This window comes from Bos indicus, chromosome 18, assembly GCF_029378745.1.
Source record: "Bos indicus isolate NIAB-ARS_2022 breed Sahiwal x Tharparkar chromosome 18, NIAB-ARS_B.indTharparkar_mat_pri_1.0, whole genome shotgun sequence".
NCBI classification, from domain to species: Eukaryota; Metazoa; Chordata; class Mammalia; order Artiodactyla; family Bovidae; genus Bos; species Bos indicus.
In genome coordinates, this window is record NC_091777.1 from 55,205,655 (window position 1) to 55,488,219 (window position 282,565).

Sequence of the window (282,565 nt, forward strand, 5' to 3'; positions counted from 1 at the left end):
CCAGGTGTGGCTCCAGGGACCTGCAGGTCCCAGGTCAGCAGCCTCAGGGAAGATGTAGTGTGGGGAGGAGTGAGGGGGTAGCCCCCGACAGCGAGCGGCACCCCGAGATCACTGTGCCCCCTCACACCCCTGATGGAGGGCTTCTCCCCACCCCCGCCGGGGCTCCTGGTACCTCGGCTCTTGTTGCCCCCCTGGCCGCCTGCTCCTGCGTGTACAGCACCTCGGGGCTGTTGGTGAAGATGCAGGTGGGGTGCAGCACAGTGCCCTGCTGGGTCTGGGTGTAGAAGATCCTGCTCTTCCCGCTGCCAGGTTCCCCCTCCAGGAAGCCCTCCCTGACACAGAGCCTCGGGTAGCATCTTCCTTGGGACAGGGACGAGGCAGAGGCTGGATCTCCTGGCTTTTCAGAAGTCCAGGCCTCCTTCACCCCCTTGGAGCTTTCAGCGTTAGTCGCTCAGTCATGTCCGACTCTTTGTGACCTCACGGACTGCAACCCGCCAGGCTCCTCTGTCCTTGGGATTCTCTAGGCAAGAATACTGGAGTGGGTAGCCATTCCCTTTTCCAGGGGACCTTTGGATTCAGGCATCGAAACCGCGTCTGCAGCATTGCAGGCATATTCTTTACCCTGTGAGCCACCAGGGAAGCTTTCGAGGTCCCCGACAAGTCCCCACCCCACCCCACCCCTACCTCCCCACCCTGCTTTTATCCATCGTGCTGACAGGAAGCTGGTTCAGAGCACAGGCTCCGCAGTCAGACAAGGCCTGGTGTGACCTCAACCAAGTACCTCAGTTTGCCCATCTGTAAAATGGGATGATTACAGTTCCTGCCTTTTAGGGCCCGAAGGAGACTTTTATGTCTTTGTATATTCAAGGGCTGGCTGCTTTTATTAGTAACAGAGCTGCCTCCCCTGATCTGTTTATAAAACTCCCCACCATCCTTCCTGGCTTTATTTTTCTTCCCAGCACTTGCTACAGCCTCTTGAAATCCCTGTTTGTTTCTGTTTTCCTGTGTCTGTCTCCTTGACCATAGCGTGAGTCCCAGAAGGCAGGGACCGTGTCTGCTTACTGTGTGACCCCAGGCCTGCGGAGCTTGGGTGCGGGTCACTGCGAGGCTGTGGGTGGGAGCCTCTGTGTGCCGTGTCATTGGGCTGCAGTGTCTCTGCCTGAGTGTGTCCCTGGGGTGGTGTGTGGTTGTGTAATGGTGTTCAAGTCGAGAGGCATCCCAGTGAGAGTCTGGCTGGGTTACTGTGTTAGTTAGTGTTGTGTGTGTGTGTGGTTGTACTGTTGTGTGCTGGGGTCTGCCTCCCAGGGTGGCACTGAGGTTGTATAGTCTCATTGTGTGTCTTGTCCCTGCCATGGTGATGTGTACTATTGTATTACTGCGTAATTGTGTGCCTTTGTCTCTTGGGAGCAGGTGGGGTTGTCTGTTGCTGTGTGCCTAGGTCAGCGGGCATTAATGATCCTGTCTGTGTGTGCAGCTGTGCGGTTGTGTATCAACGTCCGTGACCAAATCCAGTGGTGTGTGCTCTGTATACAATCGTGTGTCCCAGTGAGCAGGATCTCAGGGAGAGCTGTTGTGTCTCTGGCTGGATATGGGTGTGTTGTGTTATTGTGTGTCCAGGGTACAGTTGTGTGTTCCGCCACATGGCCAAGGAGAGGCAGCAGTCATTGTGAATTGTGTGTTTGGAGGTGTTGATGTTGTGATCCCGGCTGGGCTGTTGTGTATTGAGACTGTAGGGTGTTTTTGTGTCGCTGTGTAGCAGAATAGAGGTATGTGGTGTGTTGTGTCTCTGGTTGGGCTGTGGTTTGTCTGGATGTGCAGTGGTTTAGCCAGATGAGGGTGAGAGCTGTGTGTTACCATTTGTGTGTGTGTGTGTATGTGTGTGTACACGTGTGTGTGTGAGGGAGAGTGAGCAAGCAAGGAATGGTTCCCCAGCCCCAGAACCATGACTAATGCCTCCAGCCTCCCCCACTTCTTGGCGACAGAGACCTTTTTTGTTCTCAGTGGCATAAAGGGGGTGTTTCACTCTTCAGGCCCCTGGCAAATTCTCAGCCTTAAGTCCGGTCAACAAAACAGCCTCTGGGCATTTGCCCTGTGCCCAGCCACTTGCTGCGTGTTTGAGAACATCAGACCTGGGACAACCAGAGCGGTTGGGGTGGTGATAGGGGAGCCCTACAGGGACCCTGGCCAGCCTGAGGGCTGTGGGCGGGCTTCCTTGACGACAGCATTGTTAGAAGATAATTGTGGGGAGAAAGGACTTGGGGAAGAGACTTTGGGGAAACCAAGACTCATACAGATCTAAAAGTTAACACGTGTTAAAGATTTCACTTAACCCTGTGAAGTGTTACAACTGGTTCAGAGGAGACTCAAAGAACAGACACACTGACTTCCCTAGAAGTCCAGTGGTTAAGACTCCGCACCTCCAGTGCAGGGGCGCAGGTTCGATTCCTGGACGGGGAACTAAGATCCTATGTGCTGCGGGGTGTGGCCAAAAAATAAAAAGTTAAAAAAAAAAAAAAAACAGTTGCATTTATAGATCAGAGATAGTGAATCAAAAATGCAGGTAGAGGCAAAACATTGGGGGGGAGTCTTATGGTCTCAAAATTTGTGTTTCCCCCAAATTTATATGTTGAAATTCTGCTCCCCAAAGATGATGGTATGAGGCGGTGGGGTCTTTGGGAAGTGCTGAAGTCATGAAGGTGGAGCCCTCGTGAGTGGGATTAGTGCCCTTAGAAAACAGGCTCCAGGGAGCTCCCCAGTCCCTTCCACCTGGTGAGGTCACAGCGAGAAGGCACCAGCCATGAACACAAGAAGGCCCTCATTCAACCATGCTGGCACCTTGATCTTGGACTCCCAGCCTCCATAACTGGGAGCAATACATGTCTGTTGTTTATAAGCATATAAGCCATAGTATTCTGTCATAGCAACCCAAATGGACTAAGGGAGGTAGGGTTTTCCTTCCAGACAGAATTTATGTGCATACCTCTATAGAAGATTCATTGTGGAATTTCCCTGGTGATCAAGTGGTTAAGACCCTGCACTTCCAATTCAGGGCATGCGAGTTCCATCCTGGTTGGAAGACTAAGATTCCACATGCTGCATGGCACGGCAACCCGCACCCCCGCCCCCCCCCCCCAAAAAAAAACCACGAACAAGCAAACAAAAACAGATATATCTTGTGTTGCCATCACTTACCTACAGTTTATACAGAGTTGTAAAACAGACCCCATAGAATCAGGTAACTCTGAATGATTGGTTACAGTTCGAATTATCTCCCACCCAGAATTCGTCTGTGAAATCCTAACCCCCAGCAGCTCAGAATGTGACCTTGTTTGAAAATAGGCTTGTTGCAGATGTAATGGGTGAAGAGGAGGTCATTTGGCATAGGGCAGGCCCTAACCTAAAATGACTGGGTCTCATAAACTGGGGAAACTTGGACCCAGACATGCGCACTGGGAGCGTGTCATGTGAACATGCAGGCAGAAACTGGGTGATGCGCGTATAAGCCAAGGAACACCAAAGATTGCCAAACACCAGAAGCTAGGGGGGAAGCAGGGAGCAGATTCTTTCTCACAGCACTCAGGAGGAAACAACCCCGCTGACACCTTGATCGCTGACTTCCGGCCTCTAGAACCATGAGATAAATGTCTGTGGTTTAAGTCACTCAGCTTCTGGTGCTTAGCGATGATAGTGATGATTAGCAAACTAAGACCAGTAGTCCTGTACGATGTTGAGAGTTGGACCATAAGGAAGGTCAAAAGAGGGACCATAAAGAGAGCACCAAAGGATTGATGCTTTCCAACTGTGGTACTGGAGAAGACTCTTGAGAGTCCCTTGGACAGCAAGGAAATCAAACCAGTCAGTCCTAAAGGAAATCAACCCTGAATATTCATTGGGAGGACTAATGCTGAAGCTGAAGCTCCAATACTTTGGCCACCTGATATGATGAGCCGACTCAATGGAAAAGACCCTGATGCTGGGAAAGATTGAAGGCAGGAGGAGAAGGGGGCGACTGACTACCAGACGGTTGGATGGCATCACCAACTCAATGGACATGAGTTTGAGCAAATTCTGGGAGATAGTGAAGGACAGGAAAGCCTTGTGTGCTGCAGTCCATGAGATCATAAACAGTGACCACAAGGCTTAGTGACTGAACAACAGCAACAGATGTATTAATAATATGGAGAAGCCACAGTTTACCAAAACACAAAAATTCTCCTACAATATGTTGGAACTGATTCCTGGAGGATGAGCAGGATCAGGCAGCAGGGAAGGGTAGAAATAGCTGTGCAAAGGCCCAGAGGTGGGTGAGTGGGTGAGGTCCAAGATTCCATGTGGCTAGGGCACTGAGAGGGACCAGAAGGGAACAATGGGGCCAATCAGGGGCGGAGCATGCTAAATCTTGGGTTATCTTGTTGCAGTTTTTTTTTTCTTTTGGGCCAAGCTTCCCCTTCAGTTCAGTTCAGTCGCTCAGTCATGTCCAACTCTTTGCGACCCCATGGACTGCAGCACGCCAGGCTTCCCCGTCCATCACCAACTCCTGGAGTTTACTCAAACTCATGTCCATTGAGTCGGTGATGCCATCCGACCATCTTGTCCTCTGTTGCCCCCTTCTCCTCCCGCCTTCAATCTTTCCCAGCATCAGGATCTTTTCCAATGAGTCAGTTCTTCGCATCAGGTGGCCAAAGTATTGGAGTTTCAGCTTCAGTAACAGTCCTTCCAGTGAACATTCAAGACTGATTTCCTTTAGGATGAACTAGTTGGATATTCTTGCTGTCCAAGGGACTCTCAAGAGTCTTCTCCAACACCACAGTTCAAAAGCATCAATTCTTCGGCATTCAGCTTTCTTTATAGTCCAACTCTCACATTCATACATGACTACTGGAAAAACCATAGGTTTTACTAGATGGACCTTTGTTGGCAAAGTAATGTCTCTGCTCTTTAATATGCTGTCTAGGTTAGTCATAACTTTTCTTCCTAGGAGCAAGCGTCTTTTAATTTCATGGCTGCAGTCACCATCTGCAGTGATTTTGGAGCCCACAAAAAATAAAGTCTGTCACTATTTCCACTGTTTCTCCATCTATTTGCCATGAAGTGATGGGATCAGATGCCATGATCTTAGCCTCCCCTCAGAGATCCCAGTTTCCCCACCAGGGACTGAACCCTGGCCACCATAGTAAAAGCCTGGAATTCTAATCGCTGGACCACCAGGGACTTCCCAAGGCTTGGGTTTTTGTTCTGAGCACCCTGGGAGCCTGAAAGACACCTGATTATGGGACACTGATTACGCCCAGCTGCATGTTAACTGCTCTGCATCACAGGCTCATTATACTGATACCTGCCCAAGACCACTGAGATCACACAGCTGGCAGCAATAGGGGGTGGGAATTGAACCTAGTCTGCCAGGAGCCCCGAGATATCAGGATCACGGCAGGTGAGGATCAGGGGGTCAGAGACGGAAGCTGGGGCGGGAAGACCTAGGGCAGGGCTGAGGGCAGGGACTTTGGTTATTTTTTCATTGCTGTATCTTCCGATGGCATCACCGACTGGATGGACATGAGTTTGAGCAAGCTCTGGGAGATGGTGATGGACAGGGAAGCCTGGCCTGCTGCAGTCCACGGGGTCGCAAAGAGTCAGACAGGACTGAGCGACTGAACTGAGCTGTATCTTCAGAACCTATGACTGCAGCAAGGTACCCGATAGAGTATTTGTTAAATGGGTAAACATTCTCTGAAGGCATTTATGCCTGGAAGAGGAAACTGAGACTCAGAGAGATGCATCGGCTTTCTAAGCCCTTATAACTCAGCTGCCAACTTCTAGCACTTTCCATGAACCCCTTGCCTCGAAGAGGTCTGGAAGGCGCAAAAGGGTGGGTGGGTTGGTGGGGAGTGGGGGACTTCAGTGCTGATCAGGCGGCGCCCAGGTCTGAATGCCAGGCTTTATTTAATAAGGCAGTGGGTCTCCCGGACCGTTCATTGAAAAAAAACCTCAGCTTCAGGGGCCGCCCATGTGTACCCCGAATCCTTGCGAACCCGGCCCCCTTTCCCCCTTAGGCCGCCCTCAAGGTCCTCCCAGCGAAACGAGCAAGGTCAGTTGCAATTCCGTTTGCAACCAGCAGCGGTTGGCCCTGAACCCCCGCCCCATGAGACCGTACCATTCTGGCTCGGAAGAGGGGGGCCGGGAGCGAGGTGCGCAGAGGGCTCTCCTGAGGACCCCCTCTGCTGGGGTTTTCCCTGGCCTCACAGCGGGCGAGGGGGAAGATTTGCGTGGCGGGCTCAGGGCGGTGGGCGGCAGGGTTCCTCTCGCCCCCGCTCTGGGGGCCTCTCCTCATCCCCCCCTCTCCCGGCGTTGGTCCGCGCTGCGGAACGCCGAGTGTCAGGCCTGTGTGCGCACGCCCCGCCCGTGGCGCAGACCTCGCCTTGCCTCGCCCGGGTTCGGATCGCGAGTCCGCGCCGCAGCGGGCACCGCGGTCCGGAGCTATGGCGGTCGTCGTCCGAGTAGTTTATTGGTGAGCACGCGGGCCAGAGGTGCCCTCTTCGAATCCCGCCCGGGCCCCGCCCTGTCCCGGCGGAGTTAGGCTCTGGGGGAGTCGGGGGTGGGGGCGGGAGCCTTGCATTGGGGAGAGGGTTCTGTGTGGGTGCGGTGGGCGTGGGAGGAGGCGGAAAACAGAGGACGTTGATTTCTCGCCCCCCCCCCCCCCCAATTTGTGACATTCTAGACGTCTCAGGTCCTAAAAGGTAAAACTGAGACACGTGTGTGTCGTTTTAAACAGCTCCCCCCGCCCGCCCCGATTCCCGGGCTCATGGTGGGGAGCAGGTGGGGGTCGGTTTGTAATGCAAGAGGAACCTCCCTGGGCGCTTCGGTCTCCCCTCCCCCGGGACCGGTCGTCGGGTGGGGCCGGCCAGAGTCAGGAGGTTCCAGATCGTCCCGGCCTGTGTTGGGCAAGGACTTAAACCCAGACGGTGGATGCTTTTTTCCTATTAACGCTCCCCGTTTTCTGACCCCACTTTCCCCATCCGTAGAGGGAGTGGTTTTCTTAAAATTTATTTTTGATTGTAGAATCATTGCTTTACCATGTTGTGTTGGTTTCTGCCATATGTCAACGAGAATTGGCCGTAGGTGTACATATGTCCGCTCCCTCTTGAACCTCCCTCCCACCCCTCTAGGTTGTCGTCTTAATGGTTATGGCGGAGGGAGTGCGGTGTATTGGGTGTTACACATTTGATCTAATTGCCCGCTTTAAGGGTGAAAACATGTCTGCTCGGCAGGAAGTGTTCTGTCCCGTAGACCGTGTCACAACCCTGGCGCCTTGGACTGTACTGGCCTGCACAGGCATGCTGGCCTGTAGGCGCTTAATAAATATATGTTGCCTGAATTTCCTTTCCAGAAACTCCCTGGGCAGGGATTTTAACTCCATTCTACAAGTGCGGAAACCGAGGCTGGGAGTGGGGCACGGGCGGATCACAGGGGGTAACCCCCACCCGGGTCTGCTGGCTGTCCTGTTTGAAATGTCCACTTGGGGCGGGGGAGGAGGGTCCCTGCCTGGGGCTTTGAAAGGTTCAGATCTGTCACTGCGTTAGTTAGCAGTGTCCCTGCCCGCTGAGTCAAGCAGAGGGTAGAGTGACATTTTGAGGCGCCTCCCCTTCCCCTCCCCCTGCTTTGCCTGTGCACCAGACTGCGGTCCCGAAATAGTCTGCATGGGGGGGTGGGGGGCGGTGGGGCGGGGAGGCGGTTATCCTTCACTCTCAGGCATAGGAGGGCCTTGGGAATCCTGCAGTAATGGTTTCCCTGAGGCTTGGGTACCGGCTGTGGGTGGGGCTGCTGTCGTGGGGCAGCTCTCCTCCTGACCTGGCTCTCTCCATTTTGCCTCCCTCTCTGCCTCGCGCTTGTGCTCTCGCCTCGTTGCCCCCGATTCTGTGCCCGCCCCCACTATGCTCTCTTGTCTCCCTTGCTCTATGCATTTTCCTTGTGTGGCTGGCTCCCTTCCTGTGCCTCTCCATCTCTGTGCTGCACCCGCCCCCGTGTGCCCCCGTGTCTTTCCTCTCTTTTGAGAGTGTCTGTCTCCTCCTCCTTGTATCATCCATGTTCCTCTTCATCTCTTCCTGCTTCCGACCCCCATTTGCCTCCGTCTCCTTGCCTGCTTTGCCTCTCCCCTCCCATCCCTGGATCCCCACTGTCCCCTTCTCTCTCCCCTCCCCGGATCTCCACTGTCCCCATCCTCCTCTCCCGGGACCAACTCTCTTGGACATGCTCCTGCCAGTGGCGCTTGAGGCTACAAGCCCAAGGTAAGCCATGTGGTCCCAAGAGGCTGCCCTGGAAAGTGGGGGAGGGGTGTTAGCCCGTGGGGGGGGGGCGCCCATGTGGCTGCTGTGGACCCTGGTGTGACCACCCACCTCTTTCCAGTATCTTCAGCTCAAGAAGAAGTTAGAAGATGAGTTCCCTAGCCGTCTGGACATCGTGAGTCTGGGGGAAGGGGAAGGAGTCAGACATGGGTCCTGTCTGTATGTCCCTCAGCCCTGGTGACAGCGGGGGGTGGTTTGGGTCAGCCCCCTGTGTTCTCCCTTCCCTGGGAAGGAGCAGGTGTCCGCAAGGGGGCATCTCCGCCCCTCCAGCATCTCTTCCTTCTCCCCAGTGCGGCGAGGGGACTCCCCAGGTCACCGGCTTCTTTGAAGTGTTCGTAGCGGGGAAGCTGGTTCACTCCAAGAAGGTATGTCTATCCATCCTGCCTCACTGGGGGCCAGTGGGGGGTTGGGACTGGGGTTGGTGTCTTGGTCCCAGCCCACCCCTCCCCTGGTCCTCCCTTCTCCAGGGAGGCGATGGCTACGTGGACACGGAGAGCAAGTTTCTGAAGCTGGTGGCCGCCATCAAAGCCGCTTTGGCTCAGGCCTGATGTGGCCTGAAGGCAGAGGTGAGGGGGGCCCCGCCCCGAGGCCACAGAGCTGACCCTTGGTTCCCAATGGACTCCAAACCCGAGGACTAGTTTCCAGCCCAGTACATTCCGGAACAAGTAGCAATTTCCACTTTGTTCTCTGGACCATAGCACTGCTTTTCAGCATCTTCTGAGCCTGGTTTTCAGTGTTAGAGCTTCTGTGTTCCAGATGAGCCCCAAATCGAACCTACTCTAGAACTGGGCCCTGGTCACTAACCTAGTCCATAACCAAGCTCTGGCTCCTGGCTTTTGAGATCCTGGAAGCAGTTTCTACCCTCCATCTAAGCTTGAGTTGCCGGTTCCTGCCCCACGTGTGCTAGAACTGAGCGTCTGTCCCAGGAACCTGTGGACCCAGCCCCCTGCCCCCAGCATGCTTTGCACCAGCAACCTGGTTCTCAAATGCTTTGACCTCGAGTTCCGTTTCTCCTCATCCTCACTGGAGCAGAATGAGGCTGCTTTCAGTGGGAATTTGGACCTGCAGTACAATTTGAATTAATACAGTACAAAAATACAAATGTCTTGTCTCCTATGCAGGTCTGAAAAGGAGGGAGTCTCCCCAAATTACAAAAAAAAAGAAAAAAAAGTCAAGAATTACGTAATTGCAAAAAAAGAAAAAAGATGCACAAAGAAAAAGGGAAAAAAAAAGAATTCCATAATTCCAGGCTGCATGAGCTGGCTATGCGTGGGCAGTTGCTGTCAGGAGGGAGGGAGTGCCCCTTTGGTGGGGGGACTTGAATTCTTAAATGGAGCACATCCCTTGCAGAAACACACCATTTGCCACCTCCAGACTGTCAGTCACTCAAAGGCGTCTGCTTAAACCAGCATGAGGTTTGCTTGGATTCTAGAGAAGTCCACCAATGATGATTTTATCTAAGATAAGCCAAGATGGGATTCATATAAAAGAGAGAGGGGAAGGAGTGACTCTTGTTCACAGGTCGAGTACAATTTCAGGAGTCCCGAAACCCCCGGTCAGGCTCAGTGACTCTTGCAGGACTCAGAACACAGCAGAGCTGTTCCACTCCGCGTTACAGTTTATTACAGGGAAAGCTTAAAAGATGAGATGCAGGGAAGCGACTGGCCTTCATCCGGCCTCTCCCGGTAGTCTGAACCCCACTCCCTGCCTCTTCTCCACACAGACCAGTAATCGTGGCCCAGCCCCTCTCGGCAGACGCTTCATGACAGGAAGGACTGAAATGTCTCTTGGACGCCTGGTCCTTCCCTGATGTTCTCGCGGCCGCCGGTTGGAGCAGAGATGGACACCCCTGGTCTTTGCCTGTGCGTGCGTGTGTGCGTGTGTGTCCCCGCACGCTGGTCCTGGTGCCTTCCCCATCCCTCATCTCCCTGCATCTCCACCGCCCCTACCCCCATGTCTCCCTTCTATCCTGTGGTGTCTGGGGTGGTCCTACTCTAGGCTTCCTTTTCAAGGGGAAGCTGAGAGGATGATCAGGATGAGTGAGTCTCAGATATCAGCAGTGATGGCAACAGCTCACAACGCAATAAATGGTGATGAGGTTAACAAAACAGGCCTGTGTCTGCGTGTGTCCATTTTCCCCTGGAGCCGCCTCCCGCTGGTCTCTGCTCCAGGAAATTAGTGACTTGGTAGTGCGGAGCTAGGACCAACTCTGGGTTGAACTTTTCAGTGGTCCCTCAAGCCAAGGTGGAGGTGGTCTCTGGAGCTCCCTGGAGCCGCCACGGGTGTGCATCTTCCAGGGTGAAGTGGGTTCCTGGTTCCTGTGTTTGGGTGTGCATCCTCCAGGATGAAGTGGGTTCCTGGTTCCTATGTTTGGAGGTAACCTGTCAGCGACTGGGAGAAAAGTGCTGGGTGGTGTGTTAGACTGTCTCACCCCTCCTCACGTCTGCCTGCCCCCTTTACCGTCCTCACACTGGAGATGAGCTGTCCTCACCTCCTAGCTCTGAGTTTGATCCCATGACTTGCTTTGGCCAGTGAGGTGAGGCAGATGTAACCGCGTCAGGTCTGAGCCTGGACCTTCGGAGGCCTGGTGGTCCTGCCAGCGTCAGGACACTGGGCAGGGCCTGGCAGTCTCACAGGCTCAGTTCTTAAATCTCTCATGTGGCAAGATGGTAAAAGTGATGGGAGTCTGGCCACTGTTGTCCTTGTGTACAAAACTCAAATTTATTTTGAGGGAAGTCCCACCATGATCAACTTTGGAACATTTCCACCACCTCAAGGAGAAACCCTCATACTCTAGAGCACCCCTCCAGTCCTGAGCACCCCTTTGGTCCCCAGCACCTCCCTCCCCACCCCCTCACCCTCCCCACCCCCCACCGCCCTGGAGCAACTACTAATCTACTTTCTGTAGATTTCCCTATTGGGAGATTTCATAAAAATGGAATCATACAATATGTGTAGTCTTCTGTGGCTCCTTTCGCTTGGCATAATGTTCTCAAGGTTCATCCATGTGGTGATTGGCGCACATCAGACCATCATTCCTTTTTATGGCTGAATAATTTTCCACTCTGTGGGCCACCATTTCATCAGTTGGTGAGCATTTGGGTTGTTTATACTCCTTGGCTACTGTGAGCAGTGCTTCTGTGACCTTCCGTGTACAAGTTTTTGTTTAAACACCAGTTCTCACGTCCTTTGGGCAGATAGCTAGGAGTGGAACAACTGGGTCAACAGCAGTGATTTTTAAAAGAAGAACTTCCTGGCAGAAGGTCATATGAAGACCATTAGATTCGCTCAGAATTGAGGAACTTTTTTTTTCTTTCATTTGAGGAACTTTTTTTTTTAATTGTTTACTTGGCTGCACCGGGTCTTAGGTGCAGCATGTCGGATCTAGTTCCCTCACCAGGGATCGAACCAGGGCCCCCTGCATTGGGAGCACAAAGTTGTAGCCACTGGGCCACCAGAAAATTCCCTTAAGAAACTCAATGCTTTTGGTGGCCACAAAGTCTGCACTTATTTCAAATATAATTTTAACCCAATGAACTCTCAAACCTTGAGTCACAGAAATGAAGTCATCTCTCCGGTAAGCCAAATGCTGACCCGTGAGATAGATCGTGTCTGTGCTCCATGGATCCATACCCAGTATCATCTGGAAAAACTCCCATGACAACCATCAATAGTACCAACAAGAAGCAAAGCCCTCCCTCATCTTCATTGGTAACAATTGCGACAATTCAGTAAATTCTGGCAGTTTAGATCTAAACCAGGTAGGTGGACTAGGACTCGAGGAAGCCTGATCTTAACCCCACTGGAGCCTGCGTGGTATTACCTTCAGCTCTCCCTTTGGCTTAGCTGTGTCACATGGTGCCACCAGTTGGTAATTTAAATAACACAAGACTCTCACGTCCTTTGTTTAAGCAAGAAATCTAGTGGGTCAGGCTAGGCTGGGTTCTGCTTCCGTGGAAACACACAAAAACAAACGCAAATCTCAATGGGGTAAACCCAGCACGTGCACAGCCCTCTTCAGGGCAGGTGTCCTCCCTGCGCCCATTCAGTGACCCAGAGCAGCATTTGTCCAGTAGGACTTTGTGATGTGAAATTTTTCTGTATCTGTCCAACACCATGGCCACTGGGCACATGCCACATGGTGCTATGGAGAGCTTGAAGGGTGGTGGATGTGACTGAGGAACTGAATTTTTAATTAATTCATTTTTTTTGGCTGTGCTGTGTCTTCATAGCCGTGCTCCAGCTTTCTCTAGTTGTGATGAGTGGGGGCTGCTCCCTAGTTGGTGGGGCACAGGCTTCCCATTGCGCTTACTTCTCTTGTTGCGGCCCACGGGCTTTGGGCACGCAGGCATCAGTAGTCCTGCCGTCTATGGGGTCGCACAGAGTCGGACACGACTGAAGCGACTTAGCAGCAGCAGCAGCAGTAGTCATGGCCCACAGGCTTCGTTGCCCCGAGGCACGTGAACTCTTCCCGAACCAGGAATCGAACCTGTGTCCCCTGCATTGGCAGGCAGATTCTTAGCACTGGACCACCAGGCAAGTCTGGAACTTTTATTTAACTTTATTTCAACTGACATTCAAATTCATGGCAAGTGTGGTGCGTGGCTGGCTATCTTACTGGACAGTGCAGATCTAGATAGATAGAGATTCTCTTCTCCTGTTGTTGCACCTGGACCCACAGCATCCTCAATCCGCGTGGCTGGGAAAAGAAACACGCACTAACTCTTAAAGACCTTAGCCAGGAAGTGACACACATCTCAGTTCTAGTCTCAGCCCATCAGCCAGAATGGTCACAAGGCTCCACCCACCTGTAGAATCTACCTGGGAACAGTGGTCAGGAAAGGAAGGGGAGCCAGAAAAAATGGTAAGCGCTAGAAATATCTACCAGGCTCCTTTTGATTTTACCAGCCATGAAATTAAAAGGCGCTTACTCCTTGGAAGGAAAGTTATGACCAACCTAGATAGCATATTCAAAAGCAGAGACATTACTTTGCCAACAAAGGTTCGTCTAGTCAAGGCTATGGTTTTTCCTGTGGTCATGTATGGATGTGACAGTTGGACTGTGAAGAAGGCTGAGCGCCGAAGAATTGATGCTTTTGAATTGTGGTGTTGGAGAAGACTCTTGAGAGTCCCTTGGACTGCAAGGAGATCCAACCAGTCCATTCTGAAGGAGATCAGCCCTGGGATTTCTTTGGAAGGAATGATGATGCTAAAGCTGAAACTCCAGTACTTTGGCCACCTCATGTGAAGAGTTGACTCATTGGAAAAGACTCTGATGCTGGGAGGGATTGGGGGCAGGAGGAGAAGGGGACGACAGAGGATGAGATGGCAGGATGGCATCACTGACTCAATAGACGTGAGTCTGAGTGAACTCCGGGAGTTGGTGATGGACAGGGAGGCCTGGCGTGCTGCGATTCATGGGGTCGCAAAGAGTCGGACACGACTGAGCGACTGAACTGATCTGATGCGTGGAGGAGAAACAGAATATACCATGACCCTACTGTGTCTTCTGTTCACTTCAGTCGCTCAGTCGTGTCTGACTCTTTGCGTTAACCAAGACAATTCACATCTTCAAGAAAAAGAATTCAGCAGGATCGTCACTGGAAGCCTGAACTGGGAGAAACACTGAATTCTTTTCCAACAGCGACACCATGTGGCCACTTTGGAGAACTGCAGCTTCCCACATCCCCTCGGATCACCAGAAATCAGTATGCACTGCGATTCATGGCGTCGCAAAGAGTCGGACACGACTGAGCGACTGAACTGATAGAATCATTTCTTTGAGATTTGCTGTAAAGTGAATCACCATCTTAGGCTTGGTGACATGACACTTTTTTTTGTTTAATTTTGCCATATGGCACGCAGGATCTTAGTTCCCAGACCAGGGGTCGGGCCCACGCTCCCTGAATTGGAAACTTAATAGTCTTTTATTATTATTATTATTCTTTAAAAGATGCATTTATTTATTGGTTGTGGTGGGTCTTCCTTGCTTTGAGTGGGCTTTCTCTAGCAGACGGGGGCTACTCCAGAGTTTCAGTGCGTGGGCTTTTCATTGCGGAGGCTTCTCTTGCTGGGAGCCCCGGGCTCTAGGCACACAGGCTTCCGTAGTTGTGACGCACGGGCTTTGTTGCTCGGTGGCATATGGGATCTTTCTGGAGCAGGGGTCAAACCGGTGTCCCTTGCATTGCAAAGCGAAGTCATATCCACTGGACCAGGAAGGAAGTCTCCCAGAACTTTTATGTATTTTCATGTTTTCCTTTCTTTAGCTTGTTGGGTGTTCATGTGTTTGGTTTATGCCTCATGGTGGCAAGATGGCAATGTTTAAATCAGAGCCTCAACCAATTTCTCTCTCTCTCTCTTTTTTTTTTTTTTCCTATTTTTGAGGACCATTATGAACCTGGAGAATCCCAGGGACAGAGGAGCCTGGTGGCGTCACACAGAGTCGGACACAACTGACGCGACTTAGCAACAGCAGCCTGAACCTACGGGTTTTTACCTATTTGATATCTTTCAACCTGCTTGAGAACCTTCTTCTTTTGAAGCTTTAATGGTCCCACCTTTGGTTTCTTCAGGCTGGCCCCCGAGCGTTTGGACAGAAACCCCATCATCTCTGAGAGCTTTTTTGTGCTTTTGCTGTGACGAGATGGTCTCAGCTCACCTTCATTTTTCTGGCCTCAGACCTGGATCCAGTCTTTATGCCAAAACTCGGGTTACTCCCAGAGGGAAATGATATTTAGAGATGATAATCTGTGCTCCTAGCAATCTAGATGAGAGATATCAAAATCTCCAGGCCCTCAGGGGTCAAGACGCCCCATGTCTGTGAGTGGGAGAAACTCCCCATATCTGTGAGTGGGAGAAACCCATTCCAATCAACAGTGCCTCTGCCTCTGGGTCTCGCTCCTCTGCCCCTGTTTCTTCAGGGTGCTTCTGCATCGGTCCCTGACAGGGTCTGTTAGATAAGCAGGAGGCGCTTCTGTTACATCTTGGCAGCCCCCAGAGCCGTGGATCCTGTCATGTCTGTCCAACCCCGCCCCCAACCTCCATCACCTGTCACATGACTCCCTTCCCTCTCTCTCCAATTTGATCTAATTTTTCTCTCTGCTCTTCTGAGGCCGGGCCGGCATAAGAGGATTGGAGCATTTGCTAAATGGGACCAGGACAGGGTCAGAGGACCGGCTGTGGGGGAGACTCAGGGGCCAGGACAGCCGCAGGAGGGCGGTAGGGGGCAGTGGAGGAAGAGGGAGCTGGAAAGAGAGGTGAGTGACGCTCCCACCTGAGATGGGAAGAAACAGAGGGAGAGGGAATGTTTTAAAAGGGAGGACATGCTCCCTGGCTGTGATGGTTAGCCGTATCTGCATGGTTGTGCGTGCATGCGTGCTAAGTCATGTCTAACTCTGCGACCCGCCAGGCTCCTCTGTCCATGTGGATTCTCCAGGCAAGAATACTGGAGTGGGTTGCCATGCCCTCCTTCAGAGGATCTTCCTGACCCAGGGTTCGAACCCCAGTCTCCTGCATTGGCAGGCAGGTTCTTTACTACTAGCGCCACCTGGGAAACCCTTTGCATGGTCACTGGCTGCATATTTAAAGAATAAATAAGATAAGCTATAAATGAAGAGGGTGTGAGCAAGAGGGGGATGGAAGGACTGAGAGAGAAAAGAAACATTGTCTGGAGTTTCAAGCAGTATGCACTAGTCACTGTGCAAAGGACTAGGATTCCATCAACTCCTCATAAAACTCTTATGGACCTACAAAAACTGTATATATTTAATATATCCAGCTGAATGAATTTGGAGATAAGTGTACCGAAATTTTGAATAAAAATGCAAATGCAACCAAGTATGTCTGTGATCTACACCGTGCTCTGTCCACTGCCCGAGTCACGGCAGATCAATCAGGGCTAGAGGAGATTGGGCAGCTTCATCTTTCCTTCCTGAAAGCATCTCCCTGGGACTTATGTTGGGGAGGGGATCCTGGAGACCCCAACAGCACCAACTGCCGAAATGGAAGTCTTGGTCACCAAGGAAACACGGGAAGATGTGAGTGGGGGTCTGAGAAACTTTTGAGCTTCATCTGCCAGTGAGTCGCATGTCCCCTTCAGCTCACCTCTGATCGTGCCTGTGCTCATATTCTGCAGATGCTGGCCTGACTGGCCTAAGAGGTTGGGGCACGTGGTGAGTCAGACTAGGTCAAAGCCAAGGAAACCTGCTGGGGAGAAGTCCAGGGACCTGAAGGGGCGGGAGAGAGGCCAGAGAGAGGGAGAAGGAAGGGAAGCACACGGGGCAGAGAGACAGGAGATGGGTGAGTCAGAGGAGGGAAAAGATGGAGATGGGGGTCAGGGGGCTGTCTCAGCGGTAGAATAGTGCCCGCGTGTGTGCCAACTCGCTTCAGTTGTGTCTGACTCCTTTCGACCCTATGGACTGTAGCCCACCAGGCTCCTCTGTCCATGGGATTCTCCAAGCAAGAATACTGGAGTGGGTTACCATGTCTTCCTCCAGGGGAATCTTCCCCAATCCAAGGATGGAACCTGAATCCCTTGAGTCTCCTGCATTGGCAGGCAGGTTCTTTACCTCGAGCGCCCCCTGGGAAGCCCGGGAGGATAAGACCACCCATTTACTCAGCACTTCCTGTCAATCAGTGCCCAGCGTGTCAACTGCACACGCCGTGTAATTCACACCCACCCCCAGTGATGACTGTTACCCAAAGTCTCACAGAGGTCCAGCTGTCCACGTGGCTTTCTCTGAGTGGTCCAAGAAGCAGATAAACTTGGTAAAACTCCAAAGAGTGGAGGGGTTAAGGACTGAGGTCTTCAGCTGGGCAGCCTGGTTCACGCTCAGTTCAGACGCCTGCTGTCTTCTCAGAAAGGCAGTTGAAGGCTCTGCTGTTGGGTGTGACCTCCTGTAGGTAAGGGATTAGGTTGCTGACCTTAAAGGGCCTTTCGTAAGGATATTAGAGCATGGAGGACAGCAGCTGTCACATGGAAAGTGACACATGCGGGAGGGACCTTGTCTGTTTTCGTTTAGGGAGCAGGGCTGGGGTGCCTCAGTTCCCTTTCCTTTCTGCCCCACCCCCTAACTCCCCCTCTCTGCCTCTCTGTATGTCTCCTCTGCCTCTAATCTCTCTCCTGTGTCCCTCAGTCTCCTTGCAGGGTCTGTGTGTTGTTTTTTTTTTTTTTTGTCTCCATTCCTACCAGGGCCTCTCTGATAAACATGGTCTCATTCTATCCTCGCAACTGTCTCTCCACGCCCCCAAACCACAGTCTGTCACGTGGACCTCTAAATCCCTGCTAATTCTCACTCTATTTTGCTGAGGCTGGCCTGGCCTAAGAGGATTGGAGCATTTGCTAAAGGGGACCAGGATGGGGCCAGAAAATTGGCTGTGGGGAGACCTAGGGGTCAGGATGAGCAGCAGAGAAACTGGAAACAGAGGGAACAGGTAATTGGTACAAAGTTATAAAGATCGAGGACCCCAAATGAAGACTTTGTGGACATCGATCCATCTGTGATTGGACCCTTGATTGATGACAAATTAACCAACCTCTCCACTAAATGACCACTGGAAATCCATGTGCGTGCTCATTTGCTCAGTCATGTCCAGCTCTGGGACTCCGTGGATGGTAGCCCCCCAGGCTCCTCTGTCCATGGGATTTCCCAGGCAAGAATACTGGAGTGGCTTGCCACTTCCTTCTCCTGGGGATCTTTCTGCCCCAGGGATTGAACCTGCGTCTCCTGCATTGGCAGACAGCTTCTTTACCACTGAGGCCCCTGGGATGGAAATCCATGAGGGAAAAAAACACAAAAAGAAACCCTTACCTCACACCATACATCCACAATCAGTTCTAGTTGTTTTAAGACCTAGGAGTTAAAACTGTTATGATTTTAGGGAAGAAGACATTATCTTTATGTGATAATGAAAGATATCTTAAACAAGAGGAAAGAGAAGAGCAGTAGGGACTTCCCTGGTGGTCCAGTGGCTAAGAATCCTCCTTGACATGCAGGGGACTTGGGTTCCATTCCTGGCTGGGAAATTAAAACCCCACATGCTGCAAAGCAATTAAGTCTGCGTGCCACAAATACTGAGCCCTCATGCTACAATGGCTGCAAGCAAACAGCAACGATCCCACATGCCCCAACTGTGATCAGATGCAGCCAAATAAATACTTTTTAAAAAGCAGTAATGCAGGAGAAGAAAAGAGCAACTCCTCCCTCCACACCCCTGCCCCAGAAACCCCCGTGTTAGTCGCTCAGTGTCCCACTGTTTGCAACCCCATGGACTGTAGCCTGTCAGACTCCTCTGTCCCTGGGATTCTCCAAGACAAGAATACTGGAATGGATTGCCATGTGAAACCCCTGAGCTATATTGGAAACAGAAGACTGGGAATCTCCGACTACTGTTATCTGTACACTGTTTTCAGCTTGTGACAAAGCAAGCAGACCTTGAATGTCGAGTTTTTTAAAAAAATTATTTTGGGCTGTGCTGGGTCTTCACTGCTGCACAAACTTTCTCTAGTTTATTAAGGTGGCTTCTCCTGTTACAAAGGCCAAACTCTAGGATGTGCAGGTCTTCGTAGCTGTGGCGTGTGGCATCTTCCTGGACCAGGTATTGAACTGGTGTCCCTGGCATTGCAAGGTGGATTCTTAACCACTGGACCACCAGAGAAACCCTGAACAGTCAGCTTTTATAAACTTTATGTCAACTTGAAAATGGGGGCCTATCTTATAAAAAATCATTTTAAATTTATTTAAAATTTTTTTATTCTATTTTTTTTCAGCGTATCATCAGTGTGCCACTGATGTAAACGAAAGAAAAACACGAATTCATCACAAAAGATAACAAGAGGCACTGAAATATACAACATTAAAATCAAGAAAATTCTACTTATAGAAAATACACATGGGAAAAATGTTTGCAACACTTTAACCACCAAAAGAGATAGACATATCTCAAATCCTCAACATTCAGGGGGCTGGGCGAAGGATGGTTTCGCTTGCACAGAAAGTTCTCCTGCAGCATCCACGGAGCCGGAACACACACGAACTGCCAGTAGCGATTCCACTGACAGCAGTTCCCATGTGCACCCCAAATTACCGGGCAGGGATCTTCAGGGTTTTGCGACCCGCGGTGGCCTCACAGTGACACAGAAACGCCCCCTCCCCAGGCTGGATCAGGGGAGGTGCACACAGTAAGGAGCTGTGAAGACCAAGCCATCACACCTTCCCGGACGCGGGGGCGCCACGTGCAGGCTCACAGCGCTCTGGTCCTCTCTGGCCCCTCGGGGTCTGCAGGACTTTGCGGGGACGGATGACCACGACCCTGTAAATTTGTGAACCGCTGGGAGCCTAAATCATCCTTGTCCACAGGGGACACAGATTTCAAGGGAGAGGAGGGTTTGGAAAAGAGCTCCTGGAATGAGAACATCCGGGCACAGTCAGGAAGCAGAACCGGAAGAGGATCTGGGCAGTAGTTCGGGGCGTCGGGGTCCTGAGGCCAGCCCGGGGCCGGGGCCGGGGCCGGGGCTGGGGCCGGGGCCGGCGTTGAAGCAGTCGGACCATACACGTGGACGCCCTGTGCCGGGCCCCACGTGGCCGGGTGGTGGCTGGAGATGCCAGGCTCGGGCGCTGGGAGCACCCCCGCGGGGCTGGGGGGAGGAGGGCGGCTGTAGAATCCCGGGCTGTCTGGGAAATTGGGGTTCGCAGCTGCGGCAGCAGATTCCGGGGCGGGGGCGGGAGTCCCGGGGGCTCCGGGGTCCGTGGGCGCATCGCCGGCCATCTGGTATCCTCCCTGGGCCTGTCGTCGCTCCAGACGGGAGCGCTGGGCCCGGCGGTTCTTGAACCACACCTGGGTGGGCAGAGGGGACCGGGAGAAGCGGGTGTGAGAGGCGAGGGGCCCCGCGCTATCGCCTCTGCTCCGGGGGTGAGGCTGTCCAGCTGAGAATCCCGCCTCCCCTCTCCCTCCGTCCCCCAGACCCAATTAGAGGCTCCTGGGGTTCAGGAGGCAGCGGGAAGGCGTGCAGAGGGCAGGGGGCAGGGCTTGGGCGCCCACGGGGCAGGAAGGGGTCTGCCCGAGAGGGTCGGCGGGGTCAGAGGCACTGAGGGCTGGGCACCGGGACACCCCGGGGCGATGGGGGGTGTCAGGCAGGCCGCATGCGGTTGGCGGGGTGATACAGCACAGGGTTGAGGCGGAAGGGGTCCAGCCCTGGGTCCACAGCGGGGAGACCCCTTGCTTGCTGCGGCACCCGGGGCAGCCCTGGCCCTTCTGGCCTCGCGGTCCCCAGCGGTGGCTCTGGGAGGGCGGAGGGGTGGCCCCGGGGCGGGCGGGCTCAGACCTGCACTCTGTGCTCTTCCAGGTGGAGCTTGGCCGCCAGGCGCAGGCGGTCCTGGTAGCTCGGGTACTCGTTCTTCAGGAAGGCTTCTTTGAGCGCCTCCAACTGCTCTTTGCTGTACACCGTGCGCTGGCGCCGCTTTCTCTTTGGGGGCGCTGACCTCCACGTGGGGCCTGACCAAGGGGGAAACAAGGCCCATGAGCCCAGGAATAGCCCCCAGCCTGCCTGGCGCCCTCCCCCTCCCTGGACCAGACCCTGGTGAGCCGGTGGGACTCAGGCCCGAGGGCGGGAGGAGAAGCTGGGGGCATCTGGAGTGAGGTTGTTGGTCAGACCCTGGCTGTCCGCCCTCCAGCCCTAACCACTGCACCTCTCTGGGCCTCAGTGAGCACAGCTTGGAAATTGGCTTGATCTCAGCCCATGGAGTATTTATTCCAGGGCCCTGCCCTGGGAAGGCACGCAGGACAGGCTCCTTGGTGACCCCTGGTGCTCTCCCCAACCCCCACTATCTCTCAACCAAGGGGGGAGCCACCCCGACAGGGGACCCCCGAGGACCAGGCTCTCTGCTCCTCTCCCCTAGTAATGTGATTCCACCCCCAAACTCCACTAAGTCCCAGGAGGCCAGACTCACTCATGACGGACTCGGGTTCTTGCATCCTCCTGCTGTTCTGCTGTCGGAGTTTGATGCTCTGCTCACAGGCCTGGGACAGACATCCCGGTTTTATGCTGTGCCCACCTAGGCACACCCTAAGGGTCCTGAAACCCACCCTCTCTTGCCCCACCCTCAGCCTCCCTGCCTGGCAAGAGAGTGATTAATACTTGGTTAATCCTTTTGTTTGATGTTGTCGCTCAATCATGTCCAACTCTGAGATCCCACGGACGGCAGTTTGCCAGGCTTCCCTGTCCTTCACTATCTCCAGAGTTTGCTCAAACTCATGTCCATTGAATCTATGCCATCCAATCATCTCATCCTCTATTACCCGGTTCTCCTCCTGCCCTCTGTCTCTCCCAGCATCAGGGTCTTTTCCAATGAGTCAGCTCTTCGCATTAGGTGTCCAAAGTATTGGAGCTTCAGCTTCAGTATCAGTCCTTCCAATGAATACTCAGGGTTGATTTCCTTTAGGATGGACTGGTTGGATCTCCTTGCAGTCCAAGGGACTCTCAAGAGTCTTCTCCAACACCATGGAAGTGTGAAATCGGGCTCCTTGGACCCAAGCTCCCGAATGCAACAGGGAAACCAGACCCAGTTCATTCATCCACGAAGGCCAGGCCCCAAGCTGTCTTAATACAGAGGGTTCCTGGTGCCTCCCAGGACAGGACTCACTTGCAGCTGCTCAATAATAAAAGACTATTGAAAGTTCCTTGGACAGCAAGGAGATCCAACCAGTCAATCCTAAAGGAAATCAACTCTGACTATTCACTGGAAGGACTGATGCTGAAGCGGAAGCTCCAATACTTTGGCCACCTGATACGAAGAGCTGACTCTGGAAAAGACCCTGATGCTGGGTGAGAATGAGGGTAGGAGGAGAACCGGGTGATAGAGGATGAGATGGCTGGATGGCGTCATGGACGCAACGGACATGAGTTTGAGTAAACTCTGGGAATTGGTGATGGACAGGGAGACCTGGCGTGCTGCAGTCCATGGGGTTGCAATGAGCTGGACACGACTGAACGACTGAACTGAACTGAACTGAGGCTGCGTAGACCTGGACCTAAGCATCGTGCTGAGTTCCTGGCTTGTGCCTGGATCTCCGGGGGACCATGGGCAGGGGAGAACACAGCTCATGATGCTCATCCCCTGGGACTTTTATTGTCATCGTCAGGAGATGACAAATAAGCGATCAAGTATGACATGAAACAAAGCAAAGAGATCTTGTTTTTCGATTTACGTCACTCTTTGATGCTCACGGGGGCATTTTGCCACGAGTGGACATTTACTCTGCTCCCTTTCTGCCAGCCTTCTGCCATAATTGGACATCTTTTCTGCGTCTTGGGCAGCTGGGAACACACTAGTCCCCAAGACGGCTGCTGCTGTCAATAGGGGCAAAGGTGGTAATGTCCTTGGTCTATAGGATGTAACCGGAGGCCACCTTCTCTCTACTTTTCCAAGGTAATAAATGGAACACCGTGATGTTTAGATGAGCAGTGACTGAGAAGAGACACCATGCCGGGGACTGGTAGCTTTCTACCAGAGTCTGGCTTTCTCATGCTTTGGGAGTGTAGGTTGGTATCTGAGACAGACTTGGTGATCGCTGCCAATACCCTCAGCCGAAGACCATCAGGTGGACAGTGATGGTACATCTGTTCTGTCCAGAGACCTAAGTGGGTGATTCCATCCTCTTTTGGTGGTGCGCTCATGAGTTCAGGGCTCAAGGGTCAAGGGAGAACATGACTGACAAGGCTCACAGTCCAGGATGCTAGAAATATATGGGAGATTACATTCAAAATTAAATATAACAAGGACTTCCCTGGCAGTCTAGGGGTTAAGACTCTGCCCTTCCACTGCATGGGGGCGAGAGTTCGATCCCTGGTTGGGGAACTAAGAGCCTGCAAGCTGTAGTGCCAAAAAAAAAAAAAATTAAAACAGAAATGTTGTTATAGGTCAAGTTCATTGTTTTCAATTGCTGCTCAGTGTTAGATATAGAAAAGTTCCGTCATCTGTCAACTCTTCCCTGTCAAGCCTAACAAATGTGGTGGGAAAGCAGGAGTGATGAGAAGAGTAATTTCCCTGCCTTCAAAGATTTTCTAGTGTGGCAGTTTATTTGGCCAATAAAAGTATACTAGATGGACTAACTCACGGATAATGTTTTAGGAAAATGTATACACTAAATGTGAAAATGTTCATGCCAAGCACTATTCGCAAAAACCAAAAGGTGGAAATGAAACAAAAATGTCCATCTATTGGTGGAGGGATAAACAAAACGTCATTTATTCATACCGTGGAATATTGTTTTAAACACAGAAAGGAATAAGGTACTGATTCATACTGCAGCATGGATGAACCTGGAAAACATTAGGCTCATAGAAAGAAGCCAGACACAAAAGCTCACATGTTGTATGGTTCCGTTTATAGGAAATGTCCAGAAGAGACAGAGCCATAGGGACAGAAGGTGGATTAGCACGTCCCAGGAACTTGGGAGAAGGGAAAATGGGGACTAACCGGTCTATTTCGGGTGGTGAAAACGTTCTAAAACGGATTATGGTGATGAATGGGCAACTCTGTGACTAAATTAAGAAACCTTGAATTGTATGCTTTAAATGGGTAAATGTTATGCTGTGTGAATACCTATCAGTAAAAATATAGTCATGAATGCAATGCTAACATTACTGCCTACTAGACTGATCAAGTTGGGTGGGACATAGGGATGGGGAATGTGGCCTTCTCTCATTGCTGCTGGAATGAAGGTTAGTAGATTTTTGGAGATTTTGGAGACCAAATTGGTGAAACTGAATAGGAGAGAATGAGTATAATACTCTTTTTTTTTTTTTTTTTTATCAAAAGGGATTTACTCCTGGGAGAATTTTTTTTTTTCTTGGCCACGGGAGGGATGTGGGATCTTAGTTCCCAGACCAGGGGTCCAATGCCCACCCCTTGCAATGGAGGCGTGGAATCTTAACCCCTGGACTGCCAGGGCAGTCCTAGCCTGGGAGAATCCTTGACCACTGTGAACAAGCGTGGAAAAGTTTACTTGCGCTATCAATCAGCTGAACAAATCAGATCAACTTGTGTCCTTAAAAAAGAGAATGAATAAATAATTCTCGGTAACTTTAGACTGTGGAATGCTAATTAACAAAAGGAATGAGGCTCAGAATCTTTAATAACAATTGATGATTTTCAGTGTAGTTTTTGCTTTGTTTGCCTGATGTATCTCTTTTGTCAAAATAAATGTGTCTGAAACATCCCAAATCTCCCAGTCTAGAATGAGAAAAACTCAGAAGTTGATGACTAATAATGTGCTAAGCGATCTGGATGAGTGTGCAGTTTTTGACATGGAGTAATGTCTCAGATGGGCTTGCCAGGTGGCTCAGTGGTAAAGAATCTGCTTGCCAATGCAGAAGACACAGGAGACTCTGGTTCGATCCCTGGGTCGGGAAGAGCCCCTGGAGGAGGAAATGGCAACCCACCCTATCTCTTGCCTGAAAAATCCAATGGAGCCTGGTGGACTATAGTCCATGGGATTGCAAAGAGTCGGACACGACTGAACTACTGAGCATGCACTCGATGTCTCAGACACACTGTTCACTTCTGAGAATGTGTACATTCAATAAGCACATACTATATATATATATCCATAATATGTTTGCATTCAGTTCAGTTCAGTTCAGTCACTCAGTCGTGTCCAAACTTTGCGACCCCATGAATCACAGCATGCCAGGCCTCCCTGTCCATCACCAACTCCCAGAATTCACTCAGACTCACGTCCATTGAGTCAGTGATGCCATCCAGCCGTCTCATCCTCTGTCGTCCCCTTCTCCTCCTGCCCCCAATCCCTCCCAGCATCAGGGTCTTTTCCAATGAGTCAACTCTTCGCATGAGGTGGCCAAAAGCAAAAAAAAAAAAAAAAAAAAAAAAACACAGCAAAATCAAGTACCCAGAGGCTGTGTTCATTTTTTTCTCTTTTCTACTTCTTAACGGCTTTTATTTTTTAATTTGCAAGCAGGGAAACAAGGCTAGTTTCTGGCTGTGGGTGCTGCCCCAGGCCACGTGGATGCCTTGCCTTCTGTTTCTCTGACTTCATTTATCCCTGGGCTGGATGGAAGCCCAGAGGGCAGAGCCCATCCAGGGACAGCTGGGGAAAGCAAGCGTTCCTGAAGGTTCCTCCTTGGACAGAAGAGACAAGAGATGGGAAAGGAGTCGGCAAACATTGGTGCTAAGAGGGAAAAGCTATTACTTTCATTTTTGATTCAATCCGAACAGAAACAATGGCTCTCTCTCCATCCATCAGTTTCTTGATCTCTGCGGCCCCCTTTCCAGACAAGCCCTGCTTCTAGCCCTCCCTGTATGGTTGCTCCATCTCTGCCTCCTGCCTGAGAGATGCCCATCGAGAGACCTCTCGGGCTCTCTGCAATGAGTGTATGCTAAGTCACTTCAGTCATGTCCAACTCTTTGTGACCCTATGAACTGTAGCCCGCCAGGCTCCTCTGTCCGTGGGATTCTCTAGGCAAGAATACTGGAGTGGGTTGCCACACCCTCCTCCAGGGCATCTTCCCAACCCAGGGATGGAACCCAAGTCTCTTGTGTCTCCTGCATTGGCAGGCAGGTTCTTTACTCCTAATGCCACCTAAGGCAACACTAAAAGAGCAATCCAGGCTTGGAAGACAAGGCTGGGGAGATGGAGAGATGGGGGCCAGGGTTTGATCTCTACCTTCTAGAACTTCTTGGTCTGTCTCTCCGTCACAAGGGCTCTTCTCTGGGTCTCTAGACACTGCTCTTTGCCTCTTCTTTCATTTTTGAAATACAGTCCATCCTCACTATTTGCAGATTCCCTATTTGCCAATTTGCCCACTGGGTAAAATTGCTTCACAACAGCCGAAGGAGGAGTCCAGCGTGTTTCTAGTTATTTGCAGACATGCACAGAGCTGTGAAAAATTCAAGGAGCCACCCTCACGTGCTCGCAGCTGACCAGGAATACAGGGACACTCTGCCTTCTTGTCTCAGCTCTTGTGCTATAAACAAGTGCCCTTTTTGAGGTCTGTTCAGGCCACATTGGGGGGGATATTTTTGTGCTTTTAAAAATCATGGTAAGATTTTATAATATAGTATTGTTTTAACCATTTGTAAGCATATATTGTGGGCTTCCCTGGTAGCTCAGCTGTTAAAGAATCCGCCTGCAATGCAGGAAACCCTGGTTCGATTCCTGGGTTGGGGAGATCCTCGGGAGGAGGGATAGGCTATCCACTCCATTGGGCTTTTCTGGTGGCTCAGATGGTAAAGAATCTGCCTGCAATGCGGGAGACCTGGGTTCGATCCCTGGGTTGGGAAGATCCCCTGGAGAAGGGCATGGCAACCCACTCCAGTATTCTTGCCTGGAGAATCCACATGGACAGAGGAGCCTGGCGGGCTGCAGTCCATGGGGTTGCAAAGAGTCGGACACAACTGAGCGACCTAGCACAGCACAGCACAAGTATAGAGTTCAGTAAATACATTCACGATGTGTAACCATCACCACTCTCTATACCTGTATCATTGTGACAGAGACTCTGGACCCATCAAACACAAACTCTCCCCCTTCCCCCAGCCTCTGGTAACCTTTGCAGTACTTTGCCTCTCTCTGAAAGCTCCCGTTACCTCCTCTAAGTGGAATTGTACACTATTTTTTCCTTCTGTGTCTGGCTCATTTCACTAAGCAGACTGTCTTCAGGGTTCTGCTGTGTCGTGGTGTGTATCAGAATTTTATTCCTTCTTGTGGCTGGATAATATTCCATTATATACATGCATATGCTGTATTTTGTTTCTTCATTCATCTGGTGATGGGCCCTTGGGTTGTTTCTAGCTCTTGGCTGTTGTGAAGAGTGCTTGAACTAAGGACACAATGTTTAAATCTTTGCTTTCAGTTCTTTTGGCTATATACCTAGGAGCGGAATTGCTGAGTCATATGGTTCTTTGGTGCTTTTTGTTGGTGATTTCACTATTTATTTTTTAATTTATTTACTTTTTTGCCACTACACAAAGCATGTGGGATCTTAGTTACCCAACTAGGGATCGAACCTGTACCCCTTGCATTGGAAGCGAGGAGTCTTAACCACTGGACCATCAGGGAAGTCCCAATCATACTGTTTAAAATACTCCCAAGCACAGTGCTGAATTGTCTTCTGTTCCTTTCCAGAAGGCAGTGATGTGTCCCACTGAGAAAATACGTGTTCGAGATAAGCTCCCTTCCCCTGTAAATTAGAGTGCTGCTGGCCATGTGCTCAGTGTGCAAGAATCAACTATAAGTAGTAAAGCGTGTCTTTAAACAGAAACACACATGAAACATACATGTAACAGGGAGACATACTGACTGATGGAAAGGTAAGCAGAGGCTCCGAGAAACCTAAAAGCAGAACTGAATACAAGCACTCCATGAGCTCAGACAGTAAAACGTCTGTCTACAACGCGGGAGACACAGGTTCAATCCCTGGGTCGGGAAGATCCGCTGGAGAAGGAAATGGCAATCCACTCCAGTACTATTGCCTGGAAAATCCCGTGGACAGAGGAGCCTGGTAGGCTACAGTCCATGGGGTTGCAAAGAGTCGGACACGACTGAGCGACTTCACTTACTTACTCAAAGAATCACAGCAAAAGATGTCACCTGTGAGCTCAGAGCTTGGAAGGGAGGGAGCCCGCAGGCATAACAAAAGCCTGGGGGTCTAATCCGGTGGGGGAGGGGTTGTGAAAATTCCCAGCGAAGTGTCAAGCGTCTGGGAAGAGTGGAGCCTGACATTGGCTCCCTGACCAGACAGGTTTCTGCCTCCACAAGCTCCCCCCATGAGGTCTCATCCTTGCCCCATTCAGAAGGTTCTGGAAAGAACAGGGGATGTGGACCCCGTGAGTTCCTGGGGCTGTCTGCAGCTTGGTAGCCTCGGGAAGGAAGCCCAGAGTGTTCATCAGATGCTAAAGAAGAAAGAGCTTGCCCTCAGGGGCTGCCTGCTGCTATGTTCTGGAAAACCTTGTGAGTCTAAACATTGTCCCTCCTGCTGGAACGCGAAGGCAAGGCGGGCAGTGGGGGTGGGGGTGGGAGGCTGGAGAGGTGGGGGTGGGGAGCTTTTGAGGGCAGCCCAAAGGCTGTCAATATCTGTCCCGTAAAAACACACGTGCCAAGAATTAAGGATTCTAGAAGAGACACTAAAATCCTTAAAGAAAGGCGAGATGGTGTGAAGACGCAGACAGAAGCGTCAGGCTCTTCCGGGCATGGGGAGTAAGATACCTCCGCTCCCAGGTGCCCCCAACCCGCCACTCCCCCACATCCGAGCCTCCTCTTGGCGGGGGGGTCTCAGTGTGAGACGCCTCAGACCTCCTCGTGGCAGCTGAAACAAGCAGGAATGTTCTTTCTATCCCGACGGTCTGTCCACTCCCTTCCCCCCAGCCCATCACATGACGGTCCACTCCCCCCGCAAATTTGATCTAATTCTGTCTCGGCTCTGCTGAGGCCGGCCTGGCCTTAAGAGGATTGGAGCATTTGCTAAATGGGACCAGGCCAGGGTCAGAGGACCAGCTGTGGGGAGACCTAGGGGCCAGGGCGGCCGCAGGAGGGCGTCAGAGGCGACGAGGAGCCCACCCGAGAGAAGGGGTGAGGGGCGGCGCGTGCATGCGCACTCCCTGGCTGTTTGGGCAACCACATGGAGAGGGTTAGGAGGGGGCCATCTTGATTGATGGAAAAAATTTATCTTGAAACTTCTGATTTCCTACCCTCTTTCTCCTCTCTGTCTCCCTGGGAGTCACAGGGAGTTCTAGAGATGGGGAAAGGAGGTACAAGTGAGGGACTCTGGGTGTGTCTGAGCAGGGCTCTCAGAGATGACCTGGGGCTCCTGGTCAGACAACGTTCTGGAAGGGTCTGACCTGCCAGCAATTTTCTGCAGAGCCCTGAAGTTCGCCTCAAGACACGAGGTACCTTGTAGTGTTGGGGTTTTTCAAGGAGAGCGTTCAATTAAAAAAAAAACAACGGAATTTAAAATACATTTAAAAATATTACAAACATTTTTTAAATACCTCCATTTTAACTTTGAATACAATAAATAGCAACTGATATAACCAAGCTTCCCGAGTCCTCAGTTATTTTGAAAAGCTGGTGAGGTCGTGGGTCGTGTCTGTCTCCCCGTGAACATCTCATTAAGAATGAGTCAAGGGTAGCACTCCAATGCACTCAAGGGCATTGGTTTCGATGGGCAAAGAAACCTTGGCCCAAATATTGTTTTGCTTCGCCATTAGCCATGTGTCTCTGGGCAAGTCTCTCCTTTGTCTGCATCTCAGTTTTCCTCCTCTGAAGACCTAAGTTGGTAATTCTCATCTCTGAAGCTGGCAGTCTGTCCAGTGTACACGCCAGTATGGAGAGTCCAGCTCTTCTCTCCAAAGAGGCTCCCAAGTTTGGTCAGTAAGGGGAGCAGTCCTCTCCATTTGTGTGGGCTCAGGGGTTCCCAGTATGCGGGGCTTCCAGTGTTAAACTGCGTGTGCACTCAGTCATGTCCAACTCTTTGCGATCCCAAGGACTGTAGCCCACCAGGCTCCTCTGTCCATGGGATTCTCTAGGCAAGAATACTGGAGCGGGTTGCCATTTCCTTCTCCAGGGGGTCTTCCCAACTCAGGAATGGAACCGAGGTCATCTGCATTGGCAAGTGTGTTCTCTACCAGTGAGCCTTCTAAACTGGGACAGTCCTGAGAAAACTGGGTTGTTTGAGGCCCTTATTCCTATGTTCTTCTGGGGTCCCATCGTTTGGGAACCTTGGGTGTCCTTATGGTCTACTCATAACAGAGTTAATGTCCTTAGGACCTAGTCCAGCAGCACAGGCTCTGCCGTCATATTGGGCCCATATTTTATATATATTATATATATATATACACACACGTATATGTTCATACACACACATGCAAATGTATAAGTGTAGTATTTTTACTACGTCATGTGATCTATAATATAGAATTATGATATATGTAATATTACACACATATATGTCTTTATCTAACATGCAGTATTGTCAGCCTTCCCTTTTAGCCATCCTGAGGGGACATAGAGGCATCAGTGTGAGGTGTTAATTTCCATTTCCCTGATGACTGATGAAAAATCATTCTGTGTCGTGAGTTTACGAGCCATTTGCTAGCTTCATTTTTGAAATGCCTAAGTCTTCTGCAACCTGGGTGAAATTCAAGGCAATGATGTTTCATAATCCCAAACGGTGGAGCCAAGATCACCGTCCTTGCCTTGGGGACCAACCAGTTGCGCTTGAGGCTGTTGCTTGGGGCTCCTGTGGTTCAGCAGCTCTGGGTCCAGGCTCCCACCTGAGCAGGTGCTTGGACAGGTGAGGTCTGGAGGCTCACACCCATCTTGTGGGTTGTCCTGGAGATAATCTACAACTAGAGAAACCAAGCCTGGGGGGTTGGGGGCGGGGGAAGGCGCCTGCCCCTGGAAGTACTACATCCAAAGGCAGTGATAAGAGTTTTGCAGAAAATAAAATGGCGTGAATGTGTTAGGCAGCTAAATGGGTGCAGGTGTGAGGAGCCCTCAGGCGTGTGGTTTAGCCGAGACTGAAACCCATCAGTGAATTGAAGCAAGGGTCCTGCAGCATCTCACACGACCTGGGGCCACCCCCACAGTCTAACCCTCTTCCCTCCCACTGCAGTCCTGGGCCCTTGACGTTCCTTGACAAACACCAAGATTCTTTCTCTTTTGTGTCTGTCTTGGTCGTTCTATCATTGTAATGAATGGATATTTATTCCCTCTTTGTAGCTCTTCTCTATCTCACTGTATCTCTCAGTCCTTTACTGTCCCTCAGTTTCTCTGTGGACTCGGAGTTGGTGATGGACAGAGAGGACTGGCGTGCTGCGGTTTATGGGGTCACAAAGAGTTGGGCACGACTGAGCGACTGAACTGAACTTGCTCTTCACCACCAGCTGTTCTGAGACCCTGTCTCTTGTGGGTGCCCCTCTCGCCTTCTGGGCTTCTTCCTTGTGCTTGGCTATCTGTGAGGACAGAAAGAATAGCCAGGGGGGTGGAGGGGGAGTGAGTGGTTAGGAGCCTGTCCACACAGAGATGGGCACAGGGTGGATTGTCTTCTAATTGTGATCCTGAGCAGAGAACTGATGGAGGCTGGGGCTATAGGGCTGCAAAAAGAAGCTTCCGCAATCAGTCCACGTAGTGAGAAAAAGTTAGATTGGAGAAAATATTTCCCTCCAATATTCTTTTTTTTTTTTTTTTTTTTAAGTCAAGACACAATTAAAAAAATTATTGGGCTTCCCTGGTGGCTTAGATGGTAAAAGAATCACCTGCAATGCAAAAGGCCTGGGTTCGATCCCTGGGTTGGGAAGATCCCCTGGAGGAGGGCATGGCAACCCAGTTCAGTATTCTTGTCTGGAGAATCCCATGGGCAGAGGCGCCTGGTGGGCTATAGTCCATGGGGTGGGAAAGAGTCGGACATGACTGAGCGACTAAGCACACACACACATTTTTGTGACTGTACTGGGTTCTAGTTGCGGCACATGGGATCTTCGGTCTTCTTTGCGGCATGCGGGATCTTAGTTCTGTGACCAGGGATTGAACCTGGATTCGAACCTGCATTGGGAGAGCGGAGTCTTAGCCACTGGACCACCAGGGAAGTCCCAAGGCACAATGCACATACAAGAAAATGCGTATATTTTAACTGATTAGCTTGACAGGTTTTGACAAAGGCTTACTCTTGGCATGCTGTTAAGACGTAGAACATTTGTAGCCTCCCAAAAATTCCCTCAGGCCACTTTGCAGTCAGTGCTTCCTCTCCAGGCAACTGCTTTTTCTGTTTTTTAAAAAATTTGAGATCAAATTTACATACCATTAAATTCCCATTGAGAGTATACATGTTAGTGGTGTTTCTATAGAATTTTCTCAAGATTGTGCAACCATCACCATGATCTAATTTCAGAATATTTTAATCATCCCCCAAAGAAATCCTGTCTGTGTCCACGAACCAGTCACTCTCCATTCTCTGTCCACACATGTGCCAGCCCTGGCAGTGATTTTCTGATTAAAAAAAATTTTTTTTGTTTTTTCTCTCTTTTGGGTGAAAGTTTATTGGTCGTTTTTTGTGATTTTAGGGTTAATTTCCTTAATGACTAAATGATAATGAGTTTTTTTGTTTCAGTTTTTGTTCTTCATAAGTCTCATGGCAATTTAATTTTATTCTTCTTTTTAAAAGTCAGATATTTTATTCTTGAACTTTGGAATTATACAGCTCAGAGTGTGTCTTCCAACATTACCAAGCAAGGAACTCAGTTCTGACACTACCTACCTAGAGACAGGCTCAGATTCCAGAGGTTAAGTCTCAGTCTCACAGGGCTGCCCTCTTCCTCCCCTTCAGACATCAATCTCAAGTCCAGATAGTCACCTGTGCGCCCGACCAACCAGTCATAAATTGGATATTCCCATTATCCCCTCCTTGGATTTCATTAATTTGCTAGAGTGGGCTCACAGAACTCTGGAAAACACTCGCTAAATTATCACTTTATTATAAAAGGATTTTAACAGCCAGATGCGGTAGAGGAAGAGATAGTTAGATAGCATCACTGACTTGATGGGTGTGAATTTGAGTAAACTTTGGGAGATGGTGGAGGAGAGAGGAACCTGCAGTCCACAGGGTCGCAGAGAGTTGGACATGACCATGACTGGACAGATGATGAGATCAAAAGGCTCCCAAGCACAGGAGCTTCTGTCCTCTGTATTCTGGGGTTTGGAATTTGCTACCCTGGTGGCTCATAAGGTAAAGAGTGAGTGAAGTCGCTCAGTCGTGTCTGACTCTTTGCCATCCTGTGGACTGTAGCCTACCAGGCTCCTCCATCCATGGGACTCTCCAGGCAAGAATACTGGAGTGGGTTGCCATTTCCTTCTCCAGGGGATCTTCCCAACCCCAAAAGGTAAAGAATCTGCCCTCAATGCAGGGGACCTAGGTTTGATCCCTGGGCTGGGAAGATCCCTTGGAGAAGGGAATGGCAACCCACTCCAGTATTCTTGCCTGGAGAATTCCGACAGAGGAACCTGGCGGGCTACATTCCATGGGGTCCAGAGAGTCGGACAGGACTGAAGGGACTGACACTTTCACTCTCGCAGCACAAAGTTGTATCCTAGTTCACCAACGGTTAAGCTCCTGGAACCCCATCCTGTGGGGCTGTATGGATGTTTCATTATATAGGCATGATTGATGAAATCCTTGGTCACTGGCAGTTGACCTCAATCTCTAGCTCTTTTTACATCCCAGGAGCGGGTAGTTGGGTGGAGAGTGGGAGTGAGGTGGAAGGGACTGAAATTTTAATCCTTTAATCCCAAGATTGGTTCCCCAGGCAAACAGTCCATCCTTGAGTCACTTAAGGCTTTCTGAAGGGTATCTCATTAACATAACAAAAGACATCTTTATCTCCTCACAAGAAATCCTAAAGGTTTTAGGAGCTCCAGGGAATAGGATTCCCTAGTGACTCAGATGGTAAAACATCTGCCTGCAATGCAGAGGAAGCCTGGTGGGCTACACTTCATGGGGTCCCAAAACATTGGACATGAGCTGAAATCAAGATTGCCAGGAAAAATATCAATAACCTCAGATATGCAGGTGACACCACCCTTATGGCAGAAAATGAAGAGGAACTAAAAAGCCTCTTGATGAAAGTGAAAGAGGAGAGTGAAAAAGTTGGCTTAAAGCTCAACATTCAGAAAACTAAGACCATGGCATCTGGTCCCATCACTTCATGGGAAATAGATGGGGAAACAGTGGAAACAGGGTCAGACTTTAATTTTTTGGGCTCCAAAATCATTGCAGTTGGTGATTGCAGCCATGAAATTAAAAGATGCTTACTCCTTGGAAAAAGTTATGACCAACCTAGATAGCATATCTAAAGCAGAGACATTACTTTGCCAACAAAGGTCCATCTAGTCAAGGCTATGGTTGTTTCCAGTGGTCATGTATGGATGTGAGAGTTGGACTGTGAAGAAGGCTGAGCGCTGAAGAATTGATGCTTTTGAACTGTGGTGTTGGAGAAGACTCTTGAGAGTCCCTTGGACTGCAAGGAGATCCAACCAGTTCATCCTAAAGGAGACCAGTCCTGGGTGTTCATTGGAAGGACTGATGCCAAGGCTGAAACTCCAATACTTTGGCCACCTTATGCGAAGAGTTGACTCATTGAAAAAGACTCTAATGCTGGGAGGGATTGGGGGCAGGAAGAGAAGGGGACGACAGAGGATGAGATGGCTGGATGGCATCACTGACTTGACGCACATGAGTTTGAGTGAACTCCAGGAGTTGGTGATGGACAGGGAGGCCTGGCATGCTGCAATTCATGGGGTCACAAAGAGTCAGACACGACTGAGCGACTGAACTGAACTGAACTGAAGTGACTAACACATGCCAGGAATGACAAAAGTTAAAGATATATTTTGGGGATTTCCCTGGTAGTTCAGTGGCTAAGACTCAATACTACCCATCCAGGGGACAGGGGTTTAATCTCTGGCTAGGGAACTAGATCCTGCAACTAAGAGTTTGTATGCGGCAATTAAAGATCCTTTGTGCCATAATAAGATACTGCTGCTGCTACTGCTAAGTCGCTTCAGTTGTGTCTGACTCTGTGCGATCTCATAGACGGCAGCCCATCAGGCTCCCCCGTCTCTGGGATTCTCCAGGCAAGAACACTGGAGTGGGTTGCCATTTCCTTCTCCATAATAAGATAAGATGCAGCCAAATAAATAAATATATTGTGTTTGGCTTCTTTCACCCAACATAAGATTTTGTGAATCATCCATGATGTAATACATGTAGTAGATCATTCCTTTTTCATTGCCAAGTAATATTCCATCTCATGGCTGTGTCACACTCTGTTCTTTTACAGCTCAGTAAGACATGTGGGACTTGGGACATGAAAAAATCTTCCATGAACATTTCTGTACAAGTCTTATGGTAGACATATATTTTCGTTCTTTTGGATAAATACCTAGAGTGGATCTACTTATGAGGTTAAAATAACTCATCTTTATAGAAAACAGTCAAACTGTATTCCAGTGTGGGACCATGCCATTCCCACCAGAAAGTACAAGAGTTCCCAGTTGTTCCACAACCTCACCAACATTTGTGGTGTTGATCTTTTTCTTTGTTACCATTTTGGTGGTTATGTGTAGTATCTCCTTGTGTGTGTGTGTTTCCTTCTCCAGTGACAAAGACTATCTTTGTGCACTTATTGGCCATTTGTATATATTTTGTGCAGGATCTCTTTCAGCTATTTCATTACTGAGTTGGAGTCTTCCTTATGTATTCTGGATACACGTTCTTTGCCAGCTATAAGGTTTTGCAAATATCTTCTGACAGACTGTAGCTAGGATTTTCTTTAACTTGAAGTTTTTTGAAGGGTAGAAGTTCCCCATTCTAATTAAGTTTGATTTTTAAAAAGATTTTTTTTTTATTGGAAGACAACTGCTTTACAATATTGTGCTGGTTTCTGCCATATATCAATCAACCACAGGTGTACATGTTTCTTCCCTCTCGAACCTCCCTCCCTTCTCCCACCCCTATGGTTACTGCTGTCCGTGTCCCATTCAAGGAATCTTTGCCTGCTTCTTGAGGTCAAGAAAATATTTCTCCTTTTTTTCTAGGAGGGCAGACTTCTGTCCCCATATGTCGACTCTATGGCTGCCTATAGCCACTGGACCACCAGGGAAGTAAGTCCCAAGAAATGTATCTTTGATCTTTGTCACTCCTGGCATATGTGTCAGTCACTTAGTCATGTCCAACTCTTTGGGACCCCATGGAGTGTAGCCTACCAGGCTTCTCTGTCTATGGGATTCTCCAGGCAAGAATACTGGAGTGGGTTGCCATTTCTCCTCTCCAAGGGATCTTGCGAACTCAGGGATGGAACCTGGGTCCTCTGCATTGCAGGCAGATTCTTTACCATCTTGAGCCACTAGGGAAGCTCATATGTCACTACTGACTTGAGTCTTGTTTCCTTTCTCCCAGCAGTGTTTTGTAATTTTTAGCTGGACAGTTAGTTGAAAGAAGAGATGACAGGATTTATGGGTGCATCTGATCTGTGTGTGAGGAGGAGGGGTATGCTGAGGAAAAAAGGGAGAAGGCAATGCTGATTGCCAAAGTTTTCTTTTGGGTGTAGATGAGAAAAGAAAGCTATTTGCCTCAGGGGAGGAGTAGCCTGGGTTTAGACTCAGCTTAATTGACATCCCAGATCCACCTGCGTGACCTGAAACCCCCCTGCCCACACCTACCCAGCCTGGTGGGACTCTGGGTGGGAAAATTTGGGGGAAGTGATAGAAGGAGCTGACACCTTCTCCTGGGGGCTTTGAGGACTTGTTCCTTTTTTTTTTTTCATATGAGATCTTTAAAAAAAACTAATAATTAATTTAGCTGTGCTGGATCTCTGTCGCTGCGAGGGCCTTTCTTTCGTTGCGGTGCTTGGACTTCTCTTTGCAGTGGCTTCTCTTGCTGTGGAGCATGAACTCTAGAGTGTAGGCTCAGTAGTTGCGGCGTATGGGCGTAGTTGCTCCGGGATTTTCCCGGACCAGGGATTGAACTGTGTCTCCTGCACGGACAGGTGGATTCTCCATCACTGAATCACCGGGAAGCCCCTTGTGTGGGATCTTAGTTCCCAGACCAGGGATCGAACGTGTGCCCCCTATAGTGGAAGCACAGATTCTTGAACCCTGGACCTCCAGGGCAGCCCCCGAGGACCTGTTCTTTTCTTCCTCTCCCTGATGACCAGCTTTCTTTCCCCTCTCCGGTGGGCCAGGAGGGTCTGTTACAGGACTGGGTCCTCCCACCAGTAGCCTTTTGGCCAGTCAGTGAGGGTCAGGTGGCCCCTCCCTGTCTCCCTGTCACCCTTGGCTCAAGCTAATGAGACGGGTCCTGCTTCCCCAGCCAGGCTGCTGGCCTTAATCTCTCCTGGCAGGGGGTTGGTGGGGGGGGGGGTGAAGGAAGAAAGGGCCCCTTATGGTGAAACACAATGACCCAGCCACAAGGCGGGATTACTGAGATCTCACGCACGCACATAGGTAGGTGTTGGGATACATTGGGATGGGAAACAGACCCGCATGGGGTCAGGAGCTCAGGGAGATATTTATATCCACACACACACACACCCTGAAAAGGACAGAGAGGAGAAAATTCAGAGAGAGGCAGAAACAAGGAGAGTCAGAAGTATAGATCAAGAAAGGTATCAAGATAGGGAGAAAGAACTGGAGGGGGAACTAGAGAGAAAGAAAGCAAGAATCAGAAGAAGAGACAGGGAAGAGGGAAAAACAAGAACAGAAATTGAAGTTTAAGAGGTTGGATAAAGGACAGAGGTGCTGGTGGGGTGGGGGAGAGACTGGAGTCACAGAGAGGCAAGTGTGTGTGTGTGTGTGTGTGTGTTAGTCGCTCAGTCGTGTCTGACTCTTTGTGACCCCATGGACTGTAGCCAGGCTCCTCTGTCCATGGAATTCTCCAAGCAAGAATACTGGAGTGGATTGCCATTCCTTTCTCCAGGGGATCTTCCCAACCCAGGGATTGAACCTGGGTCTCCCACTTTGCAGGCAGAATCTTTACCATCTGAGCCACTCGGGAAGCCCATATGCTTATAGACACAGAGAGACAAGGACAGAGACCAAAATCAAAACAGGAACAGGGACTCAGAGAGAGAGAATGAGAGAGATGGCAAGAGGGACCAAGACAGACAGAAAAACCAATAAAGACAGGACCAGAGGGACCCAGAGCTGAAGAATGAGAGAGGGGGTACTCAAGGCAGACTGGCAGGAGCCTTGAGGGTCAGAGCAAAAGGAAATGGAGGCACGGAAATCCCAAGCAAAGACGAAGGGCAATGAGGGAGGGAGGGACAGATGGAGATGACACAGGCAGAGAGAGAGCAGGGGTCGGGGGGAGAGGAAATGGGAGGAGAAGTTGATATCAAGGAGCGATAGAGATGGTTGGCTGGCATCACTGACTCAATGGACATGAGTTTGAGCAAACTCAGGGAGATGGTGAAGGACTGGGAAGCCTGGCGTGCTGCAGTCCACGGGGTCACAAAGAGTCAGACACGACTGAGCGATTGAACAGCAACAAGTGACAGAAGCCAAGGCAAAGAAAGAAGAAAAAGGGAAACTGAGGCAGAGCAGGAAACAACGGGGCCATGCAGAGATGACTTAGTGGACAGACAGACTGCTGGGGAGAGGAAGGACGACCCAGGAGAGGGAGCCGGAGAGCCCCGCGCCCCTCGGTTCTCAAATGATCTCTCAGAACATCCCACCTTGCTCTCCTTCCTCTTTGATAGAACAACAGCCGAAGCTCGAGGGACTCCAGTTAGACCTAAGGAAGAACTTCCCTGAGGAGTACGGGCTCCTGGTCCCAGGGTGCTGGGGCCTCCCATCCCCATCAGCCCTAATTGCCAAGATGTCATGGTTGCGGGGGGCGGGGAGGGGGAGGAGAGGAGGGGATTAGGCAGACGGGCGCCCCTCCCCCTCCCCGCCAATGTCACCTCCTGGCGCCCAGTCGAGTCCCCCACCCGGGGGCCAGGATTACCCTCCGAGATCCAGGCCACGGCAGATGACATCACTCCCAGCCAGGGCTTAAAATCTCCCCATGTGAGGGGACCCGTTTCCTTCAGCCCCTGCTGTCTGATGACTCCATCCCCGGGCCCCCCAGGAGAGCCCCGTCCCCACTCTCTGAAGGTGAGTGTCCACAGGAGCAGCCGAGGAAAGGGGATGGAGGAAGTGGGGGCGAGAGAGGGGAGAGGAGGGCTCAGGACGTAGGTTCATTTTGTTCATGGCTGTGTTTTCAGGGTCTGGCATAGGGTTGAGGAGCGGGAGTGTATGATGTTGGCTGGATGATGGTACAGGGATCAGAGTGTCTGTCCTGACGTTTGGAGAAATACGGCAGCCGGGGGCAGCAAGGATGGCCAGGAGAAGCTGGCCCGTGGCACACAGACTCCGTCAGGGGCTGCCTGTTGGGGGGGTGGCATGACCAAACCCGCCAGCTCCCAGGGTTGGGCGCTTTTCACAGCCTGAAGGCAACTCCTTGGCTCATCTCCTTGTACTTTCCTTACAAGTTGGCACAGCCTGAAACTCCCTCTTCATGTGTGCGTTCATCTACTCAGTGCCCATCTCCCCCAGTGAACCTTGATTTCCTCCCAGCACCTGCTGTGTGGTTGGGATGCCTAAGTATTTGTTGAATAGATGGATGGAAGGATGGAGGGATGAGCGAAATAGAATCAGAGAGACACGTACACCGAGCGGGAAGGTTTTGTGGCTGCGGCAGGAAGGAGGAAGGGGAGACGAGGAGACTACCCCAGGGGCCTGGGGATGCGATAGTTTGGGGATGAAATGGGGGCGAATTGATTATTTGGGGACCTCGCTGTCTCCTGAGGCTCTGGCTTTCCCTACATCCAATCCTGGGTGGTGAGCACGACCCCCAGGTTTTTCTCTCTTTTTTTAACGTTTAAACTTTTTATTTTGTACTGGAGTATGACCGATCAACAATGGTGTGATAGTTTCAGGTGGACAGCCAAGGGACTCAGCCCTACATACACGTGTATCCATTCTCCGCCAGACTCCCCTACCATCCAGGCTGCCACATAACATGGTCAGCTCCTTGTCTCTTGGGTGACCGAGCCAGTGCGGGCTGCAGAGATCCGACAAAACTGGGGGGTAGGTCTTGCTCGGACTGAGGTGGAGCCATGTAGGTCTGTGAGGTCACTCGGAGCCTCAGTTTCCTCATCTGCAAAGTGGGGACAATGACAAGTTGTTGTCATGATGCAGTCGGATGAGCCATGGGAAGCTCATGTCTCAGACCTGGGCTTGTTGTGAGTGCAGGGGAGAGGGCTGGCCTCATCCCACTTTGGGGGGTCCTGAGCATTTTTGGGGGATAAGGCAATGCTCTGAGATCCAAGATATCTGGGTTTTATTCCTGACTGTGCCACTCACCCCTGTGTGTCATCAGAAATGGACAGAACCCCCTTCAGCCTCAGTTCCCTCATCTGAGAAGTGGGCATGTGAGCTCCACAGGGGGCTGTGGGGAGCATCCTGAGGTCGTGTAGCTTGGTGGTTGGGAGGGCGCAGGCTGTAGGGGAGGGTGCTGGCTCTGCTGCCGGTGTATGTGATGGGACCCGGGACTCCGCTTCTCGGAGCCTCGGTGTCCTCCTTGGTGGCATGGAGGTGGCAGTAAGACCTGCCCCATGGGACGATTTCCCTGGGTCACTGTTCCTGGAGATCTTGTTCCTGAGCAGCTGGGGATTCCAACTGGAGGTCCTAATGGATGGAGGACTTTCTGCCTGTCTGGGGGCAGGTGCCTTCCTTCCCCAAGGCTTGGTTTCTCCAGCCATAGATTATCTTCAGGACGACCCACAAGGTGGGTGTGAGCCTTCAGACCTCACCTGTCCAAGCACCTGCTCAGGTGGGAGTCTGGCCCCAGAGCTGCTGAACCCCCGGAGCCCTGAGCAATAGCTTCAGGCCCCACTGGTTGGTCCCCAGGGCAAGGACAGTGATCTTCCCAGCTCTACTGTTTGGGACTATGAAACATCACTGCCATGAAATTCACCTGGCAGGATGATAAAGGGTCACTGTCAGGCTCACTGCAAATTCTCAATGAAAGATGGACACTGTGGTTGTTGTCTGTGCTCTTGGAGGTTGTACACACAAAGCCTGTTTGGAGGAGAGAAGTCCCGGAAGGTCTGATATCATCGACCACCTCATCTAGCTGCCAGACCCAGAGGAGGGCTTCAGTGGGTGTCTGACATCACTTATGTTCTTATTGTTCTTTGCTGACGTCTTGTCCACCACACGCTTGCTTATTGGATGATCTGTAGAGTGGGCAAACCCTCAACCTTGGAGGTCATTATCATTATCAGCTGCTTGACTCAGGTTTCCTGCCTGTAGAATGGGATGCTCCCAGGACGAGAGATCTAGGCTTTCCTGGAAGACCAACCCCTTAGCCGGGCAACTCGATGCAGATTCCCTGGTGAAGACAGTAGAAATGGATCTTTTTTAAAAATTATTTATTTATTTTTGGTTGCTCTTGGTCTTCCTTGCTGCACAGGCGCTCTCTAGCTTCGGTGAGCAGGGGCTACTCTTTGTTGAGATGCATGAGCTTCTCACTGCAGTGATTTCTCTTGATTTGAAGCACGAGCTCTAGGGCATGCAGTCTCAGTAGCTGTGACTCACGGGCTTGATTGCTCCAAGGCATGTAGAATCTTCCCAGATCAGGGATCGAACCTGTGTCTCTTGCATTGGCAGGCAGATTGCTATCCACTGTACCACCAGGGAAGCCCTAGAAATGGATGCTTTTGTTCCAAGCTCTGCAAATTGTCCTTAGAGGGCAAGTTCAGCAGGCTCCCTGTTTCCCTTTTCTCATGAGGGTCTGATGAAATATCATCAGTCCTTGGAGGAAAGGAAGGTGACAGAGGGGATCCAGGCTGGGAACTGGGAGAACAGGACCTCCACGAGGGTGGTCCCCACTCACAGCCTGAGTGAGCCAGGCAAGTCCCAGCACCTGAGTCTGCAGATGTTCTCAATTATAAAATATGAACATAATAGTAATACTGTCTCTAAGACCCAGGCTTGGGCTGAGGACTCAATGCCGTGTTGCATTGGGAAGTCTTGTGTATTAGTTATCTGTGGCTGTGTAAGAAGTTAACCCCGAACCTAGCAGCTTAAAACAAATACATATTCATGATGTTGTGTAGTTTCCTAAAGGAAATAAACCTTGAATATTCATTGGAAGGACTTATGTTGAACCTGAAGCTCCAATCCTTTGGCCACCTGATGTGAAGAGCCAACTCATTGGAAAAGACCCTGATGCTGGGAAAGATTGAAGGGAGGAGAAAGGGGATGATGAGGACGAGATGGTTGGATGGCATCACTGACTCAATGGACATGAGTTTGAGCAATCTTTGGGAGATGGTGAAGGACAGGGAAGCCTGGCGTGCTACAGTCCATGGGGCCACAAAGAGTCGAACACGACTGAGTGACTGAACAACGGACAAAAGTTTCTGAGGTCACAGGAATCCAGGGACAGCATCACTGGATGAGTCCGGCTCAGGGTCTCTCTTTCTGTTGTAGTCGGATGTCAATCAGGGCTGCCGTCACTTGAAGGGTTGACTGAGGCTGGACAGTCAGATTCCTGGGAGTTCATTCCCATGGCTGTCGGCAGGAGGCCTCAGTTCTTGCCGTACAGACCTCGCCACAGGACTGCACAAGCATGTTCGGCACAACAGCTGCTTTGCTAGATAGAGAGAGAGGGCCGGCCTCAGAGGTCACACTGTCATTTCCACAATACCTTATTGGTTGCACATGCAGCCGTGCTCCGTGGGAGGAGCCAACTCTAGGGTGTAAATACGAGTCATTATCTAGGACACCCCTTGATTCTTAGGGTTTATGTGTTGTTTCTACTTTTATGATTAGTATCGACACCGAGCGTCCCCGAGACCTTTCCATCAGGTCCCACCCACTCTCAGTCCACTTTCCATCCTGATCACTCTGCTCCAGTAGGGCTGGACACCTTGGTTCTCCTCCCACGAGATGAAACGATTCCAGCCTCAGACCTTTGCACCTGCTGCTCCCTCTGCCTAGAGACCTCTACCCCGAGATCCTCTCACAGCGGATGCACAGTCCTTCGTTTTGCAGCCCCAAATTCACCTCCTTAGAGAGAGGTCTTCCCTGATCATGCTTCCCCAGAGCATGCTTGAGCAGTCCTGTGGTGAGATCTGCGTGGCAAGAACTGAGGCCTCCTGCCAACAGCCATAAGAATGAACCCCAAGGAATCTGACTGTCCAGCCTCAGTCAAGCCTTCAAGAGATGGCAGCCCTGATTGACATCTGACTTCCCTGATCATTCACCTAAATCAGACGACTCACCCTCACCTCAAACCCCATCATTCTCTTATTTTGTTGTTCATTGTTCAGTCACTAAGTTATGTCCGACTCTTTACGACCCCATGGACTGCAGCACGCCAGGCTTCCCTGTCCTTCACCATCTCACGGAGCTTGCTCAAACTCATGACCATTGAGGCGGTGATGCCATCCAACCATCTCATCCTCTGTCTTCCCTTTCTCCTCCTGCCTTCAATCTTTCCCAGTATCAGGGTTTTTTCCAATGAGCTGGTTCTTCTCACCAGGTGGCCAGAGTACGGGAGCTTCAGCTTCAGCATCAGGTCTTTCAATGAATATTCAAGGTTGATCCCCTGTGGGATTGACTCATTTGATCTCCTTGCTGTCCAAGTGACTCTTAAGAGTCTTCTCTAGCAACACAGTTTGAAAGCAACTCAGCCTTCTTTATGGCCCAACTCTCACATCTGTACATGACTGCCAGAAAAACCATAGTTTTGACTATATGACCTTTGTTGGCAAAGTGATATCTCTGCTTTTGAATATGCTGTCTGGGTTTGTCATAGCTTTCCTTCCAAGGAGTAATCATCTTTTAATTTCTTACTACCCCATTTAATTTTCCTTGGAGTTCTTGAAAGTCTCTGGAAGCATTTTGGGTTTCTTAAGAAAAGTCTATTTCCTTGTTCGATGTTGATTTCCCTGATCAGAACCTCAAATTTCAATCCCATGAGAGCAGAGATGCTGTATGTCTTATTTCTTATTGTCTCCCTAGACCTTAGAGCATGATTGATTTTCAAAAAGTATTTACTGAGTGGACAGCAGAACTTCAATTTATGATAAACGAAACTCAAATGAGGGTTGAGAAGGACAGGGCAGTGAGAGAAGGATGAAGTGGGAGCTCACATAAACACCATCCAATTGTAAGCATTTATTTATTTTGCAAATATTTATTGGGCATGCTGGGGACACCCCAGGGACTAAAATGTTCCTAGTCTCCATTCTCAGGTAGCTGGATTAGGGGAGACAGACAGGCAAACATATTTATAAATATGTCATATTTAGTATGTGTGATTCCTGAAGAACAGGAGAAAGTGTGTGTGTGTGAGAGAGAGAGAGAGAGAGAGAGAGACATCCTGTTTAGGGTGTGGGCTGGCTCTCCTGGGAAATTATGTTTGATCTGTGTCCTGGAGGAGGAGAAGGGGTTAGTTAGCTGGTGAGAGGGGGTTTTGGGCTGGGAGAGAGGCATTCCTGGCCCAGAACAGTTATTAGAAGTTTCTGGAGAGGCTGAGAGGTCTCCTGAGGTCATCTTAACTAGGGCGATAGGGAGCCCTGGAGAGCGTCTCTCTCTCTCTTTTAAATAGGTGGTATTGTTGGCTTTGTTGTTGAAAGGGTAATTTACACACACGTGGTTAAAAAGGAATCCAAACTGTAAAACAAGGTATGGATACAACACAGCTCCTCAAAGGCAGCCACTTTTACTGAATATTGTGTCCTTCCTGGGAATGTTCTATGCAATAGGAATATATAAATATATGTATATATGCTGTGCTCAGTCGCTTCAGTCATGTCCAACTCTCTGCGACCCCATGGACCGTAGCCCACCAGGCTCCTCTGTCCGTGGGATTCTTCAGGCAAGAATACTGGAGTGGGTTGCCATTTCCTCCTCCAGGGGATCTTCCCCACCCAGGGACTGAACTTGTGTCTGTTAAGTCTCCTGCATTGGCAGGCAAAAATATATGTATGTATATATTTTTAAAAACCACAAGTGGTAGCATGCTATACACACTGTTGTTTTCCTTTGATATATATATACACATATATAGTATATATAATTTAGTAATAAATGATATCTACTATACACAGCACTGCACTTTTTTCCCTTTGAATATACTTTGTATATATAATGTGGTTTTTGTTGTTTAGTTGCTTAGTTATGTCCAAATCTTTTGTGACCCCATGCACTGTAGTCTGCCAGGCTCCTCTGTCCATGGGATTTCCCAGTCAAAAATACTGGAGCGGGTTGCCATTTCCTGCTCCAGGGGATCTTCCCCACCCAGGGGTTGAACCTGTGTCTCCTGCATTAGCCGGCTGATTCTTTTACCACTGAGTCACCAGGGAAGCCCATAATTTGGTAAAATATGATATCTAATACACAGACACACACCCCTGTATTGCCAAAATGTAATAAAAAAATAAAAAACCTGACTCTTAGGCACATGTAATAAGCCAAAAACAAAGATTGAAGTCGTGAACCGGCTGTTTCCAAGGAGAATTCAAGGAAGAGAGGTTAATACTGTTATTCGGAAAAGGTGTGCTGAAAAAAGCTGGTCAGGTTAGGTACAAAACTAGTTCAAGTTCTACAGGCAGCAAAACTGTAACCCTGAGGTTATCTTTTCTACCAGAGACAAATCATTGGCAACCAAGCATCTGAAAGTTGCCAGTGTCTGGATCCTAATCAACAGTGAAGAATCAATTGAGCAAGGGTACAGTCCCCTAGAAAAGGAACCAATGCTTGGGTTGGTTGTCTAGATAACCAGGAGGTGACTTGCTGTCAACCATTTGTCTCATTGCTAAGTTTAGGATAATCTTTTTTTTAAATTTATTTATTTGGCTGTGCTGGGTTTTAGTTGCAGCCCACTGGCTCCGGAGCACATAGGCTCAGTAGCTGCGGTGCTCAGGCTTACCTGCCTCACAGCATGTGGGATTTTAGTTCCCCGACCAGGGATCGAACCCACATCCCCTGCATTGGAAGGTGGATTCTTAACCACTGGACCACCAGGGAAGTCCCAGGATAATCTTTCCTTAACTATATACTAGAGGTCGATTCAAGTCCATTCACAGAGAATTATAGTTTTTAATGACTTTATAGTACTCTCTTGCCCGGATGTGCCATAATCATAACATAACTTACTTAAATTACATAACTTACTATGTCCCCTTTGGTGAACGTATAGGGTGCTTCCACATTGTGGCAATTATAAATATGCTGCATTAAAAATCCTAGCTTGGGTGGGGAGGGATAAATTAGGAGTTTGGGATTAACAGAAACGCACTACGATATATAAAGGAGAGAAACAACAAAGACCCACCGTAGAGCGCAGGGAACTCTATTCATTACCTTGTAATAAGCTGTAATGGAAACTAATATGAAAAAAATACAGAACTGAATCACTTTGCTGTGTACCAGAAACCAACACAACATTGTAAATGAACTATACTCCAATAAGAAGTATCCGAGCATAAAATCTATGCAAATGTCCGCTTGCAAATCATAATAACCGCCACAGTTTTGTAGCATTTGCTGCATGTCAGGTGCTATTTTAAGTATCAGATGCACAATAATTCATTTGACCCTCACATCAGCCTAAAGATGTAAGTTGTATTGCTCGTTCCCATCTTCTGATGAGGTGGCCGAGGCACCTTGAAGGCGAATTGCTGGGACCGAGGAAAGACGGCGTTTTTCTTTGATAAATGTTTGCAGTTTGTTCCATTCACACTGTCGCCCATCTGACACGAGAAGCCTGTTCTGAGGCCAGCCCTGGAGTTACCAAGCCTCTTTGATCTTTGCCAACTTGATGGGTCAAAAATAGTCATGGGAGATCATGACATGCTGTCATTTGACTGTGACTCCCTTGGGCTCACTAACCATCCCGACTTGTCTGGGACTTTTCAGATTTGTCACTGAAATCCCACATCCCTATAAAGCTCTCCATCCCCGGCAGACTGAGACCACTGGTCACTCTACTTGTCATGATTCTGTGTGAGGCTGAACATCTTTTTTGAGGTCCTAGGGGTTGGGAAGTTCCCCTGGAGAAGGCCATGGCAACCCACTCTAGCATTCTTGCCTGGACAATCCCATGGACAGAGGAGCCTGGAGGGCTACAGTCCACGTGTTGCAGAGTCGGACACGACTGAGCGACTAACACTAACACACGGGGAGGGGAAAGGTCTTGGACAAGGGAGTAGGTCAGAAGATTTTTTAAAGGATAGAGTAGAAATAAGAGCTTCCATTTAGAATGCTCATTGCAGCTTTTGATCTTGGCTTTACAGAGCCCCAGTGGCACTTTGACGACCTTAAGCAGAGGGCTGTTTTATAGGTGAGGAAACCCAGGCACAGAGTGGGGGAATAAGTTGCCGAAGGTCACATATCTAGGAAGAGACTGAGGCGGTGATGAACTGGGGAGTTTGTGAGCACCCATCCTTTTCTTGCAGGCCCCCTGACCTGGGCCTCAGCATCCCCGAAGATCATGATGGCGTATATGAACCCGGGGCCCCACTATTCCGTCAACGCCTTGGCCCTGAGTGGCCCCAGTGTGGATCTGATGCACCCAGCTGTGTCCTACCCCAGTGAGTACAGTCGTCCTCCCCGCCCCCCACCCCCAGCTGGCCCCCATCTTCTGGGGTCCCTTGCCCTCAGGAAGAGGATGGGTACTTACAAGAGTGACATCAGGGCCATACACCAGCCAAACGGGCTCATCTGTAAATGCAGAGCACCACCCCACATGTCTCAGGGATGCAGGAAAGCATGTGGGTCTTCACAGAAATTTAGGACAGTGGTTCCGTCTCGGGTGAGGGAGGGAAGCCATCTGGAAGGGGGACCCAGAGGAATTCCCATCTGTCAGCACGCTTTATTTCTTAGCGAAGGAAGCGTTCTATTTTTGATGGTATTATTCTTTTATTAAGTTGACCATTACGGTCCTGCCTCTTTCATAGGCTGGATATCCCCAAATGGCTGGATATCCCCAATGTCGTGTTTCAAGTGAATGTCTTAGTGCAGAAGAAATTTTAGAAAGGGGATAAAAACCAAACTCATATACCTTCTTACACAGGTAAAGCCAGTTCTCCTCGGGGTGAGGCAAGAGTCCCCCTAAGGACAGGCAAAGGGAGAACCCATTTCCCAGGGGGACAGAGTGAGGCCTAGAAGTTGAGGGAATCAGCACCCCCTTAGTCTGGGCAGAAGAACACCCAGAAGAGGCTTGTCGGCATCCCACGCCTTCTCAGGACCTTGCGTCAACAGATGCAGAGAGTGGGGTCTCAGGTCACCCGAAGGTCCTGCTTTTCTGTCCTCACCCCAGGCGCCCCAAGAAAGCAACGGCGAGAACGGACCACCTTCACGCGAAGCCAGCTGGAAGAGCTGGAAGCCCTGTTTGCCAAGACTCAGTACCCGGACGTGTATGCCCGTGAGGAGGTGGCTCTGAAGATCAACCTGCCTGAGTCCAGGGTTCAGGTGGGGTGTCCTGGTTCCTGGGATCCAGAGCGGAGGGAAGAGGGAGAGGTCACAGAGGAAGAGCTGAAGTCATGCAGCGTCCTGTTAATCCCCCATCCCCATTACTTCACTGGCTTCCTCTCTTGCACGCCTATCCCTTCTCATTCTACTCCATCGGCCCTGCCCCCGGTCCTTCCTTTAGCATTCCCACCAAGAACACTCTCTGCTCCCTCTACCTGGAAGATATGTTCCCTACACCCTGTTCAACTCTTTGTTTATCAACCAATCTAGTCACCTTGCCAGTCAATGAGACCTACACCGCCATTGGCATTAGAAGCTGCAGCTTTTTCCCTCCATCCCAACTCTGCTACTCTGCCTCACTCTGCTCAATTGGTTCTCCCATAGCATTTATCACTTTCTAAAATTCTATGTGATTTCCTTCCTTACCATTTATTTATATGCTGTCTCTCTCAACTAGAATGTCAGCTTCACTGCTGTGTGCCCAAAGGAGTAGAAGAATACATGTTTATTAAATAATTGAATGGATGGGTGGATGGATGGATGCATGGATGGATAAATGTATACGTGTGTGTTTGATTGTATGTATGTATGATGTATATATGAATGTATATATGCTTGTTTGTATGATAATATGTGTACATATGTACATAGGATTGGAAAGACGAAAGTGTGTATCATTGTATGTGAAGTAAAAGTGTCAATCTCTCAGTCATGTCAGACTCTGCGACCCCATTGGCTGTAGCCCACAGGCTCCTCTGTCCATGGAATTCTCCAGGCAAGAACACTGGAGTGGGTAGCCATTCCCTTGATCAAAGCCAGGTCTCTTGCATTGCAGGCAGATTCTTTATCATCTGAGCCATCAGGGAAGCCCATCATTGTGTACATTATATACAACTGTACTTATGCATGATTGTTATGTGTGTGCATATGATTAGATGGTGAATGTACATATGTATGATTGTATGTCTCCATGTATATATGAATGATTAGGTGGGCAGATGAATGTATAGGTGTATATTTGTATGTTACATGATAGCAGGTATGTACATATGATTGGCTGGAAGAATGTGTATATATGTGTGTAATTATGTATGTACACACAAATGTATTCATGTACAATTGTGTCTATTGTATATGATGGTATGTGTGTGACTGTACAACTGTATATATAAATAATTGGGTGGATGGTGGATGAATAGAGTGCCCCATGTTGTAGTTTAGCTGCTCAGTCGTGTCTGACTCTTTGTGACACCACGGACTGTAGCCCACCACGCTCCTCTGTCCAAGGGATTTCCCGGGCAAGAATGCTGGAGTGGGTTGCCATTTCCTTCTCCAGGGAATCTTCCTGACCAAGGGATCAAACCCAAGTCTCCTGCATTGGCAGGCGGATTCTTCACCCCTGAGCCCCCTGGGAAGCCCCCAGAGTGCCCCACAGCCGATTGCAAAGTGGAGAGTTATGACTCCGGCATGCTTCACGGATAGGCATCACCAGTCCTGGGCATCATGAAGGCTCCCCTGGGCCTCCTGCCCACTCACCCTCCCTCATCTCCCCTCTTGCCCCCCAGGTTTGGTTCAAGAACCGCCGGGCTAAATGTCGGCAGCAGCGGCAGCAGCAGAAACAGCAGCAGCAGCCCCCAGGGGCGCAAGCCAAGGCTCGTCCTGCCAAGAGGAAGGCAGGCACATCCCCGAGGTCCTCCACAGATGTCTGTCCAGACCCCCTGGGCATCTCAGATTCCTACAGCCCCCCTCTCCCCGGGCCCTCGGGCTCCCCCACCACGGCCGTGGCCACAGTGTCCATTTGGAGTCCGGCCTCCGAGTCCCCTTTGCCCGAGGCGCAGCGGGCAGGGCTAGTGGCCTCGGGCCCCTCTCTGACCTCAGCGCCCTACGCCATGACCTACGCCCCTGCTTCTGCTTTCTGCTCTTCTCCCTCAGCCTATGGGTCGCCAAGCTCCTATTTCAGTGGCCTGGACCCCTACCTGTCTCCCATGGTGCCCCCATTGGGGGGCCCGGCCCTCAGCCCCCTTTCAGGCCCCTCTGTGGGGCCCTCCCTGACCCAGTCCCCCACCTCCCTGTCAGGCCAGAGCTATGGCACTTACAGCCCTGTGGACAGCTTAGAGTTCAAGGACCCCACGGGCACCTGGAAATTCACCTACAACCCCATGGACCCCCTGGACTACAAGGATCAGAGTGCCTGGAAGTTTCAGATCTTGTAGAAGACACTCCTCTCTCCCTCTCTTGTCCCCCCTGCACATTGTCCCAACCTGCCCTGGGACAGCATCCCGGGGGAAGTGGCAGAAGTCCTTCCAAAGGTCACGGCCTCTTTGGCTCCAGTGACCAACACAGTCCACCCCTTTCCTCCCGGGGAGCTCGATAGGTCTTAGTCATCCTCTCAACCCCAAGGTGGTCTCATACAGAGTCCAGCCGGCATTTCAAACCGTGAGCCCCAGACTCCAGAAACTGGTGCTGAGAACTCACCCTGAGATGAAATTAAACCAAACTTGCAGTTGACCCGGGGTCGTGTGTAGGTCAGAAAATCACAGTGCTGTTGAACAAACAGGTAGGGAGGCTTGATTCCTTAACTTTCCATTCGGGGACACTTCTGTAGCTCATGGGTAGAGATCCTTCTAGAAATTCCAAAGACAGACTTTACGAAGCCCCAGGATGGAACCTTTAGGCCAACTATACCGTTAAGTTCAGAAATTCATTTGGCAGTTTTCCAGATTTCACAGACGTCAGGTTTACATGATAGGTTTAGGGGGCTACACACACACACACACACACACACATGTATTTTCTTCTTCTTGTTAGTTTCTTCTTAAAGACATTTCATCATTCATTCACGACACTGGAAATGGGCATATCTGGTGGAAGAATGGAAGGCAAGTTGCCTGTTTCACATCTGGTTTGTTTTCTTTCGTTTTAGCATTTTTTTTAAAGGTGAACTTCACCTAAACACTGGAAGAATCACGGTTGCTGCATGGGGTACACCAGCTATGACTGTGGCTATTTCCAAGAGAAGAAGAGGTGGACAGGCTTCCCACCTGTAAATATACAAGAGACGGGGGTGGGGCAAGAGAAATGGATTTGGGGGCAGCCCCACATCCCGCACTCACACTCCCTCTTTTAGAGGTTTTGTTTTCAGTTTCGACTGTGGGGTTGGACTATAAATAGAGCTTGGCCTGGGAAATTTTCCTGGGGCCGCACTGTATTTATTTGAATACAGCCTGACCCATGGCCACAGAGACAAGCAGTGTAAGGCTCTGAAGAAGGATGCAGGCATTCCAACACTCTTGGAAGTTTGGTACTTTGGCACCTATTTTCTCAATCTGAGTTCTTTTATTTTTGGGTAGGGGAGGCAGGAGCCACGAGCCATTCACTGGTGGGTTTCACAAGGCCAGGAGTGAAAGAAAGTAGCATGGGAAGGAAGTGGTATGCTGGGAGGTGCTTAACAACGAGCTCTGGAAGGAAGAGGAAATCCTGGTTTGTCGTTGCCCATTTCTGTGGTGTAAATACTCCCACTGTGGCTGATGTCAAGGCATCAGGCTGAGGTCCCTGAACTTAGGAAGAGACACTTACCGTCTGTGCTCACTAGCCAGGACAAGCTGGCTCCAGGCCCCCAGGGCAGAAAGCAAGGTCAGGAGGAGGGGCACGATGCAAAGAGAGACTGGGTGGCATCAGATGATGCCAGGTCAGGAGGAACCATGAGAGGCACCCTGAGATCACTAGAGCCCCCAAAGATGGCTTACACATCATCTCTCCTGGGTCTGGGAGATTAGACCCAGAATCCACTGTGGGAAGTGATATCTAAACAGAGAAAGACAACATATATTGACATACGGGGTGGATGTCAATCCCCCATCCAGGCAAAAATTTGCCAGGGAGGGGCAGGTAGGAGACGGCACTGTGCTCTGGATCCGTGTAAACGCTGGGACCAGGATGCAGTGTCCATTAGGCATTTTGCAGAGGCCCCCACACTCTTTGTTGGAGGCTGGGGTCTCAGGTGTGAGTAGAGTCTCTCCCTGCCTCACCAAGTTCTCCACTCACAGAGAAGGGCGTGTCTTATGCAAATGATTCAGAGGCAGTAATAGAATGGGCCGGGGTGGGGGGATCACAGACTCAGGCCAACGGGAGTAAGACTCTAAGAGCGCCCCACCTCCCCACAACTTCCTGGGGTCTTCTGAGAGTTCTCTAGGAGTTGGACAGAGGAAGGAGTCAAATCTTTCAGGAGATTCCAGGTTCCTTCTCAGGGGCCAGTCTCCTGAAGGCTGGTTCTTCAGCTATCCCTTAGGGATTCCTAAAGCCAGGAAGAGTGTCAAAGGAAGTGGGAACAGAACAAGAGGGCTCCCTCTTTCTGTGTCGGTCCTCTGTCCTCCCCTTGCCCACTCACTGGAGCTCCAGGTCTCCCTTCGCTGGCCACCTGTGCAGTGAAAATGATTAAAATGTTGGATCCTGCTTAAAGTCTGGGTGATTTTTTGTTTGTTTCCGTGGAGGGGCCTGGAGGTAAAAACGTCTGTCTTTGGGGCCATGGGTGTGTCCATGTGGTTTCTCTGTCTGCTCACTGTCTTTTCTGTTACATCTCTGTAAAGCTAATTAAGCAGGAATATGGGCTTCAGACGGCCAGCTTCCACCTGCTATGACCCCTCGCTGCAAGGGGGCGGTGCCCATGCTTCCTGCCTCAGTGGTCCACAGGAGGATTAAAGTAGCTTGGGAAGGGAGTGGTGTGCTGGGAGGTGCTTAGCAATTGGCTCTCGAAGGAAGAGGAATTCTTGGAGCCCTCCCCATCAGGCTCCAAGGCTCTGCAGCTTCATCTTGCACCTCCCTCTTCCGCCTTCCATCCTTGCCACCTTCCCTTCCATCCCTTCTCCCATTCTGGTCACTTTCAGTTTCCCACTATTTCTCTTCTGTCTCTTGTCTTTTCTCTCTCTTTTTTCCCCACTCCCCTTTTTCCTTCTTGACTGTCAAATCTCAGACTCCAAGGTCCACATTTGTTTTTGCTGGTTTTTAACTTGTTCTTTCTTTCCTCTTCTTCTCTTATCCTTAGCCTTTCTGTTTCTCCAACTCCAGGTCTTCAATCTCTGCTAATGCCCCTCTCATTCGCTGGATCCTGGGTTAAAATGTGTGTGTGTATTTAACAGAGAGCTAATGCGGTCAGACAGACTTGCTGTTTGAGCCTGGCTCAGCCACGTCTGGTCCTATGACCTTGGGCAATCCGTTCCTCCCAACTTCAGTTTCCCCCTCGGTAACGTGAGACGTTGAGAAGACCCACCTCAAGAGAATTAAATGATGTCATTTTGTTAAGTATTTGGCCCTGAGGTCTGGTCCACGGTAAGAGCCCAATAAGTGTTTATTTGTATAGTAAAATGAATATCACATAAAAGTGACCATTATTATCATTTTAAAGTGTGCAACTCAATGGTATTAAACACGTTCACAGAAGAAACAAGACATAAAAGGCTCCATATCAAATGAATCCCTTTATGTGAAATATCCAGAAGAGGCAAATCCCTGGAAATGGAAAACAGATTTGTGTTTGCTGGGGGGAGGGGACATTGGGAAGGAACTGCTTAATGGGTGAGAGAGTTTCTCTTTGGGTTGATGGAAAAGTTCTGGAATTAGATAGGATACAGCAATTCCACTCCTTAGTCTATTGTGAAAGTCGCTCAGTCATGTCCGACTTTTTGTGACCCCATGGACTGTAGCCCGCCAGGCTCCTCTGTCCATGGGATTGTCCAGGCCAGAATACTGGAGTGGGTAGCAGTTCCCTTCTCCAGGGGATATTCCCGATCCAGGAATCAAACCGGGGTCTCCTGCATGGCAGGTGGATTCTTTATGAGCTGAGCCAAGAATTGAAAACAGGTGTTCAAAAAGGTGTGCTCTTGTGTTCACAGCAGCGCTATTCACAATAACCAAAAAGATGGGAATAGTCTGGATGTCTACCTTGAAGACATTATGCTAAATGTATATCTTAACCTAGCATTTCCCCTGAAGTTGTACTTGCGCCCTTCATAGCAGCTTTATTCATAATGGCCTCCACCTGGAAACGGTCCAAATGTCCATCAACAGGTGAATGGCTAAAAAAAGCTGGTGAATCTAGAGAATGTCTTTAGCAATAGAGCGGAATGAACTCCTGGTGTGCAGATCAACTGGATGAATAACACAATAATGAGTGGAAGAAACCAGGTTCCAAGCAGTGTATATAGTATGATTCCACTTTCATGAAATTCTAGAAAAGATAAAACCAGTGGCAGAAGGTGATTAGTGATTAGCAGGAGCTGGGGAATCAATAGATCATATTCACCACAAAGGGACAGAAGGGCTTCCCCTTTAAAAAGATTAAAATTTTTTTTGGCCACACCACTTGGCATGTGGGATCTTAGTTCCCCAACCAGGGATCGAACTGGTATCACCTGCTTCGGAAGCATGGAGTCTTAACCACTGGATCACCAAGGAAGCCTCCCAAAGGGGCTCTTTTTTGAGGTGCTAGAAATATCCTCTCGGAGAAGGCAATGGCACCCCACTCCAGTACTCTTGCCTGGAAAATCCCATGGATGGAGGAGCCTGGAAGGCTGCAGTCCATGGGGTCCCTGAGGGTCGGACGTGACTGAAGTGACTTAGCAGCAGCAGAAACATCCTCTATCTTGACTATGGGGGTATTTCCGTGACTGTATATGATTGCCCAAACTCATCAAACTGCATGGTTAAAATGGGTGGAATTTATAGTATATGAATTATACCTCAATAAATTGGAAGGGAAAGAAAAGAAAAACTTACTCAGCAGGTACTATTTGCCAGCACTGGAGAAAGTTAGTCCTAACTCTTCACATTCTCAAAGCAATCTACCAGAGAGATGCTATTATTATCAGATAGATGCTATGATCATCTTCACTTCACAAATGAGCAAACCGAGGCAGAGGCAGGTCAGGTGACCTGCCCACGGTCCCACAACCAGGAAGAGATAAGAACTGAGATGTGCATGCCTCGTGCTGGAAGGCAGACCCTCCGGACCCTCCTGGCATTTCCCCCCTCTTCCCCAGTTTTGACCCTGCCTCTCCTTGCTTCTCTCCCGCCTGTCTCTTTCTTCTTTGGTCTCAAGCTCAAGTGTTATTTCTCCCTTCCTCTCTCTCCTCACCCCCATATGTCTCCGAATGACCTCCTGCTTCTCCTGATCTCTGAGCCCCTCCCGGGCTGTTTCCTCTGTCCCTGAACAGGACTAATTTAGCAAATGCTCCAATCCTCTTATGATGGCCCAGCCTCAGCAGAATGGCAGGGGAATTAGCGGGGATTAGGTTCAGACCCATGACCCATTGCGGGAAGGGGACTTCGTGGAGACAAGTGAGTTTTAACTAAGGCAGGGCATCATCCACCCTTGTCCCTTCCATGTGAAACCATGCCTGGGACACACAATAGTAATAAAATCACAGCTGAATTCTTTTCTGGTTGTGCCAGCTGTTCATTGCCGCCAGAGGGGGCTACCCTCTCATTGCGGTGCCCAGGCTTCTCACTGCAGTGACTTCTCTCCTTGCAGAGCGTGGGTTGTAGGTGTGCCATCTCAGTAGTTGTGGCCCACGGGCTTAGTTGCCCCACGGCAGGTGGGATCTTCCTGGACCAGGGATCGAAGCCGTGTCCCCTGCACTGGCAGGAGGATTCTTATCCACTGTACCACCAAGAAAGTCCACAGCTAAATTCATTATGAAGGGCTTACAGTGTGGCAGGCACTCCTGTATTTCTCCCTTATTAAATCTTCATTACAACCTCAGGAGGTAGGGGCCACCCCCATCTCCCCTATTTGATGGATCAAGAGGGGTTAAGCAACTTTCCTAAAGTGATCGGGGTTCTGTCCCAGCCATCCTGGTGGTTTCAAGTTATAGATGAAAAAACAGAGTCTGGGAGATAATGGAACGGCCCTGGGGTTGCAGAGTGTGCAAACACATTCTCTGTTTGGTGACTTCAAAGGTGACCCTTTCAGCCCTCCACAGTTTGGAGGAGATGAAGGAGAGGGAAAGAGGTCAAGAGAGGGTGGAAACGGAGCAGAAAATGCAGAACAGAAAGCAGAGCGGAGGAGGAGATTAGGTAGGGAAAGAAGACAGATATCAGGAGGGGAGTTTGTGCAAGGTCTTATTTCTTCAAGTATGTGATAATTCAACAGTGAAGCATATGGGCCTGGAGGAGGCTTTTTTTTTTTCTTTTAAGGAAGGTTAATTTTGTATTTCATTTAGTTAACATATATGTAATTGTATCCTGTGGACCCAACTGGGAGGAGAGAAGATACAAGATAGAGTTTGTCATGGCAGAGGAAGGGATAAAGAGAGCTGAGACCCCAGTTAATAATTACAAGCCATTGAGACTTCCCTGGTGGTCCAGTGGTCATGACTCCTCTCTCCCAATGCAGATCCCTCATGCCACACAGTGCAGCCAAATATAAAACATTTAGAATAGTGAGTAAGTGCCACAAATAAGAAAAATGTGGTTGGATTTTCCTGATCTCTCTCTTCTTCCCTTTTACTCTTTTTAAAGCAAAATTATTTGTATTATTTTTTGGCTGGGCTGGATCTTCACTGCTGCAAGCAGGCTTTCTCTACTTGGGGTGAGTGAGCGGGAGCTGCTCTCTAGGTATGGTGTGCTGGCCTCTCGTTGCAGGGGCTTCTCCTGTTGCAGGGGCCAGGCTCTAGATCGTGTGGGCTCAGTAGTCGTGAAGCACGGGCTTTAGCTGCATGTGGAATTTTCCCAGACCAGCGATCAAACCCGTGTCCCCTGCAGGTGGATTCTTAACCATCAGAGAAGTCCCTCCCTCTTTCTTATACATATTAATATTTTTGCATTTGTCTCTGCTCCTCATATCAGTTTGTCTTTCTAGCTCTATAACTCTCACTTTCCCTTTCTCTGTTTTCTGGGAACAATTTCAGGGCTTCTCCAAGGCTGGCACAATCTGGTGCTGGCTTACCCCTCCACCCTCCTCTTTCTGCCTTGCTGGCCCCTTCTTGCCACTAAAACAAACCAAGCTCTGGGACTGAGGCCAGGGGTAGGGACCAGGGTGGGCCAGATGGGCTGTCTCTTACAGTGTGTGCGTACTAAGCTGCTTCAGTCGTGTCCAGCTCTGTGGGACACAGTGGACTGTAGCCTGCCAGATTCCTCTGTCCGTGGGATTCTCCAGGCAAGAATACAGGAGTGGGTTGCCATTCCCTTCTCAAGGGGATCTTCCAGACCCAGGGACTGAACCTGGGTCTCCCACATGCAGGCAGATTCTTTACCATCTGCACCATCAGGGAAGTCCCTGATAGGTCCTTTCAAACAACCTCTTACTGAGATGCCCCTAAGGTTCCCATGATGTGTTCTCCCTCATTGCAATGAGACAATTGTTTGGTTGTTGGTTGTTTAGTCACTAAGTCCTGTCCGACTTTTTTGTGACCCCGCGGACTGTAGTCCACTAGGCTCCTCTGTCCGTGGGATTCTCCAGGCAGGAATGCTGGAGTGGGTTTCCATGCCCTCCTCCAGGGAATCTTCCCGACCCAAGGATTGAATCTGTATCTCCTGCTTGGCAGGCAGATTCTTTACCACTGAGCCACCCGAGAAGCCCAATAAGACAATCAATTTGCACAAGCAATGGGGCTTTCTGACGGTCTTTGGCTGAGGGTGTTGACAGCAATCATCAAGTCTGTCTCAATAACCAACCTACTCTCCCCAAACATGGGAAAGCCAGATTCCCCATCCCCTCAGCTATCTGTCCCCAGCATGAAGCTTCTTCTCAGTCTTTGCTCATCTAAACATCACAAAGTTCCATTTAATTTCCTTTCACAGGGAGAGAGCCCATGATGGGGGAGGGTGGGTGAGGAAAGGATTGGGAGTTTGAGATTAACAAATGCAAACCATTATAGATAGAATGCAAAAACAGCAAAGTCTTACTGTATAGCACAGGGAACTATATACAGAATCCTGTGATAAGCCAGAATGGAAAATGATATGAAAAATAATGTCTATATATGTATAACTGTTTTGAGTAACGGTTTTGAGTAAACTCCGGGAGTTGGTGATGGACAGGGAGGCCTGGCGTGCTGCAGTCCATGGGGTCACAAAGAGTCGGACATGACTGAGCTACTGAACTGAACTGATGTTTAACTGAATCACTGCGCTGTATAGAAAAAATTAACATGGCATTTTGAATCAACTACACTTCAATAAAATTTTTTAAAAACTAGGGAGAAGGCAGCCTAGAGTCATATAGACTAAGGACGTTACTAGGTTCTCTCTTGTCGACAGCAGTGCCATCAACTGTCTTGGTGACCAAGGGTTCCCAGCTGCTCCAGAAGCAGAAAAGATGTCCGGTTATGGCAGAAGGTTGCCCAACACGGAGCATAGTAAATGTTACTATGGCAGGTTGCCCCATGAGCATCAGAGAGTGATGTAAATCGAATAACAAGATCTCTTTGCTTTGTTTCATGTCGTACTTGATCACTTAATTAGTTGTCATCTTGCACTGATGATAATAAAAGTCCCAGGGGATGAGCATTGTGAGCTGTGTTCTCCTCTGCCCCCAGGCCCAGGAGACCCCTGCCCCAAGTTCAGTATGATGCTTAGACCCCAGGTCTATGCAGCCTGGAAAAGCACAAAGCTAGGCTCCTAAGACCCAACCTCCAACAGACGAACCAGATCCAGTTCATTCATCCACAGAGGGCAGGAGCCAAGCTGTATTTTTTTTAAAAATATATTTACTTATTTGGCTGCCCCAGGTCCTAGTTGTAGCATAGGGGATCTTCTATCTTCGTTGTGGCATGTGGGCCTAGTTCCCTGACCAGGGATCGAACCCGGGCCCCCTGCACTGGAAGCACAGAGTCTTAGCACCAGACCACCAGGGAAGCTCCCCCAGGGTGTCTTAATACGGAGGGTTCTTGACGGTTTCCAGGACAGGACCCACTAATTGTTTGGTCCCTAAGTCGTGTCTGACTCTTTGTGACTCCATGGGCTGCAGCACACCACACTTCTCGGTCCTTCACTATCTCCTGGAGTTTGGTCAAACTCACGTCCATTGATTCAATGATGCCATCCAACCATCTCATCCTCTGTTGCCCTCTTTTCCTCCTGCCTTCAATCTTTCCCAGCATCAGGGTCTTTTCCAGTGAGTCAGCTCTTTGCATCCACCAAAGTAGTGGAGCTTCAGCTTCAGCATCAGTCCTTCCAATGACCATTCAGGGCTAATTTCCTAAAGATTGACTGGTTTGATCTCTTTGCTGTTCCAAGGGACTCTCAAGTGTCTTCTCCAGAACAACTTGAAAGCATCAGTTCTTCTGTGCTCAGCCTTCCTTATGGTCCAACTCTCACATCTGTATACATGACTACTGGAAAAACCATGGCTTTGACTAGATGGACCTTTGTTGGCAAGGTGATGTCTCTGCTTTTTAATATGCTGTCTAGGTTTGTCATAGCTTTCTTTCCAAGGAGCAAGGGTCTTTTAATTTCGTGGCTGTAGTTACCGTCTGCAGTGATTCTGAAGCCCAAGAAGATAAAGTCTGTCACTGTTTCCACTTTTTCCTCATCTGTTTGCCAAGAAGTGATGAGACTGGATGTCACGATCCTAGTTTTATGAATGTTGAGTTTTAAGCTGGCTTTTATTATTGTGCCCACTAGTAGTTGCTCAACAATAAAAGGATTAACCAATTATTAATCATTCTCTTGCCAGGCAGGGAGGCTGAGGGTGGGGCAAGAGAGGGTGGGTTTCAGGACCCTTAGGGTGTGCCTAAGGTGGGCACAGCATAAAACTGGGATGTCTGTCCCAGGCCTGTGAGCAGAGCATCAAACTCCGACAGCAGAACAGCAGGAGGATGCAAGAACCCAAGTCCGTCATGAGTGAGTCTGGCCTCCTGGGACTTAGTGGAGTTTGGGGGTGGAATCACATTACTAGGGGAAAGGAGCAGAGAGCCTGGTCCTCAGGGGTCCCCTGTCAGGGTGGCTCCCCAGTTGGTAGGGGGTGATGATAGGGGGTTGGGGAGAGCACCAAGGGTCACCAAGGAGTTTGTCCTGCCTGCCTTCCCAGGGCAGGGCCCTGCATAAATACTCCACGGGCTGAGATCAAGCCCATTTCCAAGCTGTGCTCACTGAGGCCCGGAGAGGTGTAGGGGTTAGGGCTGGAGGGCAGACAGCCAGGGTCTGACCAACAACCTCACTCCGGATGCCGCTGGCTTCTCCTCCCGCCCTCGGGCCTGAGTCCCACCGGCTCACCAGGGTCTGGTCCAGGGAGGGGGAGGGCGCCAGGCAGGCTGGGGGCTATTCCTGGGCTCATGGGACCCTGTTTCCCCCTTGGTCAGGCCTCACGGGGAGATCAGCGCCCCCAAACAGGCAGCGGCAGGAGCGCACGGTGTACAGCAAAGAGCAGTTGGAGGCGCTCAAAGAAGCCTTCCTGAAGAACGAGTACCCGAGTTACCAGGACCGCCTGCGCCTGGCGGCCAGGCTCCACCTGGACGAACACAGAGTGCAGGTCTGAGCCCGCCCGCCCCGGGGCCACCCCTCCGCCCTCCCAGAGCCACCACTGGAGACCGCTAGGCCAGAGGGGCCAGGGCTGCCCCGGGTCCCGCAGCAAGCAAGGGGTCTCCCCGCTGTGAACCCAGGGCTGGACCCCTTCCGCCTCAACCCTGTGCTGTATCACCCCGCCAACCGCATGCGGCCTGCCTGACACCCCCCATCGCCCCGGGGTGTCCCGGTGCCCAGCCCTCAGTGCCTCTGACCCCGCGGACCCTCTCGGGCAGACCCCTTCCTGCCCCGTGGGCGCCCAAGCCCTGCCCCCTGCCCTCTGCACCCCTTCCCGCTGCCTCCTGAACCCCAGGAGCCTCTAATTGGGTCTGGGGGACGGAGGGAGAGGGGAGGCGGGATTCTCAGCTGGACAGCCTCACCCCCGGAGCAGAGGCGATAGCGCGGGGCCCCTCGCCTCTCACACCCGCTTCTCCCGGTCCCCTCTGCCCACCCAGGTGTGGTTCAAGAACCGCCGGGCCCAGCGCTCCCGTCTGGAGCGACGACAGGCCCAGGGAGGATGCTGGAGGGCCGGCGATGCGCCCACGGACCCTGGAGTCCCCTGGACCCCTGCCCCCGCCCCGGAATCTGCTGCAGCAGCTGGGAGCCCCAGTTACTCAGGCTGCCCGGGATTCTACAGCCGCCCTCCTCCCCCCAGCCCCGCGGGTGTGCTCCCAGCTCCCGAGCCCGGCGTCTCCAGTCACCACCCGGCCACGTGGGGCCCGGCACAGGGCGTCCACGTGTACGGCCCGGCTGCTCCAACCCCGGCCCCAGCCCCGGGCTGGCCTCAGGACCCCTACGTGCCAATCGACCGCCCAGATCCTCTTCCGCTTCCTGACTGTGCTCTGATGTTTTCATCCCAAGAGCTCTCCTCCACGACGTCTGGGTACCAAACGAGAGATAGCTTTGAGGATGAGAATGACACAGGCCCCCGGCAGTTCACGAATTTGTAGGGTCGTGGTCATCTGTCCCCACAAAGTCCTGCAGACCCCGAGGGGCCAGAGGGGATGAGGGCCTTGTGAGTCTGCACGTGGTGCCCATGGGGACGCGGGAAGGTGTGATGGCTTGGTCTTCACAGCTGGTTTACTGTCCGCAAAGGGACTGCACCTCCCTCGATCCAGCCTGGAGAGGGGGCGTTTTTGCGTGTGTCACTGTGAGGCCATCTCAGGTCTCAAAGCTCTTAATGTCCCTGCCCTCGTTAGTATTTGAGGCGCACGTGGGTATTTCTGTGAATTTCCAAGTCCGAGGTGGAACTACTGTTCACAGTGTCTGTTTCACTGTTGTGGGAACTTGTAGGACTTTCACCAGCCTCATAGGGAATTTAATTAAAATTGCCTTAAATCTTTACCTTCCCTTGATGTCCAGAGATTTTTGTTTTTGCTTGTCTCTATCCTTACCTGTAGTTTCAAATAAATGTTTGCAAAATTAAAAAAGGGAGCATTAAATCCACAAATAGTTTTGGAGCTAATTGGCATCTTTACAATACTGAGCCTTCCAATCTAGGTATATTACTTATTAATCATTCATTTGGTTGTTTACAAAAATTCTCCGCTAAGTGTTATTATTTCTGTAGGTTTGTTTCCAGTGCTTTATCTTGTGATTACCTGATATTTTAGATGAATTAAAATTTTTATTTTAAAATCTGTGTTCTGCCTAGATGTCCATTGGCTGACGAATGGATAAGAAAGCTGTGGTACATATACACAATGGAATGAATATTACTCAGCTATTAAAAAGAATGCATTTGAATCAGTTCAAATGAGGTGGATGAAACTGGAGCCTATTATACAGAGTGAAGTAAAACAGAAACAAAAACACCAATACAGCATATTAATGCATATATATGGAATTTAGAAAGATGGTAATGATGACCCTATATGCGAGACAGCAAAAGAGACACAGATGTAAAGAACAGACTGTTGGACTCAGTGGGAGAAGGCGAGGGTGGGATGATTTGAGAGAATAGCATTGAAACATGTATATTAACATATGTGAAATAGATTGCCAGTCCAGGTTTGATGCATGAGGCAGGGTGCTCAAGGCTGGTGCACTGGGATGACCCTGAGGGATGGGATGGGGAGGGAGGTGGGAGGGAGGGTCAGGATGGGGAACACATGTACACCCATGGCTGATTCATGTGAATGTATGGCAAAACCACCACAATATTGTAAAGTAATTAGCCTCCAATTCAAATTAAAAAACTAAAAATATTTTTAAAAATCTGTGTTCTGTATATAAGATTCTGTGGATAGATTTATTTTGTATTTAGGGACCTAGCTCAATTAAAAAAAAAAATTCGTAACAACTTATCTGGATGTTGTTTTGGGCTTGATAATTTGAAAATTCATTAAGTTCAAGGTCATTTTGTAAGCACTGTTTCCTACAGAGCTAGGGAGTGTTTGTTATCCCTTCTTTGATTTTACCAAACGCTGTAGGAATATCTCATCTCTTCTCTCTAGTCGTCTTGTCTCCATCAACCTCTTCCTTTACCGCCTCCCTGCGGCAGCCCTGACTCCTGAGTTCCCCCCACAGTCGGTCCTCTGACCCTGGCCTGGTCCCATTTAGCAAATGTTCCAATCCTCTTAAGGCCAGGCCGGCCTCAGCAGAGCAGAGAGAGAATTAGATCAGATTTGGGAGGGAGACGCTCATGTGACAGGCTCTAGGGGGAAGTGCTGGGGGACAGGGGAGGGGAAGACAGAATGCCAGGGTGTAACGAGAACCCTCTTGATTGTCCAACAGACCCTGGTGGGGATGTACACACACAACTCCCTGGAACCCCACCCCACTCAATCCCTGACATTGTAGGGGAGGGCAGGGAGGAGTCTAATCTTCTGTTTATTCCAGGAGAAGGAGCCCAGGTGGAGGAAGTCCCTGTGAGCATTCAGGGACAGAAGAAGTGGGAGATAAGATTCAGACTCACTCTGGGCATGGGGGAGGGAGGGTGGTGCTCCGAGGGATCCCCCCACCCACTTCTGAATCCAGGAATCTTTGCCACCCCCTAGCAAGCTCTCCCGGGCTCTATTCCACCTCCCTCCACAATCTCAGGCTGTGTCCTCACCATCCACGACGATGGAAGCATCTGGAATTCCCATTCAGCTCAGGAAGAAGGGAGGTGGTAACTTCCGGTTGGCAGGTCTTGAAAATTTCCCACATGACTGAGCAACTGAACTACAACAAGAGCCTCTAGCACAGCTCCACCCACCAGGGGGGCAGGCAGGAGCAAAGAGACTGCAGGCCCGCAGTCTGCAGACCAGGCCCACCCACTAGCAGGCCACATCTTTCTCCGGGGACTGCTGGGCCCAGGTCCTATCTGCTAGCAGGTCAACACAACATCGAGACACCCCAGGCCCTTCAGCTAACTGTGACAGAACTGGCCCCACCCACCACTGGCCCTACACCTGCTCTGCAACCCCTGGGCTGCCACCAGGCCCCAGGACCCAGCTCTGCCTGCCCATAGGCTAACCCAAGTCCCAGGACCTGGCTTCACCCACAGTGAAATAGTGGAAGTGCCAGTCACTCAGTCGTGTCCGGCTCTTTCCCACTCCGTGGACTGTAGCCCACCAGGCTCCTCTGTCCATGGAATTCTCTAGGCAAGCATACCGAAGCGGGTTGCCATGTCCTTCTCCAGGGGGTCTCCCCTACCCAGGGATTGAACCCAGGTCTCCTAATTGCAGGCAGACTCTTTACCATCTGAGCCACTGGGGAAGCCCCACAGTGAAATGAAAGGAATCTAAATGGAAAGGAAGAAGTAAAACTGTCAGTGTTAGCAGAGGACATGATTCTGTACAAAGAAAATCTTAAAGGTGCCAACAAAAACCCACTAGAACTCATGAATGAATGTGGTGAAGCTGAACGATACAAAATTAACATACAGAAATCTGTTGTATTTCTATACACTAACACCAAACTATCAGAAAGAGAAATCAAGCCAACAATCCATTTACAATTGTAGCAAAAGAATAAAATATTTGGGAATAAACCTACTCAAGGAGGTAAAAAGATCTGTACTGGAGGACTTCCCTGGCTGTCTAGTGGTTGGGACTTGGTGCTTTCACTGCAGGTTTGATCCCAGTGGGGGGATCCTGCATGCTGCACAGTAAGGCCAAAAATCTAATAAAATAAAATAAAAAACTGCTGGTTCTCAAACATTAGAAGAAAAGGATATATATTGAATTTTATTAAATGATTTTTCTGCATCAGTTGATACACTTATGTGATTTTCTTACTTTAGTTTGTGGGTATGGTGAAGTATACCGATTGATTAAAAAGTTTATTTAACTAATTTTATCTATTTTTTTTTTGGCTGTGCGGGGTCTTTGTTGCTGCGTGGACACTTCTCTAGTTGCCGTGTGTGGGGTTCTCATTACGGTGGCTTCTCTTGCTGTGGAGCGTGGCCTCTAGAACCTGAGGGCTTCAGTAGTTGTGACTCCCGGGCTCCGGAGCACAGGCTCAGTAGTTGCGGAGCATGGGCTTAGCTGCCCTGTGGCATGTGGGATCTTAGTTCCCAGACCAGGAATTGAACCTGTGTCCCCTGTGTCGGCAGGCGGATTTTTAACCACTGGACCACCAGGGACGTCCTCTAACAAAGTGTTAAATGCACAACCCAGTATTGTTAACTATAGGCACAACACTGTAGAATAAGTCTCTAGACTTACTTGTGTCTTGTATGACTGAGACAGTACCTGATGAGTACAGCTGCCCATGTCCCCTCCCCCAGCCCTTGGCAACCACCATTCTGCTTTCTTTTTCTGAGTCTGACTCTTCTATGTTCCTTATGTAAGTGGAATCACGCACTATTTGTTCCTCTGTCTGACTTATTTCACTAATATGAATGCCCTTCGAGTTCATCCGTATTTCACAGACCGTCTTTCTTCTTTAAGACTCAGTAATAATATCCCTCTGTTTGTATATATCACATTTTAAAAATCCATTTATCTAACATTCTCCAAGGTTAGGCTGTACGTGAGGCTAAAGCCATGTTTTAAATCGGGAGAAATCGGCAGGGAAGATATCCAAATTAATCTGAGGGAAGATAGGTGACTAAATTATAAATCTCAGTACCTAATAAGGAATGAGTTATACACTCAACACGCAGTGACCCCCAAACAGAAAATACTGAGTTGAAAGGCAAGTTGATGAATGCATTATGCAGGACGCCATTTTTCTAGGTTTAAAAAGCCTTCATAAATTCAATATATTGTTTATGGTCAAACACCACATACTAAGATAATAATGCCTGGTTGGAAATTATATACTTCAAGGTCATCATAATAGTAAATTGTAGAGATACAGGCAATGGAAAGAGAAGGCGCCTTATCTGCTTTGTAACTTTATTTCTCAGTTTTATTTAAAAATTGACATAATTGGGGGGTAATCATTATATTATTTCTTTACCACTCTATAGGAATGAAATGAAACACGATAAACATTTTTAAAAAGTCGGATGCCACAAAGGGAATTAGGGGGTACCTTGATGAATTTTAACAGTCAAGTTGTCAAATGCAGAGATTTGATCATTCAAAACACCACGATGAAATAATAGGTTTTATGCAATTACCCTCAGTCACTCACATGTATAAGGGCAGAAGAACAACTATCAATATCCATATAAGATCCGGAAGATTTAGAGCATTATTCCCACGCGAACAGCTCTTGAGGAAGGTCTGCCATCTTCTCCTGGAATAGTTTATCAAAGATTTCAGCTTGGGCCACCGTGAAGTAATTTTTCCAGTCCCCAGTCACACCTGATAAACATAAAAATAGAGACTCCGATCAGATCTAGGGTTTGGTCTCAAGACGCCACTACCCGTCTTCCTGGATCCATTGCTTTTCTTTTTAAAAGTGTATTGCTATTAAGTAGTACACGATACATTCTTACACCTTTTATTTTAAAAATTATTTATCTATTTATTTATGGCTGCGCTGGGTCACTGTGGCTCTTCCTGGCTTTCTCTAGTTGCGGCAGCTGGGGGCTACTCTCCAGGTGTGCTAGGACTTCTCACTGCAGTGGCTTCTCTTGTGGATCAGGAGCTCAGAGTGCATGGGCTCAGTTGTCCAAGGCATGTGGGATTGTACCCATGTCCCCCGCGCTAGAGGCTGATTCTTAACGCCTGGACCACTAAGGAAGCCCTGGATCTATTTCTTCTGTCTGCTTGACATGGAAATCATAGCTAATAAAGCAGAATGACCAATGGTTTGTTGCTTTTTACTGCCTGGCAGTCATACCCATTTAGACTTCTGCCTGCTTGAAACAATTTCCCTTGTTCTCTTCTCTCCCAGTGTATAATTTGTCGGCAATAATGCAATTCTATTTTCTGATATAACCAGTATTTAGCCACTTTTCGCAACCTCTATTTCTACCACCTACATCCAAGTTAACATCATTTCTCACCTGGATTATTGTATTAGAAATCTAACTGGTCTTTCTGGTTTTTAAAAAATTGTTTATTCGTGTTTATTTATTTGACTGTGCCATGTCTTAGTTGTGGCACTCGAGATCTTTGATCTTTGTTGTCACATGCAGGGTTTTTAGCTGTGGCGTTTGAAGTCTTGGCTGCAGCATGTGGGATCTAGTTGCCTGACCAGGGAAGGAACCCTGGCACCCTGCATTGGGAGATAGAGTATTGGCCACTGGACCACCACTGAAGTCCATTTCATTTCTTCCTTGCATGAATCATATCCTCGATCTATTTGAACTCTAGGATTCTGGGAAAACAGGCTCCTCCCCTCTATGCTGTATATTCTGTTCATTCATCTTGAGTTCAAGGATATGGACATGATTAATTTCTCATCACAGCAGGCTTTATAATGTCTGATAACAAGACAGGCTCTCAGCTACGTGAAAAGTCTTTCCTCTTTCCTTTCTCCAATTGAGCTATTCTTCATACGTTTGTGTTGTTGTTGAGGATATTTCTCTATGTTCAATCACCAGCAGTAACACAAACATGAACTTTCCCAATCCTGTCCTTATTTTCTGGGTCAGTCACAGCTAGCGAGTTAGCAAGAATAGTGGATTAACCTGGTTACTGTTTGCAGAAGAGATATCTTCCGTGTTAAATTCTGAGAGAGAGAGAGTTTGAACGGCCTTGCATATAGGACTGATCACCATGCTATACCTGAAAACCTTTCTCCAAGCGCCTGCAGCCCACCTTAGTACTATAAAAAGAGACACCCTCATAAGGGCTCACAAGAGACGTTTTCAAGTGATGAGCAATATAAGTTGATAAATTCAAACAGTCCCTACTCCCAACGGTTAGTGCCCTGTTGTAAGCATAACTTCTACATTTTTTGATCCATTTTAAAGGCATGTTTTCTTTTACCTTTCCTCAAAAGAAGTCCATTTTCCTCTAAATACTGACCCTTCAGGAGGGAAAAATTGGACATATTGTTTTCTTTCATGACTTGGAAAGAATTGTTTTTGAGGACTGAGTTCAGTTCTTCTGGTTCTAGCTTCTTGCCCAGGAATTGGCAGATCTTCTCCACAGTGCTCCTCGTGTCCTAGAAGAAGAGAAAATCTGAGAGATTATGTGAAAGAGCAAGAACATAGAGAAGGAGATGAGGGGGAGGAGACAGCAGAAAGAGGAGGGGGAGAGGGGAGAGGAAAAGAGGAAAGAAATGTAGAGATGTGAGTAGGGATAGAGTTAGGGGTGTCCAGAGAGATTGAGAGATTGACATTGACACATAGACACTGTCGATACCAAGTAAAGACTAGGTAACCTATGAGAACCTACTGTAGGGTACAGAGGACTCCAGCCAATGCTCTGTGGTGACCTAAATGGGAAGAAAATCCCCAAAGGGGACATATGTAAACGCTTAGCTGATTCACTTTGCTGTACAGCGAGCATTGTAAAGCGAGTGTGCATGTGTGCTCAGGTGTGTCCGATTCTCTGTGACCCCATGGACTGTAGCCCGCCAGACTCCTCTGTCCACAGGATTTTCCAGGCAAGAGCCTTGCAGTGGGTTACCATTTCCTCCTCCAGGGCATCTTCCCAACTCAGGGATTGAATGTGTCTCCTGGGGCTTCTGCACTGGCAGGCAAATTCTTTACCACTGAGCTAAAAATTTTAAGAAATAAAGTAAACAAACAAAAAATGACTTAGAGAACAATTGGGAAAAAAAAGATGGAAGGACCATGATGGATTTCCCAGTATAGTTGAATTCAGGACACCTTAATGGTTTTCCAAAGGGACTCTTTTCCAAAGAGACTTTAGAAGGGCTTCTAGACAATTATGAGCAGGATTAGGCAGGAGAGTTTCTGGGAGAATTTAACAAAAATTTAAGGAATTGATTTCAAGCGTTGGCTATGTGCCCAAATAATGCTGTTTTTCACAACTAACATTTGAATAACACAAGAGAGCTTTACCATGTCTTCTTATTTATTATCTCAATAATTAGTTCCTGGCCCATGATGCTGGGAGGTTATAAGAAAATAGGTTTTATAACCAGAAAGTCTTTGCTTTGAATCAGAGACTTTTCTCTTAGAGCTAAAATGCTTTGATTTTTTTTCTTTATTCCGTGAGCCTTCACTATGATCTAACAAGAGAACACACAGCAGCAAAACATAAAAGAACAAAAGAACATCAAAAAAAGAAGGAAAAAGGAAAAAAGCAACACCGAACAAGCAAACAAAAATCACCCCCTCCCCCAGAAAAAAAAAAGAGAGAGAGAGAGAAAAGAAAACAATTTACTGGGGTAAATTGTTATTTACAAAAGACTCCTTGGTAAAAAGGAAATTCGTGTGGACGCCATAGAGGATTGAATAGAAGTAGCTGGAAGATGATGGAAAGTAATGTTTCTCAGATAGAAGCAAAAGCCAGTGTTTGTGTTATTTTTCTTTTCTCCAAGATACCACTAAGGGTTAAAGTTCTTCTCTCTGTGATTTCATCACCTTTATCGGTTTTGAGTTTCATATGCCCGCTTTTCCTGCCTATCACTGCTCAGTTCAGTACTTGGCCTTAGAGTAATCATACTGATTGATTTTACGACTTAAGTTTTCCCCTACCATCTGGGGTACATACTGGGATGTCATCTGGGATGTCAGACAGCTGAACACGTCTCTGGAACCCAGCTTGCTTCTACGCGTTCCCATCTTCTTTCTCAGACCCCTCTCACTACTAGGTTATCAGCAGCACCAAGGGATATACCTCTAGAAATGATAGAACCAGTGACCAGTGTGAGCACAAACCACTATACTCTGCCTCAGTAGATGGAAAAACCCCTTTAGATATTGTTCAGTTCAGTTCAGTCACTCAATCATGTCCAACTCTTTTCGACCCCATGGACTGCAGCATGCCAGGCTTCCCTGTCCATCACCAACTCCTGGAGCTTGCTCAGACTCATGTCCATCGAGTCGGTGATGCCATCCAACCATCTCATCCTCTGTCATCCCCTTCTCCTCCTGCCTTCAATCTTTCCCAGCATCAGGGTCTTTTCCAATGAGTCAGTTCTTGGATGTTGTAAGGTGAGATGAAGAAGACGTGATGAAAGAGAGCATGGCGTTTGACCATAAGCAGGGCAATGAGGACCAGATGGCTAAGTTCTCAAGTCTAATGACCATGCACAGGCTAAAGAAGGGAGGGAAGTTAGAGGGCGTGAAGATGAGAAAGAGTCTGCTGATTATAAGAGCAATTTTTACCCATTTCATCTCTTCATAACTCAGTACCAGGAAGTTCTCCTTGTCTCTCATGGACATCCAGCCCCGAATGTGGTCGAACCACGATCCAAATGGCACTGCATACAGAAGAGGTAGGAAGAGTGAGTAGATGACACACGGAATGAAAACAGGATCCATATATATGTTCCCTCTGTGGACATAATTGCTAGCACAATGTAGGGCACATTTATGCTTGTTGTAACTAGTATCCAGTATCAGGCATTAGCCCTTTAAAAAGCCTAGGACTTCCCTGGTGGCGCAGTGGATAAGAATCGGCCTGCCAGTGCAGGGGATGAGGGTTTGATCCCTGGACCAGGAAGATTCCCCATGACCTGGAGCAACTGAGGCCATGCGCCATGACTACCAAAGCCCACACACCTAGGTACCATGCTCCACAACAAAGACAAGCCACCGCAATGAGAAGCTCATACACTGCAACTAGAGAGCAGCCCCTCTCACCACAACTAAAGCCCGAGCAAAGCAATGAAGATCAAGCATAGCCAAAAATAAATAAACAAAAAATTTAGAAACCAAATAAAATAAGACAAGGCTAGTTCACTTGGTTTGTCCTGTCATCATGTATGGATGTGAGAGTTGGACTGTGAAGTAGGCTGAGCGCCCAAGAATTGACGCTTTTGAACTGTGGTGTTGGAGAAGACTCTTGAGAGTCCCTTGGACTGCAAGGAGATCCAACCAATCCATTCTGAAGGAGATCAGCCCTGGGATTTCTTTGGAAGGAATGATGCTAAAGCTGAAACTCCAGTACTTTGGCGACCTCATGCAAAGAATTGACTCATTGGAAAAGACTCTGATGCTGGGAAGGATTGGGGGCAGGAGGAGAAGGGGACAATAGAGGATGAGATGGCTGGATGGTATCACTGACTCGATGGACGTGAGTCTCAGTGAACTCTAGGAGTTGGTGATGGACAGGGAGGCCTGGTGTGCTGCGATTCATGGGGTTGCAAAGAGTCGGACACGACTGAGTGACTGATCTGATCTGATGTATATGAAAGCTTTCCTACTATGCTTGATAAAGGCTTGGGAAAGAACATCAAAAAAAAGGAAGAGATGGAAAAATTGGAAAACATAAACTAAATGAAATGGGATCACCGAATATGAAATAGAAAAAGTGAAACAAGCTAGATAAAAGATCAGCATAAAATCCAGTTGTTTTTAAACATGGTTGCTTATTAGAAACATCTGGAGCTTTGGACAAAAAAGGCAAAACTTGGGCATTTGTATTTTTCAGAAAATTTCAAGATAATTCTAATATGTATCTTGATTTTAAAAAGTGATGACAGGTTTTTCTATTAAATGGTAGTTTTGGTGATATAGAATTCTATTATTTTGTTAATCAATCATGATGCAATGGTGTTAAGTGACTAATAGTTACATAATCACAATAATAAAAGATATTTATTAGTTTTTCACAATCAATAGCCAGACAAAAAGTAAAAGACAATTAAAATTGCAACCCATAATGGAAATGTGATTAACTCAACCATATAAAATAATTATGTACAATTGGGGTGGTTAAGTGGAGTGATGTGGTAAGTGGAAGTGCATATATGCACGTTTTCCTCCGATCAGTCAGTCTATATCTTTTGGTTGGTGCATTTAATCCATTTACATGTAAGTTAATTATTGATATGTATGATCCTATTACCATTTTCTTAATTGTTTCAGGTGTATTTTGTTTAGGTCTTTCCCTTCTCTTGTGTTTCCTGCCTAGAAAAGTTCCTTTAGCATTTGTTGTAAAGTTGGTTTGGTGGTGCTGAATTCTCTTAACTTTTGCTTGTCTGGAAAGCTTTTGATTTCTCCATCAAATCTGAATGAGAGTCACGTTGGGTAGAGTGTTCTTGGTAGTCAGTTCTTCCCTTTCATCACTTTAAATATATCGTGCCATTCCCTTCTGGCTTGTAGAGTTTCTGTTGAGAGATCAGCTGATAAACCTGATGGGCTCTCCTTTATATGTCATTTGTCATTTTCCCTTGTTGCTTTTAATATTTGATCTTTGTCCTTAATTTTTGTCAGCTTGATTACTCTGTGTCTCAGTGGGTTCCTCTTTGGGTTTATCCTGCTGGAACTCTCTCAGCTTCCTGGACTTGGTTGACTATTTATGAAGTTTTCAGCTATTATCTCTTTAACTATTTTCTTGGGTCCTTTCTCTCTTTTTCTTCTGGGACCCCTATAATGCAAATGTTGGTGCCTTTAATGTTGTCCCAGAGGCTTCTTCGGCTGTCTTCATTTTCTTTTTTTCATTCTTTTTTCTATAGTCTGTTCCGTGGCAGTGATTTCCACCATTCTGTCCTCCAGGTCACTTATTCATTCTTCTGCCTCAGTTATTCTGCTACTGATTCCTTCCAGTGTATTGTTCCTCTCTGTTTGTGTCTTGCTCTGGTGGACAGAGCCTCTCTCAGTAAAGCTTTAATCCAATCGTCAGCTAATGGGTGGAGTTGCTGTTAGCTGCTTGGCAACCCACTCCAGTTTTCTTGCCTGGAGAATTCTATGGCCAGAGGAGCCCAGCAGGCTACAGTCCATGGGGTCGCAAAGAGTTGGACACGGCTGAGCGACTAACACTACCATGTCTGAGCCTTTCTTTCTTTTTTAAAAAAATATTTATTTGCTTGTCTGGGCTGGGTCTGGGATGTTTGATCTTCATCTCGGGAGTTGCAATTACTCAGCCCACGTGCCACAACTACTGAAGTTCGAGCACCCTAGAGCCCCAGCTCCACAACGGGAGAAGCCACTGCAATGAGAAGCCCGTGTGCTGCAATGAAGAGTAGCCCTCACTCTCAGCAACCAGAGAAAAGCCCGTGCAGCCATGAAGGCCCAATGTGGCCAAAAATACATAAATAAAGGAATAAAGAAGATGAATCTGAAAAATGGTGAAAAGTCAGGATTATATTGTCCAGAAAGCCAATGAAAGCTGACTTTCAGAAAGTCATAGATTAAGAGAGTAGAGGAAAGAACATGAGTGCTCGGTGCTAATATTAGATCCTGAAGACTCAGAAAATAGCTAGGATAGTTTCTGATGGGGCAAAAAGGCTGGTTGAGGTTCTGCTGCTCTACAAGTCAGTATGTGGATTTAGAAAATCTGGCTTCCAGTGGTGATAGACATACTCATGGCTTGGGAAGATGTAGAGATGTCAGGTTGTGTTTAAAAGAGGTCTGATGAAAGACTCTGGCAACCCCTAGCTTTCATATTTTACATTCACTCACTGTTTCCTTGGATGAACCATTCAAAGTATTGTTCCAGTGACTGTGGTCTCTTAACAAATTTTGCACTCTTCCAGAAAAAATAACCAGACACAAACACATCTCTGGGATTTCGGACAAGGTAGATCACCTGAAAGAGAAAAATAGGATAATGAAAAATCAAGTCATTTTCTAACCTTTTTTCCCCCAACCTTCTTGATTTTCATAAAAATGGAGAAAAAGCCAAAGAATTCCCTGGTGGTCCAGTGGTTAAGATTCTGTGCTTCCACTGCAGGGGGTGTGGGTTTGATCCCTAGTCAGTGAAATAGGATCCCACCTGCTGTGTGATACAGCCAAACAAACAAACCAAAGTACCAGCTGGATATAGGAACATAGAGGGGTGAGAAAAACCACTCATGAAGGCAGAGTAACCACCCTGAATTTAGGCATTGATGTAAGCATGCTGCTTCTCAAATGAGCAACTTTCTGGTGCTTCTACATAAATGGCAGGAGGTATTTATTTAATTAAGACTGGCTAATTATTATTATTTTTTTTTAGAGCAACAAAGGAGGATTATTCAGGGTATGATACAGTTATAAATCCTAGTTCGACTTTAAATGTGGTTTTCTAAGATTTTGGCATTACTGTTTCCCCTGGTCTCTGGCTTACACCTGGCTAGCATACCTACAGAATGGTCTACACATTTGTATTCCAGTATGGTTGTGTTACCATCAAATATAGACTCCCAGGTCCTACCCCATACCTACTGAATACAACTGCATTTCAATCAGATCTCCAAGAGATTCCTAGGCAAATTAAAGTTTAACAAGCATTGCTCAAGCCTATCTTTATTTTATATTTTTGTTTTTTGGCTGCACCCCATGGCATGCAGAGCTTCCCCGACCAGGGACTGAACTTGTGTCCCCTGCATTGGGGCTTTCCTGCTGGCTCAACAGTAAATAATCCATTTGCAATGTAGGAGACACAGGAGATGCAGCTTCGATCCCTGGCTTTGGAAGATACCCCGGAGGAGGGCATGGCAACCCACTCCAGTATTCTTGCCTGGAGAATCTCAGGGACGAGGAGCCTGGTGGGTTACAGTCCATGGGGTTGAAAAGAGTTGGACATGACTTAAACAACAGAGCACCACTGGCCCACCGGGGAAGCCCTGATGAAGACTGTCTTGACTGCTGTACACTGACCTTGGCCTTGGATTTGAAGAAAGACTTGGGGAAGAGTTGGATGGGGAGGTGAGAACTGATGAGACGTGGGCCTTCCTTCTCCTTTAGTAATTCATACCCATGCTTAGTCTCTACCCAGGGGGAGCGGTCCCAAATGGGCTCAGATTGGACCCACTTGGGATCCCCCTTGGAGTAAATCAGGCAGACAGTTTCAATCAACCAGTTCGTTCCTAGATAAAGAAAGGAAAAATATGATCAATCATTTTAATCTGACTTATAAAGATTTTTATAATGTATACAGATCATAAAAGGTGCCATCTTAACCATCTTTAAATTACAGTTCAGTTGTTGTTTAGCCACTCAGTTATATCCAACTCCTTTTGCAACCCCATGGACTGTAGCACTCCAGGCTCCTCTGTCCATGGGATTTTCCAGGCAAGAATACTGGAGTGGCAGCTATTAAATAGAATGCATTTGAATCAGTTCTAGTGAGGTGGATGAAACTGGAGTCTATTATACAGAGTGAAGTAAGTTAGAAAGAAAAACACCAATACAGTATATTAACGCATATATATGGAATTTAGAAAGATGATAACGATGACCCTATATACCAGATAGCAAAAGAGACACAGATGTAAAGAACAGACTTTTGGACTCTGTGGGAGAAGGCAAGGGTGGAATGATTTGAGAGAATAGCATTGAAACATGTATATTAACATATGTGAAATAGATTGACAGTCCAGGGTTGATGCATGAGACAGGGTGCTCAGGGCTGGTGCACTGGGATGACCTAGAGGGATGGGACTGGGAGGGAGGTGGAAAGGGGGGTGCTCAGGATGGGGAACACATGTACACCCATGGCTGATTCATGTGAATGCATGGCAAAACCACCACAATACTGTAAAGTAATCAGCCTCCAATTAAACTAAATAAATTAATTTTAAACAATAAAGAAAAAAAAGAATACTGGAGTGGGTTGCCATTTCCTTCTCCAGGGGATCTTCCCGACCCAGGGATCATACCCACGTCTCCTGCATAGGCAGGCGGACTCTTTACCACTGAGCCACCAGGCACCCCTGTACAGCTCTGTAGGGTTAAATATATTTACATGGTTATGCAAACAATCTGCAGAACTTTTCCATCTTGCACAGCTGAACCTCTTGCCCATTAAGTAACAACTTCCTATTTTCTTCTCCTTCCTGGCAACCATTCCACTTTTTGTTTCTGATACCTCATTTAAGTGGAGTCATACATACCATGCAGAGCTTGGTGGCTCAGATGATAAAATATCTGCCTGCAATGCAGAAAACCCGGGTTCGATCCCTGGGTCGGGAAGATCCGCTGGAGAAGGGAATGGCTACAAACTACAGCATTCTTGCCTGGAAAATTCCATGGACAGAGGAGCCTGAAGGGCTAGAGTCTATGGGATCACGAAGAATCAGACACAACTGGGTGACTAAAACTTTCACTTCACTCCATACATACTATGTCTTCATAGTTTATCCGTGTTGTAGCAAGTGTCAGAGCTCCATTCCTTTCTAAGGCTGAATAATATTCTCAATATGTGGATAGTAATTTATGTTTACCCATTCATCTGTCAATGGACCTTTGGGTTGCTTCTATGCTTTGGCTATTTGCTTAAATCCTTTGAACATGTTCCCATTGCTCTTGGCCTTTGAACAGATTCCCATTGCCCTTGGCTCATCATTACCACAGCACTTCTGATGACTTCAGCCTTGCTTCTTGCCCAATCACAGTCCCTCTATGACCACCCCACCCCTCATAGATATATGATCCACATCCTTTCAGTTCAGTAAATTTATCAAGTTCTTTTCCAGTTCCTGATCACTATCCATGCTGATACCTTTACTGGAAAATCTCTCCTTTTTGAAAAGTTATATTTATTTATGCATTTATTTTTGGCTGGGTCTTGCTGTACTTGGGCTTTCTCCAGCTGGGGTGAGCAGGGGGCGACTCTCTAGTTGTGATGCTTGGGCTTCTCATTGCAGTGACTTCTCCTGTTGCAGAGCATGGGCTCTAGACCAGCAGGCTATGGTGGTTGTGGCACACGGGCATAATTGCTCCACAGCATGGAGGATCTTCCTGGACCAGGGTTTGAACCCATGTCCCCTGCATTGGCAGGCAGATTGTTAACCACTGGACCATCAGGGAAGTCCTGGAAAATATCTCTTTTCATGAAATAATTTCACATTCACTCTTTTTTGAAGAAAGAAAAACATTTTATTTTCCTCCTGCTAATTCGTTCCTTTTTCTAAAAAAAAGTGATTTATTTATTGTATTATTTAAGGCTGTGCTGAGTCTTCATTGCTGCACATGGGCTTTCTTGCAGTGAGCAGGGGCTACTGAGAAGCCTTCTCATTGCAGTGGCTTCTTTTCTTGTGAAGCACAGGCTCTGGGCACATGGGCTTCAGCAGTTGTGGCTTGTGGGCCCTACAGCACGGCTCAGTAGCTGCTGTGTACAGGCTGAGTTGCACCACAGGATGTGGAATCTTCCCTGACCAGGGATCAAACAGCGAAGCCCTGCGTTCACTCTTTTTGATCTCAATTTAGATGTCATTTCTTCTACTTTGCTTTTTGGCTGAGGTAGTTATATTTTATTCCCCACCCAAGGCCTCCCACTTTATTTTATTGACTTATTGCTAACAAATTAAAGACGTATATATTTAACACCCTCAGTTCAAAAATAGTAGGGGCAACCTGGCAAGACTAAACTCTCCATTGCTCCATTATATTGTACAAATAATGCTTGTTTCTGCTAGCAGGGAGCTTATTGTCTCTTTCATATAAAGCAGAAATAGGGCATCCCTGGGGCTCAGTGGTAAAGAATCCGCCTGCCAATGCAGGAGAAATGGGTTCGATCCCTGACCCGGGAAGATCCCACAGGCAGTGGGGCAACTGCCCGTGCGCTGTAACTACTGAGCTATGAGTCACAACTACTGAAACCCTAGAACCCAGGCTCCACAACAAGAAAGTTACCTCTAGAGAAGCCCTCACACTGCAACTAGAGAAGGCCCACAGAGCAATGAAAACGTAACACAGTCCAAAATAAACCAATAGTTGCTGAGAGCCACCATGGGAGATCCCACCCATGACAAAGGTCATGCAGAAGAGACCTGACAGGCAAAGGCGGATCAGGCCTCAAGGGACCCCCTAAATCTGCTCGAACATCTACCCCAAAACCAAAATCTGTCTACTGTTTATTATATTATGTTTTTCACCAACTCTTCTGACATTAACAGGGGGCTATCCCCGACCACCTTTCTCCGAAAAAAATCAACTTAGGACTTTAGTTAATAGACATGATAAAAATATTTCAATTCAAACCCCTCTGTTGACATTCTAGCTTGCCTGACAGGTTTATCCATATTCTTGCAATTAACACACATGATTGTTCACAACTCCCCAACCTTAAAAGACATGAGAAGCCAAAACATTCTAATAGTCCTAATAAACATAGAGTCCTTTAAGAGATAAAAAATTATTAAAATAGATAGTACTGGTAAAGGGTTTCATTGTTGAGCCAATGCTTGCTGCCAAGTTCCCATATCCCTTATCCATTGTACACCTGGGAGTACATTAGTTAACATAGTTGAAATGTAACCTTAGAATTAACCACATCAGACCTTTGAGCTAATTGGTTCTTTCTTTGTTATGACCCATTGGACCTTTGCTCTGTGAAAATGTAACTCTGTTTAACACTTTCTGAGGCTGACATAGATTACAAATATAAAAAAAAAAACCACTTCAAAAAAAATAAGTTTTCTGGTTGAACAGGCTTTATCAAAAAAAGGTCATAAAATGTCCACAGGCCTCCAAGGCCAAAAGATATTGTACACAACACTGTTTATAAAAAAGATATACAAAAAAATCCTGGTTTTGACAAAGACAAAACAGATGTAATGTTTGGGCTGACTCGGTATGACTTTGCATCTTTCATTTCCCTCTATGTACAAGTCAAGATATAAAAGTTCCTTTTAAAAATAAAGTTATGGGCCTCGCTCACCGAAGCTTGGTCTCCTGGTGTCATTCTTTTTTTCCTTTTGCCTCCTTTTCTCTCTCTGTTCTTCTTTCAGGATGACTCCTTGGAACACAGAAGCTTTATTGGCTTTCTGTGTTAATCAAAGAAGATCAAGCCTCTTTCTCTTCTCTTTATTCTTTCTCCTTTATTCTCTTATCGTTTGACCCCGGACTATCAGGTTTCAATCCATTATAAGGCCCGTGTCATCTCTCTCTCACCGACGCCATCTTTCCTGAGGGTACCCTAGGATCCTGCCGGGGCTGGACCCCGACAAGTGGTGCCCAACGAGGGGCCCCGAAGATAAGTCTCCCCATTGTTCAGTTTTTTGGGACGGCTAGGACCCCACTCAGGGTGCTGCAGACCCCTCTACATAAGATAAGTAGGGTGAGAAGGAGTGGGTAGTGGAATCTTTTCGCACTAACAGAAGTAAACAAGATAATAAATTTTCTGACATAGGTAACTCTAAAACTAAAAAACAAAAACTCTTTATACAAGTAATCTTAAAACTGTTAGACAAAAGAGGAATTAAGGTTAAGAAAACTAATGTTCAATCCTTTTTTACATTTAAACAAAAACAGTGTCCGCTGCGCCTGAGCACCCTGGCGAGCTCCCTCTGCCTCTACCCAAACCTTTAAAAATTTATTACACTTTACATGGCCCCCAAAAAAAGTCCCCACTGATACGTTTTCTTTATAAAACATGATTAGAGACGCTTTAAATCCTGCTCATAAATCTAAAGGGTAAATAATTTGAGATTATAATGCAGGACGGTTAAGATTGTACCTGTGAGTGGCCAACAAGTTTACAAAAAAAAACACAAAACCCAAAAAAGAAAAAAACAACAGTCGTAGAGGGCCACACACACACACACAAAAGAAAGAAAGAAAAGAAAGAAAGAAAAAGAAAAAAAAAGAAAAACGAAAAAGAGATTATAAGGGGGAGAGAGAGATGGGGTGAGACAGCAGGAAAAAAAAAAAAGAGAGAGAGATAGAGACTTAAAAAAAAAAAAACTCTGTGAGTCCCAGAAAAAAACTAGAGAAAAACAGAAAAGACTGAAAAAAAAAGTGATATGTGGGGTGGGGGTGCTGCAAAAAAAAAAAAAAAAAGTGAGAGAGAGACTGAAAAAGACAAGAGATTCAAACGCCAGAGACACAGAGACAACAGGTGAGACTGGAAAAAAAGAGACAAGATAAAAAAAGATAAAAAGTTTTTTAAACAAAAAAACTTTTAAAACAGATGCGTACACAATATATAAAATGTGCTCCTTAAAAAAAAAACCCTCAGGGGTGCCTCACCCAGACTAAAAAAAAAGCAAAACGGTAACGAGACTTGACACCAATATTAACCCCTGACGTGCCAGTTACTCCAATTCCAACGGGAGTGGCTGGCCCCCTACCTGAGGACATTGTAAAATTTGTGCTGAGGCGTAGCTCGCTTTCTTTTCAAAAAATTTCGGTGGTGCCTGGTATAATAAGTTCTAATTATATTGAAAAAATTAAAGTTTTGATCTCACCGCCTACCAAAACTGTACAAATTAATAAAGGCCAAAAATTCTCACAAAATTCTCCATCAAAATACAGCTGGTTTAAGGTATAAATTTCATACCCCGGCCAGATGTGTTTGTTGCTAACTTGTGAGAGAAGATATGTTTGTATTTTTCCTCAAGACACAGATTCGCCAATTTAGATCCCGGAGCGCCGCCAGCCGCGCCCCACACCCTCCTCGCTACACCCAGCGACCTGGAGCCAAAAAAGTTTGTGCCGCGAGTGAAGACCAAAAAAAAAAAAAAAACCACGCCCACAGAGTGCAGTCCAGACCAACGCGGCTCCGTCCGGCGAGAGGAGAGCGCCCCGAGCCCAGGTGGCGGCTAGCCCGAGTCCCCGACCCCTGCTCCTCCGCCCGCCATAGACGCCGCGGCCCACAGCCTGCCGCTCGCGTTCTGCCTCCGGCTGCTGGGGACACTGCTCCCCCGGGTCGACGCCTGCGGCTGCTCCCCGGTACACCCACAACAGGCGTTTTACAATACAGGTACAGTGATCAGGGCCAAAGCGGTCAATAAAAAAGAGGTAGACCTAACATAATATCTTGTAAACAATGTATCGGAGAAGGCAATGGCAACCCACTCCAGTACTCTTGCCTGGAAAATCCCATGGACGGAGGGGCCTGGTGGGCTGCAGTCCATGGGGTCGCTAGGAGTCGGACACGACTGACTGACTTCACTTTATTTTTCCACTTTCATGCATTGGAGAAGGACATGGCAACCCACTCCACTGTTCTTGCCTGGAGAATCCCAGGGACCGGGGAGCCTGGTGGGCTGCCGTCTATGGGGTCGCACAGAGTCGGACACGACTGAAGCGACTTAGCAGCAGCAGCAGCAAACAATGTATGCTCTCATCTTGTTTGACCTCTCAACATAATGTTTGCTCCTTTATAATATCACAATGTCCACCCTGTCTCATGGTGCCTGTGACTGTGATTTATTGGTATAACTATGGTCTTGCTGTGTTACAACAACTACAAGATTTAATACGATAACCAAGGTTTGTGGGCTTACTTATCTTAAAAATATCAGCTTTAATAACTACAATTACTTCTGTTACTGTGGCGACAATATCATTGACTCAACAAGTACATACTGCTCAATATGTTAATACTGTGTCTAAAAATGCCTCTTTAACACTGACAACACAAAAAATTATAAATAAAAAATTAAAAATAGAGGTAGATGCCTTAAAAAAACAATAATACATATTAATATTAAATTACAGGCTTTAAAGGTGAGATAGACACTGTCCTGTCATGCTGACTACCGGTAGATTTGTATAACACCCCTAAAAATAAACGAGACAGATTATAACTAAAAAAAAAATTAAAAACCACATTTCAGAAATATAAAATAGTTCCAATATTAGTTTAGATTTAAAAAAACTTCACAATCAGATAAAGACCATGAAACACTCCCGATTAGACTTTACTGCCACAAAAACAACAAATGACTTTTTCCATACATTTTCTAACTTTATTAAAAAAAAAAAATTCTGTCTACTATTTTTAGCTATGCTGCTGTGGCCATTCTAATTCTGCTTCTCATAATTATTCTTCCTTATATTGTCAAAACTCAACAAAACACTCAAAAACTCACGACTAAATTACATCTGGCTGTCTTAAAAAATAAAAAAGGGGGAGATGCTGAGAGCCACCATGGGAGATCCCACCCATGACAAAGGTCATGCAGAAGAGACCTGACAGGCAAAGGCGGATCAGGCCTCAAGGGACCCCCTAAATCTGCTCGAACATCTACCCCCAAACCAAAATCTATCTACTGTTTATTATATTATGCTTTTCACTACCTCTTCTGACATTAACAGGGGGCTATCCCCGACCACCTTCCTCTGAAAAAAATCAACTTAGGACTTTAGTTAATAGACATGATAAAAATATTTCAATTCAAACCCCTCTGTTGACATTCTAGCTTGCCTGACAGGTTTATCCATACTCTTGCAATTAACACACATGATTGTTCACAACTCCCCAACCTTAAAAGACATGAGAAGCCAAAACATTCTAAAAGTCCTAATAAACATAGAGTCCTTTAAGAGATAAAAAATTATTAAAATAGATAGTACTGGTAAAGGGTTTCATTGTTGAGCCAATGCTTGCTGCCAAGTTCCCATATCCCTTATCCATTGTACACCTGGGAGTACATTAGTTAACATAGTTGAAATGTAAAAAAAACAAACAACAGCCTTAGAATTAACCACATCAGACCTTTGAGCTAATTGGTTCTTTCTTTGTTATGACCTTTGCTCTGTGAAAATGTAACTCTGTTTAACACTTTCTGAGGCTGACATAGGTTACAAATACAAAAAAAAACCACTTCAAAAAAAATAAGTTTTCTGGTTGAACAGGCTTTATCAAAAAAGGGTCATAAAATGTCCACAGGCCTCCAAGGCCAAAAGATATTGTACATAACACTGTTTATAAAAAAGATATACAAAAAAAAAATCCTGGTTTTGATAAAGACAAAACAGAGGTAATGTTTGGGTTGACTCGGTATGACTTTGCATCTTTCATTTCCCTCTATGTACAAGTCAAGATATAAAAGTTCCTTTTAAAGTTATGGGCCTCGCTCACCGAAGCTTGGTCTCCCCGTGTCATTCTTTTTTTCCTCTTCCCTCCTTTTCTCTCTCTGTTCTTCTTTCAGGATGACTCCTTGGAACACAGGAGCTTTATTGGCTTTCTGTGTTAATCAAAGATCAAGCCTCTTTCTCTTCTCTTTATTATTTCTCCTTTATTCTCTTATCGTTCGACCCCAGACTATCAGGTTTCAATCCATTATAAGACCCGTGTCATCTCTCTCTCGCTGACACCGTCTTTCCTGAGGGTACCCTAGGATCCTGCTGGGGCTGGACCCCAACATATAGTAATAATAAAAGCAAGAAGCTAAATTCTATTTTAAAAAGAATGTGAATATTTAAGGTGTTCGTGTTCGTTTGTTACATGTCACATTGTGAAAAGACTACCACTATCGAGCTAATTAACTATTACATCATCTCACAGAATTACCTCCCTCCCCTACTTATTCTGGAGAAGGCAATGGCACCCCACTTCAGTACTCTTGCCTGGAAAATCCCATGGACGGAGGAGTCTGGTAGGCTGCAGTCCATGGGGTTGTGAAGAGTCGGTGGGACGCAACTGAGCGACTTCACTTTCACTTTTCACTTTCACGCATTGGAGAAGAAAATGGCAAGCCACTTCAGTGTTCTTGCCTGGAGAATCCCAGGGATGGGGGAGCCTGGTGGGCTGCTGTCTATGGGGTCGCACAGAGTTGGACACGACTGAAGCGACTTAGCAGCAGCAGCCTCCTACTTCTTCTAGGGCTTCCCTGATGGCTCAGTGGTAAAGAATCCACCTGCCAATGCAGGAGACAGAAGAGATTAGGATTCAGTCCCTGGGTCAGGAAGATCCCCTGGAGAAGGAGATGGCAGCCCTCTCCAGTATTTTTACTTGAAGAATCCCATGGACAGAGGAGCCTGGTGGGCTACAGTTCATGAGGTTCCACAATGAGGCGGACAGGACTGGGCGACTAAACAACAGCAGCCCATTTCCTCCACAGACTTCACTGTCCATCTTCTTCCACTCCTCTCTACAAACAGCCAAATCTGCCTTATGCTTCATTCCCATGGTTTCCTCCAATGCCTTTGATTACCCTCTCTGAGCACTCAGCTGACTGTGTAACTGCCTGGCTCGACCCTTTTCTCTGGACATCAGTGGTATCAGTGCACATTTCTATTCCCCTAATGCATTGTCAGCATACAGAAAGCATTCCACCTGTCTACTGAATGAATGAGGGCCACAGCCACAGCCTGTCAGTATCTGATCCTGCTTCCTTACCTGATTTGGGGAAAGTCAGCAGTAAGACATCTTCATCTTTAATAAGAAAACTCTCCTGTACCTCTCTCAGGAGTTCAGGTGAGTAATCCACACTTGGGAAGGGTATCCCTTCAAACCACAGAAACTTTCCTGTCATGACGATGAGCTCTTTCTACCTCTCGTGAGCCTTTTAGCCGTAGTCACTATTGGACTGGGAGATCCGTTGTATAGTCAGCATGGAACAATCATTAATCTCTTCCAGGTCGTTGATGAGTGTTCCTGTCCATAAAAAGAGAGGGTCACAAGATTGATAATATTGGGCAACCGTGAAGTCATTCAGAGAACATTCTGTTGTGACCTGAGTTTGACTTCATGGGAGGGAACCAGGAGTTTGGTAGCAAGATGGAGGGTGTAGACATGTGGTGGATTAAAGATGAATATTTTTAAGAATTATTTATATATTGGCTGGATTAGGTCTTCATTGCTGTGTGTGGGCTTTTTCTAGCTGCAGCAAACAGGGGTTACTCTCTTTTTGCCAAGCTGGGGGTCTAGGCAGCTGGGCTGAATATGTGGCACAGGGGTTAAGTTGTGCCATGGCATGTGGAAACTTCCCGGACCAGGTATTGAACCTGTGTCCCTTGCATTGGCAGGCAGAATCCTAACCACTGGACCACCAGGGAAGTCCTAAAAATATATATATTAAATAAGCTTTGTTATTTTTTCAACACTTTTAGATACATAGGAAAATTGTAAAGAATTCTCACAGTCCATACTTTATTCAGACTTCTTTAGTGTTTACCTAATATCCTTTCTCTGGCCCAAGATCCCACCCCAGATGCTACATTATGTTGGGTCTTCATGTCTCCTTAGGTCTCTCTTAGCTGTGACGGTTTCTCAGACTTTCCTTGTCTTTGATGACTTTGACAGTTTTGAGGATTACTGGTCAGGTATTTTGGAGAAGGTCCCTCTCTTGGGGTGCGCCCAGTGTTTTTCTCCTAATTAGACTGCGTTTCTGGGTTTTGGAGAGAAGATCATGGAGGTAAAATACTAGTACAGTCACAACATTTGAAGGGTATTTACTGCCAACATGACATCTCATTGTTGATGTTGACTTTGATCACCTGGCAGAAGTAATGTTTGTTAGATTTCCCCATGGTAAATGTACTCACCCCGTCTTTTTTTTTTTTTTTTTTTCTAATTTTTTTGGCCATGCGCGACTGAAGCGATTCAGCAGCAGCAGCATGGCATGTGGGATCTTAGTTCTCTGATCAGAGATTGAACCCATATCCCTTGCTTTGGAAGCTCAGAGTCTTAACCACTGGACTGCCAGGGAAGTCCTTACCTTCCTTCCTTTTTATGTCAGCATATTTAAAACATGAAGTCTAGATGTGAAGGTATTAATGAGAACATATTGTGTAAACTCTTATTGAGGATCTTCTCTAAAACTATTGTCTGGCACCATTTAAATTATCAAAATGTTATTTAAAAAAAAAAAGCTGAGGATATGTTCCAGATAGAGGAGAATGTAAACTAAATCCTGGATTGACTTCTAGACCACAGAAAATGCTATTATTTTATTATTGGGACAGTTGACCACATTTGAATACACACTGTGGATTAGATAATAGCATTGCATCAATACAAACCTCTCTGATTTCTATCATTTTTGTGTGATTATAAGTGAAATATTTTTGATCTTAGAAAATATAAAGCTTTTTAAAAATAATTGTATTTATTTATTTTTAACTCTGCTGGGTCTTAGTTGCTGCCCAGGCTTTTTCTCTAGTTGCAGTGAGCAGGTTTCTCCTTGCTGTGGCTTCTCTTGTTGCGGAGCACGGGCTCTAGGGCCCGAGGGCTTCAGTTGTTGTGGCTCCCGGGCTCTGGAGCACAGGCTCAATAGTCGTGATGCACGGGCTTAGTTGCTCTGTGACATGTGGGATCTTTGCAGACCAGAGAGGAACCCATGTCTCCTGCATTGACAGCTGGATTCTTAACCACTGAGCAACCAGAGAAGCCCCATACACTGAAGTTTTGAAGGATAAAAGGAAAGGATTTCTGTAACTTACTCTCAAATGGCTAAAAAAGTTTACATTGTATATTAGAGTGAAAGAAATGAGAGCATAACCTAGTAAATGTTATAAAAGGTTAGTGTTGGTAAATCTGTGTGAATTATACACAAGAATTTTGTGTGTATTGCTTGCAAGATTCCCCTAAGTTTGAAGATAATTAAAAATAAAAAAGTTGCTCAGTCGTGTCCAGCTCTTTGCAACCCCATGGGCTACAAAGTCCTTGGAATTCTCTAGGCCAGAATAGGAGTGGGTGGCCTGTTCCTTTTCCAGGGGATCTTCCTGACCCAGGAATTGAACAGGGTTCTCCTGCATTACAGGGCAGTTCTTTACCAACTGAGATTTCAGGGAAGCCCTTAAAAAATCAAAATAAAAACTAAGTACATAGGTGTAGTGACAATAAGCTAGAGGGAAATTGGGATACCATGGATTTAAATCTCTCACACTTTTTTTTTAATAGCAACCTACTTTTTTAAGAAATCTATTTTTTTTTTTTTTTTGGCCACTCTGTGTAGCCTGTGGGATCTTAGTTCCCTGTGTAGGGATCAAACCCACACACCCTGCATTGGAAGCACAGAGTTTTAACCACTGGACCACTAGGGAAGTCCCTGAAATCTCTCTTTTTAAGCATAAGAGTCAAGAACTTGCTTTAGACTCACAGGTATGGGGGTGAATTTAAATACTTAACTACACAGCAGGATCCAGTTCTTATTTGACATTTCATCATTAACATACTGAGAATTTATGAAACGCTTCCAGGTTTTCGTGGTTGGTCTGAGAGACTTCTCTTTTTGGCCACATTGAAAATCTGTAATAGCAATTGTTATTTTATGGGTCCCACCTTCTATTACCCAGTGGAGGACTCTAGGATTCAAGGCTTCCCACAGTCACACAACAAGCAAAAGGAAGAATGCCCGCTTCTGAAATACTGACTCCAGAAGTAATTAAAGAAACATCTAGGTTTCTGTCATTTCCTGGTGGGCTTCAGTCAGTAAAATTAAGACCATCCAGGGCTTCTCTACCATATCCATATAGGACTACTAGAAACACCATAGTTTTGACTCTACGGATGTCAGAGTTGGACCATAAAGAAGGCTGAGCCCCAAAGAATTGATATTTTCAAATTGTGGTGCTTCTGTGCTGCAGAAGACTCTTGAGAGTCCCTTGAACAGAAGGAGATCAATCCAGTCAATCCTAAGGAAATCAGCCCTGAATACTCATTGGAAGGACTGAAGTTGAAGCTCCAATACTTTGACCACCTGATGTGAAGAGCTGATTGTTGGAAAACACTCTGCTGCTGGGAAAGATTGAGGGCAAAAGGAGAAAGGGGCATCAGAGGATGAGATGGTTAGATTGCATCACAGACTCAATGGACATGCATTTGAGCCAACTCGCAGAAAGTCGGTAACAGAGGACCCTGGTATGCTGTAGTTCATGGGGTCACAAAGTGTCGGACACAGTTCAGTGACTGAACAACAACAACGATGATTCTTATGTTATTTCTTGACCACTCTGTGTGAATGAAATGAAACACTAGAAACATTGTTTGAAAGCTGGGATACCAAGAAGCGAAATAGGGGTACCCTGATAATTTTAATAGTCAGGTCCTCAAAGATGCAGAAATTGGATCAATTGAAGCACCAGGATGAAATAAAAGGTTTTATGCAATTACTCCCAGTCATTCACATATATGAGGACAGGACAGCAATTATCATTGTCCATATAAGATCCAGAAGTTTTACATCATTGTTTCCACAGGAACAGATCTTGAGGAAGGTCTGCCATCTTCTCCTGGAATAGTTTATCAAAGGTTTCAGCTTGGGCCACCGTGAAGTAATTTCTCCAGTCCCCAGTCACGCCTGAGAAACATAAAATAGAGACTCACGCCAGATCTAGGACTTAGTCTCAAGTCTCAAGACTCTAGAAGACTACAGGTATTCTAGATCTATTTCTTTTAATTTATTGCTATTAAGTAGTACACAACACATTCTTATCTGTTTTATTTTATATATTTTAAACAATTTATTTATTTGTGGCTGTGCTGAGTCTTTGTTGCTGTGCATCGGCTTTCTCCAGTTGCAGTGAGCACGCGCTACTCTCTAGTCTCAGCACACGGGCTCCTCTTATTGCCAGGCATGTGCTCTAGAGCTTGGCCTCAGCAGCTGTGGTGCATGGGCAACTAATTGAACCTGTGTCCCCTGCTTTGGCAGGCAGATTCTTAACCACTAAACCATCAGGGAAGCCCTCGATTTATTTCCTTCTGTCTGCTTGACATAGAAATTCCAGTTAATATAGCAGAATGACTAATGGTTTGTTGTTCTCATATGCCTAATGGTCATACTCATTTACACATTGGCCTGCTTGGAACAATTTCCTGCCTTCTCTTCTCTCATCCTGAATGAAATTCATCACCAATAACACTGCTATATTTTCTATAACAGATCTTCCCTGTGGCTCAAACAGTCAAGAATCTGCCTGCAATGCAGGAGACCCAGGTTCAGTCCCTGGGTTGGGAAGATCCCCTGGAGGAGGCACGGCAACCCACTCCAGTATTCTTGCCTGGAGAATCTCCTGGACAGATGTCCATGGGGTCTGTAATAACCAGTGTCTAGTTACTTTTCACAACTTCTATTTCTACCACCTCCATCCAAGCCAACATCATTTCTCACCTGCATTATTGTATTAGATGTCTAACTACTCTTTTCTGTTTTTTTTAATTGTTTATTATTTATTTGGTCATGCCATTATTTATTTTGGAGCCAAATAACCAAGACATAAAACAGAAACAATATTGTAACAAGTTCAATAAACACTTCAAAATGGTCCACACCAAAACAAATTAATCTTAAAATAAATAACTTTCTCAAGCACCTGCAGCCCACATCAGTACGCTAAAAAGAGATGCCCTGATGAGGGCTCACAAGAGATAATCTCAACTGATGAGCAATTTAAATTGATAAATTCAAACATTCTCTACTCCCAATGGTTAGTGCCCTATTATAAGCCAAGAATAATCTCTACATAGTCTGATCCATTTTGAAGGCAGAATGTTTTCTTTACCTTTTCTCAAAAGTTGTCCATTCTCCTCAAAATACTGACCCTTCAGGAGGGAATAATTGGACATACTGTTTTCTTTCATGGCCTGGAAAGAACTGTTCTTGAGGACTGAGTTCAGTTCTTCTGGTTCTAGCTTCTTGCCCAGGAATTGGCAGATCTTCTCCACAGTGCTCCTCATGTCCTAGAAGAAGAGAAAATCTGAGAGATTATGTGAAAGAACAAGAACATAGAAAAGAAGATGAGGGGGAGGAGACAGCAGAAAGAGGAGGGGGAGAGGGGAGAGGAAAAGAGGAAAGAAATGTAGAGATGTGAGTAGGGATAGAGTTGGAGGAGTCCAGAGTGGATGATCTGGGAGATTGACATTGACACATAGACACTTTCATTACTAAGCAAAGAATAGGTAACCTATGAGAACCTACTGTATGCACAGAGAACTCTAGTCAATGCTCTGTGGTGACTTAAATGGGAAGTAAATACAAAAAAAAAAAAAAAAGAGGGGATCTATGCATAGGTATAGCTGATTCACTTTACACTAGAAGCTATGTACACTGTAAAGCAACTATATGTCAATAAAACTTTTGAAAAATTTAAAAATGACTTAGAGAAAGGTTGAAAAAAATAGATCGAAAGACCATGATGGATTTCCCAGTATAGTTGAATTCAGGACACATTGAAACACTAAAGTGCTGGGTTTGTTAAAGAGACTTAAGAAAGGCTTCTAGAGTTATAATCAGGGTTAGGGAAGAGATTTTCAGGGAGAAACTGACAAAAATGTAAGGAGTTGATTTCAGGCCTTGGCTATGTGCCCAAATAATGCTGTTTTTCACAACTAACATTTGAATAAAACAAGAGAGATTTACCATATCTTCTTATTTATTATCTCAATACTTGGCATATGATCTTGGGAGATTATGATAAGAAAAAAGATTTTATAACCAGAACGGCTTTGCTTTAAATCAGACTTTCCTCTTAGAGGTATAATGCTTTAAAGGTTTTCTTTATTCCATGAGCCTTCAGTATGGTCTAACAAGTAATCACACACCTGGGGCGGTCCTAAGATGGTAGAGGAGTAGGACGGGGAGACCACTTTCTCCCCCATAAATTCATCAAAAAATCATTTGAATGCTGAGCAACTTCTACAAAACAACTTCTGAACTCTGGCAGAGGACTCCAGGCACCCAGAAAGGCAGCCCATTCTCTTCAAAAGGAGGTAGGACAAAATATAAAAGACAAAAAGAGAGACAAAATTGTTAGGGATGGAGATCTGTCCCAGGTTGGGAGTCGTGAAGGAGGAGAAGTTTCCAAACACCAGGAAACCCTCTCACCAGCGGGTCTGTGGGTAGTTCTGGAATCTCAGAGGGCAACATAACCGGGAGGGGAAAAAAAAAAGCCCACAGAATATGTGCCTTAAGCACAACTCCCAGCAGAGAAATAGCCTAGATGCTCGCGTCTGCCACCAGCAAGTGGGGGAGGCGCAGGTTGCATGCTTAGGGTAAGGACCGGGCCTGAATGCCCAGGGGACAATCTGAAGGAGCTAACATGAGATAGCAATGCAAACTGTGGGATAGCCAGAGAGAGAGGAAAAAAAAAGAGAGAGAGAACTTTCCGGCAAAAAGCTCTAACCTAAGGCTCAGCCCAGCCGGCTCCCAGAACAAAGGATTGAGTGAATACAATAGGAGAGCTAGCTAGCTGCAGACTGGCCCATCTCCATGCCAGAGGCAGAGAGACAGGTAGGCAACAGCCAGAGCTGGAAGGCAGGGGGCAATCTTGGCCCCAGAGACAGCATCCTATACCAAACTGTGAGCAGGCTCCCAGTTGCTAACTAAGTCTTCCTGGGATCCTGGATGGTTGACATCTGCCAGGAGGGTCGCAGCCTGAGATCAGCCCCCCAGAGGAGACACAGGGCACACCTGAGATGGCGCTTTTGCGACACACCCAGGAAACTGAGCGGCTGGGACCGGGGAGGTGATAAGACACACTGCAAACCTGGGATAGTGGGCTCAAAAAGCACCTGGTCGTCTGAGCTCCTTGGACCTGAGAAGGTCACAAAACGCAGGCCCAACCGAGTCTCTGCCTTTGTGGAGTATCCGAGAACCTGAACCTGAGCAGCTTAGACATGGGAAGTGCACACAACCCAGGGCCTGCTTTGGACAGTTCCCCTTCAGAGCAACCCGGAGCCTGAGCAGTGTAGAGTGGAAAAGCATAGGGGCCATAAAAGTGAAAGTGAAAATAGCTCAGTTGTGTCCGACTCTTTGTGACCCGATGGATTTTACAGTTCATGTAATTCTCCAGGCCAGAACACTGGATTGGGTAGTCTTTCCCTTCTCCAGGGGATCTTCCCAAACCAGGGATTGAACCCAGATCTCCCACATTGCAGGCAGATTCTTTACCAGCTGAGCCACAAGGGATGCAGGAGCCACAAGGGACTGAGCTGAGGCAAACCCAGTGTGGTCCATACACTGCGAGCACTCCCCACACTTGCCAGTGAAAATTGCTTGCAGTATTCCTCCTACTCTACAGCACAACTGAACAAGTGAGCCTAAATAAGTGACTACCTTTGCCCCCTTGTGTCAGGGTGGAAATTAGACACTGAAGAAACTTGCAAACAGAGGAAGCAAAAATAAGCAAAGAGGGAACTGCTCTGGAAGTGACAGGTGCAGATTAAAACCCTGTAGTTAGCATTGACTAAGCATTGGAAGGGGCCTATAGACCTTGAGAAGAAGTATAAGCTGGAACAAGGAACTATCTGAAACTGAACTGACCCCACACTGTCCTCAACAGCTCCAGAGAAATTCCTAGATATATTTTTACTATTATAGTTATTTAGTTCTTTTTATTTTTAATTTCTTTATTACTTCTTTAATTTTCATTTTTATAACATACTATTACCTTGCAAAAAAGACCCTATTTTTAAAGCAAATTTCACATATATATTTTTTAAATAATTTTTGTGATTAATATTGTTTTGTATTTTTGAGAGTTTAACCTTTACTCTAGATTTTTCATCTTTGCTTATTGGTATTTGTTATCAATTTTGTACCATTAAGAATCTAATCTTCAGTACTTATTTTTACTTAGGGATGTGATTACTAGCTTGATTGCTCTCTCCCCTTTAGACTCTCCCTTTTCTCCCCCAGGTCACCTATATCTCCTCCCTCCCCCTTCTCTTCTCTACTTAATTCTGTGAATCTCTCTGGGTGTTCCAGGCTGTAGAGAACACTTAGGGAACTGATTACTGGCTAGATTGGTCTCCCCCCTTTTGACTGTCCCTCTTCTCCTCTTGGTTACCTCTATCTCCCTCCTCCCTCTTCTCTTCTTTATGTTAACTCTGTGACTTTCTCGGCTGTCCCTCACTGTAGAGAATCTTTTCACCATTAACCTATATGCTTTATCATCAGTGCTATATGGATGGAGAAATCTTGAGGCTACTCAAAGAATGAGACTGAAAACCAGAGGCAGGAGGCTTAAATCCCAAACTTGAGAACACCAGAGAACTCCTAACTCCAGGGAATATTAATCGACAAGAGCTCATCCAAAAACCTCCATACTTACACTGAAACCAAGCTCCACCCAACAGCCAACAAGTTCCAGAGCAAGACATACCACGCTAATTCTCCAGCAACTCAGGAACATAGCCCTGAGCATTAAAGTACAGACTGCCCAAAGTCACATCAAACCTATCATAGACACCTCAAAACTCACTACTGGATGCTTCATTGCACTCCAGAGAGAAGACATCCAGCTCTACCCACCAGAACAGTGATGCAAGCTTCCCTAACCAGGAAACCTTGACAAGCCACTAGTCTAACCCCACCCACAGGGAGCAACCTCCACAATAAAGAGGAACCACAAACTTCCAGAATACAGAAGGTCCACCCCAAACAGAACAATCTAAACAAAATGAAAAGGCAGAGAAATATTCAGCAGGTAAAGAACATGATAAATGCCCACCAAACCAAACAAAAGAGGAGGAGATAGGGAGTCTACCTGAAAAAGAATTCAGAATAATGATAGTAAAGATGATCCAAAATCTTGAAAACAAAATGCAGTTACAGATAAATAGAATAGAGACAAGGATTGAGAAGATGCAAGAAATGTTTAACAAGGACCTAGAAGAAATAAAAAAGAGTCAGTCAATAATGAATAATGCAATAACTGAGATCAAAAGCACTCTGGAGGGAACCAACGGTAGAGTAACTGAAGCAGAAGATAGGATAAGTGAGGTGGAAGATAGAATGGTGGAAATAAATGAAGCAGAGAGGAAAAAAGAACAAAGAATTAAAAGAAATGAGGACAACCTCAGAGACCTCTGGGACAATGTTAAACACCCCAACATTCAAATCATAGGAGTCCCAGAAGAAGAAGACAAAAAGAAAGGCCATGAGAAAATACTTGAGGAGATAATAGTTGAAAACTTCTCTAAAATGGGGAAGGAAATAGCCACCCAAGTCCAAGAAACCCAGAGGGTCCCAAACAGGATAAAATCAAGGCAAAACACCCCAAGACACATATTAATCAAATTAACAAATATCAAACACAAAGAGCAAATATTAAAAGCAGCAAGGGTAAAGCAACAAATAGCACCCAAGGGGATTTCCATAAGGATAATAGCTCATCTTTCAATAGAAACCCTTCAGGCCAGAAGGGACTGGCAGGACATGCTTAAAGTGATGAAAGAGAAAAACCTACAACCCAGATTACTATACCTAGCAAGGATCTCATTCAAATATGAAGGAGAAATCAAAAGCTTTACAGACAAGCAAAAGCTGAGAGAATTCAGCACCACCAAACCAGCTCTTCAATAAATACTAAAGGATCTTCTCTAGACAGCAAACACAGAAAAGGTTTATAAACACAAACTTTAAATGATACAATAGACCAGTTAGACCTAATTGAAATCTAGGACGTCTCACCCCAAAATAATGAATTTTTACCTTTACCTCAAGTGCACATGGAACATTCTCGAGGATAGATCACATCCTGGCCATAAATATAGCCTTGGTAAAGTCAAAAAAATTGAAATCATTTCAAGCATCTTTTCTGATCCCGATGCTGTAAGATTAGACATAAATTAATTACAGGAAAGAAACTACTGAAAATACAAACATATGGAGGCTAAACAACATGCTTCTGAATAACCAACAAATCACAGAAGAAATCAAAAAAGAAATCAAAATATGCATATAAATGAATGAAACTGAAAACATGACAACCCAAAACCTATGGTACACTGTAAAAACAGTGCTAAGGTGAAGGTTCATAGCAATACAAGCTTACCTCAAGAAACAAGAGAAAAATCAAATAAATAACCTAACTTTACACCTAAAGCAACTAGATAAAGAAGAAATAAAGAAGCCCAGGGTTAGTAGAAGGAGAAAAATCCTAAAAATGAGAGCAGAAATAAGTGAAAAAGAAACAAAGGGGACTATAGCAAAAATCAACAAAACTAAAAGCTGGTTCTTTGAGAAGATAAATATAATAGACAAACTATTAGCCAGACTCATCAAGAAAAAAAAGGGAGAAGAATCAAATCAACAAAATTAGAAATGAAAATGGAGAAATCACAACAGACAACAAAAAAATACAAAGGATCATAAGAGACTACTGTTAGCAACTATATGTCAATAAAATGGACAACTTGGAATAAATGGACAAATTCCTTCCGAAACTGAACCAGGAAAAAATAGAAAATCTTAACAGACCCATTACAAGCATGGAAATTGAAACTGTAATCAAAAATCTTTCAACAAACAAAGCCTAGGGCCAGATGGCTCCACAGGTGAATTCTACCAAAAATTTAGAGAAGAGCTAACACCTATCGTAGTCAATCTCTTCCAGAAAATTGCAGAGGAAGGTAAACTGCCAAACTCTTTCTATGAGGGCACCATCACCCTAGTACCAAAACCAGACAAAGACGCCACAAAAAAAGAAAACTACAGGCCAATACCACTGATGAACATAGATGCAAAAATCCTTAACAAAATTGTAGCAAACAGAATCCAACAACATGTTAAAAAGATCATACATCATGACCAAGTGGGCTTTACCCCAGGGATGCAAGGATTCCTCAATATTCACAAATCAATCAATGTGATACACCACATTAACAAGTTGAAAGATAAAAACTATGTGATTATCTCAATAGATGCAGAGAAAGCCTTTGACAAAATTCAACATCCATTTATGATAAAACCCTCCAGGAAGCAGGCATAGAAGGAACATACTTCAACATAATAAAAGCCATATATGATAAACCCACAGCAAACATTATCCTCAATGGTGAAAAATTGAAAGCATTTCCCCTAAGTCAGGAACAAGATAAGGGTGCCCACTCTCACCACTACTATTCAACATAGTTTTGGAAGTTTTAGCCACAGCAATCAGAAAAGAAAAATAAATAAAAGGAATCCAGATTGGAAAAGAAGAAGTAAAACTCTCACTGTTTGCAGATGACATGATCCTCTACATAGAAAACCCCAAAGATACCACCAGAAACTTACTGCTGCTGCTGCTGCTAAGTCTCTTCAGTCGTATTTGACTCTATGTGACCCCGTAGACGGCAGCTCACCAGGTTCCCCGGTCCCTGGGATTCTCCAGGCAAGAACACTGGAGTGGGTTGCCATTTCCTTCTCCAATGCATGAAGGTGAAAAGTGAAAGTGAAGTCGCTCAGTCATGTCCGACTCTTAGCGACCCCATGGACTGCAGCCTACCAGGCTCCTCCGTCCATGGGATTTTCCAGGCAAGAGAAAATTACTAGAGCTAATCAATGAGTATAGTAAAGTTGCAGGATATAAAATTCACACACAGAAATCCCTTGCATTTCTATACACTAACAATGAGAAAACAGAAAGAGAAATTAAGGAAACAATTCCATTCACCATTGTGATGAAAAGAATAAAATACTTAGGAATAAAGCTACCTAAAGAAACAAAAGACCTATATATAGAAAACTATAAGACACTGATGAAAGAAATCAAAGATGACACAAATAGATGGAGAAATATACCATGTCCATGGACTGGAAGAATCAATACAGTGAAAATGAGTATACTACCCAAAGCAATCTATAGATTCAATGCAATCCCTATGAAGCTACCAATGGTATTTTTCAGAGAACTAGAACAAATAATTTCACGATTTGTATGGAAATACAAAAAACCTCGAATAGCCAAAGCAATCTTGAGAAAGAAGAATGGAACTGGAGGAATCAACCTGCCTGACTTCAGACTATACTTACAAAGCTACCATCATCAAGACAGTATGGTACTGGCACAAAGACAGAAATATAGATCGATGGAACAAAATAGAAAGCCCAAAGATAAATCCACATACCTATGGACACCTTATCTTTGACAAAGGAGTCAAGAATATACAATAGAGAAAAGACAATCTCTTTAACAACTGATGCTGGAACAACTGGTCAACCACTTGTAAAAGAATGAAACTAGAACTCTTTTTAATACCATACACAAAAATAAACTAAGAATGGATCAAAGATCTAAATGGAAGACCAGAAACTATAAAACTGCTAGAGGAAAACATAGGCAAAGCACTCTCTGACATAAATCACGGCAGGATCCTCTATGACCCACCTCCCAGAGTAATGGAAATAAAAGCAAAAATAAACAAATGGGACCTAATTAAACTTAAAAGCTTTTGCACAATGAAGGAAACTATAAGCAAGGTGAAAAGACAGCGTTCAGAATGAGAGAAAATAATACCAAATGAAGCAACTGACAAAGAATTAATCTCAAAAATATACAAGCAGCTCATGCAGCTCAATTCCAGAAAAATAAATGACCCAATCAAAAAACGGGCCAAAGAACTAAACAGACATTTCTCCAAAGAAGACATACAGATGGCTAACAAACACCTAAAAAGATGCTCAATATCACTCATTATCAGAGAAATGCAAATTAAAGCTACATTAAGGTACCATCTCACGCTGGTCAGAAGGCTGATATAAAAAAGTCTACAAACAATAAATGCTGGAGAGGGTGTGGAGAAAAGGGAACAGTCTTACACTGTTGGTGGGAATGCAAACTAGTATAGCCACTATGGCGATTCTTTAAAAAACTGGAAATAGAACTTGCACATGACCCAGCAATCCCACTGCTGGGTGTACACACCGAGGAAACCAGAATTGAAAGAGACACATGTACCCTAATGTTAAGCAACCTAGACGTCGATCGGCAGGTGAATGGATATGAAAGCTGTGGTACATATACACAATGGAATATTACTCAGCTATTAAAAAGAATGCATTTGAATCAGTTCTAATGAGGTGGATTAAACTGGAGTCTATTATACAGAGTGAAATAAGTCAGAAGGAAAAACACCAATACAGTATATTAATGCATATATATGGAATTTAGAAAGATGGTAACGATGACCCTATATGTGAGACAGCAAAAGAGACACAGATGTAAAGAACAGACTTTTGGACTCTGTGGGAGAAGACCAGGGTGGGATGATTTGAGAGAATAGCATTGAAACATATATTACATTTGTGAAATAGGTCACCAGTCCAGGTTCAATGCATGAAACAGGGTGCTCAGGGCAGGTGCACTGGGATGACCCTGAGGGATGGGATGGGGAGGGAGGTGGGAGGGGGGTTCAGGATGGGGAACACGTGTACACCCATGGCTGATTCATGTTAATGTATGGCAAAAACCACTACACTATTGTAAGATAATTAGCTTCCAATTAAAATAAACAAATAAAAGAAGCCACACACCTGTAAAAATAACAACAACAACAACAACAAGAACAACACGGACAGAACAGAACAAAAATCCTAACAAAAAGAAAACAAAGGGGCTCCCCTGGTGGCTCAGTGTTAAAGATTCTGCCTGTGAGTTTAGGAAACATGGGTTCGATCCCTGGTCTGGGAAGATCCCACCTGCCTTGGAGCAACTCAGCCCGTGTGGCATCACTTTTGAGCCTGTGCTCTAGAATCCGGGCACTGCAACAAGAGTATCCTTGGCTCATCACAGCTAGAGAAAGCCTGAGGACAGCCGTGAAGACCCAGCACAGCCAATACATAAATAAAATCCTTTTGTAAAAAAGCCCTTCAGCTTATGGTGAAACAAAGAAAAACACGTGAAGAAATAGAGCTCGGAGCTTTGAAGTGTCAACCAGAAATAAGGCAATGAAGACCGGGTTGCTATTCTCACTCCTATTGACTACAGGCTAAACTTTGAGAAGGTGAAAGGGAGACATGGGAATGGAGGGAAGGTGGGGGGAGTGCAGATGGTGGTGAGAGAGAGTGTGTTGACTCTAAGAGCAATAGTTACCCATTTCATCTCTTCATAGCTCAGTATCAGGAAGTTCTCCTTGTCTCTCATGGACATCCAGCCCCGAGCGTGGTCAAACCACGATCCAAATACCACTGCATGGAGGGGAGGCAGAAAGAGTGAGTGGATGACGCACGGAATGAAAGCAGGGATCCATACACTATGTTCACTCTGTGGGCACAGTGACTAGCACAGTGCCGGGCACATCTACATTTGCTATAACTGGTATCCAACACCACGCATTTGCCCTTTAACAAGCCTAATGCCTTTGCAGCAGGTTTTGTATACAGTTTTCAAGGGTCTGTAAGGAGATCGTGTCCAGTGAACCATGTGGTCTGAGACAAGGCATTTTTTTCCCCTCTTATCTGTTCAGCATTTAGATATTTTTGCTTGTTAGGTACATTCTCACAACACTTGTTTTTCCTCCCTCTCCCTGTCATCTTCCCTTCATTGTTGCTGTTGGAATTATGATTCCCTGGGAGACCAAATCAGGAAGGGAATACTGGCTTCAGTAGTTCCAGTGCATCCACCTAGTTGCCCCATGGCATGTGGGATTTTCCCAGACCAGGGATCAAACCCATGTCACCCGCCTTGGCAGGCAGATTCTGAACCACTGGACCACCAGGGAAGTCTTGTTGCTCTTTTACTGAAAGAGTAGCCTGAAGCAAATCAGGAGATTTGCTTCAGGAGTTCACTCAGGATCAGCTCAATAAAAACTATGACTTCCAGTGTTTGAAGATTGGACTTTAGTGTTGAGGGCAAAAAAAAAAAGTGAGGGAACCTGAACTATTCAATATAGAAGTGATGATTGTGTCATAGCCTGGAAGGGCTGAAGAGCGTGCAGATGAGGACAATAAAGAGTCTGTGGCATTACTCCCATAGACCAAGGACATCACTGGATTCTCCTGTGTCGACAGCAGCACCATCAACTGTCTTGGTGACCAGTGTGTCCCCAGCTGCCCAAGAAGCAGAAAAGATGTTGAGTTATGGCAGAATGTTGGCAGACAGGGAGCAGAGTGCATGTCCACTGATGGCAGGATGCCCTCTGTGAGCATCAAAGAGTGACATTAATAGATCTCTGAATGACATTACTACGATCTCTTTGCTTTATTTCATGTTGTATTTGATTGTTTATTTGTCATCTCACACTGATGATAATGGGGCTTCCCAGGTGGCAGTAGTGGTAAAGAATCTGCCTGCCAATACAAGAGGGCTAGAGATGTGCGTTCCATCCCTGGGTCAGGAAAACCCCCTGGAGGAGGGAATAGTAACCCACTCCGATATTCTTGGACAATTCCATGGACAGAGGAGTCTGGTGGGCTACAGTCCAGGGAGTTGCAATGAGTCAGAGATGATTGATTGACTGAGCACTCACACACAAGTGGCAAGCACCACCCTAGGGCCTGGAGTCAACAAGGAAAAACTCAAAGATATTGCATTTTAGTGGAGATACATGTGGCAGAAACAAACAAATAGAATACATATTCACTGGTGATGACTGCAAAGGTGGGGGAAAGATGAAACTATAGAGATGGGAGAGACGCTATTTTGTATAGTTTATGAAAAGGATCAGACACAACTGAACGACTAAACAACAATGGCCCTCTCCAGTGAAGATGTCCATGGGCTACTAAAGAAACAGTTCTGAAACCGGGAGATGTATCATAGGTGAGATACTAGATTCATCACATAGTTTTGAGAAAAACTGCAACATTTCAAGTATCTGAGAATGCTTAGATGTTTTGCATAATTAAAAGTATAGAGAGGTTTCCCTGGTGGTCCAGTGGTTAAGACTCTGTGCTCCAGTTCAGGGGGCCAGGGTTCTACCCCTGGTCAGGGAACTAGATCCCACATGCTGCAATGAAAGAACCCCCAAGCCACAACTAAGATGGAAGAATTCACCTTCCACATCTAAGACCTGATGCAGCCAGATAAATGAATAATTAAAAAAAATAGAGGTCCTGAGTGAATGCGTGCTAAGTCACTACAGTTGTGTCTGACTCTCTGCGATCCCAGTGACTGGAGCGTTCCAGGCTCCTCTCTATGGGATTTTCCTGGCAAGAATACTGGAGTGGGTTGTCATGCCCTCCTCCGGGAGATCTTCCCGACCCAGGGACAGAACCTGTATCTCCTGCATCTCCTGTACTACAGCCAGATTCTTTACCCACTGAGCACCCTGGGAAGCCCATAAAGGTCCTGGCGTAATGCATACAGTTTTTAGACACAGAGGACAAGAGAATGAAGGGACTTTTCGAGAGATGCACCCATAAATGGTGGAAAGTCAGGATTGTATTGTCCGGGAAGCCAATGAAAGCTGTCTTTCAGAAAGTCTCCTGACTTTCACAAATTTAGGAGAGTACAGGAGAAGAATGTGAATGCTTTCTGTTAGTATTAGGTCATGGAGATTTAGAAGATAGCTAGGATAGTTTCTGATGGGGCAAACAAAAGGGCTGGTTGAAGTTCTTCTGCTTTACAAGATAGTATATGGATTTAGAAAATTTGGGTTCCAGTGGTGATGGAACCCTATACTCATGTATTGGTTAGATGTAGAGACATCAAGTTGGGTAAAAAAATAAAAAGAGGTCTGATGAAGGACTCTGACAACTCCAAGCTTTCATATTTTACATTCACTCACCATTTCCTTCGACGAACCATTCAAAGTATTGTTCCAGTGACTGTGGTCTCTTAACAAATTTTGCACTCCTCCAGAAAAAATAACCAGACACTAAAACATCTCTGGGATTTCTGATGAGGTAGATCATCTTAAAGAGAAAAATTGGATCATAAAAAATCAATAGTCATTTTCTAACCTTCTTAATCATCATAAAAATGGGGAAAAAAAAAACAGTTCCTAGAAAGTGCCCTTTAAATATCATGGATTGTTTTAATAAACTAGTTATTATATTCATTAATCAAATATGTATTTTAAAGTTCCTGTGAACTAGTCACTGGAACAATAGTAAGGCCCTAACTAAGGAAGAGGAAAGCATTGTTCTTTCCCTTTGGGATACTATAGACTAAAGAATCTGCCTGTCAATGCAAGAGAAGCCAGAGATGTGGGTTTAATCCCTGGGTTGGGAAGATCCCCTGGAGTAGGGCATGGCAACCCACTCCAGTATTCTTGCCTAGAAAATCTCATGGAAAGCAGAGCCTGGTGGGTTACAGTCCATGGGGTCAAAAAGAGTCATGAACATGACTTAAGAACATGACTTAAGCAACAGAGCACCACCACTGGCCCATCAGGGAAGCCCTGATGAAGACTGTCTTGACCGCTGTACACTGACCTTGGCCTTGGATTTGAAGAAAGACTTGGGGAAGAGTTGGATGGGAAGGTGAGAACTGATGAGACGTGGGCCTTCCTTCTCCTTTAGTAATTCATACCCATGCTTAGTCTCTACCCAGGGGGAGCGGTCCCAAATGGGCTCAGATTGGACCCACTTGGGATCCCCCTTGGAGTAAATTAGGCAGACAGTTTCAATCAACCAGTTCGTTCCTAGATAAAGAAAGGAAAACTATGATCAATCATTTTAATCTGACTTATAAAGATTTTTATAATGTATACAGATCATAAAAGGTGCCATCTTAACCATCTTTAAATGTACAGTTGAGTTGTTGTTTAGTCACTCAGTCATGTCCAACTCTTTTTGCAACCCCATGGACTGTAGCCCTCCAGGCTCCTCTGTCCATGGGATTTCCCAGGCAAGAATACCGGAGTGGGTTGCCATTTCCCTCTCCAGGGGATCTTCCCGACCCAGGGATGGTACGCACGTCTCCTGCATAGGCAGGCGGACTCTTTACCACTGAGCCACCAGGCACGCCTGTACAGCTCTGTAGGGTTAAGTATATTTACATGGTTATGCAAACAATCTGCAGAACTTTTCCATCTTGCACAGCTGAACCTCTTGCCCATGAAGTAACAACTTCTCATTTTCTTCTCCTCCCAGTCCCTGGCAACCATTCTACTTTCTCTTTCTGATACCTCATTTAAGTAGAGTCATACATACCATGCAGAGCTTGGTGGCTCAGATGATAAAAAATCTGCCTGCAATGCGGAAGACCCGGGTTTGATCCCTGGGTCAGAAGATCCCCTGGAGAAGGAAATGGCTACAGACTCCAGTGTTCTTGCTTGGAGAAACCCATGGACAGGGAAGCCTGACGGGCTACAGTTTCTGGGATCATGAAGAGTCAGACACAACTGAACAACTAACTCTTTCACTTCACTCCATACATACTATGTCTTCATAGTTTATCCATGTTGTAGCAAGTGTCAGAGCTCCATTCCTTTCTAAGGCTGAATAATATTCTCAATATGTGGATAATAAATTTTGCTTACCCATTCATCTGTCAATGGACCTTTGGGTTGCTTCTATGCTTTGGCTATTTGCTTAAACCCCTTGAACTTGTTCCTGTTGCTCTTGGTCTTTGAACAGCTTCCCAGTGCCCTTGGCTCATCATGACCACAGCACTTCCAATGACTTCAGCCTTGCTTCTTGCCCAATCACAGTCCATCTATGACCCTGCCACTCTTAGATATATGATCCACATCCTTTCAGTTCAGTGGATTTGTCAAGTTCTTTTCCAATTCCTGATTACTATCCATGCTGATATGCTGATACCTTTACTGGAAAATCTCTCCTTTCTGAAAAGTTATATTTATTTATGCATTTATTTTTGGCTGGGTCTTGCTGTACTTGGGCTTTCTCCAGCTGGAGTGAGCAGGGGGCAACTCTCTAGTTGTGATGCTCAGGCTTCTCATTGCAGTGACTTCTCCTGTTGCAGAGCACGGGCTCTAGAGCCGGCAGGCTACGGTGGTTGTCACACATGGGCATAATTGCTCCACAGCATGGAGGATCTTCCTGGACCAGGGGTTGAACCCATGTCCCCTGCATTGGCAGGCAGATTGTTACCCACTGGACCATCAGGGAAGTCCTGGAAAATATCTCTTTTCATGAAATAATTTCACATTCACTCTGTAAAAAAAAAAAACATTTTATTTTCCTGCTGCTAATTCTTTCCTTTTTCTAAAAAAAGATTCATTTATTTTATCATTAACACCTGTGCTGTTTTCATTGTTGCACTCGGACTTCCTCTAGTTGCAGTGAGCAGGGGCTACTGAGAAGCCTTCTCATTGCAGTGGCCTCTTCTTGTGAAGCACAGGCTCTGGGCACATGGGCTTCAGCAGTTGTGGCTTGTGGGCCCTAGAGCACGGCTCAGTAGCTGCGGTGTACAGGCTGAGTTGCACCACAGAATGTGGAATCTTCCCTGACCAGGGATCAAACAGCGAAGCCCCGCGTTCACTCTTTCTGATCTCAATTTAGTGTCATTTCTTCTACCTTGCTGTTTGGCTGCGGTAGTTATGTTTTATTCCCCACCCCAGCCCTCCCACCTTGTTTTATTGACTTAACTAACAAGTTAAGGATGTATGTGTTTAACACCCTCAGTTCAAAAACAGTGGGGTCAACATGGCAAGACTAAACTCTCCATTGCTCCATTATATTATACAAGTAACTGGATAAGACTTGTTTCTGCTAGCAGGGAGCTTATTGTCTCTTTCATATAAAGCAGAAATAGGGCATCTCTGGGGTCTCAGTGGTAAAGAATCTGCCTGCCAATGCAGGAGACATGGGTTCAATCTCTGACCCAGGAAGATCCCACAGGCAGTGGGGCAACTAAACCCATGCACCATAACTACTGAGCCATGAGTCACTGAACTACTGAAGCCCTAGAACCCCGGCTCCACAACAAGAGAAGTTACCTCTAGAGAAGCCCTTACACTGCAACTGGAGAAGGCCCACGCATGCAGTGAAGACCTAACACAGTCCAAAATAAATCAATAATAATGATAAAAGCAAAAAGCAAAATTCTATTAAAAAAAAGAATGTGTGTATTTAAGGTGTACATGTTCATTTGTTACATGTCACATTGTGAAAAGACTACCCCTGTCAAGCTAATTAACATATACATCTCACAGAATTACCTCCTTCCACTACTTTTAGGGCTTCCCCAGTGGCTCAGTGGTAAAGAATCCACCTGCCAACGCAGGAGACCGAAGAGATTAGGATTCAATCCCTGGGTCAGGAAGATCCCCTGGAGAAGGAGATGGCAGCCTCTCCAGTATTCTTACCTGGAGAATCCTATGGACAGAGGAGCCTGGTGGGCTATGGTTCATGAGGTTTCACAAAAGTCGGACAGGACCGAGTGACTAAACAACAGCAGCCCGTTTCCTCTACAGACTTCACTCTCCATCTTCTTCCATTCCTCTCTACAAACAGCTGAATCTGCCTTGGGCTTCATTCCCATGGTTTCCTCCGATGCCTTTGATTACCCGCTCTGAGCACTCAGCTGACTGTGTGACTGCCTGGCTCAACCCTTTTCTCTGGACATCAGCGGTATCAGTGCACATTTCTATTCCCCTAATGCATTGTCGGCATACAGAAAGCATTCCACCTGTCTACTGAATGAATGAGGGCCACAGCCACAGCCTGTCAGTATCTGATCCTGCTTCCTTACCTGATTTGGGGAAAGTCAGCAGTAAGACATCTTCGTCTTTAACAAGGAAACTCTCCTGCACCTCTCTCAGGAGTTCAGGTGAGTAACCCAGGCTTGGGAAGGGTATCCCTTCAAACCACACACACTTTCCTGTCATAATGATGAGCTCTTTCTACCTCTTGTGAGCCTTTTAGCCATAGTCACTGTTGGATTGGGAGATCCATTTTATAGTCAACATCGAACAATCATTAATCTCTCCCAGGTCGTTGATGAGTGTTCCTGTCCATAAAAAGAGAGGGTCACAAGATTGATAATATTGGGCAATCGTGAAGTCATTCAGAGAACATTCTGGTGTGACCTGAGTTTGACTTCATGGGAGGGAACCGGGAGTTTAGTAACAAGATGGAGGATGTAGACATGTGGTGGATTAAAAATGTATATCTTTAAGTTTATTATTTATTAGCTGCACCAGGTCTTCATTGGTGTGTGTGGGCTTTTCCTAGCTGCAGCAAGCAGAGGTTACTCTCTTTTTGCCAAGGTGGGGATCTAGGCAGCTGGGCTGAATATATAGCACAGGGGCTGAGTTGTGCATTGGCACGTGGAAACTTTCCGGACTGGGTATCGAACCTGAGTCCCTTGCATTGGCAGGCAGAATCCTAACCACTGGACCACCAGGGGAATCCTAAAAAAATATTTTAAATAAGGTTTGTTATATTTTTTCAACACTTTTAGATGTATAGGAAAATTGTAAAGATAGTGTAAAGACTTCTCATAGTCCATACATTATTAGGACTTCCTTAGTTTTTACATAATATCCTTTCTCTGGTCCAAGATCCCATCCCAGATGCTACATTACATTGGGTCTTCATGTCTCCTTAGGTCTTTCTTGGCTGCGATAGTTTCTCAGACTTTCCTTGTCTTTGATGACTTTGACAGTTTTGAGGATTACTGGTCAAGGATTTTGGGGAAGGTTGCTCTCTTTGGGTGTGCCCGATGTTTTTCTCCAAATTAGACTGGGTTTCTGGGTTTTGGAGAGAAGATCATGGAGGTAAAATACTAGTACAGTCACAACATTTAGAGGGTATTTACTATCAACCTGACATCTCAGTCATATTCGACTCTTTGGGATCCCATAGAATTCTCTAGACCAGAATACTGGAGTGGGTAGCTTTCCCCTTCTCCAGGGGATCTTCCCAACCCAGGGACCAAACCCAGGTCCCCACGTTGCAGGTGGAGCTTTACCAGCTGAGCCACATGGGGCTTTCCCTCATAGCTCAGTTGATAAAGAATCCACCTGCAATGCAGGAGACCTTGGTTTGATCCCTGGGTTGGGAAGATCCGCTGAAAAAGTGAATGGCTACCCACTCCAGTATTCTGGCCTGGAGAATTCCATGGACTCTATACTCCATGGGGTCAAAAGAGTCAGCCAGGGCTGAGTGACTTTCACTTTCACTGACATCTCATTTTAGATGTTGATTTTGATGACCTGGCAGAAGTAATGTTTGTTAGCTTTATGATTATACAGTGGAAGTGAGAAATAGATTTAATGGGCTAGATCTGATAGATAGAGTGCCTGATGAACTATGGACGGAGGTTCGTGACATTGTACAGGAGACAGGGATCAAGACCATCTCCATGGAAAAGAAATGCAAAAAAGAAAAATGGCTGTCTGAGGAGGCCTTACAAATAGCTGTGAAAAGAAGAGAAGGGAAAAGCAAAGGAGAAAAGGAAAGATATAAGCATCTGAATGCAGAGTTCCAAAGAATAGCAAGGAGAGATAAGAAAGCCTTCCTCAGTGATCAATGCAAAGAAATAGAGGAAAACAACAGAATGGGAAGGACTAGGGATCTCTTCAAGGAAATTAAAGATACCAAGGGAAGATTTCATGCAAAGATATGCTCGATAAAGGACAGAAATGGTATGGACCTAACAGAAGCAGAAGATATTAAGAAGAGGTGGCAAGAATACACAGAAGAACTGTACAAAAAAGATCTTCATGACCAAGATAATCACAATGGTGTGATCACTCACCTAGAGCCAGACATCCTGGAATATGAAGTCAAGTGGGCCTTAGAAAGCATCACTACAAACAAAGCTAGTGGAGGTGATAGAATTCCAGTTGAGCTATTTCAAATCCTGAAAGACGATGCTGTGAAAGTGCTGCACTCAATATGCCAGCAAATTTGGAAAACTCAGCAGTGGCCACAGAACTGGAAAAGGTCAGTTTTCATTCCAATCCCAAAGAAAGGCAATGCCAAAGAATGCTCAAATTACCACACAATTGCACTCCTCTCACACGCTAGTAAAGTAATGTTCAAAATTCTCCAAGCCAGGCTTCAGCAGTACGTGAACCGTGAACTTCCAGATGTTCAAGCTGGTTTTAGAAAAGGCAGAGGAACCAGAGATCAAATTGCCAACATCCGCTGGATCATCGAAAAAGCAAGAGAGTTCCAGAAAAACATCTATTTCTGCTTTATTGACTATGCCAAAACCTTCGACTGTGTGGATCACGATAAACTGTGGAAAATTCTGAAAGAGAGGGGAATACCAGACCACCTGACCTGCCTCTTGAGAAACCTATATGCAGGTCAGAAGCAACAATTAGAACTGGACATGGAGCAACAGACTGGTTCCAAATAGGAAAAGGAGTATGTCGAGGCTGTATATTGTCACCCTGCTTATTTAACTTCTATGCAGAGTACATCATGAGAAACGCTGGGCTGGAAGAAGCACAAGCTGGAATTAAGATTGCCAGAAGAAATATCAATAACCTCAGATATGCAGATGACACCACCCTATGGCAGAAAGTGAAGAGGAACTAAACCGCCTCTTGATGAAAGTGAAAGAGGAGAGTGAAAAAGTTGGCTTAAAGCTCAACATTCAGAAAACGAAGATCATGGCATCCGGTCCCATCACTTCATGGGAAATAGATGGGGAAACAGTGGAAACAGTGTCAGACTTTATTTCTCTGGGCTCCCAAATCACTGCAGATGGTGACTGCAGCCATGAAATTAAAAGACGCTTACTCCTTGGAAGGAAAGTTATGACCAATGTAGATAGCATATTCAAAAGCAGAGACATTACTTTGCCAACAAAGGTCCATCTAGTCAAGGCTATGGTTTTTCCAGTGGTCATGTATGGATGTGAGAGTTGAACTGTGAAGAAAGCTGAGTGCCAAAGAATTGATGCCTTTGAACTGTAGTGTTGGAGAAGACTCTTGAGAGTCCCTTGGACTGCAAGGAGATCCAACCAGTCCATTCTAAAGGAGATCCAACCAGTCCATTCTAAAGGAGATCAGTCCTGGGTATTCTTTGGAAGGAATGATGCTAAAGCTGAAACTCCAGTACTTTGGCCACCTCATGCGAAGAGTTGACTCATTGGAAAAGACTCTGATGCTGGGAGGGATAAAGGGCAGGAGGAGAAGGAGATGACAGAGGATGAGATGGCTGGATGGCATCACCGACTCGATGGATGTGAGTTTGAGTGAATTCTGGGAGTTGGTGATGGACAGGGAGGCCTGGCATGCTGCAATTCATGGGGTCACAAAGTGTCCGACATGACTGAGCGACTGAAATGAACTGAACTGAACTGAGATTTCCCCATGGTAAATTTACTCTCACCTTCTTCCTTTTTTTTTTTTTTTTAATTTTTTCTGGCCAGGCCTAATGGCATGTGGGAGCTTAGTTCTCTGATCAGAGATTGAACCCATACCCCTTGCTTTGGAAGCTCAGAGTCTTAACCACTGGACTGCCAAGGAAGTCCTTACCTTCCTTCCTTTTATGTGGGCATATTTAAAAGATGAAGTCTAGACCTGAAGATATTAATGAGAACATCTCCTGTAAACTCTAATTGAGGAATCTTTAAAAAATAATTGTCTGCTGCTGCTAAATCGCTTCAGTCGTGTCCAACTCTGCGACCCCATAGACGGCAGCCCACCAGGCTCCCTTGTCCCCTCCAGGCAAGAATACTGGATTGGGTTGCCATTTCCTTCTCCAATGCATTTAAGTAAAAAGTCAAAGTGAAGTCTCTCAGTGGTGTCCCACTCTTAGCGACCTCATGGACTGCAGCCTACCAGGCTCCTCCACCCATGGGATTTTCCAGGCAAGAGTACTGGAGTGGGGTGCCATTGCCTTCTCCGAATGATTGTCTGGTACCATTCAAATTGGGGGTGGAGGAGAAGGGGACGTCAGAGAATGAGATGGCTGGATGGCATCACTGACTCGATGGATGTGAGTCTGAGTGAACTCCGGGAGTTGGTGATGGACAGGGAGGCCTGGCGTGCTGCGATTCATGGGGTCGCAAAGAGTTGGACACGACTGAGTGACTGAACTGAACTGAACCATTCAAATTATCAAATGGTTATTTTAAAACAACCATAAGAAAAGAAAAACTAAAATATGGTCCAAAGAAATTAGAAGGGAGAATGTAAACTAAATCCTGGATTGATTCCTAAACCACAGAAAATGCTATTATTTTATTATTGGGACAGTTGACCACATTTGAATGCACACTGTGGATTAGAGAATAACATTGCATCAGTACTAATTTCCCTGATTTCTGTCATTTTTGTGTTTATAAAGGAAATATTCTTGATCTTAGAAAATATAAAATTTTTTAAAAATAATTGTATTTGTTTATTTTTAACTCTGCTGGGTCTTAGTTGCTGCCCAGGCTTTTTCTCTAGTTGTGGTGAGCAGGTTTCTCCTTGCTGTGGCTTCTCTTGTTGCGGAGCACGGGCTCTAGGGCCCGAGGGCTTCAGTAGTTGTGGCTCTCGGGCTCTGGAGCACTGGCTCAATAGTCGTGGCGCACGGGCTTAGTTGCTCTGGGACATATGGGATCTTCCCAGACTAGGGAGGAACCCTGTCTCTTGCATTGACAGGTGGATTCTTAACCACTGAGCCACCAGACAAATCTCATACACTGAAGTTTTGAGGGATAAAAGCAAAGGATTTCTGTAACTTACTGTCAAATGGCTGAAAAAGTTTATATTGTATATTAGAGTGAAAGAAATGAAAGCGTAATCTAGCAAATGTTGCAAAACATTCAGTGTCAGAGTCTTTGCAACCCCATGAATCGCAGCACGCCAGGCCTTGCTGTCCATCATCAACTCCCAGAGTTTACCCAAATTCATGTCCATCAAGTCGGTGATGCCATCCAGCCATCTCATCCTCTGTTGTCCCCTTCTCCTCCTGCCCCTGATCCCTCCCAGCATCAGGGTCTTTTCCAATGAGTCAACTCTTCGCACGAGGTGGCCAAAGTACTGGAGTTTCAGCTTCAACATCAGTCCCTCCAATGAACACCCAGGACTGATCTCCTTTAGGATGGACTGGTTGGATCTCCTTGCAGTCCAAGGGACTCTCAAGAGTCTTCTCCAGCACCACAGTTCAAAAGCATTAGTGATGGTAAATCTGTGTGAAGTTTGTATAAGAATTTTGTGTGTATTTCTTGCAAAATTTCCCTAAGTTTGAAGATAATTAAAAATGAAAATAAAAACTACGTAAATAGATGTAGTGATAATAAGCTGGAGGGAAATTGAGATACCATGGACTGAAATCTCTCACACTTTTTTTTTATACCAACCTAATTTTTAAAGAAATCTTTTTTTTTTTTTTTTTTGTGGCCACTTTGTGTAGCCTGTGGGATCTTAGTTCCCTGCTCAAGGATCTAACCCACAACTCCTGCATTGGAAGCACAGAGTTTTAACCACTGGACCACCAGGGAAGTCCCTGAAATCTCTCTTTCTAAGCATAAGGGTCAAGAACTTGCTTTAGACTCACAGGTATGGGGGTGAATTTAAATACCTAACTGCTTGGGAAGATCCAGTCCTTATTTGCCATTTCATCATTAACATACTGAGAATTTATGAAATGCTTCCAGGTTTTAAGGACTGGGCTGAGAGAATTCTCATATTGGCCACATTGAAAATGTATAATAGCAATTGTATTTTAAGGGTTCAGTTCAGTCAGTTGAGTCGCTCAGTCATGTGCAACTCTTTGTGACCCCATGGACTGTAGCATGCCAGGCCTCCCTGTCCCTCACCAATTCCTGGAGTTTACCCAAACTCATGTCCATTGATTCGATGATACCATCCGACCATCTCATCCTCTGTCATCCCCTTCTCATTCCCCCTTCAATCTTTCCCAGCATCAGGGTCTTTTCAGATGAGTCAGTTCTCCTCAGATGGCCACAGTATTGGAGTTTCAGCTTCAGCATCAGTCCTGGAAAGGACCTTAACACTTTCTAGCAAAAAAAAAACTGTAGCTATTTACTCTTTTACAGCCTGAGTCTATTTTTTTTTACAACTTCCTACCAAGTCCACATGTGATTTACTAATACCATAAAGTATCACTGTGCATAGCTGACATACCTGGGTGGTTTTCCTGTTTCCAGTAAAACCTAAAATCTGGTTTATCATGGCTTTTTGTTTTTTCCCCAGAGAAGTAAACTCAATAGTGCTTGGTGATTGATTAGTGATGAGGAGTAACTATGGGAAGTGATGAAGAAACTGAGGTTTTCTACTTGACTGGGAAGAGGGTGTGTCTCTTAGAAATTGCATTTGACTGCAAGTAGTAATGACTTTAAAAAGTAGAGACTTAGTTATCTCATGTGAGAGGAAACCTAGAGGTGGGCAGCCCAGACTAGTTCAGCATACTGAGAGATCATCTGTGACCCAGAATCCTTCTCTGTTTATGCTTTTCCATCCTTGGTGTATGACTCTGGTCCTAATACTGATAAGATTACTATTACTAATACTAATACTGCAACAGCTCCAAGCATCACTTCATTTCAGTCATTCACTTGCTCAGTCATGTCCAACTCTTTGTGACCCCATGGACCGCAGCACGCCAGGCCTCCCTGTCCATCAACAATTCCCGGAGTCCACCCAAACTCATGTCCATTGAGTCGGTGATGCCATCCAACTATCTCATCCTCTGTCATCCCCTTCTCCTCCTACCCTAAATCTTTCCCAGCATCAGGGTCTTTTCCAATGAGTCAGTTCTCCTCAGGTGGCCAAAGTATTAGAGTTTCAGCTTCAGCATCAGTCCTTCCGATGAACACCCAGGACTGATCTCCTTTAGGACGGACTGTTTGAATTTCTTTGCAGTCCAAGGGACTCTCAAGAGTCTTCTCCAACAACACATTTCAAAAGCATCAATTCTTCGGCACTCAGCTTTCTTTATAGTCCAACTCTCACATCTGTACATGACTACTGGAAAAATCAGAGCCTTGACTAGGCAGAACTCTGTTGGCAAAGTAATGTCTCTGGTTTTTAATATGCTGTCTAGATTGGTCATAACTTTCCTTCCAAGGAGTAAGTGTCTTTTAATTTCATGGCTGCAGTCACCATCTGCAGTGATTTTGGAGCCCCCTAAAAGAAAGTCAGCCACTGTTTCTACTGTTTCCCCATCTATTTGCCAGTAAGTGATGGGATCAAATGCCATGATCTTAGTTTTCTGAATGTTGAGCTTTAAGCCAACTGTTTCACTCTCTTCTTTCACTTTCATCAAGAGGCTCTTTAGAACTTCACAGTTTGTTGTATCCACACAGTCAAAGGCTTTAGTGTAGTCCATGAGGCAGAAGTAGATGTGTTCCTGGAATTCTCTTGGTTTTTCTATGATCCAATCGATGTTGGTACTTTGATCTCTGGTTTATCTGCCTTTTCTAAATCCAGCTCGAACATTGGGAAGTCCTCGGTTCACATACTGTTGACCCCTGGCTTGGAGAACTTTGAGCATTACTTTACTAGCATGTGAAATGAGTGCAACTGTGCGGTCGATTGAACAGTCTTTCTCAAAGGAGTGTTATGTAGGGTATGATACAGTTATGAATTCTAGTTAGGCTTTAACGTGGTTTTCTAAGGTTTGGGCATTATGGTTTCTCTTTGTCTCTGGTTTACATTTGGTTAATAGAACCCCTGGAATAATCTGTAGCTTTGTACTTAGTATGGCTATGGTGTGTACAAGCAGAATCTCAGGACTAGCACATACCTACTGAATACAATTGCATTTCAATCAGATCTTCAACTGGTTGCTGCTGCTGCTAAGTCACTTCAGTCATGTCTGACTCTGTGTGACCCCAGAGACGGCAGCCACCAGGCTCCCCCATCCCTGGGATTCTCCAGGCAAGAACACTGGAGTGGGTTGCCATTTCCTTCTCCAATGCAGGAAAGTGAAAAGTGAAAGTGAAGTCGCTCAGTTGTGTCCAACTCTTCACGACGCCATGGACTGCAGCCCACCAGGCTCCTCCGTCCATGGGATTTTCCAGACAAGAGTACTGGAGTGGGGTGCCATTGGTAAGTTAAAGTTTAATGAGTATTGATCAAGGCTATCTTGACTCCGTGCACTGACCTTGGCCTTGGACTTGAAGAAAGACCTGGGGAAGAGTTGGACAAAGAGGTGAGAAGTGATGAAACGTGGGCCTTCCTTATCTTTTAGTAGATTATACCCACTGCAAGCTCTACCCAAGGGGAGCGCTCCCCAATGGGCACAGATTGGATCCACTTGGGATCCCCCTTAGAATGAATCAGGCAGACAGTTTCCATCAACCAGTTCGTTTCTAGATAAAGAAAGGAAAATCATGGTCAGTCATTCTGTGCTTAGTCGCTCAGTCATGTCCAACTCTTTGCCACCTCATGGACTGTACCTACCAGACACCTCTGTCCATGGAGATTCTCCAGGCAAGAAGACTGGAGTGGGTTGCCATTTCCTTCTCTGGTCAGCCATTTCAATCTGACTCTTAAAAATTCTCATAAAGTATACAGATCATCCAAGGCACCATCTTAACCATTTTCAGAAGTACATTTCAGCTGGGCTAAGTGTATTTACACTGTTGTGTAACCAACCTCCAGAACTTTCTCATCTGGCAAAACCGAAACTTTGGACCCATTATGTAACAACTTTCCATTTGCTCCTCTTTCCAGTCCCTGCCAGTCTCTACCAACTATTCTACTTTTGGTTTCTGATAACCTCATTTATGTGGAATCATACAGTGTGGAATCTCATTTATGTGGAAATAAGTGTGGAATCTCACTTATTTCACTCAGGGTAATGTCTTCATAGTTTATCCATGTTGTCGCCTGAGTCAGAACTCATTCCTTTTTAAGTTGAATAGTGTTCTATTATATGTAGCTACTACATTTTGTTTCATCTGTCAGCACACATTTGGGTTACTTCCACCGTTTGGTTATTTATTGAATCCTGTGATACGTTATGTTCCCATTGCCCTTGATTTTTCCCTACCACACCACTTCTAAGGTCATCAGCCTTCCTTCTTGCCTAATCACAGTCCCTCAACGACCCCACCCCTCACAGATATATGATTCACATCCTTGTTGTCCCTTGGATTTGTCAGGCTTTTTCCAATTCCTGACCCCAATCCACGCTGATACCTTTATCAGAAACTATCCCTTTTCACAAAATAATTTCACGTTCATTCCTTTCATCTCAATATAGATATCATTTCTTCTACTTTTTTGTTTTTCGCTGAGATAATTGTGTTTTACTCCCTGCCCTCCCCCATTGATTATAACTAACAAATAAAAATGTATAAATTTAACATTGTCAATTCAAAAACAGTAGGGTCAACCTGGCAATACGAAACTCTCCATTGCTCCATTATATTATACAAGTAACTTGATAAGCCTTGTTCTTGCTAGCAGGGAGCTTATGGTCTCTTTAATACAAAGCAGAAATGTTAAGAGAAATAGAATGAAGATATACTTTACATAGAAATGCATATGATGTATTTTTAAAGTATGATATATATAAATATCAAGGAAAATAAATATGGTTTAAAGAGAAAAGAAAAAGAATGTAGGCCTGCCCTGGTGGCTAAGAATCTGCCTGCCAATGCAGGGGACACGGGTTCCATCCTTGGTCCAGGAGGATTCCACCTGCTAAGGGCAACTAAGCACGTGCACCACAGTGACTGAGCCGCACGCTCCACCCACTGCAGCTCTGCAGTCTGTGCACCACAACAGGAGAAGCTGCCCGCCGCAGCTAGAGAGCAGACCACTCAGCCATGGAGATCCAGCACGGCCAAAAATAAGTAATAATAATCAAAAGGTAAAAATCAAATTTCTTGGGAAAAATGTATATCTTTAAGGTATACATGTTAATTTGATATATGTACACATTGTGAGGGATTCACGGTGGCTCAGTGGTGAAGAATCCACCTGCCAATGTAGGAGGTTCGATCCCTGGGTGGGGAAGATCCGCTGGAGAAGGAAATGACAACCCATTCCAGTATTCTTGCCTGGAGAATCCCAAAGACAGAGGAGCCTGGTGAGCTGCAGTCCATGGGGTTCCAAAAGAATCGGATATGACTTATAAACTAAACAACAACAATAACACCATTGTGAAATGACCACCACAATCAAACTAATTAACATAGACATCATCTCAAATAATTACCTCCCTCCCCCATTTCTTCTATAGACTTCCCTGGCCAGCCATCTCCTTCCACTCCTCTCTGCAAACACCTGAATCTGCCTTGTGATTCACTCCCGTGGGTTCCCCTGATGCCTTAGGTTATCCCTCTGAGCACTCAGCTTATTGTGTAACTGCCTATCTAGATCCTTTTCTCTGAAAGCCAGTGGCTGTTGCTGTTGAGTTGTTCCATCATGTCCGACTCTTCATGACCCTGTGTACTGCAGCACGCCAGGCTTCCCTGTCCTCAACTATGCCCCAGAGTTTGCTCAAACTCATGTCCATTGAGTCAGTGGAGCCATCCAATCATCTCATCCTCTGTTGCCCCCTTCTCCTCCTGCCCTCAATCTTTCCCAACGTCAGGGTCATTTCCAATGAGTCAGCTCTTCAGCAGTATCAGTGCACATTTCTATTCCCCCAACGCATTGTCGGCATACAGAAGTCCCGCCTGTCTGCTGAATGAATGAGGAAGCCTTTCTCAGCATCTGGTCCTGCTTCCTTACCTGATTGGGGGTAAGTCAGCAGTAAGACATCCTCATCTTTAATAATAAAATCCTCCTGCACCTCTCTCAGGTGTTCAGATGGGAATTCCATGCTCAGGAAGGGTATCCCTTCAAACCACACACACTCTCCTGTCACGACAATGAGATCTTTGTATCTCTCGTGGGTGTTTCAGCCTCAGCATAGTCACTGTTGGACTGGGAGATCCATTTTATAATCAACATCAAACAATCATTAATCTTTCCCAGTTCACTGAGGACTGTGCCTACTGATGCAAAGAGAGGGTCACAAGACTGACAATATTTGGAAGTCGTTCAGAGAACATTCTGGATTAACCTGAGTTTGGCGTCATGGGAGGAAACCAGGAGTTTAGTAACAAGACGGAGGGTGCAGACGTGGCTAATTAAGAAAATACATTTGAGTTTATTCTTTTTTTAATGAATCACTTTGATAAGTGCTGTTTTTTAAAATTTATATATTTATTTTTTTGGCTGCTGTGAGTCTTCATTGCCGTGTGCGGGCTTTCTCTAGTCGCAGCCAGCAGGGGTTACGCTCTTGTTGCGGAGCACTGGCTCTAGGCAGCTGGGCTGAATATGTGGCACAGGGGCTCAGTTGGCCCATGGCATGTGGAAACTTCCTGTGTCCCTGCATTGGCAGGCAGGATCCTAACCACTGGACCACAAGCATAGCCTGAAAAAATATTTTAAATAAGCTTTATTATTATTTTGTACAACATTTTTAGAAGTATAGGAAAATAGTAAAGAGAGTATAAAGAATTCTGATAGTCCATATTTTATTCAGATTTTGTTAGTTTTTACCTAATATCCTTTCTCTGGTCCAAGATCCCATCCCAGACACGACATTACATTGGGTCTTCATGTCTCCGTAGGTCTCTCTTGGTTGTGACAATTTCTCAGACTTTCCTTGTCTTTGATGACCTTGACAATTTTGAGGATGACTGGTCAGATATTTTGGAGAAGGTCCCTCTCTTGGGGTGTACTCCATGATCTTCTGATAATTAGACTGGGTTTCTGGGTTTTGGAGATGATGATCATGGAGGTGAAATACTATTATAGCCCCAACATTTCAAGGGCTTTCACTATCAACCTGACAACTCACCATTGACCTTGATCACTTGGCCGAGCTAATGTTTGTTAGATTTCCCCACAGTAAATTTACTCTCTCTCCTTTTTTCTTTTTTGTTTGTTTTTGGCCATGCCAGGAGGTATGTGGCATCCTAGTTCCCTGATTAGGGATTGAATTCTGTGCATCTTGATTTGGAAGCTTGGCGTCTTAACCACTGGACTACCAGAGAAGTCTCTTGCTTGCTTCCTTCCTTTTTTGGGGGGCATATTTAAAACGTGAAGTCTAGACCTGAAGGTATGAATGAGAACATATTGTGTAAACTCTAATTGGGGAAGCTGTACAGAATAATTGTCTCGTACCATTCAAATTATCAAATTGTTATTAAAAAAATAAAACCCTAAGAAAAGAAAAGCTGAGGATATGGTCCAGAGAAAGGAGAAGGGAGAATGTAGACTAAATCCTAGATTGAATCCTGAGCCACAGAAGATGCTATCGTTTTATTATTGAGACGGCTGACACATTCTTACATGTTTTATTTTACAAAGTTTATCTATTTGTGGCTGTGCTGAATCTTTGTTGCTGTGTACAGGCTTTCTCCAGTGGCACTGACTGGGGCCTAGTCTCTAGTTGCGGTGTGCAGGCTTCTCTTGTTGCCGAGCGTGTGCTCTAGAGCTTGGGCTCAGCGGTTGTGGTGCATGGGCTCAGTTACCTGCATCTGGTGGGCAACTAATCAAACCTGTGTCCCCTACATTGGCAGGCAGATTCTTAACGACTAGACCATCAGGGAAGCCCTCGATCAATTCCCTTCTGTCTGCTTGACATGGAAATCCTCGTTAATTTAGTAGAATGACCAGTGCTTTACTGTTTTCATATGCTTAGTGGTCATACTCATTTACACTTCTGCCTGCTTGGAACAAATTCCCGCTTTGTCTTCTCTCCCAGTTCATCTTCCATGAAGTTCATGAGCAATAATACTGCTCTATTTTCTATAACAGATATGCCTGGTGGCTCAAATGGCAAAGAATCTGCCTGCAATGCAGGGGACCCAGGTTCAATCACTGGGTCAGGAAGATCCCCTGGAGACGGAGATGGCAGCCCTCTCCAGAATTTTTACCTGGAGAATCCCATGGACAGAGGAGCCTGGTGGGCTATAGTTTATGGGCTTTCACAAAGAGTCGGACAGTACTGAGCGACTAAACAACAGCAGCCCATTTCCTCTACAGACTTCACTCTGCGTCTTCTTCCACTCCTCTCTACAAACAGCTGAATCTGCCTTAGGCTTCATTCCCATGGTTTCCTCCGATGCCTTTGATTACCTGCTCTGAGCACTCAGCTGACTGTGTAACTGCCTGGCTCAATCCTTTTCTCTGGACATCAGCGGTATCAGTGCACATTTCTATTCCCCTAATGCATTGTCAGCATACAGAAAGCATTCCACCTGTCTACTGAATGAATGAGGGCCACAGCCACAGCCTGTCAGTATCTGATCCTGCTTCCTTACCTGATTTGGGGAAAGTCAGCAGTAAGACATCTTCGTCTTTAACAAGGAAACTCTCCTGCACCTCTCTCAGGAGTTCAGGTGAGTAATCCAGGCTTGGGAAGGGTATCCCTTCAAACCACACACACTTTCCTGTCATGACGATGAGCTCTTTCTACCTCTTGTGAGCCTTTTAGCCGTAGTCATTGTTGGACTGGGAGATGCATTTGTAGTTAACACCGAACAATCATTAATCTCTCCCAGGTCATTGATGTGTGTGCCTGCCCAGAAACAGAGAGGATCAAAAGATTGATAATATTGGGCAACCATGAAGTCATTCAGAGAGCATTCTGGGGGTAACCTGAGTTTGACATTACGGGTGGGAACCAGGAGTTTAGTAACAAGATGGAGTGTATAGACATGAGGTGAATTAAAAATGGGTATCTTTCAGTTCAGTTGCTCGGTGTCTCTGACTCTTCACAACCCTATGGACCACAGCTCACCTGGCCACCCTGTCCATCACCAACTCCCGGAGTTTACTCAAACTCATCTCAATTGAGTCAGTGATGCTATCTAACCATCTCATCCTCTGTCATCCCCTTCTCCTCCTGCCTTCAATCTTTCCCAGCTTCAGGGTCTTTTCAGATGAGTCAGTTCTCCTCAGGTGGCCAAAGTATTGGGGTTTCAGCTTCAACATCAGTCCTTCCAATGAACACTCAGGACTGATCTCCTTTAGGATGGACTGGTTGGATCTCCTTGCAGTCCAAGGGACTCTCAAGAGTCTTCTCCAACACCACCACAGTTCAAAAGCATCAATTCTTTGGCACTCAGCTTTCTTTATAGTCCAACTCTCACATTCATACATGACTACTGGAAAAAACTATAGCCTTGACAAGACGGACCTTTGTTGGCAAAGTAATGTCCCTGCTTTTTAATATGCTGTCTAGGTTGGTCATAACTTTCCTTCCAAAGAATAAATGTCTTTTAATTTCATGGCTGCAGTCACCATCTGCAGGGATTTTGAAGCTCAAAAAAAATAAAGTCAGCCACAGTTTTTACTGTTTCCCCATCTATTTGCCATGAAGTGATGGGCCAGATGCCATGATCTTTGTTTTCTGAATGTTGAGTTTTACCAACTTTTTCACTCTCCTCTTTCACTTTCAAGAAGTTCTTGAGTTCTTCTTTACTTTCTGCTATAAGGGTGGTATCATCTGCATATCCGAGGTTATTGATATTTCTTCCGGCAACCTTGATTCCAGCTTGTGCTTCCTCCAGCCCAGCGTTTCTCATGATGTACTCTGCATATAAGTCAAAGAAGCAGGCTGACAATATTCAGCCTTGACATACTCCTTTTCCTATTTGGAACCAGTCTGTTGTTCCATGTTCAGTTTGAATTGTTGCTTCCTGACCTGCATACAGATTTCTGAATCAGGTCAGGTGGTCTGGTATTCCCATCTCTTTCACAGTTTTTCACAGTTTATTGTGATCCACACAGCAAAGACTTTGGCATAGTCAATAAAACAGAAATAGATGTTTTTCTGGAACTCTCTTGCTTTTTCGATGATCCAGCAGATGTTGGAAATTTGATCTCTGGTTCCTCTGCCTTTTCTAAAACCAGCTTGAACATCTGGAAGTTCACGGTTCAGGTATCGCTGAAGCCTGGCTTGGAGAATTTGGAGCATTACTTTACTAGTGTGTGAGATGAGTGCAATTGTGCAGTAGTTTGAGCATTCTTTGGCATTGTCTTTCTTTGGGATTGGAATGAAAACTGACCTTTTCCAGGCCTGTGGCCACTGCTGAGTTTTCCAAATTTGCTGGCATATTGAGTGCAGCACTTTCACAGCACCATCCTTTAGGATTTGAAATAGCTCAACTGGAATTCCATCACCTCCACTAGCTTTGTCCATAGTAATGCTTCCTAAGGCCCACCTGACTTTACATTCCAGGATGTCTGGCTCTAGCTGAGTGATCACACCATTGTGATTATCTGGGTCGTGAAGATCTTTTTTGTACAGTCCTTCTGTGTATTCTTGCCTCCTCTTCTTAATATCTCCTGCTTCTGTTGGGTCCATACCATTTCTGTCCTTTGCTGAGCCCATCTTTACATGACATGTTCCATTGGTATCTCTAATTTTCTTGAAGAGATCTCTAGTCTTTCCCATTTTATTGTTTTCCTCTATTTCTTTGCACTGATCACTGAGGAAGGCTTTCTTGGCTCTCCTTGCTATTCTTTGGAACTCTGCATTCAAATGGGTATATCTTTCCTTTTCTCCTGTGCTTTTCCCTTCTCTTCTTTACACAGCTATTTGTAAGGCCTCCTCAGACAGCCATTTTGCTTTTTTGCATTTGTTTTCCTTGGGGATGGTCTTTATCCCTGTCTCCTATACAATGTCACAGACCTCCGTCCATAGTTCATCAGGCACTCTGTCTGTAAGATCTAGTCCCTTAAATGTATTTCTCACTTCCACTGTATAATCATAAGGGATTCGATTTAGGCGATACCTGAATGGTCTAGTGGTTTTCCCTACTTTCTTCCATTTAAGTCTGAATTTGGCAATAAGGAGTTCATGATTGGAGCCACAGGCAGTTCCTGGTCTTGTTTTTGCTGACTGTATAGAGCTTCTCCACCTTTGGCTGCAAAGAATATAACCAACCTGATTTTGGTGTTGGCCATTTGGTGATGTCCATGTGTAGAGTCTTCTCTTGTGTTGTTGGAAGAGGGTGTTTGCTATGACCAGTGTGTTCGCTTAGCAAAAGCCTATTGGCCTTTGCCCTGCTTCATTCTGTACTCCAAGGCCAAATTTGCCTGTTACTCCAGACGTTTCTTGACTTTCTACTTTTGCATTCCAGTTCCTGGATATTAGTTCTAAAACTATCTTTAAGAATTACTTATTTACTGGCTGCAGTAGAGCTTCATGGCTGTGTGTGGGCTTTTTCTAGCTTGGGCTCTAGGCGGTTGGGCTGAACATGAGCCACAGGGGCTTGGTTGTTCCATGGCATGTGGGAACTTCCCGGACCAGTTATTGAACCTGTGTCTCTGGCATTGGCAGGCAGAATCCTAACCACTGGACCACCAGGGAAATCCTTAAAAAATATTTTAAATAAGCTTTGCTATTTTTTTCAACACTTTTAGATGTATAGGAAAATTGTAAATAATTCTCATAGTCCACACTTTATTCAGATTTCCTTAGTTTTACCTAATATCCTTTCTCTGGTACAAGATCCCATCCCAGACTCTACGTTACCTTGGATCTTCGTCTCCTTAGGTCTCTCTTCACTGTGACAGTTTCTCAGACTTTCCTTGTCTTTGATGACTTTGACAGTTTTGAGGATTACTGGTCAGGTATTTTGGAGAAGGTACCTCTCTTGGGGTGTGCCCAATGTTTTTCTCTGAATTAGACTGGGTTTCTGGGTACTGGAGAGAAGATCACGGAGGTAAAATACTAGTACAATCACAACATTTAGAGGGTATTTACTGTCAACCTGACATCTCATTGTTGATGTTGACTTTGATCACCTGGCAGAAGTAATGTTCGTTAGATTTACCCATGGTAAATGTACGCTCCCCTTCTTCCTTTTTTTTAAAATTGTTTTGGCCATGCCGCATGTGGGATCTTAGTTCTCTGATCAGAGATTGAATCTGTACCCCTTGCTTTGGGAGCTCAGAGTCTTAACCACTGGACTCCCAGGGAACTCCTTACCTTCCTTCCTTTTTATGTCTGCATATTTAAAACATGAAGTCTAGACCTGAAGGTATTAATGAGAACATATTCTGTGAACTCTAACTGAGGTTCGTCTTTAAAACCATTGTCTGGAACCATTTAAATGATCAAATTGTTACTAAAAGACAAAGCTGAGGATATGTTCCAGATAGAGGAGAATGTAAACTAAATCCTGGATTGACTCCTCAACCAGAGAAAATGCTATGATTTTATTATTGGGACAGTTGACCACATTTGAATGCACACTGTGGATTAGAGAATAACATTGCATCAATACAAACCTCCCTGACTTCTATCATTTTTGTGTGATTATAAGTGAAATATTTTTGATCTTAGAAAATAAATTTTTAAAAGATAATTGTACTTATTTTTGACTCTGCTGGGTCTTAGTTGCTGCCCAGGCTTTTTCTCTAGTTGCAGTGAGCAGGTTTCTCCTTGCTGTGGCTTCTCTTGTTGCGGAGCACGGGCTCTAGGGCCCGAGGGCTTCAGTAGTTGTGGCTCCCGGGCTCTGGAGCACAGGCTCAATAGTCGTGATGCACGGGCTTAGTTGCCCTGTGACATGTGGGGTATTTGCAGACCAGGGATGGAATCCATGTCTTCTGCATTGACAAGTGGATTCTTAACCACTGAGCCACCGGAGAAGCCCCATACACTGAAGTTTTGAGGGATAAAAGGAAAGGATTTCTGTAACTTACTCTCAAATAGCTGAAAAAGTTTATCTTGTATATGAGAGTGAAAGAGATGAGAGCATATTCTAGTAAATGTTGCAAAAGATAACTGTTGGTAAATCTGTGTGAATTATGTACAAGGATTTTCTGTGTATTTCTTGCAAGATTTCCCTAAATTTGAAGAAAATTAAAAAAAGTTGCTCAGTCATGTCCAACTCTTTGTGACCCCATGGGCTACACAGTCCATGGAATTCTCCAGGCCACAATACTGGAGTGAGTAGCCTATCCCTTCTCCAGGGGATCTTCCTGACCCAAGAATCAAGCAGGGTTCTCCTGCATTGCAGGAGGGTTCTTTACCAATTGAGCTATCAGTGAAGCCCTTAAAAAATCAAAATAAAACTAAATAAATTGATGTAGTGATCATAAGCTAGAGGGAAATTGAGATACCATGGACCGAAATCTCTTAGTTTTTTTTTTTTTATAGGAACCTAATTTTAAAAGAAATTTATTATTATTATTATTATTGACCACTCTGTGTAGCCTGTGGGATCTTAGTTCCCTGTGCAGGGATCAGACTCACACCCCCTGCATTGGAAGCACAGAGTTTTAATCGCTGGATCACCAGGGAAGTCCCTGAAATCTGTCATTTTAAGCAAAAGAGTCAAAAACTTGCTTTAGACTCACAGGTATGGGGGTGAATTTAAATACCTAACTACACGGCAGAATCCAGTTCTTATTTGCCATTTCATCATTAACATACTGAGAATTTATGAAATGCTTCCAGGTTTTAGGGGCTGAGCTGAGAGAATTCTCTTTTTGGCCACATTGAAATTCTATAATAGCAATTGTTATTTTACAGGTCCCACATTCTATCACCCAGTGGAGGACTCTAGGATTCAAGGCTTCCCACAGTCACACAATGAGCAAAAGGAAGAATGCCCGCTTCTGAAATACTGACTCCAGAAGTAATTAAAGAAACATCTAGATTGCTATTATTTCCTGGTGGGCTTCAGTCAGCTAAAATTAAGACCATCCAGGGCTTCTCTACCATATCCATATAGGACTACTAGAAACACCATAGTTTTGACTCTACAGATGTAAGAGTTGGACCATAAAGAAGGCTGAGCCCCAAAGAATTGATGTTTTCGAATTGTGGTGCTTCTGTGCTGCAGAAGACTCTTGAGAGTCCCTTGGACAGAAGGAGATCAATCCAGTCAATCCTAAGGAAATCAGCTCTGAATACTCATTAGAAGACTGATACTGAATTGAAGCTCCAATACTTTGACCACCTGATGTGAAGAGCCGATCATTGGAAAAGACTCAGCTGCTGGGAAAGATTGAGGGCAAAAGGAGGAAGGGGCATCAGAGGATGAGATGGTTAGATTGCATCACAGACTCAATGGACATGCATTTAAGCCAACTCGCAGAAAGTCGGTGACAGAGGACCCTGCGTGCTGCAATTCATGGGGTCACAAAGTGTCGGACACAGTTTAGTGACTGAACAACAACAACGATGATTCTTATGTTATTTCTTGACCACTCTTGTGAATGAGATGAAACACTAGAAACATGTTTTGAAAGCTGGGATACCACAGAGTGAATGAGGGGTACTCTGATAACTTTAACAGTCAGGTCCTCAAAGATGCAGAGATTTAATCAATTGAGGCACCAGGATGAGACAACAGGTTTCATGCAATTACTCCCAGTCATTCACATGTATGAGGACAGGAGAACAAATATCATTGTCCATATAGGATCCAGAAGTTTTTGATCATTATTTCCATGGGAACAGATCTTGAGGAAGGTCTGCCATCTTCTCCTGGAATAGTTTATCAAAGGTTTCAGCTTGGGCCACCGTGAAGTAATTTTTCTAGTCCCCAGTCACGCCTGAGAAACATAAAATAGAGACTCACGTCAGATCTAGAGGGTAGGTCTCCAGACTCCAATACATGTCTTCTAGATCTATTTCTTTTAATGTATTGCTATTAAGTAGTACACAACACATTCTTATCTGTTTTATTTTATTGATTTACAAAAGTTTATTTATTTGTGGCTGTGAAGAGTCTTTGTTGCTGTGCATCGGCTTTCTCCAGTTGCAGCAAGCACGGGCTACTCTCTAGATGCGGTGTGTGGGCGTCTCGTTGCCGAGCGTGTGCTCTAGAGCTTGGCCTCAGCAGTTGTGGTGCATGGGCTCAGTTGCCTGCAGCCAGTGGGCAACTAATCAAACCTGTGTCCCATGCATTGTCAGGCAGATTCTTAACCACTAGACTACCGGGGTCCAGCCCCGGTTGGATCCAGGGATATCCTCAGGAGGACGGCGCTGGCGACTGAAAGAATAGATAAAAGGGGAGAGACAGAGGCTTGATCTGACTGGTTTACATGGGAAACCAATAAAGTTTGTGACACCGAACTTGTTCTGACCACGGAGGCCGCAGGCGCCCTCTCGTAAGCTGAAGGTGCCCCACCTTAGGCACCTTCTCGAGTGGGTCTTAGAAGCCCAGGCAGGTAAGTGGTCTCAGAGAGCCCCCACGCTCCATTCAGTCATCCTGAAGGAAGAACAGAGAAGAAAAGGAGAGAAAAGGAAGAAAGACCGACACAGGGAGACCAAGCCTGATGAGCAAGGCCCATAGCTTTATTTTCAAAGGGAGCTTATATACCTTAAGTTGTGCATAGAGGATAATAGGGGGTGTAAAGTCATGCAAAGTCGGCAGTCCTTGATCCTTATCGAGACCAGGCTTTCTTTTCTGCAAACTTATCAGATACAAATGCTTTAGGTGATTTACATCATCTTCTGGCCAGGAGGCCTATTAACATTTTATGACTCTTTGTTCTGATACCCAGAAAACTGATTTTCTCTAAAAATAATTTTTCTAAAGTTTGGCTCCACTCTCCCAAAGCACTAGATAAAGTTGCATTCCCAAAGGGCAAAGGTGCCGTGGGCTGTAGCAAGGAAAGAATTTATTACCTCAAGGTCTACTGTTGTTAACACCAAGGCCACTACTTATTTTTTCTATTTTTTCTATATACCAACTATATTAATTAATAGACTCCCAGGGACACAGTGGGTAAGTGATATGGAAACTTGGCAGCAAGCATTAGCTCAACAATGAAATCCTCTACTAGTTCTATTCTAATAATCTCTAACTCCGGGAGAGGCTCTATACTATTTGAATATCTTAAGCTTCCCGTGCCTCTTGCGGTTGGGAGACTGTAAACAATCATATGGGTAGCTGTAGGAGTCCGGATAAACCTGTCAGGCAAGTTAGAGAGCCATCTGAGGGGTTTGGATTGAAACACTCCTATTATGCCCAGGAGGCTTATTAACTAGAGCTCTAAGTTGATTTCCTTCAGAGAAACGTGGTCGGGGATAGCCGCACCCACCCCCCCGCCCCGCCCCGTTAATGTCAGAGGAGTTGGTGAAAGTCGTAAAATAGTAAAACAGACAGATTCTGGTTTTGGGGTAGATGCTCAAGCAGATCCAGGGGGCCCCTCGAGTCCTGACTCGCCTTGCCCGTCAGGGCTCTCGCGGATGACCTTGTCATGGGTGGGAACTCCCGTGCTGGCTCCCGGCACTAGACCATCAGGGAAGTCCTGGATCGATTTCCGTCTGTCTGTTTGACGTGGAAATCCTAGTCAATATAGCAGAATGACCAATGGTTTGTTTTTATATACCTAGTGGTCATATTGATTTACACTTCTGCCTGCTTAGAACAACTTCCTGCCTTCTCTTCTCTCCCAGCTCATCTTGTGTGAAATTCATCAGCAATAATACTGCTCTGTTTTCTATAACAGATCTTCCCTGGTGGCTCAAATGGTAAAGAATCTGCTTGCAGTTCAGGAGACCCAGGTTCAGTCCCTGGATTGGGAAGATCCCCTGGAGGAGGGCATGGCAACCCAGTCCATTATTCTTGTCTGGAGAATCTCATGGACAGAGGAGCCTGGCAAGTTACAGTGCATGGGATTTGTAATAACCAGTGTCTAGCCACTTTTTACAACTTCTATTTCTACCACCTCCATCCAAGCCAACACCATTTCTCACCTGCATTATTGTATTAGATGTCTAACTAGGCTTCTCTGCTTTTTAAAAGTTGTTTATTATTTATTTGGTCATGCCATTATTTGTTTTGCAGCCAAATAACCAAGACATTAAATAGAAACAATATTGTAACAAGTTCAATAAACTTCAAAATGGTCCACACCAAAACAAATGAACCCTTAAAATAATAAACTCTCTCAAAAACCTGCAGCCCACATCAATACTCTAAAAAGAAATGCCCTGATAAGGGCTCACAAGAGACGATCTCAAGTGATGAGCATTTTAAGCTGATACATTCAAACAGTCCCTACTCCCAATGGTTAGTGCCCTGTTATAAGCCAAGAATAATCTCTACATAGTCTGATCCATTTTGAAGGCAGAATGTTTTCTTTTACCTTTTCTCAAAAGTTCTCCATTCTCTTCTAAATACTGACCCTTCAGGAGGGAAGAATTGGACATATTGTTTTCTTTCATGGCCTGGAAAGAACTGTTCTTGAGGACTGAGTTCAGTTCTTCTGGTTCTAGCTTCTTGCCCAGGAATTGGCAGATCTTCTCCACAGTGCTCCTCGTGTCCCAGAAGAAGAGAAAATCTGAGAGATTATGTGAAAAAGCAAGAACATAGGAAAGGAGATGTGGGGGAGGAGACCGCAGACAGAGGAGGGGGAGAGGGGAGAGGAAAAGAGGAAAGAAATGTAGAGATGTGAGTAGGGATAGAGTTGGAGGAGTCCAGAGTGGGTGAACTGGGAGATTGACATTGAAACATAGACACTGTCGATACTAAGTAAAGAATAGGTAACCTATGAGAACCTACTGTAAGCACAGAAAACTCTAGTCAATGCTCTGTGGTGACCTAAATGGGAAGAAAATTTAAGAAACGAAGGGATATATGCATAGATGTGAGAGTTGGACTATTAAGAAAACTGAGCACTGAAGAATTGATGCTTTTGAGCTGTGGTGTTGGAGAAGACTCTTGAGAGCCCCTTGGACTGCAAGGAGATCCAACCATTCCATTCTAAAGGAGATCAGTCCTGGGTGTTCACTGGAAGGACTGATGTTGAAGCTGAAACTCCAATACTTTGGCCACCTGACGCAAAGAGTTGACTCATTTGAAAAAACCCTGATGCTGGGAAAGATTGAAGGCAGGAGGAGAAGGGGACGACAGAGGATGAGACAGTTGGATGGCATCACCGTCTCAATGGACATGGCTTTGGGTGAACTCCGGGAGTTGGTGATGGACAGGGAGGCCTGGCGGACTGCAGTTCATGGGGTTACAAAGACTCTGACATGTCTGAGCGACTGAACTGAACTGAATCGGCATAGGTATAGCTGATTCACTTTACTGTACAGTAGAAACTATATATTCTGTAAGGAACTATATACTTCAATAAAATTTTTGAGAAATTTAAAAATGACTTAGAGAAAGGTTGAAAAAAATAGATGGAAGGACCATGATGGATTTCTCAGTATAGTTGAACTCAGGACACCTTAAAACACCAAAATGCTGGGTTTTCAAAGAGACTTAAGAAGGGCTTCTAGACAGTTATGATCAGGATTAGGCAAGAGAGTTTCAGGGAGAACCTGACCAAAATATAAGGATTTGATTTCAAGTCTTGGCTATGTGCCCAAATAATGCTGTTTTTCACAGCTATCATTTGAATAACACAAGAGAGCTTTACCATATCTTCTTATTTATTATATCAATACTTGGCTCATGATCTTCAGAGATTATGATAAGAAAATGGATTTTATAACCAGAGAGGCTTTGCTTTGAATCAGACTTTCCTCTTAAAGCTATAATGCTTTGATTTTTTTTTCTTTATTCCATGAGCATTTACCATGGTCTACTAAGAAATCATACACCTGAAAAAAAATAATAAAAACAACAACAATAACATGGAACAAACAAAACAAAAATCCTAACAAAAATGAAACAAAGTGCTTCCCTGGTGGCTCAGTGGATGAGATTCTGCCTTTCAGTGCAGGAGACATGGGTTCGATCCCTGGTCTGGGAAGATCCCATGTACCTCGGAGCAACTCAGCCCATGTGGCATAACTATGAAGCCTGTGCTCTAGAATCCGGGCACCGCAACTCCTCAGCCTGCACACCTGGAGCCTGTGCCCCACAACAAGAGAAGCCACCGCAGTGAGAAGCCCATGCCCCGCAACAAAGAGTAGCCCCCACTCACCGCAGCGGGGGAAAGCCTGAGGACAGCCGTGAAGACCCAGCACAGCCAATACATAAATAAAATTCTTTTGTAAAAAAGCCCTTCCGCTTATGGTGAAACAAAGAAAACCACGTGAGGAAAGGGAGCATGGAGCTTTGAAGTGTCAACCAGAAATAAGGCAATGAAAACCAGGTATTGCTATTCTCACTCCTATTGACTACAGACTAAGCTTTGAGAAAGTGGGAGACACAGGCCAATGGAGGGAAGGTGGAGGGAGTGCAGATGGTGGTGAGAGAGAGTGTGTTGACTCTAAGAGCAATCGTTACCCATTTCATCTCTTCATAGCTCAGTATCAGGAAGTTCTCCTTGTTTCTCATGGACATCCAGCCCCAAGTGTGGTCGAACCACGATCCAAATACCACTGCATGGAGGGGAGGCAGAAAGAGTGAGCGGATGACACGCGGAATGAAAGCAGGGATCCATACACTATGTTCACTCTGTGGGCACAGTTACTAGCACAATGCCGGGCACATCTACACTTGCTATAACTGGTATCCAACACCACACATTTGCCCTTTAACAAGCCTAATGCCTTTGCAGCAGGTTTTGTATACAGATTTCAAGGGTCTGTAAGGAGATCTTGTCTAGAGAGCCAGGGGTCTGAAAAGTGGTGGGTTTTTTTTTGGCCCTAATCTGTTCAGCCTTTAGATATTTTGCTTGTTAGGTACGTTCTCACAACACTCTCTTTTCCCCTCCCTGTCATTTTTCCTTCATTGTTGCTGTTGGAATTATTATTCCTTGGGAAACTGACTCAGTTTCCAAGACAGGGAATAGCTTCCGTATTGCAGTGCACACACTTAGTTGCCCCATGGCATGTGGGATTTTCCCAGACCAGGGATCGAACCCATGTCGCCTGCCTTGGCAGGCAGATTCTGAACCACTGGACCACCAGGGAAGTCTTCTTGCTCTTTTTCTGAAAGACTAGCCTGAAGCAAAGCAGGAGATATGGCTGAAGAGCTCACTCAGGATCAGCTCAATAAAAACTATGACCTCAATGTGATACTAGGTTCATCACATAGTTTTGAGAAAAACTGCAACACCTCAATTATCTGAGAATGCTTAGGAGTTCTGCATAATTAAAAGTATAGAGGGCTTTCCCTGCTGGTCCAGTGGCTAAGACTCTGTGCTGCAATTCAGGGGGCCAGGGTTCTATCCTTGGTCAGGGAACTAGATCCCACATGCTGCAATGAAAGAACCCCCAAGCCACAACTAAGATGCAAGAATTCACCTTCTGCATCTAAGACTTGATGCAGCCAGATACATAAAAAATTAACTTTAAAAAAGTATAGAGGTCCTGGGTGCATGCGTGCTAAGTCACTTCAGTCGTGTCCGACTCTCTGCGAGACCAGGGACTGTAGCCTGCCAGGCTCCTCTGTCTATGGGATTCTCCTGGCAAGAATACTGGAGTGGGTTGTCATGGCCTCCTCCAGGAGATCTTCCCGACCCAGGGACAGAACTTGCATCTCCTGTACTACAGCCAGATTCTTTACCCACTGAGCACCCTGGGAAGCCCATAAAGGTCCTGGCGTAATGCATACAGTTTTTAAACACAGAGGATAAGAGAATGAAGGGACTTTTTGAGAGATGCACCCATAAATGGTGGAAAGTCAGGACTGTAGTATTCAGGAAGCCAATGAAAGTTGACTTTCAGAAAGTCCCCTGACTTTCACAAATTTAGGAGAGTACAGGACAAAAATGTGAATGCTTTGTGTTAGTATTAGGTCACGGAGATTCAGAAGAGAGCTAGGATAGTTTCTGATGGGGCAAACAAAAGGGCTGGTTGAAGTCCTTCTGCTTTACAAGGTAGTATGTGGATTTAGAAAATTTGGGTTCCAGTGGTGATGGAACCCTATACTCATGCATTGGTTAGATGCAGAGACATCAAGTTGGGTAAAAAAATAAAAAGAGGTCTGACGAAGGACTCTGACAACTCCCAGCTTTCATATTTCACATTCACTCACCATTTCCTTCGACGAACCATTCAAAGTAGTTCCAGTGACTGTGGTCGCTTAACAAATTTTGCACTCCTCCAGAAAAAATAACCAGACACTAAAACATCTCTGGGATTTCTGATGAGGTAGATCATCTTAAAGAGAAAAATTGGATCATGAAAAATCCATAGTTATTTTCCAACCTTCTTGATCGTCATACAAATGTTGAAAAAACCAATTCCTAGAAAGTGCCCTTTAAGTATCAATGCATTATTTTAATAAATTAGTTATTACATTCATTAATCAAATATGTATTTTAAAGTTCCTGTGAACTAGTCACTGGACCAATAGTAAGGCCCTAACTGGGAAGAGGAAAGCATTGCTCTTTCCCTCTGGGATACTATAGACTAAAGAATCTGCCTGTCAATACAAGAGATGTCAGAGACATGAGTTCAATCCCTGGGTTGGGATGATCCCTGAGAAGGAAATGGCAACCCAGTCAAGTATTCTTGCCTAGAGAATCTCGTGGATAGAGAAGCCTGGTGGGTTACAGTCCATGGGGTTGCAAAGGGTTGGACATGACTTAGCATGCACCCACATAATGGGAAGCACAGGAAGATTTTAATATGTCAGTGATATTATATTTGCATACTATAGCTTAAAGATTACTAATAGAATAGATGAACAAACCATGCAATCCTTAGAGACACACAGCAAGATATATCTGTACATACACAACATCATGAATGAATCTCCCCCTAATTATTGTTGGGGAAAGTCATGGACGTTTGACTCATTGAACCACTAACCTGTGAGCTGGATCTAAGCAAATGGAGGCACCTTACCCCTCCCCCTTATATGTTCATAGAAGGAGTGTGTTCCACTTGACTTCTCCGTACCAGAAGCTGCCCAAGGATAGAGCCTTGAGACTGTAATCTGGTATTGAAACAATGGGGATCCTGTACATGTTTCAAGCCAGGTAAAGTCTTTCTCTATACAAACTTTTAAGATGGGGTGGGCAGGTGCAGAAAGCTACTCATCTTGTGGCTGCCTAAGACACACCTCATGAGTAAGTTCCCTTGTTTATTTTTTAAAATAATTTTATTGATTTATTTTTCTACTGTGCTGGGTCTCTGTGGCTGTGTCGGCTTTCTCATTGCAGTACACGGGCTTCCCATTGCATTGGCTTCTGTTGTTGCGGATAACAGGTTGTAGGGCATGTGAGTTTCAGTCATTTCGGTTCCCAGGCTCAGATCACAGGCTCAGTAGTTGTGGTGCATGGGTTTAGTTGTTCCTCAGCATGTGGGATCCTCCAGGACCAGGGATAGGACCCATGTTTCCTAAGTTGGTAAGCAGGTTCTTTAACACTGAGCCACCAGGAGAGCCCCTCCCTTGCTTATTAAACCTGCCACCTACCACTCTGGAATGGTCTGCCTCTTCCTTACAGGTCTATCCCTGCCCTCTGCATGTGGGGTCCTGTTTCATATTATACCCAGCCAGCTCCTGAGGACGCTGTGTACCAACAATTATTTTGAGTGAAAGAAGTCAGATGTTCGGGCTTGCCTGGCAGCTCAATGATAAAGAATGTGCCTGCCAATGCAAGAGACACGAGTTTGATCTCTGGTCTGGGACGATCCCATGTGCCTCAGACAGCTAGGCCCGTGTGCCACAACTAGTGAGCCTGTGCCCTAGAGCCTCATAGCCCCAACTACTGAAGCCCAAGCGCCCTGGAGCCCGAGCTCTGCAACAAGAGATCTCAGCGCAGTGAGAAGCCCGAGCACTACGACTGGAGAGTAGCCCTTGCTTTTGGCAACAAGAGAAAAGCCTGAGCAGAAGCAAAGACTCAGCATAGCTAAACATTAAAAAAAAATTTTTTTTTTGAAGACTCTGGGAAAACAGATATAAAAAAAGAAGTCAGATGTTCATATGATATGAGTCTATGTATACGAAGTTCAAGAACAAGCTAAACTACAGAGTGAAGAGTCAAGGGGAGTGGTCACCTCTGTGCGTGGGCATTGATTGGGGCAGTGCGTGGGGAAACATTCTGGGGGAGGAGAAATGTTCTACATCAGGGTTCTGGAAGGCAGTCTCCTAGTGAGCTACGTATGTAGAGATTGAAGAAGCTAACCCTTAAGACTAAGGCATACATACTGAAACATACACACGCAAGAACACTTGGCATTTCAACATCTGAGTCATATCTCGATGCGGTATCAGCTTTCTTTGTGACATTATTCTAGGCCCTTGGGCTTCCCTTGTGGCTCAGCTGGTAAAGAATCCTCCTGTAATGCGGGAGACCTGGGTTTGATCCCTGGGTTGGGAAGGTTCCCTGAAGAAGGGAAAGACTACCCACTCCAGTATCCTGGCCTGGAGAATTGCAGAAACTGTATAGTCCATGGAGTCGCAAATAGTCGGACACGAATAAGTGACTTTCACTCATCTCTCTCTAAACTTCAGTTTCCCTGTACAGGCATTGCATAAACACCAATCAGTCACATAAATAGGTTGATTTTAAATAATCTTAGAAAATGATGGGTTAAAAAAAAACTTAATTGTGCTGTGACATGCTGGAATTCCGAAAAAGGTGAATATCATTCAAAGTTTCACAATCTCTTTTTTTAAATTGAAGTATATTGGTAAAGAACCTGCTTGCAATGCAGAAGACACAGGAGATTCGTGTTCCATCCCTGGGTTGGGAAAACCCCTGAAGAAGGACATGGAAACTCACTCCAGGATTCTTGCCTGGAAAATCCCACAGACAGAGGAGCCTGGGGGGCAACAGTCCATGGGGTTGCAAAAGAGTTGGAAACAACTGAAAGAAAGTGAAAATGCAGTTGCTCAGTCATGTCTGACTCTTCGCAACCCCATGGGCTGTAGCCCACCAGGCTCCTCCATCCATGGGGTTTTCCAGGCAAAAATACTAGAGTGAGTTGCCATTTCCTTCTCCAGGGGATCTTCCTAACCCAGAGATCAAACCCAGGTCTCCTGAATTGCAGGGAGACACTTTGACCATCTGGGCCACCTCGGAAACCTGGACACAACTGAGCACACACACGATTATTTTTTAGAGCAACAAAGGTTGGTTTGTTGTTGTTGTTGTTCAGTCGCTCAGACTTGTCCGACTCTTTGCGACCCCATGGACTTCAGCATGCCTTGTTCCCCAGCTCTTCACCATCTCCCAGGGTTGCTGAAACTCATGTCCATTGAGTCAGTGATGACATCCAACCATCTCATCCTATGTCATCCCCTTCACCTCCTGTTTTTAATCTTTCCCAGCATCAGGGTCTTTTCTAATGAGTCAGCTCTTCACATCAGGTGGCCAAAGTATTGCAACTTCAGCTTCAGTGTCAGTCTTTCTAAAGAATATTCAAGATTGATTTCCTTTAGGATTGACTGGTTTGATCTCCTTGCAGTCCAAGGGACTCTCAACAGTCTTATCCAGCACCACAGTTCAAAAACATCAATTCTTTGGTGGTCAGCCTTCTTTATGGTCCAACTCTCATATTCATACATGACTAGTGGAAAACCCATAGGTTTGACCTTTGTCAGCAAAGTAATGTCTTTGCATTTTAATATGCTGTCTAGGTGGGTCATAGTTTTCTTTTTGCAAGGAGCAAGTGTCTTTGAATTTGATGGCTGCAGTCACTATCTGCAGTGATTTTGGAGCACAAGAAAATAAAGTCTGTCACTGTTTCCATTGTTTCCCCATCTATTTGCCATGAACTGATGGGACTGGACATATACTTCTGCATTATTGACTACACCAAAGCCTTTGACTGTGTGGATCACAACAAACTGTGAAAAATTCTTCAAGAGATGGCAATACCAGACCACCTGACCTGCCTCCTGAGAAATCTGTATGCAGGTCAAGAAGCAGTAGTTAGAACTGGAGATGGAACAACAGACTGGTTCCAGATTGGGAAAGGAGTATATCAAGGCTGTGTATTGTCAGCCTGCTTACTTAACTTATATGCAGAGAACGTCAAGAGAAACACTGGGCTGAATGAAGCACAAGCTGGAATCAAGATTGCCAGGAGAAAGATCAATAACCTCAGATATGCAGATGACACCACCCTTATGGCAGAAAGTGAAGAAGAACTAAAGAGCCTCTTGATGAAAGTGAAAGAAGAGAGTGAAAAAGTTGGCTTAAAACTCAGCATTCAGAAAATGAAGATCATGGCATCTGGTCCCATCACTTCATGGGAAATAGATGCGGAAACAATAGAAACAGTGACAGACTTTATTTTGGGGGGCTCCAAAAACAGTGCATATGCTGACTACAGCCATGAAATTAAAAGATGTGTGCTCCTTGGAAGAAAAGTTATGAAACCTAGACAGCATATTAAAAAGCAGAGCCATGACGTTGCCAACAAAGATCCATCTAGTCAAAGTTATGGTTTTTCCAGTAGTCTGTGTGATGTGAAAGTTAAAACTCAGCATTCAGAAAATGAAGATCATGGCATCTGGTCCCATCACTTCATGGGAAATAGATGCGGAAACAATAGAAATGGTGACAGACTTTATTTTGGGGGGCTCCAAAAACAGTGCATATGTTGACTACAGCCATGAAATTAAAAGATGTGTGCTCCTTGGAAGAAAAGTTATGAACCTAGACAGCATATTAAAAAGCAGAGCCATGACGTTGCCAACAAAGATCCATCTAGTCCAAGTTATGGTTTTTCCAGTAGTCTGTGTGGATGTGAAAGTTGGACTATATAGAAAGCTGATCACCAAAGAATTGATGCTTTTGAACTGTGGTGTTGGAGAGGACTCTTGAGAGTCCCTTGGACTGCAAGGAGATCCAACCAGTCCATCCTAAAGGAGATCAGTCCTGAATATTCAATGGAAGGGAAATGATACGGAAGCTGAAACTCCAATATTTTGTCCACCTAATGGGAAGAACTAACTCATTTGAAAAGACCCTGATGCTGGGAAAGATTAAGGCAGGAAGAGAAGGGGATGACAGAGGATGAGATGGTTGGATGGCATCACTGACTCAATGGACATGAGTTTGAGTAAACTCCGGGAGCTGGTGATGGACAGGGAGGCTTGGCATGCTGCTGTCTATGGGGTTGCAAAGAGTTGGACATGACTGAGCGACTGAACTGAACTGAATGAATCAAAAAATGATTCATTTTTTGGGTGTTGAGTTTTAAGCCAGCTTTTTCACTCTCCTCTTTCATTTTCATCAAGAGGCTTTTTAATTCTTCTTCCCTTTCTGCCATCAGGCTGCTATTATCTGCATATCTGAGTTTATTATTATTTCTCCTGGCATCTTGATTCCAGCTGTTCTTCATCCAGCCTGGTATTTCATATGATGTACTCATACAAATCGAATAAGCAGGGTGACAACATACAGCCTTGATATACTCCTTTCCCGATCTGGAACCAGTCTGTTGTTCCATCTCCAGTTCTAACTGCTGCTTCTTGACCGGTATACAGATTTCTCAGGAGGCAGGTCAAGTGGTCTGGTATTGCCGTCTCTTGAAGAATTTTTCACAGTTTGTTGTGTCCACACAGTCAAAGGCTTTAGTGTAGTCCATGAAGCAGAAGTAGATGTGTTCCTGGAATTCTCTTGGTTTTTGATGACCCAACGGATGTTAGCAATTTGATCTCTGGTTTCTCTGCCTTTTCTCAATCCAGCTTGAACATCAGGAAGTTCTCGGCTTATGTATTGTTGACCCCTGGCTTGGAGAACTTTGAGCATTACTTTGCTAGCATGTGAAATGAGTGCAATTGTGTGGTAGTTTGAACATTCTTTGGCAAAGGAGTGTTATCTAGGGTATAATACACTTATAAATTCTTGTTAGGCTTTAAATGTGGTTTTCTAAGGTTTGGACATTATGGTTTCTCTTTGTCTCTGGTTTACATTTGGCTAATAGAACCTCTGGAATGATCTATAGCTTTGTACTTAGCATAGCTGGGGTGTGTACAAGCAGAATGTCAGGACCAGCACATACCTACTGAATACAATTGCATTTCAATCAGATCTTCAACTGGTTGCTAGGTAAGTTAAAGTTTAATGAGTATTGATCAAGCCTATCTTGACTCTGTGCACTGACCTTGGCCTTGGACTTGAAGAAAGACCTGGGGAAGAGTTGGACAAAGAGGTGAGAAGTGATGAAACGTGGGCCTTCTTTATCTTTTAGTAGATTATACCCACTGAAAGCCTCTACCCAAGGGGAGCGCTCCCCAGTGGGCACAGATTGGATCCACTTGGGATCCCCCTTAGAATGAATCAGGCAGACAGTTTCCATCAACCAGTTCATTCCTAGATAAAGAAAGGAAAATCATGGTCAGTCATTCTGTGCTTAGTCGCTCAGTCATGTCCAACTCTTTGCCACCTCATGGACTGTACCCACCAGACACCTCTGTCCATGGAGATTCTCCAGGCAAGAAGACTGGAGTGGGTTGCCATTTCCTTCTCTGGTCAGCCATTTCAATCTGACTCTTAAAAATTCTCATAAAGTATACAGATCATCCAAGGCACCATCTTAACCATTTTCAGGAGTACATTTCAGCTGGGCTAAGTGTATTTACACTGTTGTGTAACCAACCTCCAGAACTTTCTCATCTGGCAAAACCGAAACTTTGGACCCATTATGTAACAACTTTCCATTTGCTCCTCTTTCCAGTCCCTGCCAGTCTCTACCAACTATTCTTCTTTTGGTTTCTGATAACCTCATTTATGTGGAATCATACAGTGTGGAATCTCATTTATGTGGAAATAAGTGTGGAATCTCACCTATTTCACTCAGGGTAATGTCTTCATAGTTTATCCATGTTGTCGCCTGAGTCAGAACTCATTCCTTTTTAAGTTGAATAGTGTTCTATTATATGTAGCTACTACATTTTGTTTCATCTGTCAGCGCACATTTGGGTTGCTTCCACCGTTTGGTTATTTATTAAATCCTGTGATACGTTATGTTCCCATTGCCCTTGATTTTTCCCTACCACACCACTTCTAAGGTCATCAGCCTTCCTTCTTGCCTAATCACAGTCCCTCAACGACCCCACCCCTCACAGACATATGATTCACATCCTTGTTGTCCCTTGGATTTGTCAGGCTTTTTTCCAATTCCTGACCCCAATCCACGCTGATACCTTTATCAGAAACTATCCCTTTTCACAAAGCAATTTCACATTCATTTCTTTCATCTCAATATAGATGTCATTTCTTCCACTTTTTTGTTTTTCGCTGAGATAATTGTGTTTTACTCCCTGCCCTCCCCCATTGATTATAACTAACAAATGAAAATGTATATATTTAACACTGTCAGTTCAAAAGCAGTAGGGTCAACCTGGCAATACTAAACTCTCCATTGCCCCATTATATTATACAAGTAACTTGATAAGCCTTGTTCTTGCTAGCAGGGAGCTTATGGTTTCTTTAATACAAAGCAGAAATATTAAGAGAAAAAGAATAAAGATATACTTTACACAGATGCATATGATGTATTTTTAAAGTATGATATACATAAATATCAAGGAAAATAAATATGGTTTAAAGAGAAAAGAAAAAGAATGTAGGCCTGCCCTGGTGGCTAAGAATCTGCCTGCCAATGCAGGGGACACGGGTTCCATCCTTGGTCCAGGAGGATTCCACCTGCTAAGGGCAACTAAGCACGTGCACCACAGTGACTGAGCCGCACGCTCCACCCACTGCAGCTCTGCAGTCTGTGCACCACAACAGGAGAAGCTGCCCGCCGCAGCTAGAGAGCAGCCCACTCAGTCATGGAGATCCAGCACGGCCGAAAATAAGTGATAATAATCAAAAGGTAAAAATCAAATTTCTTGGGAAAAAATGTATATCTTTAAGGTATACATGTTAATTTTTTTTTACATGTTAATTTGATGTATGTACACATTGTGAGGGATTCACGGTGGCTCAGTGGTGAAGAATCCACCTGCCAATGTAGGAGGTTCGATCCTGGGTGGGGAAGATCCGCTGGAGAAGGAAATGACAACCCATTCCAGTATTCTTGCCTGGAGAATCCCAAAGACAGAGGAGCCTGGTGAGCTGCAGTCCATGGGGTCCCAAAAGAATTGGATATGACTTATCGACGAAACAATAACACCACATTGTGAAATGACCACCACAATCAAACTAATTAACATAGACATCATCTCAAATAATTACCTCCCTCCCCCATTTCTTCTACAGACTTCCCTGGCCAGCCATCTCCTTCCACTCCTCTCTGCAAACACCTGAATTTGCCTTGTGATTCACTCCCGTGGGTTCCCCTGATGCCTTAGGTTATCCCTCTGAGCTCTCAGCTTATTGTGTAACTGCCTGTCTAGATCCTTTTCTCTGAAAGCCAGAGGCTGTTGCTGTTGAGTTGTTCCATCATGTCTGACTCTTTGTGACCCTGTGTACTGCAGCACGCCAGGCTTCCCTGTCCTCAACTATGCCCCAGAGTTTGCTCAAACTCATGTCCATTGGGTCAGTGAAACCATCCAACCATCTCATCCTCTGTTGCCCCCTTCTCCTCCTGCCCTCAATCTTTCCCAACGTCAGGGTCATTTCCAATGAGTCAGCTCTTCAGCAGTATCAGTGCACATTTCTATTCCCCCAACGCATTGTCGGCATACAGAAGTTCCTCCTGTCTGCTGAATGAATGAGGAAGCCTTTCTCAGCATCTGGTCCTGCTTCCTTACCTGATTTGGGGTAAGTCAGCAGTAAGACATCCTCATCTTTAATAATAAAATCCTCCTGCACCTCTCTCAGGTGTTCAGATGGGAATTCCATGCTCGGGAAGGGTATCCCTTCAAACCACACACACTCTCCTGTCACGACAATGAGATCTTTGTATCTCTCGTGGGTGTTTCAGCCTCAGCATAGTCACTGTTGGACTGGGAGATCCATTTTATAATCAACATCAAACAATCATTAATCTTTCCCAGTTCACTGAGGACTGTGCCTACTGATGAAAAGAAAGGGTCACAAGACTGACAACATTGGGCAATCGTGAAGTCATTCAGGGAACATTCTGGATTAACCTGAGTTTGACATCATGGAAGGAAACCAGGAGTTTAGTAACAAGATGGAGGGTGCAGACATATGGTGAATTAAGAAAATATATTTTAGTTTATTATTTTTTTTAATGAATCACTTTGATAAGTGTTGTTTTTAAAATTTTATGTATTTATTTTTTTGGCTGCTGTGAGTCTTCATTGCTGTGTGCGGGCTTTCTCTAGTCGCAGCCAGCAGGGGTTACGCTCTTGTTGCAGAGCACTGGCTCTAGGCAGCTGGGCTGAATATGTGGCACAGGGGCTCAGATGGCCCATGGCATGTGGAAACTTCCTGTGTCCCTGCATTGGCAGGCAGGATCCTAATAACTGGACCACAAGCATAGCCTGAAAAAGTATTTTAAATAAGCTTTATTATTATTTATTTGCAACATTTTTACATGTATAGGAAAATTGTAAAGATAATATAAAGAATTCTGATAGTCCACATTTTATTCAGATTTCATTAGTTTTTACCTAATATCCTTTCTCTGGTGCAAGATCCCATCCAAGACACGACATTACATTGGGTCTTCATGTCTCCTTAGGTCTCTCTTGGCTGTGACAATTTCTCAGACTTTCCTTGTCTTTGATGACTTTGACAATTTCGAGGATGACTGGTCAGATATTTTGGAGAAGGTCCCTCTCTTGGGGTGTACTCCATGTTCGTCTGATAATTTGACTGGGTTTCTGGGTTTTCGAGATGATGATCATGGAGGTGAAATACTATTATAGCCCCAACATTTCAAGGGCTTTCACTATCAACCTGACAACTCACCATTGACCTTGATCACTTGGCCGAGATAATGTTTGTTAGATTTCCCCACAGTAAATTTACTCTCTCTCCTTTTTTCTTTTTTGTTTGTTTTTGGCCATGCCAGGAGGTATGTGGCATCTTAGTTCCCTGATTAGGGATTGAATTCTGTGCACCTTGATTTGGAAGCTTGGCGTCTTAACCACTGGACTTTCAGAGAAGTCTCTTGCTTGCTTCCTTCCTTTTTTGGGCGTGCATATTTAAAACGTGAAGTCTAGACCTGAAGGTATTAATGAGAACATATTGTGTAAACTCTAATTGAGGAAGCTGTACAAAATAATTATCTGGTACCATTCAAATTATCAAATTGTTATTTAAAAAAAACAACCCTAAGAAAAGAAAAGCTGAGGATATGGTCCACAGAAAGGAAAAGGGAGGGTGTAAACTAAATCCTAGATTGAATCCTGGGCCACAGAAGATGCTGTCATTTTATTATTGAGACAGCTGGCCACATTTGAAGGCACAATGTCGATTAGATAGTAACATTGCATCAAAACTAAATTCCTCGATTTCTATCATTTTTCTAAGATTATAAAGGAAATATCTGTGGCCTTAGAAAATATTCTCTGAAGTGTAGAGGGATAAAAGGAAATGATATCAGTAACTTTTTCTCAAGTGGTTAAAAAAGTTAATATTATCGATGAGAGTGAAAAAAATGAGAACATAGTCTAGCAAATGTTGGAAAACGTTACCACTGGTGAATCTGTGTGAATCATGTACAAGAATTTTTTTGTGTATTTCTGGTAAGATTTCTCTTAGTTTGAAGATAATTAAAAATAAAATTGAAAACTAGATAAAAAGGCATAGTGACAAGAAGCTGGAGGGAAATTGAGAAACCATGGATGTAAAAAAAAAGAAAAAAAAAAAAAAAAAAGAGAAACCATGGACTGAGATCTCTCTCTTTTCTTTTTCCCCTAAATTTTTTATTTTGCATTGGGGTCGGGAAGATCCCCTGGAGAAAGGAATGGCAACCCACTCCAGTAGTCTTGCCTGGAGACATGGACAGAGGAGCCTGGCAGGCTACAGTCCACAGGGTTGCAAAGAGTCAGACAGACACGACTGAGTGACTAACACCACACAATAGCTGGTTAAGAAACGATGTGCTAGTTTCGGGTGAACAGCGATCTCTCTCTCTCTCTTTTTTATAGCAATCTAATTAAACATTTTTAGAAAATCTCTGGCTGCACTGTGTAGCCCATGGGATATTAATTCTCTGAGCAGGGATTGAACCTACATCTCCTGCTTCAGAAGCTCAGAGTTTTAACCACGGGACCACCAGGGCAGTCCCTGAAATCTCTCTCTTTGAACATAGGAGTCAAGAACTTGCTTTAGACGCACAGGTTGTGGGGTTGAATTTATATTATACCTACATGGACTACAGGAGGCAGTTCTTGTTTGCCATTTAATCATAAACATTTTGCTGTTGTTGCTTAGTCAGTAAGTTGTGTCTGACTCTTTTTGTGACCCCATCAACTGTGACCCCGTGGCATGTAGCCTGCTAGGCTCCTCTGTTTGTGGGATTCTCCAGGTAAGAATACTGGAGTGGGTTGCCATTTCCTTCTCTAGGGCATCTTCCTGACACAGGTATCGAACCTGTCTCCTGCTTTGGAAAGGGGGGATTCTCTACCACTGAGCCCCCCGGAGGTCCAATCATTAACATAATGAACATGTATTAAGTGATTTCACGTTTCAGGGACTGGGCTAAGAGAATTTTCATGTCTGCCACATTGAAATTCATAATAGCAATTGTTACTTCATTGTACCCACCTTCTATCTCTCTGAGGACCAAAGCCTTCACATGTTCACATACTCAACAATAGGGAGAGTGAAAATTATACTTTCATTCCTTGTAATTGCTAAATAATTGTTAAATAATTCTAGTTAGTGACAATAATCATAATGATACTGTGAGTGACCAATAATTATTGAGAGTGAACACGTGTCAGCAATACTCAGATCATTTCACATGTTACTCCCCTTTAGTTTTAACACTGAATATACAGATTATATGAAGAAATTGTATTCTTCTCCCACTTCATAGGTCATGGAACACTAATAAAACTGTTAATCTTACTGGAATGTTTAATCTTATTGGAATGACAATAGCTAATTCATGATTGGGGACTTCCCTGATAGCTCAGTTGGTAAAGAATCTGCCTGCAATGCAGGAGACCCTGGTTCAATTCCTGAGTCAGGAAGATATGCTGGAGAATGGATAGACTACCCACTCCAGTATTCTTGGGCTTCCCTGTGGCTCAGCTGGTAAAGAATCCGCCTGCAGTGTGGGAGACCTAGGCTTGATCCCTGAGTTGGGAAGATTCCCCTGGAGAAGGGAACGGCTATGCTCTCCAGTATTCTGGCCTGGAGAATTCCATGGGCTGTATAGCCTGTGGGGTCACAAAGAGTTGGACATGACTTTCACTTTCAATCAATTATTGGGTGAGGCATATGCAGCCACTTAGTCTCCAGACTATGATCTGTACTGGGTTACAATTATTCCTAGGTGACACCTGAGCCCACACACTGAACTGACGGTTATCACTGAGGGACACCCAAAGATATGGAGAGCTGAAACTCACTTACAAAAAACTCAATCAAAAAGATACACGCATCCAAATGTTCATTGCAGCACTGTTCATAATAGCCAGGACACGGAAGCAACCTAAATGTCCATCAGCAGAGGAACGGGTAAAGAAGATGTGGTGTGTGCATACATACTGGAGTATTACTGAGCCATAAAAAGAAATGAAATGGCTGAACTATTTGCTTTTCCTCTGTTTCTGCATTCCCTTACTTCCCTAACTAGTAGCTGTTTCTCTTTGGAATTTGGGAAGAGCTAGGAGACTATGCCAAAGCCTTTGACTGTGTGGATCACAATAAACTGTGGAAAATTCTGAAAGAGATGGGAATACCAGACCACCTGACCTGCCTCTTGAGAAACCTATATACAGGTCAGGAAGCAACAGTTGGAACTGGACATGGAGCAACAGACTGGTTCCAAATAGGAAAAGGAGTACGTCAAGGCTGTATATTGTCACCCTGCTTATTTAATGTATATGCAGAGTACATCATGAGAAATGCTGGGCTGGAAGAAGCACAAGCTGGAATCAAGATTGCTGGGAGAAATATCAATAACCTCAGATATGCAGATGACACCACCCTTATGGCAGAAAGTGAAGAGGAACTAAAAAGCCTCTTGATGAAAGTTAAAGAGGAGAGTGAAAAAGTTGGCTTAAAGCTCAACATTCAGAAAACGAAGATCATGGCATCCGGTCCCATCACTTCATGGGAAATAGATGGGGAAACAGTGGAAATGGTGTCAGACTTTTTTTTTTTTTTTTTGGCTCCAAAATCACTGCAGATGGTGATTGCAGCCATGAAATTAAAAGACGCTTACTCCTTGGAAGGAAAGTTATGACCAACCTAGATAGCATATTGAAAAGCAGAGACATTACTTCGCCAACAAAGGTCCGTCTAGTCAAGGCTATAGTTCTTCCAGTGGTCATGTATGGATGTGAGAGTTGGACTGTGAAGAAAACTGAGCGCCGAAGAATTGATGCTTTTGAACTGTGGTGTTGGAGAAGACTCTTGAGAGTCCCTTGGACTGCAGGGAGATACAACCAGTCCATTCTAAAAGAGATGAGCCCTGGGATTTCTTTGGAAGGAATGATGCTAAAGCTGAAACTCCAGTACTTTGGCCACCTCATGCGAAGAGTTGACTCACTGGAAAAGACTCTGATGCTGGGAGGGATTGGGGGCAGGAGGAGAAGGGGACGACAGAGGATGAGATGGCTGGATGGCATCACTGACTCGATGGATGTGAGTCTGAGTGAACTCTGGGAGTTGGTGATGGACAGGGAGGCCTGGTGTGCTGTGATTCATGGGGTCACAAAGAGTCGGACACGACTGAGTGACTGAACTGAACTGAACTGATCCCAGTTCTACAAGGATCAAGTCTTCAGCCACGAGGACTGTGCACCGACAGTGCGTCTCCAGGGGAATTCAGGGTGGAGAAAAGCAGGAAAAATTCTCTGCTTTGGACACTGACCCTCAGTAGTTAAGACTGCACATCTGAGGAATAATTTCAATGAATCCAGATTCTTGCATCTTCTCATACATGAAAAAGACCTAAAATTAATAACTTGTGAAATCTGCTCTTTGTAATTCACAGTACTCTCTTGATGTTCAACTACATTTTTTTTTTTTACAAACGCAAGTATACAAACAAAATAAAAACACCCTGCTGTATATCCTGGTTCCTCCCTTACCTCTTGAGAGCAGTTCCTCAAAGCCATCTGAAATGCTGTCTCCCAGGCTATAGTCCTCAGTAAGCTCCCCAAACAAATCAACACACAACCTTGCAGGCGTTTTTCTTCAGTCGAGAGTTTCCATGGATAGTGCTGAAAGTATGTGACATGCAAGTAAAAGCCAATTTTTTCTTTTATTCTATAAAGGAAATTGTGCAAGTCAATGCCACACATGTGCTTCAGGGATATGAAATAGATATGTTCCTGTTCTCCCTCAACTCCTAGGGGCAAAAGTGAGAATGTAGGCAGTTTCAAAGTAGCAGATCAGAACATCGAAGGACCTGAGGAAGTCCCCAGGGGGCTCCATCACCCAAGCCCTGTGAGAGAGATGCTAGAGCTGGACCAAGCCTTAGACCTCAGTCTGGGCATAGTGGACATCCCCTGGATTGCAAGGAGATCAAACCAGTCCATCCTAAAGGAAATCAACCCTGAATATTCATTGGAAGGGCTGAAGCTGAAGCTCCAATACTTTGGCCACCTGATTCAGAACTGACTTATTGGAAAAGACCCTGATGCTGGGAAAGATTGAAGGCAGGAGGAGAAGGGGATGACAGAGGATGAGATGGTTGGATGGCATCACCGACTCAATGGACAGGAGTTTGAGCAGGCTCCAGGAGTTGGTGACGGACAGGGAAGCTTGATGTGCTGTGGTCCATGGGGTCGCAAAGAGCCGGACACGACTGAGTGACTGAACTGAACTGGGCCCCGATCATTTGTTGTCCTGTGTTTAGCAGCATCCCTGGCCTCTGCCCACTAGATGGCGGTAGCGCCTCTTGCTTCAGTTTTGACAACCAAACTGTTCTGGTTGAAAATCAAGTTTCTTTGCTGTTCACTAAGTCATGATTCTATTACCACCCCATGGACTACAGCCTGTCCGGCTCCTCTGTTCACGGGATTTCCCAGGCAAGAATATTGGAGCAGGTTGCCTGCCATTTCATTCTCCAGAGGAATATTCCGGACCCAGGGATCGAACCCTGGTCTCCTGCATTGGCAGGGGATTCTTTACCGCTGAGCCACCAGGGAAGCCTTCAGTTTCTTAGAGGAAGGGATGTGAAAGCTGATATTCTCAAGAATGAGGACAAGTTATGCAGACTAAGAGGGTAAGCGCCAGTGTGATGGAGGCAGAGAGAAAGGACGAGACTATCGTTTGGAAGTATGTTTATAATAGATGCCATCTTCCAAAAGGACACTATTTCCACCTTTCACATTCGGCCCTGAAAATAGGGGTTGCCTATATCTTGAATTATGATTTTGTCCAGATTGAAGCCAAGGAGTGGAATTGCTGGATCATATGGTAGCTCCATTCTCATTTTTTTAAGCAACTTCCATACTCTTCACCATAGTGGCAGTACCAGTTTGCATTCCCACCAACAGTGTAGGAGGATTCCCTTTTCTCCACACCCTCTCCAGCATTTGGAAATGGCAACCCACTCCAATACTCTTGCACGGAGAATCCCATGGACAGAGGAGCTTGGTGGGCTGCAATCCACTGGGGCGCAAAGAGTTAGACATGACTGAAGTGACTTAGCATGCATTCCGGCATTTATTGTTTGTAGATTTTTTTGATAATGGGCATTCTGACCAGTGTGAGATGATACCTCATTGTAGTTTTGGTTTGCGCTTCTGTAATAGTGATATTGAGCATCTTTTCACATGGTTTTTCACCATCTGAGTGTCTTCTTTGGAGAAACATTTAGATCTTCCACCCAGTTTTTTGATTGGGTTGTTTTTTGATATTGAGCTGTTTGTATATTTTTGAGATTAATCCCTTGATGGTTGCTTCCTTTGAAAATATCATCTCCCATTCTGAGGGCTATCTTTTCGTTTTGTTTCTGGTTTCCTTTGCTGTGCAAAAGATTTAAGTTTTATTAGGTCCCATTTGTTTATTTGTGTTTTTATTTTCATTCTTTGAGGATGTGGATCAGAAAAGTTCTTGCTGCGATTTATGCCAGAGAGTGTTCTGCCTATTTTTCTAAGTTTTATAGTATCTGGCCTTACATTTAGGTCTTTGATTCCATGCTACGCTGCTCTTCCTGTCTCAGAATCTTACCCATCTTGGATGAGGTCTAGGATTCCAGGAAGGGAAGACAGACTCCTAGAAACAGGAAGTTCTCAAAACAGAATTTAGAACTCCTCTCCTATTCTGTACAGGCTTCCCAGGTGAATCAGCAATAACGAATCCACCTGCAATGCAGGAAATGCAGGAGCTGTGGGTTCAATCCCTGGGTCTGGAAGATCCCCTGGAGGAGGAAATGGCAACCCACTCCAGCATTCTTGCCTGGGAAATCCCACGGACGAGGAGCCTGGCGGGCTACAGTCAGTGGGGTTGCAAAGAGCCAGACATGACTGAGCAACTGAGCACTGCCTATTGTCTTCCAAACAATCCTTTGGCTACACATATTCTGTACAAAAAGGAACACGTGATACACTGCATGTGAAAGAAATCCGGAGATTTTGGTATAGCTTTGTGCGGCAGTCGCTTTGCCTGGAAATTTGCAGAATATGCAGATAGCCCTACCAGAGAATTCTAGGTGAGCAAACTTCTGGGCAGTAAGTGGGTGGAAGGGAGAAATGGCCGTAGGCCATCCTCTGCCCCCGGGGCACCTGTGATGGCCATTTAATGGTACTTTCAGAAGGAGTCCATCTCTGCTTTGAACAGAATGTTCTGGGGGGCATCTGAGAGAACAAAGTATTAAGCTCCTCTCCTCTCCACTTCATTAACCTTAATGGCATTCATACAGCCCTCATCAGACACAGAGGAGTATTGATTTCTGAGGACCAAAAGGCCATCGTGTTACTATTTTACTAGATTTTCAGAGATGGTCAGCAGTGCTGGGTAGCAGCCACATGAACTCCGTGAATCGTCTAGTGATCAAGGACCCCTGCTTTCTCACAAGATTTTCCTACAACCCTCTCTGCTGCCTGCACAACCATATCCTGTGTCCCCATCCCATCCCTGCCCCTTTTCGAAGTGCTTCCTGGAAGCACCATATAATGCGATTTTGTTCTTTTCAAATAATTCTCTTAAAAAAAAATTGGGTATTTAACTTATTTTCCTTGACTGTTATCACTAACACATTTGATCTTGCAGCCTTTCAACAGTTTCCTGTTTCCTTAGTCCTGTCTTGTTTCTTTGTTTATTGCGGTTATTTTCCATTGTTTCTTCCCCATTTAAAAATATTTTATTTGATTTTGCTGGGTCTTAGTTGCCACATGTGGGATCTAGTTCCCGGACCAGGGAAGGAAACCCAGTCCCCAGCAGTGGAAGTGCAGAGTCGCAACCACTGAATCAAGAGGGAAGTTTCCTTTTTTTTTTCAACAAATTGAAGGTTTATGGAAACCCTGCTTCAACTGGCAAGTCTATTGGTGCCATTTGGGTGGGTAGCACCTGGAAAAGGGAATGAAGCAGGGCTAGAAATGATGTTTTTTTTTTTAATATAGTTGTCAGTTACATGGAGCGTTTAGTGGAAATTCACCTAGCTCTATACATATGACATATGTGCTTTATAAAATCTACATGAGATAGTTAGAAGCATCACTGACTCAATAGACATGAGTTTGGGCAAACTTTGGGAGACAGTGAAGGACAGGGAAGCCCAGTGTGCTGCAGTCCACGGGGTCACAGAGAGTCAGACACGACTTAGTGGACTGAACAGCAACAACCATGGATAATAAAACACGGTATATCCAGACAGTGAAATATCTCTCAACCATGGAAAGAAATGAAATATTGACACATGTGACAATGTGGGGTGAGCCTCAACAACATTATGCTAAGTGAAAGAAGCCAGACCCTGATGGTCACATATTATATGACATATCCAGGAGAGGGTTAGGGTTAATGGTTCCCAGGGGCTGGAGGGATGAGAGATTGGAGAATGACTCCTCATGGGTACAAGGTTTCCTCTCGGGATGGTGAAAATGTTTTGGAACTAGACAGAGATGATGATTGCATAGCATTGTAACTGTACTAAATGCCACCGAATTGTTCACTTTAAAATGGTTAATTGTATATCATAAATTTTATCTCAAAAAGCTAAAAGTGTATACCATAATTTTAAAATTGTGTAAGGGGAAGTGAGTTTCTCTAAGAATTTAGTTAACTTGCCAAAGATTATGCTGTTAGCAATCCATCAGGATTTTTATTTGAATGCAAGTTCTTCTCCATAAATACACTACTGGTCTCCCACCCCCACCCCAGCCAGCATTGCACTGACCACCACTGAGCTTGGGTTGTATCTTTTTTGGAGAAAAGGAGTCATTCACACAGAAGACAGAGGAAATCTTTATTGGTCAGAATGACCAGGGAAAGGATGTATTTTGAGAGGCAGCTGAAGAATCCTGTAACTTCTGCCTCTTTGAGAACACCAAGACTTATAGACTGTGGAGGAAAAAAGAGATTACCATCAGTATCTCAGTCTGTCACCTTCAAGATAGGATAATCCTTGCTTGTCCCTGATGGGAGATCTGGTCTATCTCTAAGATCTAAATAGCATGAATAAGTAGAACAGGACAGCTCAGCGGTAAAGAATCCCCCTACCAATGCAGGTGATGTGGGTTCAATCCCTGGGTCAGGAAGATCCCCTGTCTGGAAAATCCCATGACAGAGGAGCCTGGCAGGCTACAGTCCTTGGAGTCGAAAAAGAGAAACGACTTAGCAACTAAACAACAAAGGGAAGGTGTATTTCTTTCTCACTCTCAAATTCAATATGCCATTATTGATCATCCTAAGTTGCTCTTTTGCATAAATTATGTTTCCTGGTGGTTCAGCAGTAAAGCACCCGCCTGCAATGCAGGAGACCCAGGTTCGATCCCTAGGTCAGGAAGATCCCCTAGAGAAGGGAATGACCACCCACTCCAGTATTCTTGCCTTGAAAATCCCATGGACAGAGAAGCCTGGCGGGTTATGGTCCATAGGGTGGCAAAGCGTTGGACACAACTGAAGTGACTAGGCACACATGCATTTAATCCATTATTTGAACAAATTTCCTAAATCGATAATTTTCAACGTTAAGGAAGTTGTTAAAATGATGGAATTGGAGAGCTATAGCCAAGCACCACTGATACCCTTTTATAAGGTAATGAAGAGCTCACAGATGAGGTAACATCCGATTGAAGGCCAAGTTTAGAAATCACGGAAACTTCCTGGCATCTGACCAAGAAGCAAGCCTGCAGATCAACCCAGGAATTAACAACTATTGACCGAGCTCCAGGGAAGGTTCAAGAATCAATCCAAATCAGCTGGGGGAGGAAGTGGGACCCCTTGCACATGTAAAACAGTATAGTTACTATGCCTGGGTTCCAATGGGGCTTCGACTTTTCTGGAAGCCGGACAAGAAAGTTCAGCCCCATCCTTTACTAGAATTTCAATGTGGATAGGGAATGCCCGGGCTCTTTGTCTTCCTGGTACTGGTATTGTTGACAATGACCCCAAAGGCATTTCCAAATTAAAGGCTGTTTGGTGTGGTGTGTGTGTGCTTAGTCGTGTCGGACTCTTTGTGACCCCATGGACTGTAGCCCTCTGTCCATGGGGGTGTCCAGGCAAGAATACTGGAGTGGGTTGACATTCCCCCTTTCAGTGGATCTTCCCGACCCAGGGTTCGAACCCGTGTCTCCTGCGTCTCCAGCACTGCAGGCAGATTCTTTACCGTGGAGCCACCTGGAAAGCCCAGAAATGGGTAAGCTCTCCTGTCTGTTGACCACACTTCTCCTTCTCCTATCTTCTTTTCAATGCAAACTTGAAAAGTTTCAGTTTCAATTCTTCGTTTGAATGAGATCACAGACAAATCATCCAAGCCAGGGGCAGCAAACTAGAGCCAGCAGCAAAGCCAACCCACCATCTGTTTCTGGATGGTTTGTGGCCTAACAGTTTTCTCATTTTTGAATGGTTGACAACAATGGCTGTGCTTCCAATGAAGGAAATGGCAATATAATAGAGAAGCAGAGAGAATATGTGTTTTTTTAAAAGGTTGAAAGAAAAACAAAAATCACAAGGTAACTGCTATTTTGTGACTCCTGAAAATTATATGAGATTCATTTATGCATTTATTTTCTGGCCATGCCTTGGGGCACGCGGGATCTTATTTCCCTGACCAGGGATCGAACCCACACGCCCTGTAGTGGAATCTCAGAGTCTTAACTGCTGGACTGTCAGCAAAGTCCCTTCTTGTTTATAGTTTATTTTTAATTTTTTGAGACTCAAATTTAAAGCCTATAAATAAAATCTTATGGAAACACACCCATATTTATTATTATTTTTATTACCTGTGGCCGTTTTTGTGCTCCACGGCAGAACTGAGTATGGCTTGTACAGCTTAAATTACTGACTAGTAGGTTCTTGACAGGGAATGTGTGCTGACCCCTGATCTAAGCCATCACAAGAAAATCTTGACCTCAAGCTTCCCTTTCCGTTAACCCAGAGGATCCCCTTTAAGATATCTATAAGATCCCCCACTCCATCCTTCTGCAACCAACTTACTGGTAAGGGGAGCACTGTTTCCATTTTCCGTCTTTGTTATAATCTCTTGTCAATGAACACCAACTCCGACTCAAAACATAGCCTTCCTTGGTGCATTTAAAAAAGTATTTATTTCTGTACAAGAAAGGGAAGGTGCAGCTTGGGGGATCTGCAAAGAAAGGGTGGAGCAGAAGGAAAAACTTGAATGTAAAAAGTCTTAGCATTAACCATCGTTGCGCTCACGACACGTGCTTTCTCTACCACACAGAACTGTTTTCGAGGTGGTTAAACCACATCAAGGGCTTCTGGGCCGGCTCAGTGATAAAGAGTCCGCCTGTCAATGCAGAAGATGCAGGAGACACAGGTTCAGTCCCTAGGCTGGGAAGATCCCCTGGAGACAGAAATGGCAACCCACCGTAGTCTTCTTGCCTGGGAAATCCCACGGACAGAGGAACCTGGTGGGCTACACTCCATGGGGTCACAAAGAATCAGACATGACTTAGAGACAACAACAACAGCAACCCTGTAAAGAGTCAGGATTTGGATGCAGATTTATCTGACAGCAAAAACCATGTAGCCAGCTGCTTCTTGGATCCTAGTCATCTAAATGCATCCTGGGGACACTCACCTTTCGCGGTGCAGTACCGCCATCTACCTTGGAACATCTCGTCAATAGAGCACCAGGCATAGTCACTGCGGACGGAGACGCAGCTGTAGTAGACGATGTCGTCATACACAAATGGAAAGATACAGGAATAGTTACTAAACACTGGAAAAGAGAAAACAAGCAAACTGACAAAGGGAAGTGACTTTCTGACTTCGTCTGTCACACTCAATGGCACCTACCTCCCCCACATTCACATGTGGCTCGTCTCCCTCCCTGCCTTCTTTGGGTCTGGCACAAAAACAGCCAAGTGAGTATCAAAGGAAGCCTATTTCATCCCGGACCTGGAAGCAGACTCCTTTTCATGGAAGTCCTCTACCCACTGTGCACCAGACCCAAGATGCAATTCTAGAGTCCTTCTTAGCATCCTTTTTCTCTCTCTCTCCTAGTAAAAGAAGCCTCTTAGCCTGTCACAGTTTGTCCCTAGGTATCTCTCAAAGCTGACCACTTGTTTTGACTACTCAGTGACTTATTTCTAGATGCTTCTAACTGATTTGGCCCATCTCTTCTTCACATTGCAGCAAATATCTTCATTCTTGAATACTAACCTGACTCTGCCACACCTCTCTTCATATTCCATTACTCTTTAAAAAAAAATGTTTATTTATTTGGCTTCACTGGGTCTTCATTGCAGCATGTGAGCTCTTAGTCACAGCATGTGGGAACTAGTTCCCCGACTAGGGATCGAACCTGGGCCCCCTGCATTGGGAGCATGGAGTCTTAGCCATGAAGTCGCTCCATTACTCTTAGGATAAGAAATAGCATTGAAGTGGCTTATGATATCCTACTTGACCTGGTTCCTAACTGCACTTCCAGCCACTTTGGACCACCCTTCCTTGGGCTCTTTCTGCTCAAGCTTTGTAAGGTCTCCCAAGTGTACCGCCATCTTTCTTGTCTTGGGGATTTATAGGTGTGATCTCTGATTAGCAAGAACATCACACACCCTCTTCCTATTTACCCTCCCCTGACGTTCATCCTAAATGTAAATCTCCAAGGAACTCCCTTGAACATCCAGTCTATGCCGGATCCACTTGTACAGAACTTCCTTACAAGCGCCCTTATACTTCTTTAAAGTTCTCGTATTTATTTAACATGGAGTGACTCGTTCAGTGTCTCTCTCGTTTGTCAGATGTGACCACATATATATTGTTCAACGATAGACCCATGCTATCAACTGACAGGTCAGGACTGGTCCAGAGAAGAAACTTAACCTACAAATGCTGATGTTAATTTCAGTGGAGACGAGAGTACTTTTCCAGAGGAGCATGGGAGAGGATCTTGGAGGGCTGACTTAACTGGGTCTTGAAATATATGGTTTGGCTACCATGATCAGGGAGGGTCTTTTATGCCAGAAGAACAGTGAATGAGGAATTTCCCTGGGTTTCCAGTGGTTAAGACTCAGTGTTTCCATGGCAGGGGGGCATGGGTTCAATCCCCCTACAGGGAACTAAGATCCCACATGCCATGGGCAGTGTAGCCCAAAATAATTAACTACCTAAAGAAAGAAAGAATGAAAAAAGAATAGTGAATGAAAGAATAGAACAACAGGGAAGTAAGTGCAAGGAACTTTCAGAACGTAACATTGTTTCACAGGTGGGGTGAGATAGGGCCTCGCATTTGAGACGCTAACAAATGAAAAAAAGATATCTCCTTACCTGAGAATGGGCGAGGGATACGGAAAATCAAGTCTGAAAGAGAAAAAAAAAAAAAAGGCAAAATTTAGACCACCTCCTAAAATACTCTATTCCCAGACAAATGGCAATTACAGGTACCTTGAAGTTGATGCAGCCGACTGCTCTCCTATTACAGAAAAGCTGTCACATTTTGGATGACTTGAAGGAAATGGCAATCCACTCCAGCACTCTTGCCTGGAAAATTCCATGGACTGAGGAGCCTGGTGGGCTACAGTCCATGGGGTCGCAAAGAGTCGGACACAACTTCACTTTCACTTTCACTTTATGGTTACTTCGAATTTGGACAGGGGGTTTATGTTTACCCAAGACAGTCCATTAATTCAGGTATAAGCACTCACTATCCCTCAGGTCTTTCTTTGTGTTCAGTTCAATTCAGTCACTCAGTCATGTCCAACTCTTTGCAACCCAATGAATCACAGCACGGCAGGCCTCCCTGTCCATCACCAACTCCCAGACTTCACTCAGACTCACGTCCATCGAGTCAGTGATGCCATCCAGCCATCTCATCCTCTGTCGTCCCCTTCTCCTGCCCCCAATCCCTCCCAGCATCAGAGTCTTTTCCAGTGAGTCAACTCTTTGCATGAGGTGGCCAAAGTACTGGAGTTTCAGCTTTAGCATCATTCCCTCCAAAGAACACCCAGGGCTGATCTCCTTAAGAATGGACTGGTTGGATCTCCTTGCAGTCCAAGGGACGCTCAAGAGTCTTCTCCAACACCATAGTTCAAAAGCATCAATTCTTCGGCACTCAGCTTTCTTCACAGTCCAACTCTCACATCCATACACACGACCACTGGAAAAACCATAGCCTTGACTAGATGGACCTTTGTTGGCAAAGTAATGTCTCTGCTTTTGAATATGCTATCTAGGTTGGTCATAACTTCCCTTCCAAGGAGTAAGCATCTTTTAATTTCATGGCTGCAATTACCATCTGCAGTGATTTTGGAGCCCAAAAAAATAAAGTCTGACACTGTTTCCACTGTTTCCCCATCTACTTCCCATGAAGTGATGGGACCAGATGCCATGATCTTCATTTTATGAATGTTGAGCTTTAAGCCAACTTTTTCACTCTCCACTCTCACCTTCATCAAGAGGCTTTTTAGTTCCTCTTCACTTTCTGCCATAAGGGTGGTGTCATCTGCATATCTGAGGTTATTGATATTTCTCCTGGCAATCTTGATTCCAGCTTGTGCTACTTCCAGCCCAGCGAAATCCACCCTATCCAAGGTCACTCAACTTTGACCCATTGGTTGAAATTCCACAGGTCTGAAAGTTGGATGGAACATCTAGCTTTTGCCCACATGCCAACATTTCAGGAAAACAACCTGTTTGTTTGTTCAGTGCTAGAGGCTGAATATTTATAGCTGCTGCTGCTGCTAAGTCGCTTCAGTCGTGCAGCCTTGGTGATTTTGTTTGATTTCATTTCATTTCGTTTCTCACATCATTTTGCTTTTTATCATCCCTGAACCTGTTTCAGGAAGTGTCTCAGCGGCACTTCCACTGTCATAAAAGTCAGGTTGAAAGTGAAAGTCACTCAGTCATGCTCGACTCTTTGCAACCCCATGGACCATACAGTCCATGGAATTCTCAAGGCCAGCATACTAGAGTGGGTAGCTGTTCCCTTCTCCAGGGGATCTTCCCAACCCAGGGATCGAGCCCAGGCTTCCTGCATTGCAGGTGGATTCTTTACCAGCTGAACCACCAGGGAAGCCCAAGAATACTGGAGTGAGTAGCCTATCCCTTCTCCAGGGGATCTTCCCAACCCAGGAGTCAAACTGGGGTCTCCCACATTGCAGATGGATTCTTTACCAGCTGAGCTACCAGGGAAGTCCTAAAGTCAGATTGGACGCAATTAAAGACTAGAAAGGAGATACACAGACCTGTTAACCAACATTAGCTTATATTTAATTGGCCATTCCTATGTTCCAGCCATTGTCCTCAGTTGCTCTTCACAACAACTCTATGAAGGAGAGATTATAATTTAGAACACTCTTCTCCTCCCCGCCCCAGCAAAGTTTTACGGAGGAGATAACACAGGCAACGGGAAACTATTGGAAGTTAAAAGACCACTGACTGGTGGGAACAAGGTTCCAACCCAGGAAGTCCTGCTATGGAGACTGCGTTCTGGACACAATATTGATATTATCTTGGAATTGTCACCTACCTGTGCAAGTGACTTAACTGATATACTTCACTCTCCTGATCTTTGATATGGTGATGCTAACTCATAGGTCTACGTGAGACTCTATACCTCAGGAGCTACGGCATGGTGAGTATGTCATCTGTGTTAGCCAGTAGCATCCCTGCTTTTCAGAAAGTAGCTGAGACGTTGTCAACGTTTTTGAAGTTGCGATTAAATAAATGATTGTTTTGGGTGGTTTCCTGCACTGAACACCTTCTGCTAATTATCTCACAGAAATCATGCTTACAACACTACTGTAAGATTGGTATTACTACGTGTAATTGTGGAGCCCTGTACTAGGGTCACAGGTGTGGAGCCTTATACCAAGGTCACAGGACAAAAATTTCCAGAATTAACCAAGCCCCATAGCAACTGTTGCCATGAGCCTGCTTACCTAAACGGACCAGCTCCTTGACCTCATATTAGGTAAAGTACTCACCTTGTAGCATCCTAACCACTCACTCAATGCCACCCCTCCTGTTGGAATCTTCTTTTCTTTTTTTCTTTTTTTTTTAGTTTGAAATCTGGAATTGGCCAGACTGGTCTTTTTTTTTTTTTTTATTTTTAAACTTTACAATATCGTATTGGTTTTGCCAAATATCGAAATGAATCCGCCACTGTTGGAATTTTCTGTCTTGAGGCTCTAAAAATTGGCCACTAGCCTACCAGCGTCTCCCACTATAATAAACTCCATTCTCCTCTCATTGTGCCTCGTGTCTGGAAATTCTTTTCCACCCCTCGCACATACCACGATAGTAATATTTACAGATTGCAGAGTATTAATGAGGATCTCTGTTTTGTAGATACTGCAATGGAGGCTTAGAGAGGTGGGGGGTGGGGAAATCATTGTTCAAAAGCCAGAGAACTTGTGAAATAGATCGCTAGTCCAGGTTCGATGCATGAGGCAGGGTGCTCAGGGCTGGTGCACTGGGATGATCCTGAGGGATGGGATGCGGAGGGAGGTGGGAGGAAGGGCCAGGATGGGGAACACATGTACACCCATGGCTGATTCATGTAAATGTATGGCAAAAACCACCACAATATTGTAAAGTAATTAGCCTCCAATTAAAAAAAAAAAAAAAAGAGCCAGAGAACTAAGAAGCAGTTCAGGTACTCTGGCTGCAGAAAATGAGCCTCTGAAATACTCCTGCCTCTGGGGGGTTGCTGTTTCCAATTCTGAACCTTTTCCAGGCAGTGCCGCCCCAAAGCTGAAGCTCTACTCTGGGCAGATGAGGGACATTTTAGGATAAAACCATGGGTACTTTCCCTGTGGCTCAGATGGTAAAGAATTTACCTACAATGCGGGAGACCCAGTTTCCATCCCTGGGTTCCCCGGAGGAGGGCAGGGCAACCCACTCCAGTATTCTTGCCTGGAGAATTCCATGGACAGAGGAGCCTGGCTACAGTCCATGGGGTTGCAAAGAGTCAGACATGACTGAGTGACTACACTTTCTTTTCTTTCTATGGGTACTTAAATTTCTTTATAAACGTTAACAGTAGCTGGGTGAGTTTTCTGCTTTGCTCAGCCACGGCAGTTAACCTTTACACCCTCTTATCTCTACAGTTTTTAATCTTCATAGCCTTCTCCTCATTTTACAGATGAATGAGCAGAAAGAGACTTTCACTTAAACCTTTCCCACACAGTCAAAAAAAAAAAAAAAATGCATGCAGCCTGAACTCTTGCCCAGCTCTGTCTGATTTCAGGAATTAAGTTATTTGTTTTACGAACCTGGAGATGATCCTTCACTGTTTCATCTGCTAGTACTGATGAACAAGACTAAATCCTTACGGATCTTCTGTGGTTGTGCTTTATGCCCTTATCACATTGTATGCCTGGGCAGACATTACCATTTTCATCATCAGATCCCCTCCTCCTCCCCTTTCCTTCATCTCTCCCCTTCCCTCTCCTCTCTTCCTCCTTCTCTTGCTCCAGCTGTTGATGAGAATAAATGCCACCACCAATCGACTGAGGAATTCCAGTATGCCCAGTGTGTTCTGAGAAAGAGGAAGCTAAAGGCAGCCCTCTCCCCCAACCCCGGCCCCCTGACATCTGAAGGCTGACTGGGCACTCAGGGCTCGCTAGCCCTGTCCTTCTCCAGTCAGGCCTCAATCACTCAGGTGTACTCTGAGATCATGAGAAAATGAGATAAAGCAAGAGCTGTTCAGCATTGTGTGGAAGCACAGACATGCACGCTCACGTGTCACAGACTACCAGACACCTCCTCCTTCTGTCCAAAAACAGTGACCGCTGCCTCTTTGTCAATTACACCTTTCTCACGCTGTTCTGTCTTCACTCCAGAGAAGATTAACCGAGATACCCAAGCATAGCATTGCCTCCACTTTCTGATCACATCCAATCTCGGGTGAGATCCGGCTTCCTTAACCTAAGCCTCTCCCGCTACAGTCTCCCACCCAGAGCCCAAACCCTAGAATAGATCCTAACACCCTCTTCCTGAGACTGCCCATGGTATACCCTAGGCTGTGTGGTATTCCTGGTTCCAGTGAGTGAGAAACCAGTTTGTTCAGCACCCCTGTGTTCCTGGTGGGCTTGGGTTACATGCAGGTCATTGACTGTTCCAACAGTTTTACCTACCTTTTCTATATAATCCTTACAACAGTGATAAGAGATAAAAATCATTTGCCCTCTAATGAATTTGTTTTCTGGAGAGGGAATACACTGAGTTCAAACTTCCGATGGGTTATGAAAGGGAAATCATGTAAGTCTTTTCAGCCACCCCCAACTCCAGCCTCCCCACAGATAACCATGTTGTAATTCCTGTGAAACCTACAGAGATAGTTCATAAATATTCAACATATTTATTAATAACATTTTACTCCCTTTTTAGACAAAGGAGGACTTGGCTTACATACTGTTTATTTGAAGCTTACTCTCTTAACAAAAGATCTTGGTAAACTTTCTAAAGCAATACATAATAAGCTTCATTCATTCTTTCTTCCTTCCTTCTTTCTCTCCCCTTTCTTCCTTCTTTCTCTCCTTTTTCTTTCCTTCCTTCTCTCCCTTTCATTGTAGTAAGAACCCTTCACATGAGATCTACCTTCTTTACAAACTTTTGAGTGCACAAACCAATAACTGCTGGCTATAGACATCATGTTTTCCAGCAGACCTCTGGAACTTATTCATCTTGCGTTATGGAAATCTCTCACCCATTATGCAAACTCCCCATTGGCCCTTCTCCCCAGTCCTTGGCTCCCACCAGTTCTACTAATGTGACTATTTTAGATACTTCATCTAAGTAGAAACACCTGTATTTGTCCTTTTGTGACTAGCTTATTCCACTTGGCATTACGTCCCCCAGGTTCATTGTGCTGTTCCATTCAACAGGATGTCCAGGCTTCCTCCTTCCTAAAGTATTATAACCATTATACAGATGAGAAGCTTGAGGCTTAAAGAGAGGCAAAGTGACCTACTGATGATCACCCAACCAGCAAGAGGAAGAGCTAGGATTTGAACCCAGGACACTCGAAATCTTGGATTCAGCACTAACCATTAGACTCTATTTAAAAGATGCTATGAACATTGGCTAGAGTCTTTCCTGCCCATCTCACTCCAAACCACCCCCTCCAAGGTCTCACCTTCTTCATCTACCCTCCCCTCCCTGACGCTTCTGGCGCTCTCACCTGATTTCAGCCCATGTAGGCAGAGGGCCAGGGACAGCCATCCCACCGGGCTTCTCATCACTCCCAGTGACCGCAGGTGGCCTGCCCAGTAGCGCGCGTCGCTTCTGGCTTTATGCCCTCCAGCTTCTGCTCCTCCCACTCCCGCTCTTCCGACTATTCACAGATTCACTCCACAACCTTTTCTCCCATGCCCCGAATCCCAGACTGCCTAGAAAGACCAGGAACAACCATCTCAGAAAGCTCTCTAGCAGCATTCTGGAAGTGTGGTCCCTGGACCAGCTCCACCATCTTCACCTGCAAACTCATTAGCAATGCAGGTCCTTTGGCCCCCACAGCAGACCTGCCGAAACACCGAGGCTGAGACCAGTCTGTGTTGTAACAACTCACCTCCTGGTGAGTCCAGTGTTCGAAAAAGTTTGAGAACCACTGCTTTAAAGCTTGCTTCACACTTCCTTATCCATTTCATATCATCTACTCCCTTGATTATTAAAAACAAAAAAGACTAACACAACATTGTCAAGCAACGATACCCCAATAAGAAATATCGTTAAGAATCTCCAAAAGAAAAATGTATTTGTTTTCTATCCCTGATTTAATAGAAACTCTTGCAATAATTTAACCAAAGCTTCTCAGCCTGGACTTTGGGGAGAAATAAATAGAGACACAGAGAGAGACAAAGTCCAGTAAGAAAGGCAAAGTCATCTTTAGCTTCCTGAATAAGTAAGGCTCAGAAAGCCTAGGCATTGTGCCTTGTGGTCAGCCAGTATGTGGAAAGGATGGATCTTGATTCACTTTAGAATTCCTCTCCCACCTGCCATCTCTGGAGGGATCTGGGAAGAGTGCTTTATAAGAGAGAGAAGAGACTGGAAGAGTGACTTCCCCAAAGGAGGCGGGTGTCTTGCTGGACTCCCTGAGGCAATCCAAGATGAGGAAGAAACTGTCCTGGAGGCCAAGTATCATGACGTCAGGAAGGGAGGCACTTAACGCTCATCCTGCAGATTTTGTCTGTGCCGAGACCTTTTCAGATGTTATTTCCCTTCTGCCCCATTTGCAAAACATACGGAGATGGGGGACTGCTTAGACATAGGTGTGCCCTTTCTAAAAAGAGATGAGAAAACAGAATACAAGAGAAGTGGGGGAACTGATAAAGGCATGGAGAAGCCTGAGTCTCTCTTGTCTGATGCACTGATGTTGTTGTGTAAGTTGGGTCCAACTCTTTTGCAGCCCCATGGACTGTAGCCTGCCAGGCTCCTCTGTCCATGGGATTTCCCAGGCAAGAATACTGGAGTGGGTTGCCATTTCCTTATCCAAGGGATCTTCCCCACCTAGGGATCAAACCCATGTCTCCTGCATTAGCAGGCAGATTCTTTATCACTGAGCCACCAGGGAAGCCCTGTCTGATGCATAGGTTTTTGCTTTTTCTATTTCTCTGTTTTGCTGAACTGAAAGATGCCTGGCCTCTCTGCAGTTAATGAGGTCACCTGTCAATCAAGAGTAAGCAACATGGCTGGTATCAACGCTTCACCCGAAAGAGCTGAGAGAAGTCTCACTCCCCAGTGTGGCAAGGGAATTGGATCCGTGGTTTGACATCTGCGGAAATGGAGGCTCCAAGAGGCAACATCATTTGTCAGAGTTACGTGGCTGGTGCAGGTGTGGAAGGGCACAGATTCAACGCAGGCACCTGGAGTGGGGCATGGCAACCCACTCCAGTATTCTTGCTTGGAGAATCCCAAGAACAGAGGAGCCTGGCAGACTGCAGTCCATGGGGTTGCGAAGAGTCGACTGCGACCGGAGTGACTGAGCACGCACGCACGCACTCACCTTGATGCCAATCCTTCTTGCTCTTTCACATCCCATTGTTCACAGTGATCTTTCAGGTCCCTTCATAGGAAGCCCGGTCTCTCCAGAGTCACAGGTAGAGGGTCACTCTCTACCCATGGACTTACTTCATCTCAGACACTTGCTAGTTGAGGGACTCTGCAAAATTACTTTTGCTTTCTGAGCTTGCACGCCAGATCTCTAAAACATCTAGGGTGCCTGCATCTGATTTGAGAGCCCAGTGAATGTTTTCTTCCTTTGAGTAATTCCAGGTAATTATTTTCCATCACAATATATAGTCTATTACCCTTACTGTTTAGGATACCTACCAAGAAAATCAGTGGAATGCGAGGTCAGTTTTCTATACCTATTATAACTATTATTTTCTATTGTTATTGTTGATCAGTCACTAAGTTGTATCCAACTTTTTGCCACCCCATGGACTGCAGCATGCCAGGCCTCCCTGTCCATCACCAACTCCCAGAGCTTACTCAAACTCGAGGCCATCGAGCCAGTGATGCCATCCCACCATCTCATCCTCTGTCATCCCCTTCTCCTCCCACCTTCAATCTTTCCCAGCATCAGGATCTTTTCAAATGAGTTAGCTCTTCGCATCAGGTGGCCAAAGTATTGGAGCTTCAACTTCAGCATCAGTTCTTCCAATGAATATTCAGGACTGATTTCCTTTAGGATGGACTAATTTGATTCTCCAACACCACAGTTCGGAAGCATCAATTCTTCAGCAATTATTTTCTATACCTATTATAATTATTATTTTCTATACCTATTATTTAATAGGTTCATACTTCTGGTAGATATTTGACTTCCTGACATTGATTAGGGAAGATAGCTTGTGCATCTTTGACTTTGTCTCTCTCTTTTTTGGGTGAATTTTTAAAAACGCTCTTAATTCTAACTTCTCCCCAGGATAACAGGAGGTTATACTCCTGAATATTTATGAGGCTTCAGAGGCGGCAATGAACATGTGCTCAGTTGGTGAGGCATGTTCTAGGGATCCATCCCACCCCACACCCTAAAGTCATGGATGGGACGCTATGAGCAGGGTCGAGAACATCCTACACTCTGGACAGGCTGAAGTGGACGTTAAAGAGAACCCATTATTCCTTTCCTGCTCAACCAAAGAGTCATTATGCCCTGAGGCGCTCACCCAACTGTGATAAACTATTTTTCAAAACCAAAGTGGGTGTCTAGCCAGCTGTACTGGGAGGGGTGGGGTGAGGATGAAAGGAAAACTTGACCAAAGTCATGAACGGCCGCACTGGGGGAACTTCCTGGTGGTCCAGTGGTTGAGGATCCATCTGCCAGTTTGGGGGCCACAGGTTTGATCCCCGTTCTGGGAAGATTCCACATGCAGCATAGCAACTAGGCCCGTGAGCCACAGCTACCGAAGCCCTTATGCCTAAAGCCGGTGCTCTGCAACAAGAGAAGCCGCCTCCGTGAGAAGCCCGCGCACTGCAACTAGAGGAAAGTTGGGGCAGCAACGAAGACTCAGCACCACCAGAAAGAAATAAGTAACTCTTAAAAAAATTAAAGAGGCAGCGTTGGACTTGAAATCCTAGAGACTCTACATGAATACCTCTAACCACAGGGAAACAGAAATTACCGATGATTCTAACAGCAAGGCGGTGATGTGAGGTTCAGCTTTATCTTCTGCCAAAATGGAAAGATACATGGAACTGGGTTTAGATTCTTGCAATACCAACTCTAGAACTTGCAGAAAATATATGAGCATTCATGTCAGAGGGACACTAACTTTCGAATCCTGAATTTCCCCCTGATTTGTTGGGGACGTTAGCTAAGTAATGACTATCTTTCATAAGGGTTTAAGATCTGTATTCCATAGATGCACAGTGCATGAGGACAGGTGTTCAGCCTTCACTGGTGTCTGTGGTTTTTTGAGTTGAGTCATTGTAAATAAGATATGTGAATCCTGAAACCTTGTGTATACTTCTGCTGGGGCAGCTGTAACCAAACACCATGGACTGGGTGGCTTAAACGTCATGCCTTTATTTGCTCATGGTGCTGAAGACTAGAAGTCCATGCCCAAGATGCTGGTGAATTCTATTTGTGGAGAAGGCTCTTCCTGGCTTGTGGAGGCTACCTTCTTGCTGAATTTAAGGTCTTTGCCCTGTGCTCATATGATGGGGCAGGGTGGGCGGGTAGAGAGAGAGATGGCAAAGAAAAGAGATCTCTGGTGTCTCTTTGGGGACACATGTGCATTTGAGGGGAGACACCATTCAGTCCTTAATACCCTGATTTATCTCTGCAAAGTGAGATTGTTGGTCTCAGCCTCACTTATACCATTGGAGAATCTGAGGTTATGGGCATGAATTGTGAGTCAGCGTAAAAGAGCAAAGATGTCTTGATTCTTGGAAAAGTTGACCCATACCCTCATGTAGACAACTAGAACTTAATGTTAATCTGCAGCTCTCATGCAGTTGATAATTTCAAGAAGGAACTAGGGGAAATTCCCTGGTGGGCCAGTGGTTCAGTCCCTGGTCAGGGAACTGAGATCCCACGAGCCATGAGCCCAGAACCAAGCAAAACAAAAAGAGAGAGAAAGAACTAGAGATGTGAGAATTCACTGATGGAAGAGATAGTGGGTGAGCATTTGGTTCGGGGCCAGAAATGTCTGGGCTTGAATGTAATATCTGCCTCTTTCTCACAGGGACACTGTGAGCAAATTGGATTCACCTGTTCGAATCTGGTTTTTCTCATCTATAAACCTGGGGTCATCAGGGGCTTCCCTAGTGGCCCAGTGGCAAAGACTCTGGGCTCCCAATGCAGGGGAGGGGGGCGGCCTGGGTTCTATCCCTGGTCAGGGAACTAGATCCTGGATGCCTCAACTTAAAGATCTCACATAGCCAAACAAATAAATAAATCCTTTTTAAAAATTGGGGTCATGAAAGTATTTTTCATTTTTCCCACCAAACCTGCTCATCCTGCCTTTGCATCTCTGTACACGACACAACCATTCCCCGGGATGCATGGGTCCCGCTGGAGCCACCCTAGCGTCCTCTCTTCCACTCTGTATAGCCAATCTGCCAGCCAGTCCTGCAGATGCTACCCCTGAAATCTACCCCAAGTCCAGCCTCCTCCCACTTCTGCCAATGCTGTGTCTCGAATCCAGCCACAATCATTATCCCTCTGAATCACGACAGCCACCTAACCAGTTTCCCTGATTTTTACCTCTGTCTCCCATAATTTTGTTTAGTATTTATTTCACTGCCAGGTCTTAGTTACTGCATTAAAACTCTTAGTTGCAGCATATGGGATCTAGTTCCCCGACCAAGGATCGAACCCAGGCCCCCTCCATTGGGAACATGGCATCTTATCCACTGGATCACCAGGGAAGTCCCGAGATCCTATTCCTCCTAGGATGATAACCTTCCACGACTTCAGAGAGAACACTAAAGCCCCTGCTTGATCTGACCTCCCAAACCCTCGCTCAAAACACGCTCCCCCCTGCTACTCCTCAAACATCCTAAACACACCATCTTTTATATCTGCCAGTCGGTCTTTCAGAGACTCCATTTCTCCAGTGCTTCGGGCAAGACTTCACTCCCTTTCTTCAGATCTCCATGATTTCAGGCCAGCTGCTCAGAAAAGCCTTCTTATTTCTGAAACAGAAATAGACCCACAGACCCAGAAAACAAACTTATGGTTACCAAAAGGGAAAGGGGAGGGAGGGATATGTTCAGAGTTTGGGCCTAGCAGGAATACAATACTATATATAAGTTCACAAACATGGTCCAACTGTATAGCACGGGGAATTATACTCAGTGTCTTGTAATGACCTGTGATGGAAAAGAATCTGAAGAAAAAAATATATTATCTTATATATTACATGTATATAAAAGAATACATATACACATATATATAAAGTTGTATCACTATGCTGTACACCTGAAATGAGCACAACAGGGTAAATCAACTATACTCCAATTAAAAAAAATTTTTTTAAACAAAGAAAAGAAATGGATAAGCAAGATCCGTACTGTAGAGCACAGGGAACTATATCCAACCTCTTGGGATAAACCATAATGGAAAAAAAAAAGTTTTGAAAAATAATGTATATATGTGTCAAACTGAGTCACTTTGCTGCACAGCTGAGACTGGAAGATCCCCTGCAGAAGGGAACCCACTCCAGTATTCTTGCCTGGAGAATTCCATGGACAGCGGAGCCTGGTGGGTTACAGTCCATGGGGTTGCAAAGAGTTGGACATGACTGAGTGACTAACACATGCACACTGTTAGAAAAAGTATTACGACAGCTAATACTAATAAAAATCATTATGTAAAAATTATCACCATATTATATAATCCAATCAAAGTCTCGTAAGCAATAGTATGAACCCAATTTGTGGATGGAGAAATCAAGTTTGAAAACACACAATTTGTCTGAAGCGTAACCACTGGTTAAATGTGGGTTGGGAATTCCAGTCTCGTGTTGTCTGATTCCATACTACATGACCTTCTTGGAAAGGGCCTCCCAAGTTCACAAAATCATGCTTTACTCCAACAGTGAAGTAGAATTTTTCTCTTTTTCATGGAGCTTGAACGGTGATGGGCTCAAGCCTGACCCCTAGTGGATTTCTTGAGGAGAACATGGGAGGGTTCCCTTTCCTCCCCTCTCCGGCCAATACTTCAGGGCAGTTCAGTCACTCAGTCGTGTCCGACTCTTTGCGACCCCATGAATCGCAGCACACCAGGCCTCCCTGTCCATCACCAACTCTCGGAGTTCACTCAGACTCAACGTCCATCGAGTCAGTGATGCCATCCAGCCATCTCATCCTCTGTCGTCCCCTTCTCCTCCTGCCCCCAGTCCCTCCCAGCATCAGTCTTTTCCAATGAGTCAACTCTTCGCATGAGGTGGCAATACTTACCTTTGACATTTTGATGATAACCTTCCCACCCGTGAGAGGTGAAACCTAATTGTGGTATTGATCTGAATTTCCCTGATGATGAGTGATGTTGAATACCTTCTCACATATTTGTTGGCCATTTGTAAGTCTTTGAAAAAATGTCTATTCCAGACATTGTGGAGAAGAGTTTGGAGGTTTCTTTAAAAACTAAAAACAGAACTGCCATTTGCTCCAGCAATCTTACTTCTGGGTATATAGCCAAAGGGAATAAAGTCAGTACCCTGAAGAGATGTCGGTACCTCACCCCAAGTTCATTGCAGCATTATTCGCAACAGCCAAGATTCAGAAACAATCTGTCTCCATCGATAATAAATGGATAAAGAAAATGATATATATCATTATATACATATAACTGTAACTGTGTGCTGTGCTCAGTTGTATATAATGCAATAATATTCAGCCTTCAAAAAGAAGGAAATCATGCCTTTGTGACAACATGGATGAACCCAGAGGCATCATGCTAAGTGAAATAAGTCACATGAAAAATAGTGTGTTAGTGGCTCAGTCAAGTTCTGCTGTTTGCGATTCCATGAGCTGCAGCCCTCCAGGCTCCTCTGGCCATGGAATTCTCCAGGCAAGTATACTGGAGTGGGTTGCCTTTCCCTTCTGCAGGGGATCTTCCCAACCCAAGGATTGAACCTGGGTCTCCTGTATTGCAGGCGACTCTTTACCAACTGAGCCACCAGGAAAGCCCTTATTACTCCCAGTACCTGGAAAAATCATTACAGGGGATATTTGGCATAACATTGAGCCAAGAGCACAGGGAACCTAAGTCAGGATTCAATCTCGTGTTCCTAGAATCATCCATTCTAATTACTGGACCATTTTTAATGGAAGATTCTTTTTAGAGGATCGCCTATTCCTCATGAGAAACTACAACGAGCCTTCTGGGTCCACAAAGATGCTGTTTCCAGACTTTTTTTTTACACCATGATCTACAGTATTTAATTAACTAGTTTGTTGTTTTTGTATTCAATTGAAAATGAACCCTTGCTCAAGCCAATATTCAGTAGCTGCTGAAAAGTTTAGGTATTTCCCATTATCTAACACTTTGGCCACCTGATGGTGAAGAGCGGACTCACTGGAAAAGACCCAGACGCTGGGAAAGACTGAGGGCAAAAGAAGGGGGCGGCAGAGGATATGATGGCTGGATGCCATCACCCCGACTCAATGGACGTGAATTTGAGCCAACTTCGGGAGACAATGAAGGACAGAGGAGCCTGGCGTGCTGTAGTCCATGGGGTCGCAAAGAGTCAAACACGACTTAGTGACTGATCAACATCAACTTTCCCTGTGCACTAAACACTGGTGCCCCTTTGGGGAAGTCTTCCAAGGAGGATTACCGTGAACGCCTATGGAGTTGCAATCAGTGTGTGTCTTCATGATGATGGAGCCTCCCCTTCATTCAAGAGGCTTTGAGTCTATGAACTGACTCACGCTGAGAAATTAGGTAAATGGCTTTGAGCCTAGCATGGGGGCTCAAGTTTGGCCCTGTGGATCTTCCATGTCATAGGTCTTTTAGTGCGCTGTCTGTTGTTTTTATTTCTGAAAAACCTTTGTGTAGATTATCACCACCAGAGGTCTCTAAGGGTCCACCATTCCCTAAGCTCTAATTAGTTAAGAGATCCCTGTCGCCTGGCGTAATCACCACGCTCTCTTTGCACCTTAAGAATAATCACTAACACCTGGGTTCACTCCCTGCAAGTTCTGCCCATCTCCATTGAGAGAGTTAAACCCATTTCAAAGACTATTCTTTCTACCAACAATTCCAGACTAGAAAGACAAATCAGAAGCATTCCTCTTAGAGGATCACCTATCCCTCATGAAAAACTACGAGCCTTCTGGGTCCACAAAGAAGAAAGTCTGTTTGCAGACTTTCTTTTTTAAAGAAACCATGATCTACAGTATTTAATTAATTAACTAGCTTGTGTTTATATTCAATTACAGTATAGTTGATTTACAATATTGTGTAAGTTTCAGGTGAGTAGCACGGTGGTTTATATAAATACATGCATATTCCATTTCAGATATATATATCTGGATTGGATTCTTTTCCCTTATAGGTTGTAACAGAATATTGAGTATAGTTCGCTGTGTTATACAGTAGGTCCTTGCTTTGTCCATTTTATAGGTAGTACTGTGTTTCTGTTCATCCCAACCTCTATGTCTGTGGGTCTGTTTCTGTTCTGTAAATAAGCTTATTTTTTATATATGTATATATTCCACCTGTAAGTGACATCATATGATATTTGTCTTTCTGACAGTAAGAATACATTTTAAAATATGATCTGGTACATATGGTGATTGTAGCCTTGAAATTAAAAGACGCTTCTTGGAAGAAAAGCTTTGACCAACCTAGATAGCATATTGAAAAGCAGAGACATTACTTTGCCAACAAAGGTCCATCTAGTCAAAGCTGTGGTTTTTCCAGTAGTCATGTATGGATATGAGACTTGGACTATAAAGAAAGCTGACTGCCAAAGAACTGATGCTTTTGAACTGTGGTGTTGGAGAAGACTCTTGAGAGTCCCTTGGACAGCAAGGAGATCCAACTAGTCCATCCTAAAGGAAACCAGTCCTAAACATTCAGTGGAAGGACTGATGCTGAAGTTGAAGCTCCAATACTTTGGCCACCTGATGCGAAGAACTGACTCATTGGAAAAAACCCTGATGCTGGGAAAGATTGAAGGCAGGAGGAGAAGGGGACGACAGAGGATGAGATGGTTGGATGGCATCACCGACTCGATGGACATGAGTTTGAGTAAGCTCTGGGAGTAGGTGATGGACAGTGAAGCCTGGTGTCCTGTGGTCCATGGGGTCACAAAAAGTCAGACACGACTGAGCGACTGAACTGACTGACTGACATATATGTGTATATGTGGAAGGCTGCAGACATCAATACTATGGAGAGGGAAGTGCCTATCTATCTAGGTCCTAATTCTTTCAATAGTATCAAAAATAGCTAATATTTGTTGATTACTTTCTAGTGTTAGGAAGCATGCATGATGCAGTTGCATACTCTGTGGGTCTCATTATTCATGGATCCTGTATTTGTAGATGTACTTGCTTGCTGGAATGTATTAAGAACCACCAAGTCAATAGGCATGCACTGCCTTTTCAGAGTCCTTCACAGCAGAGCAGAGCAATGATACCTTTGGGGATCTCAGTGTCTCTGTGTTCCCAGTTGAGAGAGAAGACAACGGAACTCCACCTTCCTGTTTCAGCCTTCATACTATAAACGGTTCCTTTCGCAGTGCGTACGTTGTGTTTTCTTTTTGGTGCTTTTTCTGTTTAAAATGCTTCTGAGCATAGTGCTGACACACCCTGGTGTCTTAAGCCCACGAAGGCTGTGATGCATTACTTGGAGAAAATACACGTGTGAGATGAGATTCCTTCGGGCTTCAATTATATTGCTGTTGGCTGTGAGTTCAGTGTGAATGAACCAACAATATGTATGGAATAAGGTGTCTTTAAACAGAAACACATAAATCCAAGCTATGTATTGATCAGTTGGTACCCATGTTGTGAACGTGTCACCCCGTATTTCACTCTGGAACCATGAGTCAGTAGTCACTAACTCAGCATTCATGGCAACTTTATCAGGCATAACTGTGGCAAATAATGGGAACAGAGTGTATTGTTTTATGTGCACGGTGAGCCATGAGACGTCTACCATGCTTATTTTATTTTTAGTAATATTCTCATTTTATTTTATTAAATATTGATTTATCTGGCTTTGCCAGGGCTTAGTTGTGGCATGTCAACTCTTAGTTGCAACGTGTGGGAATTAGTTCCCAGACCAGGGATTGAACCTGGACCCCCTGCGTTTGGGAGGGCAGAATCTTAGCCACGGAACCACCAGGGAAGTCCCTGTCCTTATTTTATAGATGAGGAAACTGAGGCTTAGAGAGGTCAAGGAAATTGCCTGTCATAAGTGGCACAGTCTGGATTAGTAAATATATCCCTTTGATGACATGCTTGCTGCAAATATCTGCTTTGACCATCAATGAATTCTTAAGGAAGATCACAGGTGTTTAGGAAATAGATGTCCTCTGCCAATGGGATTTTTTTCCCTTTTTGTAAACTAGGCTGGGAAAGATTGAGGGCAGGAGGAGAAGGGGGTGACCGAGGATGAGAGGTTGAATGACATCACCAACTCAATGGACATGAGTTTGAGCAAACTCTGGGAGGCATGCAGGGCAGGGAAGCCTGGTGTGCTGCATGCAGTGCATGGGGTCGCTAAGAGCTGGACATGACTGAGCGACTGAGCCAAACTGAAAGAGGAAAAAAAATGTGAACGGGGTGGGAAGACTCAGTGCAGGGAAATCATGAACAGAGTGGGTCAGAGAGGCTCAAACCTGAATATACACAGACATGACCCGAGGACCTTAAAAAGGGTGTAAGTCAATTGGCACCGGGTACTGTTCCTTACAAGTGTTCAACAAATGATTGTTTGCATTGCTCTTCTTGTAAATAGAATCGTGAATGTCTGCAAAACCACAGGGGATGATATTCTCCCTTCCTCCTGAAACTCTACCTCCTAGTCAGTATCCCAAAAACTTTTTCTTGGACCGAAGGGATAGGGGATCTTAGCTCCTCACCCAGGATTTGAACTCACACCCTCTGCTTTGTAAGGTGAAGTCTTAACCACTGGACTGCAGGGAAGTCCCTGCAGTCTGAATTTTGATTGCCTTATTTGTTGGTTAATTTTATGGGTCAGCTTGGCTGGGCCATGGTGCTCGGATATTTGGTCAAACCTTATCTTGGAAGTTAAAGGGAATTTTTTTTGAGGGGGTGAGATTTATTTTTATGTATGTGATTAATCTATTTGGTGTTTTTACGTATGTTCCACTTCATTTTTTTCCAGCTTTCCTGAGATATATATGATCTATAACTATGCAAGATAAGGTATACAATGTGATGATTCAATACATACATATATTATGTGAAATGATTACCGTAATAAGGTTAGTTAACACCTTGATCACCTTGCAAAGTTACTGTTAAGTATTTAAGACTGACTTTCTTATCAATTTTCAACTACACAATGTTAGATCTCCAGAATTTGTTTATCCAGAACTGAAAATGTGTACCCTTTGATCAGCACTGCCCATTTCCCCCACTCTCTCAGCCTGTGGTAACCACCAATCTACTCTCTGTTTCTAAGAGTTTAGCTTTTTCAGATTCCACATATAAATGAAATAATACGGTACTTGTCTCTCTCTGGCTTCAAAGAAGAAAAAAAATTTTCTCTCATGCATCTTTGTTCATCTCTTTCTCTATAATATTGCTCATGGCAATGCTATAGGGTAGAACTCTAACCCAGAGAGTTAGAGACAGTCAGTAAACAGTGAGTTTTCCATACTAATTGGTGGACACTGGATTTTAGCAATCCAGTTTTAGCTCTCTGCAGGGTAAGTGCTGTCAACCCCTTTCTATGCTTTACTGCATCTCTAAATGATTCAGCATGAATATAGAATTAAAACTCAATCAGATGGCATGTTCTATGAGTCAGGGATCTTGCTTACAAACCACAAAAGTTGGCGTTGGTTAATTTAGACAGTGCTGTGCTTAGTCGCTCAGTCGTGTCTGACTCTTTGCGACCCCCATGGACTGCACCCTCCAGGCTCCTCTGTCCATGGGGATTCTCCAGGCAAGAATACTGGAGTGGGTTGCCATGCCCTCCTCCAGGGGGATCTTCCCAACCCAGGGATCAAACCCAGGTCTCCCGCATTGCAGGAGGATCCTTTACCATCTGAGCCACCAGGGACGCAATTTAGACAGAGAAGCAACTTCTTGCAAATTATATTAGGAGAGGCTCATGAGCACTGCAAAGTAGATGAAAACTTCAGAGCTGAAAGAAATGAAAGCTTGGTTCTTGACAAGTGAAGGTGAAGGTGACGTGAAACCCACCAGGTCCTTGTATGTGGTGGGCTTTCTCTCTCTCAACTTTAGGGCCCTCTGTTCTTTCCTCTCGGAGAAGGCAATGGCACCCCACTCCAGTACTCTTGCCTGGAAAATTCCACAGACGGAGGAGCCTGATGGGCTGCAGTCCATGGGGTGGCGAAGAGTCAAACACGACTGAGCAACTTCACTTTCACTTTTCACTTTTATTCATTGGAGAAGGAAAGGGCAACCCACTCCAGTGTTCTTGCCTGGAGAGTCCCAGGGACAGGGGAGCCTGGTGGGCTGCCGTCTATGGGGTCGCACAGAGTCGGACACGACCGAAGTGGCTTAGCAGCAGCAGCAGCATTCTTTCCTCTACATCCGGTTTCTCTTGAGTCTGAAAATTCAAGTTCTCTGTGACGGAGGAATGTATCTGAAACGACATCCATCCACAGTGGCCACCAGGCTCCATTTAAATGCTTGAGCCATAGTCACGCCATTTTTATTTTTTTTAAATCATTTTGCTTATTTATTTTTGGATGGGCTGGGTCTTTGTTGCTGCACGCAGGCTTTCTCTAGTCGTGGCTCCACAGATTCTGGAGCACAGGCTCGGTAGTTGTGGCACAGGGGCTTGGTTGCTCTGTGGCATGTGGAATCCTCCAGGACCAGGGGTCGAACCAGTGTCCCTTGCATTGGCAGGCAGATTCTTACCCACTGTGCCACTAGGGAAGTCCAAGCCTCATTCTTTTTTTTAATTGTAATATTTATTTATTTGGCCATGTTGGGTCTTCGTTGTAGCGTGCAGAATCTTTAGTTGCAACATGTGGGATCTAGTTCTCTGACCAGGGATGGAACTCAGGCCCCCTGCACTGGGAGTGTGGAGTGTTAGCCACTGGACCGCCAGGGAAGTCTGAGCCTCATTCCAATACTTCATCTAGTCAACACCCATGTTTCTACCTTAGGTCCCGTCTCAATTATCACTTATTTTTTCTGTTTAAAAAAATATTTTAAAGTAATGTATTTTAATACATTTTATTTTTTAGAGCTGTTTTAGGTGCACAGAAAAATTGAGCAGAAGATACAGATATTTTTCATGTAACCTGCACCCCCTTACATGAACAGCCTCCCCATAATCAAAATTCCCCAACATCGGTTCTGATCTATGAACCCACATTGACATATCATTACCACCCACAGTCCATACACTTTTTTAAAAGGACCCAATTTTACACAATCAGCAAGTTAAAGTGCTGAGGCTAGAATATATATATCAAAACCTTATAGTCCATAATCAAAATCCCAATTTACTTACAGCCAATCACCTTCGATTCGTATCTCAGAATAAATTCTTTTCATGAGAGTCTTACATGCTCCTTTCCCAACAAAATTGTACAATCTTTCCCATGATAACAATTAAACGTCTTCATGCCCTCCCCTAAATAAATCTCACCATCAGTCACAGTATTTCCAAACCCTGTCCTTGTTATAATTCCGGGTCAGTGAACACCATGCTTTCCCAAACGAATCCCCGTCCTCGGTACATCCCCAGTAAATGAGGTGTCTGTACCAGAAGGGAAACACACATTTTGCAAAGTCTACAGAGAAGAGAGAAACAATCAAAATAAGAACCCTTTTTATTTTGTACCTTGTCTCTGCCATCACACACACACACACACGTGTGCATGCACACACGTTCCCACTCCCATCTGCTCTACTCTGTTCCACCATAAGCACATGCAAAACAGTATGGGTGAGGGATTGAGGTTCTGCGGAAAGGTTTCTTTTCACGGTAACATGGTTGAAGCACTCAGATGCTTGGTGCAATGTGATTTCTCTGACCGTCAGAGAACCGTGCATCCCTTATTTCACAATTTAATTGACTGTGAATTCCCTTTGTAGAACCCTCGTGTGATCTCACGCACCCCCAGCCCACTCCCCCAAGACCAATGTCACCACCTTGACTTCCAAGCCAAGACCTCACCTTCTTCAGAACAGTACTTCCAGTATCCTTGGTAAGTTTCATTCAGGGAACACCACTTGTGTTTTACCCTGAACTGGACACAGTCATGGAAGATCCCGTCTCTATAGCGGAATGGAAAGAAACACTTGCCCTCTAGAGAAAACGAAGATTCAGGTCATCCCTCTCTGGGACTGTTCATTGAGATGTTACGTTACTTTCCTGCTGCGGGCTGGAAGGGGGGTTTGTACTCAGAAGTCAGAATCGGGACCCAATTTTATTGAACAATATCGAGTCATACAATATAGCAGAGCTGTGGGAACTCTACTAGTAAAGGTTTTTTGTTTGTTTGTTTCATACCCCTACATCCATCCCACTATTTTCTATGGCATCAACAGTCTTGAAATTTTGCTCAGCATTTGACCCCAGTGCCAGCAATATACCTTAAGCTCAGAAATGTAAATGTGGGCATCTATCTATTAAATGATTACCACCACCTCCCACCATATCTCTTTTCTTCATCCTCTTCCACCATCATACACCCTCATCCTCACACACACACACAGGCGCGTACACACACAGCTATTTATACTATTATATTTGTGGTTTATTTTTGATAATGTTAATACGAGGTATTTCTCACCCCCAGCACCATTTTTGTTCATAATATTCCTGATTACTATTGGACATTTTTTTTCTATATGAACTTTAAAATCAGGTATTTTTCTATTAGATTGGCAGAAATTAAAGAATAGAAACAGGTAGTGCCAGTGAAATTTCAGAGTGGTTTCTCCATCTTGTTTTTGTTTGTTTTGGTTCTTGGCTGCACCGTGTGGGATCAAGCTCCCCGGCCAGGGATCAAACCCTAGTCACCTGCATTGCAAGGCATATTCTTAATCTATGGACCACCAGGGAAGTCCCTATATTACATTTTATGAAAGGAGAAAAAAGATTATTTTTTTTAACCAGGAAAATATCCCACTGATTTCCCCATTTTTACAGTTTTTCTTTAAAACATGCTTTTTAGCAGAAGTTTTCTGATCAACTTACCTTTGACTTCTGGAAGATGAGTTACAGTCTCTGAAAAGTAAATTTGAAGTTGACATTTATTTCATTATTCTCATGTCTTCCACCCAAGAACATGGCATGATCTTCTACTTTTTTAGGAATTTGGTTTCTGTTCTTCAATATGATTATATAATTTACTTTATATAAGTCCTGCATATTTCTTGCTGATGTAACCCCAAAACATTTTGTGACATTGATATAAAACAGAATGCTTCATTTTCTATCAATGTCCAGTTGGTTCTTACCAGTATAGAGAAAAACTGCTGATTAATGCATTAAAATGTCTATCTTCAATTCAGTCGTATAGCCTGATTCTCTTTCTAAAACTAGTCATCTACTAGTCTTCCTAAGGACCTTAAGTATACAACCATACAAGAATTTTGCCTGTTATGTTCTGTAGCCTTACAGATTAGTTCCTTTTGAAAATAGCACATACATTAGAACCACCTCCTTCCAATGATTTTCATCAGTTCTATTTATAAAAGACATCTCAGCAGTTTCCTGGTTTTAGTTGGAATGACATTAGGATTAAGGATGTTCATTTCAGCATGGTTAATAACAGTAAAGGAAAAGAGAAAAGAATCCAAAAATATCAATCACCAAGGGAATTTTAAAACACAGGACAGCTTTATAATATCATATGGGCATCAGAAAAGATGAGGATATAAATAGATATGGAAACATTTATACTTTGTTTCCAGATGACAAAAGGCATTTTCTGTTTCATTTCATTCTATAAGATGCTATTTTTGCAAAAATAAAATTATATGTAATGAAGATATTTGATGACCTAAAAATATTATCAGTAAAGCATACAGTAAAATTATGATTTCTCTCTTCTTCTTTTTCCTTAACTATTTTTAACATGGAATGTCCTTTATCTTATACACAAACACATAATATAGCAGTTTCATGAAAAATATGATTTCTTACCAGGAAAAGAAGTACAGTATTCAACTGCTTCACATTTTATTGCAAAATTTTAAAAGACTTTTCAACTCACCCATAGTTGGTGAATATTTATCTGAAAGACACAATTTTAAACAAATTTTCATTTCACTAGATTTAGCCTTTTAAATAAAATAAAAATAAATACTTCACCAAATTATTCTAGTAAAAATAATATTTTAAAGGTAAAAATTCAATGTTTATTTCCAGTGGTGTTATTGTGGGTGACTTCTAATTTTTCCTTTTGCTTTAATTGTACTTTCCAAATATTGTGAGTGAATAAGGCACAATTAAAGTTATTTTCAGAGAAGGCAATGGCACCCCACTCCAGTACTCTTGCCTGGAAAATCCCACGGACGGAGAAGCCTGGTAGGCTGCAGTCCATGGGGTCGCTAAGAGTCAGGCACGACTGAGCGACTTCGCTTTCACTTTTCACTTTCATGCATTGGAGAAGGAAATGGCAACCCACTCCAGTGTTCTTGCCTGGAGAATCCCAGGGACGGGAGAGCCTGGTGGGCTGCCGTCTATGGGGTCGCATAGAGTCAGACATGACTGAAGCGACCTAGGAGCAGCAGCAGCAGCAAAGTTATTTTTAAAACAAAGAAACTCAACAGGCAAAAGTAAATGATTTACTTTTTCCACCTTCCCTACAAGATAAATCACGCAATAATAGGAAAAAATGTATTTTATCATCTCACCATTATTTCTTGTTTTGTTTTATTCTATTTCTTTTCAGTACTGTCTGCAAAGTACAATTTGAAGCAACCATTTACTTACCTGTCTTAAAATGAGGTCCAATTAGTTTTAGCGTCTATTAAAAAAGGATCTTTTCATCAATTTCACAGGTTTGTTGTAAGGATTAAATCAAAAACATATGTTTTGGGCTCTGCCCAGTAGACAGCAGTTAGCAAGCACTTTGGATATGGTAGTAATTGTACTGCAATGATAAGGCTTTCTCTTATTACAATAATCCTGATTATTTTCTACTATCAAGTGGAAGACTTATTCAAGCTTGCGATGTGATGCACTTAGTCGCGTCATTCGTTTCTGACTCTTTGCGACCCCATGGACTGCAGCAGGCCAGGCTTTCATGTCCATCCATTCGGTGATGCCATCCAACCATCTCATCCTCTGTCGTCCCCTTCTCTTCCTGTCTTCAGTCCTTCCCAGCATCAGGGTCTTTTCCAATGAGTCAGTTCTTCACATCAGGTGGCCAAAGTATTGGAGCTTCAGATTCAACATCAGTCCTTCCAATGAATATTCAGGGTTGATTTCCTTTAGGACTAACTGGTTTGATCTCCTTGCAGTCCAAGGGATTCTCAAGAGTCTTCTCCAACACCACAGTTCAAAAGCATCAATTCTCTGGCACTCAGCTTTCTTTATAGTCCAACTCTCACATCCATACATGACTATTGGAAAAAACATAGTTTTGACTAGATGGACTTTGTTGGCAAAGTGATGTCTCTGCTTTTTAATACACTGTCTAGGTTGGTCATAGCTTTTCTTCCAAGGAGCAAGTGTCTTTTCATTTCATGGCTGCAATCACCATCTGCAGTGATTTTGGAGCCCAAGAAAATAAAGTCTGTTACTCTTTCCAACCACAGTGCCTCAGATTTTCTTCTATAAAATGAGGACCAAAACTTTACCTACCCCAGGGGACTGTTAAGGGGGCGGCAGAAGGTGAGATGGTTGGATGGCATCATTGACTCCCTGGACATGAGTCTGAGCAAACTCCCGGAGAGAGTGAAGGACAGGGGAGCCTGGTGGGCGTCAGTCCATGGGGTCGCAAAGAATGGGACATGACAGAGCAACTGAACAACAAGAGACTGTTAGGAGGAACAGATTATTATGCGTATGAAGTATTTAGAATAGTGCCTGAAACAAAGAACTTCATAGCTTGTAACTGCTATTGTTACCAAGAATGTTATAACTACTGAAATATTATCACCATCATCATCATTACCATCAGGTCATCACAGCTGTCATCATTAATAAGATTCAAGCCAGTGTACAAGATATTGGGTTGGCCAAAAGATTTCATTTCAGGATTTTGCATAACATCTTATGGGAAAACCCGAGCAGACTTTTGTGGCCAACCCAATACTTGTTTCACATACCACCTGTGCTATATAAAAGTATAATGTGAGCCTCACTGCTTAACACTAGAAATGTTTTCTTCCACTCACACAGAAGGGAGGGCGCTAGACAATTCTTTGGAATATGTGGAAATGCTTGCCCGACACAAAGATTTTAAATATTTTTAAAAGGAAACCTGACCTAATCACAACAGCAAAGAGTTATGCAGCATTCGTGGTAGGAATGTAAAATAGTACAGCCCCTAAGAAGTTTCTCAAAAGATTCAAAGTAGAATTGCCATAGGATCCAGTAACCCCACATCTGGGTATTTATCTGAAAGAACTGAAGCCAGGATCTTGAAGACATCTGCACTACCATATCATATCATCGCAGCCAAGATGTGGAAGCAACCTAAGTGTCCATCGATGATGAATGGACAAAGATGCGGTTTATATACACAACAATATTTTTCAGCCTTAAAAGGAAGGAAATCCAGCCACAGGCAAAGACATGGATGAACCTGGAGGGCATATTATGTCAAGAGAAATAAACCAGACCTAGGAGGAAAAACACAGCATGATTCCACTTTATATGAAGCATCTAAACCAGTCAAACTCATTCGTGAATGTTGTCACTAATGTTTACTCGCGAATTTATGTTCGACTATTTTGTGACCCCGTGGACTGTAGCCACCCACCCTGGAGAAGGAAATGGCACCCCACTCCAGTATTCTTGCCTGGAAAATTCCATGGACAGAGGAGCTTGGTGGGCTATTGTCCGTGGGATTGCAAAGAGTCAGACACGCCTGAGCGACTAACACTCTGTTGAAGTTTAACTATTAGTGTTAGCCCCTGGGCGGTCCAACCCCACAGGAGACAGAAATGCTAACAGGCAATGGACAACAATCCCAGAACTCTGGGTTCACATGGCACGTCAGGGTCTGCCCGCCTGGACAGTCCTTCCTGCAAGTGACCCCACTGTCATGGGATCCCTGAGTACTCCTCAAAGCTTGTTCTAGTGGAGAAATTATGTTTTGTGCATGGCAAATTTCTCACCCTGGAACAAGATCAATCGGATGAGCCTTCTGTGAAGTCTGGCCAGGTCAGTCACATGTCCAACTTCAGGACAGGCAGACAGGTGATTTAGATTGTTGGTGTTGTTGGTCAGTCATGTCCAACTCTTTGTAATCCCACAGACAATAGCCCACCAAGCTCCTCTGTCCATGGAATTTTCCAGGCAAGAATACTGGAGTGGGGTGCCATTTCCTTCTTTAGGGGAATTTTCCCAACCCAGGGGTTGAACCATGTTTCCTGCATTGGCAGAAGAATTCTTTACCATGAGCCACCAGGGAAGCCCAGGTGATTATAGCGTTTACAGTCTTCCTTCTAGCCCGTGAACTCCTGGAGTGGAGGTACTCGTGTCATTTAATCTCTGCTTCCTGTGCTCCTGAAAAACTGAAAGTGTTAGTTACTCAGTTGGTTCCAAGTCTTTGCGACCCTGTGGACTGTAGCTCACCAGGCTCCTCTGTCCATGCAATTTTCCAGGCAAGAATACTGGAGTGGGCAGCCATTCTCTTCTCCAGGGGATCTTCCCAACCCAGGGATTGAACCTGGGTCTCCTGCTTTGCAGGCAGATTCTTTATGATACAGAATCCAAAACCTACTATCTCATCGCTCCTAAGATGCTAAAATACTTGGCTTTTCATGTTTGAACGTTTCCAATATCAGAATGCCCCCTTACACCTGCTGGCATCTTATTATCTGCAGATCAGGTTGCTATGGAGATGTGCCTTCACTGAAGATGACGGTATTCAAGAAGTCAGCATCAAAACGAGTAGTATGGATGTCTGTGGCTCAAAAGAGAAATCCCTGGAGGCAAGAACAGGCTTTCTTAACCTCTGGGTTACAAGAGGAGAGAGAGGCAGTGAATAAGCAACAGTTTCAAAGACTCAAAGTAGATCACCACTACCTACTTGTTAAGACCGGCTCACTGCCCAGGACCAGTGAGTTTTAATTGTTTTATGTGTTGTTTCAAGAAATGCTGCCATCACTGAGATTTTGCGCAGCCAAAAGAGTGTTATATGGAAAAATATGACTTTAATAATTCAGAAGGCCAGACACAAGTGGAGAAATTTTAGGAACATCTTAACTAGCTTCTCTCATGTATAATTTCCTTCTTATGAATGTACAAAACTGACATCTTGTAAAAAACCTATGTATAAGCAACAGTGTTGTTTTTCAACAAGTGTAAAAAAATCTAACTGATAAGGTAGTAGTAGTCATAGTTATACCAAGAGTATCTTTTCCTTTTTAAAAAAAATGTAAATCAATACTATGTTTGATTTGTCTTTCCATGCAAAGATGACCTGAAGAGTTGAAAATAGTTTGTGCAAGATCATCGTTTTTTTGCCATTCCATAAAAAAGTTGTTTTGACAACTCTGTGTAAGTCTCTTCAGACATGTGAGAAATGCACCCATAATGAAATCCCTTCTTCTATTGTCACTTTATAGCAGTTGAAGGCAACATGATTTTGGTAAAAAGAATTAAATAGTTTTTCCAAAAATTAGTTCCATTTTCAAAAACCTCTCCGTAAGGCATTTAAAATATATTAGCATGGGAATTTCCTGGTGGACCAGTGATTAGAACTCCGTGTTTTCACTGCCAAGGGCCCCGGGAACTAAGATTTCACAAGCCTCACTGTGTAGCCAAAGCCCCCCCAACCCCCCAAAATACAAGACAAAAGTACACAAACAAAATATGTTAGCAAGAAAGAAGACACATGGTCATCAAGGAACATGACTTCTGTCAACAAAATTTTCTAATTCACATTCCTGCTCTTTGTTGAATCATCTTATTTAAAAAATAATAAAAACCCAGGGCTTCCCTGGTGGTCCAGTGGTTAAGACTCCATGCTGCCAATGCAGAGGTCATGGGTTCAATCCCTGGTCAGGGAACTAAGACTCCACATGCCAAAATAATTTTTTTTTTAATTAAAAAAAAAAAGTTCATCAGTGGATTGTGTCTATTTTATTTTCAAAAAAAAAAAAAATACAGAGTATCTTTTTCTTTCTGAGAGAACATGAGATAAAGATGGCCCTTACCCTTCCTGGCGTCTCTGATTTGATTACACATGGCAGGAGAGGTTTTCAAACGTCCAACCCCAGGTACTGTCACATCGCTCCTCACCTCCATGTTGGAGACCAACCACGCTGTGGAGCCAGTAGACCGAGACCGACAGAAGCCCCACGGGCAGGGCCATGCTCCTCCCGCCAAGGAGCAGTGATCCACCAGGAGTGGACCCTCCGGAGTTTATAGCCACAACGCCTGTCTCCTCCCCGTCCCCTCCCCTTCGTCCCTCCTCTCTTTCTCCTTCTTCTGTTTTTCCATCAACCCCAGTCCCCTCCTTCCCCCTTCCTCTTCTTCTCACCTGCCTTCTCTGCCTTCACCTCCTCCTCTTTCTTCACCTTCCTCTTCTCTCTCTCTTGGCCCCAAAGCCAGACCTCCTCCTTTTTCATAGGAAGATACACACACAGACACACAAAAAATAATCTGGCATTCAATAAGACAAGGATTAGAAGTCATCACAAGGAATTTCCAGTTGTTTCCATGACAACAAGGATCACGGGAGCAGTCAGAGATTCACCCAAGTCTTGGACCTTACCAGTCTTTGAAAGCCAGGGCTGAAGAATCCCCTGCAGGATGCCAGAGAGGCTGCCTGGGGAATCAGGTTTGCTTCATGAATACAAACATCTCGGTGTACGCTCCGTGAACCTTCAGTGTGAGCCACTGTTTTCTCGTGGCCCTTAATAATCTAGCTAATGAGTTACAGGTGACCTCGAAGTTCTGGGAACGAGCAATGCACCATTTATGGTCACTTACATCCCACAATTCTGAGAAGTAAGGTTAATTGGTCAGTTATGCATCGAGCAGTACAAACTTGAGCTCGGTTATAGTAATTGTTGCTTTCTCTTCTTGTTCGTAAAAAAAACCAAACTACTGGCAGCGCTAGTGGTAAAGAATCTGCCTGCCAATGCAGGAGATGCAAAACACTCGGGTTTGATCCCTGGGTCGGAAAGATCCCCATGACTAGGAAATGGCAACCCACTCCAGAATTCTTGCCTGGAAAATTCCATGGACAGAGGAGCCTGGCGGCTACAGTCCATGGGGTTGCAAAGCGTTGGACACAACTGAGGGCAGGTGGACGCGCGCACACACACACACACACACACACTTCCCTTCATTCTAGAAAATTCTCAGGGTCTAGGAGCTTCATTATCCAGCTGAAACCTGTCCACTTCCTTGTAGCTCAATATCCAGGAACTCTTCCTCCTCTGTTCATTAATATTCTTGTCTATGATCCCAGCCCCCGCAAGACCCCATTACTATATCCATGACTGAATTTTATGAGCCTCATAGATACACATGAGATCCCCTTGGGACATCATTAACCATGGGGTTATCCCACCCAAACTGCCCCTGATTGTAACCACTTACAGAGAACTCTCCTTGGGGGAACTGCAGTCTCATCCTACAGACTGGTTGGAGCCAAAACAATCGGGCCAGTCCCCAGATAATCCAGCGATTTTGGAAGCAAAACCTTAAAGAAGGCTCCTGAAGACAGCTAGGGCGGAAAACAACTCTCTTAAAGGTACACCTCAACCTAGAAACCTGGGATGGTGTGGGGATCGGGACCTGGGGGCCCCCACAGCAAGGAAGGGAGGGGTCTGGAGCAATGCTGTCCACTGGGAGAAATATGATGTGAGCTACTTGTATCATGGTGGTCATACTGACAGTAAGAAAAATAAGAAGAAGAAACAGCCATTTTAAAAATAATATATTTAAAATATTACCTTAACATGTCCTCAACATAATATTGATGAGATACTTTACATTTTTTTTCACCCTGCATCTTCAGAGTCCAGTATTTTATGCTTACAACCTGTGATGATTCGAACTCGCCGCGTTTCAAATGCTAACAGGCCACACGTGGCCACCATACTGGACTACGTGGCTCTAGAGCTCTGGAAATGAAAATCCAGAGAAAGTGGGGGCGGGAGCCTTGAGGGCAGGTCAGGAGTGGGTGAAATCACAGAGTGTGAACAATGTCGTGCTGAGGAAGGCTGCCTTTCTCCTGACTTTGGGGGAAAGAGATGGAAGAAAAGGAAACTAGCCCGGACAGATTTCCTGCTGAGTTCCTGCTGGTGGACGCATAGCTTCATGGTTCTGTGAAGCTTTGCATTCACGCCTCTAAGGTAAGGTTCACTCTTTCTGTTTGATGAGGGAGGAAGCTGAGACACAGAGAGATCTTCCCGAGGTCCTGTTCTCCGCTCTCCAAAGGCAGCTTGAATCCGTAATAGAAGAGGGGTGTGTGTGTTTGTGAGGGAGTCTTACGTAGAGGTTTTGCTTCGGACACAGAGTTATTTGCTGCTGAGGAGCTGAAGGGCTCGGTATTTTGAAGGTACTCTGTACTCCAGTGGCTTTATGCTCACGAGCTCCCTTAATCCTCACAATAGCTGTCATAGCTATCTCCACTTGACAGACGAGAACGTTGAAAACTGGAAGTCAGAGAGGTGAAATGACCTTTCCAAGGCTACCCAGTAGACAAATGGAAGAGGTGGGCTCTGAACTCTGATTGGTTGGGAGCCATTCTTTTCTCGTTGCTCCACTGTGATATTTTTGGCTTAAGAAAACCAGAGAGCAGAGGCTGCAGGCTAGACTGTTCGCTGGCCTCCCACTCAGCACCTTAGTACTACCTGGTGTGGCTATTCTTGTGTTCCGCCTTGGGTGACAGATACAGATGTCTCAGATCTGACTGCTGAAGTCAAAAATGGTGTACACTTCCTTTTCGTAGTTGCCAAATAAACAATACAAATGGTAGGGTTGTGGGATACTTATTAAATGAATAGATAAAAGGATGGATGAAGAAAAGATGAGGAGATGGAAGGATGGATAATGGACAGAAGAACTGAAGGATGCATGGATGGAAGGAAGGATGGGGAGATGAATGGAAGGATGGATAATGGATAGATGGGTGGAAGGATTGAAGGACAGATGTGTGGATGGATGGGAGGAAGGATGGGTAGATAGGTGGAAGGATGGATGATGGATAGATGGACAGAAGGACTGAAGGAAGAACAAATGGATAAGTAGATGAATGGAACCAGGTGAACAGAGACTAAGAATACAGACTATCATTAAGTAGGGGAAGCATTTTCTAGACAGTAACATTCTCTGATGGTGATTGCAGCCATGAAATTAAAAGACGCTTACTCCTTGGAAGGAAAGTTATGACCAACCTAGATAGCATATGCAAAAGCAGAGACATTACTTTGCCAACAAAGGTCTGTCTAGTCAAGGCTATGGTTTTTCCTGTGGTCATGTATGGATGTGAGAGTTGGACTGTGAAGAGAGCTGAGCGCCGAAGAATTGATGCTTTTGAACTGTGGTGTTGGAGAAGACTCTTGAGAGTCCCTTGGACAGCAAGGAGATCCACCCAGTCCATCCTAAAGGAGACCAGTCCTGGGTGTTCATTGGAAGGACTGATGCTGAGGCTGAAACTCCAATACTTTGGCCACCTCATGTAAAGCGTTGACTCATTGGAAAAGACCCTGATGCTGGGAGGGATTGGGGGCAGGAGGAGAAGGGGACGACAGAGGATAAGATGGCTGGAAGGCATCATCAACTCGATGCACATGAGTTTTGGTGAATTCCAGTTGGTGATGGACAGGGAAGCCTGGTGTGCTGTGATTCATGGGGTCGCAAAGAATCAGACACGACTGAGCAACTGAACTGAACTGAACATTCTCTGAAAAGTGGGAGACAATAAATAACAAAAAGGAAAAGAGAGAGGAAAATCATAAAATATTCCCAAAGTAAGTTTGCTTAATTAACTAATTGTAGCAGGTCTTGCTTGGAGTCACTCTGCCAGTGATCAGTGAAGCGTCCACACGGTCTCCTAATCGCTATGAAATGCTGGCTCTGAGGAAGACTCAGGCATTGTGCTTTGCCCTATAGATGTTCCGTAAATTTGGTCCCTAAGAGCCACTTTATAAAGTTAATCCACCCTTAAGCCAGCTATCTATGTAGATTTGAAATTTTGCCATTTTAAATTTGTAATTTTGTAGTTTTGCTTTTCTGCAAAGGCTCTTCTATGTTTTCTTTCCCAGTCTTAATTATTTGTGTGTCTGTGTATATATGTATGGAGAAGGCGATGGCACCCCACTCCAGTACTCTTGCCTGGAAAAATCCCATGGATGGAGGAGCCTGGTAGGCTGCAGTCCATGGGGTCGCGAAGAGTCGAACACGACTGAGCGACTTCACTTTCACTTTTCACTTTCATGCATTGGAGAAGGAAATGACAACCCACTCCAGTGTTCTTGCCTGGAGAATCCCAGGGACGGGGGAGCCTGGTGGGCTGCCATCTTCGGGGTCACACAGGGTCAGACACGACTGAAGCGACTTAGCAGCAGCAGTATATATGTACATCCAACATGTATGTGTTTGTGTAAATGTATTTAAATATCTATCATGTGTCTGCCTGCAATGCAGGAGACACAGGAGATGCGAGTTTGATCCCTGGGTCAGGAAGATCCCCTGGAGGAGGGCATGGCAACCGACTCCAGTATTCTTGCCTGGGAAGTGCTATGGACACAGGAGCCTGGTAGGCTGCAGGTCATGGGGCCGCAGAGTCAGACAAGACTGAGCACAAGCACTGACAGCATAGATTATGTGTACATGTGTGTGCGTGCACGTATATAACCATATTGTATATGCATACAGATACAACATGTACAATTTTTGTTTTAAATTAAGAAAACCATGTATGTGGTAGATGTACCATGCACATCTAAGGTAACAGTTTACCTGGGAAAAGTCCCATGTGTGCCCTGGGTTGTTCATTTCCACTTCTCAGAGGTGACCAGTATTAACTGCTTTCTCACGTGTCCACTCAGGAGAATTTTCTGTGCAGAGATCAGATCAGTCGCTCAGTCGTGTCCGACTCCTTGCGACCCCATGAATCGCAGCACTCCAGGCCTCCCTGTCCATCACCAACTCCCGGAGTTCACCCAGACTCATGTCCATTGAGTCAGTGATGCCATCCAGCCATCTTATCCTCTGTCGTCCCCTTCTCCTCCTGCCCCCAATCCCTCCCAGCATCAGAGTCTTTTCCAATGAATCAACTCTTCGCATGAGGTGGCCAAAGTGCTGGAGTTTCAGCTTTAGCATCATTCCTTCCAAAGAAATCCCAGGGATGATCTCCTTCAGATGGACTGGTTGGATCTCCTGCAGTCCAAGCCCATGCAAAACACAATTGCAGTGTCTCGTGGAGAACAAGGCCCTCAGTGGCTGATGCTCTTTCCCTCCCTTGGCACTCAGCGTGGCCTGGCCGCATGGACCTCCTTCTGCTCCCCAGGAGAGCCCTCCTGCTGTCTTTGCTCTTACTGTCCCCTTTCCTGGAATGCTCTTCCCCACGACTGTGTAGCTGACTCCAACCTGACCTTGGCTGTGCTCCGAGGGGACCTCCCTGATCGCCTAAAGCAGACACCTGTCAGGCACCATCTACCACAGCCCCCTGTTTATTGTCTTCACTGCACTTATTCTGAAATGATGTTGATGATTTTTTTTTACTGTGGTAAAACTGCGCATAACCTGTAATGGACTTTTTTTTTTTTTTTTTGGATGCGCCATATGGCTTGAGAGAATCTCAGTTCCCCCACCAGGGATCAAACCCAGCCCTGCGAGTGAAAGGGTGGAGTCCTAACTACTCCGTGTGGACATCCGGTGAATTCCCCAAAATGGACCGTTTTAAAGTGTTGCCCAGAAAATCCCATGGATTGAGGAGCCTGGTAGGCTGCAGTCCATGGGGTCTCGAAGAGTCAGACACAACTGAGCGACTTCACTTTCACTTTCCACTTTCATGCATTGGAGAAGGAAATGGCAACCCACTCCAGTGTTCTTGCCTGGAGAATCCCATGGACGGAGAAGCCTGGTAGGCTGCAGTCCATGGGGTTGCACAGAGTCGGACACGACTGGAGCGACTTAGCAGCAGTAGCAGTCAGTGGCATTAAGTACATTCCCAATATTGTGCAACCATGACTCCCATCTTGTTCTAGGACTTGTTTATCACCCCAGATGGAACCTCTATTCCTTTTTCCTCTCTCCCCTATCCCAATAAAATACTAGCCTTAAAAAAAATTATCTATGTATTTACATTATGGGCTTTTCTGGGTCTGTAGTGCTTTGCATGAATTTCTCTAGTTCCAGTGAGAGGGGACTACTCTTTTTGGTGGTTTCTCTTGTTGCAGAGCAACAGGCTCTAGGGCACATGGGCTTCAGTACCCGCGCTTCTATCGCACAGGCTCAGTAGTAGCGGCATTTGGGCTTCATTGCTCTGCGGTGTGTGGGATCTTCCTGGACCAGAAATCGAACCCGTGTCCCCTGCATTGGCAGGTGGATTCTTATCCACTGTGCCACAAGGGAAGTCTAAAATATTAGCCTTATATGAGCCAGAACTTCACTTGTCCACGTCACTGATGACACCGTATAGAGGATGCATAACAAATGTGTAACAAATGAGTAAATGAACATCTGAATGAATCAAAAAGTGGATATAGATGTTTTTACATACATACACTGTCCAGTCTTGTCTAGAACTTGGACTCTTCACTTAATACTGTGTTTTTATAGCAGAATGCTGCTGCTGCTGCTAAGTCGCTTCAGTCGTGTCTGACTCTGTGCGACCCCAGAGACGGAAGCCCACCAGGCTCCCCCGTCCCTGGGATTCTCCAGGCAAGAACACTGGAGTGGGTTGCCATTTCCTTCTCCAATGCAGGAAAGTGAAAAGTGAAAGGGAAGTCGCTCAGTTGTGTCTGAGTCTTAGCGACCCCATGGACTACATACACATGCAACTCATTCTATTTAAAAGTATTGCGGGGTTAGTCTGATTTGATTGTGGGCAAATCAGAACTCACTGTACCAGTTCTCCCGCCTTCACTACTCATCTTGTTTCCAGTCGTTGCTATTAGACAAAGTCCAGAGGTTTTTGAACATTATGGTCTCCTGTAGTTGACGCTTCTCCAGCAAACCTAATGAAATGTGACCCTTATTTGAGGAACGAGAGCCAGATTCACAAGAGAATTTGGAGGGATGGTAGGGTTGGGGAAGCTGACAATATTTGAAAGGTCTGAGGTGTGTTGGTTTGGCAGCTGATAAGGTCAAAAATAAGAGGGTGTTAGAGGAAGCTAGGTGTAGATTAAGAACAAACAGTTCAATGTGTGATTGAAGTAGCAGCTTTGAAGTCAGGCTTTGAGCTGCACGGAGAGAGTCATGATGGTTAGGGCAAGCTCCTCTTTGCATCCTCATTTCTTCACCCAACTTAGGTGGTACTCCATTCTCAGACTTGTTTCCCTTCTGTTCAAAGCTGGGCAGTCTTTCTGGGCTCCAGGCAGAGTGGTTAGTGACAGTCACAAGTATGGTACCTTGAAGTTAAGCGAGTAAGTCCGAAGTTCCATTGAATCCTTTCAAGAAACTTGGCTCTGAGATAAGTGATAAAACTGGTAATAAGCTTATCTCACAGTTGATAAGAAAGTTACCACTCACTGGAATTATATATGATTTGAGCTCTGGGCAATTTGAAAGGGTTAGGTTTGTGGGTTTGTGGCAGTATTTTTATTAGAAAAGAGTCCATTGGCCTTTTACAGAGTATTAATCCCTTTGTCATCTGCCATCGATGTCTTATGTGTTTTGGGGTCTCATTTAAAAATCTTTTACTAATGCATGACCTCATGTGAAGAGTTGACTCATTGGAAAAGTCTCTGATGCTGGGAGGGATTGGGGGCAGGAGGAGAAGGGGACGACAGAGGATGAGATGGCTGGATGGCATCACTGACTCGATGGACGTGAGTCTGGGTGAACTCTGGGAGTTGGTGATGGACAGGGAGGCCTGGTGTGCTGCGATTCATGGGGTTGCAAAGAGTCGGACACAACTGAGCGACTGAACTGAACTGAACTGAATGCATGACAAATGTCATCGGTACCCGCTCATTTATTTGTTTGTATTTAGGAAATGGAAACCCACTCCAGTGTTCTTGCCTGGAGAATCCCAGGGACGGGGCAGCCTGGTGGGCTGCCGTCTATGGGGTCACAGAGTCGGACACGACTGAGGTGACTTAGCAGCAGTAGCAGCAGCAGTTTTGCTGCACTATTTAATTATTTTCCCAGCATTTGTCCCCTCCTTATGATTATAATATTCTTTGGTATTAAGCCAAGGCATTGATCATGTATCTGTCTCTATAATGAATTAATAAACTATTTTCCAAAAAGAAAAAAGACAAGGAGAAACTTGGCTCTGTAGAAACTCATCCCCAGTTGGTTTAACGATGAAGAGGATCACAGCCTGTTTGCGCTGCCTGGTTTGAGTTTTGCGTCTACCTCTATAGGCCGTCACCATATATTTCTTGCCTATTTTTCTATCACACAAGGTAATAATAGTTCCTGCCTCCTGGGGTTTTTTACAGAGTTTTTTACAATTAATTTTTATGTATTTATTTTTGGCTGCACTAGGTCGCTGTTGCTGCACTCGGGCTTTCTCTAACTGCGGCGAGCGGGGGGCTATTCTTCATTGTGGTTCGTGGGCTTCTCATTGCACGGCTTCTCTTGTTGTGGAGCATGGGCCCTAGAGCTCGGGCTCAGTAGCTGTAGTACACTGGCTTAGTTACCCAAGGGATGTGGGATCTTCCTGGACCAGGGGTCAAACCTGTGTCCCCTACATTGGCAGGCGGATTCTTAACCACTGGACCACCAGGGAAGTCCCACCTCATAGGGTTTTGTGATAATTAAATGCTAATTAAACAAAGCACCCAAAGTTACGCTTTGCACACAAGTGCTCAGCACATGTTGACCTCTGTTATTTATTGAGCTCCCATCATGTAATAAGAATTCTGCTTAGGTGGTCTCATCTCATTCTGAAAACAACCCAATGGGGTAGATTTCAGTAGTCCCATATATAGACCAAGACCCTGAATATCAATCACTACCCATATCACACCCAAGATCCCCTGGATAAGCTGGAATTCACGTCTGGACCATCCTTTGTCAAAGCCACAATGATAAATATATTTAGCAGTTGTTAAAACAGATATTATGAGAGGTGAAATGCTCAGAGTCACAAAGCCAGCTTACGAGAAGGACTAGGATTGGAAATTATCTTTTCTGGACATCTTCCAGGATGACTGACTCAGATGGGGACAGTGATGATGAAAATGATAACGACTCATATTTACTAAGCATATTTTATGGGCCAGGTGCTGTTCAAAGCCTTTTGGGTCTGTATTAGTTCTCTGGGGCTGCTGTAAAAAAAAAAAAAAAAATTATCGAGCTGAAAACAACGCAGATCTAGTCTCTTACGCTCTGTAGGTCAGAAGACTTGCTGGGCTGTAATCAAGGTGTTGGCAGGGCTGTGTGCCTTCTGGAAGTTCTAAGGGAGAAGCTGTTTCCCAGCTTTTCCAGCTTCTAAAGACTTGCCCCTCTGTGGGACTTCCCTGGTGGTCTAGTGGTTAAGATCTTGCCTTCCAATGCAGGGGGTTCAGGTTTGATCTCTGGCTGGGAAAACAAGATTGCACATGCCTGGGGGCCAAAAAACCAAAACATAAAACAGAAGCAATGTTGTAACAAACTCTATAAAGATGATCTGCTTTCCTTGGTTCATGGCCCCTTCCTGATGTCACTCAAACCTCTGCTTCCATTGTTCCATCTGATTTCCTGCCTCTCCTACCTGCCTTACAAAAAAATGTCTTTATGGTTGGCTGCACTGGGTCTTCATTGCTCTATGAGGGCTTTCTCTACTTGCAGTCAGCAGGGGCTACTCTCTAGCTGCAGTACGCCGGCTTCTCACTGCGGTGGCTTCTCTTGTTTCGGAGGACGGGATCTAGACATGTGGGCTTCGGTAGTTGCAGCTCTCCATGCCAGTACTCTTGACTCTAGAGTGTGGGCTCAGCAGTTGTGGTGCACAGCCTTAGTTGCTCCACGTGCCGTGGAATCTTCCCGGACCAGGGATCGAACCCATGTCCCCTGCCTTGGCAGGCAGATTCTTATCCCCTGCACCACCAGAGAGGTCCCTGCCTCTGTCTTATAAGGACTCTTATGCTTACTCTGAGCCCACCCAGATCATCCAGGGTAATCTCCCCATCTGACGATCCTTAATGTAATCGAAATCCCCACTGCGACATATTCACGGGTTCTGGGGATTAGGGCGTGGATATCTTTGGCGATGATGAGTATCTGGGTATTAGCATCTACTAACTACCTCACCCTGACTTTCGGAGGCAGCAGCAATTACCATCATTGTCTCCATTTTACAGATGAAGAACTGAGACCCAGAGCCCTGAATAGCTTTCTCTTTTACTTTATTGGGGTACAGTTGCTTCACAGTGCTGTGTTAGCTCTGCTACACAATGAAGTGAATCAGCCATGTGTATTTACAATAACCAGGAAATAGAAGCAACCTAAATGTCCACTCACAGATGAATGGATGAAGAAGATCTGGTGCATAAACACAATGAATAACTTTCTTAACATCGTAAAGGTTCTAAGAGGCAAAGCTTTCAAACCAAGTTCAGGCCTTTAACAGCATTCCACATTCTGCCTTTGGGGATATCTTAGTATATAGGTCAAAAATGATTAAATTTGAATATTGGGAAGGGGGTTTGAAAGGAAAATTTGAGGTGAATGAATTAATGAAAGTATAGATATCGGAGAGTATGGTGAAGCAGAGATATAAGCATGAAATTGTAGGTGGTGAAGAGTTTAGAAGAAGAGGTTCGAATCTGTCTCTCCCCCTTATTCACAAAGGGGATTGCCTAGCACAAAGGGGACTATCTAGTTATTATCTAGCTTGTACACCCTCCATCATTTGCAAAGTACTTTCCAACATCTATGGCTCTTATCATAAGGTCTTGTGGTGGGTTTTTTTCTCCCTCACTTGATGACTGGGAAAACTGCACCCAAGCCGGACTGCAGGTTGACTGCAAGACCCCAGCAGCTCTCGTTCCTACCAGCCAACAGTGTGGTGACAGAGGCAGGATGCCAGCCCCAACCACCCCATGGCCCGGGACAAGGTGACCTCCAGCACGTTTGAACGTGCGGGCGCTTGAGGAATCGCTTGGCCCTAACCTGAATGTTCCAGACGTTCAGCTATTAAGACTCACTTTATAGCCCATTCCTTGCCTTGAACCACCCCCAACCTATTTTCTATTAAGATCCACGACTTGATCCAAGTAGGTTCATTAACCTTCCAGAATGGCAGTCCATATCAACTCGAGTCTGCATGAAAATCCTTTATGACACACACGTCTGGTGTCCCATGCAAATCTCTGGTCTGAGTGGGGGCTGGGGGTGGAGCACCCAGGGGAAGAGAAGAACAAGACCCTGAAGCATAAGCAAGCTTAGCTAGTTTATGCAAGAAACAGCAAAAAAGACTAGTGTAGTCTGAATAGATCAAAGGAGAAGAGGTAAGGAATGAGCTTTGAGGGGAGGGCTTGGTATGGACTGTGAATGTTACGATAAACGTGATGAAGAACTCTGAATTAATGACTGCTGCTTCTCCCCACTTTAATCCCTCCAGTGGCTTTCAGTTGCATTTTTAAAATAATTTGATTTATTTTATTTTGGCTGGGTCTTTGTTGCTGTGTGGGCTTTCTCTGGTTGCAGCGAGCAGGATCTACTCTCTGGTTGCGGTGCACAGGTTTCTCATTGCAATGGCTTCTCTTCTTGCGAAGCACAGGCTCCAGGGCACATGGCCTCAGTAGCTGCAACTCCCCAGCTCTTGAGCACAGGCTCAATAGTTGTGGGGCAGGGGCTTAGTTGCTCCGAGGCCTGTGAGATCTTCCCGGACCAGGAATCCAACTTGTTTCTCTTTCGTTAGCAGGCAGATTCTTTTTACCACTGAGTCAACAGGGAAGCCCTCCAGTTGCATCTTTTAAAAATATGTATTTATTTATTTATTCGGCTGTATTAGGTCTTAGCTGCTCCACGGCATCTTTAGTTGCTGCAAGTGAACACTTAATTGAGGCATATGGGATCTACTTCCCTGACCAGGGATTGAACCTGGATCCTCCTCTGCATTGGGAGCATAGGGTCTTAGCCACTGTGCCACCAGAGAAGTCCCAAACTTGCATTTAGAAAACAAGGAAGGCTTTTCAGGGTCCACTCTATTCACCTCACCAAGCATTCATAGCCAAAGATATGAGTAGTATCTAGTGACACCACTATATCCCGCTGGAGTGATATAGTTCCAGCTCGTCTTGTTCTTTGAACGCATCCAGCTCTTTTCCATCTTAAGCCTTTTGTCACATCCTGCTGTCTCTGCCTAGATGAGCTGCAGACACGCAGCCCAGCTCCGCTCATGGCTACTCATTGTTCTCTTCCTCCGGGTCTCAGTTTTCATGTCATTTTATCTGAAGAGACTTCCCGACCTCACAGTCAGAACTAGCTTTGCCAGGTTCGTCTTTATCACAGCCTCTGTCCTCCCACCCGACTGCTGTTCTTTGTTACCGCATGTTCTCATCCTCTGATCTGAACCATCAAGCCAGACTTTCTGAAACTCAAGAGATGTTCAGGAGACTGAGAAGTTCTTCGGGAATGTGAAGGGGTCTGCTACAGAGAAGAGCCTGTCTGGGGATCGCTCGCTTTCAGTCTCCCCTTTTCTTTGTCACTCCTCAAATCTTAGGAGGGTACAGAGGTGGAAAATGGGGGGGAAATGGAATAAAGTTTGAATAGAGGAGTTAATCGTAAAGTCATCAGGGGAATTCGATCAGCAGCCCTGTATACCAGACCAGGAGAGACTGGAGGCCAATGTATCATCAAGGGGAACACAAGAAGCGTTTAGGGGAGAGACGGTAAAGCCCGGACTTTGATCAGTAACGGTAGGGACAGAGAGAGAGGGGTGGATACAGGAGCTATTCAAAAAGTACAATCACCTGGGTTTGATGACTGATAGGATGCAGGGAGGAGATGGGAAGAGCAAAACTTTACTCATAGGGGAATAACTCAAGAGACTGGGAGGAATACTGACAGCAGTTGAACCTGCTATCTGTCACTTACCATCTGTGGTCTTTGGATAAGTTATGCAACCTCCCAAATTCCAGTTTCCTTCTGCAAAATGGAGATGATCACCATGCCAGCTCTTCTGCTTGCTAGAAGGAGTAAAGTGGATACAAAACCTAGAACATCAGCATACAAGAGGCACTCAGTAACTGGGAGCCAGTAGTAGACAAGGCAATAGTAGCTGAGCCGCAAAGGAAACCCAGACCGCCAAGGCTAAGACTGGCATTGTCGTTTCTGCTGAGAATGGCCTATTTATATGTCATTGAGGAAATGCCATAGAGGCAACCAGAGCCAGGAGAAATTATGATTGACGAGGATAGTAATGCTTATTGTTCAGGTACTTTTAATAGCCAGCCGAGGAGATGGGTGTGGTGCGTGAGAACCTAGTGGCAGCAAGAATGTTGAGCGTCTAGCCTGGAACACAGTAAGTGCTCAACAAATGCTTCATCTTTCCATCACATGCTCCCCTCTATAACGACAGAATATATATATGTGTATATGTCTGCCTGCAATGCGGGAGACCTGGGTCCAATCCCTGGGTTGGGAAGATCCCCTGGAGAAGGGAATGGCTACCCACTCCAGTATTCTTGCCTGGAGAATCCCATGGATGGAAGAGCCTGGTGGGCTACAGTTTATGGGATCACAAAGAGTTGGACACGACTGAATGACTAACACTTTCACTTTTCACTTTGTAAGAATAAGCTATTTTTTTCTTACCCCCTGGGGATAGAAAGAAAATAGCCTGCGTGACATCAAACCTGGGAGTTAGTGGAAGAGGAAGGAAACCCATGGGAGCCAAATTTTTGTCTTCCTTCAATCCAGAAAGAAGAAGCCAGCCGAGATGAATGGATGGCCCAGTTACCTGCTGGGGTGGATGGCCTTCCTCCTCTACTCCTATGGAACAACTGGAAGTGAGTATACTGGGAAGCAATGGGGAGGGTTTGGGACCTGGAAAGAATGAATGAAGTAAAGATGACTGGATCCAAGTAGGGACAAGATAGCCTAGTAGAAATCTCAGACCGACGTGGGGTGTGGCCCCTGGATCTGCCGCTTTTTCTCTGTGTGACCTTGGTCATGCCCTGTAACCTCTCTGAAGTCAGTCCTCAGCCTTGAAAGAGGAATAATGGCATTTACCTCATGGGACGATGTTGAAGCCTAAAGAAAATAACAGACGCAAGCATCTTTCACAGATTCAGCACAGGTTAGTGAAGTTGCTCAGTCATGTCCGACTCTTTGTGACCCCATGGACTGTAGCCCACCAGGCTCCTCCATCCACGGGATTTCCCAGGCAAGAATGCTGGAGTGGGTTGCCATTTCCTTCTTCAGGGGATCTTCCCGATCCAGGGATCAAACCCGGCCTCCTGCATTGCAGGCAGATCTTTACCATCTGAGCCACCAGGGGAATCAGCACATGGTAAGGCGGATATAAATATTTTAATATAAAGAGGGGGCTCTATAATTCCAGTACACTGAAAGCTCAGAATCCCTTACTTGGAAATTCCCTTTATACTCATTACAAAAAAAATTGTGGGGCTTCCTTTTTGGCTCAGTGGTAAAGAATCTGCCTGCCAATGCAGGAGACACAGGTTCAACTCCTAGTCCAGGAAGACCCCACGTGCACATGTCTATAGATTAATTTATTCAATACACATTTTTATATTTATTTGGCTGTAACAGATCTTAGTCACAGCACTCGGGATCTTTTAATTATAGCAAGGGAACTCTTAATTGCAGCCTGTGGGCTCTAGTTTCCCAGCAGGGATCGAACCCTGGACCCCTTGCACTGGGAGCATGGAATCTTAGCCACTGGACCACCAGGGTAGTCCTTTCAATACATATAGGTTGAGTGACTCTGAAGTGCCTGGATTTGTGCTTTGATCCAGAAACATAACAGTAAACAAAACCCACACCCTACACTCAGAGTGTTTACAATGAATGGAAGTGCGAGAGACATAAACTGATAATATTATCTTAAAAACTGGTGAGTATGACACTGCTGTATTTAAGATGCACCACCCACAAGGACCTACTGCAGAGCACAGGGAACTCGGCCCAATGGTATGTGGGTGGCCTGGATGGCAGGGGAGTTTGGGGGAGAATGGATACATGTATATGTATGTCTGAGTTTCTTTGCTGTCCACCTGAATCTACCACAATACTGTTAGTTGGATATACTCCAATATAAAATTAAAAGTTTTTTAAAAATGGTTAGTTCATGTACAAAGATTGGCCCAGTGTATTATAAGAGCAAGCAAGCGTATTAATCCAGGCTGAACCAGGTCTTGATGAATGAGTAGCAGTGAGCAGAGTCGTTCTGGGCAGGATGAAGGACATGAGCAAAACTCCAAAGACAAAGAACATGGAGGAAGGTCAAGGGAATGTTAATCGCAGAGTGAGAACAGAGAGGTCAGCAAGTCTCGGATTATGGAGGGTTTTAACCCAGTTAAGAAGATTAGACCATCTGCTGGACTACTTTACAGATGGCTAATAGTATCTATTAGTGTTGATTTTTGCTAACAGCTCCCAAGGATAAACTTAATTCTATGTACACGGGGTACCAGCCTGCCCTCCCCACCACCAGCAGCATCCTGTATACTCAGGGGTGTTCCTGGGTGAGGACAGTCATTAATGATGACGACAGTTAACTTTTGTTAAGTAGTATCTGCCTGCCATGGAGGAGACGCGGGTTCAATCCCTGGGTGGGGAAGATCCCCTGGAGAAGGGAATGACAACCCACTCCAGTATTCTTGCCTGGAGAATCCCATGGACAGAGGAGCCTGCCGGGCTACAGTCCATGGGGTCGCAAAGAGTCGGACAAGACTTAGCAACTAAACAACAATATCCTTACCGTGGTCCAGTGGTTAAGAATCCGCCTACCGGTGCAGGGGACACAGGTTCACTTCCTAGTCCAGGAAGATTCCACATGCCAGGGAACAACTAAGCCCGTTTACACCACAACTACTGAAGCGCTTGCACCCTAGAGCCCATGTTCTGCAACAAGAGAAGCCACCGTGATGAGAAGCCCATGCACCACACCTAGAAGGTGGTCCCCACTCACCACAACTAGAGAAAGCCCATGCTGCTGCTAAGTCACTTCAGTTGTGTCCGACTCTGTGCGACCCCATAGACGGCAGCCCACCAGGCTCCCCCGTGCATAGCAATAAACACACAGCACAGACAATGACACATTTTAAAAAGATGGTTAGCAATATCCTTGGCTTCTACCCGGTAGATATCAGTAGCACAGCTACCAGTTCCTCCATCTCCCTCTTGTAACAACCAGAAATGTCTCCAAACATTGTCTGATGTCCCCTGGAGTGGGGGAGGTCATAATTGCCCCTTCTCCATTGAGATCCACCATTCTATGCCCAACTGGCAGACAGAGAAACAAAGAAGTGTGGAGGGTTGATTGGAAATTTTGTTCAGCCAGGAAATGATAACATCATTTTAATCCACATTTTATGAGTCATAACTTAGTCCATGGCCCCACCTAACTATAAGAGAAACTGCAGACCCTTCTCCAGCACTCTGGTGGTTAAGACTTCGCCTTCCAGTGCTGAGGGTATGGGTTTGATCCCTGATCGGGGTGCTAAGATCCCACATGCTTTTCAGCCAAAAAACCAAAACATAAAACAGAAGCAATACAATAACAAATTCAATAAAGACTTTAAAAAACATGGTCCACATCAAAAATTCTTTAAAGAGAGAGAGACAGCAAAATGGATTCTAGCTATGAGCTCAGAAAGAGAAGGAAGCTGGGTGTGGCAAATATATGGAAGTTTTGCCTCACCATCTTTGTAACATGAGCTAACACACATGCACACACATGGAGGAAGACAGACATGTACATATATGCACACACATGCATGCATTTATGTGTGTGCACACACATAACCTATCAGAGCATCTTACTCATAGTAACCCATCATTATGTCTTTGAGGGAGGAAAGAGGAATGTGGAGGAGACGGCAAAGTGAAAGCAAGGGCCGTTCTGATCCTGCTGAAAAAAATCCAAGTCCTCACTCTAATTGTTGTTGTTCAGTCGCTAAGTTGGGTCCGACTCTTTGTGACCTCATGGACTGTAGCCTGCCAGGGGCCTCTGTCCATGGGATTTCCCAAACAAGAATACTAGAGCGGATTGCCATTTCCTTCTCCAGGGAATCTTACCAGAGCAGGGATCAAACCCATGTCTCCTGCATTAGCCGGTGGATTCCTTACCACTGAGCCACCAGGGAAGCCCATTGTCACTCTACTATCAAAAAAAAAAAGAAAAAGGTATTAACTTTAAATCACTCCTTGTATGGGCCCTCTTTTCCTTCTCCATGAAATGAAGAATTGGGTTCGCACAGCGTTTCCTTTTTCTAAGGTGTGGGTTTTTGTTGTTTTTTTTTTTTTTGATGTGGATCATTTTAAAATCTTTATTGAATTTGTTACAATATTGTTTCTGCTTTATGTTTCTTTTTCTTTTTTTTGGCCTCGAGGCATGTGGGCTCTTAACTTCCCTACCAGGGATCGAGCCCGCACCCCCCATGTTAGATGGCGGAGTCTTAACTACTGGACCACCAGGGAAGTCCCAGAACAGCATTTCTTAAGAGGTGTTTCAGGGACCACTCATCACCAGCACTATTGACTCATGGGGAAAAAAATAAAAAGGACAACTCAGTATACTCTATTTCACGCTCGTTAATTCAATCCTCATTTGCATATGGACTTCTGTGATGAATCCCATCACTGAAGAAACCTGTTTAACACTATTTCACATGGTGTTTCCCAAATTTATTTTATTCTGTCAGTTATTTTTTGAGCATCTGCTATGATCCAGTCCCTCTTCTAGGTTCTGAGGATACCTGGTGTAAAAGATAAAGTCCCCATCTTGGTACAGAAGGATAGAAAGGTCAAGAGTTGTGTTTCCAAAACTTTACTCATTCAAGGTCACCCCCTCCATACCTGCCACCACCCGCATGCCATCAAGAATATTCTGCACTCACCATTTTTCTTTCAATGTGCTTCCTCTTCCTGAATACATTTATTTTAAATGAATTGTTAGCATCAGCCCTGTAATCTATAAAAGCACTGCTACTTGCCATAAATAGGAAGTACCAATAAAAATAAACACTATGAGAGCAAAAGCCCATTATTAAATTCTACTAGATACTATTGTCCTAAAAGGGTTTTGAGCCCGAGTCCTGCTCTCTCTCTCTCTCTTTTTTTTTTTTGTTAAAAAGGGAGATTATTAAGTATTAGAGATATTGTAGGAAATACTAGCATTAAATTGAAGCTTTTTCTTTTATGTCATCAGGAGGATTGAAAAAGCATTGGAAAACGAAATGGTTTTTTAGTCTGTGATTCAAAATTATTTCATGTGTGTCTTTTCATAACCTGATGGAATCTTGCAATTTACCAAATTTTTTTCAAAGATTTTTTGACGTGGACCATTTTTTTAAAAGTCTTTATTGAATATATTACAATATTGACTCTGTTTTATATATATATATATATATATTTTTTTTTTTTGGCTGCCAGGCATGTAAGATCTTAGCTCCCCAACTAAGGATCGAAGCCCCACCCCAGTGAACCCACATCCCCTGCATGGGAACATGAAGTCTTACCTATTGGACCGCCAGGGAATCCTGTCACCAAAAGTGTCTTGTATGCCATTTGCAATAGCCATGCTGGTTTGGAGACATAATATATCTTGGTTGCCTTTACTGTTTATGAAACTCATCCCTACTACTCTGGGTCCAAACATAAGCTGGAAATGTTCTTGTATGTCGTTAGGAAATTAGATGCAAAGACTATACTGCAGACTTCAGGCCATCATATAAAGCAGACCAAGTCTCATCCTTGGCTCCTTCTTTGGGACTAATCCCCTACTTGTCCCTCTGTCCTTCAGATAAGAAAGATTCATGCATCTTTCCCTTCACCTACAAGGGTTCTACTTACTTCTCTTGCACCAGAGCCAACAGCTTATCCCCCTGGTGTTCGACCAGAGCCATCTACGACGGACGGTGGAAGCACTGCCTGACAGAAGGTGAGTGGTACCACGTGATCCGTCAGCAGGCGCCTTCAGAGGATGGGCTACCAAAGAGAATGTGGAGGCGTGGGTAATATGACCTTTTTTTGGCAGACCAAACACTGAGTGTTAATAATGGGTAATAACGCTAAGGATCATAGAGTGAGGAGTTTCCCCGCAGTCTAGTGGTTAGGACTCAGCACTTTCACTGCCTGGGGCCCAGGTTCAATCCTTGGTCAGGAAACTAAGATTCCACAAGCCATGTGACATGGCCAAAAAAGAAAAAGATAATGGTGTTAAAAGTAGTGCTTTCCAAGACATGAAAGCAGACTAAATGTCCATCAACAAATGAATGGTTAAAGATGATGTGAGATGCACACGCACACGCACACAATGGAATATTACTCCGTCATTAAAAGGAATGAAATAATGCTGTTTGCAGCAACGTGGATGGACCTAGAGATTATCGCATTAAGTAAATCAGAGAAAGACAAATATCTCATGGTGGCATTTATAAGTGGCATCTAGAAAATGATACAAATGGACTTATTTATAAAATAGAAACACCTGGAGAAGGAAATGGCAACCCACTCCAGTATTCCTGCCTGGGAAATCCCATGGACAGAGGAAACTGGCGGGCTACAGTCCATGGGGTCGCAAAGACATGACTGAGCGACTAACACACACACGCAAATACAGATGATATATTTAAAGTAAGAGCTAATAAAACCTTCATCCAAAGATTAGTGCCTGTAAAATCTCGTAAAAAAATAAAAAATAAAAAAAAAATAAAAAAATAGAAACAGACTCACAGACACAGAAAACCAACATGCAGTTACCGGTAGGGAAACATTGCAAATATTGCAATAAGGTGAGTCATATGAATGTTTTGCTTTCCCAGGACATATAAAAGATATGTCACACTGTACTGCAGTCTAAATGCGCAATGGCATTATATGTCTTTAAAATAATTACATACTATTAATTTAAAAACTCTCTCATTGCTCAAAAATGCTAACCATCCTCTGAATCTTCAGTGAGATGCAATCTTTTTGCTGGTGGAGGGTCTTACCTTGATGTTGATGGTTGCTGGCTGATCAGAGTAGTGGGTGCTGAAGGTTGGGGTGACGCAATTTCTTAAAACAAGACAACAAAGAGGTTTGCGGTATCTATTGACGCACCCTTTCGTGAACAATTTCTCTGCATCCTGCAGTGCTGTTTGACAGCATGTTACCTACAGTAGAACGTCTTTCAAAAGTGGAGTCAGCCCTCTCAAACCCTGCTGATGCTTTATCAACTAACTGCATATAGTATCCTGTAACTTTTGTTGTGATGCCAACACTCTTCACAGCATCTTCACCAGGAGTAGTTTTCATCTCAGGAAAACACTTTCTTTTCTTGTCCATTAGAAGCAATTTCTTATCCATAGGTTATGTATTTAATGGTGCCTCAAAACAATTGCATTCACCACATCAAAGATCATTGATTAACCCAATCCCTGGTGGCTCAGTGGTAAAGAATCCGCCTGCTAATGCAGGAGACATGGGTTTGATCCCTGGTCCTGGAAGATCCCACATGCCTCAGAGCAACTAAGCCTATGTAATAAAAAGAAAAAAAGAAATCACTGACCCACCATAACAAATACAATAATAATTTCAAAGTGTGGAATATTGGGAGAATTACCGAAATGTAACACAGGGACACACAGTGAGCCAGTGCTATTGGGGAATTGGCTCCGACAGACTGGTTCAAGGCAGGGTTGCCACACACCTTCAACCTGTGAAAACCACAATCTCTGCAGAGCACAATAAAGCGAAGTGACTAAAGACAAGTTGAGCCTGCACTGCCTCTGTTGCAAAGTCCTCTGCAGTTCAAGCAAATCAGGATCAACCGGTTGAAACTGAATTAGGAAATTACAAGTAGATATATGTATTTTTTAGTTCTGGAAAAGAGGTCCCCAGGGACTTCCCCGGTGGTCCAATGATTAGGACTCCGCTCTTCCAATGCAAGGGGCACAGGTTCGATCCCTGGTTGGGAAACTAAGGTCTTGTAAGTCTTGCAGCCAAAAAATGAATGACCAGAGAAATGTCACAGCACTCATGGACGTCTTTCTACACAGACTATCCACGGTGTGTCTTCCCCTTCATCTACCGGGGAAAGCCCCACAATGGCTGCATCACGGATGGCAGTTTATTTGGAAGGCAGTGGTGCTCAGTCACTTCCAGCTTTGATGAGAAGCAGCAGTGGAAATACTGTGAAACCAACGGTGAGGCGCTGCAACAAGGAGGGTGTGTTCGCTGGGGGTGGGGACGGCGGCCAGCAATGACTCTCGCGAGGGCGTGGGGACCGGGCGGTGAGCACGCGCGCTCAGACTCCTTGTCACCTCGTGAGCTATGGCCCGCCTGGCTCCTCTGTCCATGGGATTCTCCAGGCAAGAATACTGGAGTGGGTTGCCATGCCCTCCTCCAAGGGATCTTCCCGACCCAGGGATTGAATTCAAATCTCTTATGTCCCCTGCATTGGCAGGCAGGTTGTTTTCTTTTCTTTTTTTAACCACTAGCGCCACCTGGGAACATAAGGCTCTAATTATGTTCGTTTCCATCATTATTTTCAGAGTACGGGGGAAACTCTTTCAGCAAGCCCTGCATCTTCCCTGCCACGTACAGAAATCATGTGGTCTCTGAATGCCTTGAGGACGAAAACAACAAGCTCTGGTGTCCAACCACGGAGAACATGGATAAGGACGGGAAGTGGAGTCTTTGTGCCGACACCAGTACTATGGGGAAGGGGATTGGGTGGGCACGGGTGGAGTCCTTCATTCATTCACTCAACAAATGTCTATCCCAGCCCTACTGTGTGCCGGACCCTGAGCTGAGCACTGGGGCTATGATGATGAATATGCAGATTCCCGCCCTCAGAGATCTGATGAACAAATAGCATAAAGAATGCCATAATGCCACAGGCAAAAATGTGGTCTCCTTAAGATCCAAGAGAAACGGGCCAGTATAAAATTTGCAAAATATTAAATATCCAACACTCAAATAACGAGTATGCTATATGATAAGGTTTTGAAAAATCTGTTACTAATGGAACTGGAAAGACAGTGAAGCCAATTCAAAGGACTTGTAAGAAGCATCCATGGATGCTCAAGTCCTTTATATAAAATGGTGTAGAAGAGTTGAAAGTGAAAGCCTCTCAGTCGTGTCCGACTCTTTGCGACCCCATGGACTGTAGCCTGCCAGGCTCCTCTGTCCATAGAATCCTCCAGGCAAGATACTGGAGTGGGTAGCCTATCCTTTCTCCAGCTCATCTTCCCAACCTCAGTATTTGTGGGTTCTGGAGCCACAGATTCACCAACTAGATAATGCATTCCTCGAGTGGAATATTGAATCCTCAGAGAACCTGTGACTACTGAGGGTCGATTGTACATAGTCAATGAAGAAAAGAATGCCAAGCTGAAGCAAGATTGCTAAATTAGATACAAAATCCATTAACATCTAAAAACAACCAAACCTTTGGGTTTATCTTGTCTACCAGATAGAGATGACTGGACTCTCTCTTGAACAAATTCCCAGGTGGCGCAGTGGTAAAGAATCCGCCTGCCAATGCAGGGGTCCCAGGAGACTCAGATTCCAGCCCTGAGACAGGAAAGTCCTCTGGAAGAGGAAATGGCAACCCACTCCAGTATTCTTGCCTGGACAATCCATTGGACAGAACAGCCTGGTGGGCTACAGTCCACGGGGTTGCAAAAGAGTCTGACACAACTTAACGACTAAACAACAACACATCACCCCTTCGGCAGGAGCTCAGACAACACAAGCTTAAGTGAGGATGAAGCCTCACTGTGATGTAAAGACACAGGAGTAACCCCCGTCTTATCTCCACTTCCTCCCTAGGAATTTCCTCATTGGTTCCTGGCTTCCCTTGCCACTTCCCGTTCAACTACAAAAACAAGAATTATTTTAACTGCACCAATAAAGGATCAAAGGAGAACCTTTTATGGTGTGCAACCTCTTACAACTATGACCGGGACCACACTTGGGTGTACTGCTGATGCAAAGGTGAGCTCTTTTCCTTCCAGCATGATTTGCTGAGTTTTCCAGTAAGACGAGTTCTATTTCTCAGAGAAAAGGTGAAGTTAGCGGGGGTGGGGGAGGCTGGGACAACCTCCCAAAGTAGAAGACAAGAAGAAATCAGGATGTCTCTGAAAAGCAGAGGAGCAGGGTGAGGAGGTGAGCGAATGATTTCAGAACCAGAAAGGTGTCATTCCAAAATTTAGGTCTGGGAGGATTTGGGTGTGAAAAATTCAGAAAGTGGAATTTCTTGAGTTGAGACTTTAAATGAAAGGACAAACTTGAAAAGAGATAACCAAGACCTCTCTGGTCCCCCTGATGACTCAGCAGTAAGGAATCCCCCTGCCAATGCAGGAGACACAGGTTCAATCCCTGGGTTGGGAAGATCCCCTGGAGAAGGAAATGGCAACCCACTCCAGTATGCTTGCCTGGGAAATCTCATGGACAGAGGAGCCTGGTGGACTATGCTCCCTGGGGTTGCAAAGAGTCAGACATGACTTTGTGACTGAGGACACACACACACACACACACACACACACACACGTCCCCAGAAACCTTGTTGTTGATCCTGTACCTGCTTCACTGAGTAGCTAACCAGGGAAAAGCTTAGGTTCACCTCTCACCCTCTTCCCAACCTTGGCCCATACATCATTAACTGTCTCCATGGGACCCACTTCATCCTTCCTTTTTTCTATTCTTTCCCTTCCAGCTTCCATATTCTAAAGCCTATAAAAATTCTCTCTGGACCTCCTGCACTGACTTTGTCACATTGTAATTCTGGAATCTGAAAGTAAACAGAAGCCCTCTCGTCAGATATGGGACCATCCTGGTGATTCCAGCAGTATTTATCCTTGCAATTGCATGTGGGTTATAGAACCAAAATCCGTGACTCTTCCTGAAATTTAGTTTGATGGTGAAAATTATCTTCCACGTACAGAGGAAAGGCGAAGAAGTCGGTTTGGGACTCTACCATCTTAACAGTTGTTGATATTGTTGTTTAGTCACTAAGTCATGTCTGACTCTTTGAGACCCCGTGAACTGTAGCCTGCCAGGCTCCTCTGTCCATGGGATTTCCCAGCAAGAATACTGAAGTGGGCTGCCATTTCCTTCTCCAGGGGATCTTCCCAACCCAGGGATGGAACCTATGTCTCCCGTGTCTCCTGCATTGGCAGGTGGATTCTTTGCCACTACACCGCCTGAGAAGCCCCCATCTTAACAGGGTGAATACTAAAAAAAAAAAAAAACAAACCCACAGTGGTCCCCAATCCGTGGCTAAGTCTAAGAACATTTTTAGTCTTCAGCCTCAAATTTGTAACCATCAGAGAAGAACTATCTCGGGACTCCCCTGGCGGTCCAGTGGTTAGAACTCCATGCTTCCACTGCAGGGGGCACAGGTTAGATCCCTGCTCGGGGAACTAAGATCCCTACATGCCATGCCCCAAACAACCAAAAACAAGCAAACAAAATAAACAAACAAAAAGAACAGAACCATCTCCTTGCAAGTCCTGCTCCTACCGAACATATTACAGCACAGGTGAGGTTGAGGTGCTTATTATTCACTGACTTGATCCCATGAGCCAGGTGAGGGGCAGCAGGTATCTAACTGCTCTTGGCTCAGCTGCATCATTTTATTCCCAACTGAATCTTAAAAATCAACATGAAGTCACTTTTTAACTCATGTTACATTTGAGTCAGTGTGTACCTGTTACCTGAACACTGGCTTTTGATTTTCTTTTCAAGGGAAGGAGACACGTCTCCAGTGGAAGGCTGACATATTAAGTCCGGAACCTGCTTCATCTTTTTCATCAAATCTTTCAAGCTTAGATAATCACCTTTAGGAAGAACCTGTTCACCATCTTGCTTCATCACTTGGTCCTTTGTGAAGAACAGAGGGAAAATGCGGTCTAACCACCAAAAGGGAGCCCCACATTAACTCTGGGGCTGCCTTTTCCGCTTCCTAGAATGACAGATATGGTGAGGGATCCAGAAGTGTGGGGAAGGAAACGCTGGTGAGTCGTATGGTGCAGAGATCAGATTCTCAGCCCAGGGATTCTAGGAGATAATTGCAGCCTGCTATCTCTTTCTGGGAAGTTACAGACTTGGGTGGAGCATTTGTAGGTACTTATTAAATCATTAATAAATAAATTAGTACATCAATGGAGGGTAGAAAATTCATTGCAAGATGGCCTCAACTTTTCCCTTATGGTGCCCATGACAGACATCAATAATCAATTGCAGAATCTGTTTCCTGTGAGCCCAGATGCAACCTCAAGTTGTTGGTGTTCTTCTCTTCCTGTCCATTCTCTCCTTCCTTCTCCTCTTCCCTCTCCTCCTCCTCTTCTCCCTCCCTGTCCTCCTCCTCCTTCATAAAATCCCTCTCAGTGGACTTCACCAGTGGTGCAGTGGATAAGAATCTGCCTGCCAATGCAGGGGACTCGGTTGGATCCCTGGTCCGGGAAGACCCCAGATGCCCCAGAACAATTAAACCCCTTTGCCATAACTACTGAAGCCCGAGCTCCAGAGCCCGTGCTCTGCAACAAGAGAAGCCACCGCGGTGAGAAGCCCGTGCACTGCAATGAAGAGTAGCCCCCGCTTACCACAACTAGAGAAAGGCCACACACAGCAACGAAGACCTGTCGCCATCAAAAATAAATATTTAAAAGCAAAACAGAAAAACCCTCTGAGCGACTACGACCATTGTCCCTCACCACAGCCAGACACTAGGAATAGATTTCAGCCATTCAGCCTCATTCACTGCCAGTCTGATCGTTACATTCATATGACATCGCATTGATGTGAGAGACGGTCTTTTTCACTTTAGTTTAACAGCCAGAGCACACATCTTCAGTCAATCATATAAAAACACCCTAGTAAGCGTAACCGGCCTGTTCCCAGATCCCACATCTCTGTCCCTTGTTTAGCGCTTTCCCACGTCTCATTTTCTACCTCTGCCCCGCCACCTCCTCACTCACTACACTCAAACTGCTACTCTGTTCCTTGAACTCATCAAGCTCGCTCCAGCCTCTGTCTTGCTGGTGCTGCAGTTCTCTTCCTCTCTTGAGCTTCTGTCGCTCTGCTCCTCACCTTGTTCAGTCTCTGCTGAAATGTCCCGTGATGGAGAGGGATGTGTGTCACCAGATCTACAGAAGACTTGCCGCACACCTCTGGGGAGTGCTGTCTGCAGGCAGCCTTCAGCGGTCAAATCAGAATCAGGGATGTCCCCAGCTTCAGAGAGACCTACCTTGCCCGAGCTCACGCCCCCCCCCCCCCCCAGGACAGTCCATATGCAAGAATTGACCACGGGCAGATTTAAAGACCCACATGTTTCAACCCAAGTGAGACAACTCAGAAGAGCTGGGTCAAGAGCACCTGTGGACTCCGCCGAGATTGTTGAGCTTGCACCATTGTTCAGCTTCTCCCTCTGCTCAATCCTAGTTCCTTTCCAAGTATGCATCCCAAGGATACAGCTTGATAAACCTCCTTTATGCTCTCCTCCACTCTCAGACAAGGGAGAAACCCTGGGAACCCAACTGGAGACAGCTCGTCTCTAAGTGCCCTTTCTGACCTTTTCAGTAAATTAAGCCACCCTTGTGCCTTCCCTCCAATTCTCTTGGTATACCCACGCCACTTCCTCAAAGTACCCATCCCAGTCTGAACTTCTCTTAAATGATCATTTTTGTCTTCTTCCCTCACATCAGACTGTAAGCTCCAAGAAAGTAAAGACTTTAAACTATCTCCAGGACCTAGAATAATCCCAGGCTCATAGTGCGAACATGGACTGTCCATTGGGGCTTCCCTGGAAGCTCAGCTGGTAAAGAATCCACCTGCAATGCAGGAGACCCTGGTTCGATTCCTGAGTCGGCAAGATCCCCTGGAGAAGGGATAGGCTACCCACTCCAGTATTCTTGCCTGGAGAATCCCATGGATGGAGGAGCCTGGCGGGCTACCATCCATAGGGTTGTGAAGAGTCAGACTCAACTGAAGCAACTTAGCCAGCCACATGGGGCTATATAAATTTAACAAGTAATTTGTAAAATCAATAATGTATCAAGAAAATGTTATTAACTTACTGAAATAAAAATAAAATGACGCCCAGATTCTCAGCCTCACCACATCTAATACTCAATAGCGACACATAGCTGGTGGCTACCGTATTGGATGGTGCAGCAACTCTAGAGTATTTCCATTATCACCGGGAGATCCCATTGGCTTGTGGGGCTCTAGACTACAAGCTTCTTGAGGTCAAGTAACTTATCCTTGCTCTATTCCCATCACTTGGAACAGTGCCAGGCACATATCAGGGACTCAGCAAGTATTATGTTTAAGCAGGTGCAGGAATGATTGGATGGGTGAATCGATGAGTGTAGAGATGGGCTGTGATGGGTAAGACAGGAGGTTAAAGTCACCTGTTAAATGGGATATGGACAACGTCACTTCTCTGCTCCGTACCCTCCAAGGTCCTCAAAATAGCCTCTAAAAATGCATACTTGCATGAGTTGACTCCTGATCCACTCAGACCCCAAACCATCTACCCCTCTCCAGTCACCCTGGTCTCCTTGCAATTCCTCCAGAACTCCAGGTGCAATTCCTGCCTCAGAGCCTTTGCTTTTGCACTCTGTCATGTCTGAATTGCCCTTTCCCAGACGTGCCCCCAGGGCTCCATAAACTCCCTGATGTGCCTACACAGAATGCAACCCTTCCCCACCTCCAGAACCTTCTCATCCTTCAACCCATTTCTGCTCCTTTTGCTCCACATCTCATCACCTTCTAACATTCTAGATATGATTATATTTACTCATTTATTTTGTTCTATGTCTATCTCCTCATATTATAATGGAAGCTTCTTGAATCTAGAGTTCAGGGCTATTTTATTCACTGTTATAGCCTCATTTTTCCTCATGCTTGGAAAAATGTCTGGCACATAGCAGGCACTTCAGACGTTGCTGCTGAATACATTAAAGGTGGAAGGGGGAAAGAAAGAAAGGAAGGAATGAAGAAAATAAAAGAAAAAACATAAAATAGTCTTGGGATAGTGAAGAATGGCAAAACAGCATGGCCGCAGCGAAATTAGGAAACATTATTCTGATTCCACTTTTTAAAATTTAACTTAAAATTTTCTAAAAGGAGGCTATTATTGAACTAGGCGAGGCATTCTCCAGGTCTATTCTTAGGACTTTAAAGGTGCAAAAGAGGGACTTCCCAGGTGGATAAGGGGGCGTCCCAGGTGGCTCAGTGGTAAAAGAAATCTGTCTCCCAATGCAGGAGACTCAGGAGACTCCTGTTCGAACCCTCAGTTGGGAAGATCCCCTGGAGAAGGAAATGGCAACCCACTCCAGTATTCTCACCTGGAAAATCCCATGGACAGAGGAGCCTGGTGGGCTACAGTCCATTGGGTCACAAAGAACTGGAGACGACTGAAGTGACTGAGCACACACCCAGAGGATAGGACTCCACGCTCCCAGTGCAGGGGACCCAGGTTCGATCCCCAGTCAGGAAACCAGATCCCACACGCTGCAACTAAAGATCTTTCATGCCTCAACTAAGACCTGGCTCGCCAATTAATTAAGAATAAATAATTGAAGGAGGTTTCAAATGAGCTCTTTATTTGGAGGACCTTGGGATTACCAAAGGCAGAGGTAAGAAGGAATATATCTTTCCAATTTCAAATGCAGATCAGGGTCAGGGGATGAGGGAGAGAACTGACTTCCAGTCTAACAGAGGGACTATCTCTGTACGGCCCAGGGCAGACCGATGCAGAGGCAGGGGGCTTCCAGGAATGGCTTCGTGGAGACCTGGCTGAGCCAAGGATTTGGAGGTGTCCATCCTCTCTCTCTTTGCATGATGTCGTTTCAAGGGGAGCTAATCCCCTGGGGGATCAGCTTGCTCTAAACCTTGATAATCCAGATTTGTGATTTAATTCGGTGACCAGAGTATCTGACACAAGGAGAAGGAAGTCGGGGGCTAGAGAGATGAAAAGATACTGTGCTTCCAGGAAATCAAGTTGGGCAGGGGTGGGGTGGGGGGGTAGGTTCACGTGGATGCCTCTTTAATTAACCCTTTCCAAACTCAGTCTCATCAAGAACCCTGTTTCTAGCCTCATGATGGGCGTGCCTTCTTAGACCGAGAGGAAGAAACTGAGGGGATTCAAGGCAGCTGAAGTAAGAAGGGGGAAAGGTAGACGCTGTGTTGAACTTTCTGAATCAAACAGGAGAAAAGACTATTTTCACCCAGAGGAAGTGGGAGAAGAGACCCTGCCAGGTTGGAAGGATTTAGGATTACGAGCTGAAAGATGTCATTAGTCTTTCTTTGGGATTTGGGTGAGTGGCAAGGAGACCCCAGTACTGTTCACACAGACCTCTTCCTCCTTAATCTAGTTCCAGGGATGTAACACCACCCCATCTGGCCAAAGCTATTGTTTCTAGGCTACCCTCAGTCCACACCGCTGCAATACCAGTCTCCACCCACCCGCCCACCCTCTCTCTCTGGAGGGCCCGTGGGGCACGTGGTCCTCCCCTCCACCACGACTTGATCCACGTTGAGCGGGTGGAGAGAGGCTGGGGATCCCAGGACCTCCTCAACGAGACATCATCTTCACAAACTCTGCAGAAACAAAATTTATGGTGAGGCAGAATAGGCATTTGTGTGGTTTTTTTTTTTAATTGTTGAAGAACAGTTGATTTATGGAGAAGGTCGTGGCAACCCTCTCCAGTATTTGTGCCTGGAGAATCCCCATGGGCAGGGGAGCCTGGCGGACTCCAGTCCATGGGGTCACAAAGAGTCAGACACGAGTGAAGCGACTTAGCAAGCACACACACAGCTGATTTACAATGTTCATTTCAGGTGTACAGCGAAGTGATTCAACTATACACACAGATACATTCATTCTTTTTCAGATTCTTTACCCATATAGGTTATTCCAGAATACTGAGTAGAGTTCGCTGTGCTCTACAGTAGGTCCTTAGTATTTATCTCTTTCATATATATTATATATATTAGTGTGTGATTAATCCCAAGCTCCAGATTTTCCCTCCCCCACCAAGTGAGGCACCTGTTTGTAAGAGCAGCTGTCATTAATTTTTTCAGCCCTTACTACATGTCAGAAACCACAAGATCTTGGGAAATGAACGACTTGATCCCTCTATACCTCGATTTCTGCTATTTACCTTATAAGATCTTTCAGATGGTTTAACACTATAATGCTTAGAAGACACAGTCAGAGTTCAATAATTAGTCATTGTGAGTCTCTGATTTCATCTTTTCAACCAATCTGGGAGAGTTAAATACCATTTAACAGATAAGCAAGCTGAGGCTGGTGAGGTTGGCCAGTGTGCCTGGGACTATGTAGATGGCGAGTGGAGAACCCTGGAAGGGACCCAGGTTGTACCTGACTTTGCTGCAACTCAATGTCAGGTGAGCTTATTGGTCCCACCCAGGTCTCAAGGCTCATCTGTCCTTCTCTTGCCTGTAGTTGACCCGAGGGTCTAGTTCCTCAAAAATTCTACCTCTTCCAGATTTTTCATTGATGTCTACTATGGGGCATCATGGGTGCATTTGAATAGCAAACTAAGAATTTTAGACTTTTGCCTTATAGGCAGCAGTCAGATACTGAAATTTTTGCACCAGAGAATGTCACAATGAGACCCTGGCATGCCCTACTTGCATCTCCCACAGAAATGACCCCCATCCCTTCCTCTTAAGCCTCCAATCTTTCTTATTTATTCAATCACTCAATGTGTGTGTCCTCAGTCACTCAGTCATGTCTGGCTCTTTTGCGACCCCATGGACTGTACCCAGCAGGCTCCTCTGGCAAGAATTTTCCAGTCCAGAATACTGGAGTGGGTTGCCATTTCCTCCTCCAGGAGTCTTCCTGACGCAGGGATAGAACCTGCGTCTCCCGCGTCTCCTGCATTGGCAGGCGGGTTCTTTACCACTAGGGCCACCCGGAAAGCCCAATCACTCAATACACGTGTTGAACTCTGTGCCAGGAACTGAGGGTATAATGATGAACCATTTCGTCTGTGGCCTCAGAAGGAAACAGGTAATCAACGATTGGAAGCTATCATGATGTCATGTGTCAGCATCACCGCAGAGGCGGCCGTGGGTGTTATGGGAGCTCAGGGATGCCAAGCCTGGCAAGAAAGATGGGGAGGGGGCACCATCCACGGGCATAACTGAGGCTTAACCAGTGAAAAGATGAAGGCTGCTCCAGACAGCACACAAGCAGAGGAGTCTGCAGTGCACAATTTCTTTTAGCTTTTCGCTAAAACTTTGGGAGAAAGGTGTCATCCTTACCCCCATTTTGCAGATGTGAAATCTGACACTGAAGGAGAGAAAGTGACTGGGATAAGACCACATCATTAGTAAAAGATGATCCTCAGCTTGAACCCCATGAATCTGACCCCAGCGTCCCAGCAACAAACCAGTCCACCCTCCTTTGGATGGGAGTTTCTGTTCCTATGACAAAGGTGCCCAGGAAACAAGGAAGGGATGGGAAAGGTGGAGTCAGAATCGGCTTCTGGACAGGCTGTTCCAAGGAGTGGCCAAGTGCAGATATTAATCAAGGAGAGGTGAGAGGCATGAGCTTTTAGAAATGACATGGGGAGAAAGTGAGGCAACAAACAGTTCCAAAATCTAACCCTGCCTCCTCCAACTTCAAACTGAGGGAGAATGAGAAGGAATGGCCACCTTGGAAAAAAAATCACCCCGGGGAGATAGGGGTGTCTGTCCCAACACAGCGTCACCTTCAAAGTCGACGGTGCCGTCTCCATTAATGTCGGCTTCCTGGACCACCTCGGAGATCTCCTGGGACGTGAGCTTGTCTCCCAGGAGCCTCTGCATGGCTTGCTGCAGCTCCCCCAGTGTGATCTCCCCGTCTCCGTTGGCATCAAACTGAAGCGGAGCACAGGGAACAGTATTAACTACAACAACCACAATAATAATAGTGTTTATTGATCACTTCCTGTGAGTCAAGAACTCAGCTAAAGATAAACAGCAAGGACCCACTGTACAGCACAAGGAACTAACTCAATATCTTGTAATAACCTATAATGGAAGAGAATGTTTTTAAAAAGAACATATATATATTTGTATAAGATGGATCAGATGGTAAAGAATCCATCTGAGGTTCAGGAGACCTGGGTTCAATCCCTGGGGCAGGAAGATCCCCTGGAGGAGGGCATGGCTACCCACTCCAGTATTCTTGTCTGGGAAATCCCATGGACAGAGGAGCCTGGCGGGCTACAGTCCATGGGGTCGCAGAGTCAGACTCACTGAGCAACAAACACGCTCTAACTGAATGACCTGACTGTTTACAGAAACTAACACAACATTGTAAATCAATGATACTGCAATAAAAATTTTTAAAAGAGAGAGAGAGAGGCGTTTCCTGGTGGTTCCAGGGGTTAGGACTTGGTGCTTGGGGCTCAATCCCTGCTGGAAAAACTAAGATCCCTCAACTTATGGCCCAAAATAACACTCAGTTAAGAAGTTTGGTACATCATCTGCTAAATGTCAGCTCCTTAAAGGCAGGTTCAAGGACTCTTGTTCCCTGCTCCATGCTTACCCCTTGGGACACTGCACACCTTTTTTAAAAAAAATTTTGGCTACATCGCACTGCCTGCAGGACTTGGGTTCCCCGACCAGACGGCGCAGGTCGGGGTGGAAGCGCAGAGTAATGACCACCGGACCACCAGCGAAGTCCCTGCACACCTTTAACCTACTAGAAAGTCTTAGAATGTCAGTCCTATGTCCAAACATGTCTGGGAGCCAACTGTCCTCCGGCTACACCGATGCTAACAGGGTTCAAACCACAACGCTCTCCTGCCGGGACCATGGCCGACAACCTCCTCTCTGGTTCCAGCTGCCGCTGTGGTCCTACATAATCTGTTCTCTTCCCATCAGAATTTGACATTCAAGTTCATTTAAAACACCAGTCAGGGACTTCCCTGGTGATCCTGTGGTTAGGACTCCACTCTTCCACTGCAGGGGGCATGGGTTCGATCCCCGGTCAGGCACTAAGAGCCCAGGTGCCACGTGGTGTGGCAAAAAAATAATAAAAATTATTAAAAACAAGAAATACCAACTGGTCTAGTCCCTCCCTAGCTTAAATCCTCCAGTGGCTTCCTATCCCACCCAGAAGAAAATCCTGCCACCGCTGCACAACAGGCACCTCCTATGGGATGGGGACCTGCCTTCAGCACCTCTGAGACTTTGTTTATCTCATCCTCCTCTCTCTCCAGCTCCTGCCTCTCCAAATAGGACAGGCTTCTTGCTCTTCCTCAGACACGCCCTCCTGCCTTCCAGCATGCCTACCTGCTGCTTCCTAATCCTGAGATCTGATTTCCCCTAGAGCAGTGCACTGTCCGGAAGAAATACAGGAACCTTGCAGGTAATTTCAAATTCTTCCAGCAGCCATCCCACCACCACACACATTTTAAGGGAACAAGTGGAATTTTTTATAATTGATTTTACTTTAAAATATCATTTCAGCATGTAATCAATTTAAAAAGTATTAACAGGGCCTTCCCTGGTGGTCCAGTGGTTCAGACACTGAGCTCCTACGGCAGGGGGCCTGGGTTTGAGCCCTGGCTGGGAACTAAGATCCCACTTGCCCCACAGAATGGCCAAGTAAATAAATAAAACATCTTTTTAAATTTATTAATGAGCTATTTTACATTCTTGGTTTTTTTTTCTGGGATTAAACCATTTTATTGATGGGCTTCAGAGAAGGCTGGGAGGACAATGAAATCAGATGTTTTTCTCCCATTTGGAATCTCCCCAGCTTCATAGTTGCTGAAAAGCTGTTATATTCTTTCAGTGCTGTATTTCATAAGACTTAGTATAATACCATACTGAATTCTATGTCCTTAGCATGGCTAGTTAACATACCCAGCTCCCGAGGACGCTTAATCTAAAACACTAAACCTTAACCCAGCGTGTATTTCACACTCAGCGCACACCTCAATTCAGACACCAAATGTTGCAAGAAATACCTGATTTGTGTTTAAGTTTGGTGAAATTCATAGTTGAGAAAGTAGATTGGCACACCCAGTTGTTCCAAATCAAAGTTTTCCAATAATTGCTCTGAGTATTCATTTTCAGATTTAGATGAACTGAAATTATATTCCATTGACTACAAATAGAAATGAACTTAATAGAAATTAACCAAAATTAAATACAATTATATATATGCATATGGACATATCGCAAGTCTCACTCATTGGCAGGTGGGTTCTTTACCGCTGAGCCACTAGGCTTTTGTCCCCCATTAATGACTAATCATAGACCCCTGGGGTCTCCTTCCACCACCTCCAACATTAGGAAACTCACTTCCTTGAAGGCGTCTCGCATCTCCTGGACACCAATCATCCCAGCCGTTTCTGCAAGCAATTTGGGGGTCATCAGCTCCACAAAGTCGTCAAAATCTACACGGCCACCCACTGGGGACAGAAGAGGCAGGTCTAGTGAGACTTTGTATGCCCCGAACCTTCCATTCCCTCACTTTGCCCTTCAACTCTGTTCAGGAAACAGATCTGCTCCAATCTCTCTGCCTTCTAAGAGCTCCCTCTTTCAGCCAACTCAAGCCCTCTTGATCTTCTCATCTGAACAGGAGCGGGCCGTACAGTGGAAGTAACTACCTATTGATGTGACCTTAGGAAAAATCTCTTGATTGGTTCAGATCTAGGCTCCCTCATCTGCAGATCTGGAGAAGAGAGAGTATGAATTAAATGAGCACCAAATCCCTTCCAGAGGCGAATCTCCTTGAATTCGGTCTTGTTTACAGCAACATGCTCAGATGCAAGCCCAGGAGCAATCTTGTCAATCACAAAATCAACTCTGGTCTCCACCTAAAGACCCATCTTTTTGTTACATTACTCAGCAACATTAGGCTCCAACTCCAAGTGTGTTTTCAGGATCAAATACAGGTCCAATCTTGCACTCCACTGATGAATCTTAGTGGTGATAGCAATGACCTATATTTAATAAGCATTTACTGGAGGCTAAGCCTTTACCTGTATTAACATATTTATCCCTTCCTTTCTACAGTCTCACTAGGTAAGGAGTGATGACATCTTCACTGCGTGGATGGGGAAACTGAGATTCAAGATTGGGGGCTAACTCCGCTTCTCATAATGACTGCAACTAGTAAACAACACAACTGAGACTTGAACCCAAATCTATCTTAAAAATCACCCTTTTAGCCACTTCAAATGCTGCCTCTCTAGGTACAGTCGGAGCTGTTTTCTTCCAGACATCTAGCCCTGCTTCCCTCCTCCCCATCTCCAACTCTACCCTCAACCTCCATACCCTTCCTAACTTCACTCTTAACCCTCCCCCAAAGCCCGGTCATTCCTCCCACCCCCAAGCCTCACAGTTCATCCGGATCTGCTGGCCCAGTTCAATCAGTTCCATCTCCGTGGGCATGTAACCCATTGTCCTCATAAGATTCCCCAAATCCTTACAAGAGATGAACCCATCTCGGTCCTTGTCAAACTCAAGAAATGCTTCCCGGAGCTCTGAAAGTTAAGAGACAAGAACTTAGGGGCAACTTGAAACAGTCAATGGGGAAAAGGAGCATCCCTTGAAACTGTCAATGAGGCACCAACTCAAGACTCCTCAAAAAAGAATACATCGTAAAAATGTCCAAAAGGAGAGATATAGGAAGTGTGTTAGCAAGAGGACTAATTCCCGAGACCACTAAATGATAGCACTGAAGTCCTTCACATTGTTGGGTGAAGTAATGAGAAATCAAAACCACCAAAAAAAAAAAAAAAGAACAATTTTGGACTCATCCTTAAAACTCAGGCATCATTCATGGGTCTCTGAGACACTTGGGGGTCAGGATGGCTTCTGAACACTTTGGGAAGTACTTAAACTGCCCCAAAATCACAGTTGAGTGGGAAGTGAGAGTGATGTACAATTTTTGCATCGAGGGATTTATACTGAAATGTACAAAGGAACAGAGGGCAGGTGAATGGGTGGATGGTGATATGAGGATGTCTGGGGGAGAAAGTGTTACCTTCAATCTCATCTGGTCCCAGTGGTCTTTCCTAGAAAGGAATGCAGGGGGTGGGGGCAGGATTTGGAAAGAGAATCAGAGATCCATATTCACTTCTCCAAACACGTCTCATCCTCATCCTTTCCTGGTTCTTCCCCCTTCTCCCTCCCCTCCACCCTTCTTACCTTCCTTCTCCCACCTCCTGACTCCCCTTCCCTGGCTATTTCCTCTCTTCCATCCTTCTTCTCCTGCCTTTCCCCAATGGACATCCATCCCATTGTGCCAAAACAGATCCTGGAGGCCATGGAATCCAATCTCCTCCTCCAGATGAGAAGAAGTCAGACTTAGAATCAGTTAACATATTCAGAGTGCTAACTGTGCCAGGCTTCCAAAAGCATTTCATTTAAACTTCAGAACCACCCTGTGAGGTTGAGCCAAATACCATTCCCATCTTAAGAGCAAGCTGAGGAACAGAGAGGTTAAGGAACCTGTCTGAGTTCACACAGCTCATAAGTGGCTGGGTGAGAATCCCTTGGGGTAAGAGCTTGTGTTCAGTGGCTCCCAGGCAGGATGAGCACAGCCAGCATGACAAATTTCTGAAACCCTTTCATATTGCCACTAGCCACACCAGGACATACCTGAATCACCTCCCCAGGGAAATTCCATCAACCCCTGGCCTCTTTCACCCCCCATACCTCCCTTTACCCTTGGAAACTTTTTCCTACCTTCTCTTTTTTAGTATCCCCTTCCCCCCTCCAGTTGGGGCTTCCCTAGCAGCTCAGAAGGTAATCTGTCCACAATGCAGGAGACCCAGATTCAATCCCTGGGTCAGGAAGATCCCCTGGAGAAGAGAATGGCAACCCACTCCAGTATTCCTGTCTGGAGAATTCCATGGACAGAGGAGCCTGCCGGGCTACAGTTCATGGGTCGCAAAGAGTCAGACATGACAGAGAGACTAACACTTTCACTTTCCCCCCAGTTCGGTTCAGTTCAGTCGCTCAGTCGTGTCTGACTCTTTGCGACCCCATGAATCACAGCATGCCAGGCCTCCCTGTCCATCACCAACTCCCAGAGTTCACCCAAACTCATGTGCATTGAGTCGGTGATGCCATCCAGCCATGTCATCCTCTGTCATCCCCTTCTCCTCCTGCCCCCAATCCATCCCAGCATCATGGTCTTTTCCAATGAGTCAACTCTTTGCATGAGGTGGCCAAAGTATTGGAGTTTCAGCCTCAGCATCAGTCCTTCCAATGAACACCCAGGACTGGTCTCCTTTAGGATGGACTGGGTGGATCTCCTTGCAGTCCAAGGAACTCTCAAGAATCTTCTCCAACACCACACTTAAGTCTTAAAGACTAACAGTGAAAAACATGCCCATTGGAATCAAACAGTTCTGGCCCTGCCATTTACTAATTGTCAAAGCTTAAAGCAACCTACTTCATGACTCACAGCCTTACCTTCCACATCTATAAAATGGGAATGAAGGTATTACAGACCTCATGAGTCATTGATTGTGAGGATTAAATAATATCAAGAATACAAAACACTTTGCACAAGTTTGGGCACACAGCAATGACTTAGGTGGCAACTACAGACTTCCCTGGTGATCCAGTGGCTAAGACTCCGTGCTGTCAATGCATGGGGGCCAGATTTGATCCCTGGTCAGGGAACTAGATCCCACATGCTACAACTAAGACCCAGCACAAATTAAAAAATGATAAACGGCAGCTACTGTTATCCCCACCACCACCACCGTCACTGGCATCACTATGGTGTCCGTAGAAAAGAATGATGTTGGTCAACAGTGACGTCCCCCAGTTCCCCTTTTGTCTCCTCTTTCATCTTCCACCTTTCAGTCCTGACTTCTGATTTCACCCTCCCTTCCCTGACCCACGTGTCCCCACCATGCTGCCTGGGATTCTTTAACCTTCTCAGTTCATGCTCTACCCCCCTTCCCTTCTTCCACTGTACCGGTCACAGCCCTTCTCTCCCCGGCATCCCAGCTCCCTCTGCCCTTCCCACCGTCCTTCCCCACTGCCCCCAGCCTCACCCGCTGTTTCTCCGCGATGCCTTTTCTTAGGAAGATGCAGGCAGGGCCCATGGGAAACTGCATGGACGGTGTCAAGGTGGAACTCATCAGGCTCCAATCTCAAGACGCCGCCCCCACCCCCAACCTCGGGTCCCCCTTTGGTGGCTCAGCCTCCTTTGCTTCTCCGCCAGTCCTCGGCCAACTCTGCCTGCCTCTCCCCCGGTCACCCTGGCTCCCTAGGGGCTGTGACAGCTGGGTGGCAAATCTCTTCTCAAGTTGGGGAGGGATCACAGCTGTTCCTGCCTCCCCATCTGGCTTGAGGGAGACTGGAGGTTGGGGCGGGGGAGCCAGTGTCAGGCTCTGACCTTTTATCCCCAGAATAGAATTGGAAGGATGGTTTCAAAAATGAGGATTAGGGCAGAGGGCATCCATTCATACAACGTTCCAGCAGGCACGTGGCGTGATCGGCCTGAGCCTGGCCTCTGCTGGCCTCTAGGCAAGTGAGGATGGAGAGCACACGGCCCCTGGCTTCCAGGAGCTCTGGAGTAAGCCAGGAGCGTGAGTAAATGAGCAGAATGTGAACATCACGTGACAGCCTGACTTTGGGAATAGGCACGTATAGCGGCCGGTTCAGTTGCCAAGTCGTGTCCAACTCTTCGAGACTCCCATGGACTGCAGCACGCCAGGCTTCCCTGTCCCTCACCGTCTCCCAGAGTTTGCCCAAGTTCATGTCCGTTGAATCGGTGATGCCATCCAATCATCTCGTCCTCTGTTGCCCTCTTCACCTTCTGCCCCCAACCTTTCCCAGCACCAGGGTCTTTTCCAGTGAGCCAGGAGGGTGGTGTTTACCCTTCCTCTGCTCATCTCTTCCCTTCCTTTCTTCCTGAACATTTCAGGGCAGGAGGGGCAAGGTAGGCATCCACGCTGACGTGGGTAGTCAGAGGCCAAGACTTCCCTGGTGGGGGAATTTAAGACCCTGGGTTTCCACTGCAGGGGGCACAGTTTCGATCCTTTGTTGGGGAACTGAGATCCCAAGTGCCACGTGGTGTAGACAAAAATAAATAAATAAAAGTGGGTGGGTTTGCAGGCGATAAGGATTGCATGGCCCAGAGTGTTGGGGCCTGGGAAGGTGAGGATGAACCCATGGAAGAGCAGCCTGGTACGGGATACTGGAGCATGAACTGGGTGACAAGGTTTATCTACACGCGGGTATCACATCACCTAGGGTAAGGGTTTGCACTGTGAGCAGAGTGAAGATATCCACTCATGGAGGTGGCGTGTGCAGGGTGTTGAAGCCAGATCATGGCGAGAAAGGCGTCCCCACAGGAGCAGATAGCAAAGGAGAAGGGAGATTGGTTACACACGGGATTATACTAAGGATAATAGGAATCGGGTTTGTCGCTGCTGGAAAAGGGAGTTTTTAATACAGAAAGGAAAAAGGTAGAACAAGCTCTGCGGTGCTGGATTGGAACAGGAGGCACTGTTACACACTCATGGACTTCAATATCTAGGAAGGGATACACAAATAAACAGCTTTCCCAGGTGGCACGCTAGTGGTAAAACACGCCTGCGTTCCAAAGCAGAAGATGTAAGAGACTCAGTTACGACCCCTGGGTCGCGAAGATCCCCCTGGAGGAGGGCACCTCAACTCACTCCACTAATCTTGCCTGGAGAATCCCCACAGACAGAGGAGCCTGGTGGGCTACAGTCTATGGGGTCGCACAGAGTCGAGTACGACTGAAGCAACTCAGCACGCACACACGCACACATACAAATAAACACAGACATGACTGTGTGTGTAGGGACTCGGGAACATATATTCTCTAGCTAAGAGGACGCACCCTAGTATTAATGAACACCTCTAGCTTCCAGACCTTGACCATTCTTCACCAAATAGCAACCAAGACTCCTGGAAGCAATGGCTGATTTCAGGTCTGGGGCAAGACAAGTATTATAAGATGAGCCTAAAATTTATGTCTTCTTGCGCCGTAAAGCAGGAATGTGCTCAAAGAGTTATAGGGGCATGCCAAAAGAACACAAGGGCTTCCCTGGTGGCTCAGTGGTGAAGAAACTGCCTGCCACTGCAGGAGACTCAGGTTCGATCCCGACTGGAGACGGAAATGGCAACCTACTCTAAGATTCTTGCCTGGAGAATCCCATGGACAGACAAGCTTGGTGGACTACAGTCCATGGGGTCTCAAAAGAGTTGGACACGACTTGGTGACTAAACAACAACAGAAGCTTGAAGAAGCGCCACTGGCCATTTGATGGGCAATTTGAAAATCAAAATAATAACAAACTATATCAGATAAATAGGGAACCCCGGAGTCTGTACAAATATCAAAAGTTTGATAACACATGGATAGCTTAAAGCACCTCCACTCAAAATACTGGGCTTCCCAGGTGGCACTAGTGGTGAAGAAGCCTCCTGCCAATGCAGGAGACAAAGGGACATGGGTTTGATCTCTGGGTTGGGAAGATCCCCTGGAGGGCATGGCAACCCACTCCAGTATTCTTGCCTGGAGAATCCCCATGGACAGAGAAGTCTGGCGGACTACAGTCCGTTAAGGTAGAAAAGAGTCAGATGTGACTGAAGCGACTTACCACACATACACGTACAAAGTACTAATTTCAAAAGAGTCACTTTATAATGGGGGATACTTTCTTAAATAGTTAAAATGAAGGTCATCAGTAATGTAGCAAATCAAAATGATGCATTCCAACCCATATGCGATTATGATGAGTTTTTCTTCCTTCAAACCTCCCTGACTGCCCGCCCGCCGACTCTCCCCAGAGCCCAGCTCTAAGCATCTTCTCCCGATGGGTTCCAATGATTTTTAGGAGGAATTGGATGTCATCAGAACATGGTCTCCACCACTCCCCTCAGCTCCAGGGTCATCTCTTCAGGGTCCGGGTACTCCAACGTGATCTTTTCACCCCTAGACCTTACCAGGTCCCTTCTCTGCCCGTGAGATAAGGTTCCCCACCCTGTAGCAGCACACGGGGCTCGCCGCCAGGCACTACAGTTGGGGGCTGAGTGCAGACTGCCCAGGCCAAACCCTGGCCCTCCACTCCCTCGATGGTAGACCTGGGGCAAATAACTCACATCCTGTGCCTCAGTGTTCTCATCTGCTTAATGGGGATAATGAAAGCATCTCCCTAGCAGGGGTTTCATGAGGGTCACTAGTGAGTGAGAAGATCCCTGCCCAGCCCTGGCAGAGGGACATGGGCAGTCATGGGTGCTTGAGGAGTGTGTTTACGGGGGCCCTGCAGGGGTGTGGGGCGGGGGGGAAGTGTGCTTGGTCCCAGTTTCCTCAGAAAGACCCTATTCCGTGCCTAAGGGAACCTCAGGACTCCACGTAGGGATGGTCACTGGGATCCCCAGACATACAATATTTAACACTTAGTATTTTACTTAAACATGATAAATAGAGGTACATTAATTTGCCAATGCTTTAAGGTAGAACTCTTAACTACGAGAAACAAACCCCATTTGTACAGTGGTGTGATCACAATGGAATTTATTTTTTTTCTTCCATCCCCACCCCACCCCCATGACAAGAAGTCCAGTTAGGCAGCTGCCGCCCTCGGTTCACTGGTTAAGGGTTGTCAGGGCGACTTTCTCTGTGACGCTCCTGGCTTGTTCCTCATGATCACAAAGTGGCAGCCCCAGCTCCAGCCATCACACCCACGGTTGCACGTGCATGTGGGCTCAGTTTGCTGCGTCGTGTCCGACACTTTGCAACCCTGTGGACTGTAGCCCACCAGGCACCTCTGTCCAGGGGATTCTCCAGGCAAGACTACTGGAGTGGGTTGCCATTTTCTTCTCCAGGTGACCTTCCCAACTCAGGGATCAAACCCAAGTTCTCCAGCACTGGCAGGTGGATTCTTTACTGTTAAGCCAACAGGGGAGCCACACTGCTACACTACCAAAATGTGACCTGTTAAGGCCATACCCCCAGAGCCCAGCAAGGACACAGAGCAGGTGTTCAATAATTATTTATTGAAAAAAATGACCGAACCCCAGACCCCCGCTGAAACCATCCCCTCACACACACACAGGGCAACACCAGCCGTGGGGAGCACTAGTAGCCACAACCCCGCCCCCGGCGCCCCAGCCTCCAGGGCGAGCAGGAACTCTAGTAGAACTCTTCCTGCTCGGAGTCCGGCTCCGCACCCTGCTGGTTCTGAATCTGACTCTGCTTCTTGTACAGACCGGCCACCTGAGGTGAGAGGGTGGGTGGTGGGCGAGTCAGAAGCCCCGGGCAGCCCCACCTTCTTCCCAGCCAAATCGGGCCAGAGCCCACGCTCTCCAGGAGGCTGGCCTGGCAAGGTGAGCCCACCCCTGGGCCAACCACCCACCCCTCCACCACAGGCCTCACCTGGGCACTGGTAGTGGCCTGCTCCGGCTTCTTATCCTCACGGACGCGAATAAACCGAGGGAAGCGGAGGGAGATCCCCTTCTCGCTGTCCACCTGGGGGAGGCACAGGGGAAGTGGTAAGGAGAGCAGGCAGCATTCCCCACCCAAGGTCTCCTCCCTGCTCCGGTGCCTCTGGCCTCAGTCTCTTGATCCATACAATGGGACTAAGTGATGGGTCATTGTAAAAATCACATCAGGTACGCAAGTGTTTGGGTCTGTACTCAGTGGCATAAGAACAGGGGGCTGCCGGGGCTTCTGTTGCTATTGTTATTGGGGCTGAAAGGCAGGAGGGCACAGAGCCAGAGGTAGACTCTAAAACCAGACTTTGGGGTTCAAAGCCCAGCTCCCGACTCAGAAGCCAAGTGAACCTGGGCCCATTATGCACCTTGGGCCTCTATTTTCCCATCTGTGAAATGGGAAGGTCAGTGTTTTTGTGAGGATGAGTGTGAACAAGTGCCGTGCCTGCTTCACCTAAGTGCGTGATAAATGCTGCTCCCACTGCTTGTTGCCAGGGAACCCTGACTGCCCTAGGTGGAGCAGGCGTGAGAAATTTCAAGAAGGAGACGAGATAAAAAGTATGAGCTTTGCCTTTACGTGGAAGTCTGCTGCTAAGCAGAAATGCGCATGCCAGATTTTGAAGGCTCAGAAGAAATCCCAAAGGGAGTATGTTTTTAAGGTTTCCTGTTCTTCAGATAACTACACTTCAATTTAAAAAAGTTATATTTCCTGTTCTTTGGAAGGAGGATGCTAAGAGCTGCCCTAGTGCCAGTGGGTGGCAGGGGGTGGGGGTCCCCTGGGACACGGATCCTTTGGCAGGTGTGGAGAACAGAACCACTAGTGAGAGAAATTAAGCAAGGAACATTAAAACTTGGAAAATGAACTACAGTTGATAAAGCAACGCAGTAGTTTCTTTTTCTCGTAAATGGTCAGCAGGAAGTATCCTAAGTTTTTACTGAAAGGAACTGCTCTCAAAAATTACTTAAGACCTGAGTGTGAGACTGATATTTAAGAAAGTGATTTAAAAAAAAAGATAGAAATGTGGGGTTCCCTGATGCCTCAGGTGAAGAATCCGCCTGCAGTGCAGGAGACACAGGTCCCATCCCATGGGCAGAGGAAACTGGCACGCGGCAGTCCATGGGCTGCAGAGTCGGGTACGATTAGTGACTAAACAAAATTAACTGAAGCACTTTGCTGCACACCTGAAACTGACATAACTTTCTAAGTCAACTATACTTCAATAAGAACATAAAATTAAAGACATAAGAATTTAAAATTTGACAAAGAAATCAATTTCATCGTTTTCTACTCCTGGGGAATTTTTCCTATTTTTTTAAAGGAGACTTTGATTTCACTGTCTGAAACCCAAATAAAACGCCAGCTTCGGTCTTCTGAAGCATCACCCCGGAAGCACAGACATGGGCCCCAGAATCCCCTCCCCGCTGCTCTCCAGCCACTCAGCTGGGATTCTTTCGGAGGATCTCCTCAGGGTCCCCCCGTTACTCACCAGGCCTCGGGCCGCAGGGTAGATGGGGGACAGGGAGAGGTCCGCGCACTTCACCTCCCACACGTCGCTGGGGTCCAGCCAGTGGTCGGGGGCCACCGCACCGTCAGCCCGAACGTAGGAGCGCGGGGTGGGCAGCACTAAGGCCTGCAGCCGTGCGAGAAGGGGAGAGGGTCTTGGATCGAAGTCAAGGCCGAGGGCTGGGGGAGGGAGGGCAGCGAGGAAAGAGGGAGGAAGATGGGGAAGGGGAGACACAGACACCCCTCAAAGTAGAACACTGGCAGGGGCAAGGATGATGAAAGAAATGGGAGAAGGAAGAAATGGAGACCCTGGGAGCCGAAACAAGAAATTAAAGGCAGAAAGAGAGGAGCAGAAACCCAGAGACAGGAGTCAGAGACCAAGAGAGACAGAACCCAGACAGGGACACACAGACCAGAGACACGAACACGCAGGAAACCGCAGCGCACCCCAGACGCCCGGCACCAGGCCAGCAGACACCCCGGAGACTGGGGCTCCCCTGGCATCCTGAGGGCGAACTCGGGGAGCCAGCAACACGCCCTGCCCTGAGCCTGGCCCTGAGCGTGGCAAACAGGGCTCCCTGACAGCATCTCTGGCCGGTAGCCGGCAGGGCTGGGACTTGAACTTGGACGTGCTGGGCTCCCCGCCGCCAAGCCTCCCACAGGGCGAGAGCCCCGAGCGGGCAGGGAGGGCTCACCTGGAGCCTCTGGTGGTGCTCTTCCAGCTCCTCGTCACTGAAGCCAGTTCCGAGCTGCGAGGACAGGGGTCAGTGGCTCTGCTTCCCCCCAGCTCCCACAGGCCCAGGATGAGCCGGTCTGCCCCTCCCCGCCACCCGCCTCCGGGGTCCACCTGGCACCTTGCAGATGGCCTGGAACTCCTCGCTCTCCTCGTCATAGGAGGCCAGCAGGAAGCCCCCGTACCGGCCGGCCCGTTTCCCCTTGCCCAGGTAGGCACCAATCACTACGAGGTCCAGGGTGTCGCCCACACCCTCGAGGTAGTCCTTCTTCAGCTGGGGGGAGGGAAGGCCGGAGATGAGGGTGGGGAGCTCAGGTGTGAACCCCACTGCTGGTGTGGGGAGGGTGGGGGCTGGGTGAGAAGACCCAGGACAGACGCTGGGAGGAGAGCGGATGAGGGACAGGTTTCTCGGCTGAAAAAGGCTGATGAGAAAGGGGCCACTCTGATGGAGAAGGCGGGATGGAGGGGACGGGTCAGGTGGGCAGACTTTGGGGGGTCACCTCAGATCCCCCTTCCTTTAGTATGGAGGGACATTCCACTCCATCACAGGGAGAACATCTATCCACTCATTTCAGAAACTAAATTAAGTGCCAACTGTGTGCCAGGCAGGAGCTTGTTCCTACCCCAGGGTCTCTGCGCTTGCTGTGGCCCTGCCCCTGACTTTACCCTGCTCGTTACTCCCCATCTGCGTCCTGGCTGACCTCCTGGTGGAAGGCAAGAACAGAGTGCTCCCCAGGCTCCCTCATCCTGCCACCTGGGGCACACAGACAGGCGGTTCTCCACCAGCCTTGGTGAATTTGCTCACAGGGAGCAGCGCGGGCAGCAGGGCCGAGGCGGCTGCTATGGGAGGCGGGAGGGAAGGAGCAAAGGGCCCCAGAGCTCGAATGGGGTGAGGCGGCGATGGGGTGTGGACCACCCAGCAGGGACAGGCTTCTGGTCCCTGAGCTCAGAGAGCTGGCAGGATGAGAGGGTGGGCGGCACCTTGAGCCAGTTGTGTGACCTCTTGGCGATCTCGTAGGTGGCGTCCACGTCCAGGGTCTTCACCATCAGCCCCTCGCAGGAGTCTAGGGAACACAGGAGAGCCACGTGAAGCCCCGGCGCACAGCCTCGCAAAAGCCGTGGGCGGGACTCTGGTCCAGTCGTAAGGTGGGGCCAGGGTGGGTGCAGATCACGGGGCGGGGAGGGAGTGTCGGGGGGCACAGACCGTGTGGGACGCCCTCACCTTTCACCGACTGCTCCAAGAACTCTGCGATCTGCTCCGTGTCCTTGGTGTCCAGGGAGGTGGCAAAGACGAACTCGCCCTCCGTCTCCACGAAGTTCTCCCGGAGCAGCTGCCGGCGTCGGGAGAGGGGCTCACGTACCAGGGACTGCAGGGCGGGATGGCAGACAGACGTCACCATGGAAATAAGGAGGAAAAGCCCAACGTGGTCGGGCAAAACAGGAAGCGGGTGGGTCACAGGTCACCCTGTGGCTGATGGAGGTGAGTGTGAAGAGGGGCGTCAGTTTACATTTGAGGCAACTTAACAGAGGCTGGATTCTCACGTCTGTTCCCGCCCTCAGGCCGCAGCAGGTTGTTTTGGTTGCAGGACAGGCATACAGATGGGGAGTTGCAAAGGGAGGCCTCAGGGGCCACACTTGAGAGCCGCTGCCCAAGCGTGGCCTCCCAGCTCAGCCCGCTGGTTCCCAGGTCTACACACCCCTTCATCCCCCGAACACCCAGAACACAATGCCGGAACTCACCTCTCCGTTGAGGTAGATGAGATCGAAGGCATACAGACACACCTGCACCTGGATCTCCGCCGCGTCCACCTCCTGGGTCGGGAGGGATGGAGACCCGGAGTGGGGGTGGGGAAGGTGAGATGGGGCTGGGTGGGGCTGGGTGGGGCTGGGTGGGGCCCCTGCCATCACACCGGAGGCAGACACCCAGTCACCTGCCACTCTCCCCTTCTCCCCAGCCACAAGGTTGTACGCCTATAAGCACAGCAATGATGCCGGCCGCTGGCACTGGATTATGAGAGCAATCATCTCATTCTCTCTGCTAAGTATTCGCTTGCCCAGCCTCCCTCGCAACTAGTGAGGGTGACATGACAATTTTGGCCAATGAGAGTGAAGAAGTTTTCTGGGGTGCAGGATGAGGGGGCTCCTGGAACAGATCTTTCATAATAAGTAAAGACCCCTTCCCTCCTTCCTATTTGGCATGCTGGGATAAGAATGTGATGGCCGGAGCTGTGGCAGCCATATTGTAAAAGGCTGAGAGAACTACATTCCAATTGACAACTCTGTCTCTCTGGGACAGGGCAGGATTGGGTGGAAGATGATGGCAGGTGCTGGAGTGGGGCAGAGGCTACCTTGCGTTTGCGGGTGGTGAGGACTTGGAATGGCTGGATCTGCTTCTTTTCCCGGTCCCAAGCTACAGCTTCTGTGTCTAGGATGAAGGATGTGACCGATGGGAGTTTAATCTGAAAGGTGAAAGGGGGAAATGCAAAGCTCATGAGAGGTGGTGGATGAGGCCAAAAGACAGATGGAGAGAAACCAGTTTATTCCCCTTCTACATGGAGAAGATCCAATGACAAACTGATGCCAGCCTTAGAGACACGCGTGAAAACAGATGCCTTCTGGTCCCCACTGAGAGGGGAAAAAACTAAGTTTTCTGAGGACTTACTATGTGGTCCCACAAGCTGGAAACCCAGGAGCCTTTGTCATCTTCCTCTTTTGCTCACTTCACATTCAATTCAGCCATGAACTTGCCCATTCTCTCTGTGAAATCTCTAAGGCATCCACTTGCCACCACCTCGCAGAGCCCAGTCCAGCCTCAGCCACAGCATCCTACCAGTCTCCCTGCTCCTGCACTGACTCTGCCCAATACACTCTCCTCACAGCAGCCAGGCTGCTCTCAGTAAACCCCACATCTTCTCGGTGCTCATCCCTGCTGAAAACACACGGCTCCCCAAACCCCTGGAACCTTTCCTTGGCCAGCCCCCGCACCCCTTCACCTCACCTAGCCCCTCAGACTCACTCTCTGCACCCCCACACACAAGCCTTTCTGGTTCTTGAACGGACTGTGCCTTTCCAACCACAGGGCCTTTGCACATGCTCTGGACTTGAGAATCTGCATGGCTCCCAGGGCCATCCACACTGTATCCTGGGCTGTGCTTGGTGACGGCCCTGTCTTCCTGACACCAGGGCTAAGTCTTATTCTGTTAAAGGCTCACAGGATCCTGGACCTGTTCTTCAGAGCCCAATCTGAGTACACTCAGAGGTAACAGCAGGGCTCTGATGAAGACCTGCCTGCTCTGCCGTCTGGGTTAGTCGCAGCCTCCAGCACAGGGCTCGGCAGAGAGCAGACACCCAGTAAACACTTGAATGAACGGGGGAAAGAAGCCAGATCCCACTGACCCTGGACTGTGACTGCCTACATGAAGCTCTAGCACAGGCAAGATGAACTTATACCAATGAGAAAAGCAGATCAGTGGTTGTTGCTGGAGGTGGCAGGTGGCGGTGGGGAGAGGGGCCTGCCTGGCACGGGGCATGAGCAAACACTCTGGAGTGATAAACGCACAGAAATGTTTTATATGTTGATTATGTGTCTGGGTGACCTTGTCAAAACTCTGCGAACTCTCAAGTCAGAACCTTTTATGGAAACTACGCCTTAAGTTGGTTTTAAAAATAAACAGCACTCAGCACATCACAGGAGCTCAATTAATGCCTGCGTTGCACTGTTTCTCTGTCCTTGCTGCTCTAGGAAAGAGCAAATGTCCTCATTTATTACAGAAGACTAGTCCTCTCTGTGGGCTTCCCTGGTGGCTCAGTGGCAAAGAATCCGCCTGGACTTGGGTTTGAGCCCTGACTCAGATCTCCTGGAGAAGGAAATGGCAACCCACTCCAGTCTTTTTGTCTGGGAAATCCCACGGACGGAAGGGCCTGGCAGGCTACAGTCTATGGGGTCACAAAGAGTCAGACACGACTTAGGAACTGAACAACAACAAAGTCCTCTTTGACCGAGAGCTCCTAAAGTAGGTCCACACGGCCCCTGGGAGCACAGACAGCCTGGCTCCAGAGCCCTAGAGATCCAGCCCTATTTACAGGCTGTGGGGCCAGCGTGCAGGCTTCTCCTCCACCTTCATCCCAAACCTTCTCCTCGTCAGAGTGTGAGTCTGCCTTTCCCAGCCTCCGCTGCACCAGAGTGCCTGTGACCCCGTGCTGCACAGGGGACCCCAAGGTGGGGTCAGCCGGGGGTGATGGGAGGTGCCCGGAAAAGCGCTAACCTTCCTCATGGCGGGGGGACAGCAGCTGGAATCCCTTTCCTACCCGTCTTTCTGTCTGGAAGTGTGGTGGCTCCCTGGAGACCAAGGGGCCAGGCACTGGGATGAAAAGGCAACGAGCCAAGGACAGCAGACCCAGCTGGGTTTGGGAAGACCTTGGTCCTCAGCTGAGCCAGCCCACGGCCACCCGCCTTCAGATTTAAAAGGGGAAAAAAAAAATCTGCAGGCGTTCTATTATTTATAACCCAACACACTTCAATCTAATTGCACTCTCTCCCGCTACACCGGGCCGGCCTGGCTGGCCCTCCGTTCCCCGCTCCCCTACCAGCACCCCTCCCCGGCCCCCGAGGTGGAGCCGGCAGCAGGCACTCACCTTAGGGATGCGGCTGATAATGTCGGGGTACCTTCCAGTATTGTCCTCCTGATTCCTGCTGAAGATCTTTACCTCCCCGCCTTCCAGAACGTGGATCTGCCATCGTGGGGGAGGGGAGAGGGACTCAGAGCCGGGCCCACTCCCGGGAGCCCCGACTTTCTCGACCCCACTTCCATGGGCAGGAGGTTCCAGAAGCTCTGCAGGAGGAACTGGTGCAGAGACCTCAGCAAATCCTTCCTGGGTTCAGAGGGCGCTCCCAGGCCCATCTGTGGAGCCCCTGCCGCCTCGTCTTCATCTCCAGTCCAGCCCCTCCTCCCCCGGCTAGCACAGGTGCTTTGCTCTGTGTCTGCACGCGCCAATTTGTCTGGATGTTGTGGTGCTGTAACATTCTGGTTTTTATGATTTAAATGTATTCATTTTAATACGTCTGGGTCACAGTCCTTGAGCAGAACCATATATATGCCACCTAATATGCACATTATCCTAAGAAATAGTAGTGTATGTGTATACAACATGACTTTAAAAATATATATTTTTAAATCACGATTGCTAGCTTAAGTCATAGTTATTTTCTGCTCAGCACTGTATTTCAAAGGTCCATCTATGCTGAGCCTATCCAATCTACTGCGTGTAGCTGCCTCAAGGCACCACAGGGAGGCGCCCACGGAGCTCACTTACCTGTCCTCAGGTGAGAGCAGGGAGTGGCCCCCACTCCCCCCAGGACAGAAGAGCCACAAGAATCTTCACAGCCCAGACCAAGGCCGTCTCCGGCCCTGGAAGCCAGGACACACGTCCAGGTAACCGCACTGAGGGGGACGCAGGGCACCGGCTACATCAACACGCCCACCAGCAGGACAGCACAAGTGCAGCCCACGCTTTCTGAGCTCCCACTGCCCTGGGTCAGGACTTGACGATGTTACCTAGTAGGATCTGTTTTCAGAGGAGCCAGTCAGGTGGCTACGACTGTACCACTGGAGGTGGGAACTAAAGCCCCGAGGGCCGTGCGAGACCAGACGAGTAGCCATGCGTGGCCGGCCGGCCCCGAGCTCGGGTCTGAGGCACCCCATGCCCCGCTCAGCGGCGCGTCCACCCCTTACCTGTGCCCTCTGCCCGTCGTATTTGTACTCGCAGGTGAAAGCTGCCTCCTCAAAGCGCTTCAGGACCTCACTGACACCCCGGGTCGGGTGGGCCAACATTGGTTTCAGGGGAACCCCTGGGAGGGGAGGACAGAGTGAATTCAGATAGAATTTACTGGGTGGTGAATTCATGGAGGCAGGGTGGAGACTGCTAATCGCACTCAGAAGCGACGCGTGCAACACCTGGGTCTTGTCATCACAGAGCCTGGCCGCCCCCTTCTCGAAAACTAAAACAGAAATGCGAGCGGTCTAGAAATTAAAGCGACAGCCCTGGAATGACAACGTGATAAGAGAAGGAACTCGGGGCGAGCCCCAGGGTGCAGCGCGGCCCCTCCCCTGCCGCCCGCCTCCCTCTAGGCCCTTCCATGGCACAAGGATGAGATGCTGCCTGCCTGCCGCACCGCCTCTGGGGTATCTCGGGGACAGCAGCTCTAACACGGAAGCGCGAACTCCATGGGGATGAGGTGCGGCTCAGGGGAGAGGAGGGTGCTCTCTGAGCAGGGGGCCCTGTGCTGGCCACCCCAGGGATGGAGGGAGGGGAGCCTGGTGGCAGCCAGCCCGGGGCGAGGCTGTGGATGGGTGGAGGCGGGCAGGGGGTATTTCATGGAGGCGAGTACCTGGGCTCAGTCTGCAGTGCTCCGGGAGCCGCTCCAGGCCGTGTTCCAGAAGCACGGGGACGATCCGCTCCAGGTCAGGTACCTCACTGGGGCAGGGAGCAAGAACAAGGCGGACGGGGGTGTTCTTCTAGAACCCTGCTCGCTGGCTGCAAGATCCCCACTGCCTGCCTGTCACCCCTTCCCAGGGTCGGCTTCTGCCTCCCTCGACTCCCCTCATCACCCCAACTGTCGTCGTCCTTCATGTTTCTTCCAGGCCGGCCTCCCCCTCCCAATATTCCGGCTTAACAATGGTCTGGGGCCAGCCTGAAAGCAACAGTCTACAGGTCTCCAAGCAGGGGCAGAGTTCTCTCCATGACCGTCACGACCCTCACAGTGTGCCCATCACCAGGCCCCGTCTGGGTTTCTCATGGCCTTTCCACAGGCACAGTCCTGCCTGGAACTCAGAAGCCTCTTCCTGCCCCTCTCCTTGGCTGTCAGGATCACCGCCTCTCCCGTCCCTGTGTCCCTGACCCCTCGCTGTCAGACGCCTCCCTGATCTTTGTCACCTCCCCGTGCCCAGCGCCTGTCTTGTCTGGATCCCCACCCAGGGCTCTGTCACCTAGGTCTCACCAGAAAGTCTGCTTCAGGATCATGCCTTGCTCCTCCAGCCACGTCTTTCTGGCTTCTGCCGTCTTGCCCTTCCCGGCGTCCACCACGGCGGGGGGGCATTCTAGGATGAACCCCAGAGGAAGGGGCTTTGGAATGGGCCCGACCCCCCTCAGCTAGCCCCGGGTCCACAGTGGGTGCTGGTGCGAGATTCCTCAGGGAGAGGAGGCAGAGGGAACCAGGTGGGGGTGGGGGTCGGGGGAAGGGTGGCCGGGTTAGCTTGAGTGACAGCGTGGGGCTGGCCACCGGGGCTCACCTTGACTGGGGGGCGTGAGGCTCACGGCCTGGGCGAGGGCCGCCAGCACCGACTGCTCAGCCAACCCGAGGCGCAGCCGTCCACTCAGGGCTCTGGGGGGACAGAGGGTAACGGGGATGGGTGCACCTGTTCAGCCCCTTGCTCCTCCCTCCTCCAGTCTCCCTACCACGACCCTCTCCTCTAAACCAGAGCAGCCTCCAGAGCCGGAAGGGACCTGCGATCACACAGCCCCACTTGACAGAGGAGGAAACTGAGGCCAGCCACAAATCATCACGACCACAGGCAGCGCCTACAGGCAGAACTAGGGGCCTGGCAAGGTGTCCGTGTCTCTCCTCAGCTGCCCTCTGACAAAGCAGTGATGGTGGGGGTGGGGCCGGGGCACGGCCAGATCTGGAACAGCCTGCCCAGGGGTGCCAGGGTGTGATGGCCAAGAACCTGTGCCCGTAAGGGCCCTGCTTGAGCCAGTGACCTCGGGCAGGAGGCTGTCTCCATCTCCCCTTCTCTAAACGGGAGTGAGGTTCACAGCCTCCCAGAGCTGCAGGGAGGAGCTCATGGGAGAAAGCGCGAGGCACAGGCCAGGGCAGACATCACTAATCCACTGCGGCATGCTTCACCCACGAGCCCAGGCTTCTCCAGGCAGCACTGCTGAGAAGAGGAGCTCCGTGCCCCGCTCACGATGCTCCCATCCGAGGGCGGTCAGGGCACCAGCAGTGATGTGCCTGCTGGCCCTCCTCCCCCCGTCACAGGCCCACACCCTCACCTGGCAATGAAACGTGCCTCTGAGTGACGGCAGGCCACAAAGAGGCCTTTGATGACGTCAATCTTCTTGGTTGTGGACTGGAGAGAAGGGGGCAGGGCGGTCAGTGCCAGGGGTGAAGGGAGGGAGGCCATCCTCGCTGCCTGGGGAGCTGCCACCCTTGGAGACCTGCCCGCCTCCCACCCCTGCTCCCCGGTTCCACGGCCTGGAGCGCAGAGAACAGTAAGAAGCTTGTCCTTCCGGCCTCCCACCCCGGCTCTGCTCAGCAGGTGTTCACGGAGCCCCACGGCCCGCACTACATCGGGGCTAGGGTCTCAGGAGGAGAGTCCTGCAGTCTTGAGAGCAGCAGGAGAAGAGAAGCTCTGATCCCAAAAGCAGGACCCAGGTGACACCGCCCTGAGCAGTCGAACCAGAGCCTTCCAGGTCCCCAAGAGGAGAAGGTCTGGGGAGAGCCAGCCGCCCGCCCACTCACAGCGCTGCCTGCCAGCTGCGCGATGTCCCGGAACTTGGCGAAGACGCCGGCGGCAGTGAGCGCAGGCGGGGGCAGCACGAGCCTCTGGGTGCTGCGGCTGCTCTCGGCCACCAGCCCCACATCACCCTTCTCGGCCACCTCGGCCCGGACGGACTCCAGCTGCCGACCTTGTAGGGTAGAGGGAGCAGCGGCTGAGCGCCAGGAGGGGTGTGGCCACCAGGCTCCCCTCTCCAGAAGCCAGGATGATGAGCCCGTCTACACCAGAGGGGTCGTCTGGGGCGGCATCATCAGTATGGAGGTGGGATTTAAAGCCCTGGATTTCGGCCCCGACTTCCTCCCTGGCCTCCTGGTTTCCTGTCCGTCCTCCACGTGGGTCCAGAACTGACCCTGCCCCTTGCCTGCCTGGGACCTTTCCACGGCTCCCCAACACCTTCAGAGTAAACACAGAGCACCCCAGGCCCTGGGCAGGTGGGCAGGTCCCGCCCACTCGGCCAACCTCTCCTGGGCACAACCACACTCTGTCCCCAGCTCCGCTCGTGGCTCTGCTGGCAAAAGCCCCTAAGGACCTCTGCAACCTCCACGAGCCCCGACCATCAGCCTTGCTCTGCACCTGCGGCATCCCCCTCTCCCACCTGATCTGAGTGCAGACCTCGTCCTGATTCCCCCGTCAGTGGCCGCCCTCCCCACCTTGCACCTTTCCAGTCCCTCCCCATCATCTCCCAGCCTCCCCACGTCCTCCCTGGAAGCCCCCCATCCACCCGGCCTGGGGGCGTCCACCACCACCCCCGCCTCACCCGTGGCCTGGGCCACTGCCTTGAGGAGGATGCCCTCTCCGATGCCGAGCTCCAGGCCCTGCTGGGGCGGCCCCAGGCGGTTGAGGCTCAGGTAGAGGACGGGCAGGAGGTCAGCAGGTGACAGGGCCACCACGGAGCGCAGCAGGTTGCTCAGCGTCTCCACCATCCGGAGCCTGGAGGAGGGGATGGGGGTGAGACCACCTGACATTTCGGGGTCAAGATGGGGTAGGAGAGCATGGTGATAAAAGAAATGCAGGAAAAGAGACGAGGAGAGGGCTCATGACCAGTGCCCGGTGTGTGACCCGAGCCACAGGGACCACCACAGGCTGCTGGTGGGACAGGAACTCCATCTGACGACGACAAAGGGCATGATCAGCTACAGGGAAACAGCTGATGTGTACGGACTGCTTTCCGGGTGCCAGGCGTTGGTATTAAGCCTTCAAAACGTTCTCTGACTCCCTGAATTCTCACAGCTGCCCTGAGCTAGATACTATTTCATTTTACAGGTGAAGAAACTGAGGCACAAAAGACTATGTAACATGCCAAGGTCAAAGAGCTAGTGAGTATTGGGCTGAGACAGGGTTCTCACTACAAACAAGACGTGGGCTTTCTCTAACACTGAGGATCGGGAGCATCAGCCTTGGTTACTGCAGGTACTCTTGGTTACTTGAGCTTAGTATCCAGTTCCTGCCACCAGGCAGTGGAGCCTCTCTTCCCACGCCGGGGATCACGGTCACCCTCCTGTCCTGCTCTGACCAACAAACCAGGCACAAACGATGGTGTGGGCCCTCAGAGGCCTGTGGCCGCTCTTGTGGCCAGGCCTGTTGTCTGTGATCTCATGCGTGAGGGTGCAGCTGAGCCAGGAGGGGGTTAAGAGGATTAAACAGCTGGAGGCACAGCCAGCGCCAGTGGGACAGAACCGGGAGAGCCCCCACTGGCCCCGGGCAGGCAGCCTGGTTAATTACCGAGCAGAGACCTCCTCGATCTTCTCGAACGCCCGGGCCACAGCCAGATAAGGAACCCTGGGGGAGGAAAAGGACAAACACCCACACTGTACACCCAGCGTGTACACCCACGCTGCCTCCCCGCCAGCTCCCTGCCCCTACACGCTTCCCAGTGAAAGATCTGCTGATCCCCAGGTGCTCGCAGGCAATCCTGCCTGACCCCTGCCTGGGGTTCTCTCTCTCCATCCCCTTCAGAGCGCCCAATGGTCTCCCCAAAACACTGAGGGTTGTGGGGGCTGGGGGAGGACTGGCAAATCTCTCATTGAAGCCTCCGGAGACAAGGCCTCCCGCAGTGCCAGGGAGCAGAGGAGGGGTTCTAGGGAGGGCCACGCCTCACCTCTGGCCCGCCTTCCAGCAGGCATCTTCGATGGGGTGATAGTTGTTCTTGGCAGGATTATAGCTCGCTGGGTCCACGTGTCTGTGGAGGGAAAGGAGAGGCTGCAGGGTAGATGCCTGGGTCGAGGAGAAGCCATTCCACCAGCTGGCATCTACTGAGCATGTCCTAAGTGCCAGGTACTATTCCAGGCACAAGGGCATGGAAATGAATGAAAGTGAGTTTGCTAACCTGGAACACATGTTCCAGTGTGAGAGTCGGGGGTGAAAAACAAATGAGACCAAAAAGCAGAAGAGAATAAGTCATTTTCAGTATTAAAACATTTTTAAGACAAAAACCAGATAGAGGAAGAAATCAGAAAGGCAGATGCTGCTTCAGAGGACGGTTGGGGAAGGCCAGAGGAGACATCCGGTCAGAATGATATGAGGGGTTAGCAGAGTGGGGGCCAGGGAAAAGAGCATCCCAGAGGGGAGCTGCAGGTGCAAAGGCCCTGAGGCAGAGACACGCCTGGCACGTTGGAGGAACAGAAAAGGGGTCAGTGTGGCTGAAGTGGAGCAGTGTGATCTGAATATCGTTCAGTTTAGTCGCTCAGTTGTGCCTGACTCTGCGATCTCATGGACTGTAGCCCGCCAGGCTCCTCTGTCCATGGGGTTTCCCAGGCATGAATACTGGAGTGGGTTGCCGTTTCCTCCTCCAGGGGATCTTCCCGACCCAGGGATTGAACCCACCTCTCCTGTACTGGCAGATGAATTCTTTACCACTGAGCCACCTGGGAAGCCATGTTGTTCAGAGTCCACTCCGAGAGGCAAGGACCCCTGTGGGTCAGACCTGCCCTCACTCTGGCTGGAACAGCAGGAGGAAGGTGCAGTCCCTGGGTGCCCCAAGGAGCCAGGCACTGTGCGAAGGGCACTCCATCTGCTAGCAAATCAGTCCTGCAGGCAGGGACTCACCTGCCTCCCATGTCACATAAGGAAACTGGGCAGAGTGGTTACGTAGCTCACCCGAGGCCACACAGCTAGTAAGCGGTGCAGTTCTCGGACTGTGTTCTAACCCTCTACATCATACGTTCCTCGGGAAATGCCTCACACCCATCCCGTTAGAGCCACCACAATCCAGATTCTGCAGTCACACTCCTTTGGGTTAAAATCGCTGCTCCATCAGTGACCAGCTGTGTCCTGGTGAGGAAGCAATTTCCCTCTGAACCAACCATATGATGGAGCTACCCGGAGTCCGTGCCCTGACACGCCCTGAGGTTAAGGGAGAAATTAGGGGAAGAGTTCCCACTCCTTGGTGCGCTTTGTGGGGAGCATTTTTACAACACTGACTCCCCAGCCTCAGACCTATGTCTCTGCCAAACATGGGGTGAGGGAGGAGACTGCTGACTGTTTACAGCTCTTCAGCTGATCCTGTGCACAGACAGGGATGAGGATGGCTGAGCCGGACAGAGCACGAGCAGTGAGTTGTATGGTCTCAGTATTTGATAAGGGATCGCTGCCTGGTACTTCCTACTATAAGGAGAAACGGCAGAGCTGAGGGGTAAGAAATTCTGCAGCCACGCTGCCTGGCTCAAATCCCAACTCTGCCACACTCCTCATCTGTGGTCTAATCAAGGCAATCAAAATTAATAATAATAATAGCAGCTACTACTTGCCGAGTGTGGGCATGGCCAGACGCTAGTCTGCAAACCTCAGGAGGAAACTGGCCCAGAAAGGCTAAGTCGCTTGGCCAAGGTCACACCAGCTGACAAAGGTGGAGCTGGGATTTCCAAGCACTCCAGAGCACTGTCCTGCCTCCACGCCTCACTTTTCCCACCTGTGGAATGGGAGTCCCAACAGAGTCGATGCACAGGGTTGCTGTGAGGCTTCAATGCATCAGGATATGGAGGGCACAGCGTCTGGTGCCGAGCACACCGTTTACAGTGGATAAAAGGGTGTGCTTTCTACCATTAACAAGTCCTCATATTAAAGGTGAGGAAATTGGAGGTACTGACAGTTTGTCTGTCTCCTGGAGGCGGCCATCAGTGATCAGGTTGGGAAGAGTGTAAAAAAAAAAACGATCGCAGTATCCCAAGAAGTAAAAATCAGGACACAGAACTTCATGTCAGACACCAAGTTGGCGAGAGAAACTTACAAGTAATATAAGCATGGGCACGAGCCCAGGGCGCAGGGCAGGGGTGCAGAGAAGAGGCCCAGCGTAGAAGCCAGGGCAACTCGGCCTCCAGGCCTGGCTTTACCCCCACCCTCCCTGCGTGTCCCAGGGAAGATGGCCTAGCTGCTGGGCTACTGGTTTCAATGCCTGGGAAATGGCTAAACACCAGCTGCCTACTGCACAGGCCCACTGCAGAGAGGAAGTAAAAAGGCACAAAAGAAACCTTTAGGACGTGACTTGACACAGAGGAGGCGCAAGAAAAGGAGCTGACCTTTCCTACAGCGCAGTCACGTGCTGAAATGGGGCCATTTAATCTCACTAATAAGGTTGCGACTGGGGTACAAACTTGTCATTAAGAATCCCAAATTTTTTATTAGACTAATTAAACCTGAATCACAAAATTCTAACGCTGAAAGGCTGTTTGGTGATTACCGGTCTCCTTTTTGGAGGCCCACCTCCAATCAGATCAGTGAGGCCTGGGACTCACTGGCTTACTTTGTTTCGTCTGCTATTCTCTTGATGGATCCTGACTCACCCCTTGATCTCGTCCTTTCTCAGAGCACCAGGTCCTTCTTCTTTCGCTTCTTTTTTGACAGCTGGCTTCCGGGGGGCTGGGGAATGAAGCAGGGAAACAGTGGACCCTTTCTCCTTCCCACAGCCCCCACCTCCCAAGTACTCTCCAGGTGGCATCGCTCCGTGCTTGGGGCAGGAACACGGCAGGAAGGGCAAGTTAGGCCTTCTCACCCATGGGAAGGCTGAGCTCCTTGGAGAAAGACCCACCTGCCTCTTCCCTGCGCAGCCCCGCAAGGTGAAGTCCCCACTCACAGAAGAAACTGCTGAGGGTCTTTGGAGTTTTGGGGGGCAGTTGAGCCTGGCCATCCTCCTGTGGTTCCTGCTTCACCGTCACCCCGGGCTCTGAGACGCTTTCTGTCGGGGACTCTGCTGAAAGTGAGAGAGCTCAGATGGTGATGCAAACTTTAAACAAATGTATTTCTTGGCCACGAGGCATGTGTGACCTAGTTCCCTGACCAAGGATGGGACCCGGGCCCCCTGCACTGGGAACACAGAGTCCCAGCCACTGGACCCCCAGGGAAGTCCCCAGTGCCTATGATTTCTGAAAGATAACTCGTTGGAGGATGACTGGCTCTTTTTTCCTCACATGTGTGGAGGAAAAATAACAATAAAAATAACAGTAGTAACAAAACCTAAAGTTTCCCCTAGAATTTGCTTTTAGACAAGACATTGGAGAATCTTATTGAAGTCTTATCTAAGCCTTATTTACATTAACCGTCCTCCAAAGACATGGGACCCCACCCCCCGCAAAACCAGAGAGAGGGGCCCCAGGGAGAAAGAGGGTCAGACACTCACTGGAGGTCTTCCGGGGCTCAGGGGGCGTCGTGGGCTGGTCCCCGCCTTCCACTTCCTCCTTGTCGCCCCCTTCAGGCTCTGGGAGGCTTTCTGTTGGTGTCTCCGCTTCCGATGACATAAAAAGGCAGATGGCAAGAAGTGGCACTGGGAACCCCTCCCCAAGGGCATTTGCATTCCCAAGACACTCCGCCCCGTTTCATCTTTGCTGCTCTGACCGCACACGTGTGAAGTGACGGGAGGGTGAGGGTGGGTCAGCCCTGGGCCACGCGGGGACCTTGAGGGACACCAACCCCAACGCTTGCTTGTGTAGCTGAAAAGCGGGGAGGGCCAGACTTTTCTTATAAACCATTATTTTTGAATTACTCACAATGAAATAGAACTGCAAAGGTTTCAAAATGCCAATGATAACTTGTTAAAGTTTTTTTAAGCTGACTGAAAAATAAAAAAAAAAAAACCACCTCCAGGGTAATAATAATAACTGCATCAATTGACTTGGGAATAATCTGCCTTAGTAGGGAGAAGTCATCCCCTGCCCTGGCCCCCAAAACCCCTGGACACAGATAAGGGCTAAAACTTCATGATTTACAGTAAAATTTGTTACTAAAAATTGCCAACCAGAAATCAGATCTCCACCAAATTCAGACCTTCCCTGGGAAGGACAAACCCAATAAAGACCTCTTATTGAAACAAATGACGGTGACAAAGCCTGATTATTATAATCGTGTAAAGGCCCCAAATGATCTGTGGATCAGATGTTTGTAGCTATATTTCCCAGGTAAGATATTTTACATTTTCACAGGCTGGACGCTGTGTGACCTACTAGCTCACGGCATTTTGCTTGTCGTTATTAGATCACATACTTGGTAATTCATGACGTCAGCTTTCTGCAAAGCTGGGTACTCATGGGTGGTGTGATGAAAACCAAGTATTACATGAAAATCAGCATGAACAGGAAACGAGGGCAGCAGTTTTCAACTGGACTCCGAGGTCCGAGCAATTGTGCAGTGCCCAGGAGACATCCTATTAGAAACTAACTGTGATTATTTAAGAATTAATTTTTTTTCCTTTCAATGCTATGTATATTACTTTCTCAAATGCCCAAGCTGCTAGAACATAAATAAATAGTTGTTTGGACATAACTCGACAAGCTGAAGAGCAAAGGCCTTGGGCAATGCGCAGTTAGTTACTAAGACACTACGGGTCCTGAAGTTTCTACTTCTTTGCTTTTTGGCAAAACTTACAATAAAAACAAATCATTTAGAGGAAAATATCTTCCATACGAGAAATAAAAAGAGAGAATAAACTGTATTTGAATTAAGATGGCCAAACTAAGGTACTCCAGAATGCGTTCATGACAAAATTCCCTGGGCAGCGGGGTGGGATTCTGATGGAAACGTGTGGATTCCTGGTCAAAGTGTCAAATCAAGTGGGGTCCCCACACCCTGTCCTCCTAGGCAGGCCCCCACCTTTCCAGACCCCCCACACACAAACACAGAGTGAGCCTCTCCCCCGCTTCCTCCCTCCCGACCAGGGTCTCACCTTCTTCCTCCTTCTTCTTCTTAGTTTCTGGGTCCTTGTCCTCGCCCTGCTCTTTCAGAACATCTTGAAATGTCCGTTTGGGAAGCTGCTTCCGGGCTGGAAAGACAAAGGGCTCAGGGTGGCCTCCTTGCTGGCCCACCGGACCCACCACAGTGGGCTCAGACCCCCGTGGTGATGGCCCCTGGGACGGCTCTGGGGCCCTGCCACTGCCCGGGTGCGGGGCCCATCCTTCAGGCTTCTGCTTCCTGGCTGTGTGGCCGCGGCAGGCAGGTCCCTTCATCTTGGGAGCCAGCACCTGCCCCCCTCTCTGCTTCACCTCTCGCCACACGCTATCCTCAAGCCCTCGCTGCCCCCCACATCACACCTTATCCTCAGAGACTCCGAGGGGTGTGGGGTTCCCGCACCTGCTGTGCTGTTCCCACCCCGAGGCCTTCACACGCGCTCTGCTTGGCAGCAACACTTCCCTGTCCCCCTTTCTCAACAGGGCCGACCCCGACCAGGACCCTGATCCAAGACTCAGGCCAGACAGCCGCTCCTCTGGGCCCTGCCTCAATCCGCAGCCACCCCTGTGCCTGCATGTCATTCCTTACAGCAGCACCGTCAGTGGAAATGTACAGTGAGCCACGTGTGTCTTCTGAAACTTTCTAGTGGCTACACTGAGGAAAGCAAAAAGAACCAGGTGAATCTAAGTTTGGATAATCTTGTTTACTTGACCCAACATAACCAAAATATGATGATTCCAACATGTTTTGAATATTTAAAATCAGTATCATTCTTTTTCCTATGCTGCTGCTGCTGCTGCTAAGTCGCTTCAGTCGTGTCCGACTCTGTGCGACCCCATAGACAGCAGCCCACCAGGCTCCCCTGTCCCTGGGATTCTCCAGGCAAGAACACTGGAGTGGCTTGCCATTTTCTTCTCCAATGCATGAAAGTGAAGAGTGAAAGTGAAGTCACTCAGTCGTGTCCGACTCTTAGCGACCCCATGGACTGCAGCCAGCAGGCTCCTCCGTCCATGGGATTTTCCAGGCAAGACTACTGGAGTGGGGTGCCATTGCCTTTCCTATGCTAGGTCTTCAAAATCTGATGCACTTACAAGCACATCTCAACTGGGCACTGAATTTTCATCAGAAATACTTGATGTGTTTAGATTTCATACAATCTACCAGTGAGAAAGCCCAGAGAAGGAAACCATTTGCCCGAGGTCACACAGCCAGGGGCTGGTGGAGCCGTGCTCTTAACCACAATGCTAAGACCAGCGCTGGCAGGAGGGTGGCTCAACGGTGGAGAGATCCACACATGGACAAAGAGAGGTAGCTGAAACAGCGTGGCCCAGGGGTCCTTACCTGTGCGACGCTTCGGGATCCCTGATGGGGATGCAACTGCTGGGGAGGGTTTGGAGCGGGAAGGGCTGCTCTCAGGCAGTGTGACAGGACTGGGAGGCGAGGCCTGTGGAGAGTCTGAAGCAGGCTTCTGGAAAGGAAGAGAAAGAGCAACTCCTGAGTTGGGGGAGAAGGAGGGAGCACCCAGCTGCTTCAGTTTCCAAACACTTGAGAGAACACAGCAACTCAGCCCCAGCTCTGGCCTCTTCCCTGGGCCATCACCCCACTCTCCTGTGTAGTTTCATGGTCCCAGACTGGCCCTATTATGGACCACGGTAACAATTCTTTTTTTTTTTTTTTTCCCTAAAGTGACAAGATCTTTGATTTTTAGCTAAGCATAATATGGCCCAACCAAAAAGTGGTGGCTCAGATGGTAAAGAATTTGCCTGCGATACAGGAGACCTTCCCTGGGTTGGGAAGATCCCCTGGAGGAGGGCATGGCAACCCACTCCAGTATTCTTGTCTGGAGAATCCCCACGGACAGAGGAGCCTGGTGAGCTACTGTCCATAGGGTTGCAAAGAGCCAGACACGACTGAGCGACTAAGCACAGCACAGCACATAATATGGCCCAACCAAAAACTTCCCAGATGCCCTTGCAGCTAGGTGTAGTCAGGAGCCTAAGGACTACACTTCCCAGACTCCCTTGCAGCTAGGTCAGAAGCCTCAGGTCTACACGATGCAATGTAAGGGCAACTGGTTCAAATGACATTCACCTAAATGCTAGGGGAGTGCCCTGCTCTTCCCACTGGCTGAATGTGGGCATTCGCTTGGACAACTTCATCTAGGGATGGTGAGCAACAATACAGAAGCACCCTGGGGCAGAGCGAGCCGAGGAAAAGACAGATGACAAGAGGCGGCTCACGGGGGGCCTTGGAGGCTCCATCAGGACTGTCTTTGTCCTGAGCTGGCAACCCTAGGGCGGGGGTGGGGGAAGGGTTGGAGATGGAAGAGGGGTGCGCAGTGGGGGAGACAGGATGTTGCTTCACCATCGACAGACTGAGAAGTGCTGCACTTCGGATGTGATCTTCAGAGCAGCCAACAGGCAAGAAATGACTTAAGTGAGGGGAGCAAGTGAGCCGCTGCACTTGGGGAAGATGGAAAGCCTTCGATTCCACGGGTTCTGAGCCTTTCCTACAGCAGGCATTCTCTCCCATCACTGTGTAAATCAACTTACGGCACCTTCACGGCCACCCCTGACAGGGGAGGTTACCCGGAGCTGCCCGAGCCACCTGAGGCTGCCTGCCAAGACATCACGAGGGCAAGGAACCACGCCCAGGCCCCAGGGCGGAGGCGGAGTGAGGCGCACAGAAACCAGGCCCAACAACTGAACTCCTCTGCCCCCTGGGGCATCAGCTCCAGAATTCTCCTGAGTAGCTGCTGCACTCAGCTCCAAGGCCAATGGGAATGACGCTTCTGGTAAACGGGGGCAGGCTACTGGGGCCCCACCTGGCTTCTGGGGGTGGTGGGGGCTTCCTCTTCCTCCTCCTCGCCCTCGCTGCCCAGGACCCGGGTCACCTTCCTCCCTGGCCTCTTCACTGGAGAGTCACCCTCAGACACCACTCGATTCCGCTCCTTCAGCGCCACCCTGGAAAGTGAAAAAATGGAGGTTTTTCCAGCAGGCAGAGTGGGGACGCTGCCCCCAGACTCTCCAGCAATTTCATTATGTTTCATTCCCTTCCTTGCCTTTCAAGCATGCAACAAACATCTTCCGGAAGCCTCCTTGGCATGTATATATTTTTTAAGCTATGTTGGGTCTTTGTTACTTTTCTCTACTTGTGGTGCATGGGCTTCTCATTGCAGTGGCTTCTCTTGTCACAGAGCATGGGACCTAGGGTACTCAAACTCAGTAGTTATGGCTTCCAGCCTTTACAGTGCTCAGGCTCAGTAATTATGGCACAGGGGCTCAGTTGCTCTGCAGCATGTGGGATCTCTCTGAACCAGGGATCGAACCCATGTGTCCTGCATTGGCAGGCAGATTCTTTACTACTGAGCCGCCAGGGAAGCCTTCAACATATACTCTGAAACACCCATCCCCCTCGTCCCACTTCTCTGGAGGGCTCCTGTGTGCCCACCTGGTGGTGGGCGATGCTGGAGGAACAAACGAAGTCCCTACGAAGGATAGACAATGGCCTTCAACATTTCTTTGGAGACTTTCTTTCAGTCAGTCATGTAAGACCCTGATCCCCTAGGGAGGGACTACACTTCCCAGCAACATAAAACAAAAGGGGTGGCTCTCAAGTCAGAAGTGTTGATAAATCATGACCTGATCTTTATCACTGACTGAGCATCTTTTATGAATCAGGCCCTGTTCTGTAAGTTGTTAGGGTGTTGACACATCAAGTCCACACTGAAAGCCTGATACAGATCATGATACCCTGTTACCCATAAGGAAACTAGGCATAGGATCCCAGGGTCCCAAACTGGGAAGGTGAGCTAAATCTACCTTGAATGGTCCGGGGACAAGGTCTTCCCAAGAACTTATGACAAGGATGGTGGGGAGAGAACACTGTTCTCCTCAGATGCAGCCAGTGGCAGGGTCCCTGCCTTGTGGAGGAAGTCTACTCCAGAATGAAGTCAAGACACTGGGCCAGAGTCCTGAAGACAACTCTGAGGTCCTGGATCCAGCTATACCAGAAGCTGACACTACCTTTAGCCTTTCAGTTTACCAGGATCAAAAATTTCCCCATGGAGGCCTGCGACATTCTGAGCCGAGTTTGTTAACACTTGCAGCCAACAGAGTCCTGACTAATGAACAGATTCACCACCTCCCAGCCCCAGAACGTACTTCGGAGGGGACTCCGTTTCTCTGACGCTCTTGGCTGTCTCCTTCTCCGGCTTCTTCGCTTTGCCCTCTTTCTTGGGCTGGAAAAATGACCTGGAGGAGCAGAAGAGGGGGAAAAGAAGTGAATGATAACAGTACCAGTAACCCCTCTAACACATGCCACATCCCTCAGCTTCCGATGCCCGTCCCCATTTCTGGCACACAGCAAAAGACTTTGAACAATCCCCTTGGATGGATGAGGAAACAGGCTTGGACAGAGGAGGCAGCACTATGTGCTTTTCTGCCTCAGCTCACCTCTCATGTGAGAGCCAGGACGCATCCCAGTTTCCCTCCTGCAAGTATTAACTGCGCACTTACTGTGTGGCAGGCCCTGTCCTGGGAACCCAGGGGCACAGGAGCGGCCCCGACACATCAAGTCCCTGCCCTCAAGGGGCTGACGCTCCAGGAGCAGGCAGACATTAAGCAATGTGTTCACTGCTTAGTTGTGTCTGGCTCTTTGCAACCCCATGGACTGCGGCCCACCAGGCTCCTTTGTCCATGGGATTCTCCAGGCAAGAATACTGGAGTGGGTTGTCATGCCCTCCTCCAGGGGATCTTCCCAACCCAGGGTCTGGGTCTCTTGCATTGCAGGCAGATTCTTTACTGTTTGAGCCACCAGGGAAACCAATAGCTAATATGAAATGTTTAGAAGCGTTATCTGCTCTAGAAAAGGTCAAGTAATGGGCTCTCCCTTCCACCCAGGCATTACCGGCCCTTTAGGCTGGATCACACTTTGTTGTGGGGGGCTATCTGGGGCACTGTAGGATGTTAACAGCCTGCCCCACCTTTACCCACCAGATGCTAAGGGAAGCCCCCTCTCCCTCCAAGTGGTGACAACCAAGAATGTCTGATGTTCCCTGCTGGAGGGGGTCGGGGGAAGTTGGAAACTGCCCCAGATTGAGAACCACGGGGCTAGGGTCTCTGAACCTTGCAGCCACTAAAATTCTCAGTTACTACACCACCTGGTTTTCCAGTGCCCCTCCCCACTCTCCATACTGCTCAACTCCTGGAAATTCCTATGTAAAGACTAACCCGAGTTCTTCTAAGATAAGGGCAGAGGTAGAGAGAGTAGCAGAGAATTTGGAGAACGCAAGCTGCTGGTGGGTGGGGCGGGGGTCCTTACATGATACTTCGCTGCATGATGGTATCAGAATTCTCTCCCCACTCCTCCTCTCCGCTGGTCACCAGTTTCTGAAAAGAACATCCAAAAATACTTGATGAGGATACTCATTTTTGTGCAGAGATCAAAACACAAAACACACTGATTATGTGGAGATCGGAACACATACACCTCTGATAAGAGAGGGGAAACTTTCACAAATTGAGATTTGGGGAAATCACCCTGAAATCTACATCATTTGGCTTGAACTTCACGCTGACAGACCTGACATATGGGCTGTCAAACATAATATGCAGCTGCTTTAACCAACTAAAGAAGAGAATGCATTTACCAGAAATAAAAAAAGTCTACTCTGAAGACACGGCTAAAAGCCTTCCTTTCTACGAGCCCAGACTAGGAGCTCTTCAAAGACAAGGTTCCTTTCCCAGGTGCCCAGGCCATAATGACTCTGTGTGTACATGCTAATCTTTTTCTTCTTTTTGAAACCTTGAAAAAATGTGTCCCTGGTCGCATTTGATATACATTCTTTACTCTGTTGTTTGGTCACTAAGATGTGTCTGACTCTTTTGCAACCCCATGGACTGCAGCCCGCCAGGTTCCTCTGTCCATGGGATTTCCCAGGCAAGAATACTGGAGTGGGTTGCCATTTCCTTCTCCAGGGGATCTTCCTAGCTCAGGGATCAACCAGCGTCTCCTGCACTGCGGGTAGTTTCTTTAACATGGAGCCACCAGGGAGGCCCACTCTTTGTTCTAACAAGATATAAATCTGCTGAAAACCATGCTTCACTGGAGCAGTTCCTCAGAACTGAAAGGCTTTCTCCTGGGCTAGAATCCTCCATTTGGCTCAAATAAAACTCTTCTTCCCTTCCTATAATATTATTTCTATTCCAACTTCAAATGTTCCCCTGCTGCTGCTAAGTCGCTTCAGTTGTGTCCGACTCTGTGCGACCCCATAGACGGCAGCCCACCAAGCTACCCTGTCCCTTGGATTCTCCAGGCAAGAACACTGGAGTGAGTTGCCATTTCCTTCTCCAATGCATGAAAGTGAAAAGTGAAAGGGAAGTCGCTCAGTCGTGTCTGACTCCTAGCGACCCCATGGACTGCAGCCTACCAGGCTCCTCCGTCCCTGAGATTTTCCAGGCAAGAGTACTGGAGTGGGGTGCCATTGCCTTCTCTGCAAATGTTACCCAGTCCTTCCCTAAGTCTCCAAACCAGTCAGTGCTCCCTCTTTTCAATGTCCTTCCCCATCATGTCCTCCCTTCCTTCCTTAACTCTGGCAGACTCCAGTACACTTTTCATCCCTCTCTGGGCCCTGCCTCCTGCCCTCTCTCTCACCGGGCAAAACCCCAAAGCTGTTGATTGAAACCAACTTTCCACCCACCCTGTTCCTGCAACCGCAGAGTAGAGCGGGACTGGTCACCAGGAGTCCTTCGGGTTGCGGTCCAAGCCTCTCCATTTCCCCAGACTGTTCAATTCTCCAGCTCTCTCAGGCAAAACGACTCCACCCTCCGCCGCCGAGAAAACGCAAGCAAATGCGAGAAAGGCAATTTCCCACCGCCTTATCTACCTCCTGCTGCACCTGCGCACCGCTCCGAATCCCAGCTGTAGGTACTTCGACCACCCAGCTGTACTCTCATCTGAGATCAGACCCTTGACCTGCGCACCAGATCTCATGCCCTCTGACCTCCTCAAACCCTATGCTCCAGTAAGCCCCTCCTTTCTTTCCTCTAGATCAACTTTTCTCTACTAGACCATGCCTATTGATTTACAAATCAGCTGTGATTTGTCCCATCTTAAAAATCAAACAAAATCCCTTCTCTTGAGCCTACATGTTCCAGCAGCTATCGCTCCATCTCTCCTCCCCTTTTCAGAGACGTCATACAAAGAACTGGAGAAGGCAATGGCACCCGACTCCAGTACTCTTGTCTGGAAAATCCCATGAACGGAGGAGCCTGGAAGGCTGCAGTCCATGGGGTCGCTGAGGGTGGGACACGACTGAGCGACTTCACTTTCACTTTTCACTTTCATGCATTGGAGAAGGAAATGGCAACCCACTCCACTGTTCTTGCCTGGAGAATCCCAGGGACGGCGGAGCCTAGTGGGCTGCCATCTATGGGGTCGCACAGACTCGGACACGACTGAAGTGACTTAGCAGCAGCATACAAAGAACTGTCCCATGGCATCATCTCCCGTCTCTCTCTCCTCCCATCCCTGCTTGAACCTTCAAGTTTCTCCACATCCCTCAGCTGGCCCTTCTCATCAAGGTGATAGAAGAACTCTGGGTTGCTAATTCCGGAAATCACCTCCTGTTCCTCATCTTGGCCCATCAGCAGGATTAGAAACATCTGACTCCTTGCTCCATTGAAATTTTTTTTTTTAATTCTTTCTTCATACCACACACACCCTCACCTTGGTGTCCATAAATATTAAAGAAAAAAAAAATTCAAGGACTCATATAGCTAGTTTTCTATGCTGATATCTCTATCTGGATATTTAACCAACATCTCAGACCCAATCAGACCAGCTCAAGATCCTTGTCTCTTCCCTCCCCAAGCTCTTCTAGGCCTCCCTCCACCATCCTGGGCAATAATAAGCGCAGTGCTTTGTGTGCTAAATCGTTTCAGAGTTTTTGCGACCCTATTGGCCGTAGGGATTTTCCTGGCAAGAATACTGGAGTGGGTTGCTATGCTCTCCAACAGGGCATCAATCTTCCAGACCCAGGGATCGAAGTTGTGTCTTTCAAGTCCCCTGTATTGGCAGGCAGGTTCTTTACCACTAGCGCCACCTGAGAAGCCCACAATGAGCCCAGACCTTTCAGCTCCCCTCCCCTGGACCCCACACCTTCACGTCTCTTCCCTTGACTCCGCCCCCTCATCAGGCATACACAAGGCCAGACCGCTCCCTGTTCAGAAGGTTCTCGACCTTTCAAAAGGCCTTTGCTTTAGGCCTAGATCTTACCACTGACTTGCCCCGCCCCACCTCCAGCTCCTTGGGCTCTCCCCTTAAAGTAGACCCTTTTCCTTCAACCTTTCCCCGGCCCCGCCCACTATTAAACTTCCCCCTAGACCCACCCCCTTCCAGGTGGGCCTGCCTCTCCGGCCCTTCCAACTTCCGGGTGACCCCGCCCACCTAGAGCCGTTCCCCGCCCCCTCATCCCTATATAACCACGCCCCTTTCAGGTAGTCCCGTCCCTCCAGGCCTCTCTTCAGATCCTGTCCTGTGCAGTTTTCGGTCTTCGTCTACCTTCTACCTGATCCTGAACCTCTGACGGACGCCGTCCCGCCCCCTCCAGCGGCCCGTAGCCCGCGCACTCCCCTCCGCGGCGCGCTCCCGGCCGTATCAGCCTGCCCCCATGTCCTCTCCTTTGCAGCCGACCTATTCGGGGAAAGCTGGAGCCCCGAGTTGCCGACATGCGCTCTGTTGAACAGCCCTGAAGCCCCGCAAGGCTGGTGCCACTTGCCTCGCGCCAGGCCCGCGCGCCGCTGTCCTGAGCGTCTCTCCTGGAGCGACCCCGCAGTCCCAATTTCGCGCCACCGACTTCGCGCGCAGACTTCGGCGGGCGGGGGCGGGGCCGAGTCCAGGGGCGGGGCCGGGCGACGTCCGAGCCGCCGTCGCGAGGAGGACGCTGGGAGTTGTAGTCTCCCGGTCGTGAGACTCCCTGGAAAGGGGATGAAGTGGGGCGAGCCCTCCCGCAGAGCACGCTGGGAAACAGCCCCGAGCCACTGTTGCTCTGGATTGAGGAGTGACCAGCGGGAAAACGGAGATCTGGTGGGAGCCACCGCGCGAGGCACGGCGGGAAGAGAGGCGGGAGGCCGCGCGGGGCATCCCGGGAGCAAGGGCCGGGCCGGGCCGCGGCGCGGGGCATTGTGGGAGGTGGACGCCGCTCCGGGGCGGGTAGGTGAGTGGGGAGGGGCGGGAAGGGTGCACATCTGGGGGAGGGGAGAGGCACAGCTGGGTGGGACAGCCGGGATGGGAGGTGCCGCGGCTGGCAGGGCTGGGAGGGGTTGTGGAGCCTGGAGCCGGCTGGGAGTGGCTCCAAGAGTGGGGGAGGCGCAGCTGGACGTGGGGGAGCATCTGGGGCGATGCAGCCCGTCTGACGACGACGGGCCACGTCTAGGGCGAGGACGCCAATCTGGGGGAGGATGATAGCTGCACGTGGGAGGAGGGGGCCACAGCTGGGCCGCGCGGTGCATCTGGGCAGATGGGGACCGCAGATGAATACTGGTGACACTTTAGAGAATTGGCCATAAGTGAATGGGGCACACACCTGTACGTGAAGGGGCCGTACTCGATGTGGGGAGGACGTCTGGATACGAGAGCATCTCGGAAGTAGGGGCACAGCTGCATGTGGCAACCCCTGGGGGCCCCATCTGGGAGAGAGGCAACAGCCGCCTAGTATCTGAAACACATCTGGGGAGGAGAAAGCCACAGGTGCATGAAGAATAAGACTGGGGATGAGCGATCCATTACTGGAGGTGCGGAGCACATCCGGAGATCGAGCTTCTTTAGAAGGGCCGCGAGGGGGGGAGGTCGCAGCTGGATGTGGGTTACAGCCCTCGTATAGGCGCATGTAAAAGGGCGTTCTAGATGACCGGAGGCTCTAGAGGTTACCGCCAAGTGCAGAAGGCACATCCGGAAGGGGAGGGAATCCTACCTGGAAGCTGGGAACACATTCGGGAAGGGGTCCACGACTGAGTTTTAAGAGTCATATTTTGGGAGAGGGACCGTAACTGTACTAGGGATCACGTGTGTCTATGGAGGAGACCAGAACTGGAGTTAAAAGATCAGCCTGGCAGGTTCCAACTGTCCCAGGAATATAGCTGGGCGTGGGAGGAGGCCAAAGATGGGCTGGAGGCTAACGGGTACACCCCGCTCCCCGCCCCCGCCCCCTGCCCCACCTGGAGAGAGGCGTCAGCTCTGAAGAGGCAGGCGGAGACTGGAGCAAGCGGGAGACCTCCTCGGGAGAGGACGGATCTGATATCCAGGTGTCCTCCCCACCCCTCCCACCCAGGCGCCCCAGGATGGAGCCTCCACCAGGCACAGCGGCGGGGCAGGAGGAGCAGGAGCTGCGGGAGAGGGCCTTCTTCTCGTGGGCCGAGTTCAGTCGCTTCTTCGACGCGTGGTGCCAGCAGCGACTGGCACTCTTCTTCGTCAAGAGCTCCATGCACCTGGCGCGCTGCCGCTGGGCCAGCGCGCCCCCGCTCTACACGCTCATCGACGTGCTCAAGTACAGCTACGTGCGGCTGGTGTGCAAGGACGTGCGCGCGCCCAGCCGGCCCGCCGTGGGGTGCGTGAGCCGGGCTGGGGGCTGGCGGGGGGTGGTGTGCGTCCCGGGGGAGGGGAAAGCAGCGAGCCCGCACCCGGGAGACCGGGAGGGCAGAGATGTCAACTGAAACCGCTAAACCTTGAAGAGAGACTAAAGGGTCAAGGCTCAGACTAAAACTGAGACAGAGGCAGTTTGCTGGAGGGATGGAGAGCCACTTGCAAAGTGCGGCCTCCACTTAGAGATTTTCTAAGAGACCCGTGGAGAGGCACAGAGCGAGACACACACACACACCCAAGAGACATTAAAAAAGAAAATTCCAAAAACATGGAGACATGGCGCCAAAAACACCAGCCAGCCAGAAAAACAGGTGAGAGCCCAGATTTAGGACACCTATATGAAGAGGCTAGCTGCAGAGAAAGCCATAGGACAAAAATAGCTCCCCCGCCAAAAAAAAAAAAAAATCATTGCATTCAGTAAATCCAAGGCCAGGTCCCCTGCCAGAAGCTAGGGATATTTCACTTGGGGGGAGTTGGGGTGGGGGTTAGCAAGACAGACAAATTCCCAGCCCTTCTGCTTTCAGAAGGGACAGAAGAGTAACATGATATGAACAAGCTCACAGATAACAGTTCCCTCTAACTGTAATGCTTCAGAGGGCTTGAGGAATCCAGGAGGGCTAGGAGACACAACCAAGTGGCCAGGGGTATTTTAACTTACCCTAGTTTTAAACCCTGCACATTCTCCTTACAATGTTGGGTTTCCAGCCTCCCTTGCAACTCGGGAGGAGGCTGAGACATTGTTCCCGTGTGGCAGGCAGCCACCCCAATCAGAGGGGGCTTTGGCACTCAGGTTTGCCACAGACCCCACCACTCTCTGCCACCTCCTCCTCTGCCACTTCCTTTGTCTGTCTGGCCCTTGTCCGTGTACGAGTTGGAGACCCTTGGTTGGGGAGCCAGGGACAGAGGGGTTCGCTGAAGAACACAGGCTCTGCCTATGCTGCTTGAGACCGGCTCCACCACTTCCTGGGTGGGTCTCTTTGGGCGGCGAACTTCACACCTCCAAGCCTCAGTTTTCTCATCTATGGAAAGGGCTGTTGTAAGGTTACTGTGAGCAGGAAGGCGGCTTTCCAGTGCCTGGAACACGGGGCAGCTCAATACATAAGAACTGTTACAGGAGTCACATGCACAGAGAAGGAAGCTGGCAGCCTGGGGCCCACCACAGCTCTACTGCTCATCAGCCCATGACGCTGAGCTCGTGACATCCCCTTTCTGGGCCTCAGTTACCTCCCTGGGAAGATGGGAGAAGTAATATATTAATGGGCTTCCCAGTTGGCTCAGTGGTAAAGAATCCACCTGCAATGCAAGAGATACAGGAGACGCTGGTTCAATCCCTGGGTCAGGAAGATCCCCTGGAGGAGAGCAGGGCAACCCACTCCAGTATTCTTGCCTGGAGAATCCCATGGGCAGAGGACCCTGGAGGGCTAGAGTCCATAGGGTCACAAAGAATCGAAGATGAGTGGAGCAACTTGGCACGCATACACACACGATAGTATTGATCAGTAGGTTTTGTGAGGATTCAATGAGTGGATAGATTGAGATCATTCAAAAGGGGGCCTAGGTGATTGCTTAGTAACTACAGTTCTCATTCAGAGCTCATTAAGCATTTATTGTGAGGATTACAATTCTCAGTAGCTTACCCACTGCTTATTCTAGAAACAGACTTGGAGAGCTAGAAGTAGAACAGTATCAAACACTCATTATCACCCAGGTACCTAGAACATGAGAGCTTGTGGGGAGCTCAGGCCCAATCTGGAATCTCTCCTTGTTTTTGCTTTTTCTCCTTGTTAACAGAACCCAATTCAAAACAACAGATACTTACTGAGCCCCTACCGTATTCATGCTGTTCATAGGGTGTGTGGAACCCAAAGAGCTGATGTCTGCCCTTGAGCAGCTCAGGCATCTAATGGAGGAGACAAAGGCCACCACCCCTCAAAGATGGCCCAAAGTAATGAAAAAGACGGGCTTCCCTAGTGGCTCAATGGTGAAAAATCCGCCTGCCAATGCCGAGACACAGGTTCCATCCCTGGGTCAGGAAGATCCCCTGGGGAAGGAAATGGAAACCCACTCTAGTATTCTTGCCTGAGAATCCCATGGACAGAGGAGCCTGGCGGGCTACAGTCCATGGGATCGCAAAAGAGTTGGACACGACTTAGCGACCAAACAAAATGCCACAACAACAACAAAAAAAAAAAAAAAAAAGAGAAAGATGGAGGAGGATAAAAGAGGAATGATCAGCTGTACCAAGTTCCCAGGGTAGATCTGGAAGGCTGCCTGGAAGAGGTGACCGTAGGTGGTATTATCTCTGTATGTTTGTGTTATGTATGTATGTGACTTAACAAACACATGGCACATACTACATGCAGGCACTGTCCCTCTACACATTTCAGAGGGACCCAGGGGGCAGGAGGGATGGGAGGGAGTGACAGGCCAGCAAGGGGGTGAGGACCATGACTTGGGCTGGGCCTGGTGACTGGGTGGACAGTGGGATGGTCCCGGGATGCAGAGCCTGGGACTGGAGGTGATTGATGAACTGGTGGCTGAGGATGTGGGGGCCCATCACTTCTGAGCCCCTGTATTCCCTCCAGCTGCTCAGGCAGGGCCTCTCCAGTGTCACAGTCCAGGGACCAAGGACAGAGTCGGAAATGAGTTCATGAGAAAGGCCAGGAGACATGGCTGGAACGGTGTCAGGCCTAGACCCGCAGGGCTGAGTCCAAGAGCTGGGACTTCATCCTGGTGCTCCCCGGGGCTGTGAGCAGGGTCAGCTCTGGGGGTAGGAAGATCCTCTGGGGCCTGACAGGGAATGGACTAGAGGCGGGAAATCAGAGGCCAGAGAGGCGGCTGGGGCTGAGGGTTCAGGGAGCACACAAATGGGCCATCTTTCTAGCCCATCCTTTCCTGGAGGTTGCACAGTAACCCCCAAATCACCACTGGTGTATGTACCTCTCCCACTTTTCCCAGCTGTCACAGCACTCACCTCTTTAGAAGAGAACTCCCAACCTTTCCCAACACACACCAGCCTTTGAAAGCACAAACATCTTGAGAACCTGAAAGATCCAGAAGAATCCTGTGAGTGGAGTGCAGAACACAGCGGCGGTACTTTTTTTTGACGGCAAGACTTGCAGGATCTTAGTTCCCCAACCAGGGGTGGAACCTGCACCCTGGACAGAAAAAGTGCAGAGTCCTCACCACTGGACCACCAGGGAAGTCCTAGGAAGGTACTTTTAGAAGAAAAAAAGATGTTTGAAAACAGCAGCTACTTTTTAATTGTTTATTAGATATCAGCCCCCTTTCTCACCATGCATTTTAATCATCTCACTGAATCCTCTCAACGACCCTGCAAGGTCAGTATTATTATTAGCCCCTATTTCCAGATGAGAAAACTGAGGCACAGAGAGGTTAAAAGACTTTCCCAAAATAACACAGCTGCTAAGAGGGAAAACCAGAATTTAGACCCACACAATTTGACCATAAAACCCAGGCTTTTAATTACCATCCTATCTCCCTCACCTTTATTTCAATCATGGATCATTTTAATGTGAGAGTTCAATGTGCTAACACCCTAAGGATATTTTGGTCCTAGGTATCATGCATTTGTTCGTTTCATCAAGAGGTTTGTATTGAGCATCTACTATATGCAGGATGTATGTGTCTTAGGTGCTGTGATTTCAGCGGGGAGCATTCATTGCAGATGTGCATCAATCAAATCATCATGCCAGTATTGTGATGGAATCTGCCCAGGGATGGTCAGGGAGGGCTTCCTGGAGGAGGTGGTGCTGGCTCTGAGTTGTGAAGGATGAGTAGGAGTTATCTAGATGAAAAGAAGGGAGAAGGATGTTACATGAAGAGGGAAAGAACTTATGGTAGGTTGGTTGCAATTGAAATAGGGGGGGAAATGAATGGTTTCGAGAGTTTAGAAGGTGTGATAGGCAGGACTTGGTGGTGGGTGATTTCGGTGGGATGAGTAATAAGTGGTGTACCTGGGGTTCAGACAGTGGCATATAGTCATTCACTCATATATTTACTGAGCACCTCCCAGAGGCTGGAGCTGTTCTAGGTGTTGAAGATCCAGCAGTAGACAAAACAGACTAAAATTCCTGCCCATGTGGAGCTGACAGTGAGAGGGGCTTGTGGTATTGTTACCCCAGTTAGATGGAGAGAAGTGGCATGTGGAGGCTGCCATAGACCATTGTGTGACATAATGTGACCCCAGAGAGGGCACGTGCCATCCTCTGGTACGTCCATTCTTCTGGATGCATGGCTTCCCCTGGAGTTGGGGCTTGTTCTAGAGGCTGAAACACCCAGGCCCAAAGAGGTCAGACCAGAGAGAAAGCCCATGAATTTTTCTAGATAAATGTATGGGGTAGAACCCCATGAACTTGTCATTTGGTTAGATCAGAAATGGCTGCATGTTGGAAATTCTCTTGAGCTTCATCTGATACCATCGTGGCAGCTCCACTGTGCTGTGCTTAGTCACTCAGTCATGTCTGACTCTTTGTGACCCCATGGACTGTAGCCCACCAGACTCCTCTGTCCATGGGGATTCTCCAGGCAAGAATACTGGAATGGGTTGCGATGCCCTCCTCCAGAGGATCTTCGCAACCCAGGGATCAAACCCAGGTCTCCCACATTGCAGATAGATTCTTCACCATCTGAGCCACCAGGGAAGCCCCTCAGAGCGGCTTCACATTTTTCTTCTATTTAGAATGATTTGTACACTGAAGATTTTTCTAAATTTGCATTCTTTCTGTTACTTTAAGCAAAAAGTCTCAAATGCTTTTTGTGGATTTTAAAAATCTGTTAAACTCTTGGGTTTTACTTTGTGCATAGAGGGAAAAAAAGAATTGTCTCTGATTTAACAGAGACAATTCCAAGTATTTAGACTGAAGGTTTCTCGGGTGGATCCTGAGAAGGATCACCCTCCTCAAGGACTGTTTAGAAAGAATGTGGGAGCCTTTAGGGGCTGGGGTGTGCTACTGGCATTTACCACCCGGAAGCCTTCTTAACTCTACCAGACCCCAGATGGTCTATGTTAGAAGGGTTGGCAGACTAGGAGCCCTGGGGCCAAGTGCAACCTGCAGCTCATCATTGTAAATAAAGTTTTATTGACACACAGATACACCCATTCAGTTACATATCATCCATGGCTGTGTCTATGGTATAGCAACAGGACCTGTAAGTTTGCTGACCCCTGCTCTATAAATGTGAAATCTACCAAAAAATGCCAATCTCACCTCCCCATGGAGAAACACAGTCCCCTTTTCGGACAACAGATGTCAATTTAAACATTATCAGAGAAATATATACTCTGATGTTTTTCTTTTTGTACTCTGGTTTTCTTTTCCCGCACCCCACTCCAGTACTCTTGCCTGGAAAATCCCATGGATGGAGGAGCCTGGTGGGCTGCAGTCCATGGGGTCGCTAAGAGTCAGGCATGACTGAGCGACTTCACTTTCACTTTTCACTTTCATGCATTGGAGAAGGAAATGGCAACCCACTCCATTGTTCTTGCCTGGAGAGTCCCAGGGACGGGGGAGCCTGGTGGCCTGCCGTCTATGGGGTCACGCAGAGTTGGACACGACTGAAGTGACTTAGCAGCAGCATTCTCTTTTTCACCGTGCTGGATGTCATTCCCTAAGTTGATGCCAGGTGATGGGCCATGCCCTGCAGTTTGAAAACCACTGTCTGAGACAGGCTTTTGCTCACACACATAGAGATGTATAAGGGCATGTTAGCTCACGTGTTGTCTGTAAGGGAGAACTGGAGACAACCTAACAGTTGGCATAGTTGTGGAGTGGAATATTAGGCAGCAAACAATGAAACAGAAAGTCTTGGAGAGCTAACGAGTGAAAAAGCAAGCTACAAAATGTTATATAGAGTGTGATGTTTGTATTAGTTTCTAGTTGCTGCTGCAACAAATTACCACAAACATTGTGGCTTACCACACACATCATACAGATGTGTGATCTTACGCTGCTGAAGGTCAGAAGTCCAACACGGGTCTCAGTGGGCTAAATCAAGTTGTCTGCAGGGTTGTGCTTCAGGAGGCTGCAGGGGAGAATCTGTTTCGTTGCCTTTTCCAGCTTCTAGAGCCCACCCCCATTCCTTGGTTTGCAGCCTCTTCCTCCATTTTCAAAGCCAACAGCATAGCATCTTTCAATCTGTCTCTGACTTTGATGCTCCTCTTTCCTTTTTCCCCTTATTTAAGGACCCTTGTGATTCCACTGGGCCCGTCTGGATAACCTAGTATCATCTCCTCACCTCAAATCTGAATTTAATCATATTTGCAAAAGTCTGTTTGCCCTGTACAATAACATTTGCATGGCTCCTTCAACTAAGGTGTGACTATCTTTGTGTGTATGCGTGCGTGCAAAGTTGCTTCAGTCGTGTCTGACTCTTTGTGACGCTATGGACCATAGCCCCCCCAGGCTCCTCTGTCCATGGGATTTCCCAGGCAAGAATACTGGAGTGGGTTGCCATTTCCTTCTCCAGGGGATCTTCCCGACCCAGGGATCAAACCCATGTGTCCTGCATTGCAGGACATTTACCACTGAGCCAACAGGGAAGCCCATTTTATATATAGAAGTGTGTATATTTTAATCCCAAACTTCTAATCCCACCCCTTCCCCTTATGGTAGCCATAAGTTTGTTTTATATGTCTTTGAGTCTGTTTTGTAAGTTTATTTGTGTCATTTTTTTCAGTTCCATGTATAAGCAGTATCGTATATTTGTCTTTGACTTAAAATCACTTGGTATGGTAGTCTCTAAGTACATTTGTATTGCTGCAAATGGCATTATTTTATTTTTATGGTTGAGTAATATTCTACCATATCTGTGTCTACATCTGTATATAATACAGATATCTCACCGTAAGGCTTTGTGTTCCTTTGATACCTCATCAGTTTGAGCACCTTTTCATGTATACAAAGTTTTGAAACCTTGTAAAATCATTTTCATTGCTTATGAATACATAAAAACACATGTGGGAATGCTCAGTACCCCCTTTTGGGAGTGGCTACCTCTGGGGGCAGAAGGAGGGAGGGGATTTAGTTGGGACAGAGTTCACAGAAGGCCTCGGCTTGCAGTGTTGTTATTGCTAAGTCAGAAGCAAATACAGGAGTATATGAAACATTTTATTTCTTCAAATTGATTAAGGTAAGTATGATAAACCATGCATTCACTTTTAATAGAGCTGGGGGTGGTGGATACAGAATTCTAGCACACATACAGCCCTCCCCCATGTTCCAGACACTGTTTTCCAGTACTTTCCAGGTAGCAACTCTTTTAATCCTCACAACAACCCTATGAGAAACGTATGATGATTGTCACCTCCCTTTTAAGAGGAAACTGAGGCCCGGAGACCTGAAGCAACCTGCCCAAGGTCACACAGCCAGCATATTCTTAAGGCCCTCTACTCTTCTCTGTGCTCAAAACAATTCTTTTTAAAACAATTCTACTGAGAGTTGATTAACAATGTTATGTCAGTTTCGGGTGTGCAGCAAAGCGATTCAGTTAAGACATATATTCTTTTTAGATTCTTTTCCATTGTGGGTTATGACAGGGTATTGAGTATAGGTCCCTGCACATACAGTAGGTTCTTGTTGGTTATCTAGTTTCTATATAGTAGTGTGTTTATTTTATTTTAGTAGTGTGTATGTTTTAATCCGGAACTCATAATGAATGGATCCCTCCCCCACCTTGAAACAATTCTTAATGTTAAAACCTAAGAATAAAGGAGAGAGAGAGAAGGCAGAAGAGGGCGGGCAGTGGGGTGATGTGACTGGCAGCCGTGATCCTTCCTTCCGCAGGCCCCCCCAGCCTGGCTGCCCGGCCTTCATCATCGTCAAGCTGAGTCCGCTGCGGGACCGCCTTGTGGTGACGGAGTGCCAGCTGACTCACTCGCACCCGGCCTGCCCGCTCGAGTTCGCCTACTACTTCCGCCCGGGCCACCTGCTGGCCAACGCCTGCCTACCTGTGCGCACCACCAACAAGATCTCCAAGCAGTTCGTGGCCCCGGCCGACGTGCGCCGCCTGCTCTCCTACTGCAAGGGCCGCGACCACGGCGTTCTGGACGCCCTGCACGTGCTCGAAGGGCTCTTCCGCACCGACCCCGAGGCCAAGGTGGGGTCTCGCGAGAGGCAGGCGGGGAGCGGGGGTATGGGGGAGAGCCACGCCCAAGTCTCGCGGGTCTTTCATTTCATCCATCCATCCATCCTCCCATTCATCATTCTCGCCTTTCATTCATTCCTTTCCACATTCATTCAGCACTTATGGAGGCATGGGATGGGGGTGAGAGGCGGCCGCCAGCAAGACACGCACAGTCCCTCAGAGAACTCATCCTCTAGGGCCGCGCCCTGCAGTAGAACTTTCTGCCGGGATGGGAATGCCTTATGATCCCACGCCGCCCACTATGTTAGCCCCGCAACCACATGTGGTTGTTGCGTGCTTGTCATGTGGCCAGTCGGACTGAGGAACCCAATTTTTAAATATTACTTCGTTTTCACGAATTGAAATTTAAATAGCCACCTGTGGTGATTGGCTACTGCTACCGTGCAGTGGTCGCGGGAGAAACCACAGACAGGCATGTCCAAATGTGGTATCAGGTCAATAGAGTTGGGGCTAGGTAGAAAAGTATCCGGAGTGATGGACGGTGCTATTAAAAAATTTTTTTAACTGAACTACACAAATAGAAAATGCACAAATGATAAGTATGGAATTTGATGAGTATTCGCAAAGTAAAAACACCCCGGTCAACCAGATCACATCTTAGTAGGGAGGGTACGCCATGATATAATGAGATGAATGGGGGTTGGAGGGGTAGGGGAAGAATCCTAAAGGAGAATAGGGCAAGAGTGTGGACAGGGCCCGTTGTAAGGGTGCTATTTTAATGTGAGTGGTCAGGGAAGGCCTCTATGAGGACATGATGGTGAAGCTGAGGAGACAGACTGGAGGGAAGGGACACCCCCCCCCCCAATCATTTTGTCTTTGAAAGGAAATGGATTCCAGGCAGAGGGAAGAGTCATTGTAGAGGCTCTGAGGCTGGGGGGAGATCGAGGTGCTGGAAGAATGGCGAGAATACTGCCTCTCTGTGAGGAATCTTTCTGCTGGTTTGATCTGACTTCAGAGCCAGGGAGGATTTAAAGGGAAAGAAGGAAGGGAGGGAGGGAAGAAGAGAAGGAGGGAGGAGAGAAAACTGGTTTCTCCTTTCTCCTTCTGGCTGTGCTTTCATGCATGGAAGAGGTCCCGACTCAGGATAAAGATGAGGTGTGAACCTGTTACCAACTCCAAGCTCACTCTACTTGCTGCATGAGAGGCCAATAAATCCAAGGGCCGAGGTGTTGAAGGAAGGAATATGACTTTATGCAGAAAGCCAGCTGACCCAGAAGATGGCAGACTAACGTCTCAAAATAACTATCTTCTTGTTGCCGGGAGGAAGCCAGTTCTGACTCCATGTTGGAAACTGTTTCTTTGACTTGCTTTTATTATTATAATCATACTCAAGGGCTTGCCTGGGAGGACCCTGCCCCTCTGCTTGACTGTAAACTAAAGTTCCTTTGTTCATCTCCTGGAGAGATAGTTTGTGCTTGCCCCCCTGTGAATAGAAGAGAGTAACACACCCCTTCTGAAGGTTGGACATTCCCTTGGAGATGTTTTGCAAGACTGAAGACCCTTTCACTTTACTTCCCCACTGCATCTCCCTCTCTGTTCTGCCTTTTGACTTTAGTTCCTCATTGCCTCTTTCTCTCTGATCTATAAAACAACCTGGCGTCCAGACCCCAATAAGATGGTTATTTTGAGGTGCTAGCCTGCCATCTTCTCGGTCTGCCAGCTCCCCGATTAAAGTGTCTTCCTTGCCTTCCGAGAGACCTCACCTCGTCTCTCAGATTCATTGGCCTATTGTGCAGCGAGGAGAACGAGCTTGGACTCAGTAACATTCTCAGGGCCTGGATGCCAGGTTCTTTTATGGATAGGAGATGGAGGGAGGTGAGAAAACAAGTTAAAAAGACCATTTAATTTTTGAAAATACCTCCTAGAATGGCAAGTCTCAGGCAGGGGAATGTGTTAGTTTTTCTTTACAATCATTCATAGGTGGGTAGGGTCAGATTATCTCCCTGTGAGCTAAACAAAGGCACTTTAGCTTAAGGGTCAGGCAGAGGGGGCAGGGTTCTCTGAGGCAGGCCATTATGTATGATTATAACAACAAAAACAGCACACACACACACACAAAAACCACGAGGGTTAAAGCCATAGAAACAGCAAGGAGTCAAAATTAACCCTTCCCAGTAACAAACCCACTCTCTAGAATCAAGTCCAAGCACTCTTCCCATCTCCACCTCATGCCCAGTAACAAGCCCTCTTTCACACCCAGCCCCCTATCCACACATAATATTGACAATTTCACTAACGTTTATCGGGCACTTACTATGTTGCGGGCACTGCCCTAAGTGCTTTATAAATGGTGATTTGTTTCAAATCTCACCAGCACACTACAAGGAAGGAGTCCACCATTCTCATTTTCATTTGGCAAATAAGGAAACTGAAGCACAGAGAGGGCAAGTAACTGGCTGGAGGTCACACCGCTACTTAGCGACAGAGCTGGACTTCAGACCCACACGGTCTGGATCCAAGGACATGCTCTTTACCACTCTGTATATTCCTCAGTTTGAAAATGAGGTTCCTGCGCTTCCTTGTCAGTTCCAGCTCTTTCCTGGAAACACCCTGAGTAGGCTCACCCCTGCAAGAAGCAGCATGTTCATATTGGAAAGACTCCAAAGTCAGTGGATCATCCTTCTAGCTCCCAGTCTGGAGGCTGTCATGAAATCCACCCTCAACTGAAGTTGGTCCTGGGTCTGTGACTTGCCCTGCCTTAATTTTTTTCAATTGAAGTATAGTTGATTTACAGTGTTGTGTTAGTTTCAAGTATACAGCAAAGTGATTCTGTTATGCATATACATACATCTATTCTTTTTCCTTATCGGTTATCACAAAATGTTGAGTTTAGTTCCCTGTGCTATACTCAACGTTGGTGCTTATCTATTATATATAGTAATGTGTATATGTTCCTGGAGGAGAGCATGGCAACCCACTCCAGTATTCTTACCTGGAGAATCCCCATGGACAGAGGAGCCTGGTGGGCTACAGTCCATGGTGTCGCAGTCAGACACGACTGAGCGACTAAGCACAGCACAGCACGGCGTGTATATGTTCATCCCAAGTTCTTAGTTTATCCCTGCCCCTGCCTTTTCCCTTTGATAACCATAAATCTTTTCGTTTCTAAGTCTTTGAGTTTATGTCTGTTGTGTGAATAAGTTCGTTTGTATACTTTTTTCAGATTCCACATATAAGCATTATCATATGATATTTGTCTTTCTCTGTCTGGCTTACTTCACTTAGGATGATAATCTCTAGGTCCATCTGTGACGCTACAAATGGCGTTACTTCCTTCTTTTTCATGGCTGAGTAGTGTTCCGGTGTGTGTGTGTGTGTGTGTGTGTGTGTGTGTGTACGCTAAGTCGCTTTGTCGTGTCCGACTCTTTCCCACCCTATGGACTGTAGCCTTCCAGGCTCCTCTGTCCATGGGATTCTCCAGGCAAGAACACTGGAGTGGGTTGCTGTGGTCTCCTCCAGGGGGTCTTCCCAACCCAGGGACTGAACCTGGGTATATTATGTCTACCTGCATTGGCAGGCAGGTTCTTTACCACTGGTGCCACCTGGGAACCCCATTACATACACACACACACACACACACACACCCCCCACATCTTTGTCCATTCATCTTCTGTCCATGGACACTTAGGTTGCTTCCATGTCTTGGCTCTTGTGAATAGTGCGGCTGTGAACTTGGGCTGCATGTGTCTCTTCAAATTAAGAGTTTTCTTTGGATATATGCCCAGGAGTGGGATTGCAGGATTATATGTCGACTTGCCTTAATACTTTTGAAAGAAATGAAGAAGTTCTAGAAAACCAAGACACAGACTAGTGAAAGGGCTCTTCCTTTAAAAAAAAAAATTTAAATACTGGTGTTTTGAATATGTAAGACGGTCACATGGTCCTAAATTCAAGAGGTACGAAGGGTATGTAGTGACAAGTCCCCTTGACATATCCTGTCCCTCGGGGCTCCTCCTCAGAGGCTTCTGGAGTATTCAGTGGCTTATCCATCATTTCTATCTTTCTGTTTTATAGCCCAGCGCTGTCCCACAGAACTTTCTGTGATGCTAGAAATGATTTGTGTCTTGCTGTCCAGTAGGCTAGCTCATGTGGCTATTGAGTGCTTGAAATATGGCCAGTCTGACTGAGGAACTGAATTATTTTATTTGGCTGTGCTGTGCCGGATTTTTAAGTTGTGACTTGCAGGACCTTAGTTCCCCCACCAAGGAACCAATACATGCCCCGCTGGAGTGGAAGTGTGGAGTCTTAACCACTGCGCTGCCAGGGAAGTCCCTTGAATTCTTCACTGAATTACACGAACGGAAATTTCAGTAGCCCCATGTCGCTAGTGGCTTCTGAACGGAACGGCACAGCTCTCTGCACAGATAACATTTGCATGTGTTTCTTTTTAATCTTCTTTGCCCTCCCCCCTCCCCCAGCAAGGCAGCGCATCACACCCACTTTTCTGCATCTTGCTTTGTATGCTGGGACCTGCCAGACGTTAGCATCTTTTGTTCTTCCCCTGGGGCCGCTCAAATCCCCCTGAGAAAACTCCAACCACTTGGCTGGCTGGAGGGTAAAAAAAGACAACCATAGGCTTACAGAGCCATTTCACCGAGGGTATCCCAGAGCCCTATCTGAACCTGGAGCTGGTGCACCCCCTGGTCTCTCACGGCTCAGTCTCAGCCTTTCTACCTCTTGTTGGCTCCCAAAGCGAATCTTCTCTGTGTCCTGTTTTTTACATCAGGCTAGTCATTCGGGGAGTGATATGGTAACAGCTAGAAATTTGCTTTTATGTGGACATACACTAAAAACGTGATATACATTCTAGCTGAACCATTTCCTGGCTGGGGAACATCCAGTAAGTTGTGAACACAAGTTATTAATACACAACCTCTTTGGACCTTGGTTTGTTCATCTGTAGAATGGAGATAATCAAAGATACTACTTCATAGGGTTTGGGGGCTTGGTTTAGGGTCTGGTGGCTCAGACCATAAAGAATCTGCCTGCAATGTGGGAGACCTGGGTTTGATCTCTGGATCAGGAAGATTCCCCTGGAGAAGGGAATGGCTGCCCACTCCAGTATTCTTGCCTGGAGAATCCCATGGACCAAGGAGCCTGGCAGGCTGCAGTCCATGAGGCCGCAAAGAGTCGAGCATGAGTGAGCAACTAACACTTTCATAGGGTTTAGGGTTGTTGTTTTTGTAGGTGTGTGTGTGTGTGTGTGTGTGTGTGTAAGGAACAGTGCCCAGAAAGTTGGAAGCCCTATATGATTTCGCTATTTAGCTATTATTTTTATTCCTTCATATTTTTGGGGAGGTGGGGACAGTCTGGACACTGTCCACATGTTATTCTGTTATTCTGTGCATGTGAAAAAGGAGGCTGTGTGCCTGAATATAGGAAGATGTGTGGTGGGGAGTGTTAAGTGGTATGGTTTCCAATATTCACATCACATTCTGATGTGGAATCTGGTCTACGGATGTTGCATCCCAGGGCCACCGATCTGTGGGTCTGAGATGGTACCCACGCTCATTCGCATCCTCCCAGCTGCTCCTCCCCCGGCCACTCCATCCACCCTTGTGCCCCACCATCCACCATGCACCTCACCCTGGAAGCCTGGGAGGCAGGCCCGATCACTTCTGTGAAGGGTCTAATGGTCAGAAGCATGGACCCTGGGCCCAAAATGCCTGAGTTCAAATCCCAGCTCTGCTGCTTACTACCTGTGTGACCCCAGACAAGCAACTGAACTGCTCTGTGCCTCAGTTTCCCCATGTGAAAAATGGGATGGTAGTAACAGGCCCTGATGTTCAGGATTGTTGTGGGAGTTGAAAGAGTTAATGCCGCAGAACTGTGGAGATAGTTTTTCCCAGCAGTTTGCATGTGTGTATTAAGTCGCTTCTCTTCAGTCATGTCTGACTCTTTGCCACCCCATGGACTGGTAGCCCGCCAGGCTTCACTATCCATGGGATTCTCCAGGCAAGAATACTGGAGTGGGTTGCCGTGCCCCCCTCCAGGGGATCCTCTCAACCCAGGTATCAAACTGACGTCTCTTACGTCTCCGGCATTGGCAGGCGGGTTCTTTACCTCTAGTGCCACCTGGGAAGCCCTTTGCTCTGTTTGCTTTTCTCTTATTCCTTTTCACAAGGAGAAAAAGATAAGAAGCTTACTTAATACAGTGGACACGTGTAAAGTTGTTCTGGAGGTTTTTTTTAACCCGTTATATCTATTAATATTTTCTTTTCGTTTCTGTTTTGTAACAGAAGTATAGTTGATTTGCAATGCTGTGTTACTTTCTGCTGTACAGCAAAGTGATTCAGTTGTACATGCATATACGTTCTTTTTCCCATTATTTCCATTATGGTTTGTCACAGGATACTGAATAGTTTCCTGTGCTATTCAGTGCTGTGCTTAGTCACTCAGCGTGTCTGACTCTTTGCGATCCCATGGACTGTAGCCCACCAGGCTCCTCTGTCCATGCGGATTCTCCAGGCAAGAATACTGGAGTGGGTTGCCATGCCCTCCTCCAGGGGATCTTCCCAACCCAGGGCTCTAACCCAGGTCTCCTGCATTGCAAGAGGATTCTTTACCGTCTGAGCCACCCAGGAAGCCCGTGCTATACAGTAGGACCTTGTCATTTATCCTTTTTTTTTTTCTTTTTTTGAGATGTAATTGACATATAACATTCTGTTAGTTTCAGGTATACAACATAAGGGTTTTTTTTAATATTTACTTATTTTTATGTATTTACTTGGCTGTGTCTGGTCTTAGCTATGGCATGCAAGATCTTCCTTGGGAACAATGACTCTCTAGTTGTGGCGCCCAGACTCCAGAGCGGGTCGGGCTCAGAAGTTACAGCGCTGGGCTTAGTTGCTCCACGACATGTGGGATCTTAGTTCCCCAATCAGGGTTCTAACCCACATCCCCTGCATTGCAAGGTGGGTTCTTAACCCCTGGACCACCAGGGAAGTCCCCATAAGGGTTTTGATATTTGTATATATTGTGAAATGATCACCTCAGTAAGTCTAGTTAGCATCTGACAACTTTTATCTTTACATTGGTTTCTACACCAGCTCCATCGAATAAGACTTTTTGTGTTGATGCAATGTCCTGTCGGCCCCAACCCACAGAGTAGACATTAACCTCGCCCGGCTGCTGAGCAGTGAAATATGACCGGTGTGACCGAGCAAGTGAATTTTTACATCTTTTTAAGTCTTCATTTAAATGTAAATTGCTACTGTATTGAACAGAGCTGTCCTAGATCGAAACATCTGCTAGGATAAATTAAATCATAAAGTAATGGTAGGTATAAAAATTAATGACGGTTGAAAAAACTGATTGTGGTGCTGTAACTGGCTCAGTGGTAAGCCGACTAGGCTTTTCCATAAAATGTATCAAATGCCTCTACTCCTTAAGATGCTGAATGTACAATTTTAGGGTGGGGGAGGCAATTTCCGTGTTCTTTTTGGACTCTGCTAGGCTTTTCAGTGGAGAAGGCAATGGCACCCCACTCCAGTACTCTTGCCTGGAAAATCCCATGGACAGAGGACCCTGGTAGGCTGCAGTCCATGGGGTCACGAAGAGTCAGACACGACTGAGCGACTTCACTTTCAGTTTTCACTTTCATGCATTGGAGAAGGAAATGGCAACCCACTCCAGTGTTCTTGCCTGGAGAATCCCAGGGATTGGGGAGCCTGGTGGGCTGCCATCTGTGGGGTTGCACAGAGTCAGACACGACTGAGGTGACCTAGCAGCAGCAGCAGGCTTTTCAGAGAAGGCAATGGCACCCCACTCCAGTACTCTTGCCTGGAAATCCCATGGACGGAGGAGCCTGGTAGGCTGCAGTCCATGGGGTCGATGAGGGTTGGACACGACTGAGCGACTTCACTTTCAGTTTTCACTTTCATGCATTGGAGAAGGAAATGGCAACCCACTCCAGTGTTCTTGCCTGGAGAATCCCAGGGACAGGGGAGACTGGTGGGCTGCTATCTATGGGGTCACACAGAGTCGGACACGACTGAAGCGACTTAGCAGCAGCAGCAGGCTTTATTTTTAATAGAATTTTTTGTTGTTGTTACTGTTTTGGTGTTTGTTTTTGTTTTTTCTTTTACTTTGAAAGTGGAGAACTGTGCATTGCTTTTTAACCCGTTTTGAGGGATGAGGTCAGATTATGGCAGAATAGTTTGTGGAGAGATCTATGCTTAACTTATATTCCAACCCTGATTCTTCAGCTGTGGGTCAGCTCTGCAGGGCCTGGCTGAAACAGCCTAGCTTCCTGCCTGGTAGAGGGGACCTAAGCTCATTGCCACTAATCTCCCTACCCCATTAAGTGACTTTCGTGCAAAAATAATGAGGCCAGAGTGGCTGAGGCCAAGGCAGACAAAAGGGACAGGAGATGAGGTCCAAGGGCCTGATCATCCAGCTGGATAGCTGTGGGGTGAACTCTGGATTTGACTTGAAGTGTGATTGGAATTTCTGGGAAAGGTTTTCAAGCAGAGGAGGGGGTGATCTGATCTTGAAAATGCCCCCTGGCAGCTCTGTGGGGGACTGGGAGAGACAGGGAGCCTAGTGGAAGTGGCTACAGTAATCCAGGTGGGAGATGGTGATGGTTCTGACCAGTGGCCATAGGGGTGGGGAGATGGGGTCAGATCCTGGACTTATTTTGAAGGTTGCTGCTAGATTTGGGGATGGGTCAAATTTTTAAAAATACATTTATTTGCTTGCACCAGGTCTTCGTTGCAGCACATAGAAGAATCTTTAGTTGCGGCATGTGAACTCTTAGTTGTAGCACGTAGGATCTAGTTCCCTGACCACAGATCGAACCCATGCCCCTTGCATTGGGAGCAAGGAGTCTTAGCCACTGGGCCCCCAGGGAAGTCCCTAGGGGGTGAACTGCATGTGGAGGGTGAAGAAACAGAGGAGCTAAGAGTCAGCCTTGAGTGCTGGGGACTGAGCTATAAAGTGGATGGTGGATTCGAAACCAGGATTCAAAACCAGCATTCCCTGAACTTCCACTCCAGAGATAGTGGCAATTGCTACACACTAGCATTCATTCACTCACTCACTAGGGATGTATTGAGCTGTGGCTCAGGCCAGGTGCCATTCAGAGCACCAACGGCTGCAAAAGTGAAATGAAACAGTATCCTTGTGATGCTGACATCCTAGGGAGGGCAAACAGGCAGCAAGCAAAACAGCAAATAAAAATGTAACACGCTTCAGGGGGTAAGTGTGGAGAGAAGTGGCTGGAGAGAGATGGGTGTTGGCTTAAATGGGGTGTTCAGAGAAGACCTTTGTGAGCACCTGGTCTTTAAGCATGGATGATAGTTATGATAATAAGAAACACTTCAAGAGCACTTACTGGTTATTGAGTGAGTATTGTTGAATAATAGTAATATTATTTGTCAGCGCTGCATGCATGCATGCTCAGTCGCTAAGTCATGTCCGACTCTTTGCGAACCCATGGACTACTGGCCAGCCTCCTCTGTCCATGGGATTTCCCAGGAAAGAATACTGGAGTGAGTTGCCATTTCCTTCTCCAGTGGATCTTCCTGACTCAGAGATTGAACCTGGATCTTCTGCACTGGCAGGCGGATTCTTTACCACTGAGCCACCAAGGAAACCCACTTGTGCCCTGAGATGTTCTAAATACTTCCATTCATTTCATCTGCCTAGTCACACTCTCATCATCATCATTTTGCAAATGATAGAGGTCAGGGAAGTGGCCAGAAGCTACACACAGCCAGGAAGTGGGGGCTCCAGGGTCTCAGCTCAGGCCATCTGGCTCCAGACGCTATGCTAAACCTGACCATCCATGCATGAAGGAATGACTCTTCATTTCCCAGAAGGGGGAACTGGGAAACGAGGGGGTTAAGGAGGAAGCTGGGCACAGAGAGCCTGAGTCACAAGGTTAGGAAGTGGTGGTGCAGGGACTCAAAGCCAGGCAAATTGGCCCCACAGTCTATGCCCTTGAATTCTAGACCAGTGGCTCTCAGACTTGAGCATGCATGGGAACCCCGGGTGCATGCATGCGTGCTCAGTCGCTTCAGTTGTGTCCGACTCTTTGTGACCCCATGGACTATAGCCCATCAGGCTCTTCTGTCCATGGGATTCTCCAGGCAAGAATACTAGAGTGGGTTGCCATGCCCTCCTCCAGGGGATCTTGCCAACCCAGGGATCAAACCCGTGTGTCCTGCATTGCAGGCATATTCTTATACCACTGAGCCACCAGGGAAGCCCTGGAAACCCTGGGAGAGCTTGTCAAGACAGATTGCTGGGCCCCTCCCCCTGAACTTCTGACTCAACGGGGCTGCAGAGGGCCTGGGAATATGCATTTCTGTCAAAGAATCAATAGGTGATGCTGATGCTGCTGATCCAGGACTTACACTTTGAGAACCACTACCCTAGCTGCCTTTGAGTGTAGGAAGGAATGAATACCCAGTTTCTATTAGGGGGAACTGAGGTTCAGAGACGCTGTCTAGTGGGCAAAAACCACACAGCTCTTAGATGGTAATGCCAGAATCGCAAATCCAGGCAATCTGGCCTGCGTGCTCAATGTCTCAATCGTGTCCCGTTCTGTGTGACCCCATGGACTGTAGCCCGCCAGGATCCTCTGTCCATGGAATTTGCCAGGCAAGAATACTGGAGTGGTTTGCCATTTCCTACTCCAGGGGCTCTTCCCCATCCAGGGATCGAACCCACATCTCCTGTGTTTCCTGCACTGGCAGGTGGATTCTTTACCGTGGCTCCACCTGGGAAGCCCCCAGACAATCTGGAGTCGGGTTTTAAACCATTCCCCTGCACTGCCTCCTGCTGGTCAAACGGATGAATGAATGAATGGTTGGAGAGCATCACAGACTCAATGGACACGAATTTGAGCAAACTCCGGGAAATAGTGAAGGACAGGGAAGCCTGGAGTGCTACAGTCCATGGGGTCTCAAAGACAGGGACACGACTTGGGCACTGAACAAGAACAGCAGCAATGAATGAATGGATGGAGTCCCAATTCCCGCCGAGGGGGGGAATCGTGGGCAGGGCGACGACCCCTGAGCCTCTTGACAGCTCTCCCTGCCTCTCCTCCCACGCCCGCAGGTGAAGCTGGTGTTCGTGGAGGACCAGGCGGTGGTGGAGACCGTGTTCTTCCTGACGTCACGCACCCGGGCGCTGCTGCGGCGCTTCCCACGCATGCTTCTGGTGGACCGGCTGCCGGGGCTGCAAGGCGCGCTGGATCTGCTGGCGGTCCTGTGCGTGGACGGCGCGGGCCGCGCGCGTCAGGCCGCGTGCTGCGTGGCGCGCCCGGGCACGCCGAGCCTGCTGCGCTTCGCTCTGGCCTCGTTGCTGCAGAGCGCGCCAGATGTCAAGGGCCGCGTGCGCTGCCTGACTGCCGGGCCCGAGGTGGCGGCGCAGCTGCCAGCCGTGCGCCAGCTCCTGCCCGGCGCTCGCGTCCAGATCTGCAGGGCGCAGGGCCTGGAGACACTCTTCAGCAAGGCGCAGGAGCTTGGCGGCGCGGGCCGCGAGGACCCGGGCCTGTGGCCCCGCCTGTGTCGCCTGGCGGGCGCGTCGTCCCCCGCCGCCTATGCCGAGGCCCTGGCCGAGCTGCGGGCCCACGGCCCGGCCGCCTTCGTCGATTACTTTGAGCGCAACTGGGCGCCACGCCGGGACATGTGGGTGCGCTTCCGCGCCTTCGAAGCCGCCCGCGACCTGGACGCGTGCGCCTTGGTGCGCGGCCACCGCCGGCGTTTGCTGCGTCGCCTGAGCCCCTCGCGCAGCGTGGCGCAGTGCCTACGCGATCTGGTGGCCATGCAGTGGGCCGACGCGGCTGGGGAGGCGGCGCCCGACATCTCCGACGACGCGGGCCCTTGGCCGGAGGGGGAGCCAGGGAGGGGAGCACAGGTGGAAAACCAGAGGTTGAAGGGCCTAGAAACCAGAGACTGGGGAGGGGCGTGGAAGGAGGGAAGTTTTTGGAGAGAAGCTCAGGTGGAGAAGGAGTGGGCCCGAGGGCTGGAGACCAGAGACCGGGGAGGGGCTCAGGTGGAAAGTGAGAAGGGGAGAGGGTTGCAAATCCGTGACTGGAGAGGGGTCCAGTTGGAAAACCAGGTGAGAGAGCTAGAGGGGAGTGTCTGGAGAGGGTCCCAGTTGGAGAAGGAGCGCTTGAGAGCTCCCGAGATCCGAGACTGGAGGGGGGGCCCGTTGGAGGGTGAGAAAGATTGGGGGCTGGAAGGTTATATCTGGAGGGGGGCCCAGGTGGAGGACCAGAGGTTGAGAGGACTGGAAGGGTATACCTGGAGGCTGGCGCAGCTGGAGGATCGAAAGGTTAGGGTGCTGGAGACCGCAGACGGGAGGGGGACCCAGTTTGATTGCGAGAGAGTCAGGAGTCATGATGGGAGCTCCTGGAGGGGGCCCAAGTTGCACGATGAGCGGGTAAGTGGCCTGAAAACCAGGGACTGGAAGGGGCTGCACTTGGAAGCCGAGAAGGAGAGGGGGCTGGAGGTCAGAAACTGGAGGGGGGTCCCTGTGGAGAAGGCCCTGGAACTGGTCCCCGAGAATGGAGACCCCAGGGGGCCCCAGTGGGGAGATGGGAGGCAGAGAGGGCCAGAGACTAGAGAAGGAGGAGCGAGGTTGGGTGTCAAAAGAAGAAGGGGCCTGGAGGATGTAGTTCTGATCCAGCTGGGGGACCCTAGGGGGGCAGGCCTGGAGAATGGAGACGGAGGGGGTGCCCAGGCTGGCAGCCCCAAGAGCAGAGGCGGGCAGGGCAGGGAGTGTGGGGACCCAGGAGGGGGCTGTCTAGGGCTGGGGGATGGAGTCACGTGCAGCGCCCCAGTGGGGACCGTGTCAGAGGGTGACCCAGAGCGGGCAGCCAGAAGGAGGAGGTACCCGGCGCCAGGGGAGAGCTCGCAGGAAGGAAGTGGCGGAGAAGGCCCAAGGGAACCAAAGAGGCCGTGCTGCCCTTCAGGGGACGAGGAGGTGGACTGGGAGCCGCTGGCCAAGTTCCGAGCAGCCTGCGGGCCAGAACTGGCAGAGCTGGTGGCCGAAGAGCTGGCCTTCGCCCGGCAGCACGGGACCCGCGGTTTCCACTGGACGGGGGCTGGCTTCGCCCTGCAGGACGGCGCCTCGGACTTCTTCCTGGACGGAGCGCTGACGCGCTGCTCCTGCTCCATCCACGCGGCGCGCCGCCTGCCCTGCCGCCACGTGTTCGCCGCACGCCTCCTCACCGGGGCAGCCTTATTCCACATGGACCTGCTCAGGGATTGCTGGGGGAGGGCCCCCGAGCCCTGAGCCTGCCGGCCCCTGCCCGTGACCCTCCACGGTGGGAGCGGGAGGGTGGGGGCGGGAGGGCACGCTTCGATCCCAAAGATAACAGGGCTGAGGCCAAGAGGGCCACCCCATTCTGTCCCCGGCCACCTCCTGGGGTACCCAGGGGCCCCATCTTGGCAGCTGGCCTCTCTGGATCCGAGGGGGGAGCCGACAGTGTGGTCTCTGAGGTTCCGTGGCAGATGGTGGTAGCCAAGGGATTCTCCTTCGGAGAGGAAAGTTGGGGTAAGAGAGTGTAGACAGGGTCAGGTCGGGTCAGGAGAAGGAAGGGGATAGAGCTGGGGGAGGGGAGGACACCAGGATGTGGGGAGAGCCTGGCAGGAGGAGGGAGAAAAGCAAAGGGGGATGAAGGAGAGGGGAGGGGAGACAGGACAAAGGAGACATGGAGGAGAGAGGATAAGGGAAGAGGCAGAAATGACGAAGAAATGGAGACAAGCAAGAGGAGGTTGGAGAGGGTGGGGGAGGGGAGGAGGAGATGAGCAGATAAGGAGATGAGGATGAAGCAGAGGGAAGGGGAAAAGGAACCGGCAAAAGAAAGGAAGGGGAGAAAAGAAATGGGAGGGGTTTGATTTGGGATTTCTCTGAGGCCTGGAGTCTTGGATCGCCTTTGCCTACTTGTTGGTCATTCCCAGAAGAGACAAAATTAGAGGGGGGCCCCGGGGGTCTGATGGGATGGGATGGGCTGGGGGGCTCTCCAGCAGGGGAGGGTAACCGTCTGGACTCTGGCGCTTCAAGATTGGAATAAAACAGTACTATTTTGGTTTTTGTGCTGAGTTCTTGGCTTGTTGGGGGTGGGTGGGAGGCCGAGACCCAGAGGACAGTTGAAAAGGTCCAGTGTTCCTCCTCATTTTTTTTTTTTTCTCCTATCAACAGGCCCTACAGGGGCTTGATGAAATGTGGGGACCCAAAATGAATCCATCTCCATGGCAGCTCAGGCCCCATCTTCCCTTGCCTGGGCCAGTGGGCCATGGGGACAGCTTGCCAACACCTGTGGATGCTTTCCACCAATGACTAGTCCATGCCAGTGATTGGTTTAAGATGGGGCGTGTGCCCTGATCCAGGCCAGTGGGTCTGCTTAGGGTAGGAGACTTCTAAAAGTTCTCTCAGTCCTAAGGAGAAGCCCGGAATGCAATGGTTAGGCCTAGAGCTGCTTACAAGGCTCTTAATAAAATGTGAGAATGAAGGATATCATTGACGATGACAGAGCTAAGAGAGGAAGAAAATCTGGGGAATTCCCTGGTAGTCCAGTGGTTAGAACTCTGCATTCTCACTACTGAGGGCAAGGGTTCAATCCCTGGTCAGGGATCTAAAATCCTGTAAACTGTGTGGCCAAAAGGAAAGAAAGAAAGAAAAAACCTGTATCTGGAGTCTGCCTACTGGGGAGCTTCCAAATAGGATAAAGATAAGTTAATACTTAATGGCAGCTGGAGTTGGGGTTTCTGTTATTGTAGGTGATGTGGGGGACTGAATTCTCCTGCAGGTGATAGAAATCCAGGCAGAAATAGCACAGCACTTCTCAAATTTTACGAATGGATGAATCACCAGTCAGTCTAAATGGGGCCCGATATTTTATCATTGTTGTCGTTTAGTCGCTAAGTCATGTCTGACTCTTTCAACACCCCATGGACTGTAGCCAGCCAGGCTCCTCTGTCTGTTGGATTTCCCAGGCAAGAATACTGGAGTGGGTTGCCATTTCCTTCTCCAGGGGATCTTCCCAACCCAGGGAGGGAACTGGCATTTCCTGCATTGGCAGGCAGAATCTTTACCACTGAGCCACCAGGGAAGCCCCCAAGATTGTATAAGGTTCTCCAATGATGCGGTTGCTGCTGGACTGTGGAGCACACTTTGAGTAGCAACAAAGGAGCTTGATATAAAAGGGGGTCCAGCCAGTCACATCACTGGGAAATCAGAGGCTTCAAGTGCAGCTGAATCCAGGAGCTCAGATAATGTCAGGTTTCTCCTCTGTGCTTCTGCCTTTTGTGTGTGGGTTCTTTCAAAAGAAGGCAATCTCCTTTGGCTGAGAAAGATAGTGACTTGGAGCCCTAATCTCATATCCTCAGATTTTGGTCCCCTTTCCATCAGCATCCCTGTATCAAGTCTCAAAGAAGAAACTGTTCAGATGTACCAAGAGTATCAGTATCAGTTATCTATGGTTGCATTAATACTGTGTAACAACCATGACACTTCAAAGCTATTTAATGATAAGCATTGATTGTTTTTGTCTTTCATTGCCTCTTGTTTATGTGTTACTCAAAAACTTGAGCAAGCCTCAGGAAATTGATTACCCAGAGACCTTGTTAAGACATAGACATCGCCCTGAATTTCTGATTGAGTAGGTCTGAGGAAGGGCCTGAGAATTTACATGTCTAATGATGCTGACGCACCTGGTTTAAAGACCATGCTCGGAGAATCACTGTTCTGATCAGTCAGCCTGGACACCTGCCTATTCCTATAATAGGACGACGGGGCAGACAGAATGTACAGGATCACAAAGATTGAGGAGTTTGGGGGATTTTTATATTTATTATTTATTTGGCTCCACTGGGTCTTCATTGCAGCATGTGGGATCTAGTTCCCTGACCAGGGATTGGACCCAGGTCCCCTGCATTGGGAGCATGGAGTCTTAGCCACTGGACCACCAGGGAAGTTCCAAAGAGGGAGGGTTGTTCAAGAAAGGAGGCAGTAAGAATTCTGAGCAGACAAACCCCACCGCAGTCCAGTGCACATCAATGTCCCAAACCTCCCCACTTAACTGTTTTATACTTAGATTCTTGGACGTGGGTTAGGGAGAGTCCTAGGAGGGAAAGAGCTCAGCTGTACTGTAAATTGAAGAAGGGCTAGTAGAAGAGGGTCAGGGTATGAGAAAGGCAGAGATGTGGATAGTGACATCAGGACCTTAAACATACAGGAGGAACAGGAGATGAGTCTTCATTCTGGGAGCAGTGGGAAGCCATTCAGTTTTTCATGTGGGATGGGGGGGTGCTCCCTGGTGGTCCAGTTATTAAGAATCTGCTTTGCAATGCAGGGATGTGGGTTCCATCCCTGTTTGGGGGAACTAAGATCCCACATGCTGAGGAGAAGCTAAGCCCACACGCCACAACCACTAAAGCCCAGACAGCACAACTAAAGAGTCGGTGCCCCTCGATGCAGCAAAATAAATTAATTTTTTAAAAAGAGATGGGGTAAAATCTCACAAAAAAATTTTTTTCACACAAGGGCATGGCTTGATGGGGCGCCCCTGGTGGTTCAGACAGTAAAGAATCTGCTTGCAATGCAGAAGATCCAGGTTCGATCCCTGGGTTGGGAAGATCCCCTTGGAGAAGGAAATGGCAATCCACTCCAGTATTCTTGCCTGGAGAATTCCATGGACAGAGGAGCCTGGCGGGCTACAGTCCATGGGGTCGAAAAGAATCTGACACGATTGAGTGAATGACACACACACACCCATGGCTCGACTGGATGTACAGAAATAAAATTACCCCTGGCAGCTTTCTTGTGACAAATGGATTGGATGTGAGTGCAGAGGAAGAAGAGGTTTATGGTCAGCAAAACGGGACAGAGCAAAAGTTTCTTCAGAGAACTAGATCTTGAAGGATGCATTTGACAGGGTAAAAATGGGGAAGTGCATTCTCTGTAGAGGGAACAGGGTGTGTAACAGTTTTCCCTTGGGGAAGGCAAGAGAAAACTCTAAAGTTCAGTGACCCTTGGACCTCTACACGCTCTACATGCCCAGCACAATCCCTTCAGGCCTCTGCTCAAATGTCACCTTCTTCTAAAAGCCATCCCTAAACTGTCCATTTAAAGAGCCATTCCACCCCCTTTCTCTGCTCTATTTTTCACAGGCGCTATCACTGCCTGAAATTGTGCCATACATCTCTACCAGGTCAGCACTGGTCTTGGTTAACATCCCTGCTCCACTCCTTGCCATGTGCCCTTCTGTTGCTTAATCTCTGTTTCTGTAGCTTAATCTCTGTTTGTTACTGATTGGGGACAGCGGTACCTCTCTCACAGGGCTTTGTGAAATAGATGAATTAGGGTGTGTACGGATGTTCTCACATAATCTGCATTCCCTCTTCTCCCAAAGCATTTCAATTACCTATTAATATACCGTTTGCTCTATCGATTTGCTCTAACAATGTGTTCCTCCTTGTTATTAATAGTCCATCTTTCCCCGTCAAAGTATAAGCTCTCTTTTGTTTCCCACTGTATCTCCAGTGCTTAGAACAGTGTCCAGCGCAAAGTGAGCACTGAACAAGAAAGATGAAAGAATAAAAATGGCAGCCTGGCTTGCAGGGCTAGTGCTTCATCATGCCTCATTGTTGCTATGGTGACATTGGAGACTGCCAGAAGATTCTCAGCTTCAGTAACTGTTTTTATCCGGCTCACCCATTGGCCACCGGTGTCTCCGCTGTAGCAGCCAGAAAACTACAACTCCCGGCAAGCTGAGCGCCTCCAGCTCCGACCGCTAAGCGTGGGCGCCTGCGCAGTAGAATCTGCTGCCCGGAGTTTTACTAGAGCGGTTCAGGGCGCAGGGTCGGATGGAAGCAGAAGAATGGGTGAGGTTGGGGGCGGGGGGGGGGGGGGGAACCCTTTGCTCGCTGAGCATTGTGGGGCCCCCTAGTTTCTTCTGGCTCTCTCGGGTCTAAAGGGTCTGGGTCTCAGAACATCTCACCGTGAGGTGGGTGGAGGAGACTGCTCCGGTTTCCATAGTAATGAGCCTGGCTAGGTGCGCGGAGGGTTGCTACGGGGGACTGCGGGTAGAGAGAGAGATCAGAGACTGGCGTTGCCATGGCAACCCTGGGGCAGACGAAGATGGGGGTGAGATGAAGGGATTTAAGGGTTGTCATGGGAGAAAATAGAATAACAGCCCGAGGAACTAACTGAGATGCTCGGAGGAACGGAGGTGTGATGGGGAATCGGGTGTGAAATTGGGGGCGTTATGAGATACTAGGGGAGTGGGACTCTTTTAACGAATTCTTATGTAAAAAGATCGGAACGAGAATAGGGTTGTTTGTGCGGTTGTTACAGGATTCTTATAGAGACGAGTGGAGGCTTGTAGGGAGCATTGGAATGTTTGGGATTGGGGGGGGGGGGGAGTTACAGGAAGAGTTTGATGACAGGAAGAGTTTGATGTTGAGGTGTAATCAGAAGTTGTATGGGCTTCACTGGTGGCTCAAACGGTGAAGAATCTGCCTGCAGTGCAGGAGACCCGGGTTGGATCCCCTTCTCGGGTCGGGAAGATCCCCTGGAGAAGAGAATGGCTACCCACTCCAGTATTCTTGCCTGGAGAATTCCATGGACAGAGGAACCTGGCAGGCGACAGTCCATGGGATCACAAGAGTTCGACATGACTGAGCGGCTCACACTGTACAGCTAGGTTGTCCAATATTGTAGCAGGTACCCGCATGTGGCTAACTTACAGTGAAATATAATTAAAAATTCAGTTCTTCAGCCACACTCACTCCATTGCAAATACTGTTTTGGACACTGATGATGTAGAACATTTCCATTATCAAAGAAAGTTCTGTTGGCCGGCGCTGATATACAGGGTGAACTGGGATGTTAAAGGGAACTGGAGTTTCCTGACTCCTAACTGTCCGGACATATCTCTTATCACTTGCCATCCTGCCTCACCTACAGCGGGCTCCATCCCTTTGCAAAAACAGAACCAGCTTAATTCATTGTTTGCCCCTTCCAGTCCCTTTCCTGTATTGCTCATCCAACTCTTTGCCTTTCAGGCCTCCCAGGAGAGGATGTCCTGGACAGCCCTATTTAAAGTAGCCCACCACCCTCTTCCTACCACCAGCAACTATCCTATCTCCCTGTATTATTTCTTACAGAAGCTTTATCAGAATCTAAAAAAGTATATTGTTGCCGTCTCTGGGGTCGCACCGAGTCGGACACGACTGAAGCGACTTAGCAGCAGCAGCAGCAGCATTTATCTTTTAATTGCTCATCTTCCCCACTAGGGGGAGGTCTTGTGCTATTTACCATGAAAAATTCCAGTGCCCAGAAGAGTGCCTGGCACAAAGGGGACACTCCATAAATTTTGTTGATTAAACGAATGGAGGTGATTCAGAATTTGAGAGCTGTGGTATTACAGGGATGATTAGGAGTGTTAGAGTCATAGTAGAGTTGGGGGACATAGAAGAGGAACTGATACCAGGAATTCAAGTGTTAAGGAATTGGGACATGAGTGTTACATTAGAAAATGAATGTGTGCTCCAACTGAAAAGTAAAAATAAAAAACTTTTAAAAGAAAATGTATGAACAAAGCAAACAAACAAAAAGACACACAAATATGGGGGTGGTAGAGGAGGACTTGGGATGTTCCCTGGAACTCATTGCTATTTGCAGGATTATTAAATGCCCAGTGCCTCAGTCTCCTCATCTGTAAATGGAAATAATAGTAGTATCCATCTGATAAGTTTGAAGAATAACTAAGGAACAATACATGCAATATGTTTGGAAGACTGCCTGTCATCATCAAAATTATCACTGAAGTTAAAAGCAGGAGTTGGTATACACAGGGTCCTGCCCCCTTGCTCCACCCCCAAGCTTGGTCTCATGAACCTGGGAAGAACCCTAGGGTTCCAAAAATATGGTTTGAAACCCAGTCTGCTGAAGAAGGCCATTTGAGACTGTGGGCCTGTGTTCTTTGTAGTAAAGAAAGGGTAGCAGTAACTCTTCTCTGTGTAGGTAGTACAGACCTCTCTTCACAGTTGGCCTTCTTCCCTCATCAAAATCCTGTGCCTGCCCCCATGCCGATATTTAATCAGCCCTCATTGTGCCAGGTGGTTTACCTACAAGATCACCCCAAACACTCAAGGAGGTGGCTATCATGATGGCTTTCCAGCTGGGGAAATTAAATCATAGAGGTTCAGTGACTTTCCTAAGGACACACAGCAGAGAGGAGGGTAGTTCCCTGCTCAACCTCCACCCCTGCACTTTCAATGGCTCTCATTTTAGCAAAGAATGTCTGAACGGAGTCATACACAGCAGGCCACCAAAACGGCTGTCACGCATTTGTTGAGGCTCCTATCTGAGCCTCAGTTTCTTCATGTGGAAAATGGGGCTAATAGTAATGCCCCAAGGCTGTTTTGAAAAATGAGAATGCTGTGCTTTTATTTAGCGGATGTTAAGCACATCTGTAATTGGTTATTACTATATATCTGCCCTCCCCGTTTCTTTTTGAGAGACTGAAGCAGTGGTTTGATGTTAAGTGGAGATTAGTGAAGTTACTCGGAGAAGGCAATGGCAAGCCACTCCAGTACTCTTGCCTAGAAAATCCCATGGATGGAGGAGCCTGGTAGGCTGCAGTCCATGGGGTCGCTACGAGTCGGACGCGACTGAGCTACTTCACTTTCACGCAATGGAGAAGGAAATGGCAACCCACTCCAGTGTTCTTGCCTGAAGAATCCCAGGGACGGCAGAGCCGGGTGGGCTGTCGTCTATGGGGTCGCACAGAGTCGGACACGACTGAAGTGACTTAGCAGCAGTGAAGTTACTGAGGGAGAGAAAAACCCCTTGTTAATCTCCAGATAAAAACCAGCCACTGTACCAGAAATGCACTGCGCATGCGCATTCGGGTGGGGGATGGGCCGCTGCCTCCATTCCTATTGTGGATGCAGACTCCTGTGAATCCGCAATATACCTGAACCGAAAGGTGAGCCGACGAAGTTTGGGAAGATACGGGTCGAATCTGAAAGGCACTGGGGGAGCCCGAGGTCCGCTCAGTCCTAGTTGAAGGGACTCCCTTTATACTTCGCACCCCTCCCCGCTCGGGTAATGGTCTCGCCCGATTCTCGTTCTCTTCCACCACTCCAGGATATACCAAGTTTCCAGCAGAGGGGTGGGGTAGTAGGGACCATTCAGCAGACGAGACCCTTGTCTCCCAGGTCAAGAAAAAATGGGGGGAGGGGGGAAAGGGGGTCCAAACGGAGGAGGAGCGGGGAGGCCTTCAGGAGACTGTGTCAAGGGGGCGGGGCCTGGAAGACCTTTGTCAAAAAAAGCAGGCGGGGCCTCTGGGTGGGCGAGTTTATTGGGTGCGAAGGTGGGAGTTGGGGTGGGCGAGTTCATTGTGTGTCCGAATGAGGGGGATGAATGGTTGGGAGAGACC

The 282,565-nt window shown here is 47.0% G+C and overlaps 12 protein-coding genes and 3 long non-coding RNA genes across 38 annotated transcripts in view; 7 read left to right on the plus strand and 8 right to left on the minus strand.

Moving 5' to 3' along the window:
* The first annotated feature begins 6,349 nt into the window (after positions 1–6,349).
* SELENOW (selenoprotein W) lies at positions 6,350–10,447 on the plus strand. The gene is made up of 6 exons (XM_070771366.1): positions 6,350–6,505; positions 8,258–8,282; positions 8,401–8,454; positions 8,630–8,704; positions 8,807–8,905; positions 10,063–10,447. The coding sequence occupies exons 1-5, from the start codon at positions 6,477–6,479 to the stop codon at positions 8,885–8,887; spliced, it is 264 nt and encodes an 87-aa protein (XP_070627467.1). The 5' UTR covers positions 6,350–6,476; the 3' UTR covers positions 8,888–8,905; positions 10,063–10,447.
* A 9,133-nt stretch (positions 10,448–19,580) lies between these two features.
* Positions 19,581–47,399, minus strand: LOC139176983 (tetrapeptide repeat homeobox protein 2-like). Its single transcript, XM_070770224.1, has 4 exons — positions 47,373–47,399; positions 21,287–21,356; positions 20,662–20,831; positions 19,581–20,174 (listed from the first exon to the last, which is right to left on the minus strand). Exons 1-4 carry the CDS (start codon positions 47,397–47,399, stop codon positions 19,581–19,583), a joined length of 861 nt encoding a protein of 286 aa, XP_070626325.1.
* CRX (cone-rod homeobox) lies at positions 47,398–50,590 on the plus strand. The gene is made up of 3 exons (XM_019978792.2): positions 47,398–47,497; positions 48,226–48,377; positions 49,943–50,590. Exons 1-3 carry the CDS (start codon positions 47,398–47,400, stop codon positions 50,588–50,590), a joined length of 900 nt encoding a protein of 299 aa, XP_019834351.1.
* A 15,595-nt stretch (positions 50,591–66,185) lies between these two features.
* Positions 66,186–84,594, minus strand: SULT2A1 (sulfotransferase family 2A member 1). Of its 3 annotated transcripts, none has more exons than XM_070771368.1 (7): positions 84,338–84,594; positions 83,078–83,155; positions 74,926–75,134; positions 73,747–73,873; positions 70,507–70,601; positions 68,231–68,369; positions 66,186–66,616 (listed from the first exon to the last, which is right to left on the minus strand). In XM_070771368.1, the coding sequence occupies exons 1-7, from the start codon at positions 84,471–84,473 to the stop codon at positions 66,504–66,506; spliced, it is 897 nt and encodes a 298-aa protein (XP_070627469.1). In that variant the 5' UTR covers positions 84,474–84,594; the 3' UTR covers positions 66,186–66,503. The 3 variants fall into 3 exon arrangements, with proteins under 3 accessions (XP_070627469.1, XP_070627468.1, XP_070627470.1); XM_070771367.1 differs by having other exon boundaries at positions 68,192–68,369; positions 84,338–84,589; XM_070771369.1 differs by lacking the exon at positions 83,078–83,155 and having other exon boundaries at positions 68,192–68,369; positions 84,338–84,584.
* A 3,330-nt stretch (positions 84,595–87,924) lies between these two features.
* Positions 87,925–116,476, minus strand: LOC109572833 (sulfotransferase 2A1-like). Of its 4 annotated transcripts, XM_070771370.1 has the most exons (8): positions 116,156–116,462; positions 113,574–113,781; positions 103,070–103,706; positions 102,021–102,229; positions 101,372–101,498; positions 98,737–98,831; positions 89,443–89,620; positions 87,925–88,241 (listed from the first exon to the last, which is right to left on the minus strand). In XM_070771370.1, exons 3-8 carry the CDS (start codon positions 103,071–103,073, stop codon positions 88,126–88,128), a joined length of 729 nt encoding a protein of 242 aa, XP_070627471.1. In that variant the 5' UTR covers positions 103,074–103,706; positions 113,574–113,781; positions 116,156–116,462; the 3' UTR covers positions 87,925–88,125. The 4 variants fall into 4 exon arrangements, with proteins under 4 accessions (XP_070627471.1, XP_070627472.1, XP_019835513.2 ...); XM_070771371.1 differs by lacking the exons at positions 113,574–113,781; positions 116,156–116,462 and adding an exon at positions 105,247–105,384; XM_019979954.2 differs by lacking the exons at positions 103,070–103,706; positions 113,574–113,781 and having other exon boundaries at positions 116,156–116,476.
* LOC139177158 (uncharacterized) lies at positions 88,202–97,710 on the plus strand. Its single transcript, XR_011561639.1, has 2 exons — positions 88,202–88,316; positions 88,824–97,710. It is a non-coding gene; the product is annotated as an uncharacterized lncRNA (long non-coding RNA).
* LOC139177157 (uncharacterized) lies at positions 116,039–129,354 on the plus strand. Of its 2 annotated transcripts, XR_011561638.1 has the most exons (4): positions 116,039–116,165; positions 118,235–118,818; positions 123,966–125,033; positions 126,899–129,354. It is a non-coding gene; the product is annotated as an uncharacterized lncRNA (long non-coding RNA). The 2 variants fall into 2 exon arrangements; XR_011561637.1 differs by lacking the exon at positions 126,899–129,354 and having other exon boundaries at positions 123,966–126,502.
* Positions 129,355–149,700: 20,346 nt separating this feature from the next.
* LOC139177159 (binder of sperm protein homolog 2-like) lies at positions 149,701–164,019 on the minus strand. Of its 6 annotated transcripts, none has more exons than XR_011561640.1 (5): positions 158,152–158,283; positions 154,205–154,237; positions 152,514–152,654; positions 151,907–152,054; positions 149,701–149,809 (listed from the first exon to the last, which is right to left on the minus strand). XR_011561640.1 is itself a non-coding variant. In XM_070771376.1 (5 exons), exons 1-5 carry the CDS (start codon positions 160,525–160,527, stop codon positions 149,803–149,805), a joined length of 408 nt encoding a protein of 135 aa, XP_070627477.1. In that variant the 5' UTR covers positions 160,528–161,085; the 3' UTR covers positions 149,701–149,802. The 6 variants fall into 6 exon arrangements, 5 of the variants coding, with proteins under 5 accessions (XP_070627477.1, XP_070627480.1, XP_070627478.1 ...); XM_070771376.1 differs by lacking the exon at positions 158,152–158,283 and adding an exon at positions 160,449–161,085; XM_070771379.1 differs by lacking the exon at positions 158,152–158,283 and adding an exon at positions 160,062–160,432 and having other exon boundaries at positions 152,514–152,596.
* Positions 164,020–167,766: 3,747 nt separating this feature from the next.
* Positions 167,767–182,107, minus strand: LOC109572079 (binder of sperm protein homolog 1). 2 transcript variants are annotated; one of them, XM_070771375.1, is made up of 5 exons: positions 181,862–182,107; positions 176,740–176,760; positions 175,719–175,748; positions 174,693–174,824; positions 167,767–173,144 (listed from the first exon to the last, which is right to left on the minus strand). In XM_070771375.1, exons 1-5 carry the CDS (start codon positions 181,950–181,952, stop codon positions 172,936–172,938), a joined length of 483 nt encoding a protein of 160 aa, XP_070627476.1. In that variant the 5' UTR covers positions 181,953–182,107; the 3' UTR covers positions 167,767–172,935. The 2 variants fall into 2 exon arrangements, with proteins under 2 accessions (XP_070627476.1, XP_019834176.2); XM_019978617.2 differs by lacking the exon at positions 167,767–173,144 and adding an exon at positions 174,162–174,306 and having other exon boundaries at positions 181,862–182,092.
* A 1,103-nt stretch (positions 182,108–183,210) lies between these two features.
* ELSPBP1 (epididymal sperm binding protein 1) lies at positions 183,211–207,105 on the plus strand. Of its 3 annotated transcripts, none has more exons than XM_019978737.2 (7): positions 183,211–183,408; positions 195,684–195,772; positions 200,755–200,892; positions 202,994–203,140; positions 203,489–203,647; positions 204,771–204,935; positions 206,688–207,105. In XM_019978737.2, exons 2-6 carry the CDS (start codon positions 195,703–195,705, stop codon positions 204,926–204,928), a joined length of 672 nt encoding a protein of 223 aa, XP_019834296.2. In that variant the 5' UTR covers positions 183,211–183,408; positions 195,684–195,702; the 3' UTR covers positions 204,929–204,935; positions 206,688–207,105. The 3 variants fall into 3 exon arrangements, with proteins under 3 accessions (XP_019834296.2, XP_070627474.1, XP_070627475.1); XM_070771373.1 differs by lacking the exon at positions 183,211–183,408 and adding an exon at positions 183,833–184,012; XM_070771374.1 differs by lacking the exon at positions 183,211–183,408 and adding an exon at positions 193,037–193,267.
* A 4,416-nt stretch (positions 207,106–211,521) lies between these two features.
* Positions 211,522–220,057, minus strand: CABP5 (calcium binding protein 5). Its single transcript, XM_070770225.1, has 6 exons — positions 219,916–220,057; positions 219,402–219,410; positions 217,319–217,462; positions 216,276–216,385; positions 213,689–213,836; positions 211,522–211,547 (listed from the first exon to the last, which is right to left on the minus strand). The coding sequence occupies exons 1-6, from the start codon at positions 220,055–220,057 to the stop codon at positions 211,522–211,524; spliced, it is 579 nt and encodes a 192-aa protein (XP_070626326.1).
* A 3,899-nt stretch (positions 220,058–223,956) lies between these two features.
* On the minus strand, positions 223,957–251,285 carry LIG1 (DNA ligase 1). Of its 3 annotated transcripts, none has more exons than XM_019979907.2 (28): positions 251,135–251,285; positions 247,678–247,745; positions 246,519–246,608; positions 245,180–245,318; positions 243,697–243,823; positions 242,354–242,449; positions 240,815–240,919; positions 240,272–240,388; positions 239,982–240,057; positions 237,302–237,382; positions 236,926–236,982; positions 235,961–236,133; positions 235,167–235,333; positions 234,698–234,774; positions 233,938–234,029; positions 233,646–233,745; positions 233,037–233,122; positions 232,381–232,496; positions 231,284–231,379; positions 228,997–229,107; positions 228,389–228,460; positions 227,871–228,015; positions 227,630–227,712; positions 226,770–226,922; positions 226,611–226,664; positions 225,899–226,042; positions 224,356–224,448; positions 223,957–224,196 (listed from the first exon to the last, which is right to left on the minus strand). In XM_019979907.2, the coding sequence occupies exons 2-28, from the start codon at positions 247,692–247,694 to the stop codon at positions 224,113–224,115; spliced, it is 2,751 nt and encodes a 916-aa protein (XP_019835466.2). In that variant the 5' UTR covers positions 247,695–247,745; positions 251,135–251,285; the 3' UTR covers positions 223,957–224,112. The 3 variants fall into 3 exon arrangements, with proteins under 3 accessions (XP_019835466.2, XP_019835465.2, XP_019835463.2); XM_019979906.2 differs by lacking the exon at positions 251,135–251,285 and adding an exon at positions 249,056–250,475 and having other exon boundaries at positions 240,272–240,385; XM_019979904.2 differs by lacking the exon at positions 251,135–251,285 and adding an exon at positions 249,056–250,474.
* A 182-nt stretch (positions 251,286–251,467) lies between these two features.
* Positions 251,468–275,206, plus strand: ZSWIM9 (zinc finger SWIM-type containing 9). 2 transcript variants are annotated; one of them, XM_019979909.2, is made up of 4 exons: positions 251,468–251,568; positions 252,686–252,961; positions 260,802–261,114; positions 272,227–275,206. In XM_019979909.2, the coding sequence occupies exons 2-4, from the start codon at positions 252,696–252,698 to the stop codon at positions 274,408–274,410; spliced, it is 2,763 nt and encodes a 920-aa protein (XP_019835468.2). In that variant the 5' UTR covers positions 251,468–251,568; positions 252,686–252,695; the 3' UTR covers positions 274,411–275,206. The 2 variants fall into 2 exon arrangements, with proteins under 2 accessions (XP_019835468.2, XP_070627483.1); XM_070771382.1 differs by having other exon boundaries at positions 251,491–251,572.
* A 3,719-nt stretch (positions 275,207–278,925) lies between these two features.
* Positions 278,926–282,565, plus strand: part of LOC109573061 (zinc finger protein 34-like) — a 9,041-nt gene continuing 5,401 nt past the window's right edge. For 4 of the 7 annotated variants that reach the window (XM_070771383.1, XM_070771384.1, XM_019980280.2 and 1 more), the window contains exon 1: positions 281,945–282,112. The gene's annotated coding sequence lies outside the window, so the exon portion shown is untranslated. Of the gene's footprint in view, positions 279,003–281,944; positions 282,113–282,519 lie in introns of those variants that run through there. The other 3 variants (XM_019980281.2, XM_070771387.1, XM_070771386.1) reach the window with 3 other exon arrangements.
* On the minus strand, positions 281,543–282,409 carry LOC139177160 (uncharacterized). Its single transcript, XR_011561641.1, has 2 exons — positions 282,281–282,409; positions 281,543–281,953 (listed from the first exon to the last, which is right to left on the minus strand). It is a non-coding gene; the product is annotated as an uncharacterized lncRNA (long non-coding RNA).

Coding starts and splice junctions, on each gene's coding strand:
- LOC139177159 (XM_070771376.1), bottom strand. CDS start 160,527: ATGAAATGGATAAGGAAGTGTGAAGCAAGCTTTAAAGCAGTGGTTCTC. Junction 154,238..160,448: donor AACACTGGACTCACCAGGAG/GTGAGTTGTTAC, acceptor TTTCTCTTTCAG/ACTTGATTTTCCGTATCCCT. Junction 152,655..154,204: donor TATCCCTCGCCCATTCTCAG/GTAAGGAGATAT, acceptor TCTCTTTTCCAG/TGTTTAGTAACTATTCCTGT.
- ELSPBP1 (XM_019978737.2), top strand. CDS start 195,703: ATGAATGGATGGCCCAGTTACCTGCTGGGGTGGATGGCCTTCCTCCTC. Junction 200,893..202,993: donor GAAGCACTGCCTGACAGAAG/GTGAGTGGTACC, acceptor CTTTCTACACAG/ACTATCCACGGTGTGTCTTC. Junction 203,648..204,770: donor GAGTCTTTGTGCCGACACCA/GTACTATGGGGA, acceptor CTTCCTCCCTAG/GAATTTCCTCATTGGTTCCT.
- CRX (XM_019978792.2), top strand. CDS start 47,398: ATGATGGCGTATATGAACCCGGGGCCCCACTATTCCGTCAACGCCTTG. Junction 47,498..48,225: donor CCCAGCTGTGTCCTACCCCA/GTGAGTACAGTC, acceptor TCCTCACCCCAG/GCGCCCCAAGAAAGCAACGG. Junction 48,378..49,942: donor TGCCTGAGTCCAGGGTTCAG/GTGGGGTGTCCT, acceptor CTTGCCCCCCAG/GTTTGGTTCAAGAACCGCCG.
- LOC109572079 (XM_070771375.1), bottom strand. CDS start 181,952: ATGGAGGTGAGGAGCGATGTGACAGTACCTGGGGTTGGACGTTTGAAA. Junction 175,749..176,739: donor TAAATATTCACCAACTATGG/GTGAGTTGAAAA, acceptor TTTACTTTTCAG/AGACTGTAACTCATCTTCCA. Junction 173,145..174,692: donor GAAGTACTGTTCTGAAGAAG/GTGAGGTCTTGG, acceptor ATGTCGTTTCAG/ATACATTCCTCCGTCACAGA.
- SULT2A1 (XM_070771367.1), bottom strand. CDS start 84,473: ATGACAGGAAAGTTTCTGTGGTTTGAAGGGATACCCTTCCCAAGTGTG. Junction 70,602..73,746: donor ATGGTTCATCCAAGGAAACA/GTGAGTGAATGT, acceptor TTCTGTATGCAG/TGCCATTTGGATCGTGGTTC. Junction 66,617..68,191: donor TGGACTTCTTTTGAGGAAAG/GTAAAAGAAAAC, acceptor TATGTTTATCAG/GTGTGACTGGGGACTGGAAA.
- CABP5 (XM_070770225.1), bottom strand. CDS start 220,057: ATGCAGTTTCCCATGGGCCCTGCCTGCATCTTCCTAAGAAAAGGCATC. Junction 213,837..216,275: donor TGCGAGACGCCTTCAAGGAA/GTGAGTTTCCTA, acceptor GCTCCGCTTCAG/TTTGATGCCAACGGAGACGG. Junction 211,548..213,688: donor CGGCACCGTCGACTTTGAAG/GTGACGCTGTGT, acceptor TTGTTTCTGCAG/AGTTTGTGAAGATGATGTCT.
- LOC109572833 (XM_019979953.2), bottom strand. CDS start 105,382: ATGACAGGAAAGTGTGTGTGGTTTGAAGGGATACCCTTCCCAAGCCTG. Junction 101,499..102,020: donor TCTTCAAATCCAAGGCCAAG/GTCAGTGTACAG, acceptor TTTCTCTTTAAG/ATGATCTACCTCATCAGAAA. Junction 88,242..89,442: donor TGGACAACTTTTGAGAAAAG/GTAAAGAAAACA, acceptor TATGTTTCTCAG/GCGTGACTGGGGACTGGAGA.
- LIG1 (XM_019979904.2), bottom strand. CDS start 249,130: ATGGAGAGGCTTGGACCGCAACCCGAAGGACTCCTGGTGACCAGTCCC. Junction 246,609..247,677: donor ATCATGCAGCGAAGTATCAT/GTAAGGACCCCC, acceptor CTGCTCCTCCAG/GTCATTTTTCCAGCCCAAGA. Junction 226,923..227,629: donor GGTCACACAACTGGCTCAAG/GTGCCGCCCACC, acceptor CCCTCCCCCCAG/CTGAAGAAGGACTACCTCGA.
- LOC139176983 (XM_070770224.1), bottom strand. CDS start 47,399: ATGATCTTCGGGGATGCTGAGGCCCAG. Junction 20,832..21,286: donor AGAACCCGAGTCCGTCATGA/GTGAGTCTGGCC, acceptor CCCCTTGGTCAG/GCCCCACGTGGAGGTCAGCG. Junction 20,175..20,661: donor TGGAAGAGCACAGAGTGCAG/GTCTGAGCCCGC, acceptor CTGCCCACCCAG/GTGTGGTTCAAGAACCGCCG.
- ZSWIM9 (XM_019979909.2), top strand. CDS start 252,696: ATGGAGCCTCCACCAGGCACAGCGGCGGGGCAGGAGGAGCAGGAGCTG. Junction 252,962..260,801: donor CCCAGCCGGCCCGCCGTGGG/GTGCGTGAGCCG, acceptor TTCCTTCCGCAG/GCCCCCCCAGCCTGGCTGCC. Junction 261,115..272,226: donor GCACCGACCCCGAGGCCAAG/GTGGGGTCTCGC, acceptor CCACGCCCGCAG/GTGAAGCTGGTGTTCGTGGA.